We start from the raw sequence: 264,886 nt of genomic DNA, 5'->3' as shown, positions 1-264,886 counted from the left end.
AGTCACTTACCAAAAACACCTCCAGGTGCTGGAGAATTTCCACGAGTGGTGTTTTCACAGGATATTCAAAGTCAAATAGAAAGACAGGCAAACAAATTCCAGCATCCTCACCGAAGCCAATTCCTCCAGCATTGCAAACACGATCATACAAAATCAGCTCTGCTGGTCTGGACACTGCATCCGCATGTCAAATAATCAGCTTCTGAAACAGACCCTCTTTTCACAGCTTATGCATGGCACCTGATCTCAAGGAGCACAAAGAAAATGTTTTAAGGACACTTTGAAGGTCCAAGTGAAAAGGCTGTGCCTCAACTAACAAGCCATCATGTTCACCACACACCTGCATCACATCCTCTGTCAAGCAGGCACCAGCGCAGATACCAGCACCTTGGAGAGGGCATAACATCGCCATCTAGTCTATCAGTGCACATTGGTGAGGGCACTTCATACTCCCTTGAGGTGCTGGCAGAGGCAGAGAGTGCCCAGGGCGTCGGCAGTCAGAGGACTGCTGGGGACAACGACAATGCTCAGTCGATGGCTGATGATGGGCCTCTGGAATCGTCCGAGGCAGCAGATGCTGGATGTCCAGGGAGAATCTGGTGGAGATACATGAGGGAATGTGTGCCATGGTGTCCATTGTGGAGGAGTCCACGCGGAGCATAAGTACTGTGTTGGCCCTCATGGCTGAGTGCAATGCGTCCTCCAGGGAGAGAGAGTGGCAACTCTCATGGAGAGGCTCCTCCAGAGACTCAATCAGGGGTTCCTGGGGATGTGCTCGGACCTGCAAGCCCTCACACCGGCAACTACCTCAGCTGGTCAGTGTTAGTGTGGGAGATGAATTGGGCACCCAGTATCCCAGCTAGGTGCCCATCCATCAATGGTGAGCAGGGAGGTGCAAAGCGACCTGACGGTGGTGCACGAGCTGCCTGTCATCTCTGCAGGCTCCTCTCAGGTCTGGATGATGGCAGCAGCTCCTCTGCCCCTCTGCCAGTGACCATGGCATCTAATAAGGCTGCAGCGACTGGGGAGGTGCCAGCTGTGGCACTGGCTGCTCCCTCCCAGGTGGTGCCAGCACAGGTCACCAAGGCCAACAAGATTGCAGAGTGAGCAGGCTGTCTTCAATGACGGTGCCAGCGAGGAGGGAGCACCTAGATGTAGCACCCGCAAGTGAAAACTTAAAGCACCTAAGCACAACGTAGGCTTATCATAGGTGATATTTGGTTCCCCCATTTTTCTTCATTTTTTAAATGTGTGATGGAAACACCGTTCATGTTCATTTCTGCTCCTTTTAACATTCACAAGTAAGTGATATGTTATTTTGTGCAACTGGCCTCTGTATGCTTCATTTGTTCTGTAGGTGCAGGGTAGAACATGATGTTATGATAGACATATGTTTCCTGCAACTTTATTGCAAAGGCGCATAGTTTATGTTGTTGACCAAGGAACTGGTCCTCTAAGGGATCGAGTATAAAGCCTGCAGTCCTGGCATGTGGTGGTGGTTCTTATTTGGTAGGCTAGCTGAAGGAGCATTGGATCAAAGTGTTCCGGATGTCCCTGCCTCCCTGGAGGTTTCCCAGGTCTGCCTCTATGCCCTCAGCATTTTCCTCACTGTGCTTTTCCTTGGACTCACTACTGGACTCATCAAATGTTGCCTGTGCAGCTGCATCAAGATCTTCCTCCACTGCTTCCGCCCTTGCCAGTGCCAGATTGTGGCGAGCACAGCATGCAACCACTATCAGTGACACAAAATCTGGGGGGTATTGAAGTGCGCCCCCTGAACAGTCCAGGCATCGGAAGCGCATCTTGAGAAGACTTATTGTTCTCTCTACCACTGCCCTTATGGAGGCATGGCTCCTGTTCTACCGCTGCTTGGCCTCTGTTCTTGGGTGACAGAGAGGCATCATGAGCCACCATTTGAGGGGATAGCCATTGTCATCCAACAGCCATCTATCCAGTCGGGCTGGAGCACTGAAGAGCCTCGGCACCCGGGAGTGCCTGAGGATGTAGGCGTCATGGGAGCTGCCTGGATACCTTGCGCAAACTTGCAGAATCCGCATCTTGTGATCACACACTATCTGTATGTTCATGGAGTGGAATCCCTTCCTGTTGATGAAGGCTCCCAGCTCACCCACTGGCGTCTTGATGGTCACATGTGTGCAGTCGATTGCACCTTGGACGCGGGGAAACCCAGCAATCACTGCGAAGCCTCTGGCTTGCTCTGCCTGGCTGGCCTCATCCCTATGGTAACGAATGAAAGTCAATGCAGGCTTCAACAGAGCGTCTGTCACCAGCTTGACACGACTGTGGACAGCTGATTGGGACACTCAACAAAGAACCCCCACTGACCCCTGGAAAGAGCCGGAGGCATAGAAGTCAAGGATCACTGTAACCTTCAGCGCCACTGGCATGGGGTGTCCACCCACACAGTCAGAGCTGATCCCAGGGCCAATCCTCTGACAGATGAAGGTCACTGTCTCCCCTGAGAGATGGAGACTCCGCCGACATTGCACCTTGAACATATTGAATTGGCTTCATCGCTACCTGTAAACCCTGGCAGCAGAATAGTGATGTCATCTGCAGCCCCTTCCACCTTGGACCTCCTGTTGGCCCTATGCCCCTGGAGGCTGAATAGGGACACCTGGTCTCCTCCCACTTCTGGTCCTCTCTTCCTCCTCAGAGGAGGTGCCTCCAGCGAGATCACAGGGAAAGGGGAAGCTCTCTGACACTTGGAAGGCCCCACACAGTGTGAATTCTCCAGGGGCCTGAACTGAAGCCTCTAAAATCTCTGAATGCAGCTCTGAAGTGAGATGAAGCTGTCCTGTTCACAGAAGCAACCAGCAGCAGATGATATCCTGCACTGCTCACTAATCGCTTTGACAAGGCCACTGACCGCTCTTATCCCGCCTGTGGATGAGGTTTTGCAAATTGCGGTCTGCCCAACTGTCCATGCGACGTCCTAAAAATCGTACGGGCTTCATAATGTTGCAGATGATTGGTCTTTCAAGGGCCTTAACTGGCCACTTAATTAATGGCGGGCATGCCTCTGTCTCCATTGCACGCCCGCCTAGTGAAATATCGCGAGAGTGCGCATTGATGTCGGCATGCTCAGCCGATGTCAACGTGCTTTATTTAATGCTCGAACGGGTCAGGTGCACGCCCGCTCGCCAAGCTAAAAATTCTGCCCAATGAGTCTAGGAGTTCACCGTTTTGCAATTTTTCATTCATTGCTGTCTGGTAGGGGCCTGAGTTAAACAGACAAAACAGGTCCCTCTTCCATACTAAGAGATGGAGGGAGGTGTAGGGGAGGATTCCCATTCAGGTTCATCGTGGGTAGCTTTGGCAACCAATCTTCATCACAAGTTGGAGTGCATCAGAGAACAGTTTTTCTCTGACTCTGATCACGTGTTCTCTTCATCAGCATAATATATTCTAAAATTTATAAAACGCAAAGCCAAAGCTACAACTAGTATGTAATCAAAACAGCATCATTTTCTCTCTTCCTCTCTCTCTATCTCACTGTTGTGAGGATGTGCTTTTTAAATATACAATTTACGAACATTCGGAATAGGAGCAGTTGTAAGCCATTCAGCCCCCCAAACCTGCACCACCATTCAATAAGATCATGGCTGATCTGTTTGTGTTTTGAGTTCTACATTCCCATCTACCCCTTTTTCTGGCTGGATTTTAAAAAAACTGGAATCCTTTAGAGACAATAAAGAAACTGCTCAGACTGCTACAGTACACACAATTTCACATTCCACCATGTTGGATGAAAAGCAGACACTCAATCCTGGGAAGCATGAAAGACCCCTTCCCCTGTTAGCTTCACACCATCCTGAGACTTTTGAAATGTTTCTGAGATGAGACATCAAAATGCAATTACCTGCTCTGAAACAATAACTGCATCAGACATGAACTAATAGAGTTTCTCTGGAATACCCAGCCAGCAAGATACTTGAAGGACTGCTTATCAAGCAGAAAAGGTAACAAAAAACAAGGCTGTACAGACTGTTGAAGCTGTGTACCCTCACTGCCTCTCTCTCTTGGAAGTGTTGTGCCTGGTTTTGCAAAGTAACCATCCTGAAAAGAGAAATCTTCTGCAAACTGAGATCTTCTGGGAAAAAATGTGGAAATCTGCATATAACTACATCCATGAAGACAACTGAACGAAATGGCCGCAATGTGGAATCACCACATCGTGACCAGCCAAGAACAGTTAACTACACACTCCTCTATTTATTTTTCATGATCTGTAAAAATCTTTTAAGCCTTTCCTCTTACTCGGCCATCTCTACTAGTGTGTATATGGGCCCAGACAAATGCATGTGATTTATGAATGGTGGTTGCATTTTACCTAGTGTTTATTTAGTTTGGGAATTAGTTTCAATACATATTTCTTGTTCTTTGTGTGAGCAGACAAAAACCTCACCCTGTATATTTTTATAAAATCTATAGAGGTATGCTCAATGCTATTTCTAAAAATTTAAAACTGGACAAAGACCTTAAAATGGTTGAATCTATGTCTGTTTGTGACCCCTGAACAAAAGGAGCTACCTGGCAGTATTGGAGAAACTTGCACCTCATTATTTCCGAAGAGCAACTAATGACAGATTGTGGGTTGCACAGACCAAATTCAAAGAGCCATCTGCATTTCATAATCCAGGCTGGCCAACCAGAGTCTACTTGTCTGCTAGGACCAAGTGCCTGCAATCTTCCTTTCAATTCTTAGTGGTTGAGACATTTAAAATCTTGGGGACCCACATGAGGGACACTTGCCCCATCTACACTGCTTCTACTGGAAATCCTGTACCATCACCTTACAAGACTGAGTCATCTCTGCATGCCTATCTCGTCACGTGAAGTCAACACCACCGGAAAGGTGAATTAACCAGCATCGGTTTTCAGCTCACAGACCTCCATGAAGTAATACCTCATTGGATTTTGATTCTGGCCTCTGGAACTCCATGAAACACTATTTCTTTTCTCACTGGACCCTGCACTGTAAATCTTTCTTTCCTCTGTCCCTTTTTCACTGTATGAATGCAAAGGAGGCAACATTGTAACCCTCCTTCCACGTTTTGAGCGTGTGCAAATAAACTAACCCTTTGAGTTCATGCTATCTCGAGTTTTCTTTAGGGTTACTAATAGAAATTGAATCACACCCCAAACCGAAGGGTTGGGAAATATGCCACACTTACAAAGTGGGATACATGGGCGGGTGGTGACTGGAGAAATTAGTGCTGTTTAAATTAACCCCCTTCTTGTCAGTAACGTTTGTTTAACCTAAGAAAACCTGTCTAATTCTTTATAACCTAAAAGTGTAAATAATGGGAATCTTACAGAATTGGCAAAGTGCATCTTCTCTAAATTCACAAAAAAGCCCTGTTACGGTCAAAGCCGGAGTGGCAGAGGAAGGGAGTCATTTCGCACCTCCTCATGTGGTCGTAACACTCATGCACACATACTCTGCTTCACTGTTTTAAAGAACACAACATATGCTTCACAAAGCTTTTAAAGTTTGTTTACTCGTTTTTCAAAATTATTTGAAGAAAAGCAGTTTTGCAAAATCAGAAGCTAAACAATAAAAATACAGCCAGTATAATTGGTTGAATTCTGGGGTGCATCTGACAAATTCTGACAGGTAATTTATATGCTTAACTTATACAATCCAAATTTAGCACAGTCACAGCTCTACACAAAATACCAAGTCCAATCCCACACTTTTAAGAGAAGCTGAAGCTTTCAGGTAAAACATTTAATCAAGGTATTTCAAAAACAAACTGAATTATCTTATGCTGTAAATTAAGCAATTTAAGTAAATCTAGGAGGCATTTCTTTGCGCAATTTCAACTCAAATTAATTGATCATTCACATTACAGAAATTTAAATTGAGTGGGTTGTATACGCATATACAAACCTATCTATATACATATTAATACACATTTACACACATATCTGTAAGTCCATAACTGTCTACTCATATTGTTATGACCCATCAGTTGGTAAAGCTGAGTTATTTAAAAATCCCAGAGGGAAACTTTAAATAACTGTCATAACCTATATCTTAAGTGGTATGTTTGAGGTGCAACTCTAAAATTCAGGAATAAGACCACCAGTTCATGAGAGGTTTTATATTAAACTAAATGAAACATTTTATTAATTTACATAAGTTAAATATATACACATGGCTACAAATTACTACTATCATAACTTTTAACGAATTCCCAAACTAATCTCCATTAAGGCAACAGCACCTATAAACCTAACCAGACACCAGGCAAAGCATTTTCACCTAACAAATTCAAAATGAGGATCCTCTCACTTTGGTTCCTGTGGAGACAGTTGTAGGCTTACAGCTACTTTGATCTTACATTGCCTCTGCCCTGCACATATGAAAATTGCTATCGGTTATATCCAGCACATCTCACTGAATGTAAATTCTCATTGTATCACCAGCTTCTTTGAACTCCACCTCTTCTAACAATAAAACCCCTTTCATAGTACCAATTTTATTAGTAATATAAACATTGTTTGGTCTCTGCTTGGTCAGGAACTGATTCGTCTGTCCCCCATTACCTGATGGGGTTGAAGGTCTGGGCACCATATTTAAATGGCACCCAAACACACATATTCACTTTCTCCAGCCCAGTTATCTTCAGGAGACAAATTGAGAAGTCTGCACAGAAGAAGGCTGCTACAAAGTTTAGCAACAACCCCTTGAGGCTTTGATAAGAGTGCGCCAACACCAGGATGTCCTCTACCCCAGGGATGGCTCTAGGATGCCCACCTGCCTCACCCTGCCGGCCTGGGAGGCAGTCGCAAGGAAGGTCAGCTCATCTGGCACCTGCCCTGGAACACCATTCAGTGCAGGGAGAGCTTGAATGATCTCATCCGTTCCCCCAGGGTAACTCAACCTTCAGCTCACTCCATTCTCACATTCTCATTATGGCATCATGCACTTAAAGGAAATACACTGCACAGGGATCTCACACAATGTTTGTGGGAGATACATCAGCATTGATTCTCTCAAGGACACTTTAACACACCAGCTTCTCATCTATCATGCTGCAGTAACCCCATCTTCAGCCCTTACTGGGAGGGTTCACGACACACAGGAGGCATGCATGCTTCCCAACCTCTGCTCCATCCCTTCTCGTCTGGGTCTACAGCTAAAGTGCTGTGGCCTGCAGGGCTATGGACCAGGTGCTGGAAGGTGAGATTAAAATGGGAAGCTAGGTTTTTTTTGGCTTTTTTGTCTGGCACAGACGCGATGAGCTGAATGGCCTCTTTCTGTGCTGTAACTTTTCTTTGGTTCTCATCATATTCCATCCATTTGTCTTCATTCAGGCCAAGCTTGCCCACAACAGGAAAGAGAGATCCCAGACTGGAGAGGGGATGGCCAATATCCAGGAGCTCACTCCATTCGAGGAGGATGCCACTGAGTGGGGAAGGCGAAATCAGCCTCTCTCAGCAACCCAATACAGATGTGGCCTTCGTGAGTTGATCACATGCTGACATTCACAGGGAGTGACGTGCAATCTTGTATTCAGCCTGTTCTTGAACTGAATCTATCTTCTCTCTTTTACAGGCACCAGCAGATCCAGGCAAAGGAGCTGAGCCAACATATGCCCCAATTCCCCGCCCACTCAGGGGAGAATGCTGAAGATCCATCACTACGGTGGCTCATAATTCTAGATTAAGCTCAGGGTCACTTTCTGGTGAACACCTCATTGACATGTCTCCACAGCAGTCAAGGGTAGTGATGGCCTAGGTCTCTGCCACTCAGAGATATGCGGGGGATCAGACACCTGCTGAGTCCCAGTCAAATGATGAGCTTCTGCAAGCGGTCGCTGAAATAATGTTGGAGATGCAACAACAGGTTGGGGAACATCAGGCAGAGTTGTGAGAGGCAGTCAACAGATGGAGGAGTGCGTTCACGGTCTGTCTAATGTCATGACTCCGATATGCGAGTGCCTCAAGGTCACCTTGGGAAGGGTGGTGTCCACCTTGGAGACCAGTTCTGTTGGATATATGCTCGGACCTGCACTCTAAGGCTATAGGCATTGGTGGGATCCATCAGTGGTTAGGCGAGAGGGGGCAGGGCATCTCGATCTCCCTCCAGGTGTCCCTTCTCCTCAAGGTGTCAGAGAGAGGACCTCAGGCACCCTTAGGAAGTATGAGCATCAGCCGGCCACCCCGGGGCCTCCACACTGGACACAGGGCGTCCAGCTGCTCCAAATCCTCTCTGCCTGTAACCCCATCAATTCTAGGTCAAGGAGGGTGAATCTGCCCCTGAGCAGGAGACCTTTGGACCTTTGTCAGGTTGGGGCCGTCCAGGCCATGGGCCTCCAGTGAATGTCTGCTAAGATCATCTCATACGACAGGGCATAGCAGCCAACAGGCTGCCTACACCTCTGCTGCGGATGTTGGGGCTGCACCCTGCTATAGCAGTAGGGTTAGGAAAATTAAGAAATATTGACATCAATTCTGAGTCACGGATGTTCAATCACTGTACATATCTTGCACACTTACAAATACATTTGCTGTTCATGAGAATTGTCTGGTCAATTTGAAAGCATTGTGCACGTGCATCTATGTGACTTCTTATTGCGAGGGTAAGCCATCCCCCTACTCAGTGATCGCCTCCCTTTGCGAGCCTCAAATTCATGTATTGTCTACCTGACTCAAGATAGTTACTGGGCCCTTGTTTTATGACAGGGAGATGTCTCAACCTCTTTATTGAAGTGTGTCCAAAATGCATTAGTAACCGTTACTCCTGACAAGACAACAAGGGCTTAGGCCTGCTCAATAGCCTTGGAGGGTTAGCTGCAGTTGTATCTCTTCATTGGGAGTGCCAAAGCACAAGACCTGCAGCCATGATGATCTCTCCAACCATGCATGTATCTCAGTGAGCGCTGAAGCTTCTCATTGAGGTGGTGACGACTTCATCAAGTCCTTCGACGCAGTGTGCATGCTGTTGTGCCAACTTTCACTTCCCAGAGCGCATGGATACAGGATTTACCACTGACCCTTCCAAACATTACGGTCTGGTGAACCATGAGGGTTGAAAGTGAAAGTTCCAATGCTGAAGCTGCTCACAATGTCACTGGTTGTAAAGGCCTTTCAGTGCTCGGCATGGCATTAAGGGGCAGGAGGAATGTGCCTGTCTCCTGTTGCCTCCACCTTAATCCTCTCAAAATTTTGTGGCTATCAATGTGGCATGGGCATGTCTTCCATGCCGTGTTTCTTCGATAGCATCGTCATGTGGAAGCAGATCTTCATCTCCCACTTCAGGTTCTTGCCCTTCTTGCTGTTCATCATTCAAGGAGTTATCAGCCTCCTCCATGTCTCCCTCTAGTAAGGTATTCCCTCTTATAAGCGCCAGGTTATGAAGGGCACAAAAGGCCACGACTATGCGGGACACTCTCTCTGGAGAGTACTGCAGAGTTCACCTGAACGGTTCAAACATCAGAAGCGCATCTTCAGAATACCAATGGTCTTTTTGATGATGGGTCATATGGAGCTATGCGCCCTGTTATATCACTCCTCCGAAGACGACACGTGGGTGTCAGGAGCCATTTTTTGAGCGGGTACCCCTTATCCCCAAGCAGCCAGTCTTGTAATCGCTGAGGACTTTTGAATATGTGAGGCATCTGGAAATGACTCAGGATGTATGAGTCATGGGAACTCCCAGGGTACCTGGCAGAAACATGCATTATGTGTGTCTAATGATCACACACCAGTTGAATGTTCAGGGAGTGAAACCTTTTCCTGTTACTGAACATCAGGGGCCACTGCCATGGAGCCTACAAAGCCATAAGTGTACAATCTATTGCATCCTATACTCTAAGGAAGCCTGAGATAGCTGCAAACCCATAAAATCTAGCATTCTGGCTAACTTCATCGAGTGTGAACTTGCCATAATGATGAGCCTGACTGAAGAGGGCATCTGTCACATCCTTGATACATTTATGTGTAAAAGACTGTGAGATGCTGCATAGGTACCCTGTGGATTTCTGGAACAAACTGCAGGCAAAAAAATTGAGCATGATGGTGACCTTCAGGGCCACAGACAGGGGATGTCCTCTCTGTGGGAGGACCTATGAAAAAGACTGATGGGTTTGCACTCAGAAATGTTTGGTGCATTGGCAAGCCTGCCTGAAAACCTGCAGTCAAGGAGCATGGAGGATTCTGGCACCAACCTTGCACAGGGCTTTGCACAGACCTTGGAGACCATCCTTTCCAGCATAGAAGTGGTGGCCAATTTCATTACCACATTTGTGGACCCGACAATGAGTAAGTGTCTGATGTCTCATCCTCCACTGCTGTGCTGTACAAGCAGAAGCAACCCAAATTCTGAGTGCTGTAGTGAAAACTCAAACTGAATTCATGCAACCTCATCTTGCTGACATCCAAGAGCAGCTTGTTGCCATGGAAGTTCAGTTTGTTGCCACGCAAGCTGAGATTGCTGTCTTAGAGGCTGCTGATCCCAGTCTTCAAAGGAGTTTGCCAGGTCCAAGAGCAGCCCAGCAGTCTGTCTTCTAATACATTGCTAGGGTTGCTCAGGCACCACCAGAGTTTTGCGGAAGGGCACTTGGGAGGGTATGGGGAAAGTGTTGCAGTTTTTCTATGGAGAATGAATCTGCTGTCCTCTTTGTCCTCCCACCACTGTCAACTCTGCCAGCTTCTATGCTATTGCCTGTCTGCCAGTTGACTGCTGCCATTCATGCCGAGGTGATGTAGTCCAAACCCAAGCCAGAGATACCCAAATTCATCCTGAAGGTCAACTGTAGTCTCCCCCAGCAACCTTCCATCAGACATGCTGTAGCCACAGGGGTAACACTGCATAGAAGCACCCAGACAAGCAAAGGCACAGGGAAGACAGGCACTAAGGGAATGCATGTGGGTGATTAGATGATTTTTGTATGGGATACTGGATGATTTGATCCAAAAAGTTCATTTGGAACGTATATTAAATAGTGGCTTTTATTTCCAACATTGTGATCATGAAGGTGCTGTGATGGTCAGTAACAGAGGTGTAGGATTATTGGTGATTGTGGAATTGGGACTGCGTTCACTGATACCACTGTCAGATGAGCCGATCATGGAGAGTTAAAAAGGGGATGTGTTGTTTGTTGCCTCCCTTCATCCTCCCCTTCGTCCTCTGCTGCCTATCATATAACTGGTGGCAAGAGCTGTGCCCTCATGATGGCAAGGTTCTGCAGGATGCAACAGACCACAATGACATACTTTGGCAAATACTGCAGGTTCTATGAAGAAATGTTACTTAACCACCCCAATGATCTGCCCAACAACATTTTGCATGGCAGCATGGCTCTTGTTATATGAATGCTGCCTATGTGTGCATGAGTTATCACCAGAGCATCATGAGCCAGGTTGTCAACAGATATTCCTTCTCACTCAGTTTAACCCTCTGATTTCGCATGGAGCTCAAATGCTAATGGTAAAGTGGACTGCAACAGAATAAAGGCATCATGACTGCTGCCAGGATACCAGGTATTGACTTGCATGATGCGCTAAGCAGGGTTGCACACCTGCTAGACACTGACGGAATGGTACCCCTACCAGTTTTGGGACATCTCTGAATTTACCTGCGGCAATTGCAAAGTGACACGTGTGAGTCTATAGCATCCTGTACCATGGAGAAACCTACAACATTGGCAAAGCCATGTGTTCACTCTGTTTGTTTCTCTCTGGCAAAAGAGAATGAAACCTTTTCTGCTCTCTTTGGATACTCCCTAATGCAAAAGTGGACAGCAAACTGGGAGATGTTGCAAATGTCGTCTGCTAAAGCCTGTAAAGAGCTCGACACAAAATAATTAATAGTCACATTCACGATGGCTCTGACGCTGCAACTCTGCCTGCAACTGGTGGCAGGTTTCAGTAAGCATCTCCTTCAGGAAGTGGAAATGTCACACACACTGTTCCTTGTGAGCTTGAGGTTGGAGAATTGCTCCTTAAAGACCCTGGGTGTATGTGGCCTCCTGCTGAGAGTCTATCTCCCTCTCCTCATCCTTTCTCTTTGAGCAGCCTGTCCTCCTTTGTGTTGCTTCTGCTCAATCTCACTGCCAGGCTGCAGGCCAAGAGGGATAGAAACTACTCACCTATGACTGGAGAAAATGATCTCAACAGAATCGTCAAAGTCAGAGTCCAGATCTTTACCATATGCTACACATGCCCTGTAGACTTCAGCAACTTTAAATACCTCTACAAAACACTAAGCAATTCTACTAACTGAGCAACAATCAGCAATTAATCTAAAAATAGTTGACAATCCCTTTAAATATCATTGATGAGAGGTGTGATATGAAGGTCTGACACATACAGGGTTAATGTGGGACTGAGTACAGTACCACCCACACAGTGATGTAAGAAGGCACATGACCCAGACCCAGGGTTCAGTGTGGTGCTGAGCAGAGAAGGGTAAAGATCTAAGCATGGAGATAGCTCCTTGCCTGTACCCTTTATTGGACATGTGTAAATAGTTCTACTTGTTAATAAAGACTTACAGTTAACCTACTGAAGACTTCAAAGACTTCTTTAAGAAGTTCTGTAACCAACATCCTCCCTACAGGAGGAGCATTCTTCCTGCTGTTGAATGCATGTTTTGCTGTGCGAAATTAAGCTGGAGTGCAGGTTAAATGGCACCACTGTTGTCCAATCAATCATATTGTCAAATAAATGCTGACTGACGTCAGAATCTTGCCTACTCAGCATACTTCTGGCACTTGCTCCCAATGCTGGCACTAACGACCTACCCAAAATGGCGTCCCTGCTGTGGCCTGCACCAGATATATCCATGCATGATATGGCCACGATTTTGGTATTGAAACTGTCCCATAGTGCCAAAAATGCAGGAGTTACACAAGCAAATTTTGCAGCTAGAGAATCTGATAGACTTCGTTGATTAAAGTGTGTTTCACTAAAAATAAAAGACAAAAATAAACATACACACAAACATACACAAACTTTTAAACAACATGCTGCAATGTTTAGAACTCAAATATATCTTTCACATATAAGTTAAATTTATACTAGATATTCTGTTACAGGTCACAGAAGTTAATATTTCAATGAATGAATAAAGTTTCCTCTAAATTAATGAAAAGTAACCTATTTCATCCTACAGTGCTTCCCCCACCCCCCGGTTGCTCTTATCTACTGGGCTCTGAGCTTGTCATCCAATGCTACTCAGTTTTACTTTCCTGTTCTGTTGTTTCTAGGCAGCAATATGCTCTCTTCTGGGCTGAATTCCATTTTCATGCTGGCTTCTTTCCTTTACCTGTCTTCTAGTGAGACTAGACTCTGCTGAATTGCCTCTATTTGACTGACTGGCCTACTTTTGCATCCTCAGTTCCTGCTCCTCCCTAGGACATTACGTTTTAAATTCAGCTAACTCTGTTCCTTCTGAATTCCATCTTGTTCTAGGTGCTGCTATCATGCTATAAGTGCTTTGTCTGCTTTCTGTTGTTGTTGACTCTGCTCTGCCTGTTCACTACTCCATCTACTGGCTGGTTCCTGCTGGCTCCTAATATAGTTTGCCATTGTGAGATTTGAACGCTTGATAATCTTTTAAATCCTTGTAACTCTTTCGAGTACAAACCCTTTTCCATCTGTTTCAGATGAAGTTACATTGTTTCATAGTTTGCCATTGTGAGATTTGAACTTTTGATCTTGGGGTTACAAACCCAGTACCATAACCACTTGGCTATTTAGGCCAAGCCTGAAGCTGTTGTAACTCTTTCGAGTACAAACATGTTTCCATCTGTTCCTATTCAGATGAAGTTACATTATTTCATAGTTTGCCATTGTGAGATTTGAACTCTTGATCTTGGGGTTGCAAACCCAGTACCATAACCACTTGGCTATCTAGGCCAAGCCCCTAGCTCCTAATATGGTGCACCCCTCAGCCCAGCTATCTCAACTACATTAATGACATGGATTTGCTCTTCATCCTCTCCCAATTTCCCAGACTTCACTGGTCTTTGTTTTTTGCTGTGGTTCCCTCTCCAACTGCTGTTATTTCAAATACACCACTAAATATCTCAGATGCACACGAGGCACAACTTCTGCTGGCTCGTGGTCAACAGCACATTACTGCTCAGTCCTCTAATTCCACTCGACAATCTTATCTTGCACGCATGCCCCTTGGAATTGTGCCCTATCCTTTGCCCCAACCTATTTCTCGCCTTGGCGATGTCATCTGAAAGCACATTAGTTTCCTCATGCGTAATGATAACATCCAGCTCTACCTCACCACCACCTCTCTCAACAGCTCCTATATATCTGAATTGTCAGACTGCTTGTCTGCCATCCACTACTGGATGAATAGAAATTTCCTCCAAATAAATATTTGGAAGGCTTAAGCCATTTTCTTCGCTCCCCGCCACAAACCGTGCTCCCTAACTACTGACTCGATTACTCCCTCTGGCAACTGTCTGAGGCTGAAGCAGACTGTATTCAACCTTGGTGGCTAATCTGGTTCCAAGATTAGCTTCCAATCACATATTTGTGTCATCATTAGGATAGCCTATTTCCACCCCCATAACATTGCCAAACTCCGCACTCTGCTTCAGCTCATCTGCTGCTGAAACCTTCATCAATGCTCTTTTATCTCTCGGTTATTTCAACACATTGCTGGGCAGCTCCCACATTATAGCTTCCATAAACTTGATGTCACCCAAAGGTCCATTCCTTGTGTCTTGGTCCACACTAAGTCCTGTTCACCCATCACCACTGTACTCACTGACTTTACATTGACTCCAGGTTAAGCAACATATCAATTTTAAAATTCTCATCTTTGTTGACAAATCATTCCATAGCCTAGCCCCTTCTTGAGCAGCATTTTTAGCCTCTTATGGAAGTGAGCATGGAGGGGTGAAAATCTGCATCATCAGCTGGCATGCCAGCACCATCCTGCCAGCCAGCCATTTTCTCGGGATAATTGGTGTCAAAAGGGCTACCCCCCTGAAAACAGTAGGTAGTTAATAAATGGCATAAAATAGGCACTTAAAGCCTATTGTCAGAGGAATTTTCCAGTCGACCTTTGGGACCCCCAAGGCGCTGAGGGCTAGGCCGGTTGCCTGGAGGCAGCCTCTCAGTGGCAGACCAGGAAGGCCAGTCCTCCAGGCAGGCTTTGAGGCCCTCCTCATTTGGTCATAGCTGTGGCCAAAGTCTGCCCTGCCTCCTTCTGCAATGGTGGCCCAGCTGCTAATTCCATTTTTAAATTGAAAAGTTTAAAAAGTTAGAAAAAGGGTGTGTCAAAGGGAAAAATCCTAGCCCCTATCTCTGTAATCTCTTACACCCTACAACTTTCCAACATATCGGCACCCCTCTAATTCTGGCCTCTTGAACTCGACCAATGGCTGCTGTGCCTTCAGCTGCCTGGGACCTTATTTGTGGAATTCCCTCCCTAGACCTCTCTGCCTTTCTACCTCAATTTCCTCCTTCAAGACAGTCCTTAAAACACACCTCTTTGACCAAGCTATTTTCAAATGCCCTAATATCTCCTTGAGCTCGGTATCATGTTTCATTTTATAATTCCCCTGTGAAGCACCTTGGGATGTTTTATTGCGTTAGAGGAGCTGTTGCTGAATTCCTTCAGGGCCACTCTGTCTCCACCACTATCTTTGAACTTAGATATTGGTTTATGCACCTTCCAAACTGACTCCACCCTATCCATAAATCCACTTTACCCCATCACTTGGCCCCCTACCTCCTGTCTCATCAGCTTCCTGTCACTCAGCTATGTCACCTTTCATTTGTCTCCTCTCAAATAATTCCCCCCACCCCATCCCATCATTCTTCGACCTTCCCACTCTCCTGCCACTATCGCAGGATTGAATTTCCCTTTAATAAACTCACAGCTACTCTCTGTGCTTATCTTGCCATTCTCTGGAGGGTCCATCGGGCATAATATGCTGCTTTATTCTGAGCAACTGCCACATCATCCTTTTTTGCCAACCTTTCTGCCCAACTTGCCTGCCTGAGTTCACCTCATTAACCCAACCCACCACTCTTCCCTTGGGCTCAACAATCACCACCCTACCCCACTCCACTCTATAATGTCCATTCTTACACAAACAAAATTCTTGCTAACTATAACTTGCGCTGGATGGCTTTGACTGAAACTTGGCTCACAGCTAGTGGCACCTTGCTGATTATTGACACCTAATTCCCTGGCCATATGTTCCTCGCCAAACCAACTGATCGAGCACTGTGCCATTAAGTCACACTTTGGTTTCCATCCCTATTCCACTGGCACTTTCTCCTCCTTGAAACATCTCACATTGCTCCATCTCTCTCTTTTCACGCTTAAAATAATTGTCTACAGTTTCACCAAGTTCCAATCAGGGTTTCTCTTAAAAATATTATCCCTGCATATTCCCTCCACCTTTGCACTGAATGATTCCACACCCTTAATGATTTAAGTATTCATCTCTGTTCGCCTTGCCTTCTGAAGTAATTACCTTAACTCAAATCTCTCTCTCTCCTTAAAAGTTCCTATCCATATTCACACCATCACCTTAGCCTTGCCATCGGCCACAGTTTCTCTGATCACTTGACCACTGACAAGACCATCTCCAACCGTTTCCTTGTACCCATCACCCACATCCTCCATCCCCCCTGCCGAAATTCCCTGGAAAAAAGAACAATCTCTCCACCACTTCAAAATAACCATTTGCTTATAGCTAAAAACAAAAAAACTGCGGATGCTGGAAATCCAAAACCTGGAAAAACTCAGCAGGTCTGGCAGCATCGGTGGAGAAGAAAAGAGTTGACGTTTCGAGTCCTCATGACCCTTCGACAGAACTTGAGTTCGAGTCCAAGAAAGAGTTGAAATATAAGCTGGTTTAAGGTGTGTGTGTGGGGGGCAGAGAGATAGAGAGAGAGGTGGAGGGGGGGAGGTGTGGTTGTAGGGACAAACAAGCAGTGATAGAAGCAGATCATCAAAAGATGTCAACGACAATAGTACAATAGAACACATAGGTGTTAAAGTTAAAGTTAGTGATATTATCTAAACGGATATGCTAATTAAGAATGGATGGTAGGGCACTCAAGGTATAGCTCTAGTGGGGGGTTTTTTTTATAATGGAAATAGGTGGGAAAAGGAAAATCTTTATAATTTATTGGAAAAAAAAGGAAGGGGGAAACAGAAAGGGGGTGGGGATGGGGGAGGGAGCTCACGACCTAAAGTTGTTGAATTCAATATTCAGTCCGGAAGGCTGTAAAGTCCCTAGTCGGAAGATGAGGTGTTGTTCCTCCAGTTTGCGTTGGGCTTCACTGGAACAATGCAGCAAGCCAAGGACAGACATGTGGGCAAGAGAGCAGGGTGGAGTGTTAAAATGGCAAGCGACAGGGAGGTTTGGGTCATTCTTGCGGACAGACCGCAGGTGTTCTGCAAAGCAGTCGCCCAGTTTATATTTGGTCTCTCCAATGTAGAGGAGACCACATTGGGAGCAACGAATGCAAGTAGACTAAGTTGGGGGAAATGCAAGTGAAATGCTGCTTCACTTGAAAGGAGTGTTTGGGTCCTTGGACGGTGAGGAGAGAGGAAGTGAAGGGGCAGGTGTTGCACCTTTTGCGTGGGCATGGGGTGGTGCCATAGGAGGGGGTTGAGGAGTAGGGGGTGATGGAGGAGTGGACAGGGTGTCCCGGAGGGAGCGATCCCTACGGAATGCCGATAAGGGGGGTGAAGGGAAGATGTGCTTGGTGGTGGCATCATGCTGGAGTTAGCGGAAATGGCGGAGGATGATCCTTTGAATGCGGAGGCTGGTGGGGTGATAAGTGAGGACAAGGGGGACCCTATCATGTTTCTGGGAGGGAGGAGAAGGCGTGAGGGCGGATGCGCGGGAGATGGACCGGACACGGTTGAGGGCCCTGTCAACGACCGTGGGTGGAAAACCTCGGTTAAGGAAGAAGGAGGACATGTCAGAGGAACTGTTTTTGAATGTAGCATCATCGGAACAGATGCGACGGAGGCGAAGGAACTGAGAGAATGGGATGGAGTCCTTACAGGAAGCGGGGTGTGAGGAGCTGTAGTCGAGATAGCTGTGGGAGTCGGTGGGTTTGTAATGGATATTGGTGGACAGTCTATCTCCAGAGACTGAGACAGAGAGGTCAAGGAAGGGAAGGGAAGTGTCAGAGATGGACCATGTGAAAATGATGGAGGGGTGGAGATTGGAAGCAAAATTAATAAATTTTTCCAAGTCCCGACGAGAGCATGAAGCGGCACCGAATTAATCATCGATGTACCGGAGAAAGAGTTGTGGAAGGGGGCCGGAGTAGGACTGCAACAAGGAATGTTCCACATACCCCATAAAGAGACAGGCATAGCTGGGGCCCATGCGGGTACCCATAGCCACACCTTTTATTTGGAGGAAGTGAGAGGAGTTGAAGGAGAAATTGTTCAGCGTGCACCTTACGTCACATCAACAATTTCCAGTTCCCTGGCCCCAACCGCTTCCTCTTCACCATGGACGTCCAATCCCTCTACACCTCCATCCCCCACCAGGATGGTCTGAGGGCCCTTAGCTTCTTCCTCGAACAGAGGCCCGAACAATCCCCATCCACCACTACTCTCCTCCGTCTGGCTGAACTTGTTCTCACGCTGAACAATTTCTCCTTCAACTCCTCTCACTTCCTCCAAATAAAAGGTGTGGCTATGGGTACCCGCATGGGCCCCAGCTATGCCTGTCTCTTTATGGGGTATGTGGAACATTCCTTGTTGCAGTCCTACTCCGGCCCCCTTCCACAACTCTTTCTCCGGTACATCGATGATTACTTCGGTGCCGCTTCATGCTCTCGTTGCGACTTGGAAAAATTTATTAATTTTGCTTCCAATCTCCACCCCTCCATCATTTTCACGTGGTCCATCTCTGACACTTCCCTTCCCTTCCTTGACCTCTCTGTCTCAATCTCTGGTGATAGACTGTCCACCAATATCCATTACAAACCCACCGACTCCCACAGCTATCTCGACTACAGCTCCGCACACCCCGCTTCCTGTAAGGACTCCATCCCATTCTCTCAGTTCCTTCGCCTCCATCGCATCTGTTCCGATGATGCTACATTCAAAAACAGTTCCTCTGACATGTCCTCCCTCTTCCTTAACCGAAGTTTTCCACCCACGGTCGTTGACAGGGCCCTCAACCGTGTCCGGCCCATCTCCCGCGCATCCGCCCTCACGCCTTCTCCTCCCTCCCAGAAACATGATAGGGTCCCCCTTGTCCTCACTTATCACCCCACCAGCCTCCGCATTCAAAGGATCATCCTCTGCCATTTCCGCCAACTCCAGCATGATGCCACCACCAAACACATCTTCCCTTCACCCCCCTTATCGGCATTCCGTAGGGATCGCTCCCTCCGGGACACCCTGGTCCACGCCTCCATCACCCCCTACTCCTCAACCCCCTCCTATGGCACCACGCCATGCCCACGCAAAAGATGCAACACCTGCCCCTTCATTTCCTCTCTCCTCACCGTCCAAGGACCCAAACACTCCTTTCAAGTGAAGCAGCATTTCACTTGCATTTCCCCCAACTTAGTCTACTGCATTCGTTGCTCCCAATGTGGTCTCCTCTACATTGGAGAGACCAAACGTAAACTGGGCGACCGCTTTGCAGAACACCTGTGGTCTGTCCGCAAGAATGACCCAAACCTCCCTGTCGCTTGCCATTTTAACACTCCACCCTGCTCTCTTGCCCACATGTCTGTCCTTTGCATGCTGCATTGTTCCAGTGAAGCCCAACGCAAACTGGAGGAACAACACCTCATCTTCCGACTAGGCACTTTACAGCCTTCCGGACTCAATATTGAATTCAACAACTTTAGGTCGTGAGCTCCCTCCCCCATCCCCACCCCCTTTCTGTTTCCCCCTTCCTTTTTTTTCCCAATAAATTATAAAGATTTTCCTTTTCCCACCTATTTCCATTATAAAAAAAAACCCCCACTAGAGCTATACCTTGAGTGCCCTACCATCCATTCTTAATTAGCACATTCGTTTAGATAATATCACCAACTTTAACTTTAACACCTATGTGTTCTATTGTACTATTGTCGTTGACATCTTTTGATGATCTGCTTCTATCACTGCTTGTTTGTCCCTACAACCACACCTCCCCCCCTCCACCTCTCTCTCTCTCTCTATCTCTCTGCCCCCCACACACACACCTTAAACCAGCTTATATTTCAACTCTTTCTTGGACTCGAACTCAAGTTCTGTCGAAGGGTCATGAGGACTCGAAACGTCAACTCTTTTCTTCTCCGCCGATGCTGCCAGACCTGCTGAGTTTTTCCAGGTAATTCTGTTTTTGTTTTGCATATAGCTGTTTGGCCTCCTCCCTCAATCAACTGAGAGTCTGTAAAATTCAGCTCATCCAAAATTCACATGCCATATCTCATCTTACACCATCACCCCTGTACTTACTGACTTTTATTTGCTCTTGGTCTCAGAACATCGCAGACTTAAAATTCTCATCCTTGTATTCAAATCCCTGATGCCTCCCTCCTCCTTATCTGTAATTTTCTTCAGCCCTACAATGGCAAACTTTCTGTTTTGCTGACTGAATTCTTGCGCATAACCCCCCTATCTCTGTCCCACAGTTGAAGGCTATGTCTTCAGTTGTAGGGCCCCAAATTCTGGAATTTCCTCCCTCAAACTTTGTTTTTCTCTTCACCTCCTTTAAAGTCCATCCTGACTAGCCTTATGGTCACTGCTCATAATAGCTCCTTCTTGGCCTCAGCATCCATATTTTTTTGATTTCTGAAGCGTCTGCACATGTTCTTTCATGTTAAAGATACAAAAGATGCAAATTGAAAACAATAATTAACCTAAAAACACATGCTGAGACAGCACAGTGATATAATGTTGTATACTATTAAGCTGAAATGTGACCCTTTTTAAGCTGCACCCTATCTCTCGATCCAGCCCTAATCCTACAAGATCTCTCTGCTCTTTCAATTCTGGCTCCTTGAGCATCCCTGGATTTTAATTGTTCCACCACTGTTGGTTGTGCCTTGCGCTCTCTGGACCCTGACCCCTGGAATAAAACTCCATAAAACTCGCCACCTCTCTCTCTCTCTCCCTTTAAGATGCTCCTCGAAATCTACCTCACTGACCAAGTTATTCCTAGCATCTCCTTATGTGGCTCGCTGGGTGTCTGTCAAATGTTGTTTGATCAACGCTCCTGTGAAACGCCTTGGGATGGGGACATTTTCACCATGTGGAAGGTTCTGCTGTGCAAATGAAAATTGTTGTTGTACAAGTGCTGGGTTTTCCCATAGCCGTAAAATTTTCCTGAAAAACGTAAGTGAAAAGAATAGTTGTATTGTTTTGAAAGACATGCACTGATATATAATATGTATTATAATTTTTTTAATAAATATAAAGTCCAGTCAGGTGCCCGAGACGTCATTACACCGCGCCCGCCATCACCGTCATCAGAAGGCGCCCTCGGCCGTTACCAGAGCAACGGGGCCATGGCTCTGAGGCGGCTTTGCGAGCGGGTGCTGGGCCCGAGTGGACTGGGAGTCGAGCCTGACACTCGAGGGTTCTTCGTCCGATTACAGGGCCGAGCTTTGGCCAGCTCAGCAGCGGCTCGGGGACGATGCGAAGCTCTGGTTTACCATCAGCATGGCGAGCCGCTCCGTGTGATCCAGTAAGGGAGACTAATTCTGAGGCCCAAGCTAGAATCACAGTAATTCTGCTGGGCTGGGCTGGGCGGGGGGGTGCTGCCAATGTATGTCATCCGGCCTGCAGGTTGCTGTGGAGCCAGCTGGTGGTCCAGTTAAACCGTCACTACATCTACTTTTTACATTCACTCAAGCATCGAAGGAGTGAAGTCGCTGATGGGCGCATGGTCGTGTCTTCGGTTACCTCCGTCCGCCCTCAGGTGTAAATAATCCGATCTGCAGAGTAGGTGCAGCATCGTAGACCCGTGAAATCCCGGAATTACAAATCTGCACCAGTGGGTGTTTCATTTCTCCATGAGTTGGTTCTTCATATTTCAGATCGGAGCTCAGGAAGCATGTGGAAACCGGTCCACAGCAAATGTAATAGGGAGATAGTAACACACAAAAGGTGGCTGTAGTGAAACCATATATACTATATAATTGAAGTCACAACACCAATAAATGACTACCTCCTCACATATTGCAGAATGGCTGGAATTAGATATGAAGCTGATTTTAAAAGGTTTTCTGGTTTTAAAACTTGATAGTTTTTGTAGTACCAGGGAGCCTTTGCTTACCCTGAACATTAGCAATTATGTGCCTTTGGGAAGCTGATCTCTGTTTTATTTATGTACGTAGATTGATGGTGGTGTAACTTAGGTATGCTGGCCACCCTGCCAGGCTTGTATCTGTAACATAGCTGACACCTTGGAAGATCATAGATAATGCTTTAAATTGAGGGAGTGATATAAGGGAAAAATTTGCTCTGATTCAGTGTCAAGAATTCCTAAATTGTATCTCCATGTAAAGCTGGTCAATTTTGATAGATTCTTTTACATTATTTGTTATTGTTTTCAATAGAAAAATTGGACTAGATTGGTGTTGTTTTAATTCCCTTAACCACAAATTAATTGTAAGAGACTAACCTGTAAAAAGGAACTTGCATTTCTGCGGTGCCTTACCATGTCTGGCTGGACCATCCTAAATTGATTTGCCTACAATTAATTAGTGTAGGCAATTATTTTCTGAATTCAGTTACTTGTAATAGTGGCAGGTGATCTTTAACATACATCTGAATTATTGGAACAGACAAACTTGATTTAATTTTTCGCTCAATAGAACCATAGAAAAGTTACGGCACAGAAGAAGACCATTCAACCCATTGTGTCTGTGCCAACCGAAAAAGAAAAGATAAAAAACTAGCTACCTATTTAATCCCACCTTTCAGCACCTGGTCTGTAGCCTTGCAGGTTACAGCATTTCAGGTGCAGATTCCGAGTACCTTTTAAATGAGTTGAGGGTTTCTTCCACCACCAAACCAGGCAGTGAATTCCAGACACTCACCAGCCTCTGGGTGGAAAAGGTTTCCTCATGTCCTCGCTAATCCTTCTACCCACCATGTTAAATCTGTGCCCCCTGGTAACTGATTGGGTCTTTCCTGACTACCCTATCTAGGCATCTCATAGTTTTGTACACCTCAATTAAGTCGCCCCTCAGCCTCCTCTGTTCTGAGGAAAACAACCCTAGCCTATCCTATCCTCACAGTTTTCAAGCTCTGGCAGCATCGATGATGCCCATAATAATCCAAAATTCCCTTGGTACTGCACTGAAATGTCAACCCAGATTATGTCAACCCTGAGATGGGTTTAAACCCACAACATTATTGCTCAGAGTTACAAGATTAAATTTCACAATGGTTTAAAATGATTCTTGGTTGATGAAATACTCCTTTTCTCAATTTGATGGATCAAGATAAGAATGAATACGCCAAGTTGAGTCATACATATGTAAGAACCTGTTTAAAAAATCTATACAATATTCCAATTCACAACAGCATCATTAATGTGCTGCGTTCTGCTGCTAGAAGAGCAAAAGCAAATGTCAGTTGTATTTAATAATGAATATATGGCAGGGTAATCATTTCTTGATCAGTTAAAGCTGCAACCCATAAACATGTACATCAGTTTTCTGCCTCAAATCAATACAAACATGGCAGTATAGCTCTGGAGGCAGGTCTTGTTCCAACTCTGCATTATGTATCTGTCATATTCTGTTTCCCTTTGAGGCTGTTTCATAGCATTAGGGCTTGAAGCTGTGTGTTGTAAGACTTCAGCCTCGTGTTACTAGATTTAACAGGTCTTGGAACTTGTGGTCTGTTCACAAACTTACTGCAGCTGTTTTTATATGTTTTGCACAAGTGAACACTGGCTCTAAAAATATTAAACATGTGCTGAACATTTTTCTTATTTGCCGCCTGTTAATATAACATGGATTTTGGTGGGTACACTTTGAGGTGATCTCACTTGACTTGTCAAAGTACATTGCAGCATCAACAGTGTGTTTTAGTATGTTGATGTGACATTACGATAACAATTTGCATTTATATGGTCCCTTTAATGTAGTAAGACATCCCAAGGGGAGACCGTCTTTGTGTTGCAGCTATGCAAATTATATACAGTAGTATAAATGATAGAAAAACCCTATTATACCCAACCAAAAATTGTAATACTTTATAACTAAATAATGAACAAACTTTATTTCCAGCAATAGGGAAATAGCATATATATGGTTAATGATCTAGGCAGTTTCTGGCTGGTAGAGAGTTGGTGAGGTTGACTACACAAACCTGAGATGTCAAATATTGCATGTCCGACATTCCAGATATTCATTTATTCAATTTAAAATTTTTCTCTGATAATTTATAGTTTTTTCAATTGACATCCTGTTCCTGTAAATTGTACAATTATGACATGATGTGCAGAGAGGCTGTAACTTTTATGGTCCAGGATCTGTTCCTTTAAAAGTTTAAATTATTTGCATACCTCTACCTCTGATAGAACCATGAGGATATATTTTAAATCATTCCTCAAAAATGCTTTTATTTTGTTGAATATTAGTGAATAATGAAACTTTAATGAAAGTCCAAATAGTAAGTTTGATGCCACAATTTCACATTCATCTCTAAATGAGGCAGAACCAAATCATTCAGCATTGCCATGTCCACCATAAAACAGTGAAGAATGGGATGAGGACACTACCAATTTTGAGCGATACTAATATAACTTTGCTAAACCTGTGCAAACAGCAGTAGTTTTTAAGCTAGTTTAAATAATTTTGGAATGGCAATCCAACAGATTGCTAACCTAAAAATGCCTTTAATAACTCCATGCATGCCATTGAGACATTTAAAGAATATTACACGCTGAGCAATTGACTTTTTACCTCCACCAGAGATTTGAAGCACTATAATCATATTTATCCATTACTGGTTAAAGCTGAAGGCATTCCATGCAGTGATAATGTTTCTGTGACTGCAGTTCACAGTTTTATTGGTCTCTGCCTCACGATGCCTATCACAGCACAGCTTGTGCAACAGGGACAAAGTATTACTTAGCCCTGCAACCTTTACTTTGTGTTCATCTTCAGAGCTGTATTAGAAGAGGGCAAGATAGTTTATTGCCCTAATCCTTTTAGGAAAATGTGGTATTCGGACTGGGTTAGAAAGCGGTCGAAGTTATCAATTGAGGAAGAAATAGAAACTACATTTTCCCTTATGAGTATCCAAGGTACTCTTAAACAAAAAAACACTTTCTTAGGCAAATTGAGCAATAGTGATTCAACCCAGAAGAGAGAACTTTTTGATTTAGTCTAATTGACAATCCACATTAGAATAGAATATACGAACATACGAGTTATGAGCTGGAATAGGCCACTCAGCTCTTTGAGTCTGCTACGCCATTCAGTAAGATCATGGCTGATCTGACTATAACCACCTCCCTATCCTAAACTCCAGTGGATACATGCATGGCCTTTCCGATCTTTCCTCATATTGCAACCAGCCCGTTCCTGGTAATAGTTTAGTAAACCTTTTCTGAATTGCTTCTAATGCATTTACATCCTTCCTTAAATAAGGAGACCAGTACTGTACACAGTACTGCAGATATGATCTCACTAGTGCCCTGTACAACTGGAGCATAACCTCCCTACTTGTATATTCAATTCCCCTCGCAATAAACGATAACATTCTACGAGCTTTCCTAATTGCTTGCTTTACCTGCATACTAATCTTTTGCGATTCATGCACAAAAATTTCATTTAAGGGAACTATTTCTGTGTCTTGGCTTTTATCTTTTGCCTGGGACTGCCTTTTGGGAGCTCTCCCTGTCTCCCTCCCTGGTTTAGGATTCCTCCCTGTCTCTCTCCAGTGTCCTGCTCCCTGGGGCACATACAAGATCTTGGCAGTCCGTATCTGGTCATCTGACCTGCCTTAATAATAGAAACTGTCACTGTTGTAAAGCTGTATATTGTACAGTTTAACAGACACAAATGTTGTTTCTTGAACAGCAATCTGGGTTTCTGATAATTTTAGACTTGAGAGTTTGATTCATCCTTTGTACACAGTATGGTAACAGCACAGAAGGAGGTCATTCAGCCCATTGTGTCCATGGCTGCTCTCTGCAAGAACAACTTCTCTAGACCTCAGCCTTTTCCTTATAGCCCTGCAAATTTTTTCTCTCCAGATAATTGCCCAGTTTTCTTTTGAAACCCACGATTGAATCTGCCATTCAGGCAGAGCATTTCAGATCTTAACCACTCACTGTCTAAAAAATGTTTTTCCAAAGGTTGTAATCTCTGGATACTCCCGGTGCCACGTGCTAGTGAGTATAGGAATAGGCAGATAGAGCAGATGAATGCATAGCTAAAGAGTTGGTGCAGGAGGAAGGCTTTAGATTCCTGGATCACTGGGGTTCGCTTCTGCAGAAGGTGGGACCCGTACAAGTCCGAAGTGTTGCACCTGAACTGGAACGGGACCAACATCCTTGAGGGGGAGGTTTGCTAGTGCTGTTGGTGGGTGTTTAAACAAATTAATTTAGCAGGGGATGGGATACAGAGTGAAGGTATAATGGGGGTGTTGCACAGACAAGTATAGAAGAAAAACCAAGCCAGTCTGGAAGGCGCAGCGTATAGTCAAGTTAAGGCACAAGGGAGCATGGGAAGGCTGGATGGCATTTATTTTAATGCAAAGAGTCTTGCGTGTAAGGTAGATTAACACATGGGGATATGATATTGCTATCATGGAGACATGTTTGAGGGAGGAGCAGGACTGGCAGCTCATTATTCTGGGGTATAGAGTATTCAGGTGAGATGGGGTGAGGGGGAGGTTGTAAAAGTGGAGGTGGTGCCGCAATATTGATCAAGGAGTCAATTTCTGCAATAAGGAGGGATGATATCTTAGAAGGTTCCTCAAATGAGGCCATATAGGTGGAACTTAAAAACAAAAAAGGGGCAATCACATTGCTGAGAGTGTACTATAGACCCCCAAAGAGTCAGGGAGAGAAAGAAGGGCCGATATGTAGGCAAATCTCAGAGAACTGTAAAAATGATAGGGTAATAATAGTAGGGGCTTTCAACTTCCCCAATATTGACTGGGATAGACAAAATATGAAAGGCTTAGAGGGGAAGGAATTCTTAAAATGTATCCAGGAGAGCTTTTTAAGCCAGCACGTGGAAAGTCCTGTGAGAGAGGTTAGGTGCTGGACCTAATTTTAGGGAATGTAGCTGGTTAGGTGCTGGACCTAATTTTAGGGAATGAAGCCTGGCAAGTGGTAGAAGAGTCAGTGGGGGAACGTTTTGGGATAGTGACCCCAACTCGGTAAGATTTAAGGTAGTTATAGAAAAGGACAAAGGTGGATAAAGGTTCTGAATTGGGGGAAGGCAGCTTTCAATATGATAAGACAGGATCTGGCCAAAGTGGACTGGGCAGCTACCTGTAGGAAAATCTACATCAGAGCAGTGGGAGTCATTCAAAAAGCTAATAGTGAGAGTGCAGGGCCAACATATTCCCGTAAAGGTGAAGGGTGGGACCAACAAGTCCAGAGACCCCTGGATGTCGAGGAATGTACAGGATTGGATCAGGTAAAAAAGGGAAGCTTATGGTCGATACTGAGGGCTCAAAACAGCAGAAGCCCTAGATGAGTACAGAAAGTGCAGGGGGTTATTTAAAAAAGAAATTAGAAGAGCAAAGAGGGGTTTGAGAAAACACTGGCAGGTAAAATAAAGGAAAATCCAAAGGCGTTTTATAAGTATATTAGGGGCAAAAGGATAACCAGGGAAAGAGTAGGGCCCATTAGGGACCAAAGTGGCAATCTGTGTGAGGAGCCAGAAGACATAGGTGAGGTTTTAAATGAGCACTTTGCATCTCTATTCACTATAGAGAAGGACCATGTAGGTATAGAAATCAGGAAGGGGGACTGTGATACACTTGAACAAATTAGCATTGAAAGGGAGGAGGTATTTGCGGTTTTGGGCGGGCTTAAAAGTGGATAAATCACCAGACCCAGATGAGATATATTCCAGGCTTCTGAAGAGTCGTCATACGGACCTGAAACGTTAATTCTGTCTTTCTCTCCACAGATGCTGTCAGACCTGCTGAGTTTTTCCAGCACTTTTAGTTTTTGAATCCCAGGTTGCTATGAGAGGCAAGGGAGGAGATTACAGGGGCGCTGACATTAATTTTCAAGTCCTCTCTGGCCACAGGAGATGAGCCAGAGGACTGGAGGGCAGCTAATGTGTTACCATTATTCAAGAAACGTGGTAGGGATAAACCAGGGAACTATAGGCCAGTGAGTCTAACATCAGTGGTAGGAAAACTTTTGGAAAACATTCTGAGCAAGAGAATTATTCTCCACTTGGAGAGGCAAGGACTAATCGAGGATAGTCAACATGGCTGTGTCAGGGGAAGATCATGTCTAACAAATTTGATTGAATTTTTCAAGGAGGTGACTAGGTGTGTAGCTGAGAGGAGTGCAGTTGATGTCGTCTACATGGACTTCAGTAAGGCTTTTGACCAGGTCCCGCATGGGAGAATGGTCAAGAAGGTAAGAGCACATGGGATCCAGGGCAGTTAGGCAAATTGGATCCAAAATTGGCTTAGTGGCAGGAGGCAGAGGGTGATGGTCAAAGGTTGTTTTTGTGACCACAGGGTTCGGTGCTGGGTCCATTGCTGTTTGTTGTGTACGTTAATGATCTAGAAATTAATATAGGAGGTATATCAATAAGTTTGCAGGTGACACGAAAATTAGTTTGGTAAATAGTGAAGAGGAAAACCTTAGACTACAGGACGGTATAGACGGGTTGGTCATATGGGCAGAACAGTGGCAAATGGAGTTTAACTTAAAAAGTGTGAGGTGATACATTTTGGGAGGACTAACCAGGCAAGGGAATACACGATGAATGGTAGGACCCTAGAAAGTAAAAGGATCAGAGTGACCTTGGCGTGCATGTCCATAGACCCTTGAAGGCAGCAGGACAGGTACATAAGGTGGTTAAGAAGGCATATGGGATACTTGCCTTTATTAGTCAAGGCATTGAATACAAGAGCAGGGAGTTTATGATGGAGCTGTATAAAACATTAGTTAGGCCGCATCTGGAGTACTGTGCACAGTTCTGGTCGCCACACTATAGGAAGGATGTGATTGCATTACAGACGGTGCAGAGGAGATTCACCAGGCTGTTGCCTGGGTTGGAGCGTTTCAGTTACGAAGAGAGACTAAATCGGCTGGGTTGTTTTCCTTAGTGCAAAGAAAGCTGAGGGGGGACTTGATTGAGGTGTATAAAATTATGAGAGGCATAGATGGGGTAGATAGGAAGAAACTTTTCCCCTTAATAGAGGGGTCAATAACCAGGAGTCATATATTTAAGGTAGGGGGCAGGAGGTTTAGAGGGGATTTGAGGAAAATTTTTCCCAACCAGAGGGTGGGGGTTATCTGGAACTCACTGTCTGAAAGGGTGGTAGAGGTGGGAACCCTCATAACATTTAAGAAGTATTTAGATGAGCACTTGAAATGCCATAGCATACAATGCTGCAGGCTAAGTGCTGGAAATGGGATAGAGCAGAGAGGGGCTTGATGATCGGCATGGACATGAAGGGCCTCTTTCCGTGTTGTAAAACTCTATGACTCTGACTCCTGTTGCCATTGCTTCTTTGGCCACGCACCTTAAATCAGTGCCCTCTGGTTCTTGACCCTTCCACCAAGGGAGGCAATTTCTCACTATTTTACTCTGTCCAGACCTCTCATGTTTCTGAAAACCTCCTAAATCTACTCTTAATCTTCTCCAAGAGGAGAAGTCTCAGCTTTTCCAATCTTTTCCAAGGAACTCAAGTTCTTCATCCCTGTAATGATTTTCATGAAAGTTTTCTACGCCTTCTCTAGTGCCTTCACATCCTTCCCTTAGTGTGGTGCCCATACAAGTTTATCATAACATCCTTGCTTTTGTACTCTGTGCCCCAACTTATAGAATCCAGGATCTTCAGCTTTATGTTAAGTGCTTTCACAAGCTGCCCTATCATCTTCAGCTACTTGTACACATATTCTTGCAGGTCCCTCTGCTCCTGCATCACCTTTAAAATTATACCCTTTATATTGCCTTTTCTTGTTCTTCCTTTCAAAGTGAAGCAATTAACATGTCTCTACATTAAATTTCATCTGTCATTTGTCCGCCCATCGCACCAGACTGCCTTAAGTCCTCCTGCTGTTTACCACTACCCTATTCACAGTTCACAATACTTCCAAGTTTTGTGTCATCTGAATATTTTGAAATTGTGCCATGTACACTCAAGTCTAAGTATTAATATCTATCAGGAAAAGCAGGGGTCCTAACACTGACCCTTAGGGAACCCCACTATATACCTGCTTCTAGTTATGTCACCTACTGGATTAAGTAACGTGTACCTCTATTAGGCGTATCCTGACTTATAATAGAGTGGTGCCTCTTTGATCAAACTGCTCTTTAGAATAAATTTAAGGCATATCTCTTCCACACTACATTTTCGTAATTTCAGTAAATTTAACATATGTGCATTTGTTTTGGTGTCTGCTGCTCAACCACACAAACATGTATTATCCATCTGAAAAGAATGTACAAGAATTGTTTTGTATTTTTTTGGTGAGATGGCAGTGGGAATAATTCCTGTTTTGGGCATCCATTGTTGACTTTTGGTGCTCCCAAATCAGATTTAGCCCACTTAAGTGCAGAATAAAGCTCCAAGGGTTCTGCTTTGAGAGCATATATGTAAGGTAACCTCAGAAGGTTTGACAGAGACATTACTAAGATCCCATTAGCCTGGCCTAGTTTCAAGAATTAAAGGTGAGTGCGCAATAATCCACCGTTTCATTGTATCACCTGTAGATAACTACTTATTTGCACTTTGTGAAATCTCATTACTGTAATGGGTGTACTTACTGTGTTAATCCAAAATTGGATTACTTTCTTTTTTAGAGACTTATCAAGAGGTTCTTTCACAGGAGATTATTGAATATATAGGTTTCACAAATGTAAGGGTCATAAAATGTATTCAGTAATAATCAAGTGAAGTCAATCAGTTTAGTGATTATGCTTTTTTGGTTACAGTCTCCTTATTTCATTTAATGTTGGTGTGCACTTCATGGAAAAATAAATTACAACAAACTAAGTTTTCCTTTTCAATCCCGGCTCATTAAATAGTTTGTTCAGTCTGGAATTAGGATTTGTCAAAGATCAGTACTTTTGTAATCAGTGAAGTGCTCTGTTCTCTTATTGCAGGCTTGAAACCCTCAAATCTCCTCAGCTCCGTGATTCTGATATCAGGGCCCAAATGTTAGCAGCACCCATCAATCCGTCAGATATCAACATGGTGCAAGGTAATACTGGGGCATTATTTCTAAGCATGAGTGTTTTCAACAATACACTTGAATTATTTGTGGTTTACAAAATGCATACATTTTCGTCATTCAGCAAATCACAATTATCTTCAACTCTAGATTGAGCTTAAAGCATTGGAAGAGGATATTATTGCTGAACCTTAAAAAGGAACTGCTGGAAGTATATAGCAGGATCTGAAAGGGAAAGATCACTCAATATCACTGCAAAATGTTAGCTATCTCTTCTTTCAATTACTACCAGGCCTCTTGTATAGTTTGGCTTTTTCTGGTTTTATTTCAGATTTCTTGCATTCATGCTGTTTTAGATCAGTTAGAAGCTATTCATGTTGCTCAAAGTTGCTTGAAGCAACTCCAGTTGATTAATAGATAAGTACCTATACTCAAAGTTGATTGTATTTTAGTTCTTCAATCTCAAGCAAAATGTGTAATTGCATTAAGCATTAGTCTTGCTGTGTTGCATGGAGCAATTGGGGGTGGGGAATCAGAATTTAGCCTACACTATATTCAAGATAGTAGGTTGCATCGAAATTTAAACAACAGAATGATGGTTTTGAGCACATAAAATTTGGCAGCCACTTGCAATTTGCCCTAGCATTGGCCTTGATGGACATTTAAGCGATGATGTATGAAGGAGATTTTATGACAATTATTCCCTAGCTTGTAATGAAGTGTTTGCAATCTGCTTGAACATTTCTGGATCAGTGAAACTGACATCGGGAGATATGCGCAACACATTAGATTTAGATTTGTACCCTGTCATAACATGTTTTTAAAACAATAAATGTCCAATGCTTACAGATTGTAAAGTACAGTATTTAAACTGAATAATGAATAATTACAATAGTAATGTTAGTATCTGTATTTCAACACAGTTCAAAGAAATGGAACCAAATTACTTTCAACTTGACATGATTCAGGAATATGCTTTTGGATCCCTATTTTTAAATGAACTATTAATTCAGATTCTCGTTGCCATTCCAAATTAATTAAGATGATTGTATGGCTTCTGACTTCACTGCTTAAATTGAAAGAGGTTTAGGTCTGATAATTTTCTGCAATAACCTTTGATGTGGCATTTTATCAAATGCCTTCTGAAAATCTAAGTACAGTACATCCACCGGTTTCCCTTTATCTATAGCACATGTGACTCCTTCAAAGAACTTCAATAAATTGGTTAAACATGATTTCCCTTTTACAAAACCATGTTGACTCTGCCTGATTGCCTTGAATTTTTCTAAGTGCCCTGCTATAACATCTTTAGTAGTACTTTCTAACATTCTCCCTATGATAGATGTTAGGCTAACTGGCCTATAGTTTCCTGCTTTTTGTCTCCCTCCCTTTTCGTATAAAAGAGCTATATTCGCTATTTTCCAATCTAATGGAACCTTCCTTGAATTTAGGGAATTTTGAAAAATTAAAATCAGTGCATCAGCTATCTCACTGGCCGCTTCTTTCAAGACCTTAAGGTGAAGTCCTTCCAGACCTGGAGATTTGTCAGCCCGCAGCCCCAACAATTTGTTCAATACCACTTCCCTGGTGATTGTAATTTTCCCAAGTTCCTTTCTCCCTTCCATTTCCTGATTTACAGCTATTTTCGGGATGTTACTTGTGTCCTCTATAGTGAAAACAGAAGCAAAATACCTGTTTAATTCACCCGCCATCTCCTTACTTTCCGTTATCAATTCTCCAAATGCACTCTCTACAGGACCAACGCTCACTTTGTTAACTCTTATCTTATAAAATATCTATAGAAACTCTTACTATCTGTCTTTATGTTACTAGCTAGCTTTCTCTCATACTCTAATTTTTCCCTCCTTATTAATCTTTGTGTCACTCTTTGCTGTTCTTTATATTATTTCCAATCTTCTGTCCCATAATTAAATGCTTTTTCTTTAAGTTTGATATTGGCTTTAACTTTTTTAGTTAACCACAGATGCTGGGCCCTCCCCTTGGAATTTTTCTTTCTCATTGGAATGTATATTTTCTGTGTATTCTGAAATATCCTTTTTTACATGTCTGCCACTAAACTTCTATTGATATATCTCTTAACATCATTTGCCAGTTCACTTTAGATAGCTCTGTTTTCATGCCCTCATAATTGCCATTATTTAAATTTAAAATACTTGTCTTGGACGCACTTGTTTCTTCCTCAAAATGAATGTAAAATTCAGTCATCATATGATCGCTGCTACGAGGGATGCCTTCACGAGAGGTTATCAATTAATCCTATCTTGTTGCTCACTATTAGGTCTAGTATAGCCTGCTCTCTGGTTGGCTCCAGAACCAGCTGTTCTAAGAAGCTTTCCCGTAAATATTCTATGAACTCCATCTACATTACCTGTGCCCATCTGATTTTTCTAGTCTATATGTAGATTAAAATCCCCCATGATTATCTCTGTACCTTTCTGGCAAGTTCCCATTATCTCGTCTTTTATACTCCTGCCCTACTGCGTAGTTACAATTAGGGGACCTGTACACCACTCTCACAAATGGTTTCTTGCCTTTATCATTCCTCCTCTCAACTCAAACTGCTTCTACATCCTGGTTTCCTGATCTTAGGTCATCCCTCTCTATTATGCTAATATCATCATTAATTAACAGAGCCACCCCTCCACCTTTCCCTAACTTCCTGTCCTTTCTAAATGTCACATACCCTTCAATATTCAGGTACCAATCTATATCATTTATTTCTTCAAACAAGCATTCCTTTTTATAAAACAGTCATAATTGGTGGCTTGCAAGACCCATTTTACCTTGGATCTCTTTTCTCTCTAACATTTTGTACGCTAGCAAGGTCAATACTTAACCTTTTCTCAGTCACAATCTTTGTTGAATGTACATTATCCCATAGAGAAAGATTATCCACATAACATTCAATGGGCAAACTTCTCTCAGAATGCCCCTTATATAGGTTTTCCCTCAAAATGTTTGATAAGTAAAATCCCATATCTATTGCTTCTATGAAAGCCAGTAGTTCTAGAGCTGAGGTGCTTTTAACTACCTTTATTTTCTTCACTTCCCAAGCCAATGGACAACATTTGTTATTCTTTCCCACCAAGAATATGATAAACACTGCTGTACAAGAATACCCATCCGGAAGTTTGGCATGTGAGGCATCACTAAAAATTATGAATTTCTTATGCCTGGATCACCCAAGGCTGGAAACTTGAGTGCACATTTCTCTGAATTTAATTTCTTTAATGTATTATTTGCTCCCAGAACTTCCTCAGCTATAGCATGTTTCAAAGTAGAAATCGGTGTTAACTGGATCTGTGCCAGTTGGTGAAGTTAAAACTAAGATACCAGCTTTCTTTGCTGGAAAGAGTTTATTGACTTTGTTCACAGTCAACACTACTCCAATACACTAGTATCCCAGCTATCCCCATTTATTGATATATAAATACCCATCACCAGTATAGCAATGTAATTGCCATTAAACCTGAGCAATGTGATTACTATTAAACCTTAACAATATTATAAGGATCAAAAGACATTGACAGATTCCCCTCTTCTCTTTGAAATTAAAACTTTTGAAAACTCAACAATCTTTCAAACTAATCGAAAAGAAACAAAATTATATGTATATTTTCCATCTATGTCTCGCATATTATAACCATCCATTAATAGATCCCATATTTCCCCTTATTTAAACATTTTTTTTCTTCTTTACCATATATAAATAATTACAGGGGAATTAAGGAAAATATCAATTTTCCATATCCTCCTTATATAGGTCGAGTATTCTTTATCCATAAATCTGAAAACTGAACACATCCAAACCAGCACTTTTTTTGACCTCATCGACCCTTAGTGCGGGAAGTCTGTGACCCGAGCCGACACAAACCTAACTGACTGCACCTGATCTTTAGCATGGGAAGTTTCTCACCTGAGCCAACACAAACCTCGCCAACTGCACCCGACCTTTAGCGCAAGAAGTCTAGTTGTTTGTCTGCACTGTTTACCTTGCAAACCCTTTCCTACAAGCAGAATCGCAGATGGAGCCACAGGTGGGAACCCAGTATTTATTATTCAGTGGTACATCTTACTTTTCTAGCTGTTTTATTTACTTTACACTATAGCTAGTCTAGGCTTAGGCTATTGTAATGTAAGTAGGCTCATATGTGGTATATGGAAACTGAAATTATCTGAAACTGAATCAGCCCTGAGGGTTTCAGATATAGGATATTCGATCTGTAACACAAGGCCTCTCTGTTCCAGTACCTCTAATACTTTCTTGGAGCAAGCACCTTTCTTCATGAAACAGTCTGACAATTGACTTGCACCCATCCATTTTATTTTGGAAATCTCTCTTTCCAACATTTCCTTTCTGCTGGCAAGATCAATTCTCAACCTTTTCTCAGGACACCCTTTGTCAGATGAACATTATCCCAAAAGAACAGTTATTCAGATTGCATTCTAGGGAAAAAATGTTCTCATATTGCCCCTTGTATAATATTCCTTCAGTATATTAGATGAAATACACCCTCATGTCTATTGCTTCTGCTAACACCAGTGTTTGAGCAGCTAAGTTGCTTTTAACTACCCTTTTTATTTTCTTCGCTTTCCAAGCCAGTAGACAACATTTATTATTCTTTCCCACCAAGAATATGATAAACCCTGCTGTGTTAGAATATTCATCTGGAAGATCAACATGTGAAGCATCGCTAAAAATGGCTAACTCATATCTTCTGGATCACCCAAGGCTAGAAACTTGAGTGTGCATTTCTCCAAATTTAATTTCTTTAATGTTTTATTTGTCCTCAGAGCTCCCTCAGCTGTGGCATGTGTTATGATATAGCACGTGGTATTTGCCAAGTTAACCAAATCCCAGAGGGAATCTTGGCCACGCTATCACAACAATTTTGTAATTTGTATTTATTACGAGAAGGTTTGTGCACTGAAGTCAGAAGTAATTAGTCCACTACCACCTTTAGAGCTTTTAGAGATTAAATTAAAACATTATTAACAAAAGAAAAGAAAACTTAAACACACAAGTTACACAGTTATATTTAGTTTTATAACAGTTCTCACAAGATTTCTACTTAACTAGACTCCCAACTACATACCCCTTTCAGTCAATAGTCTAAATAGATTCTTGATCTATAAAACATCCAGCAACATTACCACAAGCATCCACTTTTGCTTTAAGGGAGACATTTCACAGCTTCTTACTCCCTCTCGCTCAACAACATTGCTTTCTGGAACAGCAAATTTCTTTAGAGTGACTGGAGACTGCTACTTCACAGTACACTCTTCAAGATCTCACATGGCCACACCCCAAACAGCTTTCCATCTTCCTTTAAATATATCTCCTCCCTTTTGATCTGTAAATCCCATTGTTTCAGCCTGTCTTTGGAAATTACTTTTCCCAGAATATAAAAAATCTTTCATGTCATTATGGCCAGTACTCTCAGGTAAAAAATAAACTTAGTAGCTTTGCCCTATTTATCTTGCCAGTTGTAAACACCTTATCATGTCCCTTTGAAAATCAAGCAACCTCTTAACTTATCTAAAAATGCAAATTCCATTCACACTATCTGCTTAGCTCATCCATTTCCATTTCAAAACTAAAATAAAAGCAAAATACTGTGGATGCTAGAAATCTAAAATAAAAACAGAAGATGCTGGAAAAGCTCAGCATGCCTGACAGCATCCATGGAGAGAGAAACAGAGTTAAAGTTTCAAGTCCGTATGACCCTTCTTCAGAGCTAAGGAGAAGTAGAAATGTGATGAAATTTATATTGTAAGAAGAGTGGCACAGGTGAAGCTGAATGGGGGAAAAGGAGAGATTGACAAAGATGTCATGAACAAAAGGACAAAGGGAGTGTTAATGGTACTGGTAAGGGCTTAAAAAAATGCTGATAGTGGCATAAAAGTAAGGAAGCAGAATGTGGTGTTAGCAGAAGGAGGGTAGGCACTCTATGAAAGAACAACATGGAACAAGTAACAGGTGGCTGTTTTGGGGGTGGGCTGGGGGGACCTTGAGCCACTTGTCTGGCTTTAGCTTTATACATGCCATCAGGAAGTATATTTTCTGCGCATATCCACCTGTGTGATAAGTCTGGCTGTCCCCTGTTTAGTACTTCAGTGTATACACCAAATTCTTTCCAACTTTTTGTTTGGTATCCTTTGTCAACTTATCTTCTAATCTGTTAGTAGTCACTAAAACCTCTCGATCATAAGGGCTTCTACTTCTTGTGGCATTCCTAGCCTGTCTACAGTCTATGTTCTTGTCAAACCATGACCCCTATTCACCTGCCTATCTCTTTCTGGACTACTGTTACATGATCTCGCCCTCCTATGATCAAGGTCCCTTTTGCAATGATATTTTCCTAGGGCCATAATCACTACCTGGTCCACTTTGAGTTCACAGTGCGTTTTCTGGCTTTCCACATCTTTACCACATTTTGCCAATCCATTGACCTTACCTTCTGTCCCTGTGACGAAAGTATAATAATTTTCTTTATTTTTTTGTTTTATTGTGAAGTAGGTTTATGGGTGTGATTATAGATGGGTCTGTCTGTGTGATTTAATTACATTTGGAGTTAAGTAGACTGCAAACTTGAAATCATCAAAAGAAGCTAGGTGTAGGAATGTGCTTGACGTTCCAATGAGTAAACATGGATGCTGGCAGCATGTAAGGTGTGAAGGGGATTTGCATTTTTAGATAAATGAAGGGATTGAAGGATTTCAAAGGGACCTTAGTCTGTTTACAACTAGCCAGCTAAGCAAGGCTAAGGAGTGTGTTCATTTTTCCCAAAGGTAACAATATTGGCAACATGGAAGATTTTATATTATGAGGGAGATATAGTTTCAAAGGCATATGGAACAATAGAATTTAAATATTAAGAAGAGAGAAACATATATATAGGAGAATGAAAGGCTACGTGGGAGAAGGCTATGTAAGATCTAACAGGAGTCGGTGAAACAGCCTTCAAGAAGCCTCTAGTTTTTTGTGCCTGAGTCTGCAATGTAAAGTTACTGAAATTTGGGAAGCCATTTGCAATTCCACTGTCAAGTGGGTATTGTGTTGACTTGTTGACTCTATTTTAAATCTGAAATCTATACTGGACTGCTGTCTTCAAGGGAGTATGTAACTGGGAGTTGGGTCAGTTAGGAATTTTAGGATTTGTAGTAGTAAGTGATTGTAGTCTTATGTATGTGCTTGAAATCTTTTATTTTGTTAACATTTTAATTTAATTTTAAAAACATCCCTGAAGGTCTTGGTGGACTCATTACTTCTGAATTCAGTGCGCACGTCTTCCTGTAATAAATACAAATTGCAAAACTGTTGTGATAGAGTGACCAAGTTTCCCTTGTGGATTTAGTCTGCCTGGCATACATCGTCATAACACCGTCATCTTGCACATTCAGCCAATGTTTGTATTTGCCAGTGGCTTTCCCTGCTCTCCCTATAAAGGCATCATCTATCCATTCACGGCCCTACTGACGTATACGTTACTCTAGTGCCAGCTTTAGATACTTATCCTTTGGGATAAATAGCTTTATCCTACGCTTCAGTATCATTTTGTCCATATTCAGGCAGCCCTTTATCTGCCATAATCTGCTCCTCATAGTTGTCCAACATATATGTATGTGAAGTGCATGGCACACCTTTCTATTACCTGTTCAGATTCTGTAAATGTATAATCAGTGCCAATTAACCTCAAGGGATGTACCCTTAGTGTGATTTCCATGTAGTAAAATTTACTGTTTTTCCATCACTACACTGCCTGTAACACTTACCCAGGCCTTTCTACTCTTTCTGCCTTTTTCCTTTGTAATGTACCATGCCCTCTGGATTGAAATTTATTTCTGATGACCTTATGTGGTGCCGTAAGGCTTGCCAAATTTTCTCTGAAACCTCAGATAAGTGTCCTATTCCCTGCATGCAGGGCATCTGAGTGCTCAGAAAAAATTGAACTAATCATAGTCCCTTCCAAAGCCGGGGGATGATACCACATCACCGAAGGTATTTTTGGATTTATCCCGTTAACTAATTGATAGGAACTGTAGCCCCCAACCATTTGATGTGAATTCTTTGCATGGACTGTCCACGCCTGGGCAGTTGTCAATTTATAGCTCAGTTGGTCAACTAAGATCTTGTGAAGCATCTCATTAATTAATTTGTGATTTCTTTAACAAATCCCATTATGAAAGGGACTTTCCACTGCTGTGTTCATTACTACCTTGTTCGTATTTTCGCATATACTTTTAAATTCATCCCCCCCTCCCCCCATGGTCAGTTAGGAATTTAGCTGGCTCTCCCAGTACAGTTCCTATCTATTTTGCCATTATCTTGTCCACTATTACCTTTTTGTCTTGACTATATATTACTGTTGACAGACTAAATCTAGTTGCCATGTCTATGGAGTGCAAGAGAAGGATATTTTCGTCTTTATCCGATATCCTTATATCTATTGCTACAATTTCATTCAAATCTCTCGCTGATAGGACACTCACTGTGGGCCGTGATGGTGTCCCCTTGGGTTTTTTTTTACATATTTTGCATTTCTCACTGATCTCTTCAATAAGTTTAGCATATTTATCATCCATTACTCCTGCATCCTTTAGTATGATTTTTTGCCTATAACAAGATGGATGGGCAAGCTACCAATGTAGTTGCAAAACAATTTGCCTTTTTTCCTATAAAATTCCTACCCCTGATGTCATCAACGCTTCTTTAACATCGTAATTAGAAATGTTAGGCCTTGTTAAAGGGATACAAAATGTCCCGATGATGTAAACTGTAAATCTACAGATTTCTCAAGAACATTTGCATTATTGTGTTTCACATGTAATTTCATTTAAGCCTTTTTCTTAGATGGCTTACTCAACAGTGAGGGTATTTCACTGGAAACTACATCTGTGCTGATAAGATGGTTTACCCCAGCTATTTTACACAGAATCATTACTGTCTTTATTGACTTTAACATGTTATCATTCCTCATTCTGATGTAAGTGGAACTTTCATATTTCTTATCCTACTTCAGTCTTCTGTTTAGAGAATTCAGGTAACGTTTTAACCAATCTAATCCACATACTGTGGAGGTGCACCCATTGTCTAACACAGCACAATTCTATAAGTGCACAACTAGAACACCTGTTACCAGACAAAAGCTTCTGGTGACCAGCACAATTCCCCCTGACTGAACAGTATTGTCATCTTCCACTTCCGAACCCCTCATGTTAGTAGCATTTCAAAAACTGTTATTCCATTTTGGACCGTTCGTTGCATAAAGATATTTCGAGTCACATCTGAAACATCTGTTGACTATTCCTGGGTTCACTTTCCTGCCATAGTTACCTCATTCCTGTCGTCTGTTAAAGCAACTAAACAGTATTGATGTTTGCACCCCATATCTAAATGGTCTCAAAATACTGCAAGCATTGAATCATCCTGCTGAAGGTCCCATTGGTGCCATGAAAGTAGCTGAAAAGTGGCCGAGATTTTTTTTTTTAAAGCTTCAGACATCTGTTCCAAAAGCGTATCTCTTTCTGAGAATCTAACTACAGTCAAGACCAGCAGCCTATCCATGTTCAATACTTTAGAACAATTCAACAATTTGAAAGCAAGCAAGCAAGCAAGTAATCCAGAGACCCAGGGTAATGCTCTGGGGACCTAGGTTCGAATCCACCATGGCAGATGGCAAAATTTGAATTCAATTTAAATAAAAATCTGAACGAAAAGTCTAATGATGACCATGAAACCATTGTTGATTGTTGTAAAAACCCATCTGATTCACTAATGTCCTTTAGGGAAGGCAATCAGCTGTCCTTCCCTGGTCTGGCCTACATGTGACTCCAGACCCACAGCAATGTGGTTGACTTTTAAATGCCCTGTAAAATGGCCTTGCAAGCCACTCGGTTCTCAAGGTCAATTAGGGATAGACAATAAATGCTGGCCTAGTCAGTGACACCCCCATCCTATGAACGAATAAATAAAAGGGGTACCCCAAATAGAATTTTTGCACTCTTGTTAAATTCCATCATATATTCTTCAACAGAATAACCATCCACTCCTTCTAAATTTATCGAAGTCTGACCATGCCTCATATGCATTTAATAGATCACTTTTCTGATAAATGTTAAGAGTTTACCCAAATTTTCCTCAGTGTTCAATTGAGGAGCCTCTAGCTCCAAAAATACTTGCACTGGATCCTACTTCTAGGGGGGAAGTGGAAGTGTCAAGGCTATAACTTGCCTTTTCTTTGTTAAGGATGTAACCCATGTCCACATATCCACTTTGTTTTTCCAGTGGTAATGCAGCTTCTCAGAACAAAGGTAGAAAATCATACCCTGATGCTTTACACTTGGTTTCAGCCATTCTTCGCAAAGCAACTCCAGTTACAAGCTCCTGTCTGAAAATAAGTCTTAGTTTCCAATCTTCACCTTTAGGCCAATCATCCTAGGCTACCAATGTTAATAGGATCCAAGCTGGTTGGTGAAGTCAAAATGAAGACAGAGCTTTTATTGACTGAGAGAATTTATTGACTTTGTTCAGTCTCACATCTCCCACTCCCAGTGTCCCAGCTATTCTCTATTTATAAATAAATAAATCCAGAGGATGAGTAGGTTAGAACACTACATATTCACCCATAGAACATAGGTTCAAATCCAGTCTACAATGCTGAGATGATGGTCTCCTCTCTCTCTCTCCAATGGCTGTAACAATTCTAGGTAAAAAGATAGTCTCCCCACAAGTCCATAGGACAAATCTGTTCCTTAGCAAGCGGTAGCTTGGCAGGCTTGCTTTGACAGTATACATGAACGAGTAGTGTGAACATCAAAGAGTCAGTACTTAATTAAACAATGCCCCTCACCTCTGTATCCTAACAATATCATTAACATGTAACTGTACTCAGCAAAAGTCAGCACTTTTGGGAAAGGCAGAACATGGGAAAACAATGTTTGGATTCATCAAATAATTTTTAATTCACCGACAAAAACAAATTCCAACAGCTACAGTATTAAATCTTGACAGTATTCTTTATAAATGCTTTTGCTGCCAATTCGCACACAGAATAAAGATTCTGTAACCGTCCCAGAGATGCAGTCATTCTGTCTTGGAATAATTGCTGTAATTTGTCCCAAAAGTATTTTCAAGTGTTAAGATCTTCTGGCAGTTAGAATTGTACTGTTGACAACTGCATGTTTGACTTTTAAAATGTACTTTATTGCATGTCGCAATAATGAAATGTCGCGGATAGCTTATAAAGGTTTGTAAGGCACCAAACTAAGCCAGAACTACATATTACTCTTGTTGAAAGGTTGTGTTTTGCTATTTGAGGAGCTTTCCAGAAGAAAAAGCAACACATTGAAAGTGCCTTCATTTTATGCTTTCTCCTTCCCCTTCATCCCAAACAAAAAAAATCTCCTGATTCTGTATTAAGAAATTCTAAATATGCAATGTTTTGAGGCAACCTAATGGAGACTTGTCATATTGGATCTCTTCACTAGGAGTTGCAGTGCTGAGATCTCATGGGTCCATGACAGCTGACATTACCATTTGATTTTAGCGATGGCAGGTACAGTTTCAGGAATTTACACTTACCTCAACCTCAGAAACTGGTTTGAAATGCATCAAAACTGACTCTTTGATGTTCACACTACTCGTTCATGTATACTGTCAAAGCAAGCCTGCCAAGCTACCGCTTGCTAAGGAACAGATTTGTCCTATGGACTTGTGGGGAGACTATCTTTTTACCTAGAACTGTTACAGCCAATGGAGAGAGAGAGGAGACCATCATCTCAGCATTGTAGACTGGATTTGAACCTATGTTCTATGGGTGAAAATGTAGTGTTCTAACCTACTTATCCTCTGGGTTTATTTATTTTATTTTTTTAGTTTTTATGAATTTTTATTCATTCATGGAATGTGGGCATTGATGGCATCCCTAATTGCTCTTGGGAAGATTGTGCTGTGCCACGCTTTTGACAATTGACTTGTTAGGACGTTTCAGAGGGCTGGTAAGGGTCAAGTATACTGGTGATTCTGGAGTAACACATAGACCAGACTCAGTAAGGACAGCAGACTTCCTTCCCTAAGCATCAGTGGACAAGATAGCATTTTATGACAATCTGTTAGTTAAATGGTCACCATTACTGAAATTGTCTATTTTAATTCTAGATGTTTTTAATTATCTGAATTTAAATTCTCCAACTGGTGGGATTTGAACTTATGTCTCAGGATCATTCGTTCATACCTCTGAATTACCATTTAAGTAACATAACCGCTGTATTACTGTTTCCTTAAATAAGCAAATAAAAGCCAAAACAAAAGGATATCCCATTTTTGCAAGTGGCTTGAGGCTCGCTTTTCAGTCAAAAAGCAGAAAGTGACCCACCATTATCCCTGCTTATATTACAATATAGCTGGGTAGGCTGAAGAGTTAACAAAGCAATACTAACAGTTGATTGCAGCCTACTGACATCTTGTATTATGGGGCTGTTTTGTTTTCTTGCAGGTACCTATCCTATTCTTCCTGATCTTCCAGCAGTTGGAGGAAATGAGGGAGTAGGACAAGTTCTAGATGTAGGCAGTAAAGTAACTCATTTGAAGCCAGGAGACTGGGTGATACCATCTGATACAGGGCTGGGTAAGTTTCTGTATTTGCTTCACTTCAAAGATGATGTGGTAAACAAGGAATAGATTCAAATAATGTGCTGCTGCTGCTGTTCGAAGTCTACAGACACAAAATTGATCACTGTTTCTCCTGTCTGTGATTTGCAACTTGATGAATATCTTTAATTTATTGAAATATTGCTGAATTAAGAGACATACTTTCAAAGGTTTTCATCTTGCACTCATCAGGACAGACGCAAAAATACCAAATTTCAAAGGGAACAACAATTTATACTGCATGAGAAAAGGGTGCTGATTGGTTGGACCCTGATTGCCATTGCCACAGCAACTTGTTACATGATTGACTATTGGCTAATGGAATAGATCTGAAACACTTCCTGTAAGAATCTGACAATCTCACTGACTCCTGGGTGGATCCTGTCTTGTTCAATAACCCAAACTTAAAATTTTCGTTCGAGATCTTTTATTCACGATCAGCAAGCCTCTGTCATCCTTAAGTTGCACGCTAATGGCACTGGATGCCTATATTGTTCCTGTCATATATAAACAGCTTGTCTGATTCTCTATGTGGCATTTAAGCATGCTGAGAATATTTTTGCTGCTTAGCTCCAACCACCCCAATGGGACCTGACCTGTTCACTTCCCTCCCCTGCATCCCATCCCGGTAATAGAGGTAGTCAGGTTTCCCTCCTACCCTCCTTGCATGCTGGGTGATTTTTCCTGCCAGTTCCTCAAAAGAATATGCCAGGGCACCCACTGACCAAAACAGAGTTTGACCTTCTTTGCCCTAACTGAGACAGTTTTATGAAAATCTACTATTCATGCTCAACTGTAGTTTCTCCCAACTCCGCCCATGTATTCTGTACAGAATGAATTGAAAACCCGCTTTGAAAAGGCTTAAGGAAGGAAGGTTTGCATTTAAATAGCATCTTACCATTTCTCTCAGAAGCACCTGTAAGTGTTTCATATACAATGAATTACTTTGATGTGCATTTCACATAGGCACACAAAGCAGTCATTTTGAACACCAATCCTGCTGACAGCAGTTACTGTTATGATGTAAACAGAAAAAGGTTAGTGAAGACAAATGTACGTCCCTTACAGTCAGAAACAGGTGAATTTATAATAGAGAACAAGGAAATGGCAGAGCAATTAAACAACTACTTTAGTTCTGTCTTCACGGAGAAAGACACAAATAACTTCCCAGAAATACTGGGGAACCAAGGGTCTAGTGAGAAGGAGGAATTGAAGGAAATTAGTATCACAAACACAGTAGTGCTGGAGAAATTAACGGGGCTGAAAGCTGATAAATCCCCAGGACCCAATAATCTACATCCCAGGCTACTAAAGGAGGTGACCATGGAAATAGTGGATGGGTTGTTGTCATCTTCCAAAATTCTTTAGATTCTGGAACAGTCCCAGCAGATTGGAGGGTGGCAAATGTAACCTCTATTTAAAAAAAGGAGGGAGGAAGAAAACAGTGAATTACAGACTGGTTAGCCTAACATCAGTACTAGGGAAAATGCTAGAGTTTGTTATAAAGGGTGTGATAACAGGACACTTAGAAAATATCAACAGGACTAGACAAAGTCAGCATGGACTTACGAAAGGGAAATCGTGTTTGACAAACCTACTGGAGTCTTTTGAGGACATAACCAACAGAATAGATATGGGAGAACCAGTGAATGTGGATTTTCAGAAAACTTTTGATAAAGTCCCACATAAGAGGTTAGTGTGTAAAATTAAAGCACATGGATTGGGGGTAATATATAGGTAATGATTGAGAATTGGTTAGCAGACAGGAAACAGAGTAGGAGTAAATGGATCTTTTTCAGTGTGGCAGACAGTGACTAGTGGGGTACTTCAGGGATCAGTGCTTGGGCCCCAGCTATTCACAATATATATCAATGATTTGGGTGAGGGAACCAGATGTAACATTTCCAAGTTTGCTGACAACACGAAACTTGGTGGGGATGTGAGTGATGAGGAGGATGTTAAGAGGCGTCAAGGCGATTTAGACAAGTTGAGTGAGTGGGCAAATACATGGCACATGTATAACATGGATAAATGTGAAGTTATGCACTTTGGTAGGAAAAACAGAATGGCAGAGTGTTATTTAAATGGTGATAGATTGGGAAATGTTGATGTACAAAGGGACCTGGATGTCTTTGTACACCAATCACTGAAAGCAAGCATGTAGGTGCAGTAAGCAGTTAAAAAGGCAAATGGTATATTGGCCTTCATTGCAAGAGGACTTGAGCACAGGAGTAAGGATGTCTTACTGCAGCTGTGCAGGGCCTTGGTGAGATCACACCTGGAGCATTGTGTGCAGTTTTGGTCTCCTTACTTAAGAAAGGATATACTTGCCATTGTGTGAGTGCAGCGAAGGTTCACCAGACTGAACCTTCCTGGGATGGCAGGATTGTTGTATGAGGAGAGATTGGGCTGACTAGGCCTGTATTCACTGGAGTTTGGAAGAATGAGAGGAGATTTCATTGAAACATATAAAATTCTGACAGGGCTGGACAGACTGGATGCAGGAATGCTGTTTCCTCTGGCTGGGATTTCTAGAACAGGTCGTAGTCTCAGGATACGGGGATACCATTTACGCTGAGGAGGAGAAACTTCTTCACTCCAGAGGGTGGTGAACCTATGGAATTCTCTACCACAGAAGGCTGTGGAGGCCAGGTCACTGAATATATTTAAGAAGGAAATAGATTTCTGGACTCTAAAGGCGTCAAGGGGTATGTGAATAGCGCGGGAGTATGGCGCTGAGATAGAGGATCAGCCATGATCATATTGAATGGCAGAGCAGGCTTGAAGGGCTTAATGGCCTACTCCTGCTCCTATTTTCTATATTTCTATGATTGATTAGTTAATCCTGGAAAATTAACAAAAGCTGAGCATGTTTCAAAATTGTTGATGATTTAAAAATAACCCTGAATATCTGTCTATGCCACAAAAGAGGAAAGGCTTGTCACAACTTAAGCTGTTGGTATTCTATTGCTTGTAGATTGGAAGATTGTGGCAACAATGAATATTTATTTTCACGCCCTGTATTCTTTGGATAAATTGGGAATTATTGTGTATCTCTACTGGCACTTTTTTTCTAAATCCAATAAATTGTTTCATAATGCTCTGTGATTGACACAATCACATGGATGGCACTCTACTTTCCCCATTTACTCCCTAGTTCACCCTGACAGTCTTCTGCTCTTACTCCCCATGGCATGCATGCACTTCTCCCTCCTACAAATTATACTGGAACTGTCCTTGCTGCAATTCCCCCTGCCTTCCAAAGGCCCCACCCTGTCCTCCAGCAAACCCTTCCCATTTCATGCTGGTCTCTGCTATTCCCGTTGAAAGCTTGCGGCTATTCCAGGGGATTAAATGCTGTAGATGGGATTCAGGAGCATTGTTGAGAGGTGGGACTAGTAGTAATGCTTGGGGGGGTGGGGGGAACTGGGGATGGCAAAATGTTCCTGTAGAATTTTAAAATATCCACCTGAACTAGGTAGGTATAATTTGGTTCCTCCCACAGAGTTTAAAACCACTGCCAGTGCAGCATTCCATTAGTTAAACCCACACTCTAATCATTTGAAAAAACAGTTTCATTAAAAGTATGCTCCTGAATTGACTGGTTTGATATGATAGAAATCTTACCCAGTGTTAATCATAAGATATACAAATAAGAAATAGATAATTTGCTCTATCTCAAAAAATATCTAGAGTTGCATAATAGTTCTGCTGTCTCAAGCAAAGCATTGTGTGCACTTATTCCCCAACATACTTACCTTCACCTTCAGGCTCACTAATGGTTCAGTAATGTCCTTTAGAGAAGGAAATCTGCCATCCTTACCTGGTCTGGCCTACATGTGACTTCAGACCCACAGCAATCTGGTTGACTCTTAAATGCCCTCTGAAATGCCCTATCAAGCCACTCAGTTGTATCAAACTGCTACAAAGTCTCAAACAAGGAATGAAACCAGATGGACCACCCGGCATTGACCTAGCTCGAGGCGTTGGAAACAACAACAACAAACTCAGCCTGTCGACCCTGCAGAGTCCTCCTTACGAACATCTGGGGGCTAGTGCCAAAATTGGTAGAGCTGTCTCACAGACTAGTCAAGCAACAGACGTAGTCATCCTCATGGAATCATATCTTAGAGGTAATACATCCCAGACACCACCATCATCATCACTGGGTATGTCCTATCCCACCGGCAGGACAGACTCAGCAGAGGTGGTGGCACAGTGGCATACAGTCGGAAGGGAGTTGCCCTGGGAGCCCTCAACATCAACTCCAGACCCCATAAAGTCTCATGGCATCAGGTCAAACATGGCTAAGGAAACCGCCTGCTGATAATCACATACCATCCTGCCTCAGCTGATGAATCAGTGCTCCTCCATGTTGAACACCACTTGGAGGAAGCACTGAGGGTGGCAAGGGTGCAGAATGTACTCTGGGTGCGGGACTTCAATGTCCATCACCAAGAGTGGCTCGGTAGTACCATCACTGACGGAGCTGGCTGAGCCCAAAAAGACATTGCTGCTGGACTGAGTCTGCAGCAGGTGGTGAGAGAACCAACAAGGGGCAAAAACATGCTTGACTTCATCCTCACCAACCTACCTGCCGCAGATGCATCCGTCCATGACAGAGAATTGGTAGTAGTGACTATTGCACAGTTGATGTGGAGATGAAGCCTCGCCTTCACAATAAGGATACCCTCTACCGTGTTGAGTGGCACTGCCACCGTGCTAAATGGATAGATTTTGAACAGATCTAGCAACTCAAGACTGGGCATCCATAAGGCACTGTGGGCCATCAGCAGCAGCAGAATCGTACTTGAACACAATCTGTAACCTCAGGCCTGGCATATCCCCCACTCTACAATTACCATCAAGCCAGGGGATCAATCCTATTTCAATGAAGAGTACAGGAGGGCATGCCAGCAGCAGCACCAGGCATACCAAAAATTAGGTGTCAACTGATGAAGCTATAACACAGAGGATTACTTGTGTGCCAAACAGCATAAGCAGCAAGTGATAGACAGAGCTAAGCGATCCCACAACCAACAGATCAGATCTAAGCTCTGCAGTCCTGCCACATCCAGTCGTGAATGATGGTTGACAATTAAATAACTCACTCGTGGAGGAGGCTCCACAAATATCCCCATCCTCAATGATGGGGGAGCCATGCACATTAGTGCAAAAGATAAGGCTGAAGCATTTGCTGCAAACTTCAGCCAGAAGAGCTGAGTGAATGGTCCATCTTGGCCTCCTCTGGAGATTCCCAGCATCATCGATGCCAGTCTTCAGCCAATTCAATTCACTCCACGTAAAACGGCTGAAGGCACTAGATGATGCAAAGTCTATGGGCCCTGACAACATTCTGGCAATTGTACTGAAGACTTGTGCTCCAGAACTTGCCATGCCCCTAGCCAATCTGTTCCAGTATAGCTACACTGCTGGCCAAGCTGTTCCAGTACAGCTACAACACATCTACCCGCCTACGTGGAAAATTGCCCAGGTATGTCCTGTACAACAAAGCAGAACAAATCCAACCCGACCAATTACTGCCCCATCAGTCTACTCTCGGCCATCAGTAAAGTAATGGAAGGGGTCATCAACAATGTTATCAAACAGCACTTGCCTAGCAATAACCTGCTCACTGATGCCCAGTTTGGGCTCTGCCAGGGCCACTCGGCTCCTGACCTCATTACGGCCTTGGTTCAAACATGGACAAAAGAGCTGAACTCCAGAGGTGAGCTGAGAGTGACTGCCCTTGATGTTGAGGTAGCATTTGACCGAGTGTGGCATCAAGGAGCCCTAACTAAACTCGAGTCAATGGGAATCGGGAAAAACTCTCCAGTAGTTGGAGTCATAACTAGCACAAAGGAAGATGGTTGTGGTTGTTGGAGGTCAGTCATCTCAGCTCCAGGACATCACTGCAGGAGTTCCTCAGGGTAGTGTTCTTGGCCCAACCATTTTCAGCTGCTTCACCAATGACCTTCCTTCCTTCCTTCATAAGGCTAGAAGTAGGGATGTTCATTAATGATTGTACAATGTTCAGCACCATTCGCGACGACTCTGATACTGAAGCAATCCATGTCCAAATGGAGCAAGACCTGGACAATATCCAGGCTTGGGTGGACATGTGGCAAGCTACATTCATGCCACACAAGTGCCAGGCAATGACCACCTCCCACAAGAGAGAATCTAACCATCGCCCCTTGACGTTCAATGGCATTACCATCACTGAACCCCCCACTTTCACCGTCCTAGGGGTTACCATTGACCAGAAGCTGAACTGGACTAGCCAAATAGATACTGTGGCTACAAGAGCTGGTCAGAGGCTAGGAATCATACAATGAACAACTCACCTGACTCCCCAAAGCTTGTCCACCATCTACAAGGCACAAGTCAGGAGTGTAATGGAATACTCCCCACTTGCCTGGATGAGTGCAGCTCGCACAGCACTCAAGAAGCTTGACACCATCCAGGACAAAGCAGCCCGCTTGATTGGCACCACATCTACAAACATTCACTCCCTCCACCACCGAAGCACAGTAGCAGTAGCAGCATCTACCATCTACAAGATGCACTGCAAGGATTCACCAAGGCTCCTTACCCGTGGCCACTACCATCTAGAAGGACAAGAGCAGCAGATGCGGAGGAACACCTCCACCTGGAAGTTCCCCTCTAAGCCGCTCAACATCCTGATTTGGAAATATATCACCATTCCTTCACTGTCACTGGGTCAAAACCCTGGAATTCCCTTCCTAACAGCACTGTGGGTGTACCTACCATGCATGAACTGCAGCAGTTCAAGGAGGCAGCTCACCACCACCTTCTCAAGGGCAGCTAGGGATGGGCAATAAATGCTGGCCCAGCCAACGAAGCCCACATCCTGTGAATGAATTTTTAAAAAGGCCAGAACTTAATTTAGAAACTACCTTCCTTGACTTATAAATTCGGGGGGGGGTTGTTGCGCGGTTGTGTGTGTTTGCAGGACTACGTGAAATAAAAGGATTCAGAAGATTATCTAACTGTTCCCTGTAAATATGGGTATTTGAATCCAATCCAAAACAAATTTTAAAAAAAGTTTCAGTCTGTATCTGATGTTGCAGTGTTAATTTCTCCCACCTTGATCCTAATTCCATTGCATAGAATCTTAAAGCACAGCAACAGGCCTTTCGGCCCAAAAGATCTATGCCGGTGTTTATGCTGCATCTGAGTCTCCTCCCATCTTTCTTCATCTAAACCTATCAATATATCCTTCTAAACCCTTTCTCCTTCATCTACTTACCTGGCAGTGGTATTGTTGCTGGACTAATAATCCAGAGGCCCAGGGTAATGCTCTGGGGACCTGAGTTCGCATCCTGCCACGGCAGGTGGTAATTCAATAAACAAAAGCTGGAATTAAAAGATGACCATGAAACCATTGTCAATTGTTGTAAAAACTCACCTGGTTCACTAATGTCCTTTAGGGAAGGAAATCTGCTGTCCTTACCTGGTCTGGCTTACATGTAACTTCAGACCCACAGCAATGTAGTTGACTTTTAAATGCCCTCTGAGCAAGGCAATTCAGGATGGGCAGTAAATGCTCCCCTAGCCAGTGATGCCCATATCCTATTAATTAATTTAAAAAACCTAGCTTCCTTTCAAGTTAAATTGACTAATGTAAAAAATCTAGCTTTAATGAGGGTACTGTGTATATATTTGTATTTTGTCCAAAATGATAGTGAGCAGTATTTTTAAAAATGTGTAAGCATACAATGGTGATTTAAAGAGGTAAACATCCCATAATTTGCTTCATTGATTTACTTTCTCTTTGATGATGGTATCTGTGAAAGTACATCATTGGATATTTAAAAAACAAATTGCCTTAACCTACCTGAATAGCCTTTAGAAAAACATTTGTAGGAGATGTGACAGCTTATGCAGGAGGTTCTCTTGCTAGATTAACACTTTGAGTAAAGAATTCCCTTTACGACTCAGATTTTTGATACATCGACGATGTAGGAGTACATAGGAGGAACACTTGAAATATATATCTATGAAAAGATACAGTACCATTTCAAATTGACGAGCCAAATCTTTCTTCCTGTTTTCGCTGTCTCGAGCCCCATATAACATGAGCTTAGAAAGTCTCAATCAGCTTCCTCATGGGCTTTGATCCATAGCAGAAAAATGCATTCAGATTGACACTTAATTTGGCGTACTCTTTGAGTGGCCAATATTACTATGGTGTTTTGGTGGGTGCTTGCCTTGGGTTGGGATTAAAGAATCACTTGAAACAGAATTGATGCATCTTTTTTCTACAGGGTCCTATCCAGCTTATACTTGACCCAGAAATGCTTGATATTAACACTCACTTAAAATGTTCAATTGTGCTGATACCTCCCATTTTCCTGAGCACAAAAAAACATTGACAAATGAATCTCCATTAACACTACTCTTTGGATAGAATGACCATTTGTGGAATATATATTTTTTATTCTGATGCCAAAATAGGCAGTAGAGAAAGACTAATTATGGATGCATGTTAATTATTAAAACTAGCAATTTATTTACAAATTTTCACAGTCTTAGACTCTGCATTTCAAGGTGTGTTATCATTACAGGAACCTGGAGAACAGAAGCAGTGGGCGATATGAATGGCTTTATTAAAGTTCCAAATAACATCCCTCTTCTGTGTGCAGCTACCTTGGGTGTCAATCCATGTACCGCCTATAGAATGTTGTGTGACTTTGAGACATTGAAACCTGGTATGTATACCTTTATATTTCCAAACTACCAGTAAATCTTGGTAACTAAGCTTAATTTAGCAACCCTTCTAGCTACCTATGATTTTAATTGTGATAAAATAATTCTTTAGATGGTATTTAGAAATTGCTTTAAAAGAATACTTCAGCATGGGTCCTTAAACACAAGTTGTTCTTATGGAAAGTACATGTCTATCACATCACGAGTGAATTGCTAAAACTAGTGAGGAGGGAAGTGGATACTGGTAACTATGGCTGGGCAAAGATGTGATATATTTAGTGGCTGGTCTCAGAAAAGTAACAACGGTGACATGATCTTTTAAATGTCCAAGTACTTATCCGCTATCTGATAATCCCTGCTAGGAGTTGTGCATGTTACGGACTTTGGGCAAGGATAGGAATGCTATGCCAATGGCATAATCCACAGATGAACAGCCTGTTGACACTCGCTATCATACGCAAAAGGATGGCTACTTAGACAAGGCTTCAGTGGAACTGTAATCAGCATCTATAGGGAAGAAGGGAGGCAATAGGACTTTTTAAATGGAACTATTTCACCTACGTTCTTAAACTGCAGCATTTCCTTAAAAATACATGTTTTTAGCAGTATCCAGCGCCTTCAGCCATTTTTCAATATCACATGGAGTAAATTGAATTGGCTGAAGACTGCATCATGATACTGGGGACCTCTGGAGGAGGCAGAAATGGATAGCCACTCAGCACTTCTGGTTGAAGATTGCTGCAAATGCTTCAGCCTTATCTTTTACACTGATGTGCTGGGTTCCCCCATCATTGAGGATGAAGATATTTGTGGAGCCTCCACCCCCAGCGAGTTGTTTAATTGTCCACCATTCACGACTGAATGTGGGAGGACTGCAGAGCTTAGATCTGATCCGTTGGTTGTGGAATTGCTTAGCTCTGTCTATCGCTCACTGCTTGTGCTGTTTGGCATGCAAGTAGTCCTGTGTTGTAGCTTCACCAGGCTGACATCTCATTTTCAGGTATGCTTGGTGCTACTCCTGGTATGCCCTCCTGTACTATCCTTTGAACCAGGGTTGATCCCCTGGCTTTGGTGGTAATGGTAGAGTTAGAGATATGCCAGGCCATCGGATGCATTAGCAGTGCTGCCTGTCTTTCATGTTCTGTGCTTGCACTGCCTGTGATCGACAACAGGATTATTGTAATGTCTTGAGTTTTTTATATTTCAAAATTACACATTTTAGTGAATTTTTATTGAATATGGATGGGAGCAAACGTATTTTTTAGCATCCTACATGTTGTGTTTTGAATTCACATCATTTATGCTGAAGAACAAATTTAATACTTATGGTCTCATCTTAGGCAGTCTTTCGGGATTGAGGATGACTTGCTTTCACTCTAGTTCAATGAGTTCTAAGATTGCTGATAAATCCAATGCATGATCTATAGACTTTGCCACATGAGGGTCAGGTGGTGCTTGAAGGGTTGGTCAGATGAAGTGTTTGAAAGTTTGTGTGCGCTCTCTGATGCCCCAACTTCTTTTCTGTGTGCTCCTACTCTCGATGTGTTTGGTGCTTTCCTGAATAAACCCTCCCCATTTTGGTTGGTCACAAGCCAAGGACTCCCATGAGTTGCTTGGAATGTTTGATCTCTTCAGGGATGCTTAGGACATCCATAAGGCGTTTCACAGAACCTTTACAGTGCAGAAGGAAGCTACTCGGCCTATTGAATCTGCACTGGCTCTCTGAAAGAGTATTCTACCTAGTCCCACTCCCCTGCCTTACCCCCATGACCCTGCACATTCTTTTCAGATAGCAATCCAATTTCCTTTTGAATGTCTCAATCGAACCTGCCTCCACCACCCTCTTAGTTCGTTGCAGACTCCAACCACCCTCTGGGTGAAAACATTTTTTCCTCTCATCACTTTCACTCCTTTTACCTATTATTTTGAATCTGTGCCCTCTGGTTCTTGACGCTCTCTTGAGTAGGAACAGTTTCTCACTATTTACCCTGTCCATACCTCTCAGGATCTTGAAAACCACTATCGTCTCCTCTCAACCTTCTTTTCGCCAAGGCAAACAGCCCCAACTTCTCCAATCTATCCTCATAGCTACAGTTCTTCATCCTTGGAATCATTTTTGTGAATCTCCTCTGTCCTTTCCCCAATGCCTTCACATCCTTCCTCAAGCATAGCACCCAAAACTGGACAGTACTCCAGATGAGGTCCAACTAGTGTCTTATACAAGTTCAACATGACCACCTCACTCCTGCATTCAATGACCCCATTAATAAAGCCCAAGATACTATATGACTATTAACTGCTCTCTCAACATGCCCTGCAATCTTCAGTGACATATGGACACATACATGGAGATCCCTTTGTTCCTGCGCCTCCTTTAGAGTTTCTCCTGTCATGAAGCGATATTAATGTGTATACTGTTATTGGAAATTATTTTTATAAAATAGAATTCTGGTGGGGGGCCTGTATCTAGGTGTGTATCTTAATTGGATTAAAGTCAGTTAGCCTGGGTGCTTTGATGTATAGTAGTTTTGAGATGTTAATTGTGTGAACCGTAAGGAGAAGGTCAAGTGTTCGTTTGCATTTGTTGAATAAACCATTCAAGACTGCGGGTAAAATTTTGCACCTAGCTAGAAGAAGCCAAACAATGTGTTTATTTTTTCAGCTTACTAATAAAATTGGTGCTATGAAAGAGGCTTTATTGTTAGAAGAGCTGAAGTTCAAAAGACATTGATACAATGGAAAATTTACATTCAAAGGGAAAGCTTTGTTTATAAAGAGAGTTTATGTGCGTAAGGTAGAGACATTCAAGACCTAACCAGCCTGTACACCACCAACCAATTTGTAAAGGAACCTCATTTGGAATTCGTACGGTCAAATGTGCTTTGCCTGGTGTCTGTTTAAAGTCTTTGGGTTATTGTTGCCTTAGTGGAGATTTACCTGGGGGTGATTAATTTGGGGATTTGTTAAAATTTATTATAGTAGTAATTTGTAGCCATGTTTATATGTTTAATTTGTTGCTAAATTAATAAATGTTTAATTTAGTTTTATATAAAAACCATAAAACACTGTGGTCTTATTCCAACTGAATTCAAAGTCTGCATCTTGAAATTATAAATTGCAAAAATGGGTTATGACAGTTGTTTCAAGTTTCTGAATGGGACTTGAACAATTCAGCCTTTACCAGTGGCAGTGTCATAATACTCCCTTTATTTTATACTGTCTCTTCATATTCTTTCTGCCAAAATGAATCTCCTCATACTTCTTGGCACCAAACTTCGTCTGCCTCCTATATGCCCAATCCACCAACATGTGTATGCCCTTTTGAAGTTCAAGACTATCCTTATCACAGTTGACCATGTTTCCAATCTTTGTATCATCTGCAGATTTTGAAATCATGCCCTGACACCAGTCTCGGTCTTTAATATATATCAGGAAGAGCAAGGGTCCCCTGGGGAACTCCACTACAGACCCCCATCCAATCTGAAAAACAACCACCAATCACCACACTGTTTCCTGTCACTCAGCCAATTTCTTATCCAAGTGCCTACTTTCTCTTTTAATCCATGAGCTAGAATTTTGCTCACATCTCTGTTATGTGGCACTGTATCAATTGCCTTTTGAAAATTGTTACGATGCCAGCTTATGTTACCACTGGACAAGACAGATCCCAGGGTGGAACTTGGGTTGATAGATCCTAACATTTTTTTTAGAAATGTGGAAGGTGGCTACTGAACAGAGTCACAGGAGTCAGCTGATGAACTTTTAACAAATGAAAAAAACATTTATTAAACAAGGAAAGATGAACTATATTACAACACTCTTTCACCCACACCTATACATTTATAGACATATACAGATTCATAAGGATAACACTAGTTACAAAAGCTATCTTATGCTCCCATATTCACATTAAGTACATTATCCATGTAAACCAATAGGCGACCTGTGGTCAGGCACACCGCACTCTGAAACCAAGTGACAGATGCCACCCCAAACAGATGCTATGGATCCCTCATCAACTCCCCCAGACTCTTGTCACACCATGAGCCAACCGTCTTTCACATGAGAGATTCCAATTTCCACTCTCTAAAATAAAAGCAAAAAACTGCGGATGCTGGAAATCCAAAGCAAAAACAAAAATAAAAATACCTGGAAAAACTCAGCAGGTCTGACAGCATCAGCGGAGAGAAATACAGTTAACATTTCAAGTCCGTATGACTCTTCAACAGAACGAGTCATACAGACTCAAAACGTTAACTGTATTCCTCTCCGCAGATGCTGTCAGACCTGCTGAGTTTTTCCAGGTATTTTTATTTTTGTTTTTGTCCACTCTCTAAGAACTTGGCTTTGGAATCTTCTCCCAAATGACTTTCTCCAGGATGCCTTCCACAAGGGTCCACCTCCAGAGTTTCTAACTCTCCTTCCAATGTTCTTCTCCCCCCTGGATCGCCACTTGCATTCAAGCTTCCTACACGCACTCTTCCTTCAGCTCAGAAGAAAGGTCATACAGACTTGAAACGTTAACTTTATTTCTCCCTCCACAAATGCTGTCAGACCTGCTGAGTTTTTCCAGCATTTTCTCTTTTTATTTAAGATTTCAGGCATCCACAGTATTTTGCTTTTATCCAGAGATATTAACACTATCTTATTTATATTCTGGCATACACTGTAGTAGACGGTTATTTGAATATGCTTTCATTGTCATAATGAGCTTCTCCATGTTTATTTCATATAAGCAACCAGAGTTATGATATAAAATTTAGCAACAACAAACAATGGAAATAAGGATAATTTGGTATTGTGAATCCGTTCAACCAAAAAAGAATAATAATGGAGTGGGCTGTCACCAGCAAACTTCTTTGGTCAATGTGCCACAAACAAACCAATCCCTAGGCAAAAAAAAAACCACTTGCATTAATTGTTCTTTTGTTTTGCAATTTGAAGCAGCCAACATGTATTAAAGCCAGCTTTCAAACCCACTATAATGGTGCATAGATACTTAGTTTGAAAAGTTCTTAATTATCAAGGCAAGCTAGAGAGCTGGAGCTTTTTACTTTAGAAAACTGACTTTGAGGAGATATGGTTGGGGTTTTAAAATTAGTGAAAAGGTTGGATTCAGTGCAGTTGGATCAGTTATTTGAACTGGATACTGGAAATAGGATCAGGGACATAAGTGTAGAGATAGGCTAGGAGCTAGGAATACTTATTTCACAGACTCATCTCCAGTCGCTCAACATTCCAGAGACTCGACAGTGATTCATCCACATCAAAGAAAGGCTTAAGACATAGCAAAAACTTACTGCTACCAGGGTTATAGGGTAAAAAAGCAATTAAGACAGATCACAGAATTATAACAGCACAGAAGAACATTTGGCTTATCGTGTCTGCGCTGGCTGTCTGAATGAGCAATGCACCTAGTGCCGTTCCCCCACCTTCTCCCCTTAACCCTGCCTATTCTTCCTTTTCAAATAATGATCCAATTCCCTCTTGAATGTCTTAATTGAATGCCTCCACCAAACACTCAGGCAGCGCGTTTCAAATCTTAACCACTCTGTGTGGACAGTTTTCTCCTCATGTATCCATTGCTTCTTTTGTCAATTACCTTAAATCTGTGCCCCCTCATACTCGATAAATGTATTCAGTTAAAGGCCAGGGCTACACAAAGAATTGAAGTTCTGAGCCAATTGTTGGACATGTTTCACACAAAATTGTCTTTTAATCACAAAATGGAGTCCTTGATACAAAGTGGAACTTGAACACAATCTGGCATAGCATAGCTTCTCTAGCACTAGTTACAACAAAGAGACTTTATCATGTTTAATTACAGGTTTGTTGTAGGAAGTTTGCACAGAGCTCATGCTTGTAAATTTTCAGTCAGAAGAAAAGAACATGAAATGAATATCCATTTATACCAAGGTTGCTTATTTTTCCATTAAGTGTACTCATCCAACTGAGAAGAGAAAAGTTCTTACTTTTACACAAAGCCAAGATGAAGAGTTTTCCACTGATAAAAGTAAATTATTTGTTTTGGTTTTTACAGCAATGCATAACTATTGTGTCTGGCTATCTACAAGACAAATTTGAATAGCAATTCAGCAATGGATAATATTTGAAATGTAAACATTACCTGAAGAAAAAATTGAGCTTCAATCCTCTCATTCCTGATGCATAGTAGGAAATAGGGCAACTTTAGTCGCATCTTCCGAGACCAACAGTGATAACTGTTGATAAATCTATTAATTTAGTAGACACATGAGACAGCTTAGTCAGTAAATTTTATTATTTTCTGATGTGTGTTTTTTATGTTTTGGGCATTGGAAATTGGTGGAGGGAGGTGGATGGACAAAAGGGCTTTAATTTTTTTGGTGGGGATGCTGAAACTTGATTGGGTAGCTCTCCTCCATTCTTCATTGGCAGGTCCTCTTGAGTAATCAGTGAGAATTGGTTGTTTTTATAAAATGTCAATAATTTCCCACTGGTTGTCTTCTGATTACTTCTCTTACTTTTGGTTTGTACACTCCTACCTTCTCCATTCCGATTTTACTTGAGTGAATGGATAATATGTGACAAAAAGTCTCAGGTAAAATTACCCCCTCTGTAATAGGATTTTTGCTATATCCATATGAGAGAGATTGACTTGATCGTTTCTCTTTAAGAAAGAAAGACTTGCATTTATGTAGCGCTTTTCACAACCACCGGAAATCTCCCAGTGCTTTACAATGAAATACAGTTTACTCAAGTGGCCAGTATTCATATGTGAGCTTAATCATTGAGTGTTAGCAGGAAATTTAAGAATACGAAGCATTGCAACTTAATCTCATTCCTCTCCTCACTTGACATCCCATTAATGCATACTTCCAACAGGGGTTGCTGAATAGTGATCGTAATTGACAACTCAGGCTGATTTTCCTCCCCAAAGCGAGGGATGTTGACACCAATTGTAGCATCCTTGATTGAGATGGGCATAATTGAATCAACAATGTTTCTGTATGGCTCAGTGACACAGGTGAGCCTGCTGAAACACCTGGGAGCATGAAATTTTAAGATTTTAATTCTTAAAATCCATCTTATCTGTGGTGGCGTTGTTTTTTATCCCTTCAAGATTTTGTAATATCAACTGAACAATGTTCAACCTTTTATCTCTCCTCCACCCCCCCCCCCTTTTTTTTGTGATTATCCATCTGAATCTACAGATGCCTAATTTCCAGACCCAATAGCTTTGAAGCAAGCACAAAAGTAATGAAGGTAATGGGAAACTTGTCCAGGAACTGAAAGGATGCCTGATAGCGATTTATTTGTCAGGATAGATGCCTATGTTTTCAAGGGCACGCTTGCTTGTGATCCTCACCAACAAATTATTGCTCAGGTGGTCATTTGTGTTATGTTAATAGATTTAGGAGTGCAGGACTCACAAAAAGCATGACTGAATTTTCTCAAATTTGATGTTGCTGATTTTCGACTCTACTAGATTTGACATTTACAGCAGCTATTAATAGGAGAAAAGGTGTTACATTTGATCAGATTTTGCTATATCAGATATACATTGCAGGTATAACACATTAGAATTTGAAATCATATTTTGTGCAGATATGATCACTGCATGTAGTTTTTGAATCACTTATGAAAGATGGTGCAGATCTGTCACACTCTGGTGTTTTACAGGTGACTCTGTGATACAGAATGCTGCAAATAGCGGTGTGGGCCAAGCAGCAATTCAGATAGCCAAAGCTAGGGGACTGAAGACCATTAATGTTATCAGACAGAGGTGAGTGTTGGGCAAAGTTTGTCTCTGCATGTACTTGGAAGAACTGAACTGATTGATCGAGTGAAATTATAGTTGGAAAGGGCAGTCCATTTAACGTCATCTCAACACATTAAATGGTATTATTAGGTCAGGAGATGGATCCAAAATTTCAAGCATCAAGTGCATTTTAATTTACTTGTCTTCCTTCAGAATCAGCACAGCTGTTGCATTAGTGAGAAGAGCTTGAAAGAATGAGATTGCCTCTGTTAACTCAAACTTCATAGGTCTTTTCCTCTCTCCCTATAGACATTATCAAATCAGGTAAGACCACAAAATAGGTACAAATGAGAAAGCTCAGATATTTAACAAGAATTCATAGGCCAAGATTTTCCCCGCGACGATTTCATCTCAGTTCCTTTAAATGTTTAGGAAGGCAGGCGGACAGGGAAATCAGCTGTCCGCCTGCTGACCTGTCAATGGCCAATTGAGGCCAATGACAGGCTAATTAAAGTAATTAAAGACTTGCCCAGCCAACCTTAAGGCTGGCGAGCAGGCCAGGAGCCCCAGCGGTCTCCAGATTATTCATGAAACTTCATCCACTGGCAGGATGAAGTTTCATGTCCGTTTTGTAAAAAACTAATAAAGTTTACGTGTTTTTTTTATTAACATGTCCCATCTCATGCGACTTAACTTACTGTCACGAATCTCTCTGAGGCAGCAATTGCGCGCGAAAGAAAGCACTTTGACTGATGGGGAATCCCCCCCCCCCCCGAACAGGAAGCTCTATGTGCTTCTTATCGGGGATGCTGCTGGGCGGGCCCATAGTTCCTATATCACAGCACTGTTACAAAGGCTTTACTTCCACTACCCAATCAGAAGTCCATTCATGTGTTGAAGACACTTTGTAAAAAATGTTTGGATATTAGTCCTTAATTTTTCTTTTGCTACTTTGAAATTGTGTCCACTTATGCAACCATAACTATTTAACTTGTGGCAACATTGGGCGTAATTTTAAATTCTGCTCCTGGTGCAGAAATTGTTTGATTTTTGTTCCTTTGATTTGCTCCTGCATTTACCACTTAGGCGGCAAAATTCAAAATTACCACCGATATATATTTATCTTTCCTACGCAAATTATATTTTATACTTCAACATCAATTTTTCTCAATCGCCTATTTTCAAGATTGGAAAGCCTCAAGTCTCACTTCAAAGCAAGAGAATGACAAAGAACTATAATAAATATTTTATCTCAATTGTTATAGGAGAAGGCAAACAAATGATTATAGGAGTACCTGAGGAAGATATGGAAGAACAACTACTGGGCATGATGATTTAAAAGGAAGCTGTATTAAAATAGTGGGAAAGGGAGAGGTCCTTTAAAATTGAAAATGTGACTCGACCCAGATAATGTGCATCCCAGGATACTGACAAAGGTATAGTACAATAACCATAGTTTTCTAAAACCCTTTGGAATTTTGCCAAAAAGTGGCAAATATACCCCTATCCCAAAAAAAGAAAAGTGTTGACTCAGCAACTTAGAGGCCAAGCAACAGGGGTGGCCAAAAGTACTGAACCTAAGAGTCACATACGATAATCTTAAAATGTTCGAGAGCTGCAAGATGTGAAGAAACTTTACACAGACTAATTACTGCTAGTAGAGGCCTTGTGGGTCTCCATCCTGGTCGTAAGTCTTTGACAATCCAACTGATATGTTGTCAAGGCTGTATGAAGGAGCTCCGTCAGATGTTGATGTATAAGGACTACAAACTAAAGACTACAGACTAAAGTTTTGACTTTACAAACTTCATTACAGAGTACAGCGAATAACAGCAGTATGCTGTACTGAAAATTAAAATGAGCCACACACTAGTTTTCTTGAGATGAGGATATTTCGTTTCTGGTACTTGCCTCCAGAACTCAATTGTAGATTGTGATTTATGCATCATCTTTAGACCTTGGCCTGGAAGTCCAATATTTCCATTTCTACAGCAGATGTTTTTGTAACCAGAGGTTCTGGAATCAGACAGCCATTGTTGACCACACCAACCAAGAATGGGTTTACAAGAAAAGCAAAGCAGGATCTCAACTTATGGAAGTCATCAAACCTGGCTTGAAAATTATCAAGCAGTCCTTGTCATTTATTTCTGCATTCTTCGAGTTAGTGATCTTTTACTTCAATATTGAGATGGAAAAAATGGTTGAAGTTTCTTGACAGTGTGTCTCTTTGCAAAAGCCTGACTTTATTCTGGAAGCTGAAAACTGTCTAAGGTCAGAAATAATCCTATCCTTCCCCTGGAGAGTCAAGTTGAGAGTTTGTAGATGCTTCGTAATATCATTAAGAAACATCAGGTCGTGTATCCATTTGTCCTCTTCCGGCTGTGGATAGGATCTTTTTTCTTCAAGAAAAGCAATAATGGGCTTCAACAGTTCTACAAACCTATTCAAAACATTGCTGGTTGACAAGCACAATTTCAGCTCTTCGGCCATTCCAGGCAAGACACCACTGCTCCAAAGGGGTACCTTTGCCCCAAGGCCCACAGCACGGAATCACCAATCTTCGGCTGCTGCCTTGGATCTTCAGGGCTTCTCCTTAGCCCTCTTCGATGACCAGGGCTTCTCCTGAGGCCACTTTATTTCAAGTCTGCTCCTCGCAGCGCTTTCTTTAATTGGAGGCTGTTTTTCCTTTTCTTAACTCAACTGGGACCTGTTCCTGTCCTGCGTCTCTGCCCCTGCCTCTCGGACACTTCTTAGGACCTCTCCCTTTCCCACTCCCTTGTCCCTCTCTCCAGGACAATTCCTCAGTATGGCGCATCGCACATAGTCACCTGACTTGGGTTTTTGCACCCTTCTTCCCTATGCACAGGCCCACAGGGCCTGTCCAGGGCCCGAAGAAAGAAAAGTTGCTGAATTGTGCATGTGCAGCCCGTTCCAGGCCCGCGCGTGCATGGGAAGTCTGAAGACTGTCCGGACCTCTGTTCCCAACAAACAGGTGAGTTTGGGTCTCATAATACAGTTTATATTAAATTGAGGCACAAAAAGGTGTTCGTCCAATATTTTTCCATCAACCGCACTTTGTGTCATAGAGCTGCAAGCCATGATTTGGCTGCGCCTGCTATGTAATTTTATTTCTGTTGTGATTATTCTCCTCAAGCCCATAATGCAGGATGAAATTGGTGAACAAATGAAAAGGCCTGTTCTAATCGGGTATAATCAACAAGGACTTGTAAAAGGCTTGATCTTGATTAATTTGATTGAGCTTTTCGAGAAAATCACAAAGTGGGAATGTGGTGCATGTTGCATAGGTGAATTTTCAGAGCAGGTTTGACAATGTGCCGGGTAAAAGATTTATTCAGTTTTAGGAAGATAGTATTAAAGAAAATTTTAGGTTATTGGGATAACTGGAGTTATCCCACAGTAGGGATAAATTGATTTTTTGTGGGAGGTTGATGGGATGTGATTAATGATGCACTCCAGGGATTGGAACTTGGGAATTCTTTTGTTTTCAGCTTATATGAATGACTTGCACGTGAGTTCAAGACGAATGATTTTGAAATTATCTCACCAAATTAGAGGATCTGGTGAAGCAAAGAAGATTCCTGAAGAACATAGATGGAATGAGCAAACATGTGACAAATGCAGTTCAATGCAGAGGAATATAAACTACTCTGGCCTAGATATTCCATTCCCCGGAGGTACCCTGGAAAGTGCGTTGGAAGATGCCCTTGGACGTCCCCAAGCACTGACTACACAGGAATTGCCCGAAAGTTTTAACTTCCATTTGGCAATTACCCTGTGTCTGGAAGTCTCCGAAATTCCAATTTAAAGTCTGAGACGTTGGATGGTTCTGACTCACTTAATCAAAATAGCTACCTAGGAAAGGTTATAAGGATTAAAACCAGTTCTAACTTCTGGGTACCCATAATACTGACCCTCTGACCTCGATGATTTACAAACCCTGACCACCCTCCCAAACCCCCACCCCCAACCACCTGACTACTCTCCAGGCTGCCCATGACCATCCGACTATCTCCTCGACCCTTTGATCACTTCCCCAAACCCTATGACTACCCATGAACTACCACCAACCCCAACTAGCCTCCCACTCCACACAACCGCTCAACTCCACACCCAAACCTCCAACTACCCCTCAACCTGCCGACTACACCCCAGATTACCCACAATCCAGACAGCCACCCACAAACCCAACTGCACCCTCCCCAACCACGACCCCTCCAGACCACATGACTACCACCCCAAATCCCAAGAAAACCCTACCCCAACCACCAGACTACTCCCCGCACCTCCTGATTCACCCTTTGACCACAAAGACTACCCTCCTGCTCCCGGACTCCGCCCTCCCTCTCCCCGACTCTGACCACCACCCCCCCCCCCCGCCCGGGCCCTGGCCCAGCCCGTCCCATCCCCCTGCGACCCCCATCCATCCTGCCTCCCCCCCCCCCCCCCAAAACCACCTTACCCAGTCACCCACTGACCGTGCACACTTACCATCAGCTTGTCAAAGTGGCTGGGATATTTAAAAAGGGGGCATAACTTTGTTTCCTCCAATGCTCCTACACTACACTGTAGGACTCCAGGAGAAGCTAATCTCCACACTGCTGAGCAAGCCTGGGTCAGAAGCCCGGGCAGGGAATGTGGAGCTCAAGTCCAAGATAAGAAAATGGGAGTGGACAGGCAATCGAAATGCCATTGCAGAAAGATTAGGCCCTTTATTTTGGGGGCAAAGAACAGTGAGAAGGAGTATCCTAATCAACAAGATTCTTCAGAGTGGAGGAATAGAGAGATCTATGGGTATAGATTCTTGTTTATTTTATGGTATTAATGCAAGTGCAAAAGCCATAAAAGGGTAAATTGTATTCTGAATTTTATGTAGAGGGGCATTGCATTTAAATGAAGGAAGGAATGCTGAATATGTGCATGATATTAATTGGAGTATTTTATACAGTTTTGAGCATCCCATAATGGGAATTTATAACAATGAACCATTTTTAGCTACATTTGATTATGGCTGATTCATCAGCCTGTAAAGAATATACATTATGCTAGAGTTTGGTGATGGTATTAATATGTGTGTAATTTGCTACAGTGGGACAGATTGTAATTTCCTGTAATGTCAGGTTTTGAAAGTATTGAGATCAATGAGACCAGCCCATTCATTCAATTCAAATGCTCCATGTGATTGACATCCTGGGATTCTTATTAAAGTAATAGATTTGTGATAACTATATAGCTATTACAGATTCAAGTTAGGTTTGTGAGAAGAGATATGCTATGGTTATTTGTAGCTCCTATGGATTAATAAATTAACGAAACTACAGTTGGCTGCGACCATTTTGGGGAAAGCAAAATACCATGTTAAAATGATATCCCTCGTTATCTAGACTTGCACATGAAGAATGGCAACCTGAGCAAAGTATCACATGACTTCAGGAAAGAAGGGGAGGAAAAAATTGTCAAGCAGGACTAGAGGCGTTTCAGTCAGTGAATGTAGCAAAAGTTGTAAGTTTGTTATTGGAAATTTTGCTTAAAGTCCCATTCCTGTGATACCAACACTTGTTTCTATTCTAACATTTTCAAGGGCTTAGTTGGAAAAGCAGCACTGCATTTCTAGGTAATGTTTTGAAAAAAAGGTTGCTTCTACATGGCTCCAAGATTAACTTCAATAATTATTTCTGGGCCATAATTACGCTCTTAAATGGGACTCCTGCAGCATGGGCCACTGTACATTGCTTCATGGAGCTGTGATGAGTGTATTTTTCAATGGACAGGATCTTCCGGTTGGCGAGTTGGGGCGGGGCCCACTTACCGACGCGGGATGACATTGAGTGGAACTTCCGACATCACCCCGCATCATTTCCATTTTCAGATTGGCGGGGGCGCAGACAACCTGTCAACGGCCTATTGAGAAACTAATTAAAGTCAACAATGGACCTACCCGTCCAGTCTTAAGGTTAGCGGGCAGGCCAGAAGCCCTAACGGGGCTTCGGAAAAAGTATGAAACCTCGTCCGTGGGCAGGATGAGGCTTCATGAGGGTATTTAACTTTTTAATAAAGGTTTTAATAAAAGTTATGGACATGTCCCAAAGCATGTGACAGTGTCACATGAGGGGACATGTCAGGGAAATTTTTCTATCATTTGTGTTGCAAATTTTAATTCGGAGCCAATCTCCCTGAGGCAGCACTTAGCCTCAGGGAGATCTGTGCGCTCTTTCGCGTGCATGCGCAAAAGAGCCCACTCCTGACTGAGGGAATCCCCCCCGCCCACACAGGGAGCGCATTGTGCCTCCTGGCGGATGTCACACTGGGTGGGCCTTAATTGGCCTGCCCACGTAAAATGGCGGCATGCCCCCAACAGGAGATGCCGATCAGAGGTGTGCCAGCCTGCTCCCGCACTCTTTTCTCCACTCCCCACCAAATTGGAGGGTGTGATTTTTCCCAAGATACCATTTGTAAACCAGTGCTTTTGAATATTTTCAAAACTACCAAATATTTTAAGTATCGTCACATGTACTGTCCTCACGATGAGTTTTCATTACTTTTCTTAGGAGAATATTATTAGTGCTGTGATACCTTGAGTGAAAGCGAGATCAGAAACAAGTTTTAATTTGTAATGTTCGGGTGACAGTGAAAGCTACATTTAGCCAACCTCTACAAAGCATAACAAAATTGAAAGCTTTACTAAAATCAAGTTTTAGTCTTTTTTCACCTTTTGATGTTTCTTTCCAGACCAGACCTCCAGCAGTTGACGGACAGCCTGATGTCATTGGGAGCTGACTATGTGATCACAGAGGAGGCACTCAGGAAACCAGAGATGAAAGAATTGTTTAAGGTAACTTCTGGAGAAATTTCAATTTCTATTGCCATGTTGTACTAACCAGTCAATAACTGTAAGTTTGGATAATGTCATAAGGAACAAGGCTGTGGTTTTGTCTGAGTAACTGTTTCTAATAGTTCATCTAGTTGTCTTTAATGTTTTACTACACTAAATTGCAGGATGTAGGCAGGAATATATATTGTATACACTTTCTTATTTTGAGTTGATTGTTGCAATGAGCTTGAGCTTGCATAGGAGGACTGGGCAAGGCTGGAACCAGCGAGCCAGTAAACAAATGCAGGAAAAGCTGGTATGAAAAATAATGCAAGTGCTGGGAGATTGAAAGAGGAAAATGGAGCTGAGTGATTAACTGGGTATTGGTATCTGTGGAAAGTCATTTCAGTTTGAAGAGTGTTATTCAAGTTAATTAGAACTTATCACTCATCTAAAATGTTGTTTCTTGCTTAAAATGGGAGACCATGTTCTTTCCCTCTAATATAGTTTCCTAGAGTTCAGTTACAGTTAGCAGACACAAGGTGTTACAAATTTAGGTTTGCTGAAGTTACCTTCCATAGTTCACAAGTTTCTATAAGCAATCTGTTCAACAGCTATTTGTACTAAAGGGTGATTGGGGGTGGGGTATGACACCAGTGTCTGTGTCTCCTTGTGACCTGAACCAGATGTTTGTTGTTCACACATATACTTCTACAATCCCTTGGCAGACCAAGAAAACACATGGTAAAGTGTGACTTGAGAAAATAATCATGATTAAATTCACTTAGTTGGATCAGCACCTCTTATCTTGGCATAATGATATGCCTTCTTCATGTCAGTGGGCCATCTTTCTTGACTTGAACAAAATGTTTTCTAACTGTTTCTTCAGCATTTCTGATTTTCTGAACTTGTCTAAAGTTTTCACATCCTTTAAAAGCCTGACTGCCCTCATAGTCTTCTCAATTCGAAAAACACCTCTACTTATCTCTGTTCACTGATGGATAGAAATCAATGACATTTCCACACAGAGAATAGGAGATATTCTTTAATTATCTATAAAAGACCCCAATTCTCACCACATTCCCTCTGAAGTTAGTCATTAGTTGTTTGTTAAACAAATGAAATGTATGTGTTTACGCCAGGAACAGGTAAAAGAAGAATGGTAAGCAGTAAAATGGATCACAAAAGTGTGAATGCATTATCACCATACTGACCACAGCATGAACACGATATCCCATTGAATATTGTATCCACCAGTTAATGAACAGAACATAAACAGATTCTTCCCCCTCTGCAACCCAAATATGATAGGCAGCAACTTCTCCATAGCCTTGCCCCCTTCTTATCTCTGTAACTTCCTCCAGCTCCAGAACCTGCCAGATTCTGGCTTCTTGCCCATCCCTGATTTTCAACGTCCCACCTTTGGCAACCGTATCTTCAACAGTTTAGGCCTTAAGCTCTGGATTTCCCTCCCGAGCCATTTATTGATTTAAGCAGGTTTGCTAAATCAAATTGAGGTAAAAATTCCTGTAGTGTGGGGGTGATAGAGAGAGTGAAAAGGTCATTTATATCTTTAAAGAAAGGTGAAATTTAATACATAAGTGTAGGTAATGTGTCAATTATGAAGATGTGTGAATAGTGAATGAGAGATTGTTTAGTTGGAAAATAGTCTGAACCTTTTGCTTATTTTCAGTATGCATTTCAGAACGGATGATTACCATACTAGGTGTTCCTAGACTAAATGCGAGAATTTGTGATGTGATTTTTTTTTTAATTGGGTACATCAGGCTTTTTGTTGAATGGTTCTTGCCAACCAAGTATGCACAGATCATTCTATACAGGCTGGCAATAAAGCTGGAAAGAATTCTAAACTTTGGTAAGGTTGCTTTGGTAGCTTCAAGCATACACATGGCATAGTTTTACTAATTTATTGCTCAGAAAAATTTGCATTCAGCCTCTCAAGATCAGCCATTTGATTAGATCGCAGTTGACCAGTACCTCAATTCCATTTACTCATCTTCACTCCATCTCCCAGTATACCCTTACCTAACAAAAATTTAACAATTTCAGTCTTGAAAATTTCAATTGGCACAGCAACACAGCCTTCTGGAGGAGAGAATTCCATATTTCCATCATCTTTTGTCTGAATAATTTGCAAGGCATTCCCTAATTTACATTAATTATCAGTGCTGCTGTTTGCAGCCTGCTTTTAGCCTATCGGATACGTTTCCTTTTTAACCTTTTGATGTCTTATTCAACCTCGTATCAACTAAGATCTTTTCTCGATTGAGATGTTATCAATTGTGATGTACAAAAATGTGATTTAAAATTAACCAGAAGGCACCATTTTTATTATAAGAGGAAGGAGCTTGCTTTGCATCTGTTGACAATACATACGTTAACATGATAATGGGATACAATGCTAAATCTGCTGCCAACACCCTTATTAAGTTGTAACAGTGGTAATTATTTTGTATTCCTTGCTTCCAATCGATTGAAAATAAATTCATGACTCCACTTTCATCTACAATCCCAAACTTATCAGTTAAATTTAAAGGGCAGAATTTTAATTAAACTTAATCAACCGCTATTCGCAATTAGAAATTGCTTTAAAATACTGACACGTGAACTGACCTGAAAATGTACAGGTACGTTCCCCAAACTCCATGATCTGGGTAGCACTACACTTCCATGCAGTCTTTCACTGAAGAGGGAGCTGTCCCACTGTGAACTTAATGCAAATGAAACAAATTATTTCTTCACAGCAGCATAGAAAGCATTGTCATGCTGGGTAACTACTGTATATTAACTTAATTGCATGAAAAAGTTAGGCAAACAAGCCAAAAATGCTGTATAGCGTTATTTCACTGCTTCCCTCTTTTTTCCTGAAGACATTGACATATTCAGCCGTGTCAGCAATAGCTCAGTTGGTAGCACTCTCACCTCCGAAGTCACAAGGTTCCGAATACAAGTTCCACTTTGGACATGAGCACAGAAATCAAGACTGACACTCCAGTGTAACTCAGAAGGAGTGCTGCACTGCTGGAAGTGCCTACTATCTGCCTGCTTGGGTGAATGTAAAGGCATGACACCATTTTGAAGAAGAGCAGGGAAGCTATCCTCAGTGTCCTGGCCATTATTTATTCCTCAATCACCATCAGGAAAAACAGATTATCAGATCATTATCGCATTGACCTTTGTGGGAACTTGCTGTTTGCATATTGGCTGCCTCGTTTCCTTCATTACAACAGCGATTACCCGTCAAAAGTGCTTTATGACATCTGGTGAAAAGTGCTTTATAAATGCAAGTCTTTCTTTTGTTGAGGCAGGTTCCACAGGTGCCAGCAGCATTCTGGTAATTAACCATGTGCCATTTTTTTTCCACTGTGCAAGCCTCAATGGTGAGTGCCCATCCCGGTTGCCAGTTGTGGGGGTAGCATCATACCTGAGCCCAATCCTCAACAATTGTGCTGTCCACAAATAGCTCTTCTCAACAGGTGAACTCTGGTAATTTTTCATCAGCTCAGCTAATGCAGCACTGGCCAGAAGTGGAACCATCATAATCTGTGTGACTCAAAGGTTTTGACGTGGTGATGTGTTTTTCTTCCATAAGTATGTTGATTTAAATATGTTCATCCTGGCAAGGGGTTGTTGGGGTGAGTGTACCAGCTCCCTTTCTGTCCTGAGAGTAAGAACCAAAAATGTTAATTACTAAAATGTTTAATCATGTTCTGTGTTCCCCCACAAAGAAAACTTGTGTTTATAGTAGTGCATTTACAAACACTTATGATGTGCTGAACTCTCTGTAGAATAGTACAAGAAATGTAATTATTGGGTAATGTGCATCACAAAGGTTTTACAATCAGATGGTGCTGTTGGGGTTCCCCTTTTCCAATAGAGATCCTCCCCACACTCAAGATCGTGACACCAGGTTCACAAGTGTATGGCTTGAGCAGAATGACCAGCGAGATAAGTTTCTTCTGATAATTCACAATTGCTTTATTGAATCATCCACAACCCCACAGTACAAAACCCAAAATTTAAAACCACCTAATCCCAGCACCCGATGTAAAGTCGCCATGACTCGGTTAAAACTTACAAAAACACAGGCAAAACATTATGTCCTGTCCTGAAACCTTAAGGAAAATAAACTCTCAGACCAATATCATGAAGATATGGCTGAAACAAGTTACAAGGTACCAGCAAAAAGCACAAAGTTTTCGCCCCAAACCTTCACAAAATCATCAGACCAATATCACTATGATTTGGCTGGTCTGTCTGGTGTAAACTGTAGGCCTGAGTCAAGGTGACCAAACTTGACCCTTCTTCCAACTGCAGCCCATATAGATAAAAACAAAAAAACTGCGGATGCTGGAAATCCAAAACAAAAACAAAAACAGAATTACCTGGAAAAACTCAACAGGTCTGGCAGCATCAGCAGAGAAGAAAAGAGTTGACGTTTCGAGTCCTCATGACCCTTCGACAGAACTTGAGTTCGAATCCAAGAAAGAGTTTATAAGCTGGTTTAAGGTGTGTGTGTGCGGGGCGGAGAGAGAGAGGTGGAGGGGGGGGGGTAGGGTGTGGTTGTAGGGACAAACAAGCAGTGATAGAAGCAGATCATCAAAAGATGTCAACAACAATGGTACAAAAGAACACACAGGTGTTAAAGTTAAAGTTGGTGATATTATCTAAACGAATGTGCTAATTAAGAATGGATGGTAGGGCACTCAAGGTATAGCTCTAGTGGGGGTGTTTTTTTTTTAAATAATGGAAATAGGTGGGAAAAGGAAAATCTTTATAATTTATTGGGAAAAAAAAGGAAGGGGGAAACAGAAAGGGGGTGGGGATGGGGGAGGGAGCTCACGACCTAAAGTTGTTGAGTTCAATATTGAGTCCGGAAGGCTGTAAAGTGCCTAGTCGGAAGATGAGGTGTTGTTCCTCCAGTTTGCGTTGGGCTTCACTGGAACAATGCAGCAAGCCAAGGACAGACATGTGGGCAAGAGAGCAGGGTGGAGTGTTAAAATGGCAAGCGACAGGGAGGTTTGGGTCATTCTTGCGGACAGACTGCAGGTGTTCTGCAAAGCGGTCCCGCAGTTTACGTTTGGTCTCTCCAATGTAGAGGAGACCACATTGGGAGCAACGAATGCAGTAGACTAAGTTGGGGGAAATGCAAGTGAAATGCTGCTTCACTTGAAAGGAGTGTTTGGGTCCTTGGATGGTGAGGAGAGAGGAAATGAAGGGGCAGGTGTTGCATCTTTTGCGTGGGCATGGGGTGGTGCCGTAGGAGGGGGTTGAGGAGTAGGGGGTGATGGAGGAGTGGACCAGGGTGTCCCGGAGGGAGCGATCCCTACGGAATGCCGATAGGGGGTGTGAAGGGAAGATGTGTTTGGTGGTGGCATCATGCTGGAGTTGGCGGAAATGGCGGAGGATGATCCTTTGAATGCGGAGGCTGGTGGGGTGATAAGTGAGGACAAGGGGGACCTTATCATGTTTCTGGGAGGGAGGAGAAGGCGTGAGGGCGGATGCGCGGGAGATGGGCCGGACACGGTTGAGGGCCTTGTCAACGACCGTGGGTGAAAACCTCGGTTAAGGAAGAAGGAGGACATGTCAGAGGAACTGTTTTTGAAGATAGCATCATCGGAACAGATGCGACGGAGGCGAAGGAACTGAGAGAATGGGATGGAGTCCTTACAGGAAGCGGGGTGTGAGGAGCTGTAGTCGAGATAGCTGTGGTAGTCGGTGTGTTTGTAATGGATATTGGTGGACAGTCTATCACCAGAGATTGAGACAGAGAGGTCAAGGAAGGGAAGGGAAGTGTCAGAGATGGACCACGTGAAAATGATGGAGGGGTGGAGATTGGAAGCAAAATTAATAAATTTTCCAAGTCCCGACGAGAGCATGAAGCGGCACCGAAGTAATCATCGATGTACCGGAGAAAGAGTTGTGGAAGGGGGCCGGAGTAGGACTCCACATACCCCATAAAGAGACAGGCATAGCTGGGGCCCATGCGGGTACCCGTAGCCACACCTTTTATTTGGAGGAAGTGAGAGGAGTTGAAGGAGAAATTGTTCAGCGTGAGAACAAGTTCAGCCAGACGGAGGAGAGTAGTGGTGGATGGGGATTGTTCGGGCCTTTGTTCGAGGAAGAAGCTAAGGGCCCTCAGACCATCCTGGTGGGGGATGGAGGTGTAGAGGGATTGGACGTCCATGGTGAAGAGGAAGCGGTTGGGGCCAGGGAACTGGAAATTGTTGATGTGACGTAAGGTGTCAGAGGAATCACGGATGTAGGTGGGAAGGAACTGGACAAGGGGAGAGAGAAGGGAGTCAAGATAACGAGAAATGAGTTCTGTGGGGCAGGAGCAAGCTGAGACGATCGGTCTACCGGGGCAGTTCTGTTTGTGGATTTTGGGTAGGAGATAGAAGCGGGCCGTCTGAGGTTGGGCGACTATCAGGTTGGAAGCTGTGGGAGGGAGATCCCCAGAGGAGATGAGGTCAGTGACAGTCCTGGAAACAATGGCTTGATGTTCAGTGGTGGGGTCATGGTCCAGGGAGAGGTAGGAGGAAGTGTCTGCGAGTTGACGCTCAGCCTCCGCGAGGTAGAGGTCAGTGCGCCAGACAACAACAGCACCACCCTTGTCAGCGGGTTTGATGACAATGTCAGGGTTGGACCTGAGAGAATGGAGTGTAGTAAGTTCAGAGAGAGACAGGTTAGAATGGGTGAGAGGAGCAGAGAAATTGAGACGACTAATGTCGCGCCGACAGTTCTCAATGAAAAGATCAAGAGAAGGTAAGAATCCAGAGGGAGGGGTCCAGGTGGAGGGAGAATATTGGAGATGGGTAAAAGGATCCGTTGAATGGGGAGAGGACTCCTGCCCAAAGAAGTGAGCCCGGAGACGAAGGCGTCGGAAGAAGAGTTCAGCATCATGCCGAGCCCGAAATTCATTGAGGTGAGGGCGTAAGGGTATGAAACTAAGTCCTTTGCTGAGCACTGAACGTTCAGCATCGGAGAGGGGAAGGTCAGGGGGTATAGTGAATACACGGCTGGGGTTGGGATTGGAAGATGGGGTGGGGACGGAGGGACAGGCAGGGGTGGAGGTTCCTAGATGGGTGTTGGTGTCGATGAGTTGTTGGAGCTTGCGTTCCTTAGCATTTGAGAGAAAGAGAAAAAGTTTCTTGTTGAGGCGTCGGATGAGCCGAAGGATAAAATGAAACTGGGGGCACGCGCAGCTTTGAAAAAGGGTACGGCAGTGCTGCTGGAGGGAGAGGTCGAGTGTGTTCATATGGCGGCGCATGGCACTGAGTGTGGATTTCAGAATGTGACGGGAACAGCAGTCCGAGAAACGTTTTATGTCCCGGAGATACCTGTAATCCTGGGTGGGTTCGAAACATGAGGGGTGGAATTTCAGTTGAAATCCACGTGGGGTAAGTCGGAGATGGAGACAGTCACTGAGCAAGGAGATATGGCTGTGAAAGCGGGTTTTAGTAAACACCTTGTCAAACACCAGGAGGGAAATGGAAAGCAAGGAAGGTGAGCAGGGCAAAAGAGAGGAACGGAAATCTTGTCGCAGAAAAGAACAGAACTTCTTCGAGAAGGTAGGCATTTCTTGAAGAGCAGTGGCAGTCAATTAAACACAGAGATAAAAACAAAAAAAACTGCGGATGCTGGAAATCCAAAACAATAACGAAAACAGAATTACCTGGATAAACTCACCCCCCCATCAGCATTCCGTAGGGATCGCTCCCTCCGGGACACCCTGGTCCACTCCTCCATCACCCCCTACTCCTCAACCCCCTCCTATGGCACCACCCCATGCCCACGCAAAAGATGCAACACCTGCCCCCTCACTTCCTCTCTCCTCACTGTCCAAGGACCCAAACACTCCTTTCAAGTGAAGCAGCATTTCACTTGCATTTCCCCCAACTTAGTCTACTGCATTCGTTGCTCCCAATGTGGTCTCCTCTACATTGGAGAGACCAAACGTAAACTGGGCGACCGCTTTGCAGAACACCTGCAGTCTGTCCGCAAGAATGACCCAAACCTCCCTGTCGCTTGCCATTTTAACACTCCACCCTGCTCTCTTGCCCACATGTCTGTCCTTGGCTTGCTGCATTGTTCCAGTGAAGCCCAACGCAAACTGGAGGAACAACACCTCATCTTCCGACTAGGCACTTTACAGCCTTCCGGACTCAATATTGAGTTCAACAACTTTAGGTCGTGAGCTCCCTCCCCCATCCCCACCCCCTTTCTGTTTCCCCCTTCCTTTTTTTTCCCAATAAATTATAAAGATTTTCCTTTTCCCACCTATTTCCATTATTTTTTAAAAAAAAACACCCCCACTAGAGCTATACCTTGAGTGCCCTACCATCCATTCTTAATTAGCACATTCGTTTAGATAATGTCACCAACTTTAACTTTAACACCTGTGTGTTCTTTTGTACCATTGTTGTTGACATCTTTTGATGATCTGCTTCTATCACTGCTTGTTTGTCCCTACAACCACACCCCCCCCACCTCTCTCTCTCTCTCTCTCCACCCCCCACACACACACCTTAAACCAGCTTATATTTCAACTCTTTCTTGGACTCGAACTCAAGTTCTGTCGAAGGGTCATGAGGACTCGAAACGTCAACTCTTTTCTTCTTCGCCGATGGTGCCAGACCTGCTGAGTTTTTCCAGGTAATTCTGTTTTTGTTTTTGTTTTGCAGCCCATATACTCAGATCTGCACTGCTTTTATAGTAATTTAACTCAGACATGTCAAAACATATTCCCGTTGTTCCAATGTCCATTTAATTGATTTCATGCAAAGGCCAGACAAATGTTGTCAGCTCCTGCTGGTTGAAACAATACAGGGTTTTTCAATGGAAGATGTATCCAGACGAATACTATCAGTTCTAATTGTATGCGCTGTTTGAGGTGGCACAATAACAACACCTGGCTCCAAAGTTAATGAGGATTTGAATGACCTTATTCCAGTACTATTGTCTGTGGTGGTTGGATAATTCCTTGAGTGTATTGTACTGATGATATGTCCTTTGTGTCATTGTATTGGGTAATCAGACTTCTTGATCATGTGGTCAATATCCAAACCCTTAGTTCTGTTGAAGAGTCATACAGACGCGAAACGTTAACTGTTCCTCTCTGCAGATGCTGTCAGACCTGCTGAGTTTTTCCAGGTATTTTTATTTTTCCTTTGATGAGTCACTGCGTTTTCACTAAATGTTCGAATTTACCCCTTGATACCCAGCCCTGTACTGTTGACTGCAGCTTATCTTTTTGAAATGTATAGTTCCAATCATGAGGTCAAAACATGTCTGTGGGCTTGAAATTATGTTCCATAAATTTCCCAGTTGGAGAGAATTTTGATCCTACAGTACCCAGTATTTTTCTACTGTCCTGTTTGTGCAAGATCATCATATGATGATCAATCTAGCCAACTTTGTGGTTTAAGAAACTGCTTCTTTCCAGGCTAGTCAGAGTGACGTCAGAGAGTGAGACCAGAAAGACCGAGTGGCACTCTCTCTCTCCAGCCATCCTGGAAGGCCTGTTTTTTGACCAGCCGCAGGCAATGTCTTGAATATCAACCCAGCAGCTGCTGACTCCAGAGAAAAAGACAGAAATCGTCTGTCAGCATCTTTAAATTGTCTTGATGCCGAATCCAAAAAGGACCATCAAGCCTGGCCTGAAACCATCCGGGCCATCAATCTGTAGGATCCATAAAGAATTTTTTTTTTTGGTATCTTAAACAATGAAACCTACCCTCCCACTTTGTGTGTGTGTGTGTGTGTGTGTGTGTGTGTTTGTGTGTGAGAGAGTTGGAGCATTTTTATTAGATCGAGTGTGAAGTACAATAAATACTATTTCCTTTTCTTTTAAAAACTTTCAAGAAACCCTCTGTGTGTGTCTTGTACAGCCACAGCACTAAACTGTTAATCACTTACTGAAATGGCAAACAAATCCTTTAAATAAAACCTGTTATAATCAACCAAGAGGTGGCAATAGAGGGGAGCCATTCTCCCACTTCTCATCTGACCGTAACACCTGTTTCTATGCTGCGAAACTGAGATTCTGTGCAACGTAAGAATAAAGATTAATCGCAAGTTTTTGAAGATCAGTAAAATTTTAAAGATGCCATGTTTTTCAAAAGAGTAATTTTTGTTTAATACATTTGTCTAAATGTAATTGTAGCAGATTGCAATTTCAGCAGAAACCCTCCCATTTGTTGAGTGAGTATCTGCAGTTTAGGATATTAAGCCTTGTAAAAAGGATGTTATTTTTATCGAGCAGAGCAGTTTGTAAGACTGATTTTGATATTTGTGGATGATGAGTTCAGCAATAAAAGTGCATAGAATTAGTTGGTTTGTCTTGAAGAATATGCACTATTATAATTTACAGAAGCAAATTACATTTCATGCAAATCTTGACATTGTGCCTGCTGTTCTTGTTTTCACTGTTTCATATAGTATGGAGGAACTGAAGTGCATATGCAAACATTTACAGCCAATCCAGCTAGTGTGTAGGAAAAAGGTGTGTCTATTAACTTAATGTGCAAATTTAAATTGGACAATTGAACTGACAGAAAAAATCCTCAAATTAAAAAATAAACTTTTTGATGCTGTTTCTATAAATAGAAAGTCCCAAGACCACGTCTCGCACTGAATGGTGTTGGAGGCAGAAGTGCTACAGAGATCCTGCGGCATTTGGAGTGAGTAACAAGACTGCAGCGCCAATTTGAATTAAGGATGTATGCATTATAGCAAAAGGGATTACCAGTAAATTCATCTGAAGGATGTACTCCTTGAATAAGCCTGAAAGCAATGCTCAAAAGAAGTTACTCATGCATTTGTGAATGGGCCCCTAGCTGTGACCCTCACAGTTTTTTGTGTTGAAACTTTTATTCACTAACCCACACTGATGAAGTTCACCTTTGTATTCTTCTTATCGTGTCCACGGACAGTCTATACATGGCCCAACTAGAAATGGACACATTTTTGTGCCTTGTTGAATTCGGCAAGATTTGCAACAGTGCAGGGTTCCTCCAGCGATAGGCATTGCAGGAGATGTTGCATAGTCTGTGGCTCAGTTCCACAATCACAAGTTGTCGAGCTGGTTGTATATCCCCATTTGCTTAGTGACACCTTTGAACGACCTACACCAGTCCTAAGTCCGTTAAGGCACTTCCAGGTTGCCCAGTTGCAATTTGTATTGTGTGTGTACTTCATTGTGTGCTGTTGCCTTACTACAGTCACCAATTACAGCTTTCCTCCCCATCCTGGTGGTTTTTGATGCTCAAGTTTTGCTTTACATGAAACAGTAGGACTCTTTCTCCTCTAACAGTCCATTTAAGCTGCAGGTTCACAATGTAGTTGACGCTATTGCCCTGTAGATAATTGCAAATTGCCGCAAAGGTGCTGTACCTGGTCCTTTTGCTGGTGAATTGAACTTGCCGGTGTGCTTACATCCAGAGTTGAAAACTAATACTTAATTGACCTTGCAGAATGCTTTCAATGGTAAATGTATCATTGGAAGCACTTCTACCATCTGACATTTGTGGATGATGAGTTCAGCTGTATGTATTTACAGACGCACTGAAACCTCCCAAGTGCATGGTGGGAGTTTTGCTGTCTGCCAATAGCAAGGCAAATGGCAGGCTCCTGCAGAGCACTTAGTTCTGGTCCACAGCAGGTTTTGATGTTAGCACAAGGATCCTTTTCCCCCAAAAGCCAGAAGCCTCAATTGCAAATGAGAGTTCATAATAACTGCATGCACATTTGTTACATTGAATTAACTCTGCAGTACACTTGGTTGAATTCACCACCAGAGCATTGCAGGATTGTTGTCATTTAAAATGATTCCATAAACAGTAAGTTGTGTCTCGGAGCACACAAACAAAATTTCAAATCTGATCTAAGGTCCTGCCATACTAGAGATTATGGTCATGAGTTAAAACAATCAAAGGGACTCAGGCTCTTTGTTTATGTTGAGGCCCCCTGCAGAGACTTCCCCTTATGACTCCAATCCCAAATAGGTTTATTTAATGGATTTTATTTTCAACGTTGCATGTTTAATGTGTCTGGTTATGCGGCAAGAGGCAGTACAAACATTGCTGATCAAGATATTTGTGAAATGAATTCTGCAAAGTGGATTATGCACTATATCCATTAGAATTGCTCACCTTTGTACAATGCAAATGTCCTTTCTGGAGCACAATGAGTGATGGTGTGAAGAATATTTAAGCTTTGAAATAAAGGGAACATTAATGGAATTGAGAGCACAAGGGTACAAAAAGTAGCAATGGATTTGATAAATGACAGAAAACATTGTAAATTCTGTACCAATCAATCATAATATTGTTCTCTGCTGTAATTACAAGGTTGTTTTGAAATTTCTTTTCATATAAATGTTGTTACCAATAGGCTCTGTCTTCTGTGCCTTTTTTAATGCAGGAAAGGAGGGACTATAGTAACATATGGTGGAATGGCAAAACAGCCTGTCACAGTTCCAGTGGTAAGGAAGTCTATCTGTTTTAAGTGTAAGTTCCCACTTTTGTCATCTGTGAATGGTTTCCCTCTGGTCTTTGTGCAATAACACGGTAAACAAATGTGGGCGTTTTTTTTTCTCTAGTGAAACTATGAACATGGCCCTTTTTGGTGATTTTGCTCAAACTACCAGCCATTTGTTTGCAGGGACACAAGACAAAAATAGCCAGAGAAAATCAACCCCGACAGGTCTTCTCAGCAATTGCGGCTGAAAGAGCAAGCAACCTGCTTCCTGACTCCATCAGTGGCACTCTGTACTAACTGATAAGGTGCAAAAGACCAACATAGGAGGACTCTCGCTGACGTGGTTCCAGGGGTGAGAAACTTCAGCTATGAGGATAGATTTGGAGAGGCTGGGACTGCTCTCCTTGAAAAGAAGAAGGCTGAGAGGAGATTTGATAGAGATGTTCAAAATCATGAGGGGGCTGGACAGAGCAGATAGGGAGAAGCTGTTCACACTCATAAAAGGATCAAGAACGAGAGGGCACAGATTTAGAGTGATTTGCAAAAGAAGCAAGTATGACGTGAGAAAAAATATTTTCACACAACGAGTGGTTCGGGTCTGGAATGCACTACCTAGAAGTAGGGAGTCAAGTTCATTCAAGGGGAATTTGTTTTGTTTGCAAGCAAGAAAATTGATGACCGTAAATAGTCTTTTGCGATGTCACTTTCAGTTTCATTATCATAGTCACATCAGTGGTTGAGCATGACCAGTACGCGTTCCTTCTATGCCCAATATCCTTCTACTTGCAGTTCTAGAACCAATCATGAACCCACAGCCTGGTACTTAATTACCAGGCATAAATATTAATATGTTTATTCACGTTTATTTTGATAGTGAAAATCTTAATGTGCAAATGTTGTTTGGGCAGTTCAGTGAAATGATTGTGTTTAGAGATGAAAAATTAGTTCACTTAGTAACTAAAAGCCCATCATAATTTGTTGGAGTAAGTGCCCTTAGACTCCTTCAGACATCCTTTAATGAGCAAGTAAAAGCTTTGGTTCCTGCTGTGATCCAGCATGAAATACTTTCATCTGCTGTGAACCTATCATCAAGGTACTGAAGTGGTTCTTTCACTCCATTTATGTGGCAAATTCACCTCAAAGAATCTTCTTTGTCTTAAAAATAGATAGCCAGCCTGAGAACAAACATTATGTGCGAGTTCTCATGACATTTTCATTCATTCTTGGGATTGGACGTAACTAGCTAGGCCAGCATTTATTGACCAACCCTAATTGCCCTTCAGAAAATGGTGGTGTGTTGCCTGCTGCAGTCCATGTTGTGTAGGTGCACACACAGTGCTGGTAGGGAGGGAGTTCCAAGATTTTGACCCACTGACAGTGAAGGAATGGCAATATACTTCCAGGTCAGGATGTTGAGTGGCTTAGAGGGGAACTTGCAGGTGGTGGTGTTCCCATGCATCTGCTGCTCTTGTCCTTCTAGATGGTAGTAGTGGTGGGTCTGGAAGTTGCTGCCTAAAGAGCCTAGGTGAGTTCGTGCAGTGCATCTCGTTAGATGGCACGCACTGCTGCCACTGTGCTTAGCTCTATCTATCGCTGGCTGCTTATTCTGTTTGGCACGCAAGTAGCCCTGTGTTATAGCTTCACCAGGATGGCACCTCATTTTTAGGTGTGCCTTGTGCTGCTCCTGGCATGACCTCCTGCACTCTTCACTGAACCGGGGTTGATCCCCTGACTTGGTGGTAATGGTAGAGTGGGTTTATGCTGGGCTGTGAGGTTATGGATTGTGGTTGAGTACAGTTCTGCTGCTGCTGATGGCCCACAGTGCCTCATGGTTGCCCAGCCTTTAGTTGCTAGATCTGTTTGAAATCTATCTCATTTAGCAAGTTGATAATGCCACACAATATGATAGATGGTACCCTCAGTGTGAGGACAGGACTTCATCTCCACAAGGGCTGTGTGGTGGTCACTCCTATTGATACTGTCTTGGACAGATGCACCTACGGCAGGAAAGTTGGTGAGGATGAGTGCAAGTACACTTTTCATTCCTATCGGTTCCTTCACCACCTGCTGCAAACCCAGTCTAGCAGCCCTGACCTTTAGGATTCAACCAGTTATCTACTTGTGTTTGTTTCAAACCAAAGAGCTGTATAGTTATAACTGGAAGTTCTGCATTTTCATGAAGTGGTTTTGACCACAGTAACCCAAAAGTATTGTAACTGCACCTAAAACTCTTGTCATTTTGGTTTGGGTAACAACTTAGAGATCACCTTCAAGTATACCTGCAGCATAAGATCAGTTTTAAAGTTAAAATTAAAGTTGAAAAAGAGCCTTCCTTGGAGCATAGAAACAGCAGTAGGCCATTTCGCCCTTTAAGCCTGTTCCATCATTCAGTGAGATCATGGCTGATCTGCATTCTTACTCCATATGCTTGCCTTTGCCCCATATCCCTTGCTAACTTTGGCTAACAAAAATATATCAATCTGTGTTAAAATTAGCAATTGATCTAACATTACTTGTTTATGGAAGAGAGTTCCAAACTTCACACCACTCCTTGTATAAAGAACTGTTCCCTCCTTTCACTGCTGAATTGTTTGGCTGTGTCCCCAAATCCTAGTTTCTCAAACTAGCAGAAATAGTTTCTCCCAATCTACCCTATCTGTTCCCTTGATATTTTGAAAACTTTGATCAACTTACCCCTTAGACTTGTAAATTCCAGGGAATACAACCCTAATTTCTGTAACCTCTCGCTGTAAGTTGACCCTTTGAGTCCAGGTATCATTCTGATAAATCTATGTTGCATTTCCTCGAAGGCCAGCTTATTCTTCCTAAGATGTGGTGCCCAGAACTACTGATAGTTTTCCAGGTGTGGTCTAACCAGGGCTTTGTAGAGCTGTACATAATTTCTACTCCTTGTGTCCTATTCCTCGATTACTGCTTCCACTGAATAGCTTGTAAGTATCTAATGTTAGATAAGACTTAACAGACGGAGGTTTTTCTACCATTAAAAATTTTATTTGCATTTCATTACACGCAACTTTGCTTTCCTCAATTTGACACTGGCGCAATGCAGCAAGTACAAAAATAACAATTGTCCCAGTTTCTTACCTGGAAATCCAGCAGTTCCTTTCTCGCCTGAGCTTCCGACTCAGACCTGGCAGGAACTTTGTAGCGCAGCATCCTCCTGAGGCCTTCAGTCGAGGGCTAGAGAGTCAGAAGTAGGGAAGCCCCACCACCTTTTTTTATGGCACTAGCTGCAGGTAAGTTTAAAAGTCCACCCACAATCAGAAGCTAGAGAGAAGTTAAGTTTCTAAGGTAACTGGGTGGGGTGGGGGGATGGGGTGGCAGCGGCGGCAAGTGTCAGGTGGTCAGTGAGGGGTGTCGGTTGGTCAGGAGGGGCTCAGGTGTGGACGGTAGATCAGCTGGTCAGTGGGCTGAGGTCAGTTGGTCAGTGGAGAGTAGATCAGTAGGACAGTGGAGGGGGAGGCCTGTTGTTTGGGAGGGATCAGTTGGTGAGGGCGGGGGTCGGATGGTCGGTGGCGGGGAGAGGGTTGGTTGGAGGGGGTTGGGTGGTCGGGGGGGGGTGGTTGGATGGTCAATGAGGGTGGTTCAGTGGGTGGGGTCAGGAGGTCAGTGTGGGGGGATTGGTCATGAGGGGCTCGGGGCATCGGTCGGGGGGGGGTGTCAGGGCGTCATTGTGGAGGGGAGGTGGGCTGGTCAGTGGGGAGTAGACTGGTTGGTCAGTGGAGGGGAGGCCGGTTGGTTGGGGGGATTGGTCAGTTAATGGAAGGATGAGGGTCAGGTGGTCATTGGGAGTGGTTGGTGGGGTCAGTTGGCCGGTGGGGGAGAGGGTTGATTGGTGGAGGGGGAGGTTTGGGCGGCAGGGATTGGGGCATGGGATCAGGTGGTCAGTGGCAGAGGGTCACGTGGTAAGTGGCATAGGGTCAGGTGGTCAGTGGAGGGGTCAGTGGTCAGTGTTGGGGGGATGGGGGTCGGGTGGTCTGTGGTGGGGGGGTGGTCAGTTGGTCAGTGGGCGAATGGGGTTGGGTCGTCAGTGAGGGGCAGCTTTCGGGGTTTGTTCATCAGTGGGCGGGGGGATGTTGGGTGGTCAGTGGGCAGGGTCAGTCAGGGGGTTCGATTGGTTCATAGGGGGCGGTCGGGTTGGTCGGTTGGGGGCTCTTTGGTTAGTGCAGGGTGTCAGATGGGGGTCATTTGGGCAGTAGGGGGGGTGGTCAGCTGCAGTTGTGAGGGGGCGTCGGTCGGGGATCAGGTGGTCAGTGGGGGGGGTGGGGGTCATGTGGTTTGGTGCGGTTCAGGGGGTTGGTCAGTTGGGGGGGGGGGGGGGTGGTGATGGTGTCAGGTGGTCAGGACGTGTTGTCAGGTGGGGGTGTTGCCATGTGCAGTTGGGGGTTGTGGGACGAGTCCCATGAGGGGTCAGTACTATGTTACCCAGAAGGTAGAAGCGAGTTTAATTCATCTAACTCTTCCTTGGTAACTATTATTGTAAGACAGTCGGAACCATCCACAATTGAAATCGTACTTTCGAATGGTTCCAATTGCAGGGCAATTGCCCAACAGAAGTTTGAACTTCCTGGCGAATTGCCAGGCAACCTTACCTGGGGACCTCTGGGGTGGTGGTGAGTCCCCAGTGCATCTTTGGGGTAGCCCCAGTTACAATACTCTGAAGTTGCAGGCCAAGGATTTACCTCATGCCTTTAATGTAGTAAAACATTCTAGGGTGCTTCACAGGAGCATTATAAAATAAAACTTGACATCAGACCGCATAGAGATATTAGGGCAGATGACCAAAAACTTGGTCAAGAGTAAGTAGAGTCATAAAAGGAGGAAGGAAAGGAAAAGAATTGAGGGGAGGGAATTCCAGAACATAGGGCCCAGGCAGCTGAAGAAATAGCCAGCAAGGGTGGAGTGATTAAAATCAGGGATGTTCAAAGAGGCCAGAGTTAAAGAAGCACAGACATCTGGAAGGGTTGTGGGACAAAGGAGATCACAGAAATATGGAGAGATGAAGCAATAGAAAGACTTGAAAACAAAGGTGAGAGTTTTTAAATAGAGGCATGGCTTAACTGGGAGCCAATGTAGGTCAGTGAGCAGTGCAGGTACTTGGTGCGAATTAGAACATGTGCAATAGGGTTTTCATTGCCCACATGTTTACAGAAGTTGCAACTGATCGTAGCCTGTTTGTGCCTGTTGGGAAATTGTTCTGCATTAAGACATTCCGGTAATTGAGCTATGTCGATATTTGATTGTATGATACACTCCCTGAATTTGTTTCGAAGTTAATTTAATTGAGGCAGAATATGTTTCGTACAGCCAGTGGGGGGGAAAAAAACATTTCAGCTCTTTACAGTTTATGAAATGTCAAGAACATTGCTTTGATCAATAGAGACTGAGTAGCATTTGGGGAAGGATTTAAATTTAACAGTTTTGATCATTTTGAAATTAAACTATTCAAGTGCTGAACTTTTCAAATGGTTTAAATAATTACTCTTTTGACAGTTTCCAATAAATTGCCTTTGGTATTGCCCATAGTCAGCTGCGCAATATTAGCCTGTTTCAATATGATGGTGGGAGTTGGGAGACTTCAGAAACTTTTTTCATAGAGCCTCCCTGTGCTCAGTGCCTGCAGTTACATTATTTACAATAGTAAGTGTTGGTGACAGGTAATATGTAACATTTTTCATAACAGTTTAGGACTCTTTCAGAAATTTTTCCAGAGTTTAAATTTTAGTGAGCTGCTGGCCAGCTGTTTTTTGGGGCTCAATCCACTTCCTCAGTTTTTGTTGGTATCTTTCACCCAATTTTCCTTCCTTCTCCTCCTCCTGAAAGTACTGACTCATCCTGAGGTATTTTTCCACAGATGCTAACTGCTTCCATTTGTAGCCCCTACCCTTCCCTTCCCACAGTGCCTTTCCATGCAAATACAGGAGGTATTACACCTGCCCTTTTACCTCCTCCCTTGAGACCATTGAAGGCCTCAAACACTTGTTCCAGTTGATTTATTTGTAATTCTTTCAATTTAATATACTGTATTTACTGCTCACACTGCAGTCTGTCTCTAAATTGGGGAGACAAAAGATAAATTGGGTGACCACTTTGTGAAACTGCTCCATTCAGTATGCAAGCGTGACCTGGAGTTTTTGGTCACCTGTCATTATAATTCTCCACATTGCTCCAACTCTGACCTTTCTGTCCTCAGTCGCCTGCAGTGTTCCAGAAGTGACACTTGCATAATCTCAAAAAACATCTTCCCCTCTTTTGATTAGTCACTTTACAACCTCCTGGACTTGATATTGAGTTCAGTAATTTTAGATTGGACCCTCTGTCCCCATTTTGTTTCTTTTTTCTTTGCTGGTTTTGGCTTTTCTCTCTTTTTTGCTTTTGGGCAGCAGATGTTCACAATCCTGCCTTTCGCACCTCTTGCCGCACATTTTGTTTCTTTATGAAAGCAAATTGCTGCAGATGCTGGAAATCTGAAATAAAAACAAAAATGCTGGAAATATTCAGCAGGCAACATCTATGGAGAGAAACAGTCAACGCTTCAGGTGGATGGCCTTTCAGATTTTTTCTTTATTTGTCCTGGTCCATTGCATTTGATCCCACAATGAACCCTTTTGAAATTTAATTTCTTGCCTTCCACCCTGTTACAAACCTTCCCTCGTGACTTCCTCAACCCAACCACCCCACCCCACCCCACCACTGCACAGTGCCCCCATTTCATTTGTTTAAAACCTATTGCATCTCACCTTCCCATTTATGATGAAAGGTGATGGACCTGAAATGTTAACTCAGTGTTTCTCTCTCCACAAAACCTGCTGGGTATTTCTAGCATTTTCTGTTTTCAGTCAGCATATTACCTCACTCTGATGCTGCCTACACCTGATGCTCCTAAACATACCAGCAGGGGTTAGTAGATAGTGTTAGGAACAAAGCCCTTGCCTAATCCAAGCTGAGAGACTGGTCCCCAAGTGATGTGCCAACTCTTGCCTCAGCTGAGACACACTTAACTCTGTACAAACGGGATTTAAATTTCGGAACTTCAGTCTTATTGGCTTTGTATAATGCAGGTATTGCATATGTTTAAAATAAAATGTCTAACCCAACAGCTGCACAGGGATTTCCTGATCGCTTTTAATCCCACCCAGACCTTCCAAACCCATGACCCCTACTGCCTCGCAGAACAAAGGCACCACTCACATGGAAACATCACCACTTGCAAGTTTCCTTCCAAGTCATACATCATCCTGACTTGGGACTATGTTGCCTTCATCGTAGCCATTCCTTCATCATCATTGCCTCAAAATCCTGGAACTCCCTGCTTTACAGCACTGTGGGGGTGTACCTGCAGCAGTTCAAAGAGGCCTCTCATCGGCATTTTCACTAGTCCAATTAGGGATGGACAATAAATGCTGGCCTTGCCCCTGGCACCCACATTCCATTAACAAATATAAAAAAAATCCACTGGATTGTCAGGTGAGTTATTGTGTCTGTGCCCAGCCCAAAATTATTAACCCAAAATTATTGATCATTTCAGAAGATCCTATTTTGTTTGATCAGGATAATGATGTCTGAGTTTTAACATTTCCTGCTTTTTCTAGAGTGCACTTATTTTCAACAATGTTAAAATCCGTGGATTCTGGGTGACACAGTGGAAACGAGACCAAGGGCATGGTGAGTGGAACTTTGAAGCTGAAATCTGTATTAAGGATTTTGCGCAGATTGATAACTTAAATTCTGATGGAAATTACAGGGAAGTATGGCACCTGAAAGCTATTCAAAGAGTAAAAATACAACTGGTGTGTTGTAATTGTAAGGAGAAAGGGGAAAAAAAACAACAAGGGCCCTTTTCCATGCTCTCAGTTGTTGATCCCCAGCTGATTTCAGGGTTGGCAAAGACTAGATTGGCCAAGTTCCTTATTCTATAGCACAACCAACAGTGTAAATTGGGATTAAAACTTAGGACCTTCCAGTCTTTGTGCCTGTTGCAAATTTTAGATCTGAGCGAGGTAGCTCTCGGGTTTTGTAAGTAGACCATGTATCCTTTACAATGAGAGTTTATTTTGACTGCCCAGTGTCTCGTCATATGATAAAGTGGTCAGGAAGTTGTAACAATGAACACCTTTTATTGAGCTGGATACTGTGATCTTATGTATGCCTCCACATAATCTCTCAACATCCAAAAGACACGTTTGTAGGAGCCCTAAACAACAGTAAAACCCAGGCTAAGTTTTTGAGTAAATGCATTAAGCTGTCATGGAATGAGGCCTGCGATGAGGCCACAGGCATGGTAATGGTAGTTAGTTGCAAATTGGAAGGGAGTTCTTTTCCTGAGCCGGCAGGGGAAGACCACTGAATTTCAACCAGGTCCAGGTCATGGCAGCCTAGCTCACAGTCCCAGAGTCATAAATTCAGATGCCACTGTTGCCAGGGTAGCCACCAATCATCCAAGTGCTCCCATTTGCAGTAAAAATGTTATGCCTGTGGGAAGGTCAGTCACAGCCAGCTGGCATGCAGGAGCAGAGGAAACAGTCGTGCTGCAGGTCGCAGTGATGTACCAGGTTGAGGCTGTGGTAGATCTAAAGCTAGTTCAGGAGCCAGGAAGTCCTCTAATGAACATACGGTAGATGTGGAAACAGAAATTGATGTTATCGAGCAGGAAGATCAAGAGTTGTACTCGGAAAGCAAGAAAAACAGTACATGAAAGATGAGAGTAAAAGGTTTAGTGATAAAATTCCAGCACCCATAATAGAAATGAAAGTCAGAGATTCACAACTTACTTTCAACATTGATATAGCTGCAGTGGTGTCTTATCTCAGAAGGATGGTACAAGAAGTTGCTAAGTCACAATCCCTTACACGCAATTAGTGTGAAATTGACTAGCAATTCCAAAAGCAGTATTGCTCTAGTAGGTGAAGTTAGTGTTAGGATGGAATATGATGACGCATCCTATTATTTGTCATTGGGTTGTTGTAGGAGGGAAGAAGGAATTGGCTTATGAGCCAAGTTATTCACAGTAGGAATCTGTAAGTGATGTCTGACATTGAGGAAGTGCTATGACAGCAGAAAGCGGCCTTTGAGCAAGGACCACCAAATGTTAAATCAGGCATCGCAAAGCTGAAGTCAAGATAAAGGACAATGCACAACTCACATTTTGCAAGGCTAGGCTAGTGCATTCTGCACATAAAGAGCTGGATTGATTAGGAAGAACAGGGTGAGGAGCAGTGAATGGGCCACACCCATTTTTGTAGTTCAAAAAGCAGACAGATCAGTTTGGATTTGTAGAGATTATAAACAGTGAATGAAGATTTGTTTTCTAATTTAGCAAATGGGAAGGTGTTCAGTAAGAGTGATTTGCAATTCGAATTAACCTACAAGGTGAGCGAGGAATTGCGTACCATTCGTAAATGCAAAGCGCTGTACCCATATGAAAGGTGGTGTCTGCTGGTCTATTTGGTGTGCCTACTGCTTCTGCAGTATTCCAGAGTGTCATGGATGAGATACTAGGTGGGATGAAAGGAGTGTGGTGCTTCTTGGATGACATTCAGATTAGTAATAAGACAGAGAAAGAGCACATTGCAAGACTGAACAAAGTCCTAAATCAACTTCGGGTATGACATCAAAGCAAATAAGTACAAATGTTGCTTCATGGTGCCAAGTGTAACATTCCTGGGTTATCAAGTAGATGCTGAAGGTATCCACCCAATGCCAGAGAGGGTTGAGGGGATTCTAAAAGCAGAGAGAACAATGAAGAACTCAAAACATTGAGTGATTGTTGTATATTATTCTAAATTTATCCCTGACTTGGCTAATACATTAACTCTATTGTATCAACCGCTCAAAGATAGAATAGCTTGGGAGTGGTCTGTGGAGTGTCAGAAAGCACTTGAAGTGAAGTACTGACTGGTGATCTATTTTCACCCATCATGATCCCAAGAAGCAATTGATTTTAACGTGCAATGTCTTATCACAACAGTTAAGTATGGTGTTATCTAATTATAATGGAAGATGATATGGAAGGACCTGTAGAATATGCTTCAGGCACTTTAACAAAGCCAGCGAAAAATGATTCACAAGGCAAGAGACATTAGTGATCATATATGGTATCATGAAGTTCCCCAAATACTTGTACAGTCAGAAGTTCACTTTGTTAACTGACCACCAAGCCCTTACCAATCAAATTTGGTTAAGAGAATGGAATGCTATCCTTATCGTCAGCATAGCTGCAGAAATGGGTGTTGATGACCCATCAGTATAATAAGTATCATAAGTGACGAGATTATGCAAATAACTGATGTTCTTTCAGGACTTCCTGTGAACACTGATACATTTCTGACCACTGAGACACTCTCCGCGCACACACTCCCAACACACACACTCTCACCCCTCTCACACGCACACTAACCACTCAACCCTCTCACGCATGCGCTCTCTCCCCGCCCCCCCCCCCAACCAGCGCATGCGCTCTCCCTCCCCTGGCGCACGCACTCTGTCTCTTCCCCCCACCTCGCACATGTGCACCCCCTCCCATCCTCCCCCTTCACGCACTCCTCCACCCTAGAATGAGATTGTCATAGCAAACGGTGGCCTCACAATATCAGCTCAATAAATAACTGATCTCGTCAAATTTGCGGTTTCAGTAACTCTTTTAATGCAATCCATTGACTGTTGTACATGGAAGAAGCAGTGTCAATAATGCCCAATACTATGCTTCACCTGTCACTGTTGCAACTCAAAGTGCTTGTAGAAAATAATACATACTCTATCTCAGGCATTTTCCTTTCCTGAGGATTAAATTGCTTCGAATTCAAAACCCAAAGAACAGTTAAAATCTTTAATTCTGAAACAACACTAGTCTTACAAGTATATCCCTAAATTAAAATGGGCACTAGTGCCCTTTCTAGTCCTGCAAGAGTGCCATTGCAAGGTATTTGCAGTGTCTTTTATGGATTTGTAGAATAGTTGAAAAGTTTTTGCACTGCTCTGTCCTCTGTGTTGTATAATGTTCATAACTGGGATCATGTGTAAATTAGCTTTAGATGCGGCATATCCATCTAGCTAATAGTGTCTATGGCCACACGTTCATGTGGTCTTCTGAAATTCTCAGAGGTATTTCCCAATGTTTCGAAGGTGTTCAGTACAAAGCAAATATTCTTGCAGTTGTTCATAGTCACGTAAACATGGGTCTGATGGACTTGCCCTCAGCACAAGTCGGCTGTTTTCCCCGGTTTGCTCTGCTTCAAAAGATCACTCACGGGAAAAATAAAAGACACAGGCGTTTTTTGCGTATTGCTTCTGTTTATTAAATATATGGTCTATTGATGCTTTGCAGATATCCAAACAGTTAACATACATGTTTTAATTAACACCTCTCATAGAGCAAGTGACCAGTGAATGTGAGCCCAGCACATGCCCATCTGGCAGTGCAATAAAAGAAGACAAAGCTGACTGCTGTGTTCATGACACTGTAGCCCACTCTGAAATAATGAGGTTGAAAATTCCAAAACATTTATCACAGATGTTTGTAGTGGATTAATTTGTCATTTGCTACAAAAACCCAACCACTGCTTGATGTAAGTAATGTCAATGGCCTCAAGGTAGATAGGATGATGTCAGCAGTTTCTGCTGAGTGGCCCTCGCCTTATCAGTTTTTCCTGATAACCTGCAGGACGTAGAAGATGCTCATTAAATAGGTGGCATACTGTTGAAGCAGGTTGAGAAAATTAAATGCTTCATTGTTGGGAGTATCACTGGTTCTTGAACTAGTAAATTCAACACCCTTGCAAAGCATGGTTGTGTTGCCCATCTCGGTACTCTCGTGAAACCATCAGCTTCCTTTCTTTCAATTTTCTGTAAGCATCTACTTATCAGGCAAAATGGAGGAAATGCATAGAAAAAATGGCTTTGCCAGGTGATTGAAAAGGCATGTTGGCATGGCACCAGGTCCTGGTAGCAAGAAACATAGTTTTCTACCGGTGCATTTAAAAGTGAAGCAAAAAGATCAACGTCTGGTTTTTCATACAAATTGCACAGCTGTAGGAAAACAATCCCATCTGGCTTCCTTTCAAGCTGGTCATTGATTTTCCTTGATTTATTATCAGCTATTGATTCAAGACACCAGACAAATGCTTTGCGGTGACCCAAATGTCTCTAGAAATGCACCGTTTATAGAAAATCTTGACTAATTCATTACATGTCTGTGATTTTGTTCCTTCTGTATTGTTTATGTACACCACCACAGTTGTGTTGTCTAGTTACTTAGCAATATGTACATGGCTGTTATGTGTACAAAAAGCTTGCAAGGAAAAAAAGCAGCCTTCAACTCTAAATAATTAATTTCATTTCTTACTGCTTGTGCTTTCTCTTCAGAATTTCGTCTTTCTCGAATATGTGTGGTACCATTGTATATACCCCATCCTAAGCCTGAGCCATCACTTGTGACTTGTATTGTTGGTGTCCCCTTATCAATATTATTGACTGCAGTTGACACATTGTCAAATCACCAAGTTAGCTCATCGCGAGCTGCAGGAGAAAAGAATCACTTTTCTGTCAAAATTCCCTATATTTTCTTTCAAAGCCCGTGTTTTTTTCCTTTTCAAGCTCCCTACAATGCAATGGCCCTTATTGTACACCAGGGAAAACAACCGCTAATTTTCCAATCACAGAGGAAACAAATTGTATTGATGGTGAATGTAAGGCCAACAAGTGTTTGCAGAGGCAACATATTTCCTCTGATTTTGCTTCAGTGACTTGCATTGTGGAGGAGTTCAGTATAAATCCTAGAAAGATAATTTCATATGCTGTGTCATGTACTGATTTGTATTGGTGTATGAACGAAACCATCTTTATGGCTGCTCAAATCGGCCTCTATGTTCGGTTTCAGTTGTGACTTAAAAAAAAAACGGCTGCACACTTTCACAGACTTGAGATGCATTAGTACAACCTGTTGAAGTTGAAAGGTATCTTAATTTTGGCTCAGCTGGTGTCTGTTTGACAGCTGATGGGGTGGCGGGCAATTTCCCACACTTGGACCCCAAGGCACTTGCCTGTTCTGCATATGGTGGTTGAGGTCATGCTTGACCGCTAAAGGTACTTCCCCCTTGGATGGCAACCATCCTGCATCCTGGCATTTCTGACAAGGAAAAAGCAAACTTGCACTGTCTGCTATAGGAGTGCAATGTGGGTTGTAGCGTACTCTAAACTGAGTGCTTGTCCATTTCTTTCACAGTCTTATGGAGATCATCTACAAGCAGCCACTGAGTTGTCTTTACACTCAGTTTGCTCAGATATGTGTATCAAGATCAGGCTTTATTAGGTCTTTCCTGAGCTGATTCCACTCGAAGCTGGCATTGGCTAGCAGAACAATAACATGCTGTTGAGTTTCACTGAGAGCACTATCATTTGTAGAATCCTGTGATCCCTTTCACCAGGGAGATTTGGCACCTCTGAAGTTTCATGTCCAAACTGCGGACTGAGCAATTCCAGTTTTCCCAAATCGAGGGATTCACCTTTGGGACCAACAAATTGCAGTTATCTGGCTTGAGATGCTTATGGCATTTTTCTGACACGTACTTCCCCTCAAGGGAACTTGTTAAAAGAAAATTCACACTCCCCACATGTTCATCACTGAGCGGGTCTCCCTCAGAGGGGGAAGCAAATCTCGATGCAAAACCAATCAATTGTTTTTCACGTTGCTTTGTAGTTTTGTCACCTCCAGCTGATTGGTTTCCCATGGGTGGTTTACCTTTGACCGGAGTAGCACAGGATCTACATCTGTCAGTATCAAGTGGTTCATCAGAATCTGGATGTGGAACTACTGCTCTTTAGGATATGGTATAATCATACTCGTAATCAGTGCTCCCATGTTTCTGTTCAGCATAGAGATCATAGGATTTGAGCCAGAATATTGCTTATAATCAGCCAAGTCTTCATGCCCGTCTGCTTGAGTGTGGTGACTTCTTGCCTGATGTGACCGATTAACACCACTTGCCCTCCCACTGGGGCTGCCACTTCTAGTACTGTTATAGGCAAAACGAGCTTCAACCATAGTTTTCAGCTGTTTGCTTTCCTCTTTTGACCCCAGGAAATATAGCTTCCAAACATTCCCTATAGGAGTTAATAGTCCCTTTCTGCCTCTCAATCTTCTTGAATCTGGCAGATTTAGTTTTAGTTTACCAACCTAACTCCGCAGAGCTGGCTGTTATAGTCTCATCCTTTGGGGGCTTGTGCTTCACACTGCCTGCTGAGTTATTGTCTGCCCCGTGGGGTCAGCCTTGCTCTAGAACCCTCTGGCTTCGCTTTGTGTTTCTTTCATTATCCTTCCTGTTTCTCAAAACACAACATGTAAAAAATTTTACAAATCGCAATATTTTTCTCAGAGATTTGGATAAATTCTCTTGCATTCTCGTGCTTAGCATGATAAGGCTTGCAACATGGCAGATGAACTGGCTGTGCTTGCACAAATGGGACCTCTCACCGTTATGAAATAAATGGCTGCTTGTTGTGAGTCCACCAATTAATCTTTTCTCAATGAAATACGCTAAAGTATTTAAATAAAACTCCAGTAAGGTTGCAGAACTTCAGACTTGCCAGATCCTAACAGATATGATTGCATGTTATTACAATTACCTTTTCAATGATAGTTCTTACAAAGTAGCAATTAATTTTCTATGCATTTCTTAAGTTAAACCTCCCTTACACCATTGTATTTGGTGCAGTTTGGAAAGTAATTTTCAGACCAAAGATATCCATCACAGTCTGCATAAACTTACATAGACTTTTGCAAAATATTTCAATATTGAAGCAAAACTGCTGATTTTATTTTAAGTTATTTAGTAAGTTTGTGATGAGTAAAGAGTAACATGCAGTAAAACTTTTTAGTAAGCATTACGTATATGGTAAGCAAAAGGTATATACATTAAGGGTCCATAATGCATGTACTTCCATGCTTTTTGGTGCAAGAATAGAAATACTGGTCCTTTAAGTGCTTTGTGTTTTAGTTTAAAAGAATGCATTTAATGGTTAACAGTGTAATAAAAACAGAAAACCCTGGAAACACTCAGAAGTTCAGGCAACATCTGTGAAGAGAGACAGTTAACATTTAATTACCAGAAGCTCTGAAGAAGTCACACGGACTCGAAACATTAACTCTGTTTCTCTGCTCACAGATGCTGTCAGACCTGCTGAGTTTTTCCAGCATTTTCTGTTGCTATTTCAGATTTCCAGCATCCACAGTATTTTGCTTTTATTTTAACATTTAATTACTATTCATCAGAATTCAAGAAAGGACCTGTGTCATATTATTCTTGTGTAACTATTTAAATTGTTACAGTAGTTTGGAATTTCAATCAGCCAGAATGCATCTGTACATATTGCTCTTTCCTATTAGCATTAATATCCGACCAGAGTTAGGAATCATATCATCAACGTCATCATCATCATCACGCACCAACATCAAAGATCATTTCTCATTTTCACCCTATTACCTCGCTAACAAGAGTCCTGGCCAAAATCCACCACCAATATTTCAGTGTGCCCCATTGGTATATTGGGCAGAAATTGTGGCTGGAGAACTATCAACACCTGATTCTGTTAAAACTGTTGGGTCATTGTCTATTATACTCACAAGCTGAGGTCCACTTGCTTAGGAATGGCTGGGAATCTGGAGGGAGTGGAGACCTGCTGTAGTAAGTTTCCTTCCCTTCCACATAGTACCCGGCAACTGTGTGTTCCCAGTAAGTGTGAACAAAAAAATCAGCCTTCTAATCTTCTACTGATTTTTTTTTTTCCCCCTAACTGCTTGGTGTAATACAACAGGATCAAAAGCTACTACCTTCATATCTGATTTAAAGTTGTGTTTCTATATTGTCAGACTTGTTGCAGGAAATGATCTCCGAGCTGTGTGACTTCATTCAAGCAGGGATGCTGATGGCGCCAGTTTGCACCAAGATTAAATTCCAGGATTATCAAACTGCTCTCGAAGCTGCTGCAACACCGTTTATATCCAGCAAGCAAATCTTAATCATGTGACTTCTTTCAAAACTGTAATTAATCTTCTAAAAAAATTACAAATTGTGATATTCTCTTCAGAAAGACAAAGGAGCAGCTTTTTCTCCCAACTGCTTAATCCAGTCTGAAATGTTAAGGCCTGCCCAACATATCTTGGTTTCATAATGCTATCTCTAGAAGTGGGCGGTTAATTGTTTGAAATGGACTGGGTCTGTGCAATGTATATATTAAAACAGTGTAGCTATCATGCAAATTGTGCCACTTTCTCTTCCTCTGGATTTTCACTGTCTAGACAGCAGCTCAGTGACAAGAACCTGCCATAATTGGGGGAAATAGGTTACATACTGGAAGGATGTAAGGAGGATGCACAATACCCACCACCATGAATTTTCAAAAATTGTTCGGTTTGAAAATAAACTTATAAATTGAAACGGAAAATAACGATGAAATGGTTTTTAGTTTGTAATTTATGTTTAATTATAGAATTAAAAAAAGTATAGAATGAGGCCTTTTAGCTCATTGAGTTTGCGCCAGCTCTTTCAAAGGGGAATCCAATTAGAACCACTTTTGTTCTATGACATCTTTGTCATTTAATCTCCCCTGCCCTCTAACCTATCCCTGACCTTCCCTTTTGCTCCACCTCACTCTCTCTCCTTTTTCAACAACATACAACCAATCACATTTCTACGTCTCTTCAGTTCCAAAGAAGAGTATTTTTTATTCATTCACAGGATGTAGGCTTCGCTGGCTGGGCCAGCATTTATTGCCTATCACTGGTTGCCCTTGAGAAGGTGATGGTGAGCTGCCTTCTTGAACCGCTGAAGTCCATGTGGTGTAGGTACACCCACAGTGCTGTTAGGAAGGCAGTTCCAGAATTTTGACCCAGTGACAGTGAAGGAATGTCGATATATTTCCAAGCCAGGATGGTGAGTGACTTGGAGGGGAACTTCCAGGTGCTGGTGTTCCCAATCTGTCTGCTGCCCTTATTCTTCTAGATGGTAGTGATCGTGGGTTTGGAAGGTGCTACAGTGCATCTTGTAGATGGTACACAGCGCTGCTACTGTTGGTGGTGGAGGGGGTGAATGTTTGTGGATGTAGTGCCAATCAAGTGGGCTGTTTTGTCCTGGATGGTGTCAAGCTTCTTGGAGTGTTGTGGGAGCTGCACTCATCCAGGCAAGTGGGGAGTATTCCATCACATTCCTGACGTGCCTTGTGGATGGTGGACAGGCTTTGGGGAGTCTGGAGGTGAGTTACTCGTCGCATGATTCCTAGCCTCTGACCAGCTCTTGTAGTCACAGTATTCATATGGCTAGTCCAGTCCAGTTTCTGGTCAATGGTAACCCCCAGAATGTTGATAGTGGGGGATTTATTGATGGTAATGCCATTGAACATCAAATGGCAATGGTTAGATTCTCTCTTGTTGGAGATAGTCACTGCCTGACACTTGTGTGGTGCGAATGTTACTTGCCCCTTGTCAGCCTGTGCCTGGATATTGTCCTGGCTTGGGCTGACCATTTGGCCCAAATCCATGTCCAAGTCATATTGGATTCAAACGTTAACTCTGTTTCTCTTTCCACAGATGCGGCCAGACCTGCTGAGTTCTCCCAGCATTTTGTTTTTATGTATTTTGCTTTTATAATAGAACCACTCTCCTATTCTCTTTCCATATCCCTGCAATATTTTCCCCCTCATTTATTTAGCTTATTCCCTATAGAAGACTATTATTGAATCTGTATTCACCACTGTAAATAGCCAGAGCTTGATTCTGTCTTTGATCCTTCAAGGACATTCTCTTTATCATCGTAATATATTTTTCCTGATCAAAACTGCTACTCCTTTTTTACCTTCTCTATCATTCTTGTTTACCTTGTACCCATGAATATTGATCATTGAATCCTCCTCTTCTTTTCAGCCATATATCTGCTATTGCAACAACATCATATTCCCTGGTGGCTATTTGCTCCTGCAACTCACCAACCTTGTTAATCACACTTTGTTCATTTACACACATGTACTCTTAACTTAGCCCTCTTTGCATTTTCTATGATCCCACTTAATTCTGTATTATTTCTAACTCTAATTGTCTCCCCCAGTCCTCTTTGCACCTTGTTTCTATTTTTTAATATTGCATCAGTGTCCAACCCCCTACGAAATTAGTGCTGGGAGGGTTAAAATTAATTATCCTGCACATGAGGAGATTGGTCTCAGCCCTGTTCAAATGCAAGCTATTCATTTTGAACAGGTCCCTCCATGTCCTAGAAGTAGCCCAATGTTCCAGAAATCTGAATCCCTTCCTTCAGCACCATGTCTCTCGTCATATATCAGCCTGCCAAGTCTTCCCATGTCTGCTCTCACTAGTGTGTGGTACTAGGGCTAATCCAGAGATTACTACCTTGATATCGTGCATTTTCACTTCCTCCCTAGTCCCTTAAACTCTGACTGCAGGACCTCAATCCTTTTCCTCCCTGTGTTGTTGATGGACCAAGACTTCTCACTCTTTCCTTTCCCTCCCTGTGTTGTTGATGGACCAAGACTTCTCACTCTTTCCTTTCCCCGTGTAGAATGTCAACATAACATATACTAGATGCACATCAGCAGTACCAGAACTGCCTGCCTGTTCTGCCTATTGACACCCCAGTTACTACTGTGTCCTTAGATTTTGCAGCGCTCTCCTAATTGAATTTTCACCTTGATAGCGCAGTCTAATTGTAGCGACTGAAGCACAAAATCTAGACTGGTATTTTAGTGCTGTGTTGTCAGAGATGTTGTCTTTCACATTGGATGTTAAACTTTAAAAGGTCACATGGCACTATTCGAAGAAGAGTAAGGGAATTCTCCTCAGCTGTCAATATTTATCCCTCAACCAATATCACGATTCTCCCAGTTTCTTTCTCTTTCTCAATATTACGGCATCTGATCATTTCTCTGCATGGAGAAGTAACCAATTAAACTTCACATAAATAAATAAGTTACAATTCTGGGAATCATGACTGCAGAATAATGTGCTTTTATTAAGATAAAAACAAAAAAACTGCGGATGCTGGAAATCCAAAACAAAAACAGAATTACCTGGAAAAACTCAGCAGGTCTGGCGGCATCGGCGGAGAAGAAAAGAGTTGACGTTTCGAGTCCTCATGACCCTTCTGTCGAAGGGTCATGAGGACTCGAAACGTCAACTCTTTTCTTCTCCGCCGATGCTGCCAGACCTGCTGAGTTTTTCCAGGTAATTCTGTTTTTGTTTTGCTTTTATTAAGTATATTTGATCTTTCTTCTCCCCCACATCTCCATATATTTGTTAGAATTATATGTATTTAAATGGTAATGTATGAGTACTACCAAAGATTATTTTTTGTAACCTTGTGTTCTGTTTATAACTTACTCAGTTCAGTGGTGTGTTATAAGCTGAATTCAGTCAAGTGCACTGAAAATTGAGAGCACTTTGTAATCGCGAAGGCAGAATGTAAAACTATGAAATTAACTTTGATGACTTAACAGAATAAGAAATTAGGAGTTTTCAAAACTGGCATGTGGTGCAGGTGAATTTCAGTTTCACAAAGGTCAGCACGTCCAACAATACAGCGTTGTTTCAAAGCTGCAGCAAATTAGTCCAGGCTTTGGAGCTCAGGCTTTGGAAAGAGGCTTAAACCTGCGACCTTCTCACTCAGAGGCGCGGTTCTATTTTCAATAGAGAGCAATATCATTGAACCTGACCTTGTCAGGTTCTCGATCAGTGGATTAGGTGAACGTTGTCCACGTCGTGTCACACAGACGAACATCAGACGATTAAAATTGAATCTAGTTATCCTAGATTTGCATTTTTTTTTTCCCAGACTTCTCTACTTATTTGTTGTAGTGTCATGATTGAAAGCATCTGCTTTGGTGCGTCCAGGTAAGATGTAGGGGGCAAGGTCTTTGGTTACTAATTCTACTGGGGAAAAGTGTCCAAAACTATTTTGAAGCCAAACAGAACAAATTGATTTCCATTAGAAATCAATCAATGGAAACCTGCCTGATTTTTTTTTTTTTTTTTTTACAATATTGCTGATATGCCACAACGGGAGTCTCATCATCATGAAACTATTTGTGTTATTGAGATGGACTGGGAGGTGGTGGAGGGATTCAGATGTCACCCTGCTGCTGTGGCATATTGCCAACGCGGCCACCTGCTAACTGGAGACAATTAACAGTTACTTTCTGCCCCTGCCAGCATTTTTACCAGTGTGGCACCGGCCCCTGACGTGGAGCAGGGAGACTGTCAGGTATACCGAGACAGCCCCCTAGTGGGTTCGCAGGGTGGAGAGATCTTCCTTTAGGGATGTCCACCCCCGCTGCTCCGACACAGCCCCTGGAGGATTCTTCCCTTCTGATTGTTGGGGCCTGCCTGCCTGGCCCCAGCATATTAATCAAAAAATCTTACCTGTCCTTCGACAGTGCCTCAACCTCTAGGTGATTTGATTGGGCCAGCAACTCTGAGAGGCAAGCCACTCTCCTTAATTGGACGGTAATCCGGACAGTGGCCTCTTAATTGACTGCCACTGGGAAAATCCCTCTGCACTGAATCCCGCTTTCCATCCATGTGGGCTCAGGATCCGTGCAAATTCCAGCCAATGCTCTAAGTTTGTATTTTGCATGTGGAACCACATAATTGAATTCTGAAATTGTGAAATAAAAACAGAAAATGCTGGAAAAACTCAGCAGATCTGACAGCATCTGTAGATAGAGAAACAGAGTTAACATTTTGAGTCTGTATAACTTCTTAACAGCTAAAGAGAAGTAGAAATGTGATGAAATTTATACTGTTTAAAGGGATGGGTGGAGCCGGTAAAGCAGGATGGAAAGTCAGCGATAGGTGGGGGCTAAGGAGAGATTGACAAACATATGGACACAAGATAAAGGGAGTATTAAAGGTAGTGATAAGGGCTAAAGAATGTGCTAGTAGTGGCATAAAGGTAAGAAAGAATGCGTGAATAGCAGAATAAGGGTCTGCACTCTGAAAGAACAACATAAAACAAGGGACAGATGGCCCTTTTGGGGAGAGGTGTAGGGGGAGGGGGTGGTGGTTAGGGGAAAAAGATAGAAAAAGGATTAAACCATGCTTGTTAAGCTCCTGAAAATGATTCTTTTTGTTCTTTATTTTTGAACAGTCGATAGGATGTTTTCATTTGACATTAAGGTGCAAGCAACAAAGTATAACTCTAAGTGCTTTACTAAGAACGGCAACACATTTGTTTCAAAGATGAAGTGATTTCAGAAATTGCAGTACTCCAAGGTATTCATCAAAGCTGGCAGTGTTATTACTGAGAAACAAAATTAGTTTCTATTTTAGGTTAGCATCTAGGTACTCTCCAGGAGCTAATGCTGCTACCTCTGTCCATCCTGTTCCAGCTCAATAACATGTCAATTTTAACTTTAGAAATGTACCCCCCCTCGGGAAGAGCGTCTGGATAAACTTCTCAGGCCCACCAAGATGAACTCCTCGCTCCCAATTACTTTTCTGAGGATGTCAGTTTAAGAATTTCATGCTTTGTTATCGTGCTGATCAACAACTGGGCATTTCACTTAGCATTTAAATCTCAGCTGGTTGATGGGCAATAAGTGCTGGCCTAGCCAGCCCATGGATGAATTTAGAAAAAAGCTGATTGAGAGAAGCTCAAAGCTGGAATCATAGAAAGAAGATTATGAACACTGCAAAAATGAAAGTATTTGAAACTTGATTTATAAAACTTTTCAAACATACAAAAAGAAAAAACTGGAAACAATCAGGAGTAAAAATACACTATGGATCTGATCATCAGCATCTGTTGAGAAAAGATAGGTTAACGTAGATGCTTTATTAAAACAGGACAAAATGCTCCAACTGGAAAACAGGCAAACACTAATGTGTCTTTTCTCTTTACAGCTGCTGTTGTGTGTTTCCTGTATTTTTTTTTGTTGTTTTTATCTGGTGTATGTAACTTTCCGTTTTAATATCTCACAACCAAATGGTCTTACACTGGAACATTTAGCAACTCTTGGGGACAGCTATTCACTTCAGCAAAAAGTTAAACACCTTGTAAACACAAAACAGATACACGACACAGAAGGAGGTCATTTGGCCTATTGTGTCTGTGTCAGTCAAGAAAGATCTATCCAGTTTAATGCCACTTTCCAGCTCGGTCCATAGCGTTATGAATTGCAGAACCTCAAGTGAGTATCCAAGCATTTCTTAAATGTGATGAAGGTTTTTGCCCTCTAGCTCCTGTCATGAAGAGATATTAATGTGTATAATGTTATTGGAAATTATTTTTAAGTTGCAATTGTAGTAGAGTCTGTGTCTATGTGTGTGTCTGTGTGCAGCTTAATTGGATTAAAGCCAGTTAGTCTGGGTGCTTTGATGTATAGTAGTTTTGAGATGTTAATCAGATAAACATAAGTTCATTAAAAGGTAAAGTGCAATTTGCATTTGTTGAATAAACCATTCAAAACAATGGGTAAAATCTTGCACCTAGCTGGGATACACCAAGCAATGTGTTTTATATTACTAATAAAATTGGTGGAATGAAAGGATCAGTGTAAGGAGAGGTAAAACATTAAAAAAAACCTATTAATGCAATGGAAAATTTGCATTCAAAGGGAAAGCTAGGTTTTAACTGCAAGGAGTTTGTGTGTGTGTGTGAGTTAGAGGTTTGTAAGATCTAACCAGCTTGTAAGCTTAGAACTGTGTCTGAAAAGGAACCAAATTGAAAGGAACCACATTTTGAATCTGTAAAGTCAAATGTGCTTTGCCTGGTGTCTGTTTAAAGTCTATGGGTAGAATGTTCCCGTTGTCGTGGGGTGATGGGGGTGGGGTTGGGGGGGCGGGGTGGTGGGTGGGGGGGGCGGGGTGATGGGGGTGGGGAGGCGGGGTGGGGGGGCAGGCCCCACATGTCCACGCGTAAAATGACGCATGGTGACGTTGGGTGAGCGTCCCGATGTCACCATGTGCCATCGCGATATTTGGCTGTGCGGGCACGCGATGATGTCCGACACACGCTGCCATTAATTACGGGACAGATAGGGCCCTTGAGTGTTCAATCGACGCCAATTTTTCGGCACTTGTGCAATCTTCAGGTTGGTGCACAGGCGCAACGGGCAGGTGGGTAGGGCACATTTGTATTAACCTCATCCACGGGCGGAATAAGAGGGCTCACTGGGGTCGCGAATGTGCACAGTCAAGTATTTATTTTTGAAACTTGCCTGTAGTACTGCAGTACTGTCGATCTGCAGTACTTCAAAATGCATACCAGCGGCTTTTTCTGGACTCTTAACCGCCAGGTTAGCACTCTGCAGTGAGGAATCTTTTCTGGGCCTGCAGATTTAAGGAAGCCTTCCCTTAGCCTGGGCATGGGAGGTGAACTGTCCACTGGAGGCAGCTCCTCTGAGGAGGAAGAGAGGGCTAGAAGGGAGAGCAGGCCAAGAGTACACAATCAGCCTCCAGGGGTGCCACCTTTAGGAGCAGAGGCGCAGGGCCAACATGAAGTCCAAGGCTGAAGGAGCCACAGAAGACACCACTATCCTGCTGCCACGGTATACAGGTGGCGAAGCAGCTACCTCAATATGTCTAACTGTGTGGGTGGACACCCCATGCCAGTGTCTCTAAAGGTCACAGCTGCCCTCAACTTCTATGCCTCTGGCTCCTTCCAGGGCTTGGTGGGTGATCTTTGCGGTATCTCCCAACCAGCTGTCCACACTTGTGTCAAGCAGGTTACAGATGCACTGTTCAGGCGTGCATTGACCTTCACCCACTTCTGTTGGGACCAGGCAAGCCAGACACAGCGAGCCAGAGACTTCGTGGCCATTGCTGGCTTCCCTCGTGTCCAGAGTGCAATCGACTGCACACATGTGGCCATCAAGGTGCCAGCAGGTGAGCCCAGTGCCTTCAACAACAGGAAGGGCTTCCACTCCATGAATGTGTGGATAGTGTGTGATCACAGGATGCAGATTCTGCAAGTCTGTGCAAGGTACCCAGGCAGTTGCCATGACGTCTACATCCTCAGACACTCACAAGTGCCGGGGCACTTCAGTATTCCAGCCCGGCCGGATGGATGGCTGCTGGGTGACAAAGGCTATCCCCTCAGAAAGTGGCTCATGATGCTTCTCCGCTATCCAAGAACAGAAGCTAAGCGGCGGTACAATAGGAGCCATGCCTCCACAAGGGCTGTGGTTGAGAGAACCATTGGTCTTCTCAAGATGCGCTTTCGATGCCTGGACTGCTCAGAGGGTGCACTCCAGGACCCCCCAGATCGTGTGTCGCTGATAGTGGTTGCATGCTGCGCTCTCCATAATCTTGCGCTAGAAAGGAGGGTCGCAGTGGGTGATGAAGACGTTGATGTAGTGGCTGCGGCTGCACACTGAGTCCAGCAGTGAGTCCGAGGATGAGCACGCACAGGGAAATGCTGAGGGGGTAGACACTGACCCGGGCATACTCCAGGGAGGCAGGGGCACCCGGGAGGTTTTAATCCAATGAACCTTCAGCTAGCTCAACACAGATGGTCCTCCAGGACAAGCCTGGGCTGTCGGATTGATACTCGACACCTAAGTGCAAAATCTGCCAGGTTAGCAACAGTAACTAAGGGCCTTGTTAATAAAGCTGAATGTCCAAAAAAGCAGTCATACAGTTTTGGAAACCATACACATAGAGAAGAAGAGAGGCACCCTCAGCCATGGTGACATATTTGAATTTAATGTGTCAAGCAAAGCAACTTATTACAAAAAAAAGACAATAATGTTAAAACTCAAATCAAATCATAAGGACCTCACCTTGGGCCAACACAAAAGCACCAGTTAAAAACCCATGGTGTGTCTAAGGTGCCTTATGCTTTCGTTTTCGGGTACTACCCCATCGCTTGGAGTGGCATCTGAGACAGCTTGCTGACTCTGCTGTCCTGTTGGTCTCAGTGACCTTGGTGGTCATCCTCTGGCCCATGGACCCTGTCCTGGCCCCGCCTGAGGGGGAGTTGCCAGTTCCACAACTGGCATCTCCCCAGTTGTCGCAGCCTCACCGGATGCTACGGTCACGGGGAGAGGGGCGGAGGAACTGCTGCCCTCATCTGGAGATGCCCGCACAGACCACAGGCAGCTGCTGTGCTGACGTGAGGTCGATTCGGACGTCCCTGCTCACTGTGGGTGGATGGGCACCCAGCTGGGAAACTTGATGCCCACACTGGCACTGACCAGCTGAGGTCAATGCCGATGTGAGGGCTTGCTGATCAGAGCGCATTCCCCAGGAAGCCCTGATGGGTCTTCTGGAGTAGGCTCTCCACAAGAATCGCCGCTCTCTCCATGGAGGACATATGGCATTTGGCATGTGGCTCATTGCTTCGGCGATTCTCCGCGTGGACCCCTCCATCACAGAGACCAAGCTAAGCATAGCCTCATGTATCTCCTCCAGATGCTCCCGCACACCTGGCCGCATTTCCTGCCCCTGCTGCATCGTGAACGACTCCAGAGGCACATCATCAGGTACCGACTGAGCATACGCCTGGTCCTCTGACTGCTGGCACCATGAGCACTCTCTGTCTCTGCTAGCTCCTCCAGCGACTGTGCCCGGGGACACTTGCCGATGTTTGAATATCCATCGAGGTGCTAGTATCTGCACTGGTGCCTGCCTGGCAGAGATGGTGTGACACTGGTGAGACTTCAGACCTCTCAGGTGTGGGAGAGGCCTCTGCTGCCCCTCCTCCTGACCCTGCTTCAATGATGCTGAAAGGAAGAACAAGGACAGTGGATCAATTAGCATGGAGACAATGACAAAGTCCATCCCCGTCCCTCAGATCATTATGCGCTCACCCTTCCATAACCAATGGTCAAGCCATGTTGCAAAATTAAATCATTTAACATTCAGCAGTGCTTTGGCTGTTGGGAGGACAATGCTGACCTCACTGTTGGGCACAAATACCTGGCCGTGGCACCCCAGCCTCACCGACACCAGTGGACCTGGGTGCATCGCGCCTCTCCAGATCCAGGGCCTCCTGCTCGAAATGGGTTAGAATGGCGATCTGCGCCTGGCCACCACCAGTCCTCACACGCTCTGCTGCGTAATGAGCATTCTCCTGAAAATGAGAGAAGAGAATTGTGCAAATTGCACATGGACTCTGTTCACGCACGGCCCACCCCAACCAGAGTGGGACATATCAGAGCTCCAGTGCCTCCTCACCCTGCTGCTGCCAGACACTCTCACAAAGATGCTGGGCCTGCTCCCCACCCCCCACTTGGACACATGCTGCCTACACCACATTAGGCACCACACGGTATTTCCTTCCATAGCAAGGAGGCGCAAGCATGTGAAGCGCAGAGCGTAGCAGATGGTTCGTTGCCACGCCACCTTGAGGGTCCCCTTCCATCATCTCTTCGGGGTGGGGGAGGTGCTTGGGGGCAGGAGGACATCTGGGTATAAGCCGATCTGCGGGGTTAAATGCCCAATGCCAACATGATACCCTGCCAAAGCGCAACGAGCTGTTGGAGCACTTGCGACACTGGACCCAGGTGCGCCGCACCACATCGCGGGAGTTCACCGCCTCCACCACCTCCTCCCCGGCACGTTTCATCATGTGGGGGGGCTTCCTCCTCCTCCTCCCATCCTGGGGGACCAGCACCTCCCGCCTTGCTGCCACCTCCTCAAAGAGGGCAGCAAGGCAGTCAACCAAAAAAACGAGGGGCACACTGCTCCCCCCCCCCCAGCCCACTGCCCTACCCTTCAGACTGGCCTGCTCACCAGAAGCCCTCTGCTGTAGCCTTGCACGTGCCATTGTGGCAGAAAAGGCTGCCAGGCCTTCATTTAAACAGGCCACTATCCTCGGGAGTCAAGAAATAAGCTGGGTGGGCCTTAATTGGCCCGCCCACGTAAAATGGTGGCGCAGACCTGATCGTGGGCAGCGATCAGTTCCACACCTGCCTGCTCCCACTCTGCCCCCCCCCCCCACCACCACCACCAACCAGAAAGCTGAGGCCTATGGGTTATTGTTGCCTTAGTGAAGATTTACCTGGAAGTGATTAACTTGGGAATTTGTTTAAAAGTTATTATGGTAGTAATTTGGAGACATATGTATGTGTTAAATTCTTGTTAAATTAATAAATGTTTAATTTATTTTTATATTTAAAAAAAAACCTCTCAAAGCTTGGTGGTTTTATTCCTGAATTCAGAGCTGCATCTCAAACACACCAATTGAAAATATAGGTTATGACAGTTGTTCAAGTTTCCCTCTGAGATTTAAACAACTCGGCCTTTACCAACTGCTGTGTCACAACACTCCCTTTCAAGCAGTTAGATCCACCCTCTGCCTGAAAAAAAATACTCTTTAACTCCCTTCTATTCTTTCCACTGAGACTTTAAATTTATGCCATCTGGTTATTGACCTCTGTGCTAATGGAATAGGCTGGTCCTTCCTATTCATTCTCTCTAGGCCCCTCATAATTGTGAGCACATCAATTAAATCTCCCCTCAGCCTCCTCTCTTCCAAAGAAAACAACCCCAACCTGTAGCATTGGGTTGTTGGAACTGTTGAGGATTAATGTGAGACTGGGAAAACTATCACCAACATTATTGATGTAGAGAGTCACATGGGAGTAGGAGAGTGCAATGGTGAGTCTTTAGAAGTCGGCATGAAGATAGCATCTTGTCTGGACTGTATTCTGTATTTATGTATATAGTTATGTGTTGTTAACACAAGCCCCTGGACCTCTTCATGAGAAAACATACAACCTTACAACATGGTGGCAGCAGGTGAAGGACCCCAAAATCCCTAAGAATGAAGAAGTAAAGAAACTGCCTTCTGACCTGAGAGAAGTGTGCTAAACTTGAATACACAGCTAGAGATCACCTAAGAAGTTATATTACAGGTGTAGAGGCTGAAGGGCAGAAGAAAGATCCACTGAGCAGTGCAAAAGGACTCAACGAGAGCATGTGGTGGTCCGTTGTGGGACCCGATCAAAAGCAGAGTCAAAGGACCTGGCCCGATTGCAAAAACGTGAGCAAACTCCAAAAAAAAAGGCTGAAATGTGGTTTAAATTTGGTGCAATAATCAGGCAGCACTGGCGGACCAATTGTTTAACGAGCATGACTTGAAGAATGCTGCAGTCCAAATGTAGAGTCGGCGCCATTACATACGGTGGCTGCACGTGAATAGAAACAGAAAAGAAATTTTAAAGAGAAGTTAGAGCAAAAAATCCGCTTCTTTTCGATTCTCCAAGCCCAGGAAAGCAACTAGCTGGCCAAAACGATTTGTTCAAAATATTTTCTACAGAACCACTGAATTTTAAAATGGCTCCACAGAGCCCAGCAAACCCCAACAAGCGTGGGAAGAAAAAGAAATGATTGCTGAGACAACATTTTTTAAAAATTAAAAATTGAAAGCTATACTTCACTGTGCAGAAAACAGCCATGGGTGGTAAATCAAGACTGCTAGACCAATTAAGGCAGATAGAAGGGCCAGACCAAGGTGCAAAATTGGGCTTTATTGAGAAGAAGATTTTTAAGATAAATGATAGCAGGCGTAAACAAGGAAACAGAGGCTGAACAAGTGAATGCACTATTATATTGAGTAGGTCCAATAGCCAATGGCATAATTGCCAGACAAGAAATAAATTAATCTTCCGATAACTTTGAAGAGGTCATACAGTCCTCTGAACCTACTTCATCCTAAGAAGCACTAAAATATTGGAGTGAACAAAATTTAACGAGAGTACAACATGTAGATTCTTTCATAAATGAGTTATACAGATTGGCTGAAAGGTTTGACTATGGTGACCTTAAATCAGAGCCCATAAGAGACCGAATAGTAATGGGAGTGGCCGATGATACTCTTTCGCATGTACTCCAACCTAAAGAACACCTAACTTTGGAAAAAGCCATCCAAATCATTGGTAATCAGAAGTCTGCCAACAAAACTGATTCATTTTGTGTGGTGAAGTTAAACTGTGGTACAGAGCAACACAAATAGTCTAGCTCATAAAGTCACAAAAGGGTTAGAAGATTCCAGGGAAAGGAAAGCAATACTCAAGCAAAACACAAGATGGTGGCAGACCATGCCAGTGTTGTGGCACCAAAAGATCTCATAAGCAAGAGAAGTGTACAGTAATCACTGTACAGTGCTTTCACTGCAACCACCTGGGACATTTTAGAACGACGTATAAGTCCAAAACCTTGAGAAATATAGCCGATCCCAGAAGGGTCTTTGAGCTAGATGAGCCACACCAAGAAGTCGTCCAATAATATTTCTAGGGAGAAATTAAGGATCCCAGATTCATATTTTGGAATGCTAACATATCTGTAAGTAGTCATGACACAAATTTCAAATTAGAGGAGCCAGTGTGACAGTCCTGTCAGATGAGGAACCATGGCTAGTGACTTCCCTGTGGTGATCAGGCCAGAACCCTGGGGAGTTGCGGGGAGTTGGGTCGGGCCAGGCCTGGGGTAGGGAGGCTGGGCTGGGCCAGGCCTGGCGGGGAGCGGGTCAGGCCAGGATGGGCTGGGGGGTGGTAGGGTCGGGTCCCTGGATGATGGGGTTTGGTCAGGTTGGGCTGGGGGTGAGCAGGAGGTGGTCGGGTCAGACCAGGGGGCAGGGAAGTCAGGCAGGTGGGATGCTGGGCCGGGCAGCTGGGGGTGCCAGATCAGGCTAAGGGTGGGGGGTGTCGAGTTGGGCCAGGAGTAGGGGAGGGTGTCGGGCCGGGCATGGCCGGAGGAGTTGGGGTGGATGGGAGTGTGGTCAGGGAATAGTGGATGGGTGGGGGCAGGAGAGACCCGTGGAGGGTCTGGAGGGGTAGTCGGGTGGTGATAGTAAGGAGGTTGGAATTTTCTCTCATCAGGAAAGCCTGTGTTGACCTCAACCTTATCCAAACGATCAATTAGATTAACCATCATGGATCTGGCTCGAACTTATAAAGGATTTTCCAAAACTTTTCACTGGGTTGTGTGATGATGGTATAATTTTCATAATATTTTTCTGGTTTAGTGTAAAGTAGGTTTTTGGGGCGTTGTGTTGTTCTGTCTGTACGTGTGATTTAATTACATTTTGTAGCCAATCAGACTGCGGGTTGAAGTTATCAAAAGAAGTAAGGTGTAGAAGTGTCTTTAAAATGTTAATGAGTAAACACGGTTGGGGTCTTAGCATGTAAGGTGTAACGGAAATTTGCATTTTTAGATAGAAAGTGGGATTTGGTTTTCAAAGGGATCTCAGTCTATTTACAAACAGCCAGACAAGCAAGTTTATTTTTCTCAAGGGCTATTGACAATATATATATTGGCAATATGAAAAGATTTATACTATGAGAAAGGTAAAGTTCCAAAGACATATGGACAATGGAATTTATACATTAAAAGGGAGAAACATGTATAAAGGAGAATGAGGCTTTGTGTTAGGAGGAAGGCATTGTAAGAACTAACAGAAGTGTGAGAAGCCTCCAGTATTTGTGCACTATGTCTGCTGTCTACAGAAACTGAAGCTGGAGAAAGCTACTTTGGATTTCGCTATCCAGGGTATTGTGTTAACTTGCTGGATCTGTTTAAGATCTTCTTTACTGTTGACTTAATGGGGGTGTAACTGAAAGCCAGATTAATTGGGGTTTTAGGAGTTATTATAGTAATAATTTGTAGACCGGTGTATGTGCTTGAAATCTTCTCTTTTGTTCATAAATTCTTAATTTCATTTTTTTTTAAATCTCTTAAGTCTTGGTGAACTTATTGCTTCTGAATTCAGGGCATGCAGCTTGAAATAAATACAAATTACAAAACTGTTGTGATAACGTGATCAAGTTTCCCTCATGGATTTGATCTGCCTGGCATACATCATCTGCCACATCGTAACAGTTAGAGTGACTGAAGACCGAATACAGCTTAACACTGAGAAATGATGCCAAACATATGTGCTTGTTTACACCATGGAAAATACTGCACCCATTTATGAAGCAAACACAACAGCAACTTGATCAGATGATCAAGATGTGGGTCATCTCCTCCATCTCTCAACCGACCAATGGTGTTCCGGGATGGTCCCATTCCAAAGCCAAATGGATCCATTCGCATCTGTGTCGACCTGACACAACTCAACAAGGTTGTGGTGAGGGAAACCCACCCGATGTCCTTGGTGGACAACAGCTTGGCCAAGCTCTCCAAAAGCACAGTGTACTCGAAACTTGTTGCCAACAGTGGTTTCTGGCTGGTTGCGTTAGATGAGAAATCTAAGTTGCCTGACAACTTTTATCACAACTTTTGGCAGATTCTACTTCAATCATTTTGTCTTAAGCGATATTAGTACCCGAGATTTTTCAGCATGCGATGTCGGCTAACTTACAAGGCCTGAAAGGAGTCATCTGCCATATGGATGATGTCATGATCCATAGTACAACTGCTGAAGAACACAACAGTAGACTCATGGCTGTCTTGAAATGTTTGCAGGAAACAGGATTGACGCTGAATGGTAAGTGCGAGTTCCCTGAGATCTCCATTTGGTTCTTAGGTCAATTGTGAGCAGCAAAGGTATCATGGCAGACCCACACAAAACAAAGGCAATTAGTGAGTTTTCAACCCCTATATCCATTCCAGATGTGATGAAAGTATAATAATTTTCCTAACATTTTTCTGGTTATTGTAAATTAGGCTTATGGGTATAAGTATAGGTGGTTCTGCCTGTGTGATTTAAATACATTTGGAGTCAAGTAGACTTCAAGCTTGAAATCGTCAAAGGAAGCTAGATGTAGAAATGAGCTTGAGATGCTAATGAGTAAACATGGATGCTGGCTTAGCATGTAGGGTTTGAAGGGAATTTGCATTTTTAGATACGGGAAGGGATTTTTGGATTTCAAAGGGATGTTAGTGTGTTTACAATTAGCCAGATAATTGATGCTAAGGAGTGTGTTTATTTTTCCCAAAGGTTACTGACAATATTGGCAATATGAAAGTTTTATATTAAGAGGAAGATACAGTTTTAAAGACATATGAAAAATAGAATTTACATATTAATGAGAGAGAAACATATATAAAGGAGAATGAAAGGCTACGTGAGGAGAAGGCCATGTAAGATCTAACCGGAGTGTGTGAAACAGCCTTCAAGAAGCCCCGATCCATTTGTGCATAAGTCTGCTATGTGAAGTGACTGAAGTTGGGTAAGCCATTTGGAATTCCACTGTCAAGTGAGTATTGTGTTAACTCGCTGGTTTCGTTTTAAATCTAAAATCTATTTTGGACTATTGCCTTAAAGAGGGTGTATAACTGGGAGTCAGGTCACTTAGGAATTTTAGGATTTGTTATAGTAGTAAGTAATTGTAGCCTTATGTATGTGCATGATATCTTTTATTTTGTTAATAAATATTTTAATTTAATTTGTAAAATCGTTAAAGGTCTTGGTGGACTCATTACTTCTGAATTCAGTGTACACATCCTCTCGTAATAAATACAAATCGCAAAACCATTGTGATAGCGCGACTAAGTTTTCCTTGTGGATTTGGTCTGCCTGGCACACATCAACTGCCATGTCTTAACGCAGACCTCCAAAGATTCCTGGCCATGGTGAACTAATTGGTGAAATTTCTGCCCGACCTGGTGCAGGTCACAAAGCCTCTGTGAAACGTTCTTAAAAGGGCCCAAGCGTGGTGTTGGGGTGCCTACCAACAGCAAGCATTCTGTCAGATCAAAGACATGCTGCTCTCGCCAGATATCCTGGCTCACTAAGACCCATCCCTGCCCACTACACTCACAACAAATGCCTCGTCAACAGGACTAGGGATAGTTCTGTTCCCAGAGCAGCTGGGTGGATGCCACCAATCAGAACATTACGCATCTAGGGGGCTGTCAGACACGGAGACGTGGTATGCAGTTACAGAAGAAGAGGACCTATTAGTAACAAGGACTTATGAGAAGTTCTGTGGCAGATAACTCACCTCCTGACTCACCAAAGTCTGATCACAAGCCAGGAGTGTGATGCATGAGAGCAGCTCCAACAACACTCAGGAAACTTGACACCATCAAGGACAGAGCAGCCTGCTTGATTAGCACCCCATCCACCACCTTCAGCGTTTGCTTCCTCCACCACTGACACACAGTAGGAGTAGTTTGTGCCATCTACAAGATGCACTGCAGTATCTCACCAGGGCTCCTTCAACAGCACCTTCTAAACCCATGCCCTCTGGCACCTAGAAGAACAAGGGCATCAGATACATGGGAACACCACCACCCAGAAGTTCCCCTCCGACTCGCACACCATCCTGACTTGGAACTATATCGCCTTACCTTCGCTGTGGCTATGTTGTTATCCTGAACTCCCTAATGAGGCTGTGGGTGTACCCACATCCCATGGACTGCTGTGGATCAGGAGGGTGGCTCACCACTGCCTTCTCAAGGGCAATTAGGGATAGGCAACGAGTGATGCCCTGGCCAGCGACGCCCATTTCCCATGAACGAGTATTTTTTTAAACGGCTACAATGACGTACAGATGGAATATATTGTGGGAAAACATGAACTTGTCCACTTCGGCAATAAGAGCAAAAAAGCAGCAAATTATCTAACTGTAGAGAGATTGTAGAACTCTGGGGTACAGAGGGATCTGGGTGTCCTGGGTACATGAATCACAAAAAGTTATTATGCAGGTACAGGAAGTGTTTAGAAAGGCAAATGTCGTTTATTGCAAGGGGAATGGAGTATAAAAGTTGGGTTGTTTTTCCACAGTTGTACAGGGCATTGGTGAGACCACAACTGGAGTACTGTGTGCAGTTTTGGTCGTCTTATTTAAGAAAGGACACAATTACACTAGAAGCAGTTTAGAGAAGGTTCAGTTGACTGATGCTGGGATGAAGGGGTTATCTTCGTGGAAAAGTTGGATAGGTTGGGCCTGTATCCATTGGAGTTTAGAAGAATGAGAGGTGACCTTAGTCAAACGTATGAGTGGGGGCTTGACAAAATGGATGCTGTAAGGATGTTTCTCCTTGCCGGAGAGACCACAACTAGGGGACACAGTTTAAAAATAAGGGGGTCTCCCATTTAAGATGGAAATTAGGAGAATTCTTTTTCTCTCTGAGAGTCATTAAGCCCTCTTCCCCAGAGAGTGGTAGAGACAGAGACCTTTACTATTTTTATGCAGAGGTTAATTGATTGCCTTGTTAGTCAAAAGTCAAAGGGCATCACGTGTAGGCAGGATAGTGGCATTGAGGCCACAACGAGATCAGCCGTGATCTTATTGAACAGCAGAGCAGGCTCGAGGGGCCAAATGGCCTACCTTTGTACCTAATTTGTATGTTCATATGTATGCATGCTCGTATGTCCTCTGAATACATTGTTGGACTGAAAGTGATCATTGAGACAGATCACAAAGCATTGGTCTCACTATTGGACAAGAAAGTACTCGCCAGGATGCCCCACAGAATTCAGAGATTCTGCTTGCATCTCATGTGTTTTGCATGCAAGTCAGGGGAAGCATAATAAGACTGTGGACAAACTATCAAGGGCCACAGTCGATCATCTTGCAACACACAATGTCAACCTGGTTGACAAGCTCAAGTCACATTCCCAGTTTGTGACAGGGGAACTGCCGAACAGCTCCAAAAAGCTTGAACCAATACTCCAGGAGCAGATGCGAGATGAAGACTGCCTACAGTGTTGGCCACCGCAGCATCCAGATGGCAATGTAATGAAAATTTACTCTGAACAGCAGAAACACTTCACTGTTATTGATGATCTGCTAGTGTCAGATGAGTAGTTGGTTAGTTCTGCCCCACTCTGGCGTAGATTCTACAATGAATCCACCAAGGCCACTTGGGCATCACAAAGTGCAGAGCATGAGCCCAGTCTGCAGTGTGGTGGCCGGGAATATCAAGAGCAATTGAAGCAATGATTTTACACCGCGAGGTATGCGCACTGCACAAACCAGTCCAGAGGGAGCCACTTATCCCCACATGGTTCCCTACCAGATCTTGGGAACATTTTGGAATTAACCTATTCATATACAATGGCAAGTATTTCCTCTGCATTGTTGAATACTCAGTGAGTCAGAGTGAAGCATTTACACACAATGAGTACAGAGTCATTGAAAAAATTTTTAATGATCTATAGCATCCCGGACCTAGTGGTATCCAACAATAGCATGCAATTCGCTAATGAATAATTCACTCATTTTGACAGGAATTACAGATTTCAACACCTCACCGGCTCCCCTGGGTAACCAAATCTTAGCAGTGAGGTGGAAAGGGGCGTCCACACTATTAAAACCCTCTTGAAGAAAAATGACAACTTTCAAATAGCACTTTTGACATATAGGTCCACCGCACTGCAACGTGGATTAGGTCCATCAGGGCTGCTGTGGGCAGAAAATTCCCACTCAACATCGCATGCTGCCAGAGAAATTAAACCCAGGGTTGGCAGTCAGGGACTATCAGAAGGTTCAGCACTAAGAACAGTCCTGCAGACAGCAGTAAGCTTCCACTTACAATAGGAGGTACCGTATTGGAAACCTGCCCAGGCTAAACAGAGGTGACAAGGTTTGGATCAGGGACCTTGGCAGAGAAGACGTCATTGTCCTGAGGGATGAAGATCAATGATGGCCTGTCATGAAGCTGTTAATGTATATATTATTGGAAAAAATTTTTTTTAAGGTAGAGGTCTGGCCTGCGGGTGTGTCTTAATTGAATTAAAGCCTGCTAGTCTGGGTGCTTTGATGTGTACTAGTTTTGATATGTAAGAGAGAGAGAGTGCATTTGCATTTTTGAATAGAGCATTCAAGAAGCAGGTGAATTCTAGCACCTAGCAAGCAGAGACCAAGCAATATGTATATATTGCTAATAAAATTGGCACTATGAAAGGATTTTTATTGTTAGAAGAGGCTGGTGATACAATGAGGCTGGTGATACAATGGGCTGTGCTAGGTATAACAAGACAAATGTTTTGTGAGTGTAGAGCAGAGGCAATGTGAGATCAAAAGCAGTTTGAATTTGTACGCTGAAAGTGCTTTGCCTGGCATCTGGTTAAGTCTATGGGTTGCTGTTGCCGTAATGGGGATTAGTTTGGGAAATTGTTAAAAGTTATGATCGTAGTAATTTATAGCTATGTGAATATATTTAACTTGTGTAAATTAATAAAATGTTTCATTTAGCTTAATATAAAACCTCTTGAGAACTGGGATGATTCCTGAATTTAGAATTGCATCTCAAACATATCACTTAACATTATTGGTTATGACAGTTATTTAAAGTTTCTCCCTGGATTTTTAAATAACACAGCTATACCAACTGCACAGTCATAAAAGTTGGGGGCTCCGGGAATGAATTATATTTCTAATTCCTTGACTGGTTTGGAATTGGTGAATCTTGAGTTTACGAGTGCGAGAGGCACTTTTAATTCAGGAGTTGGTGACGTATTTTAGAAGTGGTGAAACTGCAAGATGGCTTTGGCAATTGCGAAGACTTGTCTGGGAGTAGAGAAGATAACTCTGATTGTGCTGGATAAAATAACCAAAAGTAAGTTAACAGAGTTGGCAGATAAGTTAAAATTGGGGTTACCTGAGGTGATCGGAAATTAGAAAAAGTTATAAGAATAGCACAGCATCTACAGTTGGAAGTGAAACCTGACACTAGTGAGTCACAGTACAAAAACAGAATTACCTGGAAAAACTCAGCAGGTCTGGCAGCATCGGCGGAGAAGAAAAGAGTTGACGTTTTGAATCCTCATGACCCTTCGACAGAACTTGAGTTCGAGTCCAAGAAAGAGTTGAAATATAAGCTGGTTTATAAGCTGTTTTTGTATTGGATTTCCAGCATCCGCAGTTTTTTTGTTTTTATCACTAGTGAGTCACAGTTGGAGGTGGTGAGACTTCAGTTGCAAATTAAAAAGCTTAAATTAGAAGCATAGGAAAGAGAAATGGCTTTCAAAAGGGAATTAGAAATTGAGAAGATAGAGGAGGAAAGAGAAAGAGAAAGAGAGAGAATTCCAACTAAAAATGTTTGCAGTTAGAAAAGAGATGTCAGTAGGGGAGGAAGGATTTATCTCTAGAGTAAAACCCAGTGGGGATATGTTTAATTTTGTACAAGCTCTTCCAAAGTTTGAGGAAAAAGATATTGATGCATTCTTTATTTCACTTGAGAAGCTAGCTAAACAGATGCAATGGCCTCAAGAAAATTGTATGTTATTATTACGGTCTAAGTTGTTAGGTAGGGCAAATAAGGTATATGCTTCGCTTTCAGAAGAAATGTCGTTGAAGAAAGCTATTTTGAGTGCATATGAGTTTGTTCCTGAAGCATACAGGCAGAAATTTAGGAATATGAGTAAACAGTCTGGGCAAACTTATACTGAGTTTGAGAGAGTAAAACAAAGTAATTTTGACCAGTGGATACGGGCGTTAAAAGTAGAGACAACCTATGCAGCTCTTAGGGAAGTCATTCTTTTGGAAGAATTTAAAGATTCAATCCCTTCGGTAGTGAGAACTCATGTGGAGGAACAGACGGTTGATTCTGTTAGACAATCAGCAGAGTTAGCTGATGATTGAGTTAGTTCATAGAGCTAAAACTTTTTTCCATCATCCTTTCAAATTGGAAAAATGGGAAGGTGAAAGGAAGGCAGGACATCAGGGAAGAGAAGGAGTAGCTGGAAGTTTTCAGGAAGTTTTTTTCTCAGAATAAAAAGGAAGGTGCTGAAGATCGAAGTGACATTCAAATATTGAGATGTTTTCATTGTAATAAGTAGGGCACACAAAGTCAGTGTGTTGGAGATTGCAGGAAAAATCTATAGGAATTGTTGGGGTACAGAAAAGCTCTGGAAGTAAAAGTACTGTGGGTTCTGAGGTTCAGGCACAGGAGGCGGGTGCATCAGTTTGTTATCCCACAAGGGTATAGAAATGAGAGTCTGAGCATTGCTCATGAAATTCCAATAGGGGGACATTTAGGAATTAGGAAAACACAGGAAAAGATACAGAGGTGTTTTTGGGCCAGGATTGCATTGGTATGTAGGCAAATTCTGTAGAACCTGTTATACATGTCAAATACCAGCATTTGAAGAACCTTTTACCAGGGTCATGATTGATTGTGTAGGACCCCTAAGACTAAAAGTGGAAATCAGTATTTATTGACAATAATGGAAGTTTCTACCAGGTTTCCTGAAGTGATACCTTTAAGAAATATTACAACTAAGAAGATTGTGGAGGAGTTAATCAAATTTTTCACACGATATGGTTTACCTAAAGAAATACAATCAGATCAGGGGCCAAATTTCATGTCACAGCTGTTGAAGTAATGAACAGTTTGGGGATAAAACAGTTTAAGTCAACAGCTTATCGTCTGGAGTCACAAGCAGCTTTGGAAAGGTGGCATCAAACTTTAAAAACTATGGTAAGAGCATACTGCCATGATTATGCACAGGATTGGGCTACAGGAATTCCATTTTTGTAATTTGCTATTAGAAACGATGCTAATGCATTGACTGGTTTTAGCCCTTTTGACTTAGATTACGATCATGAGGTAAGGGAACCACTGAAATTGATTCATGAGAAATTGGTGGGTCAAAATTCAGAAACTACTTTCCTGGATTACATATCAAATTTCAGGGAAAGATTGAACAGAGCATGTGAGCTGGCTAGGGAACATTTAAAGATCTCACAGCAAGTGATGAAAGTGAAGGCAGGTAAGAAGGCTAAAATTCACAGATTTGCTTCTGCAGAGAAAGTACTAGTTTTGTTACCAGTACTGGGTGATTCATTAAATGCAAGACTCCATGGAATTTATAGGATTGAAAAGAAATTGAATGAAGTAAATTATTTAATAAATACTCCAGATGGAAGAAAGAAGCAGAGGGTGTGTCATGTAAATATGCTTAAAAAGTACTTTGACAGGGAAGAGGAACAAAAAGACGTATTAGTGATGATGGATGATGAGAAAGAGGTAGAAGTGCAAGACTCTGAAATTGATTTTCCTTTAATCAAATTGGATAATGAGGGGGTGTTTGAAAATTTAAATGAAATATTGAGTTACCTTCCAAGCAAGTGTCAAAGTGAATAGGAAAAGCTATTGCAGTCACATAAAGCTATTTGTGGAGATAAGTTGGGAAAGACACATTTAGCTTTACATGATGCATATATAGAAATATCATCTTCAATAAGGCAACAACCTTATAGATGAAATCCAGTAAAGTTATCACAAGTACAAAAATAAATTGATTTCATGCTTCAAAATGATATCATTGAGTCTAGTTGCAGTAACTGGAGTTGGCCTATTGTACTGGTACCAAAACCAGGTGGAACACAAACTCTGTGTGTGGACTATCAAAAGGTGAATGCGGTGATAAAAGCGGACTTATATCCCATACCATGGTTGGAGGATTGCATTAAGAAAGTGGGGCAATCAAAATTTATCACAAAGATTGACTTGTTAAAAGGATATTGGCAGGTACCATCGTCAGAGAGCAAAGGAGATAGCAGCTTTTGTAACACCAAGTGGACTATATCAGTTTAAAGTAATGCCATTTGGTATGAAATATGTACCTGCGACATTTCAAAGACTGACAAAGTAATTGCAGGTCTAAGCAATTGTGCAGTTTATGTTGCTGATCTAATCGTTTTCAGTCAGACATGGGAGAAGCATTTATAGCATCTGAAAGAATCATTTACTTGGCTACAAGAAGTTAATTTGGTGATGAACTTGACTAGAAGTGAATTTGCCAAAGTGCAAGTTATGTATCTAGGCCATACCATTTGACATGGTAAGGTGACTCCAAGAGATGTGAAAGTCAAGGCTATCATGGATTTCCCAGTGCCTACAACAAAATGAGAAGTTTTGAGATTTCTGGGCATGAGTGGATTTTACCAGAAATTTGTACCAAATTTTAGCCAAGCGGTTGCTCCACTGACTGAATTATTAAAAACGAACAAGAAGTTTCAATGGACACTGGAGTGTCAGAAGTCATTCGATAGTTTGACAACTGAATTAACTACGACACCCGAGTTAGCAGTACCCAATTATGTCAAGCAATTCAAGTTGGCCGTTGACACAAGCAATATGGGCATTGGGGCTGTACTGTTACAAGAAGATGACATTGGAGTTGAAAAACCGTTAGGGTATTTTTCATGGAAGCAGAATGAACAACAGAGAAGATGTTCAACGATCAAAAAAGAGACTTTGAGTTTGGTGTTAGCATTGCAGCATTTTGAAATTTATGTTGCAAACAATTCAACAGAAATAATTGTTTATACAAATCATAATCCTTTGAAGTTTTTGGACAAATTTCGCGACAAAAGGCTTTTTAGATGGCATCTATTACTACAACCATTTAATTTATGTATTATACATATTTCTGGAAGAGAAAATCTGTTCGCAAGGGTTTGAAGCTTAAAGGAAAATGACACATTTTTTAAAAAACCTGGATACTGAATTGGAGTGGTTTCTGCTGATACCAAGAACTTGTGTATATATATTGTTATGTTAATCCACGCACCTGATAGTATAATAAATATAGGAGATAGTGTGAGATGGGTTATTAAAATGAAGTCGTTTTCTAGAATTATGACTTCATTTTTCAATAGGGAGGGGTTGCCATGAAGCTATTAATGTATATAATATTTTTGGAAAATATTTTTCTTTTAAAATAGAGGTTTAGCCTTTGGGTGTGTCTTAATTGGATTAAAGCCAGCTAGTCTGGGTGCTTTGATGTGTACTAGTTTTGATATGTAAGAGAGATAGAGTGCATTTGCATTTTTTGAACAGAGCATTCAAGAACTGAGTGAATTCTGGCACCTAGCGGGCAGAGACCAAGCAATATGCTTATATTGCTCATAAAATTGGTACTATGAAAGATGTTTTATTGTTAGAAGAGGCTGATGATACAGTGAGGATTTACATTCAATGGGCTGTGCTAGGTATAACAAGACAATTGTTTTGTATGTGTGCAGCAGATGCAATGTCAGATCAAAAGCAGCTGTAAGCCTCCAACTGTCTCTATAGGAACCAAAGTGAAAAGAACCTCATTTTGAATTTGTAAAGTGAAAGTGCTTTACCTGGTATCTGGTTAATCCTATGAGTTGCTGTTGCCATAATGGAGATTTGATTGGGAATTTGTTAAAAGTTATGATCATAATTTGTAGCCATGTGTATATAGTTAACTTGTATAAATTAATAAAATGTTTCAATTTTAGCTTAATATAAAACCTCTTGAGAACTGGTGGTATGATTCCTGAATTTAGAGCTACATCTCAAATATATCTCTTAAAATTATAGGTTATGACAGTTGCTTAAAGTTTCCTTCTGGGATTTTTAAATAACACTGCTGTACCAACTGCACAGTCATAACATGGCCTTACTTGTTACATATCCAAGAAGGCACAATCAGAAGGAACAGGAGAAATCTTCTCCTCAATCCTCGTGGCGAATCTTACATCTAAGCAAACAAGATGTAGAAACCAAAATATTTGAAACACCAAGTACTACAACTTCAACTCCAGACCAACAAAGTCAGCCCAAAGTAACTGAGACCACCATTCCTCCAAACTTGAAAAGTACAAGATCTGGAAGAGTTGTAAAGTCAGGACTTGGGGGTGGAGAAGGGTTAGCTTGTAAATATCATTGTAAATACATTTGGGTAAAGACTTGTTTGGGATGTAGCATTAGGGTGTTCGGGACTGTAATGGTTAATATGGGACTGGGGAAACAGTACCACTCATATTATGATGTAGAGAGTTACATGGGTGTAGTAGGGTGCAGTGGTGAATCTGGTAGAACTTGACATGAAGATAGTACCAAGTCAGAACTGTAGTTTGTATCTATGTAGGTAGCTATGTGTTTTTAATAAAGTTATTGTTCAACCATACAAGCCTCTAGAACTCTTCATGAGACAACATACAATCTTGCAACACAACCTGTCCAACCTTTCCTTCTAACTAAAATTCTCCATTCCTGGCAACGTCCTTTGAAATCTCTTCTGTACTGTCTTCTAATGTCATCAGATCTTTCCCATAATGTGGTGACCAGAACTGTATGCAATACTCTAGCTGCAGTCTATATAGTGTTTTGCACTGTTCTAGCATATTCTCCCTGCTCTTATACTATAGGCAATCAGCCAATGAAATAGACTACCCCATATGCCTGCTTGACCTGCCCTGCTATGTTCAAAGATATATAGACACACACTCCAAGGTCCGAGTGTTCCTCTACATTTTTCATTTATTGTGTTTGCCTGTTTGTCTTCCCCAAATAAATGACCACCGCTCCCCTGGATTAAATTACATTTGCCACTGAGCAGTCCCATTGATATCTTCCTGCAGTCTACAACTTTCTTCCTCACTATCTACCAGACAGCCAATTTTCGTATCATCTGCAAGTACAGGGACCAAAACTCTACACCGTACTCCAGGGAAGGTGATGGTGTAGTGGTATTGTCGCTGGACTAGTAATCCAGAGACCCAAAGTAATGAATCCCGCTACGGCAGATGGTGGAATTTGAGTTCATCTGGAATTAAAGATCTAATGATGACTTGTAAATTCATTGTTTGTTGTAAAAACCGATCTTGGTCCTTTAGAGAAGGAAATCCGTTGTCCTTACCTGGTCTGGCCTACACATGGCTCTCTTACATGCCCTCTAAAATGGCCTAGCAAGCCATTCAGTTGTAACAACCACAAAAAAGGAATGAAACTGGACGGACCACCCAGCATTGACCTAGGCATTGGAAATAACAATGGCAACCTCAGCCCTGTCGACCCTGCAAAGTCCTCCTTACTAAGATCTGGGGGCTAGTGCCGAAATTGGGACAGCTGTCTCACAGACTAGTCAAGCAGCAGCCTGACATAGTCATCCTTGCGGATGCATCATACCTAACAGATCATACCCAGACACCAGCATCACCATCTCTAGGTATGTCCTGCACCACCAGCAGGAGAGGCCCAGCAGAGATTGCTGCACCGTGGTATACGGTCAGGAGGGAGTTGCCCTGGGAGTCCTCAACATTGACTCCGGACCCCATGAAATCTCATGGCATCAGGTCAAACATAGGCAAGGAAACCTCTTGCTGATTATCACGTACCGGCCTCCCTCAGCTGATGAATCAGTTCTCCTTCATGTTGAACACCACTTGGAGGAAGCACTGAGGGTGGCAAAGGTGCAGAATGTACTCTGGGTGGAGGACTTCAATGTCCATCACCAAGACTGGCTCGGTAGCACCACTACTGACCGAGCTGGCCGAGTCCTTAATGATATAGCTGCTAGACTTGGTCTGCGTCAATTGGTGAGAGAACCACCAAGAGGGAAAAACATACTTGACCTCATCCTCACCAACCTGCTTGCCGCAGATGCATCTGTCCATGACAGTATCGGTAGGAGTGACCACTGCACACATTGAGGATACCCTCCATCATGTTGTATGGCACTACCACCATGCTAAAAGGATAGATTTCAAACAGATCTAGCAACTCAAGGCATCCATCAGGCTCTGTGGGCCGTCAGCAGCAGCAGAATTGTACTTGAACACAATCTGTAACCTTATGGCCCAGCATGTCCCCCACTCCACCATCAAGCCAGGGTTTCAATGAAGAGTGCAGGAGGGCATGCCAGGAGCAGCACCAGGCATACCTAAGGAAAATGAGGTGTCAACCTGGTGAAGCTATGACACAGGACTACTTAAGTGCCAAACAGCACAAGCAGCAAGTGATCGACAGGACTAAGCGGTCCCCAACCAACAGATCAGACCTAAGATCTGCAGTCCTGCCACACCCAGTCGTGAATGGTGGTGGACAATTAAACAACTCACTGAAGGAGGAAGCTCCACAAATATCCCCATCCTCAATGATGGGGGAGCCCAGCACATCAGTGCAAAAGATAAGGCTGAAGCATTTGCTGCAATCTTCAGCCAGAAGTGGCAAGTGGATGATCCATCTCGGCCTTCTCCGGAGGTCCCCAGCATCACAGATGCCAGTCTTCAGCCAATTCGATTCACTCCACATGATACCAAGAAACAGCTGAAGGCACTGGATACTGCAAAGGCTATGGGTCCTGACAATATTCTGGCAATAGTACTGAAGACTTGTGCTCCAGAACTTGCTGCACCCCTAGCCAAGCTGTTCCAGTACAGCTACAACACTGGCATTTACCCGGCTATGTGGAAAATTGCCCAGGTATGTCCTGTACACAAAAAGCAGGACAAATCCAACCTGGCCAATTACCGCCCCATCAGTCTACTCTCCATCATCAGTAAAGTAATGGAAGGGGTCATCAACTCTGCTGTCAAGCGGCACTTGCTCAGCAATACCCTGCTCACTGACGCCCGGTTTGGGTTCCACCAAGGCCACTCAGCTCCTGGCCTCATTACAGCCTTGGTTCAAACATGAACCAAAGAGCTGAACTCCCGAGGTGAGGTGAGAGTGACTGCCCTTGACATCAAGGCCGCATTTGACTAAGTGTGGCATCAAGGAGCCCTAGCTCCTGGAGTCAATGGGAATCAGGGGGAAAGCTCTCCACTGGTTGGAGTCATACCTGGCACAAAGAAAGATGGTTGTGGTTGTTGGAGGTCAGTCATCTCAGCTCCAGGACATCACTGCAGGAGTTCCTCAGGGTGGTGTCCTCAGCCCAACCATCTTCAGCTGCTTCATCAATGACCTTCCTTCCATCATAAGTTCAGAAGTGGGGATGTTCACTGATGATTGCACAATGTTCAACACCATTCGCAACTCCTCAGATACTGAAGCAGCCCGTGCCCAAATGCAGCAAGACCTGGACAACATCCAGTCTTGGCTGACAAGTGGCAAGTAACATTCATGCCACACAAGTGTCATGTAATGACTATCTCCAACAAGAGAGAATCCTACTATTGCCCCTTGATGTTCAATGGCATTACCATCACTGAATCCCCCACTGTCAACATCCTGGGGGTTACCATTCACCAGAAACTGAACTGGACTAGCCATATAAATACTGTGGCTACAAGAGAAGGTCAGAGGCTAGGATTCGTGCAATGAGTAACCTACCTCCTGACTCCCCAAAGCCTGTCCACCTCAGGAGTGTGATGGAATACCCCCCACTTGCCTGGATGAGTGCAGCTCCAACAACACTCAAGAAGCTTTACACCGTTCAGGACAAAGCAACCCACTTGATTGGCACCACATCCACAAACATTCACTCCCTTCATCACCGATGCATATAGCAACAGTACGTACCATCTACAAGATGCTCTGTAGGAATTCACCAAGGCTCCTTCAACAGCACCTTCCAAACCCATGACTACTACCATCTAGAAGGACAAGGGCAGCAGATAGATGGGAACACCACCACCTGAAAGTTCCCCTCCAAGTTACTCACCATCCTGACTTGGAAATATATTGCTGTTCCTTCACTGTCACTGGGTCAAAATCCTGGAACTCCCTTCCTAACAGCACTGTGGATGTAACTACACTACATGGACTGCAGTGATACGAGAATGCAGCTCACCACCACCTTCTCAAGGGCAATTAGGGATGAGCAATAAAAATACTGGCCCAGTCAGCGAAGGCCACATCCCATGAATGAATAAAAAATAAAGGTGCAGCCTCACCAACACCCTGGACAGTTGTAACAAGACTTCCCTTCCCTTCAACTCCCACCCCTTAGCAATACAGGCCAGAATTCCATTTGCCTTCTTAATTATTTGCTGCACCTGCGTGCTAACATTTTGTATTTCATGCACAAGAACACCCAGACCCCTCAGTGCTGCACTTTTTTGGAGTCTCTCTCCATTTACATAATAGTCTGCCTGTTGATTTTTCCTACCAAAGTGCATGACCTCATACTTTCCTACATTAAACTCCATCTGCCAAGTTTTTGCCCACTCACTCAACCTATCTATAGCCCCTTACAGGTTCCTTATGTACTCATCACAACATGCCCTTCCACCTATTTTTGTATCATCAGAAATTTGGATACATTACACTCTGCCCCCTCCAAGTCATTAATATAGATAGTAAATAATTGAGGCCATAGGCACTTCCACTAGTTACGTCTTTCCAACTTGAACAAGACCCATTAATCCCGACTCTCTGTCTTCTGTGTGTTAACCAATCCTCAGTCCATGTTAATACATTACCCCCAATACCGTGAGCTCCTATCTTGTGCTGTCACCTTTTTTGTGGCACCTTATCGAATGCCTTCTGGAAATTCAAATATGCTACATCTACTGGTTCCTCTTTATCAATTCTGCTTGTTATATCCTCAAAGAGCTGTAGCCAATTTGTCAAACATGATTTCCCTTTCACAAAACCATGTTGACTCTGCATTAAGCTTTTCTAAATGTGCTGCTATTTCTTCCTTAATAATGAACTCTAGCATTTTCCCAATGACAGATGTTAGGCTATAGTTTCATGCTTTTTGTCTCCCCCACCTCCTTGAACAGTGACATCACAGTAGTGGTTTACAAATCTGCTGAGACCCTCCCAGAATCCAGTGAGTTCTGGAATATTTCCACCAATGCCTCCACTATCTCTGCAGCCACTTCCTTTAAAAGGTTAAACGGTCAGTGGTAGACCAGATGGTTGGGAAAATTTTAGGAACTAGTGAAGGATGACTCAATGTAATAAAGAGGGAGAAAATAGATTATGAGAGTAAACCAGCCAGAAATATAAAAACAGACAAGAGCTTCTACAAGTATGTAAAAGGAAGAGATGAGCTAAAACAAATGTTGATCTCTTAGAGGATGAGATGAGGGCAGTAATAATGAGAAACAATGAAATGGCAGGGACTTTAAACAAATATTTTGTATCAGTCTTCATTAAAAACATCCCAATAATAGTAGAAAACCAGACAGCAAAAGAGAGGGAGGCAATTAAAATAATCATCGTCACTAGCTAGGGGGAGGTGGTGTCATAATGGTATTGTCTACTGATATTGTCTACTGAATTTAGTATTCCAGTGACCCAGGGTAATGCTTTGGGAACTCAGGTTCAAATCCCACCATGGTAGATAGTGAAATTTGAATACAGTACAAACTGGAATTTAATAAGAAGTCTGATTACTGTAAAACCATTGCCAATTGTAAGAACCCATATTTAGGGCATTAGTGAGCCAGATGGGTTTTTATTTGCCATCCTTAGCTGGTCTACATGTGACTCTCAAGGGGAATTAGGGATCTTTAATGGGTAATAAATGCTGGCCAAACCAGCGACACCCACATCCCATGAACAAATAAAAAATACCTGGACCTGATGGCCAGCATCATAGGGTCTTAAAAGAATTAGCTGTTGGTTGTAATCGTCCAAAATGCTCTAGATTCAGCAGATTGAAAAACTGCAAATGTAATACCCCATTCAAAAAAGAACACTGAAAGCAGTAAACTATAGGGCATCTATCATTGGGAAATTCTGGAAACCATTGCTCAAGAAACAGGAAATCCAGATCAAGATTGTTTTATGGAAAGGAAATTATGTTTCACAAATTTATTGGAGTTCTTTGAGGGTGTAACAATCAGAGTAGATAAAGAGGAACTGGTAGATATTTTGGATCTCCAAAAGGTACCACAGATTAGTATGGATAGAAGTTTGGTTAACAAATGGAAAACAACACATATTTTTGTAGTACCTTTAACATAATGAAAATTTTCAAGGCCCTTCAAAGGACCATCAGAAAACAAAATATGACACTGAGCCACATAAGGAGATATTAGATCAGATGATCCAAAGATGGTCAAAGAGGTAAGGTTTAAGGAATATCTTAAGGAAGAAAGTAAGGTGGAGAGATGTAGAAAGGGTATTCCAGAGCCTGGGGTCTAGACAACTGAAGGCACAGCCACCAGTGGTAGAGAAATGAAAATATGCACAAGTAGCCAGTGGACTGCAGATATCTTAGGGGGTTGTGGGGCTGGAGGAGATTACTGAGATAGGTGAGGCCATGGAGGGATTTGAAAAAAAGGATGGGAATTTTAAAACAACATTTTAAAACAAGACATTGTTTGACCAGGAGCCAATGTAGGTCAGCGAGTTCAGGAGTGTTAGGAAAATGGGACTTGATGCGAGTTAACACACAGGCATGGAATTTTGGATGACATCAAATTTACAGAGGGTAGAATGTGGAATACCAGCCAGGAGTGCGATGCGATAGTTGAGTCGAGGTAACAAAGATATTATTGAGGGTTTCAGCAGAGATGAGCTGAGACAGGACAAAGTCAGATGATGTTATGAGGGTGGAAATAGTCAGTTTTAGTGATGGAATGAATATGAGGTCGGAAGCTCATCTCAGGATCAAATGTGACACCATGGTTGCAAATAGACTGGCTTAACCTTAGACTGTTATCTGGATGAAGGATGGAGTGTCTAGGTAGGAGCAGAATTTGAAGTGGAGGCCGAAAACAATGGGCTTCAGTCTTTCCAATATTTAATTGGAAGGAATTTCTGCTCATTCAGTACTGGATGACAGTTTAGCAACATTGGAGAAGTTGAGAGAGGTAGTTGTGATTTAGAGCTGGGTGTTGTCAGCATACATGTGAAAACTATAGCTGTGCTTTCAGATGATGTCGCTGAGTGGCAGCACATGGATGGGAAATAGAAGCGGGCTAAGGATAGCTCCTTGGGAGACACCAGAGATAAAAGTACAGCAGCAGGAAGAGAAGCCATTGCAAGTGATTCTCTGGCTACAATTAGATAGATAAGAATGGAACCAGGCAAGTGCAATCCCACCAAGCTGAATGACAGTGGAGAGGCATTGGAGGAGGATGGTGTAGTCAACCGTGTCAAAGGCTGCAGATAGGTTAAGAAGGACAATGAGGGAAAGTTTACCTTTGTCACAATCACAGAATATAATTTGTGGCTTTAAGAGCTGTTTTGGAGCTGTGGCAAGAGGAAAAACTTGATTGGAGAGATTCACACATGGGGTTCTGGGAAAGATGGGAATGGATTTTGGAGGTGGCAACATATTCAAAGACCTTGAAGAGGTAAAGGAGGTTGGAGATGGGATGGCAGTTTGCAAGGTTGGTAGGATTAGGGGTTGTTTTTATTTGCAGAAAGGGGTGATGACAGCAGATTTAAAGGACAGAAGGACACCACCTGAAATGACAGAACCAAGAGAAACAATCGGAATAAATGAGTCATTTCAGATTGGCAAATTGTAACCATTGGGATGCCACAAGCTGGGGCTTCACCTATTTACAATCTATTTTAATAATCTGGATGATGGGACTGAGTGTATTGTACCAAATCTACTGAGGATAGGAGGGAAAGCAAATTGTGAGGAGGACACAAGGAATCTGCAAAGGGATATGGATAAATTAAGTGAGTGAGCAAAATTTGGTAGATGGATTATCATGTGGGAAAATATGGGGCTGGATTTAACAGGTGCCACAGTCCCACCCACACCCCCACCCTCCCACTCACAACTAAAAGTCAAGGGGAGGGCCTCACCTAGCAGAAGAATGGCTGCCCAGCAGCCAGTTGGCTGGTAATAGACTGGAGGTGGGGCTTCAGCCCCTCAGGGACAGGAAATACCACTTTAGAGAGCTACTGGCCAGACAGGGGCCGGCAGCTCTCCAGTACTTCAGGAGGTGAGTGGCCTGGGATCAGAACTGGCGAGTATTTGGGAGTCTTGCTGGGCCCAAGGCTGGGGCAAGGAGATGGAAGGCCAGGGTTTGAGAGGCAATTGGGGTAGGCAAACCTGTAGAGGTAACGCCTTGGGAGCTTAGGGAAAATCCAGGCTGCACATTTGGTGTGGCACCACCGACCGCCGTTTAAATCCCAGCATTGCCCACTTAAGGGTCTCAATTAGCCCACTGGTTGGAGGGGGGGTGCGGGGCTGCCTGATGCCACCCCCGCCACTGGTAACATTGCAGTGGGGACAGGGGTGGGTGGGTAGATGGCAGGCAGCCCATTGGATTTAACATGCCCTCTGCTTTCAAGTCTGGTGGCGGGGGTACATTAAGTCCAACCCATGAGGATATCCACTTTGGTAGGAAAAGTAGAAAACCAGAATATTATTTAAATGGTGAGGGTCTGCAGAATGCTGCAGTACGGGGGAAATCTGAGGCCTGTATGTGAAACAAAAGGTTTGCATTCAGGTGCAACAAGTAATTAGGGAGGCAAATGGAATATTGGCCTTTACTGCAAGGAAAAAGGTGTATAAAGGTAGAGAAATCCTGCTACAACTGTACAGGTATAATCACACCTGGAGAACTGCGTACTGTTTCGATCTCCTTATTTAAGGAGAGCTATACTTGGAGGCAATTCAAAGAAGTTTCACTAGGCTGATTCCTGGGATAATGGGGTTGCCTTATGAGGAAAGATTGAGCAGGTTGGGCATATACTCATTGGAGTTCATGAGAATGAGTGGAGATTTTATTGAAACATATAAGGTTCTGAGTGGATTTGACAGATGAGATGCTGAGATCATGTTTCTTTTGTTGGTAAATCCAGAACATAGTTAGTCTTACTGAGAACTATTTATATTTAAAAATGTGTGACTTAAATATACTTCAGAAAATTCAATCCCTTCTTTGTTTATTCTTAGTGTTGGTATGTTTATTATGCCATCTACGGAGTTTTAACTTAGCAGCAGAAGGGTTATATTATAATCCTATGTTTTGTACTTTTAAGAGCCTAACTCCTGCTCTCAAATTATCCTGCCATAAAACCAAATTGCTTCATTCACATATATCTTGCTTTTTCTGTATGTGCTGCAGCTTAAGTTGCTCCTTTTCTCTTTGGTCTCCCTTCACTGCATAGGTTTGTAAGATTGTTACATGCTTTGCCAAACATATACTTAATCATATATATGGCTCAGCTTGTAACCCCACTACATACAGGGAAAAGGAAATGGGAATGCACATACAGTCAATACCAAAGGTCCTGCACCACAGTGTATGTACATGTCATTCCGAACATTGACTGGAAGACAAAATGACTGAGTCAAGTGACTTCCATGATCACAGTTAGTGTTGCTCCTTGGAAAACCTGTCAGAAATTACTTCATCAATATAGACAAGACTGTTCCACTAAGCTAGTTCCTCCCACACCTCCTAATTTAGCTGGGAAAAGGGAGTCCCTGAAGGAAATCCAGAATGTGAAGACCACTTTTCATTGAAAACCAATCTCAATCTGATCAAAAGTCATTGCCATTCAATGGAACTATGGTATAATTCCTAACACTTTTTTCATATGAGGCCAACATTCTCAATCTGCCACTGAAAACAAGAAAAAAAAACAGACCATGACTACTGGAATGCGGTCTATTGCTGTGTGCTCCTGTCATTTCTTATATGTCATCAATTATTTTTTTCATGGGGAACTCAACACAATCACTGAATGGAAAGATCACCTACTGTACTGGATTATTTTCAGACCCCACCCTCCCCACCACCACCATTACTCTCAACAGACGAAGATCTGTCATGTATTGGTGGCTTCACCAGAAGTAATAGTATAATTTTGGGCAGGAAGGTTCTGTGGCAAGTGCAAGTAGTTTCATGCCCCATGATCAAGAAATAAATTGCACCATTATTCAGTGTCTGCCTAGGCACTACACCATTACTTGTATTAATCCATAAATCTGCTTTTCTGGCCTGTACAGACACAAGGTTGGTGGTTATCTTTTGTGTAGCTACCTTAGCATGGTGCAGGATTTATTCAGCCAATATTAAGCATTGCTTCATGAGGCAGCTGTCATTTACAATAAATGGTGTAGGTGCTTCTTGATGACAGTAAAATGTTTCACATAATATTCTTTCATTATCTTTCAAAATTGAACAGCAATGGTTTGGTTCCAAGTAATCTTGAATGTAAAATAACACTGTAATGCAACATTACGTCAAGGGCAATGTAACCCTTGTCAAAGTATTTTGAATGCCTGTCTCTTTAAGTCAATTGCATTTTGTATATAGTTCAAAACAGTTCACACACAATATGGTAGCAAACAGCTTAGCCATTTTCACACTGCAAGACCCTACAAATAGCAGTTAATTAATTTTGTCCAAGGCACTGTTGTGAGCTGCCTGCTCCTCTTGAAAAAGCAGCTCCCTTGAGATCTTTATAGTTCGCCTGATGGGTGGGCATTTCATTCAAAAGATTGCATCTCTGAGAAAAAAACAGTTCATAAGTGCAACTAAAGAGTGTTAGCCCAGATTTAAGTTTTGGGAGTAGGAATTGATTCCAGAACGTTCTAATTCTACCAAGTAGCTGAACCGACCATCCTGAAAGTAGATGTGCATCAACAGAGTTGGAACTACCATATTCTGAGAACAGGTATGCTTTGTGAAACAGGTCATCTAGTACTCTTAAATGTAAAATTGTGCATTTTGTCACAAAATAACAAAAGAAAAATAGTATTTGCACCACATAAGTGCCAAGCAATAATCATCTCCAACCAGAGAAAGTCTAACCGCTAGCCATTGACATTCAGTAGAATTACCATCATCAAACTCCCCATCAACAGCAACCAGGAAGGGGGAGGAGGTATTACGATTGACCAGGAACTTAACTGGACCAGCTACATAAATCCTGTGGCTACAAGCAGGTTAGAGACTTGGTATTTTGTGACAAGTGATTTACCCCCTGACTCCTAAAGCCTTTCTATAATCTACAAGGCACAGGTTAGGAGTTGTGATTGCATACTGTCCACTTCCATAGATGAATGTAATTCCAACAATACTCAAGAAGCTCAACACCATCCCAAATAGAGCAGCCCACTCAATTGGCACCCCATCCACCACCTTAAGCATTCATTCCCTCCACCACTCGCACACTGAGACTGCAGTGTGTACCATTTACAAGATGCACTGCAGCAACTTCCCAAGGCTTCTTTGTCAGCATCTTCCAAATCTGCGATCCCTACCACTTAGAAGGACAAGGGCAGCAAGTGCATGGGAACACTACTAATTGTTTGTTCCCCTCCAAGCCACATACCATCCTGATTTGGAAATATATTGTCATTCCTTCATTATCACTGGGTCAAAAAATCCTGGAACTCCCTACCTAGAAGCACTGTGGAAGGACCTTCAGAACATGGATTGCACCGATTCATGACGGCAACTTTGGGGGTGGGCAATAAATGCTGGCCTTGCCAGTTATACCCACAACCCACAAATGAATAAAGAAATTGTCTTTCAATAGGCCTCAAGATAGATTTTATTAGCTGTGCAACCATCTGGGGCGGATTTACAGTGAAACACTGTGTTATGGCACAGAGCCCCCAAAATAATGAGTGAGTGCTGAACTGTTGGAAGTACTGTCTTTCAGCTGAGACGTTAAACTATCTGCTCGGCTGTATACAAAAAAATCTCCTGGGCATTCTTCAAAGTCTGACACTGGGCCCAGTTCTCCATCAGTGGGAAGGTATTCTATTAGGAAATCTAGCAGTGTTTTGTAATATATAAAGTTTCACAGTAATCTATTGGATTTCTGAGATTTTTCATTAACTGGCCGACACAACATGAATTTCTCCAAGATGTAAAGTTGGCATTGTTGTCCAGCTTATTCATACAGTACAATTCAGTGAACAATAATGTTTTTTTATTCATTCATGGGATGTGGGCATCACTGGCTAGGCCAGTATTTATTACCCATCCCTAACTGCCCTTAAGAAGATGGTATTGAGCTGCCTCCTTGAATCACTGCAGTCCATATGGTGTAGGTACACCGACAGTGCTTCTAGGGAGGGAGTTCCAGGATTTTGACCCAGCGACAGTGAAGGAACAGCGATATATTTCCAAGTCAGGGTGGTGAGTGACTTGGAGGCAACTTCCAGGTGGTGGTGTTCCCCTGTATCTGTTGCCCTTATCTTTCTAGCTGTTAGTGGTCATGGGTTTGGAAGGTGCTGTCTAAGGGGCCTTGATGAGTTGCTGTGGTGCATCTTGTAGATGGTACACACTGCTGCCACTGTGCGTCGGTGGTGGAGGGAATGAATGTTTGTGGAAGGGGTGCCAGTCAAGTGGGCTGCTTTGTCCTGGATAGTGTCAAGATTCTTGAGTGGTGTTGGAGCTGCACTCATCCAGGCAAGTGGATACTGGCAGTTTCCCCCCTCTCTAAAACACCAGAACAAATCATGAAGCAATTTACAAGCTTAATGCGGCTGGAGCGAAAGGGAGGGAGAGGAAGAGTGGGGAAAAAAGATTTGAGATAAGCAGCCTCAGCGTGCTTCAGGCGATGTGGATGGATGGCTGAGATCTGAGAGACGGGAGACACTCTCCAGTGATGTCCCTGTAATAATTCCACCTCTTGCAACTTTTAGATTCACCCTTCTTTGTTTGCTTGGTTACAGCGTGTGGGCTGCTTTTGCCAAAGCAGGTTTCATTTGTGCAGGGTGAATACAGTGAATGCGACACGGTTCCAGGGAGAGGAAGGGTGACACATTCTAGCTTTCAGAGGAACCAGATTACATTGCTGGGCATTTAGATTTCAACAAAGGTTATAAAATGAGAGGGGTGGGGGACAAAGAGAAATGATCTGGATGCACAGCACATTCATTTTACAGCATAATAACCCTTCTCTTGGTAGGCAGTACAGCGGCAGGAAAAGAAAGCCTGAATATTGCAAAACCCGGTTGGGGATCCATGTTGAACTGAACAATGACTGGCAGGACAGGGAGGGGGCAGAGCAAGAGGCAATGGGGATGCCATTCCAATGCGGTGATATTCATTCAAAGGGAACCGGGTGGGAAAGGGGCTGATTTTGATATTTTCTTGTAGCTTCAGCTTTTTGTTGTGTGTGTTAATGGGGGTTCGGGCTGGCACTGTTTTCTAGAAGAGCAGGGGAATTTTCCCTGCAGTCCTGCTATCCATCAACCAGTGTCACAAAAGCAAATTATCCAGTAAAGGTCGCGTGTTGTTTGTGGGAGCTTCCTGTTTGCAACAGTGACTGCAACTCAACAGTACTTTATTGTCTGTATTGTCATTGTTCAGGACTACTGGATGTCCCAAAGTGTTATTACATTTCAGTGTTTCCTTTAAAAACTCCAGCATATGGACATCGAGGTTGAAGAGAGTCACAGATTAAATTAACCTGGAGACCGCTCGTTGGGAAACTACTTGATGACCCACCGCTTCCCGCCCACACTGCCTAATGTACTTTGAGAATTCCATTGTCTACTTCATATATTGATGCATTTTGAAGGGCAATAAATAAGCTTGGGTATAAATTAACGTCTATAATATTGAGCTTAACTGTGGACCTTAATCTCTATCCTGAATGTTTAATCTATTCATAACATCTTATATTATTGATAAACATTGGATGGTTTAGATTATAGTAATCATCGCTGCAACTGTTTTCAATCTGAGAAATTGGCAACAAATTGAACAATATGAAACGGGCTAAATAGTCAACACCAAGATGAAAAACACACAGTGCAGGACCAGCGATATCGGAAGGATCATCGCCTTAATTTCTCTCTCCACAGAAGCTGCTCCACCAGCTGAGCATTTGAAGCATTTATGTTGATACTTGAGACATTTAACTGGGACAGATCCGTTCTCAATCTACAGAAATTGGTCCCTTCCAGTTAAATTATTTTATTGCTTGAGATTGTGCCATGTCCCATTCCACAGACAGTCAAAAGCTCTTGGGCTGAATTCTCTAGCTGGTGAGCGTGGGCGGGGCCTGCTTGCCGACGCATAAAATGACGCGTGGTGACGTCGGGTGAGAGTCCCAACATCACCGCGCATCATTTAGTTTTTCAGTTCAGTGGGCGCACAGCCGAGTCAGCAGTGCGCCTGCCAAACTGTCAAAGACCTATTAAGTCCTGTTAGAAACTAATTTAAACTAAGGTTGGCGGGGGGGCAGGCGAAGAGCCCAGGCGGCCTTCGCATTTTTCATGGAACTTCATCCACGGGCGGGATGAGGTTTCATGAAGTGTTTAAAAATTCAATAAAAATGTTTGTAAAAGATCATTGACATGTCCCTGCTCACACATGAAAGGACATGTTTTAAAAGTTTTCAAATACTTTACATAGATATTTTAAACTTAAAACAAGTCTCTCTGAGGCACCTCTGTGCGAAACAAACACAGGCCCCGACTCAGGGAATCCCCCTCCCCCGCCCCACCTCCCTGCGCCCGCACAGGGACCGCTCAGCGCCTCCAGGCGAGCGTCACGCTGGGTGGGTCTTAATTGGTCCGCCCACATAAAATGGCAGCGCGCAGCCGATCGGAGGCGCCAATTGGATTTGCGCTCGCCCCCGCACAACCCTCCTCCTCCCCCTCTGACGGGGGCTAATTCAGCCCCATGTTTTTTGCAACTAGAGCTGCTCAACAGAAGTTCCTCTAGGTTTGGCTTGAACTCACAACCCTGCCATTAATATACCACATGCTAACCAACTGCGCCATGAGAGTTGAGCAGCGCTCATTTGCACATGTTTAAGTCGTAGCATCTCGTTATGGGCACTAAGTTTTTTGATTGAGTAGCGAGGACTGAAGTAATATAATAGTTTGCAGAAGTAGTTAAGTGACTGTGAAAATCTGGTGAAATAATCAATACCCTGTTGGTTTCGGGTTGTGTCCAGGTTGGGGTGAGGGGCCAAAAATGAAGTTGAGTACAGGGCTCCACTGACTGTAAATCTGCCACTGCTGACCATAAATTCTGACTAATTCTAAAATGAATGGGGGGAGGGAGGCGCAGTTTCATGTTCATTCTACTTCTTATTTCATCTTGAAACTCCACAAAATGCATTTCTTTAAATATGAGTGTGCAGTGATTGTATATGAATCCCACCTGTCTCCTTGCTGCAAGTTTTTGAAAAAATAAAGCTTGGATTCAGGAACAAAGTGTGCTATGTGCCTGAAAGTGATTTATTTCCTAAAGGGCACAAGTCTGCTGCCTCCCTCCCTGCGCCCCAGTGTAACGTGAGAGAATTATTCTATAAAAGAATTGAGAGCGGGTCATGTGAAGGAAGAGCATATATAGCAGATGTTAGAACGGCTGTGCCAAAGATGTCATGTTCCACAGTTAAATCCATTTAACAGACAGTAATTGGAAAATACTCAGAATCTGTGGAAAATGCTGCCTTACCTGCTGAGTGTTTCCCAGCATTTTCTATTTCTATTTCAGATTTCGAGTATTCACAGTAATTTACTTTATTGATATTTATTAAATGTGTGAGGATCATTCCATGCAGCAACATTGAAATGCTTTTACTTGAGAAATTGATTGAGAGATCCCCATGAAGCAGCGACATGTTGTTTACTCCATCCTTTGAAATTTGGTCCATAAGATTTTAGCAGTGAAACATGTAGTTGATCATCAGCCCTTGCTGACTGTTCATCAGTTTGCCGTGGGTCCTTTCACTGTGGGAAATGAATAGCTGTCAAAAATTTCTCTGGGATTAATATAATTACTCAGAGCTCTTTCAGCATCTACATAAAAGAAATATCATTCCAGTACTATCTTACATGATGGCAAATAAAATAACGGGACAACAGATGAAGCTGGCAAACAGTTGTGACAAATCAGGGATTTGTCTATATGAAATTGTAATGACCTGTTTATGATGTGGTAAAACCAGATTCAATAGTAAATTTTAAAAGGGAATTGGATAAATACTTGAAGGGTCAAGTATTTAGGGCTAAAGGGAAAGAGGAGTGTAAGGGCAATTAGGGATAGGCAATTAATGCTGACTAAGCCAGCGAAGTCCATGTCCCATAATTGCTCTTTCAAAGAGCAAGCACAGGCACAATGGGCTGAATGGTCTCTTTCTGTGCTGAATTATTCTATTATTTTATAGCGAAATTCAGAAATAGTTTATTTAACTGAAAGAGGCTTGTTTCCCACTGACTGTATGTTTATCAATAAACGTGGGTACCTTGCATATATATAGTTGTCTTTTCAAGGGAGAAATTTTTGTCACATCTTGAATGGTTTGCTCATAGAAAGTCTCTTAACAAACCTAGAGTGGTTGGCCAAACACCTCAGGCATGTGAGAGAGCTTGGCTACTGTGAGAAAGAGCAAGAACCATTAAACTGATTATCTGCCCTATTGGTGACTCCTGTTTATGACAACCTGCTTTGCTTTGTCCTGAAGATGAGTGAGTGGTCAAACACTGACACCCAAACAATCTCCCTGCTACCAGTGGAGCCTAATTTGATTGACAGGTCTAACACTGCAAAACATTTCCTACACCAATTCAGCTTTCAGTAATTGTGTGCCTCAATTTTTGTTTGTCACAGTTTGGGTCTTCAAAGCATCAAGAAGTATATAACCAAGGTTATTGGTCTAGGTTCTTTAATGGATTTCAACTTCCTAGCCAAGTATGAGCTGGCGCTACTGGAAACATCAAATTTCACATTTAGACTTTGCCTCATGATCATTGGTCAAATTAGGAGTGTTTTTCCCCCCCAAGATCTTTGAGACGTTTATGTTTTGTGTCAAATTTTGTAAGTTAAATGTGATTTATCTACCTGGTATTAATTGACTTTTGTTTTTGATACATTTTGTTTCTTAGTTATAGCCTAAAATGTATAGTCTCTTGGCATTTTGTTTGTCTAGAAAGACCAGTAGTGTATGGTGAAATCAATAATATTTGCAATTTTTTTAGCTCAAAAGAGTTCATTATTCATCTTTGACCTGCTGTCCCCAGATACTTTTAAGTATAAGCTTTCAGTTCACAAAAAGCTTGGGCTTTTTATGGAAGTAGGTTTTAGCATTGGACATAATAACGGTAGCTGGAATATGTTCATGACGATGACCATAAAAACTTGGTGAATTATCAGAATGCCAAACTGAGAACTACCAATCAACAACAAAAGCTGCCAGCTCACTAACTCTGCAAACCCAAACCAGTGCTTACAACTGTGCAGTTGTGTGTGTCTGGAACTTAAACGCACAGGTGAGGTGGCTACATCAGTGAAATTATTCTCCCAACTGGAAACTAATGAGGGTCTAACTGCATATTATTTCCAAACAGGTTGCATAAAAAATATAAGATACTCTCAAGCACTATTGAGATGTTATGTGAGATTCATGGACTGCGTGAAGGTTATGAAACAGGGATCGTTTATTGAACTGGCATAAAATCTTTATAAACATCACTAAAAAGCTTAACTCAGAGAAATGAACTATTTACAACTGACATTCACGGTGTCACAATGACGTAACATGTCCATGTGTGATATTAATCTTTAATTTCATCAGCTGATCAAACATGTATTGAACTGCTTTCAAAGGACTTTTAAAAAGCAAGCAGACGAACTTAAGATGGAGGCCCCACAAGTTACCTAATGTCTAGTATTACAAGTTCACCAGTTCCTGGAAGGTTCTAATGCGAATTACAATTAAAACATGATAAGGCAACCTCCTATGGAATTTCACACCTGATGTCAAGAATCACTTCAAAAGATAAACTAAAATTGTAGTGGACCTCACCATTTTCATTTATATAAAGCTACCTTTCAAGCGGAGACAGAAAGTCTACCAGGACAATAGCTATATGGAAGGTGTCCTTCCTTTCTCATCAAGATGGAGGATGCAGTATTCAGAACTTAATGACTTGGACATTGCAGAATCCAATCACCTGGGCCATAAATCAATAGCCACAGTCTGTCCAGACATGAGCTAATCAATTACCTTCAGAAATCATTATGGAGAGAGAGGACATGTGACTAGAATAACCATTTTTGAATGACTTTTATTACAAACTGCTAAGCAGGAGTTTGGAAGAAAACTACCAATGTAGCAGTAACTATTTCTCTCACCCTTCTCTCTCTCTCTCTCTCAAGTTCAAGACCCTATGTCTATTACCAGCACAGAGATAGAGTTTTCAAACAAAAAGAATATCAGATGTAAAAATCAACTTTTAGAAAAGATGGATTACGTTTAAAAAAGAAACCGTCTTTCAGAAATTACAGTTTACTTGTGCTTCAACTCCACTGAAATTTCAAGATCACCGTGGAAAAGTTCTGCTGCAGCCACGGATACCAGTGAAGGACTCATAAACTGTGAACTGTATATTTTTGCCTTTTATCATTGAATTTTAAAAGTAACCTGTACTGTATAACTTCTAATTCTGCATGTTTGTGTGAGTGCGCTGTGAAGATTAGGGTGTGGGTTTACTTTTTAAAATGTCTTCATATCTTTAACTGGGTGAGTTTTTAGCTCAGTAAAAAAAGACTAACCCCTTTTGTTTAAACTCAAGGAAGCCCATCAGATTGGTTTGTTTGCAATCAGCATGTAAATAGTTAAGCACAGACACTGAATTAATACATTCATCCTTATAAATTCACAAAAACCTGTGTTACAGTCAGAACTGGAGTGGTAGAATAGGGGAGTCATTTCACCTCTCCTTGCGTGGCCATAACAGAATTTTGGGGGCTTGAGTCCGGAACTGAATCCACAGACGAGTAATTGGAAGTGGAAATTAATCCCTAGATTAAAAAACTCTAGTCCAAGTTTTCCTGTGTACAGTACTACAGTACTAACAACCATGTCCACATTGGACTCCAGTTCCTTTGCAGACCAGATCAAAATTACTTTTGAGGATTTAAAGGTTCTGTCCCTCGAGGAGTTGAAAAGTGGAGCAAAGGAGTTGGAGTTAGAGTTTCGCCCTAAAGTCAGGAAATTTGAAATATTAAGACTGGTGGCCAGAGAATTGGATTGTGAACCTAAAAAAATTTGAAGAAAAAAAATAGCTTTAGCGAAACTACAACTAGAATATAGACGAGTAGAGCTAGAGTTCCAAGCATTGGAAAGAGAAAGAGAGAGAGAGGAGAAGCTTTCCAAAGACGACAGCCAGAAAGGGAAATAAGACTACATGAACTGTGCAGGGAGGTAGCAGCAGCCTGGAGGATAATACCGCTGAAAAGTCAAGAACAGTCCGGAGAAGCTGAAGAGGCTGGAGAAAGCCAGCAGGGATGTGCTGAGGGGTTTGGAAGCCCAATGGAAAGGGGCAGTATAACCCGTGAGGGTTGGAGTGGCTAGGGTGAAGGCACCTGAACTTAAAAAGGTTAAAGTCAGGCTGGGAGAAGTAAAACAGGTCAAGATAGAACTGGGGGAAGTTAAAAAAAAACTGAAACCAGGGAAGTAAATGAACAGGAATCAAGATAGACCCCATGAGGGTTGACATAGATAAGGTAAAGCCACTTGAGTTTAAAAAGGCTAAAGCCAGGCCTATAGGAGTAAAAAGAGTCAAGATAGGAACGAGGAAGTTAAAAGAGCTGAAGCTAGACCAATAGAAGTAAAAGAGGTCCATGTAGGACCTATAAAGGTTAAAAAGGATGAAGGAAGAGAGCCAGTGATCTGGTTAGCAGACACTTTCATGGCAGATTTAAATGGAGACCAGGTAAGTTCCCAAATAGACCAAGAAAGAGTGAGGGTGATTTCCCATAGTTGAAATGCCACAAGGGAGTACAGTAGGAGCTGAATATCCACTGGGAGACAGTAGTGTTCCAGGGGACATGGAACAGGTTAGGGGGTAGCCCATTCCCAAAACAAAGCCTTCAGACTCTGCCGCTCCTTCAGCCTAAGCTCTGGGCTCAGGCTCTGCCCCCAGTCTGTCAAGAACTTCGTCTCTTGTCCTCCCGGGCCACTGACCTCTGCTGGTAGGGACCCAGTGCCCCGCAGGGCCAGGCCTCCAGCCCCGCTCTGAATTTGGAAGCCAGGCACCAAGGTCCCGCCCACCTCCCCTGCTACAATAAGGCACTAGTTCACAGTCCAAATACAGATGAGTCCAAACTGTTGACACGGCTCCAATATAAAAGCAAATTGAAAATGTAAGTCTATCACCATTAACAGCTTGAAATACCCTAGAATATTCTGAAAATCATGTGAAATAGGACTAATCCATTTAGTAGAGCACTATTAAAATAGCAACCCTTAGCTTTCACATATGGATCAACCCGCTGTGCATTTTTAACATTTTCTGTTTTTACTCCTTTGATTGATTTAAATTGCAATCTTCCAGATCTAATTTTAAAAGAAAATAAAATAGCAATGGAAATATAAGATCCCCTTTAATTAACATTGATACATACAGATGTAGTTAAAGCATGACTCTCAAATTCAGCAGTGAACAAGCCGACTGTTCATCCAGTCTTGGGTGCTGTATATCTGCATCAGAAATTGTATAAATTTGATGTCAACAGTAAAATACAGGGTTGTTTAATTAGCAAGTGATGGTTCAGCATCTCCCCACTCCCGCCCCCTGGTTCTTTGATATTTGTGTGGTTAGTCAACAAAAAATTCTCTTCAGGACAAACAAAGGTAAGATTATCAGCCCACATATAATGTTAACGATATAGAAATTCTCAGTAAACAGAGTAGAGTTGCAGATCTGTGGCAGTCAAGAAATCAAACATATTAAATTAGGACCATTTTAATAAATTGTTGACTTGGGGGGGGTGGTTTATACAGTAAAACTAAACTCATTTGAATTCTAACATACTAGCAAATACCTTATTCAACACTAACAGATTTATATTATCTTTTACTACAGTGCTGTACAGTTACACCACACACATGCAGACCTGATAGGAACACATTTTTACAACGTTCCAATTTCTCCTTGACATAACACTGCTGTAGCAATTCTATTCATGTGCAGGGCAGGTTAGATACCATGTTTTTCAACCAGACCTACTACACACTGAATTGGATGAAATCAAAATTACCTCCATGCTTGTCACTTTCAATGAAATCACCTTTACAAAGCAACAACAAGCAAACTTCAAAGGATCCAGTTTTAAAATTATATGAGTCTCTTTTGTAAGCTGTTCATGATTCTCTTAATTTTTGTATTAAAATTAGACCTCTGGTAAACCATCTCACTTCTAAAATGCAGGCTCTGCATTTTAAGCATTTAATACCGATTATTTCTGATGAAGAGTGCAATTTATTTTCCCACTAAAACTAATGTTTTTTGTGTTATCAGGTTGCACAACCAGGAGAGTTCTCCTTAACTCTGATCTCTGCAACCATGTTTGATCTGTTCTCTCTCAGAGGTTATTTGAAGAGTAACCATGCTTATTCTGGCAAATAAAGTGTGCAACTAGCTGACCATTACAGATCATCATCAACAAGCCAGCACCTGTAGAAAAAGCAAAAGTAACAGCCATTAAAGCACTTAATCTTGTCACTGCTCTAAGTACGATCTTTCTAATTCACAAATAAATTGGTAATACAGAATTACGAGTTCCATATTCTTCATGATCACACCTCATAAAACTAGTAGTCCAGGAGGGCATATTATTGATAATCAGTGCAAGCTGATTCCTATGTCAAGAGAGAAATAGGTTGCTGTTCACTAGATCAGAGTTACTTTATAACACAAACAGCATCATGTCCATGGCAGTATTGGAGGCAGATACTGGACTGCGGCTACTCAGAAAAGATTGTAACAAAAACATCTTGAGGTCTGCCATCTTCTTGAAACCCTTAAACAATATACCACAACTATTCATAAGTGATAATAGTGGATAGTTGGCATGATTGCCGATCTCTGCCGAGCTGTAACAGGGTACTAACTGAGCTGATAGAAAAGCTTTAGTGGATTCTCTTTTAAAAGTTTTCAAGTTAGGCCTTCCCTGGGTCAGGATGAAGCATCGGCAGACGATAAGCCAGGGATCTGCCTTCAGGAATGGAATGGAATGGAATGTGGAAATATCCATCCTAGAGAAGCTTGATGAGCCAGCCCACACTCCTCCTCCTCCCCTCCACCCAACCTTTCAGATTACCATTGCTTTTACATGCCACTTATGCCTGGCAAAATATAACACAATGGTACTGATATCCAGGCAAACCCAAAATTGTTCACACTCACAAGACACATGTATATTAGCAGAATGCCTTACAGTTTAAGGCTTAAATTCAGTGCTGTACATGACTCAGTGTTTTGTTTGATAACACTCCCCTAAAGTGACTTGGGACTTTTTACTTTGTTAAAGGTACTAAACAAATGCAAGTTGTTGTTGTCACTCTCTCCATGTTCCGTGCTTCTCTCAATTTTTACTGTAAAAATCATCACATCAATTTAGTAAATATGTACTTTATCTCTTTAAAGCTATAAGATAAATTTGATGCGTACAGCCCCAAGAGGCTGATTTAGCTGCTCATAGGTTGGAGGGCTGGCTCGAGTCCACCACACATTTGTGATGGTTTAAAGAGAAAGCTGCTCAGACTTACCCAAAGCCAACCACCACTGCCACGCCAAAGGAAACTCAGCCATCACTGTAAATGAAATAAAACCTGGAGTTTATTGAAAAGATGGGACTTTCCAATGTGTAAGACAGGTCCAAAAAAAAAAAATCACATCTTGACATAATATTGAAAATCATCAAAATGACTAAGATAAAAGTAAAATACTGCGGATGCTGCAAATCTGAAACAAAAACAGAAAATGCTGGAAGAACTCAGCAGGCCTAACAGCATCTGTGGAGAGAGAAACAGAGTTAATATTTTTGAGTTCCGTATGACCCCCCGAAGAAGGGTAATACGGACTCGAAACATGAACTCTGTTTCTCTCTCCACAGATGCTGCCAGACCTGAGTTTTTCCAGCATTTCCAGCTTTTGTATCAAAATTATTAATGCAGGCTGGTCTAGAATTATTAACTTGCATAGAGGCTCAAGCACTGGTGAGCAGGGTGAGCAGTGAGTATACAACAGTAGACAGGAACAAAATCAGGAATTTCCATTAAGCCCGTGGCATTCTGAATGAAGACCCTGCAGTGGAACAGCAATGTGTGGCATGACAGAGTACTGTAGTACACAATCAAACCTCACTTTTAACATTTTCATCCTCGTTTTCAAATCCCTCCATGGCCTCCTCTCTTCCTATCTCTATAACCTTCACAACAATCTTTATTTTTATCGCACTTTTAATATAGTAACACTTACTGATGCGCATCACAGCTGTGTTTTCAAACAAAATTTGAGATAGAGCCATATAAGGAGATATTAGGACAGATGAGCAAAAGCTTGGTCAGAGAGGTAGGTTTCAAGAAGCATCTTAAAGGAGGATTGAGGGGTAGAGAGGCAGAGAAGTTGTAAGGAGGGAAATCCAGAACTTAGGGCTTTGGTAGCTGAAGGCATGGCCAATAATCATGAAGCAATTAAAATGTCTATTCCTGTAACCTTCCCAGATCTCTGCCCTCTACCAGTTCTAACCTTTTGCCTATCCCCAATTTTATCACTGCACCATTGGTGGCCATGCCTTCAGCTCTAGGCCCTGCTCTGGAATTTCCTCCCTGAATTTCTTCATCTCTCTATTTCTCTCTCTTCCTTTAGGACTCATGAAACCTACATCTTTGAACAACCTGCCTTAATATCTCCTTATGTGGCTCGGTGTCAAATCTTATTTCATAATGCTGCTGTGAAGCATCCTGGGATGTTTTACTATGTTAAATGTGCTAGATTTATACACGTTCTTGTGGCTTCCTTCAAGTGAATAATCTCAGCCATTTTCCAGTTATTTACTTTTTTTTTGCTCCCTGGAATCTGGGTGCTGCTAGCAAGGCCAATAATTTGTTGCACATGCCTAGTTGCCCTGAGGAAATTTGAGACCACAGTGGTTTCAGAGGGCAGTAAAAGATCAACCACATTGAGTTACATATAGCCAGATTCAAAACCAGGGAAGCTACAATGGATAGGGATGGCTGGTTCCCTTCTCTAAGAGGCATCTAAGAGATCATTTGGACTTTTACAACAATCCAACTATCTCCAGTATATTTTCACTACGATTTTTAAAGTGGCTTCAGATTCTCAAGCTTCCACAATGGGATTTGAACATAAATTCTTAGGATTATTAGACCAAGCATTACTAGTCCAGTAACATAACCATGACACCATCGAACATGTTTAGCAGCCTTCTATGCCTCCTGGCAGCCATGCTTGAATGGCATGCATGGGGGCCTACAAGTTAGTTGGTTGTCCTCGCAGTAGACCAGGTAAACTAACCAGGGAAGTAGGAAAAAATTAGAGTAATGCATGCTCAGGAAAAAAACGACACTTATTAGGCTTGAATAAATTTACTGATGTACTCCAATTAGCTGTAAGTTTTATCACAAAGCCTAGTTTATTTCCCTAGGGTTATTGAGCACTCACCTGCTGAGCTCAGTATGATGTGGATGAGTGTAACTGTGATTGAATAGTCCCAAACCCACTTCTTAACTATTGCTGCAAACAGCAGGCCACTGGTAAAATATGTAAGTTCCATGGACAGCAGATTCACTAGGAGAATCAGAACAGACAAAACAAATAGATCCTGAAACTGTAAATCCATTTAGCATATAGCAAAATAAATGAAGTAGACTCTTACATACCCCATTTTTCCAATGGGGAAACTCAGGATGCATTACACTTTTTTTACATTTGACCTCTTCAAAAATACTTGTTTTCTTTGTTCTCAGCATAAAAAAAAGCCCTCAGCTCACCGATACTGAAAGGCTTCATCCATGTCTTTGATATCTCTAGACTTGACTAAACCAACACTCTCCCAGATGGCCTCCTATCTTCCTCCCTCCATAAATTTGAGCTCATCCAGAATTCTACTGCCTGTATTCTAATTTAACCAAGTCCCGTTCTGCCATCACCCCTTACTTGCTGATCTACATTGAAGGGCTGCCAGAATCCAGGGGATCCAGGGAAATGGAATCTTGGGAGATGAGATTGAAACCCTGAGAGGTGGGGCGTTGTGAAGCTGTCCGAGTTGGAGGAACTTTTGGAGAGAATTGCAAGGTGAGCTCTTTGAAGGTGAAGATTGGAAACCCTTGTGAGAGAGACAGAGTTTCAGTGAGGCTGTTGATTCACGGTGTTACAGACGTCTGGCTGGGTTATTAAGAAATCTGTGGAATCTGTTTTGGTCACATTTGGCATTTACTGTGCAATGTGATGTGTGTGACCACTGTCTGTGATTCACACATACCTCATACTTACCTTGAATGTTAAAGTATAAGATAAATATTGTAAATTGTTTTATCTTCTTGAACTTGTATAGTAAAGATTTTTTGCTTGTTCAAAACCCATGGAATCTTGTGGCTTTCTTGCTGAGCAAGTGTCTTGAATCTCAAACTTTGTCTACTTTAAACAAACCATTATTAGTCCCTAACAAGATGTTAATCAGCAATTTGGAGACCTAGCCAAGGATCATAACAACCTTCAAAAGTCCCATGAAAGATAGGGCCTTTTGAAAAGAAATTATAGGCCAAAATTTTCCGTTAGATGGGCGGGCGGAGTTGATGCTGACGTGGACCTAATCCCGTGGAGAGCAGGAATCTTAAATTTGCGGCGGGCGTGTACAGACCGCCGGGTCCAATGGCGACCCGGCAGTCTGTTTAAAAAAAGGCTTGGCAGCCTCCTTTAAGCTGTTCACTATGGCCAGCTGCAGGTGGCACCGCAGGTGGTCTGCACAGCAGGCCAATGTAGAAGGGAGGCCAGAGGTGGAGGGCAGGCTGCAGGGTAGGCCAATGTGCCTGTCGCTTTTTGAATGACTGCCTTGCTGCCCTCCTCGAGGGGGTGGCAGCACGGCAGGAGGTGCTGGTTCCCCAGGATGGGAGGAGGAAGCCCCCCCCCCCCCCCCCACATGATGAAACATGCCTGGGAGGAGATGGCGGGGGTGGTGAGCTCCCACGACATGGTGCGGTGCATCTGGATCCAGTGCTGTCAGCGCTTCAACGATTTGTTGCGCTCTGGAAGGGTGAGTACCATGTGCCTTAGCCTTTGAGGCCCCTTCACCTCCCCCCACCCTGTTACCCCACCGCCCCACCCCAAGTCTTACTGTCATGACTGCATTGACTCATGTTGGGCATTTGTCACACGCTGGGTGGTCAAGCAGATGGTGACCATGCTTACATCAGTCTCAGTGGTTCATGAGAAGATGGGTTCTCCCCGCACCACGTGTTGGTCTTAGTCGCACATGACTAGTCTGGGGGCAAACTGCAGGAGATGCAGCTAGGCGCATTCTCAGAACTCCAACACATGTCCTATTCACTGTGATGAGATGGTGGAAGGGGTGCCTCAAGGTCTCGTGGCCAAGAGCCAACTGGTGCCCTCGGTGCCACACCTAGTTGCGCTTCCTTGCCATGGGAGCTAAGACTGTGTGTTTCTGAAAGTGACGGATGCAGAATGTGTTCAAGGTGGCCGTTGGGGAGCAGCCGTACTATATTTCTGCGACTGATCAGCAGTAGCGCGGACAGGAGGCATTGGAGGCCTGAGATGGGCCACTGTGGTTGGGTGCAGCATGCGCGTGCAGAGTCCATGAACGATTAGCTCCAATGAATGGTCTTCTCTGTTTTGCAGGAGAAAAATACGCATAACGTGTATGAACATTCGCCCACTGGAGGCAGCCAGGCCCAGCTGGTGATATTGACCCGTTTAGAGCAGGAGGCCCTGGAGCTTGAAAGGCACCATGCGCCCAGGTCCTCAGGTGTCAGTGAGACTGGGGTGGAGCAGCCAGGTATTTGAGGTCCATAGTGACATCCACTCTATATTCCCACCATCCAAAGCACTGATGATTGCTGCAATCGTTAATGTAGCAACACTGCTCATTCACAGACTGATAGAGTCAGACGTGTGGGTCATAGACAAGGTACCTTGGCCCTTCGAAGATGCGCGTGTCTAGCACCTTCCAAAGTTGCCTTATCCCATTTTTGACCACTATCCCCATGGCCTTGTATGCCATGGCATCGCTACTAAACATCCAAATACTGATTATATCTTAGGAGGGTTTCTGCTTCCACCACCCTTTCAGGCAGTGCGTCCCACATTACTCTGTGCAAAAGTCCCTCATCACCTCACCTGTCAACCTCATGCCTCTTACTTTAAACAAGTACCACCAGGTTAGTCATTCCTCCGCCAAGGGGAAATGTTGCTCTCTGTCAACCTGATCTATGCCCCTCATAATGGTATGAAGGTCAATAATGTCACCCCTCAATTTCTTGTGCTCCACAGCAAATGTCACAAGTGTATGCTATGTGTCCTCATAACTCCAACTCTCCAGCCCAGCATGCATCCTGGTCAGCGACCTCTGCACTCTCTCCACTCCAAACACATCCCTCCCATGAAGCACTGATCACAACTGAACCCAGAAGTGTAGCTGTGGCCTCGACAGCGTTTTCTGCACTTGCAACATGACCTCCTTGTTCCTACATTCTATTCCTCGGCTAATAAAGGCAAGTACAGCATTTACCTTCTTAAACGCCTTATGTACCTGCACCGTTACCTTAACAGGCCTGTCAACATGCCCAGCAAGGTCTCTCTAATTGTCCTTACTTTCCACGGTCCTACCATTCCTCGTGTATTCCCATACCTTGTTTGTCCTGCCGAAGTGCATCATCTCACACTTATCCACATAACATTCCATTTGGCATTCCTTAGGCCACCTGACCAGCCCGTCTGTATCCGCCTATAGTGCGGGGGGGGGGGTGCGGTGGGATGAAGTGTGTCACCGTGCGCACACTAACTGATCCACTGTCCTTATTGTTAATTTCAGCATCATCAGAGCATGGCCGCCAAGAGGAAGTGCAGATGCCCCCTCTTACACCTGAGGGCCCTGAACTGTCACCTGCGTTACATCATTTCTGTGAGGCAGGCACCAACGCAAAGACTAGCACATCGGTGGGAATTGTAACATCGGCTAGTGTCCTGGAGCACAGTGGAGAGGGCACTTCACAATCACTGGAGGAGCTGGCAGAGACAGAGAGTGCCGATGGCGCCAGCAGCTGGAGGACTGCAGGGGACCAGGCACATGCTCAGTCGGTGCGTTATGAGGAGCCTCTGGAGTCGTCTGCCATGCCGCAGCTGCAGGAAATGCGGCCGGGTGTGCGGGAGAATCTGGGAGTGTTGCATGATACTATGCTTCGCTTGGTGTCCATGGTGGAGGAGACAACGCGGAGCATGAGTGATGCCATGAGCCTCATGTCAGAGAGTCATGCTTCCTCCATGGAGAGAGTGGCGACTCTCCTGGAGAGGGGCTTCTAGCAGAACAACCAGCTTCTCCTGGGGTTATGCTCGGACCTGCAAGCCCTCACAGCGCCAGTGGCCACAGCTGGTTGCTGGCAATGTGGGAGATGGTCTGTGCACCAAGTGTCCCAGCTCAGTGCCCATCCATCTACTCACAGCAGGGAGGTCCGAAGTGACCTCACGTCAGCGCAGCAGCTGCCTGTCATCGCTGCGAGCTCCTCTCAGGCCGCTCCGGATGAGGGCAGCAGCTCCTCCGTCCCTCTGCCAGTGACCGTTGCATCCGTTGAGGCTGTGGCAACTGGGGAGATGCCAGCTGTGGCCACTCCTCCCAGGTGGGGGCAGCACAGGGTCCACAGGCCAGAGGACGTCCACCAAGGTCATCAAGGCCAGCAGGACATCAGAGTCAGCAGGCTGGCTCAGAAGCCACTCTGAGCGATGGGGCGGCACCAAGTCGTTGCACCCGTAAACGTAAGCATAAGGCACCTTAGGCACACCACAGGTTTCTCACTGGTGCTTTTGTGTTGGCCCTAGATTAGGGAATTATTATTTTTTGGAGTTGTAAAAAACGTTTGGGATTCATTTTGTTGGACCATATGATGGATCAAAATAAAATCCACGTGTGTTACCACGGCTGAGGGTGGCTTCTTTGTGCTGCATTTGTATGTTTTACAGACGTGTAATGAGTGTTTGAGTGGACATTGAGGTTTATGTCCAAAGCCCTTAGTTGCAGCTGATGAAGTGGAAGATGTAGCATTTAAAGTGCCACGTAAGGATGCACCAGGCAAGGCTGGTCCTGCAGATCCATGTGTGTGGAGCTAGCTGAAGGTTTGTTGGATTAAAGTCTCCCAGGTGTCCCTGCCTCCTTGGTGTAGTGCCGGGTCAGCATTCAGCCCCTCATCATTGCCCTGTGCTTCTTCATCCTCTGAACCACTGCTGGACTCATCGTGTGCAGCCGCATCCACTGTGTCAATGTCTTCATCATCCACTACGTCACCCCTTTCCAGCGCAAGATTGTGCAGAGCGCAGCATGCTACCACTATCACTGAGACATGATCTGGGGGGTACTGGAGTGCGCCCCCTGAGCAGTACAGGCATCGGAAGCGCATCTTGAGAAGACCGATGGCTCTCTCCACCACAGCCCTTGTGGTGCCGTGGCTCCTATTATAAAGCTGCTCAGCTTCTGTTCTTGGATGGTGGAGAGGTGTCATGAGCCACCTTCTGAGGGGATAGCCCTTGTCACCCAGCAGCCATCCATCCAGCCGGTCTGGAGCACTGAAGAGCCCCGGCACCTGGGAGTATCTGAAGATGTAGGCGTCGTGAGAGCTGCCTGGGTATCTTGCACAGACTTGCAGAATCTGCATCCTGTGATCACACACTATCTGCACGTTCATGGAGTGGAAGCCCTTCCTGTTGATGAAGGCACCGGGCTCACCTGCTGGCACCTTGATGGCCACATGTGTACAGTCTATAGCACAGTCTGGACACGGGGGAAGCCAGTAATGAGATCGAAGCCTCTGGCTCGCTGTGTCTGGCTTGCCTGCTCCCAACAGTAGCAGATGAAGGTCAATGCACGTCTGAACAGAGTGTCTGTAACCTGCTTGACACAAGTGTGGACAGCTGATTGGGAGACACCGCAAAGATCACCCACCGAGCCCTGGAAGGAGCCAGAGACAAAGAAGTTGAGGGCAACTGTGACCTTCAGAGCCGCTGGCATGGGGTGTCTGCCCACAAAGTTAGGAGAGATCTCAGGGCCAATCATCTGACAGATATAGTTGACTGTATCCCTTGACAGTCAGAGCCTCCTTCGGCACTGCACCTCAGTCATATTGAGGTAGCTGCTTCTCCACCTGTATACCCTGGCAGCAGGATAGTGGTGTCTTCTGCGGACCCTTGCACCTTGGACAACCTCTTGGCCCTGCGCCCCTTGTGCCTGGCCTCCCAAAGGTCGCTTCCCTGGAAGCTGATTGTCCACTCCTGGCCTCCTCCTTATTCTAGCCCTCCCTTCCTCCTCAGAAGAGCTGCCTCCAGTGGAAATGTCAGAACCCATACCCAGGCTAAAGGGAGGCCTCTGGAAAGCTGCAGGCCCGATAAAGATTCCTGACTGCAGAGTGCTGAGCTGAAGCTCAAAGTACAGAGAAAGCTGCTGGAATTCGTCCTGAACTGCTACAGATCGCACAGGCAAGTTTAAAACACTTTCTGCAATAAACAATTCACAGATCAGATTGACAACCCCACTGAGCCCACATATCCCGCCCGTGGATGAGTTTTATTAAGAAGTCACTTAACCGCCTGTCCGTTGCGCCCGTGCGCTGAGCCGAAGATTGCACGGGCACCTGAAAACCGGCGTCGATTGCAGAGTAAAGGGCCTTTAACTAGACCTTTAGTTAATGGCGGGCACACATCGCACTTCATCGTGTGCTCGCCCAACGAAATATCGCGATGGCGCGTGATGACGTTGGGACACTCGCCCGAGGTCACCGCGTGTCATTTTACGGGCTGACATGTGGGGTCTGCCCTCCCCTGCACGTCACCCAGAAAATTCTGCCCAGAGACTCTGCTTCAACAATGGTTTGCGGTAGAGAATTCCGAACTATCACTCCCCACGTATGCAAGGTCTTTAACCATCTTTTAACCAAAGTGTATAGCTGTCCACAAGATTGTTAAAAGTCTCACTGCGAAACCATTTTGTTGTGAAATAATAAAAAAAGTTACGTGTACAAACAGAAAAAAAAAACTAAAAAATGTTATTAATACTTAACACCATCAGCATTTGTAAACAGAAAAGATAGGTTACTGTTTTGAGCATTTTCCAGTTGCTAGTTTGAGAATTGTGTCCGGTTCTATCAAGGGTCTAAGTCTGGTGCTATCCTGTCATTTCTCAACAGATGCTAACAGTTGGACCCACTTGTATTTTGCGCAGTTTCTAATTTTATTCTTAATTTATGTCCAGTGTTTTACTTTTCATTTTCAATAAAAAGGCAGTTAATTTTGCAGCGTTCACAGTGTCCACTTAATAATTATAACATGACCTTTCTGTGCGATAAGTGAAAAGCCCAGTTGCTAATCAGCGTGAGACCACAGCATAAAAGAGTCCTAAATTGACATTTTCAGAAAAGCAATTGCAGTTGGAGTGGGCTAGAACTCTTTTCTATGGTTAAAATTGTTGCAGGTTATTCGGATAAGGCAGGATGAACAAAGGCAAAATTATCAGCTTCTTTCATTCTCCAGCACTTATGCCACCCACCTTGATAACTATGGCACTCGATGTACTGTAATTTATCAAACCACTTAAATTTTCAAAATAATTATGCTTTTAACAGAAAATTCTGGAAGAACTCTGCTGCTCAGGCCATGTAACATCTATGGAGAGAGAAATTCAGGTAACAGCCCAGATCTGCCAACCAGTGGCAATGCCACAGTGGTTACTGCTGACTGCAATTACAACTGTGCCCTTAGCTTTCTTCATCGTTGTAGCTGGGACTCCCTGCCCCAGAGCAAGGAACGCGCTATTGGCACAGGAATCCACGAGTAGGACTGGGGAGGAAAAGGACTGGTGAGGCGGTGTCCCCTTTTGATGTCACCGGTTCAAGTAACTCCCCTTAAGGCCGGCATGCTTGCTGTGCGGCAGTAAGCTTTCTGAAAGTTCTTCAGGGGTTTAAACTATTTCTGAACTTTCGAAGACTTTTAATTACTGTTGTGAGTTTTGAGATGAGTAACAAGTTCTAATATTTTAAACCTCTTTGGTTGTTTTTACGGGCAGAGTTTTACTCTCGCGGGTGGGCGCATGCCCGACCCAATCAAGTGTAAAATGACACACGATGACGTCAGCTCAGATGACGACAGCATTGCGCACCAGCGCAATATTTTGGTCAGCGGGGGCACGCGCGATAGTCGGCAATGCACCCACCGACAATTAAGTGGTCCATCGAGGCCCTTTAAGAACTAACTGACTCAAATTTTTCAGTGCCCGGCCAACTGTTTGGTTGGCGGGCGGGTGAAAAGGTCAAGTGGCCTTTGCATTTTTGGCGAAACCTCATCCATGGGCGGGATGAGGATTCGACCACTGATTTAAAAAAAAAAGTTTTAACTTTCAACGCTCATATTTAACGTGTCCCTGCTCATGTGACAGAGTCACATGAGGGGACATGTTTTCATTATTTTAAATATCTTTATTTTTATTGTTAAAAATCTTCAGCTCCCTGAGGCAGCTCTGTGACCCAGGGAGCTTTTACTGCGCGCATCCAGGTGCATGCGTGAACTTCCGCACACTCGCATTTCTCCGCCCAGCGCCCCCCCCCCCCCCACCCCCTCCTCCCCCAACCACCCCGGCAGCGCTGGCCGATAATTGGCCAGCCAGTGTGAACTCCATGTCGGGGCCCAATGGCGGGCAGCAGTTGGTTTTGCAACCACTCCTGTGCCCAACAAGGGGAAAACTTTGCCCCACATGTTTTAAGTTTGGACAAAAGTAAACGGGTTCTTGCATTTATTGCATTTAACGGGGGTGTGGGTGAGTGGGTGGGCGGGGTGGGAGGTAATTGCTCAAGTTTAGTTTTAAATACATTTTTTAGGGAAAAAAAAAATCAATGTCAACTCAGGTCAATGCCTGTAATTAACAGCAGGAGTGTATGGGCTAAATTTCTGGGTAGATTCTAGCATTAAGCCCAAGTCTGCAATGTTGGAGGCATTTTTGGAGGGGCTCAGGCAGCAGAAGTCTGCCCATTCTGGGTAAATATGACACGTCAGTGGGTTGGGACTTCCCCAGTGATTCGATGGACAACAGCGGCGAACACCTCAACATGTTGTCATCGAAGAACCAGGCCAGCGTTTTAGTTCGATGGTGTTGAATCAGACAGTTCTACTGAAATGTCCTTGACCTGACAAGTCAATTCTCTTGCTCTCTGCACAGATGTTGGCCTGCTGAGTTTTTCTGGCATTTTCAGTTTTATTTCAGATTTCCAGCATCCACTTTTGTACTCGTGTTTCTTTACTTACCCAGGTACTTAGAGCTAGAATGTGCTGCTTGTGTTTTAAAGTCAAATGGAATCAACCCATCGAATGAATCAAGTCTGCAAAAATAAATACAGAAACCATCATTTTCAGGAACTAACCAAACAAAATAGATACAGTGCATCCCACAGCATGCTGCTCCAAAGAACAAGTTCTGCTTAAAGTTACGTATGAATGTACGAAAATGATGGACTGGGAAAGACCAGTTGGTCCATCATCTCTGTCTCCTACAGTCTTATTGCATTGAGCACATGCTCCCTTGCACCCTCATCCATCAATGGCAATGTAATCTCCCAGATACCCTTTGCACCTCTCTCCTGGAATTTATGATCCATTTATGCGCTAGAAAACCCATGAGCAGTGTTGCAAAACTGGAACTTTCAATGGCTGCACTGTCACTTTGATGAACACGATTCATCGGAATAGAGAGTTGGTTGGTCCTATTCCTGGAAGTGTCATCACCTGAAGTCCTGCCTTCAACCAGCCTACGCCCACCCTCTGGCCATTCGCTGCTCATCATGTCTGTACTCATTGGGGGGAGAATTTTCTCCCTGTAGGGCAGGTCGGTCGGGAGTGTGCGCAGGCGGGCACGAAGCCGATTGCCACTGTGCGCCGCCATTTTACATGGGCAGGCCAATTAAGGCCCACTCAGCATGACGCGCATCCGGTAGCGCTCAGCACTACCTGTGAGGCTCCGTGCCTCAGGGAGATTAAGTGCAGATGTTTAAAAAAAGAAAAAAGAAAATTATTCAGTTGGGACACGCTTGTGAATTTTGATTAAAAATTTTATTTCATTAATAAATCCTTCATGAAACCTCATCCCGCCTGTGGATGAGGTTTCATGATGAATGCGAAGGCCGCCTAGGCTCTTCGCCTGCCCGCCAACCTTAAGGTTGGACAGGCGGCTTTCTCAATTGGGTTAATTGTTTTATTAATGGCCTTAGCAGGCCTTTGACAGTTCGGCGGGCGCGTAGCCAACTCCGATGCGCCAAACGGAAGATCAGAATGACGCGCGGTGACGTCAGGGCACACGCCCCAATTGGTTGTCAATTCCTGGAGACATGAGGGTTGGCAATCCTACTGGGATAGAAGGTAACAAGAGAAAGGTTTTCGCTGCCTATCATGTGTATTAAAATGATTGTGCAAAATTAATGAATCAGGAATTAAATCAAGAGAGTTGCTAATATTGCATTGGCTGCCTTCTTATGACAGTAAGTTGCATACTTGTATCCTGCTTTCCTTCTCTTTGTCAAGTATATAAAGGAGCTCGCTTTAACTTAATGTATAAATAGGCTGCGTGATTAAAATTTTCTCCCAAATTCCTGTATAGCTAAAGAGTGAATTTGTGACATGGCACTTCCAATGGGGAGCCTTGCCAATCTAGAGCAGAAATCACCAATTCCAGTGCCACATCAAAGGTTATTGTGGAAAATAAAAGCTCATGGTATAGGGGTAACATATTGGCATAGATAGAATATTGGCTCGCTAACAGGAACCAGAGAGTAGGCAAGATGTAACGAGTGGTGTGCCACAGAGATCAGTGCTGGGACCTCAACTGTTTACAATTTATATAAATGACTAGGATGAAAGGATTGAAGGGACGTTGCCAAATTTGCTGATGACACAAAGATAGGTAGGAAAGTAAATTGTGAAGAGGACATAGGGAGGCTACAAAAAGATAAAGATAGGTTAAGTGAGTGGGTAAAGATCTGGCAAATGGAGTATAATATGGGAAAACGTGAAATTGTCCATTTTAGCAGGAAGAATAAAAGATTAGAAAAGATTATTATCTAAATGGTGAGAGATTGCAGAGCTCTGAGGTGCGGAGGAATCTGGGTGTCCTAGTTCATGAATCACAAAAGGCTAGCATACAAGTACAGCAAGTAATCAGCAAAGCTAATAGAATGTTATCATTTATTACAAGGGGAATTGAATACAAAAGTAGGGAGGTTATGCTTCAGTTGTACAGAGCACCAGTGAGACCACATTTGGAGTACTGTGTACAGTATTGGTCACCTTATTTAAGAAAGGATATGAATGCATTGGAAGCAGCTCAGAGAAGGTTTACCAGACTGATACCCGGAACGGGTGGGTTGTCTCACGAGGAAAAGTTGTACAGACTAGGCTTGTATCCGCTGGATAGAAGAGCAAAATGCGACTTGATTGAAACATATAAGATCCTGAGGGTTTTGAGAGGGTGGATGTGGAGAGGATGTTTCCTCTTGTGGAAGAATCTAGATCTAGGGGTCACTGTTTAAAAATAAGGTGTCGCCCACTTAAAACAGAGATGAGGTGAAATTGTTTCTCTCAGAGGATCACAGACACATAGGAGCAGGAGTAGGCCATTCAGCCCTTCGAGCCTTCTCCGCCATTCAATATGATCATGGCTGATCCTTTATCTCGACACTATATTCCCACTTTCTCTCCATACCCCTTAACGCCTCTAATATCCAAACACTTAACAATTCCTTTCTTAAATATACTCAGTGACTCGGCCTACACAGCCTTCTGTGGTAGAGAATTCCACAGGCTGACTACCCTGAGTGAAGAAATTTCTCCTCATCTCAGTCCTAAATGGACTAGCCCGTATCCTGAGACTGTGTCCACAGTTCTAGACTCCCCAACCAGGGGAAACATCCTCCTTGCATCCAGTCTGTCTAGCCCTGTTAGAATTTTACACGTTTCAATCAGATTCCCTCTCATTCTTCTAAACTCTAGGGAATACAGGCCCAGTCGAACCAATCTCTCCTCATACGACAGTCCTGCCATCCCCGGTATCGGCCTAGTGAACCTTTGCTGCACTCCCTCTATGGCAAGTATATCCTTTCTTTGGTAGGGAGACCAAAACTGCACACACTACTCCAGGTGTGGTCTCACCAAGACCCTGTATAACTGCAGTAAGACATCCCCACTTCTGAACTCAAATCCTCTTGCAATGAAGGCCAACATACCATTTGCCTTCCTAATTGCTTGCTGCACCTGCCTATTTACTTTCATTGAACAGTGTACAAGGACATCCAGATCCCTTTGTACATCCACATTTCCCAATATATCACCATTTAAATAATACTCTGCCTTTCTGTTTTTCACACCGAAGCGTATAACTTCACACTTATCCACGTTATACTGCATCTGCCATGTGTTTGCCCACACACAGACACACACACACACAGACACACACACACACACAACTTGTCTAAACCACCCTGAAGCCTCCTTGCATCCTCCTCGCAAGCCTGCCCAGTTTTGTGTTGTCAGCAAACTTGGAAATATTGCATTTGGTTCCCTCACCCAAGTCATTTATATATATTGTGAATAGCTGGGGCCCAAACACCGATCCCTGTGGTACACCACTAGTCATGGCCAGCCACCCAGAAAATTACCCATTTATTCCCACTCTTTTTCCTGTCTGTCAACCGATTCTCAATCCATGCCAGTATATTACCCCCAATCCCATGTGCTTCAATTTTGCCCACTAGCCTCTTATGTGGGACCTTATCAAAAGCCTTCTTGAAATCCAAATACACTACATCCACTAGTTCTCCCTTATCTATTCTACTCGTTACATTCTCAAAAAGCTCCAGTAGATTAGTTAAGCATGATTTCCCTTTCATAAACCCATGCTGACTTTGTCTAATTCTGTTAATGCTTTCCAAGTGTTCTGTTACCACGTCTTTTATAATAGACTCTAACATTTTCCCCACTACTGATGTTAGGCTAACTGGTCTGTAATTCTCTGTTTTTTCTCTCCCTTCTTTTTTTAAAGGGTGGGATTACATTTGCCGCCCTTCAAACTGTAGGAACTGCTCCAAAGTCTATAGAATTTTGGAAGATGACCACCAATGCATCCAATATCTCCAGGGCCACTTCTTTTAGTGCTCTGGGATGTAGATTATCAGGCTGTGGGGATTTTTCAGCCTTTAGCCCCATTAATTTCTTGCGCACCATTTTTTTTACTAATACTGATTTTCTTTAATTCCTCGGTCTCACGAGACCCTTGGTTCCCTAACATTTCTGGGGAATTATTTGTATCCTCTTTTGTGAAGACAGAACCAAAATACGTGTTCAATTCTTCTGCCATTTTTTTGTCCCCCATTGTAATTTCCCCCGTTTCTGACTGTAAGGGACCTACATTTGTCTTCATTAATCTTTTTCTCTTCACATATTTATAGAGGCTTTTACAGTCAGTTTTTATGTTTTATGTTTACTCTCACACTCCATTTTCCCCTTCTTGATCAATCTTTTTGTCCACTTTTGCTGAATTCTAAATTGCTCCCAGTCCTCAGGCTTGCTGCTTTTTCTGGCAATTTTATACATCTCCTCTTTGGATCTAGTACTATCCCTAACTTCTTTTGTACACCATGGTTGGGCCACCTTTCCTGTTTTATTTTTGCGCCAGACAAGAATGAATAATTGTTGTAATTCACGCACATGTTCCTTAAATATTAGCCATTGCCTATCCACTGTCAACCCTTTTAGTAAGGTTCTCCAATCCATCATTACCAACTCGCAGCTCATACCCTCATAGTTCCCTTTATTTAGATTCAGGACCCTAGTTTCGGATTCAACTTCTTCACTCTCCGTCCTAATGAATAATTCTATCATTTTATGGTCACTCTTCCCCAAGGGATTGGGATTAACAACAAGATTGTTAAGTAATCCTTTCTCATTGCACAATACCCAGTCCAGGAAAGCCTGCTCTCTAGTTGGTTCCTCAATGTATTGGTCTAAAAAACCATCATGTACACACTCCAGGAAGTCCTCCTCCACAATATTATTGCTAGTTTGGTTTTATATGTAGATTTATATGTAGATTAAAGTCACCCATGATTACATTTGCACACTTATTGTATGCATCTCTAATTTCCTGCTTAATGCCTTCCCTTACATCTCCATTACTGTTTGGGGGTCTATAGACAACCCCCACCGTTTTCTGCCCCTTGGTGTTTCTTATCTCCACCCAAACAGACTCCGCATCACAATTTTCCGAGCCAATATCCTTCCTCACTATTGCATTGATTTCCTCCTTTACTAACAAAGCTACCCCACCTCCTTTCCCTATTTATTTGTTCTTCCTAAACATTGAATACCCCTGGATGTTCAGTCATGTGTCTTTGGAATTCTCTTCCTGACAAGGTGGTGGAAGCAGAGTCTTTGAATATTTTTAAGTCAGAGTTGGATAAATTCTTGGTAAGCAAGGGGGTGATAGGTTATCGGGGGTAAGTAGGATGCAGATTTCAGGTTACTATCAGATCAGCCGTAATCTTATTAAATGGCAGAGCAGGCTCGAGGGGCTGAATGGCCTAATCCTGCTCCTTGTTCGTATGTTGATATGTACTGAGCATTGTACAGCTCCGCATACAAAATGAGAAGTTAGAATATTACCCCATAATGTAAGTGGTTTCATAATGATGTGAAATTTCTCTTGTATATCAGCAGCATTATTATTAAAACATGTCAGAAGGATTTCCATTGATTAATTTATATTGGGCTCCAAAATATTCTTCTCAGACATTTTTCCAGTAGGGTTAGTCATCAGAGGAAACCTTTCCCTGTACATCTTACCTGAATGCACCAAAGAAGATGCTTCCGATCATGTAGTACAGGGCGTAGAATACCAACAAACATTGCAGCAAATTTAAGAGGACAGTCTGTAAAAAATGTAAATCCATATTGATTAGGTTTCATATTATTTGTCTGATGTTCAGCTGCGTGACACAACGGGAGCAATGTTAATCTAAAACACTGTTGGGGAACTGATGGAATCTGGTTCAATGGTGTTTTACACCCTGCCTGACTTTGCTCATCATTGAAGCCAGCAGAAATTAAAGAAGTTGTGGCTAACCTTTATAAAGTACTGGTTTGGACTCCACTGGAGTATTGTGTCCAATTCTGGGTGTCCAAATCTCACATCATATTTTGGAAGAATATGAAGTCATTGGAGACAGTGGAGAAAAGATTTACAAGAATGGTTGCAGGGACAAGGGACTTCAGTTACATGGACAGATTGGAGAAGCTGGGGTCATTGTTCTCCTCAGAAAATAGAAGATTGAGAGGAGATTCGATAAAGATGTTCAAAATCACAAGGGGTCTGGACGGAGTAGATAGGGAGAAACTGTTTCCATTGGCTTAAGGATTGAAAATCAGAGGACACTGATTTAAGGTGAATGGCAAAAGAACCAAAGGGGTCATGAGGAAAACCTTTTTTGCCCAGCATGTGGTTAGAATCTGGAATGCAGTGAGTGTGATGGGGGCTGAGTCAATCGTTACTATCAAAATGGAATTGGGTAATTATCTGAAGAGAGAAAAATTGCAGGGCTATGGGGAAACGGTGGGGGAGAGGGACTAGCTGAGTTGTTTCTGCAGAGTGCTGACACAGACACAAGAACTGAATGGCTTCCTGTGCTGTGACCACCCTATGATTTTTATAAGTAGTACTGGGCAGGGTTTATAACAAGAGGGATTGGTACCAGTCTGGAGTATACCACCCAGTGCAATAAACAGGCCACATACAACAAAGAAAAGTTAGAGGGAGCTAATCTGTTAAAAGAAAATCAACAAGTGCAAAGAGTTAACATCAGAAGCATATATGATGCTACTGTAATAATGATGTCAGATCGTATGACTAAGAGGAGAGCTCTGATTGAGAAGTTCCAACCTCATGTAGAGGTCCAAATGTGTAAATACTTCCTTGTAAATAAAAAGTGTAATGATTTTGAGAAACTACAAACTCGAGCAGCATACTTTGAAGGAATAGACAATTCCCAAAAACCCTGTACACACCACGAAACAGTAAGTAACAAGCACTGGATCCTGGAAATAAATCTGTTCTGTTGGACTCCAAATTTTCAAGCTCGGTTATAGGGGAAAGCAAAGAAACAGTTGGTAATGCTCATGGTCCTGAGTTGGAGGGCTACAGGTTCAAGCTTTTCTCCAAAACCTAGGATAATATTTCACCACAGCGTTGAGACTGTGCTGTATCACTGGATTTGCTGACCTTTGGGTAAGGTATTAAACTGAGGTTCCATCATCCGATAGTATACATTCCACAGTTATTTTTTAATGAAGAACAAGCCAGGAAGCTAGTAAAACTGGTTAAATGACTGGTGCCAGTAAAACTGTGCTGAACTGGTATCAAAGCAAAATACCGCGGATGCTGGAAATCCAAAATGAAAACGGAAAGTGCTGGAAAAACTCAGCAGGTCTGGCATACTGAGTCATACTGGACTTGAAACATTAACTGTTTCTCTCTCCACAGATGGGACAACGTTTTCTCCTCGTCAGTGGGGAGGATGGGGGGTTGGGGGGGCGGGGGAGGTGGGAAGTGCGAGAGCAGGCACAGGCAATTGGGAGGGGTGGGGGGGGGGGGGGGCACGCCGCCATTTTATGCAGGTGGGCCAATTAAGGCCCGCCCAGTGTGACGTCTGCCAGGAAGCGCTATGCTAGGCAGGGGGTGGGGATGGGATTCCCTCTTTTGCGCATGCATGTGAAACAGCGCACAGATCCCTCTGAGGCAAAGCGCTGCCTCAGGGAGATCGGCTCCGACTTAAAACTTTCAATAAAGGTGATTAAAAAATTTCCCTGCCACGTCCCCTCATGTGACCCTGTCACATGAGTCAGGACATGTCCATAACTTTTATTTAAACATTTAATAAAAATTCAAATACCCTCACGAAACCTCATCCCGCCTGCGGATGTGTTTTTTCCGAAGCCCGCCAGGGCTCCCAGCCTGCCCGCCAATCTTAAGGTTGGACGGGCAGGTCCATCAATCGTGTTAATTGGTTTTTTAATGGCCTTAAAAGGCCGAACTGAAAATCTAAATGACGTGGGGTAACGTCAGAATGCCCTGGAAAAACCTGCCCATGGTGCCAGAACTGCTGAGTTTTCCCACCGTTTTCTGATTTTATGTGCTGAACTAGTTTTGCTGTCCCCAAAATGGAACTGCAGCAGTACTGGTACCAGTAGTACAGTATTTTTTTTTTACTATTTTGAACTGCTCTGAACAGATTTCTCCTCCTGGAGAGAGTCATTTCTCAGTTAACCTCCTCATGTAACCAGGACAGCTAATCATCCATTCTTTGCTTTATTTTGAGATTGTCTTCTATGCAAATTCATTGCTGCTTTTGCTGAGGTAACTTTTTTTTTTCCAGAAATTAATTTGTATTGAGTACTTTAAGACATCATGTAGGTTGAGAGAAGTGCAAGTCTTTCTTCTTTCCAAAGCTTTGCACTTTAATGGAAGCAATGGTGCTTGAAAACCACCACAGTGGGAAATCAATTTTAGTGAGAGGCCAGCACAGTCCATGGACTTGACACCCATGGCACACACAGGCTTTGACATTGCTTCATTATTTTAGGATTGTTTATTCTGTGAAGAAAGTAATCAATGTTTATTTTATAGCATTGCAATTTTGCCCCCTTACAAATAAAAGTGCTTGATTTTCAGTGAATTTAACTAAATTCAGCTAAATTAACTAAATAAAGCAAATCTGAAATTTCCTACCATAAACAAAACACAAGATAGAAAAAAATAATTTTTGGTAGTACTCGTACATTACTCTTTAAATGCGTAGATGTCTGGCAAATATATAGAGCCGTGATCAGAAATACTTAATAAAGGCACATCATTCAGCAATTCGGCTTCTCAAAAATGTCATTTTATTTATTTAGCTAACATAAGTTTATCAGTCTGTTAGTCTGTTTTTCTGTAAAAAAAAAATTCAGAAGCTAATGGACAGATTTCAACAAAACTTGGTGCACACATAGAGCTGGATTTTACACATCCCCCCACCTCCCCCCACCCCAGACTTGTTTTCAGCAGAGTGTGCACGTAAAATACAAGGGAGGCCTAGCCCACCATCTTCCTGCACACCCCTGAGCTGTCCCCCATAACACAATAGGTGGGCGAGTGCCGAAATCAGCAGCCTGCCCGCCACATTGGAGTAAATAATTAAGGATCAATTGAGCTGGTTAACAAGCCAACTGACCTGTATAATACGCTGCCAATGCCATATTACGATTGGTGTGGGCAGGCAGGGGGAAGACGGCAGGCTTTTCTTTAATGTTATAAAGTCAGGAAAGGAAGGCAGCACATCATTTGGGGGTGCCTTTTGCGCAGTAAAGTCAACCACCAACCCCCCCACCAACACAAAAATGTTAGCCCCACCTCCCCCCTTGTTCCTTCTCACCTGGCCTCCAAAACAGGTCCTCCCACGCAACGCTCCATCCCTTTAAGCTGCCCAATCGCTCCCTGTCCAAGACCGCCCCCCCCCCGACAGGTTCCCTGGGCCCAGACACCATGGCAGCCTTCCTTGTGGGCCTGCTTGCAGTCCCAGCAGTGCCCACTGCTGACTTCTGGCACTGCCAGGACTGCTAGAGCTACCAGCCAGTGTGATTGGTGGAGGGACTGAAGTCCCACTCTTGGCCTATTTGGCCTTCAGGCAGCGCTTTATGCTGCAAGGCAGGCTTCTTCTCAGTGCATCAGCTGCCTGATGACTTGTGCAATGGGGTGAGGGGGCGAGCAGTTGTCCCCGCCCTCCCCCTGTAAAATCCAGCCGACAGAGCATGGCCCAAGGAAGAACTGATCAGCTTCTGATGGCAATGCAGATCCGGATCCTGTAATTTTTAAAGGATCCGTTAACATTGGGAGATAGGGCAAATTGAAATTTTCTTTTAGAATGTTGTGGGTTGTCGCAGCTGCTGTGGTGCAATTTGTTGCAGCTGTCAAAATGTGATCAGAGTTTTCAGAGCAGATTGTTGGATATGGATTGGCCTGAAGCCTCCTTGGCAAGATAGATGCACTTAATAAGAACATTTCCTTTTTCAATTTTATAGTTACAGAGCATCAACCAGTCAGGGAAAAGCCTCTAGGAAGAGTGGCGTAATTGTAGTAACGTTGAGTTAAAACAACATGGTGGAGGTTTGCGTTCCACTGAGTGCCCTCTTCCCTTATTCTCCTATTTAATTGGTAATTTCTCCACCTAGAAAAGTGATCCAATTCTCTTTTATATTGAGAAAGACAGAAATAATCTACCAACCTTATTTTTGTGATATTGATTGAGTGATAAATATTAGCCAGTGTCCAGAGGAGAATTCTTATGCTCTTCTTCGAATAATGTCATGGAACCTTTTCTGGTTTGACATCCTATTCAAAAGACAGCACCTCCAACAGTGCACCATTCCCTCAGTGCTGAGCAGGAGAGTCAGCCTAAATTTTATTTTCATGTCACTACAATTAGGTTGGGCTACAGAGGTGAAAAATTTCCTAGAAGGGTACAGCAAAGTGGAAGGGAGGTTATGCTAAAACTGTATAAATCACTAGTTAGACTGCTGCTGGAGTAAGTCCTGCATACAGTTCTGGTCACCACCTTACATGAAGGATGTGATCACACAAGTGGGGGAACAAAAGAAATGTACAAGGATATTGTCAGGAATGGAGAATTTTAGGAAAAAATTGGATAGGCTGTGTTTGTTTTCATTAAAACAGAGGAGGCTGAGGGGAGATTTAAATGAGATATGTTGAAGCACCCAGATAGACAGAGTGGATAGGAAGGAACTATTTCCCTTTGTAGAAGGTCAAGAATCAGGGGACATAGCTTTGAAACAATTGCTAGAAGAATTAGAGGGGAGTTCAGGAGTATTTTATTTTCACCCAGAGGTCAGTGGAGGGGGGGGGAATCTGGAACTCATGGCCTAAAAAAGTGGTAGAGGCAGAAACCCTCATCGTATTTAAAAAAAAACTTGGATATTCACTCGAGGTGCCGTAACCTACAGCGCTACAGACCAAGAGCTGGAAAGTGGGATTAGACAAGATCACTCTCTTTCAGCCGGCATAGGCATGATGGGCTGAATGGTCTCCTTCTATGCTGTACTATTCTGTGGCACCAGTTCAAGGTCACTGTCCAAGGATCCCCAGCCCCTTGCTGGAAAGTGCCAGTGCCTGGTATGGAGATCAGGTTTAACTCTAATGCCAGCCACAATCAAATTGCTTGCTGATTCACTGTGCAAGCTGAATTATGACTAAAGGGTGCTTAAATGACTAAGTATTTGCTGGTGCCTTTGGAGCTACACCCCAACATGTGCTACAGCCTTTCAAAAGCAGAGAGGAAAACTAAATAAGTAAAAACATGGTATGCTGCATTTGTGAATATCCCAGCTAATGGTTATTTGTACAAGATATTTTGGCAATCAACCAAAAGAATCAGCCAAAATTATTTCCACAGAATAAAAATTCAAATTTCAACATTTTGAAAGCATCATTTTAATTTGCTCATCTCTATTTTAAAAAAATCTATTGCACCGAAGCTATGTTGTTTTTCACTCATATAAGAAATATTGATTTTTCAGAATCATAAAGTAAGCCAGCTGCAATATCTTCTCTACAATGAAATTAAAAATTATAGTTCATTGTAATAACCTGACATATTTTGGACTGTTTTCAAAGGTTATTTTATTCCTATTAATCAGTGCCATGGATGAAGAGAATTACACAGATGATGGTGCATTACTGAATTGATTGATTCGCTTCAAAAATTTTGTGGGTTCTTCACTCTGCTCCAATAAATGTTATCTCCAATAAAATGTCCTATATCTATCCCACATATGTGATGTTTAGAAGAGAGCCTCTGCTCAATGGATTATTAATCTTGACAGTTCCACATTTACTTTCCACTTTTTTTTTTAAATCGGTGTCATGATAAGCATGTCTTAGGCATCCACTGTGGCAAGGTGCCTCTTATAGAGGGTGAGGGGGAAATCAGAGAGAAGGTCGACCTGCGGTCACTGTTACGTGGTTTTGTGTCACCATCTCAGAGCGGTTTTGGCAGGGATCTGGGAGCATGTAGCCCACTTCACATCTCAATAGTGATCACTAGGGAAACTGAAATAAAATAGAAGAATCCATAATTTTTTTTTAAAGAAAGTAACCTTGATGGGTGTATATTAAATTAAAATTAAAAATTAAGCTTCTTTAACTGATTCAAAATTTGCTTCAAAGCCATGAAAATATTATCCTCACAACTGAATCAAAAATGACAGCATTCGCTCTATTGATGTTTCTGTGGGTAACTCTACATGTACTGTAATATTGAGACACACAGACAAGAAGTTCCCAGATTCTAACCCTTGTCTTTCATGAGTTAACAGATCTCACCTGCAATCTGAGCAGGACTCCTATAATTGGCATCAATGTTCCTGGGGGTAAAAAAAAAAAGACATCCGGGGTTCTGTCTCTCATGATCTCTCTTCAGTGCCCCTGCTGCAAACTATGCATGTGCAAACTGGGTGAGAAGAGGACTGAGCTCACATGTGATAAACTCTGTGGTGGAACAGCCTATTGACATATGCATGAAGAATGCCCACATATGTGAGGTACTAGAGGACCATCAGCCCCTGTGGAACTTGACCCCAACAATAGTACATATATTGAGTACACTTAGGGAGAGGATAGTGTGTGGGGCAGTATGGGGTTGGTGTGGTGTACTGGTGAAGGCAGGGGAAATAGTCCTCCTTTAATTATTTGCACTTCAAAAATGAAAACGTAAGAGGATATGGGAAAGAGCAGAAAAAATGAGCTCAGTGTAGTTAGCTCCCATTAAAGAGCTAGCATTGGTAATGGGGCTGAATGGTCTCCCTATGCATTTTTTACAATTACATACTGTGATGCTAAAATGAAAACAAAAATCACAATGCCAGGAAAAAAGGGTTGAAATTTCTAGCCTAATTTTATGAGGAAACTCCCAGAAAATGTTACACCTCAATTCCATGGATAATTAAACGTGTTAATAACCAATGTTGGAATGCCTTTATCTCACTGAGGTATTTCATCTTCATTTATAACCTAAAGTGACAAAGCTGCCCTTTGCAGCTGTACCGAGTGTTATCTGAGTTTGAGTGGAGAGACAGATTAAACTATCTTTGCATGCAGAGTGAGGTGCTGCTGAATGTTAGAACAAAGCATTAAGGACTCAGGAAAAGTGGGTTTGACATCCACTTCCGTCTGAGTTTCCAAAGTCAGCTGAGCTCCTTTGGGGAGCATCACCCCTGCATTAGAAAGGAAAACTTAGGAAGAGGGTCTCCATCGTATCATTACTATGCATCTCCTGGCAAGGAGATTTACAACGCCTTTCACTATTCCAGAACTTCACAGATTATTTTTTTTTAAATAGGAAGCACAACAGCCCAATTTGCATACAGCAAGATCCCACAAACAGCAATGAAAGAAAGGATCAGATAATTCTTTTTAAGTAATAAAAACAGAAAATGCTGGAAAAACTTGGCAGATCTGGCAGCATCTGAAGAAGGGTCATACGGACTCGAAACATTAACTTTGTTTTTCTCTCCACAGATGCTGCCAGACCTGCTGAATTTTTCCAGCATTTTCTGTTTTTATTTCAGACTTCCAAAATCTGCAGTATTTTGCTTTTACATTAGTTTTAAGTGTTGGTTGAGGAATTCATCGTGGCCAGGACAGCAGAAAGAACATCCTCTGCTCTTCTTCAGAATAGTGTCATGGGATCTTTTACATCCACCCTGAGTAGTCAGACAGGGCCTTGGTTAAACATTCTATCTGAAAGATGACACCTCAAACAGTGCAGCAATCCCTCTGTATTGAGAACGTCAGGCTAGATTACGCACTCAAGTTTCTGGACTCAAATCTACAACCTCCTAACTCAGGGGCGAGAGAACTACCACGGATATCTTTGACCAAGGATACATTGCAATAATCAGGGTGCAAGCTGCCACCCACCTGTCTCAGCTGACTCCTGGCAGAGCCAATGAAGCAGCATCTTTTTGAGAAAATTGCACGAAAAAAGAATTCAAGTTATGATGAAGAACAATAAACTATATATCCTATAATTTGGCATTATTAGTCTGAAAGTAATATTGTGATTCAACTGCAAACAGTCTATCAATTAAAAATAGGTAAAAACAAAAAACTGCGGATGCTGGAAATCCAAAACAAAAACAGAAATACCTGGAAAAACTCAGCAGGTCTGGCAGCATCGGCAGAGAAGAGCAAAGTTGACGTTTCGAATCCTCATGACCCTTCAACAGAACCAAGTAGAAATAGGAAAGGGGTGAAATATAAGCTGGTTTAAGGGGGGGAGGGGGGGAAGGGGGGGGTGGTTGTTGGGACAAGCAAGCAGTGATAGGAGGAGATAACCAAAAGATGCCACAGACAAAAGAACAAAGAGGTGTTGAAGGTGGTGATATTATCTAAAAGAATGTGAGTAAACACCTTGTCAAACACCAGGAGAGAAATGGAAAGCAATGAAGGTGAACAAGGCAAAAGAGAGATTCGAAAATCCTGACGGAGAGTAGCACAAAACTTCTTCAAGGTAGGCATTTCTTGAAGAGAAGTGGCAGTCAATTAAACACAGAGATAAAAACAAAAAACTGCAGATGCTGGAAATCCAAAACAAAAACAGAAATACCTGGAAGAACTCAGCAGGTCTGGCAGCATTGGCGGAGAAGAGCAAAGTTGACATTTCGAGTCCTCATTACCCTTCTACTCTCCGTCAGGATTTTCGAATCTCTCTTTTGCCTTGTTCACCTTCATTGGTTTCCATTTCTCTCCTGGTGTTTGACAAGGTGCTTGCTCACATTCCTTTAGATAATATCACCACCTTCAACACCTCTTTGTTCTTTTGTCTGTGACATCTTTTGGTTATCTCCTCCTATCACTGCTTGCTTGTCCCAACAACCACCCCCCCTCCCCCCCCCCCACCCATTTTATATTTCAACTCTTTCCTATTTCTACTTAGTTCTGTTGAAGGGTCATGAGGACTCAAAACGTCAACTTTGCTCTTCTCTGCCGATGCTGCCAGACCTGCTGAGTTTTTCCAGGTATTTCTGTTTTTGTTTTCAAGTAAAAATAGGTATGCACCAAAAATATTAATGTTCAGTTTCTGAGGTGGATCTCTAGAGAAAGAGATCTCAAGAAAAGAAGAGTGACCTGATAGAGGTCTTTAAGATTATGAAAGGCTTGATAGGTAGATGTAGAAAATATGTTTTTCTTTGTGGGGAAACCAGAACTAGACACCTTAAATATAAGATAAACACTAGTAAACCTAATGGGGAATTCAGAAGAGACTTATTCACCTAACAAGTGTCTACAATGTGTAACTAGCTACCACAGGGAGCAGTTGAGACGAATAGCATAGATGCATTCATAGGAAAGCTGGATAAGCATGACAGAGACAAAAAAGAAAGATTTGTATTTACACAGTGTCTTTCAGGACCATGAAAGGACTCAAAGTGCTTTACAGCCAATGAGGTACAGTACTTTTTTTTGAATTGTAGTGTAGAAATAGGATATGTTGATGGGATTAGATGAAAAGAGTTAGGAGGATACTGGGGTGCGGAGCATAAACACAGCCAGAGATCTATTGGCCTGATTGGCCTATTTCTGTGCTATAAATTGTAACATTTTGTGAACTGAGTGGACTGAAGAGTGCAGCTGAATGCTCTTGGTCACCCGTGCTGTCTCCAAAGCCTTAAAATAATTTGCCGCTATGGACATTGCATATTTATGTCTATCTATATGTACCTTCTTACGAAGTTGCGCTACAACTGCAATTTACCTTTCAATGAGCTCGCTGTTTCTTTAATATCTGATTGAAACCAAAATTAAATATATAGTATTGCACATTAGTATTGCAATTCCAGGCTTGACAAGTGTATCAACTGTTGGCACCACCTGGATTCCTCGTGTGCAGGTTTCTAATGAATGGGTTAGTAAAGATTCCCTCTGTTCGTTATTCCTTTGGAAACGTGAAAGAGCGTTTACAGTTCCCCCAAAAACACCAAACGGTAGTAACAATGTCGTTGGAAAAACTCAGCAGGTCTGGCAGCATCGGCGGAGAAGAAAAGAGTTGGCGTTTCGAGTCCTCATGACCCTTCGACCGAACTTGAAGGATCGAAGGGTCATGAGGACTCGAAACGTCAACTCTTTTCTTCTCCGCCGATGCTGCCAGACCTGCTGAGTTTTTCCAGGTAATTCCGTTTTTGTTTTGGATTTCCAGCATCCGCAGGTTTTTTGTTTCTATCTTTCTATGTAACAATGTCGTTACTCAGAACGTTACCTTAACCTACGGTCCAGGCAGTTCTACATTTTTTAAAAATGAAAATTATATGTTTAAAACTTCTAGTGTTGTGTTTCTGGTGACTAATGTAAAATATGAATTCCGCTTGGAATATCAAGAAGCAAACACTAATTCGAAAATCCTGCATTGCGTGTTAATGCCACACGGATATAATACAATTTGTTGCAACCGACTGGAGAAACCCTGTTTTTTTCCCCTCTCTCTATGTAGTTACTAAATAATATTGTTTGTATTTTTTTCATAAATTGCACGGTTAATTACAGGCATGACCAATCTGTTACTGCGTCCCTTGCACACATTGGGAAGACCCATGTTTATCCATTTGTCCAGCTGTTGTGATGTTCAGACAGGGGAAATGTGAACCATTTACTTCCGCTACAAAGACAGGATCGCAGGCTGCGCTTCACCGTTCATCCTGGTCTCTTGAAAATGAACAACAAATAATCCATCTCCCAAGCTCATACCTTAGTCCCCGCGATTCTGCCCTTAAAGGCCATGTAAATGTCCCATCAATTTAGAAGAGTTTGGGTCGTCCCTCAGGGTCATTCCTTCCCACAACTGTCCTTTTCCAGATTCTTGAGTGTCTCCCTGCGGATGTGCTCGACTGAAAGGGAGAAAACAGCGCCTACCACAGATCAAAAAGAAAAGGGATCTAATTCTTATAACTCCTTCACCCAACCCCAACCCCCACCCCCTTCGCAATTGTTTTTTTTTGCAAAAAATCATTTCTTATAACTTAGATTTTGATTGAGGTTTGATTGAGATTAACCGGGATGTTAATTTAGCTGTTTTGACTCAGATTGAAGTAGGAAAGTTGTGGGGTCGGTGTGAGCACAATAAAAGAGGCACTTTACATTAATACAGCGCCCTTTGGATTTTCAGAAGACTTTCGAAGAGGTCCCAAGCAGGAGGTTAGTCAGCAAAATTAAAGCACAAGGGTATAAAAGCAAAATACTGCGGATGCTGGAAGTCTGAAATAAACCTTTTTCCAGCATTTTCTGTTTTAGAGCACATGGGATTGGAGGGGGCGGGGGGGGGGGGAACACTGGCACAGATAGGATTGGATAGCGAACAGAAAACACAGTAGGGATAAATGGATCATTGTCAGGTTGGCAGGCTGTGACCAGTGGGATCTCACAGGGATAAGAGCTTGGGCTAAAATAAAAAGCAAGTGCTGGAAAAACTCAGCAAGCCTGGCAACATCTGCGGAAAGAGAAATAGAGAGTTAAGGTTCAGAGTCCAAAAGAACTTTTAGCTTCAAAGTAGAGTCATATGGACTTGAAATGTGAAGGAACGAATTTAAAAAAAAGATTAAGGGGCAGGTCATTTAGGACTGAGATGAGAAGGAATTTCTTCAGAGGGTGGTGAATCTTTGAAATTCTGCACCCCAGAGGGCTGTGGCGGCTCAATCATTGAGTATGTTCAAAGCAGAGGTCAATAGAGTTCTAGATACCAATGGCACCAAGGGATACGCGGATAGTGTGGAAAGATGGCATTGAGGTAGAAGATCAACCATGATCTAGTTAAATGGCAGATCAGGCTCAAGGGGCCGAATGGCCTGCTCCTGTTTTTATGTTCCTATGTTCCCTTCATGCCCTTCAAATGCTTTGCAGCCAATGAAGTGTAGTTGCTGTTATAATGTAGGAAAGAAGCAATCAATTGCACAGCAAGCTCCCACAAACAGCAACGCAATAAACCTGTTTCAGTGATGTTGGTTGAGGAGTAAACATTAAGCATGAGTCACTGGAGAGATCTCCCCTGCTCGTCTTCAAAACAATGTCATAAGATCTTCCCTGAGAGGGAAAACAGGACTATGGTTTAAAACCTCATCTGAGAAACAGCACCTCCAATAGTGCAATTATGCACTGGAGTCAACCTCGATTTTGTGCACAAACTCTGCAGTGGAACTTAAATACACACCCTTGTGACTCAGTTGAGAGGGCTACCCACTGAGCCAAGCCTAACACCTCATCTACACCGAGGCTACTGCACTATTGGGAAAGGACTGCATTATTCCAACTGCAGTATTTTAGGTGAGACCAACCTGAGCTTGCTTGCTTAGATGACACAAAACATCCCAAGGCACAATATGAAGGAGAGTACATGGTATTGCTGACCAGTAGGCCTCTCCTCATCCCAAAAACAGACTATCTGGTTATTTGTGAGACTTCCCTGTACTGTGTTTCCCTACGCAATAATAAAAGTGATCCATCCTGGATGGTCAACTCATCCTTGGAGGTCCTGAGGATACATAATCATTGGTGCACGCAGTTTCACAATGATCTAAGAAGAACAGTGATTTAGACTTGAAAAGTTAACTCTGTTTCTCTGTCCACAGATGCTGCCAGACCTGCTGAGTTTTTCCAGCATTTTTCTCTTTTATTTCGGATTTCCAGCATCTGCAGTATTTTGCTTTTATTTTACAATGACCTATCTGTACTGATTGTATTGTTGGAGAGAGTGAAATTAGTTGTCAGTTCTGGATCGTAGAGGGAAGATTAAAAAAATTGCAGTGATCTACACCATAGATTTTCAAACTATAATCCTTGGGGATGTAGTTCACCCGGGGATCTGAGTTTTGTGAAGTTTCCAAATTTCAGTCCATACATAATTTGATTACTGTACTTCCCTGTAACCATTGATGTGTGAACACACTATTTTCTTTCTGTGTACTAGTGCATATTACCTGCAAATATATCCTTTTAGTTTAGGTAAATGATATTAGTTGGGATAGCATGTACAAAGTTGTACCATACAGGTTAATTGAAAGTACTCTAACAGCAAAGTGTCTTCCACGTGTTAATGGAAGGAATAAGACCATAAGATCGTAAGATGTAGGAGCAGAAGTAGGCCATTTGGCCCATCGAGTCTGCTCCCCCATTCAATGAGATCATGGCTGATCTGATAATCCTCAACTCCACTTTCCTGCCTTTTCCCCATAACCCTTGATTCCCTCACTGATTAAAAATCTGTCTATCTCAGCCTTGAATATACTTAACAACCCAGCCTCTACAGCCCTCTGTGGTAAAGAATTCCACAGATTGACTACCCTCTGAGAGGAGGAATTCCTCCTCATCTCTGTTTTAAATAGGCGACCCCTCACTCTGAGATTATGCCCCCTGGTCCTAGACTCTCCCACAAGGGGAAACAACCTCTCAGCATCTACCCTGTCAAGCCCCTAAGAATCTTATATGTTTCAATAATGTTTCTTGGAAGATTACTACCAGTTCATCCACTATCTTTGCAGCTATTTTCATTTATAGCCTAGGATGCAACCCATCAGATCCAGGTGACTAATCGGCCTTTAGCCCTATTAGTTTCCCTACTACTTTTTCTCTAGCAATAGTTATAGTATTTATTTCCTTCCCCCCTTTTGCCCCATGATTATTGAGTATTTTTGGTATGCTATTAGTGTCTTCTACCATGAAGACTGATGCAAAGTATTTATTCAACTCCTCTGCCATTTCTTGGTTCCCCATCTCATATACCCAGCCTCTTTCTCTAAGGGGCCTATTTTGACTTTGGCCTCTCTCTTTTTATATATTTAAAGAAGCTCTTACTGTCCATTTTTATATTACTTGCTAATTTACTCTCAAAGTTTATTTTCTCCCTTTTAATTTTTTTTTGGTCATCTTCTGTTGGTTTTTAAAACTTTCCCAATCCTCTGGTTTACCAATGATCTTTGCCACATTGTATGTTTTTCCTTTCACTTTGATACTATCCTTAACTTCCTTGATTAACCGTGGTTGGTTTATCCCCTTCCTACAATTCTTCTTCCTCACTGGTGTATATCTTTGTTTTGGGTCATGAACTATTTTCTTAAACATCTGCCATTGTTCATCAATTGTCTTTTCTGCTAAACTCTTTTGCGAGTCCACTCCAGCCAACTCTGCCCTCATTCCTTTATAATTACACTTAGGGCAGAATTTTCCCATTGTTGTGTGGGGGTGGGCTCTGTGCCTCCATGTGCAAAATGGCGCGTGGTGATATTGGGCATACATCCTGACGTCACCATGCGCCATCGCGATATTTGGCTGTGCAGGCACACGATGATGTCTGACGCGTGCCCGCCATTAATTAACGGGACAGTTAAAGCCCTTAAGTGTTCAACCAACGCCGATTTTTCAGCGCCCGTGCAATATTCGGGTCGGCGCACAGGCACAATGGCCAGGCAGGTAGGACACATTTGTATTAACCTCATCCATGCACGAGATAAGAGGGCTCACTTGGGTCATGTATGTGAACAGTCAAGTATTTATTTTTGAAAGTTTTACAAACTTGCCTGTGTGATCTGCAGTACTTCAGAATGCATACCAACTGCTTTTTCTGGACTCTTAACCTTCAGGTCAGCACACTCTGCAGTGAGGAGTCTTTTCTAGGCCTGCAGGTTTCAGGATGCCATCCCTTAGCCTGGGAATGGGAGCTGAACTCTCCACTGGAGGCACTTCCTCTGAGGAGCAAGGGAGGGCTAGAAGGGAGAGGAGGCCAGGAGTGCACATTCAGCCTCCAGGGGAGCCAACTTTTGAAAGGACAGGTGCAGTAGGCACAAGGGGCGCAGGGCCAACAAGAAGTCCAAGGCTGAAGGGGCCACAGGAGCCGCCACTTTCCTGCTGCCAGGGTTTACAGGCGGCAAAACAGCTACCTCAATATGTCTGAGGTGCAGTGCCAAAGGAGGTTCCGTCTCTCAAGGGAGATAGTCACCTCTATCTGTCAGATAATTGGGCCTGAGATCTCCCCTAACTGTGTGGGTGGATACACCATGCCAGTGTCTCTAAAGGTCACAGCGGCCCTCAACTTCTATGCTTCTGTCTCCTTCCAGGGCTCAGTGGGTGGTCTTTGCAGTGTCTCCCAATCAACTGTCCACACTTGTGTCAAGCAGGTTACAGATGTTCTGTTCAGGCATGCACTGACCTTCATTCGCTACCATTGGGAGCAGGAAAGCCAGACACAGTGAGCCAGAGGCTTTGCGGCCATTGCTGGCTTCCCCCGTGTCCGAGTGCTATAGACTGTACACATGTGGCCATCAAGGCACCAGCAGGTGAGCCCGGTGCCTTTATCAACAGGAAGGGCTCCCACTCCATGAACGTGCAGATAGTGTGTGATCACAGGATGCTGATTCTACAAGTCTGTGCAAGGTACCCAGGCAGCTCCCATGACGCCTACATCCTCAGACACTCCCAGGTGCTGGGACTCTTTAGTGCTCCAGCCCAGCTTGATGGATGGCTGCTGGGTGACGAGGGCTATCCTCAGAAGGTGGCTCATGACGCCTCTCCGCTATCCAAGAACAGAAGCTGAGCAGCGGTACAATAGGAGCCACGGCTCCACAAGGGCTGTGGTGGAGGGAGCCATCAGTCTTCCCTAGATGCACTTCCAATGCCTAGACCATTCAGGGGGCGCAATCCAGTATCCCCCAGATCGTGTGTTGCTGATAGTGGTTTCATGCTGTGCTCTGCACAATCTTGCGCTAGAAAGAGGGGACGCAGTGGATGATGAAGACGTCGATGCAGTGGCTGCGGCTGCACATGATGAGTCCAGCAGTGAGTCCGAGGATGAGCATGTACAGGGAAATGCTGAGGGGGTAGACGCTGACCCGGGCATACTCCAGGGAGGCAGGGACACTCGGGAGGCTTTAATCCAACGAACCTTCAGCTAGCTGAACACAGATGGTCCTCCAGGACAAGCCTGGGCTGTCGGCTTGATATTCGACACCTAAGTGCAAAATCTGCCAGGTTAGCAACAGTAACTAAGGGCCTTGTTAATAAATCTGAATGTCCAAAAAAGCACTCATTACAGTTTTGGAAACCATACACATGCAGAAGAGGCAGCCTCAGCCATGGTGACACATCTGAATTTAATGTGTGAAACAAAGCAGCTTATTACAAAAAAAAAGACAAGAGTGTTACAAATCAAGTAAAATCATAAGGCCTCATCTCGGGCCAACAAAAAACCACCAGTGAGAAACCCATAGTGTGCCTAAGGTGCCTTATGCTTTTGTTTCTGGGTGCTACGTCTTGGTGCTGCCCCATCACTCAGACTGGCATCTGAGCCAGCCTGCTGACTCTGCTGTCCTGTTGGCATCAATGACCTTGGTGGTCGTCCTCTGGCCCATGGAACCAATGCTGGCCCTGCCTGAGAGGGATCTGCCAGTTCCATAGCTGGCATCTCTCCAGCTGTCGCAGCCTCACCGGATATACAGTCACTGGGAGAGGGCGGAGGAGCTGCCGCCCTCATCCGGAGCAGAGAGGAGTTCACAGAGACGACAGGCAGCTGCTGCGCCGATGTGAGGTCGCTTCAGAATTCCCTGCTCACTGTGGATGGATGGGCACCCAGCTGGGAAACTTGATGCCAGCTGAGGTCAATGCCAATGTGAGGGCTTGCTGGTCAGAGTGCATCCCCAGGAAGCCCTGATGAGTCTCCTGAAGTAGGCTCTCCATGAGAGTCGCCACTCTCTCCATGGAGGATGCATGGCGCTCGGACATGTGGCTCATTGCATCAGCGATGGTCCACGTAGACTCCACCACCACGGAGACCAAGCTAAGCATAGCCTCATGTATCTCCCCCAGATGCTCCCGCACACCCGGCCGCATTTCCTGCACCTGCTGCATCGCGAATGACTCCAGAGGCACATCATCAAGTACCGACTGAGCATACGCCTGGTCCCCTGCAGTCCTCCAACTGTTGGCGCCATGGGCACTCTCTGTCTCTGCCAGCTCCTCCAGTGACTGTGAAGTGCCCTCACCGCTGTGCCTCGGGACACTAGCCGATGTTCTAATTCCCGCCAAGGTGCTAGTGTCTGCGCTGGTGCCTGCCTTGCAGAAATGGAGTGACGCTGGTGAGACTTCAGGCCCCTCAGGTGTGAGAGACGATCTCTACCGCCCTCCTCTTGACCCTGCTCCAATGATGCTGAAAGGAAGAACAAGGACAGTGGATCAATTAGCATGCAAATGACAAATGACAAAGTGCATCCCTGTCCCCCAGATCATTATGCGCTCACCCTTCCATAAGCAATGGTCAAGCCATGTTGCAAAATTAAATCATTTAACATTCAGCAGCGCTATGGCTGTTTCTCGCTCTCAAACTGAATACTAAATTCCACCATGTTATGGTCACTGTTTCCTAGGGGATCTTTTACTCTGAAATCATTTATTAAACCTGCCTCACTACACATAACCAGATCCAAAATAGCCTGATCCCTGGTTGGATCTACAACATATTGTTCTAGGAAACTGTCCCAAATACACTCTATGAATGCTTGCTCGCGGCTACCTCTGCCAATTTGATTTTCGCAATCTACATGGAGATTAAAGTCACCCTTGACTAATATACTGCCTTTTTATATGCCCTCATTATTTCCTGATTTATTCTCTGTCCGAAAGCATAGCTACTGTTAGGGAGCCTATAAACTACTCCGACCGGTGTCTTCTTCCCCTTGTTATTTCTTACCTCCACCCGTACTGATTTCACATCTTTTGATCCAAGATCATTTCTTGCTATCGTACTTATTCCATCTTGCACTAACAAAGCTACCCCACTGCCCTTTCCTTTCCACCTGTCCTTTCGAAAAGTCACATACCACTGAATATTAATGGTATATAAGTTGAATGGTATTATCAGAGCAGCAGTAGGAAACCAGAACGATACTAAATTATCATTCCCATTGAGAAACCTGTCTCTAACAGCGAGTAACAAGGCAAGTCCATCATGATTTCAGGGTAAGCGGCTCGAGGTTACCTCACTCCGCCTGTCTTGATAAGAAATATGGACAAAAGAGCTGAACTCGAGAGGTGAGATAAGAGTGCAGCCCTTGACATCAAGGCAGCAGTTGACCGAGTGTAGCATTGAGAAGCCCTAGCAAACTGAAGTCAATGGGAATCAGGGGGAAAAGTCTCTGCTGGTTGGAGTCACACCTAGCACAAAGGAAGATGGTTGCTGTTGTTGGCAGTCAATCATCTCAGTCCCAGGACCTCACTGCAGGAGTTCCTCAGGGTAATGTCCTAGGCCCAACCATCTTCAGCTCCTTCATCAATCACCTTCCTTCCATCATAAGGTCAGAAGTGGGGATATTCACTGATGATTGCACAATGTTCAGCACATTCATGACTCCTCAGATACTGAGGCAGTTCATGTCCAAATGCAGCAAGACCTGAGCAATATCCAGGTTTGGACTGACAAGTGGCAAGTAACATTCGTGCCACATAAATGCCAGGCAATGACCATCTCCAACAAGAGAGAATCTAACCATTGCTCCTTGACATTCAATGACATTGCCATCACTGAATCCCCCACTATCAACATCCTGTGAGTTACCATTGACCAGAAACTGAACTGGCCTAGCCAGATAAATGCTGTGGCTACAAGAGCAGATCAGAGGCTAAGTAACCTGTGGCAAATAACTCAACTCCTGATTCCCCAAAGCCTGTCCACCATCTACAAGGCACAGGTCAGGAGTGGGATGGAATACTCCCCACTTGCCTGGACGAGTGCAGCTCCAACAACACTCAAGAATCCTGACACCATCAAGGACAAAGCAGCCCGCTTGATTGGCACCCCTTCCACAAATATTCACTCCCTCCACCATGACGAATAGTGGCAGCAGTATGTACAATCTACAAAATTCACCACAGAAACTCACCAAGCCTCCTTTGACAGCATTTTCCAAACCCACGACCACTACCATCTAGAAAGACAAGGGCAGCGGATACATGGGAACACCACCACCTGGAAGTTCCCTCACAAGCCACACACCATCCTGACTTGGAACTATATCACCGTTCCTTCACTGTCGCTGGGCCCAAATCCTGGAACTCCCTCCCTAACAGCACTGTGGTTGTGCCTACACCACAGGGACTGCAGCGCTTCAAGAAATCAGCTCACCACCATCTTCTCAAGGGCAATTAGAGATGGCTAATAAATGCTGGCCTAGCCAGCAATGCCCACATCTGTCAATGAATTTAAAAAATAGGAGCAAGAGTAAGCTATGCAACCCTGTGAGACTGCTCCTCCATTCAATAAGAACATGGCTAATTTTCTACATCAACTCCATCTTCCTTCCTTATCCCCCTAAATCCACTGATTCCCATGGTGTCCAAAAACCTATCAATCTCAGTCTTGAATATACTCAACAACTCCGGGATGTAGAATTCTGAAGATTCAAAACGCTTGGTGAAGAAATTTCTTCTCATCTCATTCCTAACCCTTTATCCTGAGACTATCCTGAAAACCTATCTAGTTCATTAATGTCCTTTTAGGAAAGGAAATCTGCCATCCTTACCTGCTCTGGCCTACATGTGACTCGAACAGCAACGTGTTTGACTCTTAAATGCTCTTGAAATGCCCCAGAAAACTACTTCGTTGTATCAAACCGCTGCAAAGTCTAAAAAGAGGAATGAAACCAGACAAACCACCTGGCATTGACCTAAACACCAGAGACAACAAACCCAGCCTTGTTCACCCTGCAGAGTCCCCCTTACTAACGTCTGGAGGTTTGTGCCAACTTTGGGAGAGCTGGTCCAGTACAGTCAAGCAACAGCCTGACATAGTCATATTCACGGAATCATACCTTACAGACAATGTCCCAGACACCACAGTCACCATCCCTGGGTATGCCCTGTCCCACTGGCAGGACAGACTCTCCAGAGGTGATGGCACAGTGGTATACAGTCAGGTGGGAGTTGCCTTGGGAATCATTAACATTGACTCCGAACCCCATGAAGTCTCATGGCATCAGGTTAAACGTGGGCAAGGAAACTTCCTGCTGATTAACGGGGTAGGAGGCTCCACAAATATCCGGTCCTCAATGATGGGGAGTCCAGCACTTCAGTGCAAAAGATAAGGCTGAAGCATTTTCAACCATCTTCAGCCAGAAGTGCCGAGTTGATGATCCATCTCAGCCTCCTCCTAGGGTCTCCAGAATCACAGATGCCAGTCTTCAGCCAATTTGATTTACTCCACATGATATCAAGAAACAGCTGAAAGCACTGGATCCTGCAAATTTTATGGGCCCTGACAACATTCCAGCAATAGTACTGAAGACGTCAGCTCCAGAATTTGCCATGCACAAAAAGCAGGACAAATTAAAACTGGCCAATTACGGCTTCATTAGCATACTCTCAGTCATCAGCAAACGTGATGGAAGGTGTCACCAACACTGCCATCTAGTTCAGAAGGGAGTTCCAGGATTCTGACCCAGTGATAGTGAAGGAACGGCAATATAGTTCCAAGTCAGGATGGTATCTGGCTTGGAGGGGAACTTGCAGGTGGTGGTGTTCCCTTGCATCTACTGCCCTTGTCCTTGCAGGTGGTAGAGGTCATAGATTTGGAAGGTGCTGGTGAGTTACTGCAGCGCATCTTGGAAATAGTACATACTGCTGCTACTGTGTGTCGGTGGTGGTGGGAAGGAATGTTTAAGTTGGTGGATGGGGTGCCAATCAAGCTGTTTGTTTTGTCCTGCATGGTGTCGAGCTTCTTGAGGGTGCAAGGAACCCGCTGTTGAAAAAGTTTGAAGGACATGGAATTTTGGACATTCTTCCTCCTGAGTTATTTTTAAAAGTTTGCAATATTAACTCAGGGCTGTGAACATGCCATTCTTCAAGAAACCATGGGTCAAGACAGGTGTCCGGCAGGGAACACCTGGAGAAGGAGAAGATACCTTGTATACTAAGTTAACAAAGAACTACTGTTGCTAGGTTAAAGACTCTTGCTGATTGGTTTAAAAAAAACCTGGCCTAAAATGAAGTATTCTTTGAACATCTTAGTCTTTAAAACCCTCAGTCAGTGAGAGAGAGGGTGTGAGGTGGGCGGGGGGATGCCTTAGAAGCAGACTGCAAGAAAAGACTCTCTCTCTCTTTCCCTCGCTCTGTCCCATCTTTGTGTTATGTGCGGTCTAGAGGGAGTTAGACTTTCCTCAGAAACTCTCATTGGAATAAATCATCTGTTCATTTTGAAAGTGCAAAGTTGTGATAAGAGTCATCAAGGATAGTTTCACTGAAAAATCTGTCTGAAAGAACTTGGAAGTCTATTTTGACCTGAATTCTGTTGGATCAAAAGCATCAAATTTTACCCTTTTAAAAAAAATTAAGTGCTGAGTAAGGGCTGCTTGATAGCACTGTCGATAACACCTTCCATCCCATGTTTTGTTGTGTCTTGTGTTTGTGTGTGTGTATGGGAGTTCGAATATCTGTGTTTTTAAGCAGGAGTAAATCATTATACGTCTGAACTACAACTTGCACGTTAACCAGTTTATTAACAGGTTTTTTGGAAGTAGTTTGTTTTATAATTAATCAATTTTTTCTGTGTTGATGGAAGAAGCCTGGTTAGAATCTTTGTTTGATGGGAATAACAGTGTCAAAGATAATCAATTGGCCATTTTGGGGGTGGATTAAACATTTAAACTATTATTACAACCTCAGGTGAAGTGGAGCTAGAATTAACTGCGCACTCCTCCCATCACGGTCCGTAACTCCTCCCAACACAGTCCGTAACAAGTGTTGCACTCAGGCAAGTGGAGAGTATTCCATCATACTCCTGATTTGTGCCCTGGAGATAGTGAATAGGCTTTGGGGAGTCAGGAGGTGAGCTACTCACCTCAGAATGCCCAGAGTCTAATCTGCTTCAGTAGCCACAGTATTTATGTGGCTAGTCCAGTTCAGTTTCTGGTCAATGATAACCCCCAGAATTTTCAAAGTGGGGATTCAGCGATGGTAATGCCATTGAATGTCAAGGGGAGATGGTTAGATTCTCTCCTGTCGGAGATGGTCATTGACTGGCACTTGTGTGGCACAAATGTTACTCACCATTTATCAACCCAACCCTAAATGTTGTCCAGGTCTTGTTGCCTATGGACATGGACTGCTTCAGTATCTAAGTAGTTGTGAATGGTACTGAACATGGTGCAATCAAATGTGGACACCTCCACTTCTGATCTTATGATAGAGGGAAGGTCATTGATAAAGCAGCCAAAGATGGTTGGGTGTAGGACACTACCCTGAGGAACACCTGCAGCGATGTCCTTGGATTGAGATGTTTGGCCTTCAATTACCACAACCATCTTCCTTTATGCTGCTTCAACCAGCGGAGCATTTTCCCCCTGATTCCCACTGACTCCAGTTTTACTGGGGCTCCTTGATGCCACACTCGGTCAAATGCTGCCTTGATGTCAAGGGCAGTCACTCTCACCTCACCTCTTGAGTTCTTCTCTTTTGTCCATGGTTAGACCAAGGCTGTAATGAGGCCAGGAGCTGAGTGGCTCTGTCGGAACCAAAACTGAGCATCACTGAGCAAGTTATTGCTGAGTAAGTGCTGCTTGATAGTTTCCATCACAAAAACAGGAAATGCTGGAAAAATTCCACAGGTTTAACAGCATCTGTTGTGAGAAAGACAGAGTTAATGTTTCGAGTCCATATGACTCTTCCTCAGAGCTAAAGAGAAGTAAAAACGTGATGAAATTTATACTGTTTAAGTGGGGGGGTGGAACACGTGAAGCTGGATAGAAGGCTGGCGACAGGTGGAGGCAAAGGAGAGACTGACAAAGATGTCATGAACAAAAGGACAAAGGGGTGTTAATGGTAGTGGTACTGGCTAAAGGAGGTGCTGAAGGTAGCATTCAGGTAAGAAAGCAGCATAGCAGGACAAGGATCAGCACTCTAGAAAGAACAACATGAACAATTGACAGATGGCTGTAGTGGGGGAGGGGTGGGGAAAGGGGAGGGTGGTGGAAAAAAAGATGGAAAATAGGGTAAAAGGTGGGGATAAAATAATGAATAAAATGAAAATAAATAAAAATAAGTGGATAAAAAATTAAAATTAAAAAATAAAAATGAATATTGAAAAAAGGGGATAAAAAAGGGGTGAGGAGAGATTTCATGGTCTGAAGTTGTTGAACTCAGTGTTAAGTCTGGAAGGCTGTAAAGTGCCTAATCGGAAGATGAGGTGTTGTTCCTCCAGTTTGCGTTGGGATTCACGTGAACATTGCAGCAGGCCAAGGACAGACATGTGGGCATGAGAGCAGGGTGGTTTGCTGAAATGGCAAGCGACAGGAAGGTCTGGGTCATGCTTGCAGACAGGCCGAAGATGTTCTGCAAAGCGATCACCCAGTCTGCATTTTGTCTCTCCAAGGTGATGGAGGGGTGGAAATCGGAAGCAAAATTGATAAATATTTCCAGCTCAAAACGAGCATGAAGCGGCACCAAAGCAGTCATCAATGTACTGAAAAAAGAGTTGTGGGAGGGGTCCTTGTTCCAGTCCTACTCAGGTCCCCTCCCTCAAATCTTTATTCGTACATTGATGACTGTTTTGGTGCCACTTCATGCTCTTGTCTGGACCAGCAAAAATTTTATCAATTTTGCTTCCAATTTCCACCCTTCCATCACCTTCTCATGGTCCATCTCCGGCACTTCCCTTCCCTTCCTTGACTTCTCTGTCTCAATTTCTGGTGATAGACTATCCACCAATATTCATTGCAAGATCACCAACTCCCACATTCAAAGGACCATCCTCTGACATTTCCGCCAAATCCAGCATGATGTCACCACCAAACACATCTTCCCTTCACCACTGCTGTTGGCATTCCGAGGAACCATTCCCTTCGGAACACCCTGGTCCACTCCTCCATCACCCCCAACACCTCATCCCTGTCCCATGTCACCTTCCCATGCAATCACAGGAGGTGCAACACTTGCCCCTTTACTTCCCCCCTCCTCACCGTCCAAGGGCCCAAACACTCCTTTCAGGTGAAGCAGCACTTCACTTGCACCTCCTTCAATTTGACCTACTGCATTCGCTGCTCCCAATGTAATCTTGTCTACATTGGAGAGACCAAACGAAGACTGGGTGACCACTTTGCGGAACACCTTCGGTTTGTCCGCAAGTATGACCCAGACCTTCCTGTCACTTGCCATTTCAATACAGAATCCTGCCATCATGCCCACATGTCCATCCTTAGCTTGCTGCAATGTTCCTGTGAAGCCCAACACAAACTAGAGGAACAGCACCTCATCCTCCGATTAGGCACTTTACAGCCTTCCAGACTTAATATTAAGTTCAACAAGTTCAGGCCATGAAATCTCTCCTCTATCCTCACTCCTTTTTTATCCCCTTTTTTCAATATTCATTTTTATTTTTTATTCACTTATTTTTATTTTTATTTATTTTCATGTTTATTCATTGTTTTATCCCCATCTTTTATCCTATTTCGATCTTTATTCCTGCCACCATCCCCTCCCCCCACCCCCTCAAGGGACATCTGTCACTTGTTCATGTTGTTCTTTACAGAGTGCTTACCCTTGTCCTGCTACTATCACATTCTGCTTTCTTACCCTAATGTAACCATCAGCACCTCCTTTAGCCAGCACCACTGCCATTAACACCCCTTCATCCTTTTGTTCATGACATCTTTGTCAATCTCTCTTTTGCCTCCACCTATCACTGGCCTTCTATCCAGCTTCACCTATCCCACCCCCTTAAACAGTATAAAGTTCATCACGTTTTTACTTCTCTTTAGCTCTGAAGAAGTCATATGGACTTGAAACGTTAATTCTGTCTTTCTCTCCACAGATGCTGTCAGATCTGCTGAGTTTTTCCAACATTTATATAAACGTCATTTATATAAATGACATAGATGACTATGTGGGGGGTAGGATTAGTAAGTTTGCAGATGTCACAAAGATTGGCTGGGTGGTTAACAGTGAGGTTGAGTGTCTTGGGATACAGGAAGATATAAACAGGATGGTCTAATGGGCAGATAAGTGGCAGATGGAATTTAACCCTGAAAAGTGTGAGGTGATACACTTTGGAAGGAGTAATTTGACAAGGAAGTATTCAATGAACGGCATGACACTAAGAAGTTCTGAGGAACAAAGGGACCTTGGCGTGTATGTCCATAGATCTCTAAAGGTGGAGGGGCATGTTAGTGGGGTGGTGAAAAAAAGCATATGGGACACTTGCCTTTATCAATCGAGGCTTAGATTACAAAAGTAGGGAGATCATGCTGGGGTTGTATAGAACCTTGGTTAGGCCACAACTGGAGTACTGTGTGCAATTCTGGTCACCCTATTATGGGAAAGATGTGATTGCACAGGAGGGGGTGCAGAGGAGATTCACCAGGATGTTGCCTGGGATAAAACATTTAAGTTATGAAGAGAGGTTGGATAGACGGGTTGTTTTCGTTGAAGCAGAGAAGACTGAGGGGTGACCTGATCGAGGTGTACAAGATTATGAGGGGCATGGACAGGGTGGATAGGGAGCAGCTGTTCCCTTAGTTGAAGGGTCAGTCACAAGGGGGCATAAGTTCAAGGTGAGGGGCAGGAGGTTTAGGGGGGATGTGAGGAAAAACTTTTTTACCCAGAGGGTGGTGACAGTCTGGAATGCACTGCCTGGGGATGGTGGTGGAGGCGGGTTGCCTCACATCCTTTAAAAAGTACCTGGATGAGCATTTGGCTCATCATAACATTCAAGGCTATGGGCCAAGTGCTGGTAAATGGGATTAGGTAGATAGGTCAGGTGTTTATCATGTGTTGGTGCAGACTCGATGGGCCAAAGGGCCTCTTCTGCACTGTGTGAAACTGTGACTTTCTGTTTTTGTTTCAGATTTCCAGCATCTGTGGTATTTTGCTTTTAACACCTTCCATCACTTTGCTGTTGAGAATAGATTGATGGGGCGGTAATTGGCCGGGTTGGAATTTTCCTATTTTTTGTGGACAGGACACACCTGGGCAATTTTCCACATCATCGGGTAGATGCCAGCACTGTGGCTGTACTGGAACATCTTGGCTCGGGGCACGGCAAATTCTGGAGCACATGTGTTCAGTACTATTGCCGGAATATTGTCATGGCCCATAGCCTTTGCAGTGTCCAGTCCCTTCGGCCGTTTCTTGATATCACGTGGAGTGGATCAAATTGGCTGAAAATTGAAACCTGTGATGCTGGGGACATCAGGACTGAGACCGAGATGGATCTTCTGGCTGAAGATGGTTGCAAATGCTTCAGTTTTGACTTTTGCACTGATGTGCTGGGCTCCCTCATCATTGGGGATGGGGATATTTGTGGAGCCTCCTACCCCTATTAGTTGTTTAATTTTTCCACTGCCGTTCACGACTGGATGTGGCAGGACTGCAGAGCTTTGCTTTGATCTGTTGATTGTGGGATTGCTTAGCTCTTTCTATCACATGCAGCTTCTGCTGTTTAGCATGTCTTGTCTCGTGGCTTCTCCAGGTTAACACCTTGATCGGGATTTTCTGTGACCCGCCAGCATCGGGCGTGATCAGCGGCATGAGCGGGCAATATGGCGCGATCTGCTTCACAATGGCCCGAAACCAGTTGGCGACCATCGGCTCAACGCGCCAATGGCGGGCCGCGTTTCCCCTCATTGTAATAAATCAGCATATCATTATAAGGCAAGACCGCTGGACTCATCCCTCCCTGCTGAATCTTCCGCCCACATCGGCGGGAAAACATAAGTAACTGGCGGGCTGCACTTCGCTCGGGACTTCAGGGTTTGTTTGCCCACCTTGCTTCAGTGAGCACTCACAGAGGTCAGCGTTAGGCCTCACAGTCAGCACCACATCACATTTAGGGGGGCTCTTGGCAGGTCTCTACCTACCAGATCAGCCACATGTGGACGGCTTTTCAATGGCTGCAGGGCAAGGTCTTGTTTGGGGAAGGCGGGGAGAAGTGGCCTCAGGCAAAGGAAGAGGCTGCAGGGCGAGGGCTGTACTGGGGAAGGAGGGTATCCCAAGGTGCGTGTGTGGGGAACGTGTTGATCTGTGCAAGTGGCCTCAAGATGGTGAGGGCTGAGGAGGCAGTCTCCAGAGGAGATGGGGCCAGATGGAGATGTGAAGCTATGTGTATGAGAATGGGTGGTGATGTCCCTTGAGTTGGCAGTGAGGGAGATGCCAGTGAATGTGTGATGGGCTTGAGTGTAAGAGTTTAGAGTGATGAGATGGTTGCCATACCCTGGCTGTAGGGATGAGATCATTCATCCTCTATCTGCATTGGATGGCCAACCTCTTCTGTGAAGCATTTGCACTGACCACCGCTTGCCATGCTGGATTGGTGATGCCTCTGCCTGTCCAGCAGCCAGAACGGGGGTAGAGGACATCATGGCGGGCCTCCACAGTGTCCAAATGGTGTTCCAGTGACGCATCATTAAACCTGGGGGAGCTGCAGTCTTTTTGCCTTTCTTGGACATCTTCCCTGCGGTAGTCGTGGGCTGGAAACACTGAGATGTGAGCGCACGGCTGGACTTTAAATATTGGGCCCGTGTGATGAAGCAGCGAGACCATGGCGTGGCAGACAAATGAGACCCCGCCTGCCATGGAAACAGCATGTTTCCCGGGAATGCATATGTAATGTGCCGGTTTGGGATGATATGGCGTGAAAATTCGCCATCGCAGCCAGTGGGTAAAACGTCATTTTATCTGCCCATTACCGCATTTCATGCAAATCTGGGACGATTCTGCCCCTTATTTTTAGCTATGCCCTCATGCTGCTCCTGGCATACCCTCCTCTACGGGCAACCGTGACTTACCAAAGAACCAAACATTAGCTGCTGAAGAGCCACATGCTACTCACAGAATGGTTATGCAATTACTTGACATGAGTCAAATGCATAAATTGACAAACCTTAAATATTCTGCTGTGAAGATGAAACAAACCAAATATCCTCATAGCCCCTAATTCTCTTCCCTCACTTCAGGGTCAAATCCCTTTATCGCATAAGCTCACATTATGCATTGGATGTGGACTCCTGATGGTTGAATTGACTCCTTCTGTGTCAGTATAACTGTATTCATTTTATGACTTAAAAATAGTTGACTAACTCATGTCAGTCATTTCAGTCTTATTTCACCACAAGAAAAGTTGTTAACATTGCTCAACTCCTTTTCAACACTCAATGTTTTAAGATCTGGGATTTTATTTCTGTTGCAACTGTGTTTTTTTTGTAAGCTCAGTAAGCAAAAGGTAATATCATGCTGCAACTCTGAATTCACTGTGTCTTACAGGGTGCCAGTATCGCCATCTTGGACAGATACAGTGTGATTCTGCCTTTGCATTCAATTCAACATGACAATCATTGACATACAATGTAATGGTTCAACATTTGATGAATTATTATAAACAAGGCACTTTCTCATTGCTCCATCTTATTGAATGATCCACCCCTTGTTGTGCATCTATGTTTGTTATTTGGGCACCTTACATTTCCTGGTTAAGAAAAAGTCATGTGCCATTTATTTACCCAAAAGTACAAAGCAACAGCAGTAAGCCATCTATTTCCTCGAGCCTGTTCTGTACATCCTGTAGCTGTAATTCCTTCTGGATCTCCTTGTATAAGCTTTTCTGCTAAATGGTATGATCTATAAACTTAGATATTTTGTTTACAATATTTTCACTCAGTCAATAAGAAACAAAATGGGCAACACAGAAGCTCCAATGCAACTCAGTCATCAAGTCATTCATTATCTCAAGCATATTGCTAGGCATTACGTCCAATGTAACATCTTCTCTAGCTTATTTCCTAAGAGGTAGCACCAGAAATCAGTCCTGTGCTAATTATATAAGTTGTCCTATCTCACCAAATTTGTGCTTACTCTTCTTAATAGCTCCTCTTTGGCTCACTTGAGAATGTTTTTCTATCATAAAGGTGCTATACAAATGCAGATTATTGTTGTTAATGCATTATGCTCTCAGCCTCACTGCCTCTCTCCCCTCCTGAAATGCCTCCTCAAAACCTGCTTCTTTGTCCTTACCTTTGGTCACCTAACCCAAGTCTTCTCCCATCATTGCTCGGTGCCTCTTTTCTGAGTAATTAAAACAAAACAAAATTTGTACCTCCATTCCCAGAATTTTGAATAATTCCAAATCTATGTGCTTACCCCAAAAATCCTCCCTCGCTAGCACATTCAGTTCCATTGTAGGAAACTCTTGCCAATCCTGCTCTGTCTCTAATTATGCCTCTAATAAGCTGATTATATCAATTTCTCCATTCAATTAACCAACTTTAAATTCCAGTACCTTTGTCTTCATCGTATGCCATGCAATGAGGATACAATATGCAAGCTTAGAATGTTCTAGCATGATGTCACAATAACCTACAATGTTCAGTTATGATGCTATCAGAATAATTAATTATTTAAGCAGACCAGAAAATGTTTATTGCTAAAACAAAAACAGAATTACCTGGAAAAACTCAGCAGGTCTGGCAGCATCGGTGGAGAAGAAAAGAGTTGACGTTTCAAGTCCTCATGACCCTTCAACAGAACTGATCTTTCTTTACGAGGAGAGGGAAATATAAGCTGGTTTAAATTGGTGGGGGGGGGGCGTTTGTTAGGATAGGAGCAGATCATCAAAAGATGTCACAGACAAAAGAACAAAGGAACATACAGGTGTTGAAGTTAGTGATATTATCTAAACGAATGCGCTAATTAAGAATGGATGGTAGGGCACTCAAGGTATAGCTCTAGTGGGGGTGGGGGAGCATAAAAGATTTAAAAATAATGGGAATAGCTGGGAAAAGAAAAATCTATATAAATTATTGGAGAAAAAAAAAGGAAGGGGGAAGAAACAGAAAGGGGGTGGGGATGGAGGAGGGAGCTCAAGACCTAAAGTTGTTGAATTCAATATTCACTCTGGAAGGCTGTAAAGTGCCTAGTAGGAAGATGAGATGCTGTTCCTCCAGTTTGCGGTGGGCTTCACTGGAACTATGCAGCAGGCCAAGGACAGACATGTGGGCAAGAGAGCAGGGTGGAATGTTAAAATGGCAAGTGACAGGGAGGTTTGGGTCATTCTTGTGGACAGACCGCAGGTGTTCTGCAAAGCGGTCGCCCAGTTTACGTTTGGTCTCTCCAATGTAGAGGAGACCGCAACAACTTTAGGTCTTGAGCTCCCTCCACCATCCCCACCCCCTTTCTGTTTCTTCCCCCTTCCTTTTTTTTTCTCCGAGGAGACCACATTGGGAGCAACAAATGCAGTGGACTAAGTTGGGGGAAATGCAAGTGAAATGCTGCTTCACTTGAAAGGAGTGTTTGGGTCCTTGGACGGTGAGGAGAGAGGAAGTGAAGGGGCAGGTGTTGCATCTTTTGCGTGGGCATGGGGTGGTGCCATAGGAGGGGGTTGAGGAGTAGGGGGTGATGGAGGAGTGGACCAGGGTGTCCCGGAGGGAACGATCCCTACGGAATGCCGACAGTGGGGGTGAAGGGAAGATGTGTTTGGTGGTGGCATCATGCTGGAGTTGGCGGAAATGGCAGAGGATGATCCTTTGAATGCGGAGGCTGGTGGGGTGATAAGTGAGGACAAGGGGGACCCTATCATGTTTCTGGGAGGGAGGAGAAGGCGTGAGGGCGGATGCGCGGGAGATGGGCCAGACACGGTTGAGGGCCCTGTCAACGACCGTGGGTAGAAAACCTCGGTTAAGGAAGAAGGAGGACATGTCAGAGGAACTGTTTTTGAAGGTAGCATCATCGGAACAGATGCGACGGAGGCGAAGGAACTGAGAGAATGGGATGGAGTCCTTACAGGAAGCGGGGTGTGAGGAGCTGTAGTCGAGGTAGCTGTGGGAGTTGGTAGGTTTGTAATGGATATTGGTGGACAGTCTATCACCAGAGATTGAGACAGAGAGGTCAAGGAAGGGAAGGGAAGTGTCAGAGATGGACCACGTGAAAATGATGGAGGGGTGGAGATTGGAAGCAAAATTAATAAATTTTTCCAAGTCCCGACAAGAGCATGAAGCAGCACCGAAGTAATCATTGATGTAACAGAGAAAGAGTTATGGAAGGGGGCCGGAGTAGGACTGGAACAAGGAATGTTCCACATTCCCCATAAAGAGACAGGCATAGCTGGGGCCCATGCGGGTACCTATAGCCACACCTTTTATTTGGAGGAAGTGAGAGGAGTTGAAGGAGAAATTGTTCAGCGTGAGAACAAGTTCAGCCAGACGGAGGAGAGTAGTGGTGGATGGGGATTGTTCGGGCCTCTGTTCGAGGAAGAAGCTAAGGGCCCTCAGACCATCCTGGTGGGGGATGGAGGTGTAGAGGGATTGAACGTCCATGGTGAAGAGGAAGCGGTTGGGGCCAGGGAACTGGAAATTGTTGATGTGACGTAAGGTGTCAGAGGAATCATGGATGTAGGTGGGAAGGAACTGGACAAGGGGAGAGAGAAGGGAGTCAAGATAGCGAGAAATGAGTTCCATGGGGCAGGAACAGGCTGACACGATCGGTCTGCTGGGACAGTCCTGTTTGTGGATTTTGGGTAGGTGATAGAAGCGGGCCATCCGAGGTTGGGCGACTATCAGGTTGGAAACTGTGGAAGGAAGATCCCCAGAGGAGATGAAGTCAGTGACAGTCCTGGAAACAATGGCTTGATGTTCAGTGGTGGGGTCATGGTCCAGGGAGAGGTAGGAGGAAGTGTCTACGAGTTGACCTCTCCCTCCAGCAGCACCGCCGTACCCTTTTTCAAAGCTGCGCGTGCCCCCAGTTTCATTTTATTCTTCGGCTCATCCGAAGCCTCAACAAGAAACTTTTTCTCTTTCTCTCAAGTGCTAAGGAACGCAAGCTCCAACAACTCATCGACACCAACACCCATCTAGGACCCTCCACCCCTGCCTGTCCCTCCGTCCCCACCCCATCTTCCAATCCCAACCCCAGCCGTGTATTCACTATACCCCCAGACCTTCCCCTCTCCGATGCTGAACGTTCAGTGCTCAGCAAAGGACTTAGTTTCATACCCTTACGCCCTCACCTCAATGAATTTCGGGCTCGGCATGATGCTGAACTCTTCTTCCGCCATCTTCGTCTCCGGGCTCACTTCTTTGGGCAGGAGTCCTCTCCCCGTTCAACGGATCCTTTCACCCACCTCCAATATTCTCCCTCCACCTGGACCCCTCCCTCTGGATTCTTACCTTCTCTTGATCTTTTCATTGAGAACTGTCGGCGCGACATTTGTCGTCTCACTTTCTCTGCTCCTCTCACCCATTCAAATCTCTCTCTCTCTGAACTTACTGCACTCCATTCTCTCAGGTCCAACCCTGACATTGTCATCAAACCCGCTGACAAGGGTGGTGCTGTTGTTGTCTAGCGCACTGACCTCTACCTCGCAGAGGCTGAGCATCAACTCGCAGACACATCCTCCTACCTGTCCCTGGACCATGACCCCACCAGTGAACATCAAGCCATTGTTTCCAGGACTGTCACTGACATCATCTCCTCTGGGGATCTTCCTCCGACAGCTTCCAACCTGATAGTCGCCCAACCTCGGACGGCCCACTTCTATCTTCTACCCAAAATCCACGAACAGAACTGCCCCGGTAGACCGATCGTCTCAGCTTGCTCCTGCCCCACAGAACTCATTTCTCGTTATCTTGACTCCCTTCTCTCTCCCCTTGTCCAGTCCCTTCCCACCTACATCCGTGATTCCTCTGACGTCACATCAACAATTTCCAGTTCCCTGGCCCCAACTGCTTCCTCTTCACCATGGACGTCCAATCCCTCTAAACCTCCATCCCCCACCAGGATGGTCTGAGGGCCCTTAGCTTCTTCCTCGAACAGAGGCCCGAACAATCCCCATCCACCACTACTCTCCTCCGTCTGGCTGAACTTGTTCTCACGCTGAACAATTTCTCCTTCAACTCCTCTCACTTCCTCCAAATAAAAGATGTGGCTATGGGTACCCGCATGGGCCCCAACTATGCCTGTCTCTTTATGGGGTATGTGGAACATTCCTTGTTCCAGTCCTACACCGGCCCCCTTCCACAGCTCTTTCTCTGGTACATCGATGATTACTTCGGTGCTGTTTCGTGCTCTCGTCAGGACTTGGAAAAATTTATTAATTTTGCTTCCAATCTCCACCCCTCTCTGTCTCAATCTCTGGTGATAGACTGTCCACCAATATCCATTACAAACCTACCGACTCCCACAGCTACCTCGACTACAGCTCCTCACACCCCGCTTCCTGTAAGGACTCCATCCCATTCTCTCAGTTCCTTCACCTCCGTTGCATCTGTTCCGATGATGCTACCTTCAAAAACAGTTCCTCTGACATGTCCTCCTTCTTCCTTAACCGAGGTTTTCTACAGGGCCCTCAACCGTGTCCGGCCCATCTCCCGCGCATCCGCCCTCACGCCTTCTCCTCCCTCCCAGAAACATGATAGAGTCCCCCTTGTCCTCACTTATCACCCCACCAGCCTCCGCATTCAAAGGATCATTCTCCGCCATTTCCGCCAACCCCAGCATGATGCCACCACCAAACACATCTTCCCTTCACCCCCACTGTTGGCATTCCATAGGGATCGTTCCCTCCGGGACACCCTGGTCCACTCCTCCATCACCCCCTGCTCCTCAACCCCCTCCTATGGCACCACCCCATGCCCACGCAAAAGATGCAACACCTGCCCCTTCACTTCCTCTCTCCTCACCGTCCAAGGGCCCAAACACTCCTTTCAAGTGAAGCAGCATTTCACTTGCATTTCCTCCAACTTAGTCTACTGCATTCGTTGCTCCCAATGTGGTCTCCTCTACATTGGAGAGACCAAACGTAAACTGGGCGACCGCTTTGCAGAACACCTGTGGTCTGTCCGCAAGAATGACCCAAACCTCCCTGTCGCTTGCCATTTTAACACTCCACCCTGCTCTCTTGCCCACATGTCTGTCCTTGGCTTGCTGCATTGTTCCAGTGAAGCCCAACGCAAACTGGAGGAACAACACCTCATCTTCCGACTAAGCACTTTACAGCCTTCCGGACTGAACATTGAATTCGACAACTTTAGGTCTTGAGCTCCCTCCTCCATCCCCATCCCCTTTCTGTTTCCCCCTTCCTTTTGTTTTTTCCAATAAATTATATAGATTTTTCTTTTCCCACCTATTTCCATTATTTTTAAATATTTTTAAATCTTTTATGTTCCCCCCACCCCCACTAGAGCTATACCTTGAATGCCCTACCATCCATTCTTAATTAGCACATTCGTTTAGATAATATCACCAACTTTAACACCTATGTGTTCTTTTGTTCTGTTGTTTGTGACATCTTTTGATGATCTGCTTCTATCACTGCTTGTTTGTCCCTACAACCACACCAACCCCCTTCACTTCTCTCTCTCCCCCCACCCAAACACCACCCCCTCCCCCCCACCCCCACCCAACCCCCCACACACCTTAAACCAGCTTATATTTCACCCCTTTCTTGGACTCACTCAAGTTCTGTCGAAGAGTCATGAGGACTCGAAACGTCAACTCTTTACTTCTCCGCCGATGCTGCCAGACCTGCTGAGATTTTCCAGGCAATTCTGTTTTTGTTTTGGATTTCCAGCATCCGCAGTTTTTTGTTTTTATCTCTAATGTTTATTTCTAATCTGCTGCCCTGCTCTCCTGAAAACCATGACACTTTACTGACTCCGATTTTATGGTGCTGGCTTCTTTCTGTTTGCACAATTGAGACTTGTGACTGCAGGCTATTTAAATTTGGAACGAATCACAACCACGTCTGAATCTTTTCTCGCCTCACCTCTCAGTCTCACACACACGGACAGAAATTCACCTCAAGCACTTGATATTTAATTTTATTGACTGAATTTCAGGCGCTGTGTATTATGGCAACCGACCTTATAACACCTGTTTTTGCGCCACCACCAGAGACAGATTTCTGCATCTCTCCCTCTTTTCATCAGGAGGTTTACTGGATTAGGAGAAGGAGCTTTGGCTGTTTTTCCCCTCCCCAACCTCAGAATGGCTAAAGCTGGTATCCTTACTGCTGCCTACACTGAGGTCAGGTACTGAACACAAACTGGAAATCAAAACTAGGGCTTTCCGATCTGAATCACTGAGGGCCATTTCTATTCATGGGAGCCAAATGGCGATTCACAAGCAGTTTGCAGTTCCGAGCCATAAAAAAGGGTAAAGCCCAGTCACAGCATATGAAGTGTGAAGCAAATATGACCTCAGAGCTGAATTAGGTATATCTGCAGAATTAAATATGAGGAAGGCAAATTAATCAATCGAATTCACAACCAGTGGCTGTGAATTTAAATCAACCTTTGTAGCATATGTAATGAGCATCCGAATAATATCAAATGATTGGTTGTGTATCTGTAACTTACAATCAGGGCTGTGCATTAAGCCTTGGCAATCCTACGAGCAAGAGAGCAGATATTAATGTATGGCAATAGCCTGCATTCTAATAACAGTTCATTTGCCAAAGTCACTGTCCATCTAATAATAATTGTAATGAAGGTTTCATCCTGTTTTCTGCTGGATTGAGGGGACACAGTTTAATTAAAGTGCAAGATTATATGTTTACTTTAAGTCCCGGGTCATTATTCTACCATAAACGTGCAAGCATATTAATTAGAAGTGTGTCAAGTTAAGGTGAATAGTGAGGAAATAAGGCAGCTGTTGTGTTCACTGAGTTTGATCTAAAATAGCATGTGTGACAGAATCTGATAAAATTATTTGACATCTTTGTTAATGGCTTACTTTTGTTCCAAGAGTGCAAACCTGACATCCATGAGAGTGCGGTGTTATTAAGGCCTGAATTTTGCCCTCGTTGGGCAGGCTCGGTGGGAGGGGGGTGGGGACAGTTGCAGAGATGACTGCCGCCCGTGATCGGCTCCGCACCGCAATTTCACACAGGAAGGCCAATTAAAGCCCCCCCAGCATGGAACGTGAGCAGCAGTGCTGACCGCTGCCTGTGTGGGCGGGGGGGGGGGGTGCATACACGTGCGAAAGAGCGCTTCAATCTCCCTGAGGCACAGAGTTGCCTCAGGGAGATTGAAACGCTTTTTTAAAAAATTAATAAATACAGTAAAAATTGAATGAAACAGGTCCCATGCTGTGACTGTCTCACATGAGATGGGACATGCTTTTAATGCCAAAATAAAAGTTTCATTTAATTAGTATTAGCTTTAGGAGACCTCATCCCGCTCGTGGACGAGGTTTCCTAAAAAACGTAAAGGCTGCTTGGCCTTTTCACCTGCCTGCCAACTGTTAGGATGGATGGGCAGCATAAATTTCCAGTTAATTAGATCCTTAATGGCCTTAATAGGCCTACAAATTATCGGCGGACACGCAACCAACTCTGGCGCGTGCCCGCCGAACAAAATACGATGACGTCGGGACGCACGCCCAATGTCATCGCGCATCATATTATGTTCCGGCGTGTCGGGCATGCGCCCACATGCTGGAAGTAAAATTCAGGCCTAAGTGAGTCGGAACTTTACAGCCCCATTTCGGCGTAAAATGAGGCGAGCCATCATAAATCCCATTGACGGCAGTGGGTACGTAAAATCCCACTACCATAAAATTCTGCCCCCATGAAACATAGCTGAGGGATGGCATTGTAAGGAAACTACAAGCATTTGTAATTTTGTGAATAAGATGGAGATCCTTCTTCATAGCATTTTGATTCAATGAATGTAATAACTCTTTAAAAGGATGACTTTTGTTTTTGTCCTTTTTCAGATACCCAGCATTAATAATAAATATAGCCCATCAAGTAGAGAAGGATATGATAACTTTATAGCTAACTATAAGATCCTGCAGAACTATATTAAAAAAGAGCGTGGGGTGTTCTCCTTGGTATGATGTGTTAATTGTTTGTTAATTATACTGTTAGGATACGCAGATGAAGGACGTTGTTTAATTAATTAATTTGAGCACATGTAAATAGGGGATGGCTGGGACACTAAGTGTGAGGAGAGGTATGAGAATGAACAAAATCAAAAGAAAAGCTGTCTTCGGTTTTGACTTCACAACCTAGCTTGAATTCTACTAACATTGGTAGCAGAGAGTGGTTGGCCTAAAGGTGAAGATTGGAAAATAGGGCGGAATTTTCCAGACCCGCTGGCGTTCAGCAGCATGAGCAGACAATATGGCGAGAAGGCCGAAAATCAGTTTCATGACATTGTGAAACCAGTTTGCAATTGGCCACATAGCCCGTCAATGGTGGGCCAGGTTTCCCACTGTCAGATGTCGGGAACATCATTGTAATACATCTGCATATCATTATAAGGCCAGCCTGCTGGATCATCTCCCATGCTGGATCGTCCAAGCACTGCATACCGACCTGTTTCACAACCGCACATATATGGCAGGCACTTGGTGACACTGGTTCTCTATCATCTGCAGGAATGAACGGTGGCATCTATAGACCCTGGGTCTACCTAGGCACTGACCAGTGATGGCTTGCTTTGGCTGTTCAGCAGTGTGTGCAGGATCCCAGCTGCCCCTTCTTCCTGAGGGTGCTGTTCCTCCCTCTACCCAGCCTGACACCTCTACTGCTACCTTCTCCTTAGTTTCCAGTCTCTGTAGGCCATGAGGCATACAGCTAGGTCACCAGGCTCCATGCTCCTGATATATTCCTCCTGCAGGATTAAAGAGACACCAGCGTGTAGTGCGCTGCATGACTGCCTGAAACTGCAAGGCTGCACTGTTAGCCTGAACCATTGGTGAGACTGGTCCAAACCTGAATGATGACTTTGCAAGGGGCTGTGAGCACCTTCACCAGTGACTGCTCCATGGCCAGCCGTAGCAAGGAGATTGAACAACGTGCGCAGCTGTCCAACTGCTCTGCAGTCCACTAAAACTCTCATTAGTTTGCAGTCTGTGCCCAAGGGGTGAAAACCTCTGGAGCACTCAGTGGCACTTTCAGGCCTCTCCTTTGCTTGAGTGGGCAGTTAAGATAGAGGCCCGACTCCAAGAATGTCAATGTGACTTCCTGAACTGTCTGAGCTGCAGAGGAATGGTCACTTTACACAAGATTTCCCTGATGCATGACCACTTCCCTCTCCCACACCCCACACGTGCTTGTGTACTACCATCAACCGCAGGGCAGCCCTTCAGTGAGTAGAAAAGCTTCAGAGGCCCGACTATAAGCATGTCAATGGAGCTACTGCTGGACAGTCTCAGCTGCGGAAGAATGCTCACTTTTGAAATGCTTTTCTAAGTGCGTGGTCGCTTCCCTCAACCCCCCAGCACATGCTTGAGATTTTCCTTCAGTCTGTGCTATCTTGTCCCCCACTTCCTTGGTATGTGTTTGAGTACTTTCTTCAGTCTGTGTTGCCTTGCACCCCCCCCCCCCACCCACCCACTCCCCCCTGCCCCCGGCCTGACTCACACTGGAGTCCTTACCCCGGCGCCGCACTGAAAGACAGCCGGGGAAAAGTGACTTGCCTTTACCCCCCCCCCACGGACGTCCTTCCCTCCTGTCCGAGAGGTGATGCTCGTGAGCGCTGCGCAAGGCTGTGTGCACTCACCTCGGAATTCCCTCGAAGTTCAGGTTGTCAGGTGCGCGCCTTTTAAAGGCAGTTGCGAAGCCCACCTTTCTGAAGTCACTCTGACGTGGGCAGTGAATTTGACGTTGGTGGGAGGAGGTTGTTTCCGACGTTGAAGGGCTTATAATTAGATGCATTATGTACTAAAACAATGTACCTGACATGCGATGGTGGGAAACACGGCCCACCATTGACGGGTGGAGCAGACAATCGTAAACTGCTTTCATAATGATGTAAAACTGGTTTTTGCCCTTCTCGCCATATTGACCCCCCCCGCCACGACACCTGACACCAACGGGGCTGAAAAATTCCGGCCTGTTTCTGTGTCCTGGACAACAACCGCTGGTGTTATGATACACCAGGTGGTATTTGCCAGGCTGACCAAATCCACAGGGAAACTTGGCCACGCCTTCACAATGGTTTTGCAATTTGTATTTATTACTAGAAGGCCTGTGCACTGAAGTCATAAGTAATGAGTCCACCATCACCTTTAGAGATTTTAAAAATTAAATCATAACATTTATTAACAAAAGAAGAAAAAAACTTAAACACACAAGATTACAGTTACACGGTTATAACAGTTTCCAAAATTTCTACTTAACCAAACTCCCAACTACACACCCCCTTTAAGTCAACAATCCAGATTCCAAATTTATAAAATCATCTAGCAACTTTACCACAAGCATCCACTGGACAATGGATTTCCAAAGGCTTTTAACACAACTTTGGTTACTGGAACAGCAAACTTCTGCAGGGCGGCTAGAGGCTTTTACCCAAAAGCCATACAGTTACCTTTCAAGATCTCACACAGCCACACCTCACACAGGTGATTTTTTTTTATATATATATATATAAAAACGTTTGTCAACGATTAATTTAAAAGTATGTGTGAAAATATGAACATAATGAACACAGCAGCAGAATGTCCCTTTAGGATTGGAGTTTGTGAAAGAAATCAATCACACAGTAATTAATGAGATGCTTCACAAGATGTTAGCTGACCGACTGAGCTGTAAACTGACATCTTCCCTGGCATGGGAAGTATATAAAAAGAATTTATGTCAAGTGGTTGGGGCCTATAGTCTCTATTAATTAGTTTATGGGAGAATTCCAAAAATACCTTTGATGATGTGGTATCATCCCCTGGCTTTGGAAGGAACTACAACCAGTTCAATTTTTTCTGAGCACTTGAATGCCCTGCATGCAGGGGGAACTTGTAGACTGAGATTTCAGAGAAAATTTAGCAAGCCTTATGACACTGCATAGGGCAATCAGAAATAAGTTTTAATCCAGAGGACATGATGTATTATGAAAGAGAAGGGCAGAAAGAGTGGTAAAGCCTAGGTAAGTTTGTAGGCAGTGATGGAAAAACAGTAATTTTACAACATGGCAACCAAACTGTAAGGGTACATTCCTCAAGGCCAATTGGCACTGATTATACATTTACAGAATCTGAAGAGGCACCGTACACTTCACATACATATCTGCTGGACAATTACAAGGAATTATGGCGGACAAAGGGCTGACTGAATACGAACAAAAAGAGACTGAAGCGCAGGATAAGACTATTTATCCCAAAGGACAACTACCCAAAGTTGGTACTAGAGTAACATACATACCAGTTGGGGTCAGTAAATGGAGGGATGCCACCATTATAGGGACAGCAGGAAAAGCCATTGGCAAATACAAACATTAGCTGAATGTGTAAGATGAGGGACAGGAAGTAAGATCCATAGATTGGCCAAATGAGGTAAAGATATGGAAGGCCAGAAAGCTCTGAAAGTGGACTTGGAAGTAATCATGGCCCTAGGAAAAGATCACAGGCTTGCGAAAGGAACTCTGATCGTAGGAGGGAGAGATCATGTAGCTGTAGTCCAAAAAAAGATACAAGGGTGAATAGATATTATAGTTTGACAAGAACAAGGACCATAGAACAGGCTAGGAATGCCACAAGAGGTAGAAGCCCTTATGATCAAGAAGTTTTAGTGGCTACTAATAAATTAGAAGATAAGTTGATAAAAGATGCCAAACAAAAAGAGTTGGAAAGTTGGAAAGAATTTGGTTTATACACTGAAATACTAGACAGGGGACAGCAAACCTTATCACACAGGTGGATATGCAGAAAAGGTACTTCCTGATGGTGTGTATAAGGCTAAAGCCAGACTAGTGGGTCAGGGTTTCGAAGAGCGATCAAGATGTCAAAGTGGATTTCCCCACTGCAGGAAAAGTGAGCTTAAAGATTTTCTTAGCTCTTTTAGCAAAATATTCCTGGGAATGTAAATCGATTGATTTAAAAACTGCATTTTTGCAGGGCGAGAAATTTCAAAGGGAAGTGTCTAAAGAAGCTGGCAATATAGAAAAGCAACTGCGGAAATTAAACAAGTAGTTTATGGTTGAACGATGCATCAAGGATATGGTTTTTCTCAGTTAGGTCCATCCTGTTGAAAGCGGGTTGTATTCAGCTGAACACAGACCCAGAAATGTTCCATTGCTATCACAAGGAGAAACTAGCAGACATCTTTATGATGCATGTTGATGATTTTCTGTGGAGAAGTCCTGCAGAATTTTAACAATGAGTGATAGACAAAATAAAGAAGGAGTTTAAGATTGGAAATCAGGCTTCGGGGACTTTAAATATATTGTTAGGAACTAGAGATAGTTTAAGTAAGTTATATCTGTATTAGTGAGTGTTAGGAATAAGCTATAGCTTCAAGTTTAATGTATATTTTTATATTTGTGTGTTAAAAAGGTGAAAGGTGGGATCTAATTTTATATTTGAGTGGAGGCAGCAGGCCTAAGGCTTTGTGTGCCTGCATTCTAATGAGATTTTACAACTCTTAAAAGCAAGGTAAAACAAACACAAGGTAGAAAAAAAAACTGTGCTGCTGACTAGCAACATGAGGCCCCACAGAGTCAGAAAAGTAATTTCAGTTCAGCTTGAGTGCAGTAGGTCAGTGGGCTCCAAGGTTGAAAGAAGTTGCCAGCAGAAGCAGCATAAGAGAGGGACCGATAGCAAGTTCCAAAGTAAAGTTGGAAGCTTTGGCCAGCAAAAGCAGGGCAGGAGAGGGAAGTGCAAGGAGCAGGTTCCAAAAACAAAAGAAGTAGGTCCCCAAAACCAGGGAGTAGAACAGGAAAGGTCCCAAGAGGATAGTTAAGTCAAAGGACAAGGATAGGAACCTGGAAAGATCCTTTTAAGTGAAGTTAAGAGTGAGTAGCAGAGAAAGGCTCCAAGCTTAAAGGGAGAAAGCTGCAGGACACAGATTAAACAAGATAGGCTTGCGAGAAGCGAGAGGATCCAAGGAGACAGCTAAAGGACTTTAACACTTTACTTTGGGCATTTGAAGCAGTGTTGGCACAGCTGAGTCTGAGAGAGAGTGGGTGGAAGGCAAAGCTTGAATGCACATGGTGATCCAGGGCAGAGGAACATTGGAATATTATGAAAGTATAATAATTTTCATAATTTTTCCTGGTTTATTATGAAGTAGGTTTATGGGTGTGAATATAGATGGTTCTGTCTGTGTGAATTAATTACATTTGGAGTCAGTTAGATAGCAAACTTGAAATCATTTAAAGAAGCTAGGTGTAGAAATGTACTTGAAATGCTAATGAGTAAATCTAGATGCTGTCTTAACATGTAGGGTGTGAAGAGAATTTGCATTTTTATATAAGCGAAGGGATTGTTTGGATTTCTAAGGGATATTTGTTTACAAAACTAGCCAGATAAGCAAGACTAAGGAGTATGTTTATGTTTCCCAAAGATTACTGACAATATTGGCAACATGAAAGTTTTTATATTATGGGAAAGGTACAGTTCCAAAGATACATGGAACAATGAAATTTATGTATTAAAGTGCGAGAAACATATATAAAGGAGAATGAAAGGCTATGTTGAGGGTCATGTAAGATCTAACAGGAGTGTGTGAAAGAGCCTTGAAGAAGCCTCCAGCTATTTGTGCACAAGTCTGTTGTATCCAGTAACTAACGTTGGAGAAAACCTTTTGGAATTCCACTGTCAAGTGGGTACTGTGTTAATTTGCTGTGTTTTTTTTCTCATTAATCTAAAATCTATTTTGGACTGTTGCTTTAAAGAGGGTGTGTAACTAGGGTAATTAGGAATTTTAGGATTTGTTAGAGTATTAAGTAATTGTAGTCTTATGTATGTGTTTGAAATCTTTTATTTTGTTAATAAATATTTTAATTTAATTTTTAAAATCTCTAAAGGCTCACTATTTCCGAATTCAGTGCACACATTTTCTCATTAAAAAATACAAATTGCAAAATCATTATGACAGCATGGCCTAGTTTCCCTTGTAGATTTGATCCATCTGGCACACGTCATCCGCGCTGTCATAACAGGAAGGAGAGCTCAAAAGACTGGAGGTGGACCCTTGTGGAAGGCGTCTAAGAGAAAGCGACATTTGGGAGAAGATTCCAAAGCGAGTTCATCAAGAGTAAAGATTGGAAACCCTGTGTGAAAGGTGGAGTTCAGTGAGACTGGTTGGCTCACAGTGTAACAAGCATCTTCGGGGAATTGAGGAGAGATCCATAGCATCTGTTTGGGGTGGCATCTGTCACTTGGTTTCAAAGTGTGGTGTCTGACCACAGGTCGCCTATTTGTTTACATGGACTGTGTACTCACTGTGAACATTAAAGTATAAGATATCTTTTTTAACCTGTGTTCTCATTATGAATCTGTATATATCTGTAAAGGTATAGTTGTGGGTGATGTATTGTAATAAGTTCATCTTTTCTTGTTTAATAAATGTTTTATTTTTTTTGTTAAAGGTCATCAGCTGACTCCCGTGATTCTGTTTAGTAGCCACTTTCCATTTATCTAAACAAAGATAAAAGTTAGGATCTATCAAGCCAGGTTCCACCCTTGAATCTGGCATGTCCAGTAGTAACATCAGCTGGGACCATAACAATATGGGTTCAGACATGAAGCAGAATAAGTCTGGACTGACCTCGAATCAACAACCTTATATAGAAAATGTCAATTGCATCCCAATAAATCGGGCTAGGTCCTCACATAAAGAGGATCCTGCATCCAAGGAAGAAATAGGCCAATTAAGAAGTTTGATCGAACAATTTAACTGGTTGTGCACTCAGACTAGACCTGATGCTAGTTATGATGTACTGGAGCTCAGTATTATGATGAAACAGACTATTTTTGAGTAGGTTCTAACAGCAAATAAAACATTAAAGAAATTAAATTCAGCAAAATGTGTGCTTAACTTTCCAGCTTTGGATGATCTACCCATATGGCCTCATTTGAGGAACCTTCAAAGATACCATTCCTCCTTATTGCAATATTGGCTCCTTGATCAATAGTGCAATGTCACCTCTTTACAACCACCCCCACGTATCCCCCCCACCCACGCCCCCATTACTCCTGAAGATTCTATACCCTGGAAATTGAGCTGCTAGTCCTGCCCTTCCCTCAACCATGTCTCAGTGATAGCAACAATATAATATTCCCATGTGTTAATCAATACCCTCAATTCATTGCCTTACTTGTAAGACTCCTTGTGTTAAAATAGATGCAATCCAGCCTTGCATTATTCCCTTGAGCCTTAACAGGTCTATATTTGCTCTGCCTTCCAGACTGACTTAGTTTCTCTTCTATATTTGGCTGTCCCTCAGCCACCCACTGTACTTCCATTCTGTCATCCCAACCCCCTGTCAAATTAGTTTAATTGCCCCAACAGCACTAGCAAACCTCCCCGCAAGGATGTTGGTCCTGTTCCGGTTCAGGTGCAACCTGTCCAACTTGTATAGGCCCCACCTTCGCCAGAAACAGACCCAGTGATCCAGGAGACTAAAGCCTGCCCTCCTGCACCATCTCTTCAGCCACGCATTCATCCACTCTATCCTCCTATTCCTATACTCACTAGCACGTGGCACAGGGAGTAATCCAGAGATTACAACCTTTGAAGTCCTGCTTTTTAATCTGCTACCTAGCTCCCTAAATTCTTATTGCAGGACCTCATCCCTCTTTCTACCTATGCCGTTGGTACCAATGTGAACCATGACCTCTGACTGCCTCTGACTGTTTGCCCTCCCCCTTCAGAATGCCCTCCAGCCTTTCTGTGACATTCTTGACCCTGGCACCGGGGAGACAACACACCATCCTGGAGTCACGTCTACTGCCACAGAAGCGCCTGTCTGCACCCCTCGCTATTGAGTCTCCTACCACTACTGCTCTCGCACTCCTACTCCTCCCCCCCTGTGCAGCCAAGCCGCCCACAGTACCGTGAACTTGGCTCTGGCTGCACTCCCCAAAGGAACTTTCACCCTCACCGTTTTCCAACACAGAAAAGCAGTTCTCGAGTGAGATGCACTCTGGGGCTTTCCTGACTACCTGCCTGCCTCCCTTCTTCTGACTGGTGGTCGCCCATTCCCTCTCTGACTGCACTTCCTTAAGCTGAGGAGTGACCACATCTAAAAACGTACTATCCACGTAACCCTCAGCCCCGCGGATGCACTGCTGTGTCTCCAGCTGATACTCAAGCTCAGAAACCTGTTGCTCAAGCTGGTCGAGCCGGTGGCATTTCCTGCACATGTGGTCACCCAGACTGCAAGGAATGTCTAAGAACTCCCACGTGCTGCAGGCTGTACAACACACTGAGCTCACTGGTCATATTTTTTGTTTTTAATTAAAAGAATATTTCCTTAAATTTAAGCCAAGTAGAAAACTATTTACAACAAAAACAAAAATTGCTGGATAAACTCAGCAGGTCTGACAGCATCTGTGGAGAGAAAAACAGAGTTAATGTTTCGAGAGAAGTAGAAATGTGGTGAAATATATACTGTTTAATCTCTTCTTTTGCCTCCACCTGGTCTATCCAGCTTCACCTGTCCCACCCCCTTAAACAGTATATATTTCATCATGTTTCTACTTCTCTTTAGTTCTGAAGAAGTCATACGGACTTGAAATGTTAACTCTGTCTTTCACAGATGCTGTCAGATCTGCTGAGTTTTTCCAGCAATTTTTGTTTTTGTTTCAGATTTCCAGTATCCGCAGTATTTTGCTTTTATCTTAGAAAACAATTTGGTTTTTCTTTAAAAAAGTGCTGAGACTCTTAATTTCTGTAATGTCGCTTTAAAGTGGAAAATAAACAACTTACCCATTACCTACCAATCAGCTCTCTCCCTTGTCATGACGTCACTCCTTTCGAATTCCAGCACCGCCGGGTGTCTGGGTGAGAACCGGCCCTCACAGGTAAACTCTGCCCTGCTATTTATTCACTCTCTGCCCCGCTCTTTATGCACTCTCTCCCCTGCACTTTGTTCACTCTCTCTCCACGCTGTTTTCACCCAGGGGCTGCTCTTGCTCCTCTACCTGATGGCAACTCTCCATCTCCAGATCCTGCAATGATACCTTTATATTGAGACCCCCTCCCCAATGGGGTGCCCTGGCGATGTATTTCTTCTGCTAGGTGCACGGCCTCAACTATGACCTGCAGCTCATGTTTATAGACCTAGGGGGTCTCCATACCTCCTTGCAGGAGATGCCCGTCTTTTACAAAGAACTGATCAAAGTCTGGAACATGGTTGCCTCATGCTGGAGCTCTCTCCTGTCAGGAGTAGCAGCTATCGTCAGGCAGCCACTGCTCAGGATCTGCACCTCCATCAATATGGATCCTGATGGCTGACGGAAGAGATGGCTCAGGCTGCTGGGATGACCAGAGTCGGGGACATGCTGAATGGCAGAGGAGCAGGCTGGACGACGCTGCAAGAACTTGTCTGGTGTGGGTTTGTTAATGTCCAGCTCGTGGAAAAAGCCATCCACAGCCTTAAGACGGTGATGCTCGAAACCAATGGTGATCGTGGCATCAAGGCGACTCAAGCAAGTGGTGGACTTCCGTCCGAACTGAGCCCAATTTCACATTGGTCCTGCATCCTGACACCTCCCTCTGAACCCGCAGCCCCACAATTTGAGCCTTCTCACGGAAATTCCTCCGTGCCTTTCCACTCGGCGTGGATGGTTTCCTGTGTGGCCTGCTGCTGCACACCCTCCACCTCCCTGCCTTCCTCCACCGTCAGGACACACTATGGCGCTCTGTCCTGCCACCCGGCTTTAGGGGAGGTCCACAGTGGAGGGCTTTCTATGAGGGGGTCCTCCCTTTTTCCACTGGGGTCCTGGCATGCAGGGTGTTGCATGCAGCAGTGCCATTAAGGTGGTTCACAGACTCCCAGGCTGCATGCGTTTTCTGCGGCCAAGATGAGTCCATGCTCCACGTTTATATAGATTGCAGCCCCTCTTTCCTTATTTGAAGGACGTGCTGCTCAATTTTTGGCTGCACCAGCCCCACGCTCCTGATCTTTGGTGGGAAGGGAGGAGGACCTCCTCATAAGCCTGCTCTTGGGTCCGGCTAAGGCGGCCTTCAACAGGTCCAGGCAGTGGGCAGTCGAGCGGGTCATCTGACCCAACTATCTGCCCCTCTTCCTTGGCCGAGTGGACCTGGAGACGGAGCATGCAATGTCCACCTGTACACTAGAGGCCTTGCCCGATCGGTCGGCACCACGGGGGCTGGGGGCATCATCACCCCCAGAAATTATATTTTAATTTGAAATTCCTCTGATGTTTTGTTTTAGTTACAGTGCCCCAACAGGGCCGTCACCCCTTCTGATTTATTGATTTTTTGTTTTATTGTTGTTTTGTTTTCTCAAAAGAGTCTACAAATAGGGGATAGCTCAGATACTAGGTGTGGAGAGCTATGAGACTGAACAAAGTCAAGAAACTCTCAGTAAAGAAAAGGTCTAAGTCTTGATTTTGTCACAAAAGTATAATAATTCTCATAATATTGTGATTTATTGTAATAGTAGGTTAATAGTGGTGTGTGTCTATGTGTGTGAGTGATTTAATTGAATTGGAGATAGATGGCTTGGAGGCTTTGACTCATCAAAAGGAAACTAGGTTTGAAATGCTAAATACGTAAACCTGGCTGAAGTTTTAGAATGTGAGGTGAGGAGAATTTGGGGGAGAATTTTCTCCCCGTTGTGGGGAATTGCATGGGGACGGGCACGCAGCCAATCGGTGTCCCTGGTCAGCTGGATGCCGCCATTTTACGTGGACGGGCCAATTAAGACCTGCCCAGCGTGACGCGCGCCCAGAAGCTCTGAGCGCTCCCTGTGCAGGTGAGGGAGCTGCCTCAGGGAGATTAGTTTAACGCACAAAACATTGAATAAAGGGAAAAAAAATTGGAAGGAATTCTCATATGAAACTGTCACATGAGCTGGGACATGTCCCTTAACGTTAATAAAAATTTTTACAACACTTTAAAAACGTTCATGAAACCTCATCCCACTCATGGATAAGGTTCCATGCAAAATGCAAAGGCCGCCTGGGGTCTTCGCCTGCCCACCAACCTTAAGGTTGGACGGGCAGCTCAGCTTAATGATTTAATTGATTCTTAAATGGCCTTAATAGGTCTTTGAAAGGTCGGTGGGTGCGCAGCTGAGTCAGCTGCTTGCCCGCCAAACTGAAACTCTGCATGACGTGCGGTGACGTTGGGACACATGCCCAATATAACCCCGTGTCATTTTACGCCTCAGCGAGCGGGCCTCACCCTGCTCATTGAGCTAGATTCTCCCCTGGCATTTTTAGATAAATCAGGTTAGTTTGAATTTCAAAGAGATGGTAGGATGTTACACCTATCCAGAGAAGTTAGGCCAAGCAGTGTTTCTTTTTTCCAAAGGCTACTTATAATATTAGAACCATGCAATGATAAATATTATGAGACAAGTAAAGTTCCAAAGACCTATGGGAACAATGGAATTTGCATTAAAAGGGAGAAACATGTATAAAGAGAAAGGAGGCTGTGTGTCAGGGAAGACATTGTAAAATCTACCACAAGTGTGAAAAGCCTCCAGTAGTCGTGCAATAAGCTACTGTCTACAGAAACCGAAGCTGGGAAAAGTCACTTTGAATTCTGCTGTCCAGAATTCTATTGTTAACTGGCTGGATCTAATTAAAATCTGTTTTTTGTTTACTGTTGCCTTAACGGGGGGTGTAACTGGAAGCCAAATAAACTGTTATTTAAAGGTTTTAGGAGTTATTATAGTAGTAATTTATAGACCTATGTATGTGCTTGAAATCTTTTCTTTTGTTAATAAATGTTTAATTTAGTTTTGTAAAAGAAAACTAGAGTCTTGGTGGACTTATTACTGCTGAATTCAGGGCACACACCACAAAATAAAATATAAATTGCAAAATCGTTGTAACTGCGTGATCAAGTTTCGATCGTGGATTTGATCTGCCTGGTACACATCATCTGCCGCATCATAACAAATTGGGAGCTTGTCCGGGATATTTGAAATTCCTTGACTGGTTTGGAGTTGGAGAATCTTAAGGTGACGAGTACGAGAAGCACTTTGAATTCAGGAGTTGGTGTGAGGGATTTTTAAAGTGGTGAGACTGCATAAGTGCTGTATCCATGGCTAAAACTTTTTTGGAAGTAGAAGATATAACTGGTTGGGTTACAAAAAGTTTCTAAGGGTAAGTTAACAGACTTGGCGGATAAGTTGCAGTTGAGGTTACCTGTAGGGGCAAATAAAACAGACATAGTTGAAGTGATAGCACAGCATTAAAGTTGGAAGTGATGCCTGACACTACTGGGTCACAGCTGGAGGTAGTGAGACTTCAGTTAGAAATGAAGAGGCTTGAATTTGAACAACCAAAGGAACTGAAAAAACTTGAATTGGAGGCAAAAGAAAAAGAATTGGAAATGAAAAAAACTGGAACTAGAAGCAGCAGAAATAGGGTAAAAGAGAGATTATTTCAAAAAGAAATGGAAATGCAAAAACTTGATCTCCAGAGGGAAAAGTTAGCAATGGAGGAGAGAGAGAAAGAAAGAGACAGAGAGTACCGACTTCAAAAGCTGGACTTTAAAAAAGAGACATCAGGTGCTGAAGAAAGCTCTGATGAAAAAAACCATGAACCTAAAACCCAGGGGAGATGTTTAAATTTGTGCACATTCTTCCGACGGTTCATTTCCTCGTAAGGAAGGGGATTGACATGAAGTTATAATAAATCTCATAATATTATTGTGATTTATTGTAAAAGTAGGCTAATAATGAGGTTTGGATAGTTTCTGTGTGTGCAGGGGGATTTAATTGAATTGGAGACAGCTGGTCTGGAGGCTTTGATTCAGCAAAAGGAAGCTAGGTTTGAAGTGCTAAATACATAAACATGTCTGAAGTTTTAAAATGTGAGGTGAGGAGAATTTGCATTTTTAGATAAATCACGCTACTTTGAATTTCAAAGACATGGTAGGATGTTACATCTAGCCAGAGAAGTTAGGCTAAGCAATGTGTTTATTTTTCGCAAAGGTTACTGATAATATTAGCGTCATGCAATTATTTATATTATGAGAAAAATAAAGTTCCAAAGACATATGGGAACAACAGAATTTTCATTTAAAGGGAGAAACATGTATAAAGGGAGATGAGGCTGTGTCAGGAAAGCATTGTAAAATCTACCAGAAGTGTGAAAGGCCTCCTGTAGTTGTGCATTAAGCTGATGTCTACAGAAACCGAAACTGTGAAAAGCCACTTTGAGTTCAACTGTCCAGGGTATTGTGTTGACTGGCTGGAATCTATTTAAAATCTTTTTGTTTACTGTTGTCTTGAAGGGGGGGGGTGTAACTGGAAGCCAGATTAATTAGGGGTTGTTATAGTAGTAATCTCCTCATGTGATCCCTAGGGCTTGGTGTTAGTACCCCTGCTATTCTTGATACCGATATATAGGACAGGTGACCAAAAGTTTAGTCAAAGAGGAAGTGTCTTAAAGAAGAAAATAAGGCAGAGAGAAGTGTAGGGAGGTAATGCCAGAGCCCAGGGCTTAGGCAGCTGACGGCATGACCACTAATGGTGGAGCAATTAAAATTGCAGATCCAATAGTCCAGAATTAGATGAGCGAGGTTATCACAGAGGTTTGCGGTGGGGCTGGAGCTGATTAGAGATGAGGTGGCGAAGTCCATGAAGGGAACAAAAACAAAAATTGCTAAAAAAAACTCAGCAGGTCTGACAGCATCTGTGAAGAGAAAGACAGAGTTAACGTTTCAAGTCCAGACCCACTCTTCTTCAGAACTGAAGTCCATGAAGGGGTTTGAATCACATTGTTGTGTCTGGGGGCTTGGTGTCCATAAATTAGCTGCCACCTTTCCTCCTTTGCAACAGCGTGTCTTCACATGCTGACCTTCCAGGCACAGACCTACCTTAACGGTCACCAACATACCTACTGGAACCCTACCAAACACCCCAGATGTGATGGCCATAGTCATCTTCGCCTGGAATGATGAACAACAACAGTGAATACATTTCAAAAACATTTCTTTGGCTGTAAAGCACTTTGGGATGTCCTGCGGTCGTGAAAGGCGCTCCAAAATAAAATACGCGATAATTCTTCCTTCCCTTGGAGCTTCGGGATCCCAGCAAAATTGAAACACTGGAGAGGGCGCCCTTTATGCAAATCTGCGCACGTGACAGCCGCGACGTAAGGCGACGCGCTTACGGCAGGGGGGCGGGGCGACGCGACGCGCTTACGGCAGGGGGCGGGGCGACGCGACGCGCTTACGGCAGGGAGGAATGGGGCGACACGCTTAGGGCAGGGGGGCGGGGCGACGCGACGCGACGCGCTAACGGGGCCAGCGAGGGAGCTGGGGCAACGGTGACTTTGTGAAAGCGCGGTATCGTGTGTGTGTGTGTGTGTGTGTGTGTGAGAGAGCGCGAGAGAGAAAAAAAAGATGCCGCGGGTTTACATCGGCAGGCTCAGCTACCAGGCCCGGGAGCGGGATGTGGAGCGCTTCTTCAAGGGCTACGGAAAAATCTTGGAGGTGGACATCAAGAATGGGTGAGTTGCTCAGACACCAGCCGCCAAGAAAATGGCGCCCGAGCGGCGAGCGCCCCTCAGCCCCCCCGGGAGGGAGGAGGTTTGGTGAGGGGGAGGCGGGGCAGATCCTCCGTCCCGGGGAAGGCCCCGGCTCACCCTCCCTCTCTTCTCCCCCTCCCTCTCTTCTCTCCCCCCCCCCCAAAAAAAAACTACTTGGGGGCGGGGAAAGAGGGTGATGAACCCGGCTTTACCCGGGCCTGGCGCCGAACCTCCGTCTCCAGAAGCGAGAGGGGGAGAAGCCTCGTGGTTTTTTTTAATTCGTGCCCCCCCCTCTTTGTTGGGGGCTGGAGCTGCGTCACGCGCGCCAAACGAGTGCCGCGCGTATCCGCGCAGCGCGCGCTGCTAATGTGCACGCGCTGTCAAACCCGTGGGTGGGGGGCGCCCGGGGGGCGGTGGATGTGCGCGCGTGCGCGGCCTCTGCATTCTGCAGCCCTTTGTGCAGGACGTGCGTGGATGTAGTTTTATGACTTGGATTTGCCCCGTTGAAGAAAAAGAGCCGGCATCGTCCGTTTCTTTCCTCCCCAGCACTGATCATTCTTCGTTATGTTTTGTTTGCATCTAGTATAAGACGATAAATGGCCCTTGTTGAGTGAAAACATTTCTTGCTTCAGTCCTAAATGGGCAACCCTTATACTGAGATTGTGACTTTCTACTTCATCCTTTCAGCATCTGCTCTACCAAGCCCTGGAAGAATTTGATAGCTTTCAGTGATATCACCCCTCACTCTTGTACATTCCAAGGAAGATAGGCCCAGACTACTCAGTCTCTCCACTTTGTCCGCCCTCTCATTCCAGGACTGTGTTTTATACTGTAACAAAAACCAGAAATGCTGGGAAACCTCAGCAGGGCTGACAGCATCTGTCTAGAGAAAGACAAGAGTTAACGTTTTGAGTCCGTATGACTCTTCAGAGCGTTAATGCTGTCTTTCTCTCCACAGATGCTGTCAGACATCAGACTTGCTGAGTTTTTCCAGCATATTTTGTTTCTGTTTCAGATTTCCAGCATCCACAGTATTTTGCCTTTATCTAAGGGCAGTTTAAAGTTGCCAATACTCCCCTCCTGAAATTAACGCTGCCAATTCCAAGCATGTTGGTCAATATCTTAAAAATATGTTGCTGATTTTAGCTTGAGGGCCTTTCTCAGAACTTTTAGCTATTTTGCTGGTATTTGCTGCCTGGCTCTTCTCACCTGTTCCTATTAGTTCCATGAAATGACTGACAAGATTACATTCTTAAATTTCACTCCAGGTTTTGATTATGTTAAATCCATATAAACAGCTGGATGTTGCAATGTACCAGGACTTGGATCCAGAGCTTTTGTACAACAGTTGTGGGTATAATTATTCCATAGCAGCATACTACAAGTATGGATTTACTACATGTTTGCTGTCATTTCTCGTGAAGGGGTAGTTTTATGGTATTCTCTGCCACTAATTTTATGGCTGTTTAATTTGCATTTTGTAAACATTTTTAAATGTGATAGTGTACCCATATATCTCATTTTAAAATCCGTGAGCTTGCTGTGAACTTGGTTAGACTTGCCATGATATTGATTTATTTTTTTCTTTTTTGTCTAGCTACAAAGTTTTATTATTGCCTAAATTATGTGACATCAGCTATATATGTTATTTTCCCTACCTGGTGCGCTGGGAGTTTGTACCACCTAACCCAGTGAAGGGCTTGCACTTTTTTTAAAAGATAAAGCCCCAACACAGACCAAAGATCCATACCTATTTTTTCACAATTAAATAAGCTGTGAAGCACAGCCATCATCACCTATCCCTTCACATATTAGAAACTATCAGGTTTCTGATCGTGCTCTTCGTTCTGTATCAAATAATAAAATAGCTATGTACACTAATTGTGACCTCTTTCTCTCCCAGCTTCTTGCTTTATCCAGGCACCTACATCTGATGTAATTTACTGCCGTGATGTTAGCAAAAAAAAGACATTGAACAGCAAGGAATACAACTCCTGGCAAACTCAAATAATGTGACTTTTTTTAAAATCTGGAAACAATCTTTTTGAGAAATTTGAAATATAATGTTCTTGTAATTCTATTTTATTTTAACATTATAATTAATGTTTTAATGAAATAAACTTGATCTCAAACAGGAAAATGTTAAAATGGTCTTGAATCATGGGATGTTGATCCCAGAAACTTAACAACTTACATTTTTATTGCACCCTTATGGAAGTTGGATGTCCCAGGATGGTTCACAGGAACATTATTGAATGAAATTTGATACCAAGCCACATGAGATATTAGCACAGAAGAAAAGGTTAAGTTTGAAGAAGTATTTTAAAGGAGGAGAGAGAGGTGGAGAGGAGAGGCTTGGGGAGGGATCTTGAGGTTCGGGCAGCAAGAGGTACAGTCATCAATAATGAAGTGATTAAAATCAGGAAGTGTACAAGGCTGGAATTGGAGGAGTGCAGTGGTTGTGGAGGCTTGTAGGACTAGAGATTACAGAGATAAGGAGGGGAGAGCCCATGAAAACAAGGATGAGATGTTTAAAGTTGAGATGTTGCTACGCATACAGAGGTAGTGGCTGAATGGAACTTGGGTGCAAGTTTGGACATGAACAGAGTTTTTAATGAGTTTAAATTTTTGAGGACAAAGCTAGGACAGCGACTAGAAGAGTATTGGAATAGTGAAATCTAGAGATTCAGCAAATGAACTGAGGTGTGGGTGGGTGATGGGCACTGTTACAGCGATGAAAGTGGAAGACCTTGGTAATGTGCAGATTTTGGCCAGAAGCTCATCTGGGATCAAACAGTGTGCTAAGGTTGTGAATGGTCAGTTAAGCCTCAGATAGAGACCAGGGAGCAGGGTAGAGTTGGTGGTTAGGGGGACAGAGTTTGTGGTGTGGACCAAATACAATGGCTTTGGTCTTTCAATATACTGTTGGAAAAAACTTCTCATCCAACATTAAATATCAGACAAGCAACATGACCATTCCCTATTGATACATTATTTGAAACAATCTTGGAGTTGTTACTTTCCACTGTCTCACTACTGACGAAGCAAACATGCAGAATAATTGTTTAAAATTCTGCGTAGAGCATTAAAAACTTCCAAGATTCTGAAATGTCTTTGGTCACTAAAATTAAAAATGCCCAATTTTGAAACAAGTGTACTTTTTTACTTAAATGCCTTATCAGCTTGCTCTGCCACCTTCAAGGAGTTAAGTCACAGATCAGCCATGATCTCATTGAATGCCAAAACAGATTTGAGGGGCCTACTTATTGTGTTCAGGGTTTGAGAAAATGCATCCTCGTGTCTCCCTGCTTTTGCAACCCCTCCATCAAAATATATCTTTTACGTTATACAGCCTCTCCCAGTTGTTACTCCCAAGGTGCATCATTTCACATTTACCTGGACTAGAAACCGAGTTGCAGGAGTAGGCCATTTGTTCCGTCATTCAGTGCGATGATAGCTGATCCTGCGACTTAACTCCATGTTCCTTAATATCTTTGGATAACAAAAATCTATCAATCTTATATTTTGAAATTACAATTGATCTAGCATCAGTTGCTTTTTGAGGCAGAGAATTCCAGACTTCTACACTCCTGCATATGTGAAGCAGTGTTTCATAATTTCACTCTTGAAAGGTTTCATTAAATTTTCAGACTATGTCCCGTCTTCCTAGATTCTCCAAATGGAGGAAGTAGTTTCTTTGTATCTACCCTCTTTGTTTCCCTTAATCTCTTGAAGACTTCAATCAAATCATTCCTTAACCTTCTAACTTCCAAGGAATACAGTCCTAGTTTGTGCAGTCTTGCTTCATAATTCAATCCTTGAAGTCCAGGTATTGTTTTGGTAAATCTATGCTGCACTTGCTTTAAGGCCAATATATCCTGCATTCAAGGTGTGGTCTAACCAGAGCTTTGTATAACATACTGCCCCTTGTATTTTAATCCTCTGGGTATAAGGGCCAGCATTCCATTAGCCTTTTTGATTATTTTCTTTACCTGTTCATGACATCTTAATGATGTATGTATCTGGACCCCCAAAGCTCATTGAACCGCCAATGTTTCTAGTTTTTCTGCCGTGTAGAAAGTACCCTGCTCTATCCTGTTTTAGTGGTTGATCTTTCAGTTACCTACATTGAAATCTATTTGCCATGTTTTTTTCTCATTCGCTTAACCTGTCAATATATTGCAACTGCCATTTCATCAGTCTGCTCATCTCCTGAAGTCTGCAACTATCATGCTATTTACTGTGTTGCCCAGTTTGTGTCAAAGAATAGAAACACAATGGTTACTCTCTGAAGGATGCTCAATGTCCATGCCCAGGAAATTTTATATACAAGTAAAACAATGATCCCAATATTGACTCCAGGGAGCAGGGAGGGGGGTTTTGGGGTTGACTACATACTTCTGTCCAATCGGAAGAACATCAGTTCACAACTTTCTGCCTCCTATCTCTTAGCCTATTACACATCCAAGCTAGCATTGTCCCTTTATTAGATTGTGTGCTATTTTCTGAATATGTCTGTATAGGAGACTTTCAAAATGTACAACATCTACTGCACTTCATCCCTTTGTTATTTCATTTACGAATGTGTTAAATTGGGTTACTATGCAATGTTTATAATGCATTAGAAAACCAAGAGTAATAGTGGAAGTCAAAATTTACAAGTTACATTGATAATTAAGAAAGAAATTGTTGAAAAGGTAAACCTAGTCTTTGAAGCTATTAAGCGGCATTCATCAGAAAATCCTCTTTCTGCTATTTTAGTGAAGTATCAAGCTATTTAATTCAAATGGTTAACTCCTTTGCTAAAACAGAGAATTTCTGACAGGCCAGCTAAATGGTCATACACTTGTATCTTAACTCCAGTGTGCTGTGTTAGGTTTCTGCAAGACCTTGGATCTAGGAGAAATCCTTTGAATTTCTTTGTTACCATTACCGAGGGAATTCCAAATCAGCGTAGTGTTTTAGTTCTGTTTGTGCAGGTGCTGTAGCTTCCCCTCTTTTTCTGTCATTTGACTACTAGATTTGAGATTTGCAGTCTATATCTGCCGATAGTCCAGAGCTACATTTATTTGTATACGCTTGCTAAGTTTTAGATGTGGTGAAAAATATTTTAAATTCCTTGTTTTTCCATTGTAGTTATGGCTTTGTTGAATTTGATGATCCTCGAGATGCAGATGATGCTGTTTATGAGTTGAATGGTAAAGAACTTTGTGGGGAGCGAGTAATCGTTGAACATGCTAGAGGTCCTCGAAGGGATGGTGGTTATACCTCTCAGCGCAGTAAGCATTTCCACTTTATTAGTCATAATTTGAAAATATTTAATGTAATTCAATGAAATAAGTCAAACTGTACAAAATCTGAATTGGTCATATAGAATAACTAGCAGCAATTTACATTCGTAATAACTTAAAGAATTTGCATGTTAAAAACTGTCTTTTCGGAATTTGTATTTAATATTCACATATACTTAATGTTCATTATTTGACGATTTTTATTCAAGTTATTATAATAACTCATTTAAAATTATATTGAATCGATGTTTTCATTGTGATTGTTGATACCATAGTCTTAACAAAGACCTCAATGTTTTAATTAAAAGAGTCCTTTGAGGCTAAGATGACTGCCTGTTCCATTTGCTGGCCTTGGGTTACCTTTCCATGAGTGGCTCTAAGACCTAAGACCATTGACCTTTGGCTGACCTTAAGGAAGCCATGTGACGACTGCTACTCTTGCCATTAGACCTGGGTGGTGAGGACCCCAAGGGTTAGAGGCAGATGTGATAAAACTGAAAATAGGTGCCTGAAATCTTTTTCATGTCAGATATTCTGAAAACCATTTTTCACCGTAAGTATAGATGGTAACTGGTTTAGTGGTTTGGTTACTTTATCAAATCATTATCATTTTCATGTAATTTATTATGCATGCTTGTATAATTTTTTTCTGATTCTATTAAAATAGTATGTAGCATCTTTAAATGTAAAATTAATTTTGTAATGTTTAATTCTCTAATACAATACTTTCTGATTTATGAAGTAATTTATGAAGGTGAAAGTAATGCTAATTTTTATAGTGTAATGGGGTGATAGTTTAGTTTAAATTGCTGGGATGAGATGTTAACATTTAGATGTTGTGTTTGTAATTTTATCAATGTAGCTATTTTTAGTGGGGATTTAAAATGAATGTATGTACAGTAATTAAAATATTATTGTTGTATTTACCTGTCACCTTAAAGGTGGTTATGGTTATAGAAGATCTGGAAGAGACAGATATGGACCTCCAACTCGTACAGAATATAGGCTTATTGTCGAAAATTTATCTAGTCGGTGCAGCTGGCAAGATTTAAAGGTTTGTTCTGTATCTTGTATGACTGCGAAAGATTTGTCAAAAAATGTGTGCTGAATATTCCTTTTTGGGGGAAAGGAGGTTTTCAAAGCTTCATGTGTAACCTGGATTTAAACTTCAAGTAACTTATCGCTGTAGACAAAGCAACGAAATATTCTGAGTCAAAGTTTAGCTGTAGGTGATTAGATTGCTTGTTAAACATGTAACATTTAGCTTCATTTAGTTTAAAAACTTCCCAGTTAGGCAAAGTGTGATCTTAGCGCCCAAAAATCTAAAATGTAGTCAATGTAGTTATTTTATTTCTTCGCTCTTGAAAAATAGAATGTTGGCATAATTTAAATAAACAAATTACTCACTGTAAATAGTGTGTAATTGAACCATGTAGACCATAAATTCCCATATTTGTTACCCAATCACTTGTGTTACCTGATACAGCAATAGTGACATGAGCACGTAGGTATTGTAATTGCCCCAAGCACAATTGGCCTCAATAGGGGACAGTCATCCAGATTTCTTCTGGTCGCTATTAAGTGACCTGTCTTGAAAAGTGCGCCTGTGTGGAATTCAGATGAGAGCTGGGTCAGGTTCAGCTGTGATGGCCCATGCTACCGTTGGGGCTGTCATGAAGAGGCAGAGTTGAGAGGGTGGCAGATTTCCTTAAGACATATCCCAGCAAAGGTTAATGGCTTTTAAAGGGATGGGGAGATAATTGGGTTTTTTAAAAATACTTTGAATATTAACCATGCCTTGCTAAATTGTTTTGCAAGAGTCATTTCTATGTGGGTGCCTGATTATGATGCACCATCTAATGATTGAAACATTGATCTATGACCTCCTAATTTTTAAACATAATTTGCAATACGAGTTTCTGGGTCTGTATAGTAGAAATGAGGTTGATGGCTGAGGTGTTATCTGTACACAATTAAAGCTATGTTTGAAAGGATTAATAAATGTAAATAATATAAGCACTAACATGAAAATTACACTAGATTTAAGGAAGTTGAAAGGGGTGGCAAAAATGGAAATTGTAGTACCCAAAAATATTTTTATTTGTTCTCGGGATGTTGGTGATGATGGCACGACCTCATTTATTGCCCATTCCTAGTTGCCTTGAGGTGGTGATGGTTGGCTGCCTTCTTGAACCACTGCAATCCTTGTGGTGATGGTGCCATAAAAGTAGACAGTGGAACATCAGGTGGATTTCATTTCTGAAGGTAAAGTGCCTACATAAGAACCACTGGAATAGTATGTAAGGTTCAAGTTTAGAAGCAGGATTAATGATGGATGCACTTAAATGTACCATTTAAAATGTTGAACATGGTTTATAAATTTTAGGTGTTTACTGATATTTTTAGTAATGATTATCAGTTTTAGCTAGGATAATGGCTGTTGCTGGCGGGCAGGAGGCAGTCAGCAAAAGCATACGCTGCCCAATGGAATACAAAGTGTCAGGAGTGTTCATAAGAGTATTATAATCTGGTTAAGCTATGATTACTTCCCTGTTTCTAGTGAGAAACATAAAATATTTAAAATATAAAGTAAAATACATCATGAGCAATTATCGCCTGGAATTTAATTTTTAGTTAGATGCTTTTTCTGAAATGGGTGTAATCAACATTCACATTGCAAATTACATTGGATTAGACTTCTCATCCAAACCACTAATGCAAGACTAATACACATTTTTTGTTCACATCCTATTTCAGAGTCTTGGCACTATGAGAAAATGTATTTGAAAATTTGGCAGTTAGTTATGAGGATATTATGTGAATGAGCTTGACTTAGTTCAGAATAATTAGTACAAGTACGGTATACCAGATGAATATTATTTTTATACAGCTGACTAGTAATTCTAAAATTCCTATAATCATTGCATACAATATGTTCAGCTGCATTGCTAAAAGTTGTAAATCTGTCAACGGTTCTGTTTGTTGAACGTAATGAAATAGGAAGTGTTGAATGAAAAGAAAACATGAAATTGCACTGTACTTTTGTAGGATTATATGCGTCAAGCAGGTGAAGTTACATATGCAGATGCACACAAAGGAAGAAAGAATGAAGGTGTAATTGAATTTAAGTCCTACTCTGATATGAAACGAGCACTTGAAAAACTGGATGGCACAGAAGTTAATGGCAGAAAAATCAGATTGGTTGAAGACAGGCCTTCGTCTCGACGACGCCGCTCATACTCCAGGAGCCGCAGCCGTTCTAGGTATTTCTGGGTCAATTTAAGATTGACGTTGAAGGTCAGCAGATAATGACATGAGGGTTTGTCAAAATTTGTGAATTTTGGAAGAGAATTGTGGGTTTGTTGATCTTATTAAAAACTTCAGCTTTTAAAAAATTTAAAACCTCCCAGCTAAATATCAAAACTACCCCAAGTTCTTTTTGCTTATTTTTTTTAAATAGCTTGTGTAGGTTGCTTCCTGCATGTTCCAAGAACGATGCAGCAAACATTCACTGTTATCGCTCACTCTGGTTGGCCAGTATTAATTTTAAATTATGCTTTGATTGTTTTATTGTTAATTTCAAATAATTTAACATTGTTGTCTGAACCCTGCCTAAACTCAGCAGCTGCTGAAACTGTTTATTTCCACACTCAGCCAAGCTAATGCTGTTCTGTCTGGCCTCCCATTTTCTTTCATAAATCAAGCTCATCCAAAACTCTGCTGCCTGTGTCCTTCCTAAATTGTATCAAGTCCTGTTCACCCATCACCTCTTCTCACTGACTTACATTGGCTCCCCATCTACCAGCGCCACAGTTTTTAAGATTCTAATACATCATTCATATCTCTCAACAACTTTGCCCATGTGTATATGTAACCTTCTCCAACCTACAACCTTCCAAAAATCCTGTATTCTCCCAACTTTGGCTTTTTTGTACATCTCCTTTACCTTCCCCCTACCATTGGCAGCCATACCTTTGGCATCTGTACTAATATCTCTTCCATTGGCTAGATGTTAGTTTCTTTCTGTCTGATTGCATTTCTGTGAAGTGTCTTAAAAAATTTTACTATATTAAAGATGCTTTGTAAATGCGCCTTTATTGAGAACTCGTGTGTTTTTCCAGCTCTGGGCTCGTGTGTGTCCAACACTTGCTACTTTGATGGCTGTATTTTCTGTCAATTTGTTCCTAAGTTTTAGAATTCTCTCCCTTAATTTGTCCACACTCTCATCACTCTTTTAAAGCCTTTCTTTAAAGTCCAGCTCTTTGACACGGCTTTTAGTTACCCTTTCTAATTTCTTGTTTAGCTCAGTATCAGTTTTTGTCTGATAATACTCCTATGAAGCATCTGGGAAAATGTTAGTACATTAAAGCTGTTACGTAAATGGAAGTCATTGTACTACTAAATTTAATCTACATGATTTTTCTCCCTTCTATGCCTTTTTTAAACAAACTAGATCTCGTTCTCCAAGCAGAAATCGTTCTCGTTCTCATAACAAGAGTCGAAGCCACAGTGGAAGCAGTAAGAGCAGTCGATCTCAATCCCGGTGTGTACATAATACCACTTCATTTTACTTCAATCATTCGGATCCACTTCAATTTATGTGTGCGACAAAGTATTGGGTTAGGATTTCTTGCTTCAGAACTATCTTTACTTGAAGTTGAGAAACCAGTCTTGAGCATTCAGTTGACATGGAAGGAAATATACTTTGCTGTTGAAATTGACTGAGATAGGGATGTATTTTTACTACATAAGGGTAAATGTAAAATCTTGGCAAAAGACACTTGACAATTTTGGATCATTTCAACTTCTACGGTCTTGACATTTTTTTTCAATGTTTTTAAAAATTGTGTACAGCAAATGATTTATCATTGCAAAAATGTGGAAAATTACAGGTCAGTTGTACAGGTGATGAGGAAATTTGTCATTTGCAGAAATTGGTATAGGATAAGGAAGCTGAGATGGTAACTGATGCTTGTACCATGTTGTGTCTTTGAATTACTGAATTCGTTGAACAGCGGTTTCAGTTTTGGCTCTTACTAAGACCACTCGTCAGTCTGGTGCATTAACATTTCATTGATCACAGGAACAGCTTGATCAGAAATAACCTAAAGAGACAGAGGCACTAAAGTGCATTTTATCGACAACTTTTTTAGAAAGTCATGCTGCTAGGGCAGATGAATTATGTCACAAATCTATTATGTAGATCATTAGCTTTTAGCTACAACAGTGCATACTTGTTTTTGAGTGCCTCTAAGTAAATTTTTAACACTTCCATCCATTTTCTTTCAGGTCTGGCACGCACTCTAGGAGCAAAAGTGGAAGCAGAAGCAAAAGTCGCAGTGTGAGCAAGAGCAAGAACAAAAACAAGAGCAGGAGCAGAAGTAAAGAGAAGAAAATCAGAGCAAGTAGTAGGAGTGGAAGTGAGGGGAAAAGTAGGAGCAGGAGCGTTGAACAGGTTAAAGACAATGGAGAAGAAAAAACCGAGAACAGAAATGAAAATGGGGAGAAAGAAAGGAGTGTTAGTAAAGAGAGGAGTAGAAGTCGGAGTAAGAGTAAAGATGGGGAAAAAGGTGTTAGCAGAAGTAGAAGCAAAGAGAAGGATAAGAGTAAGAGCAAGAGCAAAAGTAGGAGCAGGAGCAAAAGCAAAGAGAAGAGCAAGAGTAGAAGTCGCAGCAAGAGCAAGGAAAAAAGAAAAGGCAGGAAGAGGAGCAGGAGCGAGAGCAGAAGCCGGAGCAGGAGTCGGAGCAAAAGCGAGAAGACCAAAAAGCGTAGCAAACGTGAAAGCAAAACTAAAAGTACCAGTAAGAGCAGGAAGAGAAAAGGTGACAAGGAACAATCTAGATCTAGGTCAAGATCAGAATCAAAGGAAAAGGAGGAAGATGCTAGGAAAACAAATGCAGAGAAAGAAACTAAGGGTGAGGGTGAAGAAGTGGATGGGGAATCAGACTCTAATGAACAGTCAAAATCAAGTCCTGCATCTCGTTCTAGGTCAAGGTCCAGATCGAAGGCCAAATCTAAATCTCGTTCCAGGTCCAAATCGATCACCAAAGCCAGGTCACGTTCAAAGTCATGTTCACCTTCTCGGTCTGTGTCGAGATCTGTCTCTCGTTCTAGGTCCAGGTCGCGCTCAAAGTCCTAAATTTCCCCTCTCTACATTTTCTATGAAAACTTTAACGGATTTTTTTTCTCTGGCAGGTCTGTTGTTAGCTGTACCACAGATAATCCAAACAATAGATACTGAGATGCTGTACATTTTTCATAATAGAAAGGATGTATTTAGTGCTAAATTAAAACTTTATGATGGGCTTGTACTGTCAGGAGGACTTTTAGGTAGGTATGCTGTGTGCAAAGTAAAGGTGCCCCATCAGTGCTGATGTTTTCAGAGATGTATAATGAAGTCTTAAAAGTTACCTTCATCTGTATTGATCATTTTTAAAAAAAAAAAATCCGTTCCTGATATTGTGGACTTCATAGCCAAAACATATAGCAAATTGTAAAGTTTTGCCAATTCAGTGTAATCAAAATGTAGAGATTTTTCCCTCCACTGTGAGAAGAAAGATATAGCTCTTTGCCTGAGTTTCTGCTCTTTTTATTTTTTTCAGCTGGCTAATGTGCGTTGCTTTTCTGTTTGGTTCAATTAAATGCAAATAAATGTCTGCCTGGAATCCATTGTTGGCATGGTTCATTGTCTTTGGATGAGTAGCTGCAGCAACATGGATGACTGTGTGAATAAGTTACTTAAACACAGGAAAGAAAGGTGATGTGACACCTTGTGAGCAGCCTATTAGTTTAAATGTTTGTTCCAGTAACATAACAGCAAAGCCAGACAAGCTATTCCACTTCATTTTCTGGTTCTTCCCAAATTAATTCCAGGTTTTATTGTGTATTCTCCTGCTCTGAGGAGGGTTGGTATTTGTGGTGGGGTGGTGATTCTTGATGTGAAAGGCTTCAATGGGAGTATCATACATTATTTTTCCTGTGGCCTGGCATTGCCATGGAGCCTTGGCACAGTGGGGTGGGGGGGAGGGGAGTAGTGCATTCCCATTGCATTCCCATTAACTTCCATATAACCCAAGTTACTGATACCAGTATAGCTTGGATGTTCTGGCTTTGGATTTATTCGCCAATTGGGCAAATGTCTGAACCTCGAGGACAGCAGATGTAAGCACGTATAGGATTTGTTTTCATATTTGATACCTAAAATAAATCTAATTTCCCTTACAATTGAGTATGTCCAACTGAAACCGCTGAGTGATGGTCACCAAAGCCAGATTGTAAAAGGCAGGCTCCAGTACAGAACCTCAAAAAATTTAAGAAAACTACCTCTGCACACTTTATAAAAAATATCATCCTAAGTACAAAATTTGTTGATGCAAATTATGCTAACCTAATTTTCATAATGTGCACCACTGTAGTTGTTTAGTATTTGTGAATAAGCTCATCCCTAATAATCCATTATGAAGCTGGTAAGTACATAAAAGGCTGGAAATAGTTGGCAAGTCTGGTAACATCTGTGGAGAGAGAAACAGAATTTACATTTCAAGCCTAACCCTTCAGCAGCAGTCAGGAAGTAGGTTAAACCATCAATCATTAAAATATTCACTTGGCAAACCAGGTTGAAAGTACTTAATATCCTTCTTTTAATTTAGTTTATTTTGATACCTGAAAGTCTATTATGGATTGGCTTAAGGAAGAAACTTTTAAAATTAGAGTAATATGTGGAACTTTTTAAAATAGAGAAGTCTGACACTCCACAAATACAAAATTAGCTCTCTGGGTCTGTTGTGTAGTAATTATGAAGTTAATACATTTTTTTTAAAATCCCAATTACACCTCATTTAACAAGGTGTAACTTTTCCAAGGGTTTTTACAGCAAGACAGTGTAAGAATGGAAGTTCCCTTCTATTCAAATGACTTCCATTGGTTGCAATCTGGAACACCCTCAACAGCACACCATAAGACGTAGGGGCAGAAGGAGGACATTCAGCCCATCGAGTCTGCTCTGCCATTAAATGGGATCATGGTTGATCTGATAATCCTCAACTCCACTTTCCTGCCTTTTTGCCATAATCTTGTCTATTTCAGCTTTGAATATACAACGACCCAGCCTCTACAGCCCTCTGTGGTAAAGAATTCCACAGATTAACTGCCCTCAGAGAAGAGATTCCTCCTCATCTCTGTTTTAAATGAGCACCCCCTTACTCTGAGATTATGCCCTCTGGTGTGAGACTTTCTCACAAGGGGAAACAACCTCTCAGCATCTACCTTGTCAAGCCCCCTAAGAATCTTGTGTTTCAATAAGGTCCTCTCTCATTCTTCTAAACTCCAATGAGGACAGGCCCAACATACTCAACCTCTCCTCATAAAATCCCTCTGTCCCTGGGATCAACCTGATGAACCTTCTCTGGACTGCCTCCAATGCCACTGTTTCTTTCCTTTAGATAAGGGGACCAAAATTGTTCACGGTATTCTAGGTGTGGTCTAATTTTAGCAAGACCTCCCTATTTTTATACTCCATTCCCTTTGAAATAAAGGCCAACATTCCATTTGCCTTCCCTATTACCTGCTGAACTTGTATGCCAGCTTTTTGGGATTCATGCACAAGGACCCCCAAATCCCTCTGTGCGGAAGCTTTCTTCAGTCTTCCTCCATTTAAATAATATTCAGCTCCACTATTCTTCCTGTCAAAGTGCATAATCTCTCAGTTCCCCACATTATATTCCATTTGCCACGTTTTTGCCCACTCACTTAACTTGTCTATATCCCTCTGTAGACTATTTGTGTCATCCTCAGTACTTGCCTTCCCACCTATTTTTGTGTCATCTGCAAACTTGGCGATAGTACATTCATTTCCCTCATTTAAGTCACTGATATATATATTGTAAATAATATCCCTCCAGACTCTTTGGACGGAATTTTCCGAGCCTGCTGGCAGTGGGCAGGATAGGTGGCGTATGCAGAAAATATGGCAGGACCCACTTCGTGAATCTGCAATTAAAAGTCTGATGATGACCATGAAACCATTGCCGAATGTCGTGATTTGCTAGTGTCCTTTAGGAAAGAAAATCTGTCCTTACCTGGTCTGGCGTACATGCGACTTCAGACCCACAGCAATGTGGTTGACTCTTAAAATGCCCCCCGAACAAGGCAATTAGGGATGGGCAATAAATGCTGGCCTAACCAGTGACAACCACACCCAGTGCATGAGTAAAAATAATGACAGCTTGAAGGCAGGTCACAATCATCTGCTCAGCCTGCATTGCCTGCCATTGGTCCCTGGGGAGCTAATTGTAAAACATTGGCATATAATTAAAAGGCCATCCCACCAGGCTCTTGGACCCCCGCTGTAATGTCTGTCTATGTCAACGGGAAAGCATATTGACGAGTTTCACAACAGCATGCAGGTGACATGCACTTGGTGGCCTTCACTTTGGGGGAGCCACAAGTGACGTCTGGGATTTCACAATCCGCCACCCACAAACGCATCCATGAGGTCACGGATGTCATCTTCTCCATGGCACACAACTTCGTGCATTTTGCCCAGGACTGGGACAACCAGGATGCAAGAGCTATTGGATTCGCCCTGATCTCGGAATTCCCACAGGTGCAGGATGCAATTGACTGCATTCTCCATCACTACACTCAGTGTGCATCAACTGCATGGACTTCCACTCACTGAACGTGCAGCTGATGTGCGACCATCAGAAACGCATCCTGCAGGTATGCACACATTTTCTAGAGAGTGTGCATGATGCCTACATTCTGAGTAGCTTGCAGATCCCTGAAGTCTTCCAGGATCCACAGAGGCTGCAGGGTTGGCACCTTGAGGACAAGGGTTACCTGCAGAGACCATGGCTGATGACACCCGTGCGGCAGCCTCAGACTGCAGCAGAGCGACGCTATAATGAGGCTCTTGCAGCAGCTCACAACTTGGTGGAGCAGACAATCGGGATGCTGAAGATGCAGCTCCGGTGCCTGGGCCAGTCTGGTGGAGCCCTGCAATACAGTCCACAGAGGGTGTCACGCATCATCGTCATCTGTTGCACCCTTTACAACCTGGCGCTGCAACAGGGTTAGGAGGAGATGGAGGAGCTGCATGTCTCCTCTGATGAAGAGGACACTGATGGGAATGAGGGTCAGGGTGTCCTCAGTGGTGACGATGACAGGGATGAGGTTCTTGCACTGGCTAGATGAGGCAGGCCCACTTGGGAGGCCCTCATAACCGCCAGATTTGTGGGGAATGATGACGACATGCAGTGAGTTGTCCCCTGAAGTCCTCACATTGCAGTTGTGAACGTTGGATTCCAGTCTGGCTAATCTGAGCACCAATACCCTCTGAGAGAATGCTCCTGTCATGGAGATGCAGTGGAGGCCCTAATAGTCACTCGACCACAGGAGGATGATGACAACGTGTAGTGAGGACACTCCATAGATCTTCACATAGCCTCAGAGAATGTCTGACTCCTGTCTAGCCAAGGGCAGCTCACTTGCACTCCGTGTTCAGGGCCATCTCAGAGCCGCAGCCATGAACCTTTAGATGCATCTGATGCTCTGTCCACCTTCAGCTCCTCAGCCCTTCAGGAGCTGGTACACAGCATCACTGGTCGCAGATGCTGGTGTGATGGGGGCCAGTCCCACCTTAAAGGTGCTGAGAGTACACAGAGAATATGAGAGATCTCTGTGGCGCCTGCCCACTACATTCTGGCAGTAATGACCAGCACTGTCAAGGTGCAGGCATCAGTAATGATGCAGGCTGGACCATCACTGTGGTCTGAAGGCTGCACAGAGCACAGGGAAGAGGCCCTGGACTGAGACGCCTGCCTTTTAACCTTGTGCAGAAAGATTTCACATCCGAGTGACAAGAAAACTGCTCATCAGAACAAGGAGCCATAGGCAGGGAGACATTCTTGGGAGTTTATCGACAATAGTGAATTCTGTACAAGCGATTAACACCCATGCCCAGGCTGCGCAGCTAACTCTCCTTGATTCACCCGGTGCGGAGGGGGACCGGGAGGGAGTACCTCCTCGTGAACCTGCTCCTGGGCTTGGCCAAGTTAGCCATTAACAGGTCCAGGAGGCGGGCGATCGAGGGGGTCATCCCGACTGTCTGCCCCTCTTCCACGGCTACATTCGTGGCTGGGTGTCCTTGGAGAGGGAGCACGCGGTGTCTGCCGGCACCGTTGAGGCCGTTCCATGCCCGGTGGGCACCGCGGGGACTGGGGTGTTTTATCGACCCTCTTAACTACATTTTGGTTGAGGTTTGTAAGTTTTCTTTAAACTTTGTCCTTGGTTTTGCAGTGACCCTAACTTAGGGGCTGCGTTTTATTTTATCCCTCATTTTGTTAATTTAGTTTATTTGGTTGACTCCAAAAGAGATAATTCTCCTTGATTGCTCTCAGCTGCAGCTTGTTATTGCCCGTTGCTGCAGTTGGCAATGTGGAGTGTTGGGTGTTGGCGGCTCTGGCTCTGGCTGTTGTCTTCTGCAGTTTCTGCGAATTTTCCAGTGTGACTGTTTCCTGTGGATTTCTGCTGCCTAAGAAGTTCAAACTGGCCTGCATGCTAAAGCCTGAAGGCCCATTGAGGACCCGGGCTGCTTGTTGTGGCGCTGCTGCTGCCTGACACCTGTGGGAGGGGAGGCCTCAAGGCCTGAGGCTTTTCGGGCCTACGTCAGAGAGAGAGGAGGGAGAGGAGTGGACCAGGAGGGAGAAAACTTCCCATCATCCACAGATGTGTGCATTGTGTCCTGAGTGGAAGGGGTTTCTTTTGGAATTGGCCTGTGTTGTGATAGGGGAGGGATAAGTGAGGAAAAACAACTGAGGGGTGTGGGTGTGTTTGGACTGTGATTTAGACTCTTATCATCCAGTATTCACCCCACCCCTCCTCTTCCCGTTTGTCGGAGTCCAGGCTAGTGAGGGCTGCTTCGGTGAAGAACAACTAAACCAGCTTCTGTTTTCCAGGCAGTCCCGGCTGTCTGGTGAAGATGTCACCCTCCCCTATCCGAAGAAACAGCTGGACCCCTTGCAACCCCCCCTTCCCACTTCTGGCACACTTCCACCGTGTGCCTTCCCTACCTGCCCTCCTCTCTCTATGCGCCTCTCCTCTCTCTTGTGCACCTGTCGAGGGAGATTATTTCAACCCTTTATTTCCCCCCAGCTTTCCCATTTGCCAAAACCTTTTCTCGGGGTGGGTGTAGCTTGACTGCCCCATGGCAGCACCATTGTCACCGGAGGTGGGGCCTTCCAAAGCCAGCCTATGCAGGGGCAGTGGCCTCCTCAGCTCCTGCTTACCCCAGAAGGGACGTCACCCCTCGGGAAGGGTAGGATGTTCCGACTGATGAGGCCGGGTCTGTCCTCTTCCCCCCCACAGTGAAGAGGTGGTGGCATCTCCGCTACGCAAGTCCTCGCACTGCCCTATGGGGGGAGCCCAAACCCAGACCCCCATTACCCCTGTTGAGCCCATTCCAGTGCTGCAGATATCATCGGGTCCACCAGGGGACTGTGGCACCCCCTTTATACCCCCGACAATTGGGTCATTGGGTGGTGGTGGCAAAGAAGGCCTTCCTGGTACCTCCCAACCTTTAGCGCCGGGTGTCACTGTTTTGGGTCCGGAGCTCTTTCCGGACTCACCAGACGGCCCGGTGCCTGAAGGGGAGCGGGGCTCTGAGCTGCCGCCACTTTCTAACCCAGAAACCAAAAAGGAGACCAGAGAGGACCCCTCTGCCCTTGATCCTGGGGGGTGGGATCGAGGTAGAGGTGGAGCCAACCGGCAGCTTCGAACCAGCTCCCGTCCTCAATGTGGGGGAGGGGTTGGATACTGGAGGCGACGACCTGGAGGAGGACAGAGTTTCAACGGTGAGCACCGGGGACGACTTAGAGTCGTTGTCAGGTGAGGTGGTGGATTCCCTGGTGCCCCCCCAGCTGACTCTCCCCTCATCCCTTTAAGGGAACTCCAGGACTCTAGCAAGTAATCGCGGTCGCCGAGACAGGGTCCAGCTGGCCATGGACCGGTGCCGTTCGTATCCTCTGGTCCACCCGCAAGTCCGTGAAGGCCCCCCGAGTTGGACAGGAACGCCCAACGGGGGTGTCCATACATTTCTCGATGGGCTCCTGAAGGAGAAGAAGACTTATAAACAAGTCCTCCCCTCCTTTTATTTCAGGTGATGGTAGCACATACTTCTGACGATGAAGGCTACCGTAGCCAGCCTCAACATCCACGGCAGCAGGGACGCACAGCGCAGGTTCCAGAACTTCTCTGTCCTCCGAGGTGGGAAGTATGCGGTGTGCTTCCTGCAGGAAACCCCGTACCGTTCTGGGAAACAAAGCTACGTGATTCCTGGAGTGGCGAGGTGGGGGTCTATATGAGTCACCTAACCTCCAATTCCGGTGGGGTGGCTATCTTGTTGGCCTCACATTTTCATCCGGCGATCTTGGGGGTCAAGGAGCCGGTGCCAGGCCGGTTGCTGCACCTGACTGTGCCTGGGGGGTGCAGTGCTTCACTGTGTGAATGTGTACGCTCCCCTGGGCGCACAGCAGCAAGCGAGACTCTCTGAGGAAGTGTCCACCCAACTCGGTTCTGTCGACATGGGCGAGTGCATCGTCCTCGGCGAGGGTGGGGGGCTTTCAACTGTACCCTCGAGGCCCGGGACCGTCACGGTGCCCAGCATTGCACTCTCGCTGTGAGTAAGTTGCAGGACCTGGTCGGGTCCTTTGACTAGGTGGGCGTCTGGCGACATCTCCATCCTGACTCCAGCGTTTTCACTTTCATCTCACCTGGAGTCGGAGCATCCAGACTCGACCATCTTTACGCTTCGAAGGCGTACGTGTCCTGCGTTCCGGCGGCTTCTGTGCAGCAGGTTCCGTGCACGGACCCCCGTCTGGTGTAGGCGGAGCTCACTTGGTTCTGCACTCGGACGGGGTCTGCGTACTGGCCCTTTAACAACCTGCTGCTGGAGGACGAGCGGTTCCTGGATTCATTCTGTCGTTTCTGGGCCGGCTGGAGAAGGAAGCGGGGAGGCTTCCCCTCCTTGAGGCTCGGGTGGGACGTAGGCACGACTCACGTCCGAGTTTTCTGTCAGCAGTACACGAGGGGGTCGACAAAGAGGCGGAAATCCAGGGTGGAGGAGTTGGAGAAGGAGGTGCTCGACTTGGAGGCAGGTCTCCGTCAGCCCGACGCGGACCCGGCCCTGCGGTCGGTGTACAATGAGGAGAAGGGCGCGCTGCGGGACCTGCAACTGGTCGGGTCTCGGGGCGCGTTCGTGAGGTCACGGATCCGGTTCCTCAAGGAGCTGGACCGCGGCTCCCCCTTCTTCTACTTGCTGGAAAAAAGGCACTGGGTCCGTCAGCAGCTCCTTACACTGCTGGCCAACGATGGTCCCTTGTCTCGGATCCAGAGGGAATCAGCAGAGACTATTACCCTGCCTGTTCTCTCAAGATCTGTCCAGCGAGGATGCTCGCAGAGTTTTGTAGGAGGACCTGCCGCAGGTGGGCCTGGAGGGCGTTGGAAAGCTTGAATCCCCTATAACCCTGGGGGAGCTGACCGGTGCCCTCGACGGCCTCTCCAGGGGCAAATCCCTAGGGCTGGATGGGCTGACCGTGGAGTTCTTCAGGGCGTTCTGGGACGTCCTGGGGAGCGACTATGCTGGGGCCCTAGGGGAAAGTATTGCAACTGGAGAGATGCCCCCGGTTGCAATACTCCCCCCAGGACCCCTGGGTAGTTGTGATTACCCTGCCGCCGATGAAGGGGGATCTCCATCTTCTTAAAAACTAGCGCCCGGTCTCCTTCCTCAGCACGGATTACAAAATTTTTGCCAGGGCCGTGGTTTCTTGGCTTGGCTGGACCACATGATCCACTCTGACCAGTCCTATACCATCCCAGACCCCACAATTTTCGATAACATCCATCTGGTCCAGGAGACCATCCATTATTCCCAGCGGGCTGGTCTGTCAAGCGCCTTCGTGTCTCTTGACCAGGGGAAGGCGCTCAACAGGGTGGATCACAATTATTTATTCGGGACTCTGCGAGTGTTCGGGATCGGGATGCATTTCGTCGCCCGGATCCGACTTCTGTACACCGCCGCGGAGTGTCTAGTGAAGGTTAACGGGTCCCTGACGGCGCCCCTTCGCTTTGGGAGAGGGGTACGTCAGGGCTGCCCCCTGTCTGGCCAGTTATATTCTATTTGCGTGGAGCCTTTCCTGTGCCTCTTGCGGAGGAGGTTGTCGGGATTGGTTCTGCACGGGCCGGGCATCGGGGTGGTCCTTTCGGCTTCCGCCGATGACGTGTTCCTTATGTTTAGTGACCCGGCTGACCTGCGGAGGATGCGCGAGTGCCAGGAGGTCTACTCTGCCGCTTCTTCTGCCAGGATCAACTGGGATAAATGTCCTGGACTCCTGGTCGGTCAGTGGCCCCGCTGAGGAATCCTGGCTGGTGAACTGGTAGGAGCTGGAGACCAAAGTCACCGCTCGCCTGCGGCGCTGGACAGGACTGCTCCGAGTGCTATCTTACCGAGGTCGAGTACTGGTCATAAACCAGCTGATCGCCACCATATTGTGGTATCGGCTGGTCACTTTGACCCCTCCCCCGGACCTTGTCACAAAAATCCAGAGAATGCTAGTCGACTTCTTCTGGGACAAAAGATTGCACTGGGTCGCTGCCGAGGTTCTGAGTCTCCCGCTTAGGGAGGGTGGTCAGGCGCTAGTGTGCCTACGCACACAGGTGGCGACTTTCCGCCTTCAGACCCTGCAGCGATACCTCTATGTCAAGCCTCCTCCTAGATGGTGTGCCCTGACGACGTATTTCTTCCGTCAGGTGCACGGCCTGAATTATGACGTGCAGCTCGTGTTTATAGAACAGAGGGGCCTCGGTGGCTCCTTGCAGGCGTTGCCCGTCTTTTGCAGGGACCTGATCAAAGTCAGGAACATGGTCGCCTCGCGACGCAGCTCTCCCCCGTCAGGAGTAGCGGTTATCGTCAGAGAGCCGCTGCTCAGGTACCCGACCCTCTGTCCTTTTCAGTGGCTGGTGGAGAGGAGGGCTGTGGCTGCCGGCGTGACCAGGATCGGGGACGTGCTGGGTGGCGGAGGAGTGGGCTGGATGCTTCCGCAGGAGTTGGCATGCTGTGCGTCTGTGGACGTCCAGCCCACGGCCCAGGCCGTTCAAGACCTCAGGACGGTCATGCTCGGACCCAACGTTATACTGGGCCTCGAGGTGGCTCACGTGTGCTGTGGTCTTCCGTCTGACTGTTCCCCTATTCGGATGGAATTCCACATTGGCCCCAAGCCTCGAGCCCTCCCTCAGGAGCTGGTGCCCCGCAGTATGAGCTGCCTCGGGGACATGACCTCCGTGTCCTTTAGCACGGCGCGGAGGGGTTTCCTGTACAGGCTGCTGCTGCACACCCTTCACTTCCTTGCCCTTGTCCGCCGCCCGGACACGCCCTGGCGTGCCTTGTTGCCGTTCGGCGGAGGAGGTCCCTGTTGGGAGGCCCTCTATGGAGGTGTCCTCCTGCTTTCCATCGGGGACCTGGGGTGGAGGGTGTTGCACGCAGCAGTCCCCTACAATCGTAGCATGTGTCGGTTCACGGACTCCCAAGATACTTGTCCTTTTTCCAGTCTTGTGGAGTCCGTGGACCATGTTTATGTTAACTGTTGTCGGCTGCACTCCCTTTTTAGTTATGTAAAGAACCCTGTATTAATGTTTTGTTTGCACTTCAGTCCCACGCTCCTGATCTACAGATACCCGGTGTGGAGGGGGGCTGGGAAGAAGGATGACCTCCTCGTGAACCTGCTCCTGGGCCTGGCCAAGAAAGCCATTAACAGGTCCAGGCAGCGGGCGATCGAGGGGGTCATTCGACCCGACTGTCTGCCCCTCTTCCACGGCTATGTTCGTGGCCAAATGTCCCTGGAGAGGGAGCACGCGGTGTCTGCCAGCACCGTCGAGGCATTCTGTGCCCAGTAGGCACTGTGGGGACTGGGGTGTTTTATCAACCCTGATGATCACATTTAGATTTAATGTTTGTAAGGTTCCTTTAAATTTTGTCTTTGGTTTTGCAGTTCCCTAATTTATGGGCTGTGTTTATTTTATCCCTGATTTTGTTAAGTTAGTTTATTTGGTTGACTCCAAAAGAGTTAATTCTCCTTAGCTTTCCTAACCCTGCTGCTATGTCTTGGTGCTCCCCTGACATCCACAGCGGAGGTGGAGGCAGCCTGCTGACTGTGACGCCTTGCCTGGGTTGACTTTGGCGGGCATCCTCTTGAGGGCCCAGACTTGGAGGGCCCCGGCCTGCTTTCAGGGTCATGCTGTGTGGTAGTGGCACCCTCCTTGGTCTGTGAAGCTGGAGCTGCGGAGGTCAGGCAGAGGAAAGTCAGATGGGCCGGTCACTCCCAGAGTCACCTGGGTGGATGGCCCCGGAGCATGCACCTGCTGACCCTCCTTTCTATGAGCGCCCGAGGGCCCCTGGCTGACTCTGTGAGCGAAGGGGTAGCTGGACTGAGATCATGCTGCCCCACACCCCTCTCACGTACACGCTGTTGGAGGCCAACTATGGCATCACCGATCTGGGTAAGCCTGCGTAGCAGTGCAGGAATGACATCCTGGACCAAGGTCTCCATGGTGGCCGCCATCCTGCGAGTGTTGACCTCGGTGCGTTGCAATACCGGTGCTATCACCTCAGCCTGAAGACAGATGGACTCCTCCATTGTGCCTTGCAATTTGAGGAGTGCAGCGGCCATCCCTTCCTGATGTTCCTGAGCTTGCCTTTGCAGCTCCAGCAACTGTGATATGACAGAGTCCAGAGACTCGTCATCTGACTCAGACTCAGCAATGTTCTGGCCTCCAGCAGTCCTCCGAGTGCCGGGGATCTGGGAAGTCCCTGCCTCCACCTGCTGTGGATCAGACAGTGCGATGTGCTCACCAGATTGTCATCCTGAGGCTACTCTAAAGCTAGGTCACACCGAGGTGTGTATCTCTGCGCTGGTGGAGGGTGTGGGGTGAGCGCTGTGAAGAGACTTCAGGGAGGGTGCCTTCAGATTCCTCTTCAGAGATTTCTGCGGAGCTTGCTGGGAGGCTCTGGGTTGTGGACTCAGTCTGCTGTTTCCCAAATGTGCCTGTGAAAGCAAGGGGAGATAATGAGTGCATGGCAGTGGCCTGTGAAAGAGGACACATCACTCACAGCATGGTTATCTCATGGATGTTGCGCTACTGGCCCCTCACTTGATAGAGCAGCACTGACCTCACCGTCAGCACAGGACCAGTCCCGGTCATCGCTGGCCATCTGGATGGCCCTGTTTTCAAATTCTGAGAGAACTTTGAATTCTGGCATCCCTCCACCTGTCTACAACCTTTCCCTCCTGTTTTGAGCCAGTTTGTCCTGCATGGATAGAGATGGGGAGAGTGTATCAGGATGCTTGCCGGGCCGGATGATAGTTACACTCTAGCATTGCAATGTCCTCATCCTTGGAAGATACAACAGCCTCGGGAGCATGTGGCCTTTCTGTAACATGTTAATAACTGCAACAGGGCATTTTGTGAGTGCAGTTGAGATGGTGCAGCCTCTTCAAGCATCTCGCCAACATTCCACTGCCTACAGCAGCCTACAAGAGCCTGGAGCAGCTCTGCAATCCTCAGTGCACTCGTGGCAGTATACCTGCATTGTGACAAGGCACCACATGGAGCACAATCTTCATTCAGTGGATATTGGCTTCATGTATGAGGTCGATTCTGATTCCATGCTGCAGTTTTCCTGCACAGCCAATCGTTCATGCAAGACAAATGTTGATGCATCTTCATCATACTCAGTCCTCAGTGTCACACACATCCTCAGGACACAGTCATCTGTAACTCTCAGTGGACGATACTAGCCTGCAGTTTAGCTCATCTTTCTATGGACACACACGCCAAGGTCCCTTTGTTCCTCAAAACTTCCTAGTGCCATGCCGTTCATTGAACACTTCTTTGTCAAATCACTCCTTCTGAAGTGTATCACCTCACACTTTTCAGGGTTAAATTCCATCTGCCACTTGTCTGCCCATTTGACCATCCCGCCTATATCTTCCTGCAGCCCACAACACTCAACCTCACTGTTAACCACCCGGCTAATCTTTGTGTCATCTACAAACTTACTAATCCTACACCCCACACAGTCATCCATGTCATTTATATAAATGACGAATAATGGGGGACTCAGCACAGATCCCTGTGGTACGCCACTGGACACTGGCTTCCAGTCACTAAAGCAGCCTTCTGTCATCACCCTCTGTCTCCTACAACTAAGCCAATTTTGAATCTACCTTATCAAATTACCCTGTATCCCATGTGCATTTCCCTTCTTTATAAGTCTCCCAGCAAGTCCCTGTACAGCTGCAGTAAAACTCCCCTCCCTTTATATTCCATTCCCCTTGCAATAATCACCAACATTCTATTTGCCTTCCTAATCACTTGCTGTACCTGCATACTAACTTTTTGTGTTTTATGTACCAGGACACCCAGATCCCTCTGTACCACCGGCTTCTGCAATCTCCTTCCATTTAAATACTATACTGCTTTTCTATTCTTCCCACCAAAGTGGACAAGTTCACATTTTCCCACATTATGCGCCATCTGCCAAATTTTTGCCCGCTCACTTAACCTATCTACATTCCTTTGTAGACGCTTTACTTCCTCTTGACAACTTACTTTCCTGACTATCATGGTGACACTAGCAAATTTAGCTATCATACATTCAGTCCTTTTTTTCCAAGTTATTGATATAGATTGCAAATAGTTGAAGTCCCAGCAATGATGCCTGTGGCACTCCATGAGTTACAGTTTGCCAGCTCAAAAAAGACCCGTTTATCCTTACTTTCTGCTTCCTGTTAGCTAACTAATCATTTATCCATCAATGGACCTTGAAAACTCAATGAGCAGCATATTCTGATATCTGCCTGCCACTCACGAACATGTCTCCGTTTGGAGTCTCCCAATTTCCCCTGAAGCCTAGCTGTGGCATTTGTGCTTCTGAAAATGCTCACATTCCATCTAGCCCTTAAGGACCCAAATCATTTGCAAAGGAGAGCACACATCAGATGTATTGCAGCCTCACTCTGATCCCATTTCAGGGCTAAACATTTTCACCCCAACAGTCCGACATATGCACATGTAAACCGGGCACACCGAAGCCATTGTTTGTTGCATGTAACCATTTTGATTGACTACCTGAGAGTTGACAGAGGGTTAATGTCAGGAGACGCTAGTCGGACCTTATGGTCCAGTGCAGCATCCTCCCATGTCTGGGACCTCTGCACACAACTCCTAGGTCACACACTTTTAACCATCTAGCAAGAAACACAAGGACCAACATGTATCAGTGAGGTTGACAGCTCAAAAACATGGAAGTCGCAAGGCGGGCACTAATGTTAGGCTGATGTACAACTATAAACGCGCACGTGAGATAACGCTGCAGGTAGAGGTGCATAGGAGCTCAGAGCTGGGATCAGAGGTAAGGCACACTCAAGGCTAATGGAAAGTAGATGCAGGACAATGAAAGATGCCCTGTCTCCCCGTGCCTCAACATTTCATCATATAGGAGCACTCTACAATGCAGAAGCATCAGGGGATGAAAGCAGCCTCCAGGTTCTTGACTCATGACTCAACTTGAGATGAACCTCTGATTCAAGTCTCAGAGATGCCTTGGCCAGCCACAAAGTTCTTTGAGGCTGACGCTTAACTCTTGGTCGGTACTGAGCAGAGGTTGGACAGAGACTATGAGATGACTCTACACATCATAGAACTGAGGCACATGATGGGACATCTGCGGGGAGGTGTGGTGGGTTGGGGGGTGGGGGGCGGCGGTATCTGTGGCACTTGAATGACCATGAAGTACATCACCAGATAGAAGAGGCATACACAACATGCTAAGTGGAATGAGTGGAAATCTATTCACATCAGATTGTGAACACCTGAGCAGCCTTGGTGCTTCTAGTATTTCTTAATTTTTGTAACCTTACCGGTATGTCTTTTAATACATCCATGACATCCACAGAGGAGGTGGAGGCAGCCTGCTGACTGCTACGCCCTGCTGTCTGTGATGACCCTGTGGGAGTCCTATGGAGCCCTGGCCTGCTTTCGGTCTCCTGCCGGGGTGCTAGGTGTGCCCTCCTTTGCCTGTGGAGATGCAGCTGATGGGGTCACAGGCAGGGAGGATTGGGATTGGCTGGACATTTTCAGAATCACCTGGGTGGATAACCCCGGGATGTCCAGCTGTTGGTCCTCTTCCCTATGCGTGCCCGAGGGGCCTGGCTGACTTCTTGAGGAGAAGGTGCACCTGGAGTGAGATTGAGACTCCGTCCCCCTCTCGCTCATCCACTGATGGGTCCCACCTACACCTACAACAATGGAGTCCACTTCCTGGTGCACATCAGGCACTATGTCCTGGACCAAGGTCTCCATGGCGGTTGCCAACCTATCAAGGTTGACCTCAGACTGCTGGCATGTTGGCACAATGACCTCAGACTGAACGCGGACAGACTCCTCCAATGTCCGTTGCAATCTGTTGACTGCATCTGGAAACCCTGTCTGATATTCCTGTGTCTGTTGCTTGCAGCTCCAACACCCATGTTAGGGCCGAGTCCACAGGCTCATCATCTGACTCAGACTCAGCAGAATCCTGGCCTTCTGCAGTCCTCTGAGTGCCGATGACTTTGGCTGTCTCTGCCTCTACTTGCTGTGGACCAGAATCTGTGCTGCGCTCACCAGATTGTGAACCCGAGCTTGCTCTAGAACTATGTCCCACTGAGGTGTGCCTCTGCGCTGGTGGAGGCTGTGGGTGAACACTGTGATGGCTCTATATCTACTGGGTTCTCAGGATCCTCATCCGAGATGATCTGGGGACTGGGGCTGAAGGGCTGGCTGCCAGTGGGTCTCTTCCAGTCCGGCTGCTGCCTGTCAAAGAGAGAAGAGATAATTAGTGATTTGCTGCATTGTAACCAACAATACAAAGTACTCACAGTTTTACTGGGCGAACAATGAGCTGGGGATGGGTCCTTATTTGCTTGGGGGAAGCTGATCTCACCTTTGGTGCAGACACGGTCCCGATCTTCGCTGGCCAGCTCTGCTGCATGCTCTTCAAACTGTGTGAGGGGCCTGAGCTCAGGTACCTCCCCTCCAGACTGAGATCTCTGCCTTTAGTTCTGGACGAGCTTCTCCTGCATAAAGACGGATGGACAGACTGTAAGCAGGACGGATGCCAAGGCAGGTGATAAGGATGCCTGACTTCTGTGGGTGCTGAGTGGAGGGGTATAAGGGCTGAGGACGTGAGCTGCACAGGATGTGAGAAGCGATGATGTCAAAGTGTGTGAGGGAGAATCAATGGTGATAACTCTTATGCTGGTGGTATGTGAGATCCCTGTGGACTGTAACCCTGCAAATACCTGATAGGCTTGTGAGTGTGTGAGTTGAGAGTGAGGAGAAGGTTGACTTACCCTGGCTGTGTGAATGAAATCATTCTTCATTCTTCTGCACTGGAGTTGGCATTGACCACACTGGCCACCTCCTCCCAAGCCGGAGTGGTGTAGGTTGGTGGACCTTCTCCCATCACTGGGGTAAAAGACGTCCCGGTGTCTCTCCACCGTGTCCAGAAGTCCCGAACGTCAGCGCGTTGTCGCTGAACTTGGGGGCATTACTTTTCTTTCCTTTCCCTTGAGGGCCATTACTCACTTCGACCAGTGCTGGGCTGCAGACAGTGAAGGATGTGTGTGGGTGCTGTTTAGATATAGCGCCCAGACTGATAACCCGATGAGGTCACAGCAGGGTGAATGGATCGCAGCCTGCCTTGCCCCGAGATCTGACGTGCTTCTCGTTCGGGTATAATTAATGAGGAAAAGAAGACGACCTGATATAGAAACCCGGTTTTGCAGCCCGCCACCACACTTAGTCTCCAAATCAGAAAATTCCACCCCATGTGTCTGACCATAGCTCATTGTCCCTCATCTTCTGAACTACGCAAAGACTGGAAGGTTGTTTAGTCAAAGGAGAGGGGATTAAGTAAGGATGTCACATTAGTTAAAAATACAGTAAATCTGGAGCGTTACTTCAGGCAAAACCTTGACAACAGAACAAGAAGATAAAAGGTAATTTTAGGACAGTTAGGAAGATTCTTGGCAAATGTACAGGCTGTTGAGGCTTCTAGGACATAGTTTTGGAAAGATTTTAGTTCCATTTCTCAATCAGCACTATCCACACATTAGCTCTTGTCACAGTTTGTTTTGAGCAATTAAAACCCAGCAGTATAATCCATTTTTCAGTCTGATAAAAATAGACTTCCATATATACAATGCCTAATTACAATTTAAAGTGCTTCATACAATGAGTTATATTTTGGCACGCAATCCCTTATTATGTAGGCTATAATGCTACAGCTGTAACTTTTTGTTAAACTCAAATGAGTGACCATGTTGTAAGTAGACACTCAAGATTTTATACAGAGGAAATACTATTATTTTTAATATTAATTTGACAATTTAAAAACTATCTGCAGCCCATAATATTTAATTTAATTGCTAATGGCACAATTGGCATGTGGTTGTCATTCCAAGGAGAAATGGCAACTCTCAATATAGCTCTACGGCAGTCGTTAGGATTTCTTTCTTTCTGCTTTCATGGGATGTCACCGGCTAGGTGAGCATTTATTGCCCATCCCTACTTGCCCTTGAGAAGGTGGTAGTGAGCTGCCTTCTTGAACTGCTGCAGTCCATGCGGTGTAGACACTTAGGGAGGGAGTTCCAGGATTTTGACCCAGTGACAGTGAAAGTTCCAAGCAAAAGGTCTGATTATTTTAAAATGACCCCAGGAGATAGTAATTAATACAATTTGAAGTGTTTGGGAAAGACAAAACAATGCAATGGAAATGTATATAACAGGAATCCCGATGTTAGAGATGCTGACCTATTGGAAGTGAGATTAGTCTGGTTGAGTACTATCAATGGTGATAGGGCAAGTGACATGCATGCCATACAAGTGCCTGGCAATGACCATCTCTAACAAGAGAGCACCTAACTATCTTCCTTTGATATTCAGCGGCATTCCCATCACTGAAACACCCACCAACATCCTGGGGGCTACCACTGAGCGGAGTCCTAACTGGACCACCCATATAAATACTGTGGCCACAAGAGGGGACTCTGCGATGATTAACTCACTTACTCAGCCCACAATGCCTGTCCACCATCTACAAGGTGCAAGTCCGGATTGTGGAGGAATACTCTCCACTTGCTTGGCTGAGTGTGGCCCCAACAACACTTAAGAAGCTTGACACCTTACAAGACAAATGGCCTGCTTGATTGGCACTCCACCACCTTAAACATTCAGTCCCTTCACCCCCAGTGCACAGTGGCAGCAATGTGTACCATTTACAAGATGCGTTGCAGCAATTTGCCAGGTCTCCTTTGGCAGCACCTTCCAAACCTGTGATCTCAATCGCCTAGAAGGACAAGGGCAGCAGGTGCATGGGAACACCACCTCCTGCAAATTTCACTCCAAGCCACACACCATCTTGACTTGGAATTATATCACCGTTCCTTCACTGTTGAGGTGTCAAAATTCTAGAACTTGACAGTACTATGGGTGCAAATCTTGATTTGGTAATGGTAAGTAACCCAAGTAACAGGAAATGGAATTTGCACTATCTTTCAGTAGGGGTGGGGAGAAGGGTAGCAATCACATGATTTTCCGGTTCTTCAATATCATGATTTAGAACCAGGAGCCCGCTGAAATAGATTAACCTCAAGGAAATCGGAGTGTGCTGTGAGAGGTGGCCAAGTTGATAATATTGGTAGAGTTGATCAACAGACACTTCTTAAGTGGAAAACCTCCAGTTTATTTACAAAGGTGCCCAGCAGCAACTACACGTGTGCTTTCATTCAGACTCTATCTCTACACCACTAACTACTAAATACTAAGGTAGCCCACGCTAGTCTCCTATTGGGTACTAAAGATCATGTGATTTTCCTTAACAAGCATTCTCCTTAAAGGTAAAATACACATTAAATAAAACCATAATTACCACATCCCTCCCCTTTAACTCAGATATACATTTTATATTTACAAGTACAATTTTCTCAAAACAGCAAAATGTTTACACTGGCATGTAATTTACAAATTCAGTCTTTCTGGGGGTTGCCTTAGGCATGTAGAGCATCTCAGCTCTACAACTTCAGATCCTCCTTCCCTGGGGTTGCCTGAACATCAGGTGCTTTGATGGGTACCTGCAGTTCTGTATCCTCAGCTCTTACAGGAACATCAGACATGTCTGTACTGGGTTGAGTATCCTCGACAGGAAATGCTGATCCAGCTGTGAACACTGGTGGAATCAATTCTTGGTGATTTTTTTCTCTCTTCCTTAGATGACCCACTTGTCTCCGTATGACTCGGCCCTCCACCTCCAGGTGGTAAGATAGAGGTCCAATCACTTATTTCACCTGGTAACCACTTCGGTCTTTCTGCAAAGCTCTTCACATATACTGTCTCACAGTAAATTTTCTCTCACGACTATGCCAGTAGTGTGTAGTTTTCTGGCTTCCCTGACTCCATTCCACCTTCCCCTCTAGGTTTGGCATTATCAAGCTCAATCTCATCCTGAGATGACATTTCATCAATAACCCCGTAGGTATGACACCTGTTGTTGTATAAGGGGTGGTCCTATAATGGAAAAGAAAGAGTCCTAGCTTGATTGTTAAAGAATCTCCAATTAGCGTCTTCATGCCTGCCTTGAATGTTTGAGCCACACTCTTGGCCAGTTCATTTGAGGAAGAGTGGTATGGTGAAGATTTTACATAAGTGATACCGTTGAAACTCTGCACTCGTAAATGTCGTGCCATTATCAGAAATGACTATTTCTGGTAGCCCATTAATGGAAAAACTTTGACGTAGATTCTCAAGTGTAGCAGTCACGTTGATGACTTCACCTCATATATGTCCATCCATTTTGAGTGGGCATCAACAATGAGCAGAAAGATTGTTCCCATGAAAGGTCCCACATAGTCAATATGGAACCGCACCCATGATCTTCCTGGCCAATCCCAACGGTGTAACAGAGCTGTTGAAGGCAACTTTTGCAGTTGCTGACATTGCACACAATTCTTCATTGAACTCTCTGTTTTACCATCCGTCCCAGGCCACCACAGGTATCTCCGAGCTATGGTCTTCATTTGGGATATTCCTGGATGTGCGCTGTATATTTCAGTTAGAAGTGGCTCTCTTCCCTTTGGAGGTACTATCATTCATGCTCCCCACAAGATGCCATCTTGGCTGGTTATTTCATGTTTTCTGTTAAAGTACAGTTTCATTTGATCAGATACAGGCTCTAGTGACCAACCACGAAGCACTTGTTCTCGCACTTGAGGTAGGACTAAGTCCCGACTTGTCCAGTATCTGATCTGTCAAGCGCATACCAGCGAGGAATCTAAGAAATGTACCAATAACACAAGTTCCTGTGGAAATGGGACATCCTCTTGTAAAGGCAAATGATTAAGTACATTGGTGTTTGCGATTTGACTGCCAGGCCTATGTACGAAAGTGTACACGGATGGTGCCAGGATTAAAGTCCTCTTTGTGTTTCTGTGTCTTTCTACATGCCTTCTTCTTTCTAGCGCTGACTTTAATCTCGGCCATCTTTTCGAACATTGGCCAGACCACTCTCAAGCTCGACTTGAGTGAGCTCAGTGGTTGAGTCTCCCAAAAATTTCATCATCTGTCTGCTTCTTAGAAAATTCTGCGACTTTTGCCCCCAAAGCCTCTTTGGCTTCACATAGCTGATTCTTCAGCTCTTCCACCTCTTTTTTTTATATTTGTTTGCTGCAACCTGGAAAATTGAACATGTTGTGTCTTCTCTGCCAACTCACCCTTCAGTTTATTCAGAAAAGTGTTGAGTTCTTTGTTTCTCTTCATACTTTTCCAGAGGTACAAACTTAGAGCTGAGGAAATCTTGCATTGTGCGAAGGGCTTTCAGCAGGTTTTATTCTTCCTTTCAAAGGTTGCTCACCTCATCTCAAACTCTGTCATTAAACATGGTCTCTTTGAGTTCCTTTTGCTGCTCTACCAGGTTATAGCTTAAGATAGCCTGCGTTTCTTTAGGTTGTTGAATCCTTACACACTCCTTTTTCAAAAATGGAATGCTTCCAGCTTCCTTTTGGAATATCAGTGGTCACTCAAGGTTGATTTCCCTTAGCCAATTTCGTCCTAGGAGGCTGGGTCCTCTGCCTGTCAATACCAACACTGAGAGCTTTGCCAATTGGCGTCCATAATGGACAGTCACTCTGCTTATGCCTCTGACTTGAATGTCATCAGCCGTGTATGTTTTTAATTGGGTAGCTGTTTCTTCTAAATTTAACTGATGTTCCCCATTATTCAGATATCTGAAGGTATGTTCCCCGATTACTGTAGTGGAAGCTCCTGTGTCCACTTCCATTCTAACAGGTCTACCATTTACTTTCACTGTTACAAATATTGGTTCTGACTTTCCAACCTTCAAATTAAACAACAAGTAAGTATCTGCATTTGTTGCTTCAGGCTCTTCTACGTTGTATATCTCACGGGTTTTATTCTTTTGTTTGAAAGCCTGCTTGAATCTTTCTTTGCATTCTCATTATATGTCCATTTCTATGACAGTAAGAGCATTTGATTTTTTTTAACTGCCAATCCTTAAAAGACTACTTGTTTTCACCTCTATTGAAATTATTCCTTGTTTTCGCTGCTAAGTCATTTTTTCTAATTTTCTGGCTAGTGGGGGCTGTTTCCTGCTTCTCGGCAGAGTCTTGCACTTTTGCACCCTTTTTGGCTGGGATCCCCCCCCCCCCCCCCCCCCCCCCCCCCCCCCAACCCCCCACCCCCGGCCAGATGTGGAGGACTGTACCATTTTCTGCACCCTGTATGGCTTTTGAATCTCTTACTGTGCTCTCCATGGTCAATGCTATCTCTAGTGCCTTCTTGAAATCCAAATTCGCTTCGGACGACAATCACTTCTGAATCATGCCCTCATTCACACCGCACACTAAACGATCTCTGAGCATGTCGTTTAGAGATGTACCAAACTCACAATGTCCAGTTAACTGCTTCAAACTTGCCACATAGCATGCAACTGACCCCCAGCCCCCCAACCCCCGGGCTCTATTTCTCAAGTTAAACTTGAACCTATGCATCGTTACTGAGGGCTTTTATTGATAATGACCTTTCACGAGGTCGGCCAATTCATCAAAGTTTATCAAAACTGGGGCACTGGGTGCCATCAAACTTTGAATCACGCCATAGGTTTTATTCCCACATGTGCTTAAGAGGATCGCTCACCTCTTCTCTTCCTCCGTGATGTTGTTCACTTGGAAAAAGAACATGAGGGGTTCAGTATAATGAGATCAATCGTCTGTGGCTGGATTGAAAGGTTCAATTCTTCTGAATTGTGGCATCCTAAGAGGGAATTACTTCTTCGATTAGAATGGAACTTCTAATTACAATACTGTGAGAGGTACAGTGCCGATTTTGTTTCACTTGATTTCTTCTGCTAAACTTGTTTTACCCTCATCGCCAGTTTGTTGTCAGAGGTGGCCGGGTTGGTACTATTGATACAGTTGATCAGCAGAAACTTCTTAGGTGGAAAACTTCTAGTTTAGTTACAAAAGTACCCAGCAGCAACTACATGTGTGCTTTCACTTCAGACTCTATCTCTACACCACTAACTACTGAAGTAGCCTGCGGTACTCTCCTATTGGGTATTAAAGATCATGTGATCTTCCTTAACAAACATTCTTCTTAAAAGTATATTTTACGTTAAATAAAACCATAATTACCACAGATTGTCTTACAGAACATAAACAGAAAATGGTCAGGCCACATTTTGGGAAGAGACAGTTACATATTTACTGTTCCCAACTTACATCCTCTAAAGCCCCACTAAGTTCATTAACATAGCTCCAACCTCCAATGCATGAAAACAACTAGAGAATTATAAACAAAAGAAAAAAACCCGTGAGATCTACCATGTAGGAGAGCCTGAAACAACAAATGCAGATATTTACTTGCTGTTTAATTTGAAGGTTGTCTACCCTTAGGCCTATTGAGGCCATTAAGTGCCCAATTAAAGGTCACATAAGGATCTCAGCCTGCCTCCACTGCCATAATACACTGGGCAGTGGAAGGCTGGTGAGAGTGGGAAGGCCGTTTTTTCACCAAAGTTGGTGGAAGGGTTGGAGGTGCGGGCATGTGCAGTGCCCAGTGTGCATCGGGGACACAACTCCTAAGATCATACCCCACCATTGTGCTTCCCTGTCTGACCTCCAAGACTGCCCTCCACCACCAATGCGCCCCCCCACCCAAGCCCCCTCACCCCCTCCTTAGGGTGTCTGATCCCTCCCCACCCAAAAAGCCCGAGATTTACCTGGGTCCAGTCACCATCGATCTTCCTGGAAGTGCTTGCCATTCAGATTGGCCAGCAGCTCTCAAGGGTGGGACTTCTTTCCACTGAGGGGTGGAAGTCCCACTCTCTGCCTGTTAAGGCCACCCACAGTATAATATTGCTGTGAGGCTACTTTTTTAAAACTGACTGACTTTTCTAATGGGGGGGCATGCAGGCAGTACGCCCCTCGTAAACTTCAACCCGAAGAGTTTAACATGATCGCAAGCAGAAAACTCAGCATTAGATTTCCCTGCCTATAGTCCAGATCTATGTATAAATTCATGTCCAATATTTTAGGAGAAGCAGGATGCAAACTCATTATTTCTAATGTTTTAGTGATTTAAAAAAAAAATGTTCTCCTAACGGCAACCCACAGTGTATTTTTGACATCTTTGCTTTTTTATAGTACCAGGATCACAGAGTTGTTATGGTGCAGAGGAGGCCTTTCAGCCCATCACATCTTGAAAAGGGCTGGCTTCCACATTTGCATTTTTATAAACATGTTGTGCTTAATGTGTGTAAATAAAGCTTTTTGATGGCTCCAAACTTTAATTTTCATATCAGTAGTATAAAGGGCTACAGAGATAGATAAGGGACATGGGGATTAGGCTAGAGATTGGAGTTGAGGCTGAAGATCAACTGTAATCATAACAAAAGGCAGAGCAGGTTCACGGGGCTGCATAGCCTACGCCTGCTCCTTTTTTTAATGTTCTTCAGCATGACTTAAAGAAGAAGGTGTGTTTCACGGTTTCTCAGAGCCCAATAGTTAACACTGATTTCTGTTTGACAGTAGTTGTAAAGTTCCAGCATACACAAATCAGATTGTCAAATTTCCAGAGTTGCCGTTTAGCCTCAAAAGAGTGTAACTTTAGGAGCAATTTCGGTGTAAGTCTATTCAAGAAAATTTCAGCTCTGTAAGGTAACAATATGCTGGTGATCTTTGTTAATTTACTTTCTTTTATTAGGAAATTATTACCAAGTTGGACAGCACGAGCTTGACCTCATTGCCGGTTTCATGTCTGACAAACAGGTGAAATGCATCACGATTTCTATCCAGGTGACAAAAGCAAAATACTGCAGATGCTGGAAATCCAAACTGAAAACAAAAAAATGCTGGAAATATTTAACAGATCAGGTAGCATCTGTGGAGAGAGACACAGTTAATGTTTCCGGGCCAAATGTTAACTCTGTTTCTTGACACAGATGCTGTCTGACCTGTTGAGCATTTCCAGCATTTTCTGTCTTATTTCTATCCCAATGATCTGGCCCTTTACTCGCCTCTTTATACATATATAGGTCCCCCTACTGGCGTGTTTCTGGCAGGGGAGCACTTAAAACATGACGGGTGAGTACCCCACGCCCAACCCAGTTCCCACAATATGCTGGGTGGTGGGTAAAGTGCCTGTCTGCCCTTAGGCCTATTGAGGTCATTAGGTGGCCAATTAAAAGCCACATAAGGACCTTAATCTGCCTCCACTGCCATAATACACTGCGCAGTGGAAGGCTGATGAGAGTGGGAAGGCCGTTTTTTCACCAAAGTTGGTGGAAGGGCAGGAGGGGGTGGAGTGCCTTGTGTGCACCAGGGACACAACCCCTAAGATCATACCCCACCGTTGTGCCTCCTCGTTGACTTCCAAAAACTGCCCTCCACCACCAATGCGGCCCCACTCAAGCCCCCTTGCTCCCTCTTTAGGGTGTCTGATCCCTCCCCACCCAAAAAGCCTGAGATTTACCTGGGTCCAGTCACCATCGATCTTCGTGGAACTGCTTGCCAATCAGACTGGCCAGCAGCTCTCAAAGATGGGACTTCTTTCCACTGAGGGGTGGAAGTCCCACTCTCCGCCTGTTAAAGCCACCCACAGTATAACATTGCTGCGAGGCTAATTTTTAAAAACTGACCGGCTTTTCTAATGGGGACATGCAGGCAGTACGCCCCTTGTAAACTTCAGCTCAAAGAGTTTAACAAGATCGCAAGCAGAAAATTCAGCATTAGATCAAAGTTAATTTTAGTTGTACAGAGTTTGGCTATCATTCTTACCTTTATACTTCTGAGAGTATTTGGTGAAAAATTGTTCTCTTTCAGGTAAAATATCTGTGATGTCCAATTCTCACAACAACGTATATAGCACATTTAATACAGAAAAACATCCCAAGGTGCTTACTCCACTTAGAACTAATATAAAAGGCAAATTAGTGCAGGAAATCTGAAATATAAACAAAAAGTGCTGAAAATACTCAGGTCAGGTAGCATCTATGGCAAGAGATAAGCTTTCATTTAAATGTGATTTAAACGACAGAAGGGGTAATCGTGCAAGGCAAAAGCGGGTGGGAGTGGAGACAAATAAATTGGACAGGTGAAGAAATGAATGATAGGCACATAGGAGTTTTCAGTGGCAATATCTACTCTCCAAAAAACTGGGAGCTGTGGACATGATCTTAAATAGTTGAATTTGATTTTGAATCCAGAAGGCTGCAATGTACCTAATCGTAAGGGATTATTCCTCAAGCTTCCATTGAGCTTCATTGAAACATTATAGGGGGCCAAGGAAATGAGGGGGGAGTGGGGCAAAGTAATAAAATGGCAAGTGACATCATAGTTGCTGACACCTCCACTCAGCCCCATTACTGATCTCTGTACCATTACCCCTTTTGTCATTGAAATCACTCCTGCCTTCCATCCTATCACAAGGTGATAGGTGACCTGTTTGTTCTTTCCTCTTTTTCCCTACTTCTGCATTTACTTAAAATCTGTTATATCTGTAACATTTTCCAGTTCAGATGAGAGGTTATCGATCCAAAACATTAATTCTGTTTCTCTCTGTACAGATTGTGTCTGAATTGTTGAGTATTTCCTGTTTACATTCCACTTAGAACTATTTGCACACCTAGCCAAAGTATTCCAGTGCAGCCTAAAACACTAGCCTCTACCTGACAATGTGGAAAATTGTCAAGATATGTCCTGTCCACAAAATAAGCACAAATCCAAATTGACTCATTTCTGCCCATGGCTACTCCCAATCATCACCAAAGCGATAGAAAGAATTACCACAGTTCCAGCAAAAGGCACTTACTAACCAATAGCCTCACCAAACAACAGCTGCAGGCCTCATTACAATCCTGTTGTAAGTCTGTGATGAAATAATCTAGCTTGCTTGGATAGTTGTAGCTGCAAGAGGAAGTTCAACACCATCCAGAACAAAGCAACTTACTTGAACAGGACCACAGCCATTAGCCTAAGTGTCCCCCCCCCCCCAACCCCACCTATCAATAACCTATGTGGCTGCATTCAGTACTATCTACAGGGTGCACAGTAGCAATTGCCAGGGCTTCATTTGCAGCACCTCCCAAAAAAACCACGATCTCCACCACCTAGGTGGCTAAGGGTAGTAAGTTCATGGCAAAACCATCACCTCCAAGTCAGCTTGCTGATTTGCAAGGATGAGAAAGTTCTCCATTTGGGTGCCTAAATAGGCTCACTTTTAATAATACTTTGGTATTTCATCCTGAGAACTAAAATTGGTGTTTATTATTCTGTGTTGCTTTTCATAAAACCAACAAGTTGATTTATCTCTGAGTCATAGATTCATCGAGTTATACAGCACAAAAACAGGCCCTTTGGCCCATCTTGCCTGTGCCGGCCATCAAGCGCTTATCTATCCTGTTCTGAGCCTATATAATTTGAATTAATCTACTCCATTCATCTAATACTGCCTTATAGGAAAAAAATGTGTGCCAAGATCTCCTGGCAGGATAAACGGTTGAATTGAAAATGTTGCATTGTGCATTTAATTTGAAGTCTGGATTTCTCTTGTGCCCTATATTGTGGTGCAAATCATATTTAAATTTGATTTTGAACAAAATGTCCTCTTGATTGTATAAGTTGTGCACTGCAATCTTTCTTTTGCGTGAAGATGATAAAGACAAGATTGCATGTTATTGTGTGAATTGAATAGACAAAATCTTATGTAAGCAAGTCATTTTAGCAAAATTAGATACAAAATGAGGGTAATCAAGTGACAAAAAAAGACCGACAATCACTTTGCTGACCAGTGTTGTATTGTCAGTTCCTGTGGAGTCACAACTATACTGTAATAAGCATAATTTTAAAACATCCACTTTAGAGATTTGTCATTGTTCAATTAGGATGTTAGTTAGAGCAGTGCTTCCCAAACTTTTTCTGCTGTGACTCCAGTTTAATGCTTCACATTGGGTGTGAGCCCAGAAGGAAAAATGGGTGGTGGGGGTTGTGTGGGGTGTGGGGAGGTGTCGGGTCGGCGGTTGTGGGGAGTTGTTGAGTGGGGTGGGGGTTTCAAACAGCCAGAATACAAGCACAAAAAAAAACCATAACATCTACCGTTTTTTGCAGACATGAGACTATGCCCGACTGAGGAAGGAGTTGGGAATTTGGTTTGGGTGGGAAATTCGGTGCAGAAGGGCAAAGAGGTTTTATTTTAATTAACGGGATGTGGGTTTCGCTGGCTGGGCCAGCATTTATTGCCCATCCCTAGTTGCCCTTGAGAAGGTGGTGCTCAGCTGCCTTCCTGAACCACTGCAGCCCATGTGGTGTAGGTACACCCACAGTGCTGTTAGGGAGGAAGTTGCAGGATTTGGACCCAGTGAGTGACTTGGAGGGGAACTTCTAGGTGGTGATGTTCCCATCTATCTGCTGCTCTTTTTCTTTTAAATGATAATGGTCGTGGGTTTGGAAGGTGCTGTTGAAGGAGCCTTTGGGAATTCCTGGAGTGCATCTTGTAGATGGTACACATTGCTGCTACTGTGCATCAGTGGTGGAGCGAGTGAATGTTTGTGGATGTGGTGCCAATCAAGCAGGCTGCTTTGTCCTGGATGGTATCAAGCTTCTTGAGTGTTGTGGGAGCTGCATGATCCAGGCAAGTGGAGATTATTCCATCACACTCCTGACCTGTGCCTTGTAGATGGTGGACAGGGTTTGGGGAGTCAGGAGGTGAGTTACTCATCACATGATTCCTAGCCTCTCACCTGCTCTTGTAGCCACAGTATTTAAATGGCTAGTCCAGTTCAATTTCTGGTCAATGATAACCCCCAGGATGTTGATAGTGGGAGATTTAGTAATGGTGATGCCATTGAACATCTAGGGGAGATGGTTAGATTCTCTTTTGTTGGAGATAGTCATTGCCTGACACTTGTGGGGCATGAATATTACTTGCCACTTCTCAGCCCAAGTCTGGATATTGCCCAGGTCTTGCTGCATTTGCACATGGACTGCTTCAGTATCTGAGGAGTCACAAATGGTGCTGAACATTGTGCAATCATCAGCGAACATCCTCACTTCTGACCTTATGATGGAAAGAAGATCATTGATGAAGCAGATGAAGGTGGCTGGGCCAGGAACACTACCCTGAGGAATTCCTGCAGTGATGTCCTGGAACTGAGATTATTGACCTCCAACAACTACCTTTGTGCAGCGGAGAGATTTCCCCCTGATTCCCATTGACTCCAGTTTTGCTCGGGCTCCTTGATGCCACATTTAGTCAAATGCGGCCTTGATGTCAAGGGCAGTCACCCTCATCTCACCTCAGGAGTTCAGCCCTTTTGTCCACATTTGCTCTTTTTCTATCTTATTGGTTGGTAAGTTTCCTTCTTTGTCACCAGCTAGGTGAGCACAACTTTCTATTACCTTATCAGTGTAAAATTATTACCTAATTGACTAATTAAATCGATAAGGTTGGACAGAAATGGCAGGGCTGGTGGTGTGCCATGACTGCAGCATTTGGGAATCTGTGGAATCCACTGCAATCCCGGATAGCCGTATCTGCAAAAAGTGTCTTCAGTTTAGGCAATTTTGGCTCCTAGTTGCTGAGCTGGAGTCTTGAGTTGGGGACATCTTGGGGCATCAGGGAAAGGGGGAATTATCTGGGCTCCAGGAGGCAGGCACTCCCCTCAGATTGGGCAGAACCTTAGGGTTGGTCAGTGGACAGGAAGACATGACTGCAAGACAGGTAGATAAGGGGAACTAGCATGTAGTGATGGAGAAGCCTCATCCCCTGACTTTATCCAGCAGGCATAAGGTGCCTGTTACCTGTGTGGATGAAGAGAAGGACTGCAATGTGGCCGAGTGGACTGATCAGGACACAATGGTGAAGGATGCCATTCAAGCAAGGGGGGGGGTGCAAAGAGGAATGTGATAATGATAAAAGAGGCAGTACAGTCAGGGCGATAGATAGATACTGTTCTCTAAGAGTGTGAGCGCAGATGGCTGTGTAGCCTGCCTGGTGTCAGGGATCTAGGCATCTACTGTGGTCTGGAGAGGAACTTGCAGTGGCGGGGTGGATCTAGTGGTTGTGGTCCATGTAGGGACCAATGACATAGATAGGACTAGGAAAGAAGTTCTGCATAAGGAGTATGAGCAGCTAGGGGCTAAATTAGACAGCAGAGCCTCAAGGGTAATAATCAAGGGTAAGGTTGCAATTAAAAAAAGAAGTTAGGTGGTAAAAGGCATTTGAATTGCTAATGAGTAAATATGGATGAGAGCAGCATGAAGGGTGTGAAGGAAATTTTCTTTTTTAGATAAGTGAAGAGGTTGTTTAGGTTTCAAAGGGATGATAGGATGGTTACAACAAACAAGATAAGCAAGGCTAAGCAGCATGTTTATTTTTCCCAAAGGTACTGACCATATTGGCAACATGAAAGGTTTTTATATTATGGGAAAAGTAATTTTCCAAAGACATATTGAACAATAGAATTTACAGATTAAAGAGAGAGAAATATGTATGAAGAAGCATGGATGGCTATGTTGGGAGGCCATGTAAGATCTAAAAGGACCATGTAAAACAGTCTTGGGAAAAAAATCCTCCAGTCACTTTTACTGAAGTCTGCTGTGTCCAGTCGCCAAAGTTGAAGAAAAGTCTGTGGAATTCCACTGACCTGTGGGCACTGTGGTAAACTTGCTGGCTCGCCTATCTAAATTTAAAATCTATTTTGGACTATTGCCTTAAAGTCGGTAGTTGGGAGTCAGGTTAATTAGGAATTTTGGGATTTGTTATAGTATTAAGTAACTGTAATCTTATGCATGTGCTTGAAACCTTTTCTTCTGTTAATAAATGTTTTAATTTATTCTTAAAATCTCTAAAGGTGTTAGTGGGCTCATTACTTCTGAGTTCAGTGCACAAATCTTCTCGTAATAAATACAAATTGCAAAACCATTGTGATAGCGTGGCCAAATTTCCCTCGTGGATTTAGTCCACCTGGCACACATCACCTGCCACATCATAACAGTATAAATCTGCAAAGACTAGTGGTAGGTCAAGAGGATTGGACAAGTTTTAAGAACCAGCAAAGAATGTCTAAAAAGACAATAAAGAGGCTAAAAGCAAAGAATGAGAGAAAGCTGGCTAGTAATATAAAACAGAGAGTAAAAGGTTCTACAGTATTTGAATAGGAAAAGAATAATGAAAGCTGGATTTGGTCCTTTAGAAATTGAGTCTAGGGATTGGTAATGGAAAAGAAAGAAATGCCAGAGGCGTTGAACATGTATTTTATGCTTGTCTTCATGGTAGAGGACTTCCCAAAGGTCTTTAAAGTCAAAAGGTGAGAGGGAGGGATGAACTTGATCCAATCACCATCATCAGGGAAAGGGTGCTAGGAAACTATTAGACCTAAAGGCTGACAAGTCCCCAGGACCAGACAGATTGCATCCTAGGGTCTTAAAAGAAGTGACAACACAGATAGCAGATGCATTGGTTATAATCTTCCAGAATTCATTAGATTCTGGAAAGGTCCCAGCAGGTTGGAAAATAGCCAATGTAACACCATTATTTAAGAAAGGAGGGAGTAGGAAAGCAGGAAACCATTGGCCAATTTCCCTAACATTTGTCATTGGGAAAGTGCTAGAATCCATTATTCAAGGAAGCAATGACAGGATACATAGATAATCACGATTTGATCAGGCAGGACCAACATGGCTTTGTAAAAGGGAAATCATGTTTAACTAATCTGTTAGAGTTTTTTTATGAAGTAACACTCAAGGTGGATAAAGGGGAACTGGTAGATGCGGTGCACTTGGATTTCCAAAAGGCATTTGATACGGTTATTATACAAGATTAGAGGACATGTTGTTCGGGGCAACATCTTCTTTTCTTCTTAGGCAGTCCCTTGGGACCAAGGATTACTTTCTCCCCCTCTGGGATTGTGCGTCCTGAGGTGACTTAAAAAGTCCAATACTAGATCCACACATTGTCACAGGTGGGCAGGTAGTGCTTGCTAAGATGGGTGGGTTGGGATCCTCGGGTCTTGGTACTCTCCTTCCACTCAGCCGCCACCTGGGTCTGTCAGAGACGTTCAAAATGGTTGGCACCTTCGCAGATGCTTCTTTTCCAGTTTGGGCCATCTCAAGCAAGAGATTCCCCCAAATCGGTGGGGATGTTGCAATTTTTCAGAGAGGCTTTGAAGGCGTCCCTGAAACGTTTCCTTGCCCACCTGGTAACTGCTTTCTGTGACGAAGCTCGGAGTAGAGAGCTTATTTTGCGAGTCTTGTGTCAGGCATGTGGACGATGTAGCCCTCACAACATAGCTGATTAGCTATAACCAGTGCTTCAATACTGGGGAAGTTGGTCTGAGAGAGGGCACTGATATTGGAGCACCTATCCTGCCATTGAATTTGCAGGATGTTGCTGAGGCATCACTGGTGATATTTCTCCAGGGATTTAAGGTGTCTGCTGTATGTTGTCCATATCTCTGATGCCTACAGGAAGGCAGCTGGCACTGCAGCCCTAAAGACCATGAGCTTGGTGCCAGGCTTCAGGTCTTTGTCATCAAACACTCTTAAAAGGGGTAACATATTATCATGCATAAAGAATTGGTTGGCTAACAGGGAGCAGATCGTAGGGATAAATGGGTCTTTTTCGTTTTGGCATCTGTAACTAGCAGAGTGCCACAGATATCAGTTCTGGGTCCTCATCTATTTACAATCTATGTCAATGACTTGGCTGAACGGACAGAATGTATGGTAGCTAAATTTGCCTAAGACACCAAGATAGGTAGGAAGGTAAGTTGTCAAGAGGAAGCGGAAAGTGTGCAAAGAGATATAGACAGTTTAAGTGAGTGAGCAAAAGTTTGGCAGATGGAACATAACATGAGTAAGTGTGAACTTGTTCACTTTGACAAGAAGAAAGGAAACGCCGTATATTATTTAAATGGAGAAATATTTCAGAACTCGGTGGTAGAGAGAGATCCAGGTGTCCTGGTACATGAATCACATGAAGTTAGTATGCAGGTACAGCAAGTGATTAGGAAGGGAAATGGAATGTTGGCGTTTATTGCAAGAGGAATGGAATTTGAAAGTAGGGAGGTTTTATCACAGTTGTACAGGGCCATGGTGAGACCACATGTGGAGTGCTGAGTGCAGTTTGGGCTCCTTATTTGAAAAAGCAGATATGATTGCTTTAAAAGCAGTTCGGAGAAGGTTCATTGGACTCATTCCTGAGATGAAGGGGATTGTCTTATGAAAAAACGTTGAACAGGTTGGGCCTATACCCATTGGAGTTTAGAAGATTGAGAGGTGGTACTATTGAAACAAATAAGATCCGGAGGAGACTCGAGCTGGTGGATACCCGGAGAAGGTTTCCTTTTGCAGGGGAGATTAAAACTAGGGAACATAGTTTAAAAATAAGAGGTCTCCCTTTTTTTCCCCAAAAGAGTTGTTGGTGTGCGTAATTCTGTTCCCCAGAAAGTAGTGGAGGCTGGGAGTTTGAATATATTCGAAGCATTAGACCGTTCGACAAATTTTTGATAGACAAGGGAGTCAGGGTTTGGGGTTGCATACAGGAAAGTGGAGCTGAGACTACAGCCAGATCAGCTATGATCTTATTGAATGGTAATGCGGGCTCGAATGTCCAAATGGCCAACTCCTGCTCCTATGCTCTGTTGGTGTCAGCGGTCTGGCTTCGGAGTTCATTGGATAAGACCAACTCCCAGGGGAAAAAAAAACGCACACGTGTAAATTGGCCTCACAATCAATCCCATTGTTGCCTTGGAGCTCTGGACCCCAATTTCTCATCTCGTGGCCCCACTGGGGATTGCGACCCACAGTTTGGGAACCCCTGAGTTAAAGTGCTTATTTACAGAAAGTGGTTAAAGACAAGGACTTCAGACATCCCTCATTCAACGCACAGTATTATTCTGATATTGATTTGCTCTAGCCTTTTAAGGCCACAAAATATCAATATCTTGAAATCAAAGGCCAGTTATGGTCAGTGAAACAGATTTGCAGATTGTCAGGTGCTGGTAAACTTTATGCTGCAGGTCAGTCTGCAAACTTTCCACAGCAACAACAATTAACATAAAGTTCATTCCAGATAAAATGGCTGTGTCTTTCATGTACATAAATTCCACATGTTAAAAGTATGATTTTCCAACTTTTAGATCTTTCCAAACTTTCTGATGTATTTTAAAATGTAAAAAACACAGCAGGTGAATTAAAATTAACTATACATAATTTGAAGATATAGCCAAAAAACTGTCACTTTCCTGTCTTTTATTAAATTATCAACTCCAAAATCATTTTTAATGAGAACATTAAGTCAGGTGAAGAGATGGACCTTTCATATGATTTAGTAAAGTTTGAGCAGAAAATTATGATCAGCTATATTTGGCAGGGCTTCATTATGCAGACATTGAATCTTAAAATTATACATGTGTTTGCGAAAGTAATGTGAAAAGGAACGGAAGTAAAAATTGGAAAATAGAACACTTCTAGCAGAACCTTCAGTATAGGATTCAATATGTCATTTAATCATTTGGAGAAAGATGCGTGTAAACTGCAGGACCCCTTTCAAAACTAGAGAAATTTAATCATAATTAATAATATCAATTTAATCAAATTGATATTAATGAATGAAGAAAATTGCAAGCACAAAAGTACCAATGAAAAGTATGCCACTGCCAATTAGCTCATTAGATTTGACATTCAGCAAATTTCCCCAATGTAACAGGGATTTGCAGTTCACCTAAGGTTGATATTATGCCAATGCCACTACACCATCGCCTCCCCATATTCATTTCTCTGAGTTTGCATTAAGATTTTCTTTTTAATTTATTAAAGGGATGTGGATGTCGCTGGCTAGGCCAGCATTAGTTGCCTTTGAGAAGGTAGTGGTGAGCTGCCTTCTTGAGCCACTGCAGTCCATGTGGTGTAGGTACACCCATAACGCTGTTAGGAAGGGAGTTCCAGGATTTTGATCCAGTGACAGTGAAGGAATGGCTATATATTTTCCAAGTCAGGTTGGTTGAGTAGCTTGGAGGTGAAGTTCCAGGTGGTGGTCTTCCCATGTGTCTGCTGCCCTTGTCCTTCTAGCTGGTAGCAGTCGTGAGTTTGGAAGATGCTGTCCAAGGAGGCTTGGTGAGTTCCTGCAGTGCATCTTGTAGATGGTACACATTGTTGCCACTGTGCATCAGTAGTGCAGGGAGTGAATGTTTATGGATGGGGTGCCAATCAAGTGGACTGCTTTGTCCTGGATGGTGTTGAGCTTCTTGAGTGTTGTTGGAGCTGCACTCATCCAGGCAAATGGAGAGTATTCCATCACACTCCTGACTCGTGGCATGCAGATGGTGGACAGGCTTTGGGGAGTCAGGAGGTGAGTTACTCGCCACAGGATTCAGAGTCTCTGACCTGCTCTTGTAGCCACAGTATTTATATGGCTAGTCGAGTTATACAACACAGGAACAGGCCCTTCGGCCCATCATGTCAATGCCGGCCATCATGCATCTATCAATTCCGATCCCATTTTCCAGCACTTGGCCCGTAGTCCTGTATGCTCATCTAAATATTTCTTAAATGTTGTGAGAATTCCTGCCTCTACCAACCCCTCAGATGGTGGGCTCCAGATTCCAACCACCCCCTGGGTGAAAAAACCTTTCCTCAAATCCCCTCTAAACTTCCTGCCCCTTACCTTAAATCTATGCCCCTTATTTATTGACACCTCCACTAAGGAGGTGTCCCCTTTCCTATCTATGCCCCTCATAGTTTTGTATACCTCTGTCAGGTCCCCCCTCAGCCTTTTCTGCTCTAAGGAAAACAACCCTAGCCTATCCAGCCTCTCTTCATAGCTGAAATGTTCCAGGCCAGGCAACATCCTGGTGAATCTCCTCTGCACTCTCTCCAGTGCAATCACATCCTTCCTATATTGTGGCAACCATAACTGCACACAGCACTCTAGCTGTGGCCTAACTAGCATTTTGTATAGCTCCAACATAACCTCCCTACTCTTATATTCTATGCCTTGGCTAATAAAGGTAAATATCCCATTATGCCTTCTTAACCACCTTATCTGCCTGTGCTGCTGCCTTCAAGGATCTATGCACATGTACACCAAGATTCTCCCAAAATGCATCACCTCACACTTCTCAGGATTAAATTCCATTTGCCACTGCTCTGTCCATCTTACTAGCCCATCTATATCATCCTGTAATCTAAGGCTTTCCTCTTCACTATTTATGACACCACCAATCTTCGTGTCATCTGCGAACTTACTGATCATACCTCCTATATTCATGTCTAAATCATTAATTTACACTACAAACAGCAAGGGTCCCAGCACCACTGCGGTATACAACTCATCACAGGCTTCCGATTGCAAAAACAACCTTCAACCATCACCCTCTGCCTCCGCTACTAAGCCAGTTTTGGATCCAATTTGCCAAATTGCCCTGGATCCCATGGGCTCTTACCTTCTTGACCATTCTCCCCTGTGGGACCTTGTCAAAAGCTTTACTGAAGCCCATATAGACTACATCAACTGCACTACCCTCACCTACACAACTAGTCACCTCCCCCTACACAACTGATCTCCCCCTGACAAAGCCATGTTGACTATCCCCGACTAATCCCTGCCTCTCCAAGTGAAGATTAAACCTGTTCATCAGAATTTTTTCCAATAGCTTCACTACCACTGATGCTGGTCCAATTCAGTTTCTGGTCAATGGTAACACCTAGGATGTTGAGGTGGGGGATTCAGCGATGGTAATGCCATTGAATGTCAAGGGGAGATGGTTGGATGCAAAGTTCAATTATGAGAACTAGTTTATTTATATTTAGAATTACATTTTTGTGAGCAATTCATGTCCTACAACACACAGCACTCTGTACATTTTGCTCCCTACTGGATACAACAAATGATGTAACCAGTTTCATATACAAATTGTTAGATTAAGTTTACTGTAAGATGTGGGCATCTCTATATTGTGGGCAGTAGATGTTTGCTGATGAAGTGCAGGAAAGCAGTGCCATTGCTTTTTTTGGAGATCGGATAAATGTGCTTTGGGGAAACCTAACTGTTTTCACACTTCACCATCACCGATGCTGCTCTCTAGATCTCCCTAAAGCTCCTTATCTTTCTATTGTGTATTAAAAGAATTAAGTCAGGGCAATCCCATTGAGCTGGACAACAAAGAAAAGGCTTTGGAGGAGGATGGTGTAATTGACCATGTCAAAGGCTGTAGAGAGGGCAAGATGAGTCAGAAAGGGTTTTAGAGGAGATAGGAGATAAACAAGAGAGAGATGTGGACTGGGGGGAGGTTTGGTTTGCTGGACAAAAGGGAGGGAGGGAAAGCTACAGAGCCAGCTGAACAATGGTGAAAGGCGTTGAATTATTATTAACGTCCAGCTTCTGGTCCTGTGATAGGTACCACAATCACATCACTATGGATAATCTTGTTGAAGTATAATAAGAAACACTATTCTGTCATGAAACTAAACATTTCTTTCATTATTTCATTGTTTGGTTTATTGTAAAGTAGGTTTATGGGTGTGAATGTGGATGGTTGTCTGTGTAGCTGATTTAATTGAATTAGAGTCAGATAGACTCCAAGCTTGAAATTATCAAAAGAAGCAAGGGGGTAAAAGGCATTTAAAATGCTAATGAGTAAACATGGATGAGGGCAGCATGTAGTGGGTGTGAAGGAAATTTGCATTTTTAGATAAGTGAAGGTGTTGTTAGGTTTCAAAGGGATGATAAGATGTTTACAACTAACAAGATAAGCAAGACCAAGCAGTATGTTTATTTTTCCCAAAGGTATTGACCATATTGGCAACATGAAATATTTTTATATTATGGGAAAAGTAAATTTCCAAAGACACATAGAACAATAGAATTTACAGAATAAAGAGAGAGAAACATATATAAAGAGAAATGGAAGGCTATGTTGGGGGGGGAACGGGTGGGGGTGCTTATGTAAGATCTAAAAGGTGTGTGTATAACAGTCCTGGTGAAGTCTCCAGCTACTTTTGCAGAAGTCTACTGTGTCCAGTAACCGAAGGTGGAGGAAAGCCTTTGGAATTCCACTGTCAATTGGGTGATGTAGTAAACTTGCTAACTTTCAATTTAAATTTAAAATCTATTTTGGACTATTGCCTTAAAAAGGGTATGTAGTTGGGAGTCAGGTTAATTAGGAATTTGGGGATTTGCTATAGTATTAAGTAACCGTAATCTTATGTATGTGCTTGAAATCTTTTCTTCTGTTAACAAATGTTTTAATTTGTTTTTTTGAAATCTCTAAAGGTGTCAGTGGACTCATTTCTTCTGAATTTAGTGCACAAATTTTCTCATAATAAATACAAATTGCAAAACCGTTATGATAGTGTGGCTAAGTTTCCCTTGTAGATTTGATCTGCATGGTGCACGCAACCTGCCACAATTCCCATTGAAAAAGATTCCTAGTACCAACCAATCAATAAATATAATAATACTATATATAATCTATCAATATCTCCAATCTCCATTTCCACTGTCACCAATGAAAAGTTACAATTCTCTGACATGGATGCAGGCTATCTATTCAGATATTTTGTTCCTAGATTTTGTTTTAGAGAAACGTTATAGATCAGATTTGCTGTTAGCAGATTTATCAGCAATTCAGTTGAAAATAAGGAGCAAGGAAAATACAAATTTCCATAATTCATTCAGTAATGTTTGCCAGCAGTATATTTAACTGTCAGCCACAGGTTGAAATTACACAAGTTGAATAGCTTCATGACATGAAAATCAGGCTCCTTGCTCCTTATAAATCAGTCCATTGAATATAGAACATTAGGGGGTGTGATCTCATTGAAGTATTTATAGTGATTGAAGGTCTTGATAGGGTAGATAAAGATTTCCTCTGGTGGGGGAGTCCAGAATAATGGGGAATAACCCTAAAATAAAAGCCAAGCAGTTCAGGGATGATATTAGAATGTACTTATTCACATGAAGGATAGTATAAATCTGAAAATCTCTCCCCAGAAATGTTTTGAAATTGGGGGTGGTGGGGTCAATTGAAAATTTCAAAACTGAGATTTATGGATTTTTGTGGGGCGAAGGGGTTAAGGGTTACTGAACCAAAGTGGTTAGATGGAGTTAAGATACAGATCAGCCATGTTCTAATTCAATGACAACACAGACTTGAAAGGCTGAATGGCCTACTCCTGTTCCTATGAGTCCATGTTCCTAATTTCAAGTTACTTCCACAATGATTAAATAGAAATTGTTAGCTGAAAATCATGTTTGTAGGAAGTAGAGGTATACCTCCTGGTCTATAAACTAGTAAAACAACACAAGACAGCTTCTGAGTTTATAAGCACGTTCTCCAACTCTGCATGGACACCAGGTAGCCAAAAAGAATTGGCTGCTGTTTAAACAAAATGCAATATTTGAAAATAAGATATTTTAATGATGTAAAATGGTCTGCAAATGATTGACATGAGAACAACCAAGGGAAGAAATTACATGCCTAGAATTACAGAGGAATTGCAACATGGAAGTGGAAGTTGGCCCAACCTGTTCCTAGTGGTGCTTATCCTCCACACAATCAGCAGTCCTAGTCCCATGTGCTCATTCTGTTCCAATATTCCTTTATCTCAATTCCTTTCAAATCACCTAGCCTATTCTTAAAAATTGACATTATATCTGCTTCATTCAGAACTCCAATTGTAAGGAAAGGGTGATTGTCCTGAAGTCTACTAACATCATATTTCTATTGAATTATCTTCATATAGTAGTAATGTCTTATGTCTGTTCAGCAAGGCAGTCATTGGAGTGTAATTGCTCCACCGATGTTGGCTGTACTGTTGGAACATGGGATAAAGGAAGAAGAAGAGAGACACCTCAGAAGTTAGAAAATTAGCTTAACAGAAATGTACCTGCAAGGTTTAAAAGGCAGCTAAGCATATAGAATAAAAATAATTACGGCAGGCATTTCTTTAATTGAACTATAATACAGTGAATAAGGCATTGTAACTGGACCTTGAAAAGTCTGCCAGAATAACTCCTTTGGCTGTCAAGGTTTGAAAAACAGGAGAGTTATTAAAGATGCAGCTGCTTCTCTGCAATGTCCAAAGACAAACCAGACAGATAGAGATTGAGGACAGACAGATGGAAAAGACTATAGGTGGAATTTTCCCTGAATTGAACTAAGTGCAGTGGCATGAGTGAAAAACGACACTTTTTCCACCAGCCGCAAGGGCAAATTTTTGCACCATATCCTCCGCTTCCTGGCTTGTCCTACCTCATTAATAATGCATGCACGGGAAACACGTCAGATTGCTGGTGGCATCCTCGGGTTTGCCCGCCACGCTGTCGTCTCAGTGCTTCTGCAGTCTGGGTGCCATATTTAAAGCACATACCTACAGACCAGGACTGCTCCAGGAAGACAGCAGGCCCCAAATGTACTGATGCCTCATTGGAGTGCCTTTTGGATGCTGTTGAGGCCTGCCGCGATGCCCTCTGCCCCCACTCTGGCCACAGGAGGGCCAGCAGAGTCACCAATCTGGCTAGTGAAGCGGTGGCAGCAGCAGTCAGCGCTAACGAAGCACAAAGGAGGTCAGCCTTCCGGTGCAGGAAGAGGACGAATGATCTCATCCGTTCTCCCAGGGTAAGTCAACGATCTCGTCACTCTCAACACACACTCACAAGCTCATCACACATCCACAGGGATCTCACACCTCAGGGGACAAAACCACTAACTCTCACACACACCCTCACATCTCCAACAGGCTCATATCCTCTGGAGTTCACAACCTCATCCTGTCCATAGTTCCACTCACATTCCTGGCATTCTTATCATTTACCGTGACATGCACCCTGCTCACACTCTCTCCATCAGTTTCCAAACAGGAGAAACTGGTTCACATCAGCAGGGAGAGGTCCCACATCGGGAGTGGAGTGGTCCACATTAGGCCCCTCACTCATTTTGAGAAGTGTGCCATCATGCTGACTGGTGAGGACATTGACCGTTCCTGCAGTGACAGTGAAGTTGGCAGTAAAACCTACATGAAGATCCTGCATCAGATCATCTCTCTCTCAATACAACTGTGAGTGCTCTCTCTCCTGTTTTAGGCTCTGCTGTCATACACTAACTGTCTTTGGCTTTGGTTCACAGGGAGCTCTGCCAAGTGACTGACGCCCTCAGCCAGCCAGTCCCTCAAATCCACCTAGGTCCTCAACTCCAGCCGAGAGGACACGTCCTCCATTGAAGAGTTGTAAATAAGCAGCCTGGAAGACCCGTTACAGCGCTTACCCACACCCTCTGCCAATGCAGAGACACACAGCTCGGTGGGACCTAGATCTAGGGCAGGCTTGTGTTCACAATTTTGGTGGTCATCACACGGACACGTGCCCACAGCAGGAGGAGGCAGGTTCATGTGAGCTCCCCGGCACTCAGAGGACTGCTGGGGAAGGGGCATCTGTGAGGTCCAAGTCAGATGACGAGCCTTGGATTCAGCCTTCCAACTCATCATGGAGAGTCAGCAGAAGGCGGGGGAACATCACGTAGAACTGTTGGAATCCCTCAACAGGGTAGCATGCGAGTCAGAGGAGTGCGTCCGCCTGCTGTCTGTTGCAGTGGTGTCCATACAAGGAGGTCTCCATGGTGGATGTCATGGGAACCCTGGGCCTGGATTTTCTGTGCCTGCCGGCATCAGTCATGTTTGGCGGCCTGAGCAGGCAATATGGCACGATTAGTTTCATGACGGCCTGAAATCAGTTTGCAATAGTCCGCTCAGCCCACCAATGGCGGGCAGCGTTCCCTGCTATCGGACATGGGGAACCTCATTGTAATACATCAGCATAAGGCCAACCCACCGGACTCATCCCCCCTGCTGGATCATCTGCCAACATTGGCGGGAAAACATGCTGACATGTTTCATAACAGCACATAAGCGACATGCACCTGACGGGCTGCACTTCACTCGGGACTTGAAGGTTTGTTTGCCTACCTTGCTTCGGTCAGCACTCACAGTCATCAGCACCAGGCTTCACAGACAGCATCACATCACTTTTAGGGGGGCTCACGGATAGGTCTGTACCTACCAGATCAGCCATATGTGGGTG

General features: G+C 43.7%; 3 protein-coding genes across 7 annotated transcripts; 2 read left to right on the top strand and 1 right to left on the bottom strand.

The window, feature by feature from the left end:
* Positions 1-21,478: 21,478 nt before the first annotated feature.
* On the top strand, positions 21,479-142,710 carry mecr (mitochondrial trans-2-enoyl-CoA reductase). Of its 2 annotated transcripts, none has more exons than XM_041212937.1 (10): positions 21,479-21,680; positions 31,276-31,373; positions 43,862-43,993; positions 52,608-52,751; positions 60,412-60,514; positions 67,238-67,340; positions 77,949-78,022; positions 79,764-79,824; positions 87,434-87,506; positions 142,598-142,710. In XM_041212937.1, the coding sequence occupies exons 1-10, from the start codon at positions 21,502-21,504 to the stop codon at positions 142,648-142,650; spliced, it is 1,020 nt and encodes a 339-aa protein (XP_041068871.1). In that variant the 5' UTR covers positions 21,479-21,501; the 3' UTR covers positions 142,651-142,710. The 2 variants fall into 2 exon arrangements, with proteins under 2 accessions (XP_041068871.1, XP_041068870.1); XM_041212936.1 differs by lacking the exon at positions 142,598-142,710 and adding an exon at positions 95,704-96,363.
* Positions 136,815-171,339, bottom strand: LOC121291568 (transmembrane protein 244-like). Of its 3 annotated transcripts, XM_041212939.1 has the most exons (7): positions 171,198-171,339; positions 160,193-160,278; positions 154,613-154,686; positions 145,766-145,891; positions 143,848-143,892; positions 141,702-141,777; positions 136,815-137,023 (listed from the first exon to the last, which is right to left on the bottom strand). In XM_041212939.1, the coding sequence occupies exons 1-6, from the start codon at positions 171,228-171,230 to the stop codon at positions 141,710-141,712; spliced, it is 432 nt and encodes a 143-aa protein (XP_041068873.1). In that variant the 5' UTR covers positions 171,231-171,339; the 3' UTR covers positions 136,815-137,023; positions 141,702-141,709. The 3 variants fall into 3 exon arrangements, with proteins under 3 accessions (XP_041068873.1, XP_041068874.1, XP_041068872.1); XM_041212940.1 differs by lacking the exon at positions 141,702-141,777; XM_041212938.1 differs by lacking the exons at positions 136,815-137,023; positions 141,702-141,777 and adding an exon at positions 142,027-142,753.
* Positions 171,340-211,609: 40,270 nt separating this feature from the next.
* Positions 211,610-223,816, top strand: LOC121291646 (serine/arginine-rich splicing factor 4-like). Of its 2 annotated transcripts, none has more exons than XM_041213113.1 (6): positions 211,610-211,838; positions 216,993-217,135; positions 218,089-218,201; positions 220,196-220,410; positions 221,601-221,690; positions 222,437-223,816. In XM_041213113.1, exons 1-6 carry the CDS (start codon positions 211,732-211,734, stop codon positions 223,284-223,286), a joined length of 1,518 nt encoding a protein of 505 aa, XP_041069047.1. In that variant the 5' UTR covers positions 211,610-211,731; the 3' UTR covers positions 223,287-223,816. The 2 variants fall into 2 exon arrangements, with proteins under 2 accessions (XP_041069047.1, XP_041069048.1); XM_041213114.1 differs by lacking the exon at positions 211,610-211,838 and adding an exon at positions 217,456-217,700.
* Positions 223,817-264,886: the final 41,070 nt, after the last annotated feature.

This window comes from Carcharodon carcharias, chromosome 19 (genome assembly GCF_017639515.1).
Source record: "Carcharodon carcharias isolate sCarCar2 chromosome 19, sCarCar2.pri, whole genome shotgun sequence".
In the NCBI taxonomy this organism is placed as follows: domain Eukaryota; kingdom Metazoa; phylum Chordata; class Chondrichthyes; order Lamniformes; family Lamnidae; genus Carcharodon; species Carcharodon carcharias.
Note: the sequence above shows the minus strand (reverse complement) of the source record. Positions and strands in the feature narration are given on the sequence as shown.

Excerpts from the sequence above, each read along its gene's own strand:
- mecr (XM_041212936.1), top strand. The coding sequence starts at position 21,502 with ATGGCTCTGAGGCGGCTTTGCGAGCGGGTGCTGGGCCCGAGTGGACTG. Across the intron at positions 21,681-31,275 it reads GAGCCGCTCCGTGTGATCCA|GCTTGAAACCCTCAAATCTC; the intron begins GTAAGGGAGACT and ends CTCTTATTGCAG. Across the intron at positions 87,507-95,703 it reads GAAACGAGACCAAGGGCATG|ACTTGTTGCAGGAAATGATC; the intron begins GTGAGTGGAACT and ends CTATATTGTCAG.
- LOC121291568 (XM_041212938.1), bottom strand. The coding sequence starts at position 171,230 with ATGGCCTTTAAGGGCAGAATCGCGGGGACTAAG. Across the intron at positions 154,687-160,192 it reads ATCTTCTTTGGTGCATTCAG|ACTTGATTCATTCGATGGGT; the intron begins GTAAGATGTACA and ends TTATTTTTGCAG. Across the intron at positions 142,754-143,847 it reads GCAGTGGTGGTTGGCTTTGG|GTGCTGGCTTGTTGATGATG; the intron begins GTAAGTCTGAGC and ends CTTTTTCTACAG.
- LOC121291646 (XM_041213113.1), top strand. The coding sequence starts at position 211,732 with ATGCCGCGGGTTTACATCGGCAGGCTCAGCTACCAGGCCCGGGAGCGG. Across the intron at positions 218,202-220,195 it reads GCAGCTGGCAAGATTTAAAG|GATTATATGCGTCAAGCAGG; the intron begins GTTTGTTCTGTA and ends GTACTTTTGTAG. Across the intron at positions 221,691-222,436 it reads AGCAGTCGATCTCAATCCCG|GTCTGGCACGCACTCTAGGA; the intron begins GTGTGTACATAA and ends ATTTTCTTTCAG.